The sequence below is a fragment of the Rhinatrema bivittatum genome, chromosome 1 (assembly GCF_901001135.1).
Source record: "Rhinatrema bivittatum chromosome 1, aRhiBiv1.1, whole genome shotgun sequence".
In the NCBI taxonomy this organism is placed as follows: Eukaryota; Metazoa; Chordata; class Amphibia; order Gymnophiona; family Rhinatrematidae; genus Rhinatrema; species Rhinatrema bivittatum.
In genome coordinates, this window is record NC_042615.1 from 91351734 (window position 1) to 91640091 (window position 288358).

Below are 288358 nucleotides of genomic sequence, written 5' to 3' on the forward strand. Positions count from 1 at the left end.
ACAGAAAGTTGAAATCATAAAGCAATTGGTTCAATAACAAATTGCCCCTTTAAAACACAAGATAATCTACAAAACAACTCAATTTTCTCCATGAACAATATGGAAATTAAAACTGTAAAATAAGAATTGGAATACAAGATATATGTCCTATATTTTTAAGTAGTAGTTGATTTATGTTTTTATATATTATGATGGTTTGTATTATTGCTTTGGAATTTTGTACGTGTTTGTAATTAAACTGCTATCAAATACAATAAAACTAAACCACTAAAAGTAGCATACAAAATATATAATTGTGAAGCAGATGTTAAAAAAAAAAAACAAAAAAAAGCCCAAAACCAAATCTCTAGGGTTTCCAAAATTATTTATATTCTGCTTCAAGGTACCAGAGATCAAACATTCTTGAATAGATTGTTTAGGATAACTAGATTTAAAAAAATATTCAAGCTATTCCAGTGTCTGAGCCGGAAATTGGATGTTGACTGGCATTATACCTAGGGAGCATGATTTTTCAAAGACATCTGATGATAAAGTAGTGATTTACCTCCAAAAATGTCCCTGTAGAAAATTGTGCGACTCATACGTGCATACATACTGCATGTTTGTTTTTTTACGTGCATAGAGGAGAGGTATTCTGGGGGTGGAGTCTAGGCAGGGTAGGGACTTGCCTGTATATTCTTTGATTCTGAAAAATATGATTATAAATTCTCTTGGCAAATTTATGCACACTAGCAAATATAATTGTGTGCTCAGTTTTGCTGGAACGCGAACTTATATGCATGAAAATTGGTATAACTTAAGTGCATAACGGCCTGCAAATGTTTGCTGGCTATTATAGAATTACCCCCAGTATAAAATTACAATCAATGCATTTGTAATGCACAGACAGATTTTAGCAAGTTGCCAACTCATTAATTATTACATTAAATTAATTGGCAATAAATTGAGACTGCACTGGTTATAAATTTTATGACCTGGAATTATCTACAGAATATGCTATATCTAGAAAATGCCAGCTGTCTGTCTGAAACTGACAAATATCCCGCTGAGCAATATCAGAATTAGTCCGGTGTATGTGAGAGTGGGGTTTAATTCTTTATCCTGACTTTTTTGCTGATTGGGCCAGCCAGGGCTGAAGATGTTGCAGAGGAAGAATGTATAGCCCCCAGGACAGGGTGTTCTAGCCATCACCCTAGGTTGGAGTAAGACCTGATGCAGTAATGAAATGCAGTGGTCCTCATTTTATTTCCTCAATTAGATATGCCTCTCACCTTTCTCATCCTCTCTTACTCTCTTACATCTTCCTCTCACCCATCTTTCATTAAACTCTCTCAAACCCTTGTTCTCACATTTCACGTACAGCCTTGCTCTTACCTCACTTCTCCTTGCTCTCACCTTCATCTCCTTGCTTTCATATAAATCCCCTTTTTCATTTACATCTTACCCTCTAGCTCTCACTCTGCCCTGCTCTCACTTCTTTTATGTCCTTTGCTTATCACCTGAAATATCAAGAGATCAGGGCAAGGGAGGTGCCACTTGCTCTCACTTAATCCCTTCTTGTTCCTCTCTCTCTCGCCCTTTTGCTTCCCCTTCACCCTTTTTCTCTCTCTCTCTTGTCCTACCTCTTGCTGCCTGCTGTCTCCCGAGATGTCATAGCTGCAGGAACCAGGAAGAAGCACTGCTGAGTTGCTGTTACTTCCTCGCCTCTGAAAACTTATTGACTCTCTATGCTTGACAGCCAATTAGCTGTGGAGAGACAGGGAATCAGCAGCAGTTAATCAGGACTTTCCCCAGTAGCTGCTGGGGGCCTGCTGCTCCATATATTCTTTCTGAAGGTGAGCACTTCTGGATCTTATGTCAGCAAACTGTTTATATTTAAATTCTTATGTTCCACTTATAATGATACAAGTCCCACAAAGCAGATTATAGCTACACATTCAAATAGAGTGGAAAACAATGCAAAGATCTAACATACAAATAATGTTTTGCTTGAATTTGTATTGATTCTTATCTTAAAAAGGCTTTTTGAAAATATAATGCTTTGAGCTGTTTCCTAAAGAGTTTATAGTTATCTGTATCATGGAGATAGGCAAGCAGAGCATTCCACAAAGAGGGTCCAGTAATAGAGCATGAATGTTTATGGGTCATTTGAAGTTGAATATCTTTCACAGAGCAACAACTAACAAATGGTGTGCAGAATGCAACGTTTGACAGAGGTCATATGCTATTGCTTTTAATATCTAAACCAAGTATATAAGTACATTATTATGAATCTTTCCTTTTGCCGCTGGCAGACTCAAATGCAGCAGTCTCAGATATTCCTTTTCAGCCATTTTGGACCTGTTTAGAGGTAACTGCCATGGGACCCCCTTTAGTTGCAGGGCCTGATGGGGTCAGAACATTCTCATCAGGCTAAATACAGTTCTTCATTGCACAATGGATGAGATTTCCTGATTGATTCAGGGGTATACTTATGCTGGATTTCAGAAGGAACCACAATTTGTGCCTATCAGCCATCCATGTTCTTGCTTCAAAACCACTGGAAATTGGAGACCCAAATGAATCACATCAAAAGCAAACTGGGGTACAACTAGTATTTTACTGACAAGGAACCATGTTTCATAGTCATCTACTGCTTCAGGGGAAAGAAAGAAATGGTGACTAGGTCTCTTGGGAATCTCCTGTGGATAGTACACCTAACATTAGTAAAAAAAAAAAAAATCATATGCAAAGATATCATCTGCTAGTTGAATAAACTGCTGAGACAGTCAAAAAAGCAAACAGAATTTTGGGAATTATTAGGAAGGGAATGGTGAATAAAACGAAAAATGTCATGTCATAATGCCTCTGTATCGCTCCATGGTGAGACCCCACCTTGAATACTGTGTACAATTCTGGTCGCCGCATCTCAAAAAAGATGTGATAGAGAACGTAGAGAGAAGGGTGACCAAAATGATAAAGGAAATGGAACAGCTCCCCTATGAGGAAAGACTAAAGAGGTTAGGACTTTTCAGCTTCGAGAAGAGACGGCTGAGGGGGGATATGATAGAGCTGTTTAAAATCATGAGAGGTCTAGAACGGGTAGATGTGAATCGGTTATTTAGTCTTTCAGATAATAGAAAGACTAGGGGGCACTCCATGAAGTTAGCATGTGGCACATTTAAAACTAATCAGAGTAAGTTCTTCTTCACTCAACGCACAATTAAACTCTGGAACTTGTTGCCAGAGGATGTGGTTAGTGCAGTTAGTATAGCTGTGTTTAAAAAAGGATTGGATAAGTTCTTGGAGGAGAAGTCCATTACTTGCTATTAATTAAGTTGACTTAGAAATTAGCCACTGCTATTACCAGCAACAGTAAAATGAAATAGACTTAGTTTTTGGGTACTTGCCAGGTTCTTATGGCCTGGATTGGCCACTGTTGGAAACAGGATGCTGGGCTTGATGGACCCTTGGTCTGACCCAGTATGGCATGTTCTTATGTTCTTATAAATACCTGGAGACATAATGAACACCGCAGCGATCCAAGTAGCTTAATAAACTTCATTAGAATTATTCAAATAGACTTCGTGAACATATGATATCAGAAATATGAAAGAATGAATAAAAAATGTCTTTAGCCATTCACAACTGGCTAAAGAAAAAATGGTCATAATGTATACCACTCCACTTCTTTGTTAAATGCACCAGGCAAAACTGACTGTAATCTGTATATCCATTCTTGTTCTAGTCTGTTCAATACCATTTTCAAGAGCAGAGCCCTCCAATGCGGAAGTTTTATCTAAAGCTCACCATATTTATGAAACTAAAAGATGCTACCGTGATCATGAAAAACTTTGGGGAGGATTTTCAAAGGGTTATGCAAGTATATTACGCGCGTAACCCCGAAAACCCGCTCATGTGCGCGCCGAGCCTATTTTGCATAGGCCCGCAACGCGCGCAAGCCTCGGGACGCACTTATGTCCTGGGGCTTGAAAAAGGGGGTGGGGCTTGGGCGGGGCCGGAGCCTCCAGACACAGCGGCCATTTGCCGCTGTGCCCGGGATCATTGGCCGGCGCGCGCAACCTACTTCTGCCCGGAGGAAGGCGCAACTTATAAGTTAAAGGTAAGGGGGGTTTTAGGTAGGGCTGTGGGGCAGGTTAGGGAGGGGAAGGTGGGGGGGGGGGGCGGAAGAAAAGTTCCCTCCAAGGCCGCTCCAAAATTGGAGCGGCCTTGGAGGGAACAGAGGAAGGCTGTGCGGCTCGGCGTGTGCAAGTTGCACAATTGTGCACTCCCTTGCGTGCGCCGACCCTGGATTTTATAACATGTGCTCACGTGCATGTTGTAAAATCGGGTGTACATTTGTGAGCGCCAGGTTATCTGGTTTTGTTAGCCAGATAAGTATAGCACTTCTATTCAGCTGCCAAAAAGTTAGCTGGATAAATTTATTTAGCTAATTATAAGGTAGCTGAGTGTATTCAGTAGTGTGATTGTTCTTCTGAATATCTCATCCACGTTAGACAGATAAGTTTATGTGGATAAATTGTGCAGCTGGATAACTGCTGAATATTGACCCTTAAGTATGGAAAACAGTTTCAAAACCTGCTGATTTTATTTATTTATTTATTTATTTATTTATTTATTTATTTTTTACTTTTCTATACCGATATTAGTGGGACATCATATCGGTTTACATCGAACAACAAAGCATAAAGAATGGAAATTACAGAAAACAGGGAGGTGTGGATGGAGAGATAGGAACTGTAAGAACGTAGGTTGAAAGTACATAGGAATCAGGCTACTCTGAAACATATGAGAGCCAAAGAACTTTGGGATTATATTTGTATAACCAGATAAAAACAACACAAATAACTATAAGGGTTCGGAATGGATTTGCATAGAAGGTTCAGGGGTGTTTGCATGGTTCCGGTGTGTTTGCATGGTGATGAGAAGGTGAGAAGGGTGTTATTTTTGATAGGTTTGTTTGAAAAGCCAGGTTTTGATTTGTGGGAGAAAGCTGCAAAGTGAAGACTACGTTGGCAGGGATGACATTACATCTCTCCCGGGATACATTCATGTAATGTGTGCTTGCAGGATGGATGGCTTGAAGGTTTTGAACACTCCCATATAACAGCTTCAGTTCTTGCTAATGGAAACAGAATTGCTTGCATAGACTTATGAGTAAGCATGCAGGGCCTTTTCAGTCCAGTCTTTATTGGCCTAGGATGGGTGTGATGGTATGCTATGCCAGTGGGGGTTCAGTTCTAGTTGGCTTTGTTGGGACTATGACAGCAGACTGGAAGGCCTTACTGGAATGTTATTTGCTTCTGATTCAGTTTGCTCCTACTGCTCCATTGCACCTCTTCCATGTCTGGCTCAATAAATAACAGTTCATCTAACAGTGTCAGTGTAGCTTTTGTCTCTTGCTATTCTTCAGAGAGAACCAGAGGTAAGGAAACTGAGGGGCCGATGCAATACAGTGCGCTCAGCCGAGCGCACTCTTAACCTGCAGTCAGATGCAGGTAGAATAGGCGCTAATCAATCCCCTAATGCAGTGGTCCCCAACCCTGTCCTGGGGGCCCACCAGCCAGTCGGGTTTTCAGGATATCCACAATGAATATGCATGAGAGAAAATAAGCATTTATGGAGGCAGTGCATGCAAATATTCATTGTGGATATCCTGAAAACCCGACTGGCTGGTGGGCCCCCAGGACAGGGTTGGGGACCACTGCCCTAATGCAATAAGGGGATTAGTGCATATTCAACGCGGAATGAATCTAATAGTCTCATTCACATGCATTTGCATGTGATGAGCGCTATTAGGCATTCACTTCTGATGCAAAAAAAAAAAAAATGTATGTTTCGGACACACATTAAACTGTCATCTATTAACGCCTGCCTGGAGCAAGCGTTAATAGCTGAGCGCATCACAAAAAGTACAGGAAAGCAAAAAAACTGCTTTTCTGTACTGCCTTCCACTTAATATCGTGATATGGGTACCATTCAGTATGCCGCTCATCCTTTCCACTACATTGTTTGCCTAATGCTCCTTTATGACAACTACCGCTTTTTTTTTTTTTTTTACCTTATCTCCAGATAAATTATCATGTGGATTGTAAATTATCTGGTCATTGCATCTCAAAAAAGATATAGCTGAACTGAAAAGGATACAGAGGCGGGCAAGCAAAATGATGAAATGATGGAATAGCTCTTTTTAAACTTTTTTTGTTTCTTTTATTTAATATGCTATTAAGTAGGATGAAACCTTTAGATTTTCTTTTTAGAGTAACTGATAGTAAGAATTTTTATCTAAAGTTCTTTGAATTCCTTTGAATTTCTTTTAATTATTGTAAATTGCATTTTTTCAATGACTTTGCCTTTTTGAGCTGTCTTGTAAACCGACATGAAGTTAACTCTAATGTTGGTATATAAAAGTGAATGAATGAATAAATAATAGTCAGACCCGTCACGTAAACCGACGCCGAGTTTATCGGTGTCTGTTTTCTACCAGCGGACAGCCGAGTCATGAAAACCGATAAAGCCGGTGTCAATTTTCTTGACTGTCGTCCGCTGGTAAGGAAAACAGACACCGGGTCTATCGGCGTTGGTTTTTGTGTCGGCCGTCTGCCAGTAAGAAAAACCAATGCCGATAAACTCGACATCGGTTTTCATGACCGGTGGACGGCAGTCAAGAAAATTGATGCCAGGTTTATTGGTGTCTGTTTTAGTGACCAGCGGATGGCAGTCACAAAAACCGATTGGCCACGACCCTAGTGCCTCCTTGCTAACGCAACCCCCTAATTTAAATATTGCATGGCGCGTTAAGGGAGCGGGCGCTGACTGTTCAGCGCCCGCTTTCTACGCGACTTTATTGCATCGGCCCCTGAGAGAGCAGTTGCTTAGGTGAGTCTTTTTTTCACCAAAGGCTGTATTACAGCACACTTAGGCGAGTCAGACAAACTTTCTTCTGACCGAAGACATTATCAATGCACTTTGAATGGTCAAGTAGACATGCATTGGCAGACTTTATTTACCAGGATAGAAAAAGTTCTAAAGGACAAGTAGTAGTTTTCATACCAACCAACAATTTTTTTTTTATTTTGCTCATGATCTACTACAGTAAAAGAATTCAGGTAATGACAGTATCATGTGGAGAACTAGTAGATTGCATATGCATATGCATATTCATAATATTATTATTATTATCTTCCATTCACTCTTGCATGCAAAATGTGCAGCAAATTGATTACATCGATTTCCCAAGTCAACATCAGATACAGCCTGCATTGTTTGTTTTAAAAGATGGTTTACTATGTGAAACAGTTCACCAGTAAGCCAGGCTGCAGCAACTGAAGTTGAAAAATAATTATTCTTGGCAGTTTCAATTGCTTTATTGCAAAATATTAAATAAGTGTGCTTTAGCATCATCATTTAAAGTTTTATCTATGGCCGAACAATTTAAGCTTACACAAATCCTAGGAAAATCAAGGAGCAATGTAGATAACAGGATCAAACAGCATTTTAAAGTAACTATATGCATAAATGGTGTGGGGGTCTGTATCGGAAGACCTTTGAGGAGAGGCTGAAGGATCTGAATATGTAGACCCTGGAAGAGAGGAGGTGCAGGGGGGGAATATATTGCAGACCTTCAGATGCTTAAAAGGTTTTAATGATGCATGTTTCTCAGATCTTTTCCATAGTAAAGCAAACAGTAGAACTAAGGTCACGATATGAAACGTCACGGGGGGGGCTGTCAACTCTGAACAAACGTCAGGAAATATTTCTTCACGGAGTGGGTGGTAGATGCTTGGAATGCCCTTCTGGAAAAGATGGTGAAGACAAAAACTAAGCAAATGCAAAAAAGCATATGAGAAACACTATGCATAAGAAAAGGATGCATGTGGGGGGAACCCAGCATGGAGCAGCAGTTGGGGTTGCTGGTTACACCCCACATGCACCCTTTTCTTATATTCATATCCTTCAGCCTCTCCTCATAGGTCTTCTGATACAGACCCCCACACCATTTATGCATATAGGGGTAAACTTTAAAAGCCCTGCGCGCCTATGTTGCATAGGCCGCCGACGTGCGTAAAGCCCCGGGCCGCGTGTCGGGGGCTGCGCGGCATTCGGGGGCGTTCCGGGGGTGGGGCCATGGGCGTGGTGCTGGCCTGGGGCGTTCCGGGGGCGTGGCCGAGGCCTCCGAAGCAGCCCCTAGGCCGGGGAATGGCGCACCAGCAGCCAGCCAGCCTCGGGCAGGCATAACCTTTTCGACAAAGGTAGGGGGGATTTAGTTAGGGATGGGGGGTGGGTTAGATGGGGAAAGGAGGGGGGAAGCTGGGGGGGGGGGGGCGGAAAAAAGTTCCCTTCAAGGCCTTGAAGGGAACGGGGAAAGCCAATGGGGCTTCCCTCGGGCTCTGTGTGCGCAAGGTGCACATGTGTGCACCCCCTTGCGCGTGCCGACCCCGGTTTTTATAACATGTGCATGGCATATGTTTTAAGATCTGCCCCGTAGTTCCTTTAAAATGTTGTTTGATCCTGTTATCTACATTGCCCCTTGATTTTCCTAGGATTTATGTACGCTTAAATTGTTAGGCCATACATAAAACGGTGCTGGGGGTTACTACGCTTAACCAATTAGCTTACATGATTTTGATGCAACTGCCCCATCACTCTCTGCTTTGGTGGAGGGGGAAAAGGGGGAATTGAATTCAGATGACAGTCAACACTGGGCTCTGTCTTTCAATCCAGGGTACTTAAACGCAGACGAAAAAAGCACAGGACTGCTTCTACAGCCAAGTCCAAAAGCAACCGATGTTCAAGCAGCAGAATTGTATGAATTATCAGAAATTCTGCTAGCAGCAATTTTGTTATGGGTTTGACAGTTGCTTGGTTTAGACTATTATTACTAACTTTAATATAAGGCTTGAGGGAAATCTGCATGGAGCAGCAATTATTAGTTATGTGCATTTGATTAAAATGAAAATGCAAAATGCAACAAATAAGGCTAATTTGATTCAATCCGGGGGCCCCAGAATGAAAGGAACCTTATTCGTTCCTTTTGTTAAACAAATGCGTCGGGCCAAGGATTAGGCCTGAAGCCATCGCTTCGCCTAGTGCATAGGCTGTGGCCCTGCTGTCATTACTATGTTACTATGTCACTATATAGAATTAAAAGCCCTAGCTAGCTCCCTATTATAGTTGTCTACTACTGACTCAATAGCAGGACCAAAAGAGTCCTAAAAGAAGTTGCCAAAGGTTTAAAGCAGATTGGGTTAATTCTTGTCCTAGAATGTGAAGACTATGGATCAAGATGAATAAGGGACCGAAGAGGATCTTAAAACTAGTTTGAGACAGCAAGCTCCAGAACATAGAGAAAATCAGGCAAAGAACTCAGTGGTATGATTTCTGAATAACAGAGGCAATCGTGACCTGGGTGGGTTCCTCTGAAATTTAACTCCCATGTCTGAAGAAGAAAACTGTCATGAGTATTGAGTAGAAAGTAAAAAGCCACAACTTTATTATTAAGTCCAACAAGTGAGTCTAACCTATGTAGTTAAGACTTTTATCTTTAAACATATAGGGGAGTAATTTTTAAAGAATTTGGCATATACAAAAGACGGGTTTAATCACATTGATGGCTTGTTATAAAATTGCGTGGGGATTGAGTGCACAAAACTATGCACATAACCCAATTTTGTGCATATTTCAATACATGTTGTTGTTAATATGTTGTTGTTAATATGTTATTTTATATTATGTTCTTCTTTATATTTCTCCTTCCTTTTAATTACTCTCTTGTTAATATGTTATTTATGTTTTTATGTTAATCTTGTTCGATGTAAAGCGCCATCCCAGGCACTAGTTTATGTTACGCTGTGAACCGATGTGATATCACTGATGAATGTTGGTATATAAAATCGTTAAATAAATAAATAAACATTCAAGAATTAGCGATCTAGGAAGTGGATTTGGGGCAGATTGGGATTTACACAGATACTTCTGATTTTAAAAGGTATACACATAAATTAACCCACCCAAATTATACCCTCCAAAGGACGGGTATAACGTTTGTGTGCATTATTTTGAATAACATCACTGAGTGGGCAAAACAAAGACCCAAGGTTGTCCAAGCACATACCCCCGCTAGTTGATCCATTTCACACACACACATTTCATGCCACCAGGCCCAGATTAGGAATGCCCATTCATTTGAAATGGAAATGAAAAGCAGAATGAATGAATCAAAACACATATCACATAAAACAAATTTGCCGTCCCCCCCCCCCCCCCACCACCACCCAAAAAAAAATTTCATTCTCATTTGTTTTTGGCAAAGTTTTGCAAACTGTGCGTACTATTTGCAATACCTTGCCGAAAACGAATGAGAGCAAAAACATTAAAACATCCCAAAAAAAAAGACAGACAAAAACTTAAATATTTTTGGCCATGCTCATCCCGGTTCAGATACATGTTTTACTTGTAGGACCTCACATTTCTTTCCACCCAGTGCAAAATATGATGCCCCCATGATTCACGTTATCTGTTAGCGCAGGATATCATCATCTGTAAAGAAGGGAGGGAAAATGTTAAGGTCAATGCACAAATGCAATGTGGGGTACCATCTGACATAGGATGGTGAATGCCACCTGCTTATATGTGGAATTGTATCTCCAACAGAACCAAGGCCATGACATTTCTGTCAGCCCCAATTGAAAATTACTTTGTACCATATCTTCTAAGACACAGCCCCTCGCTGCCATGAGGTTGCTGTTTAATACTGCTGTAAACTGACACCTGCTCAATGGAGTATGAACAAATGCTAATTGCCCCGGGCTGAACCAATAAGTATATCTTTATGTCCTTGTCTGGGCATGTGAGTAGCCCTGGATATGATATGATAGAGGTCTTAAAGGTCATGAGAGGTCTTGAACGAGTAGATGTGTATCGGTTATTTACACTTTTGAATAATAGAAGAACTAGGAGGCACTCCATGAAGTTAGCAAGTAGCACATTTAAGACTAATTGAGAAAATTCTTTTTCACTCAACGCACAATAAAGCTTTGGAATATTTTGCCAGAGGATGTGGTTAGTGCAGTTAGTGTAGATGGGTTCAAAAAAGGTTTGGAGAAGTCCATTAACTGCTATTAATCAAGTTTACTTAGGGAATAGCCACTGCTATTAATTGCATCAGTAGCATGGGATCTTCTTAGTGTTTGGGAAATTGCTAGGGGTGTGCATTCGTTTGCAACTTATCGCAAATCCACAACGTATATGGCCGGATTCGTTGTATTCTTTGCGTCACGAAACGTATCGCGATTTCCCACGAATACAACGAATTGCGGCCAAATCATTTGGCCGTGGAAATTGCAATTTTAAACAACCCCCCCCCCCCCCCCGCCAGACTTGCCTAAATTCCCTGGTGGTCCAGAGGGGGTCCAGGAGCATCTCCTGCCCTCTCTCCATCGGCTGCTGGTGCCATCTTGTGCTCCTATCATGTGACAGGGACCGACCAATGGCAGCGGTAGCCCTTGGGACATAGTAAGGGCAAAGGCTATTGGCGCCATTTTGATTACTGGCAGCCGACGGCCCAAGTGCAGGAGATCGCTCCCGGACCCCCTCTGGACCACCAGGGACTTTTGGCAAGTCTTGGGGGACTCTCCTGACCCCCACAAGACATGCCAAAAGTCCAGCGGGGGTCCGGGAGCGGCGACCTGCACGCGGGTTGTCGGCTGCCAGTATCCAAAATGGTGCCAATAGCCTTGCCCTCACTATGTCACAGGGGCCAACTGTGGGGGTCAGGAGGGTCCCCCCAAGACTTGCCAAAAGTCCCTGGTGGTCCGGGAGCGATCTCCTGCACGCGGGCCGTCAGCCTCCAGTAATCAAAATGGCGCCAATAGCATTTGCCCTTACTATGTCACAGGGGCTACCACTGCCATTGGTCAGCCCCTGTCACATGTTATGAGCATAAGATTGCACCAGCAGCCGACAGAGGGAGGGCAGGAGATGCTCCGGGACCCCCTCTGGGCCACCAGGGAATTTAGGCAAGTCTTGGGGGGGGGGGCTCAGGAGGGTGGGGGGTTGTAGTTAATTAAATTAAAAGGGAAACAAATAAGAATGGTGCATATGAACGGATCGGGGGGCCCTTTTGAATGTATACAATGTATCTGGCCCTGACGAATACGAATGCCGTATGAAATGTATGCGGCTCCTCTGTACATCCCTAGTAATTGCCAGGTTCTTGTGGCCTGGTTTGGCCTCTGTTGGAAACAGGATGCTGGGCTTGATGGACCCTTGGTCTGACCCAGCATGGCAATTTCTTATATTCTTAACCTCTGTCAATGTGATGATCTTTCCCCTACACAGCTGATCAACTTTAGTTCACTGAATATATATATAAAAAATATCTCCCCCTCCCCCATTAGTAATCTGTCTGCTGACAAATAGTCAGACTTAGCTTTTGTACTACAAATAGCAGCCACCAGCTTGCTCACCTTCAGTGCAATGAAGAATATTATCGAGAATACCTCTCTAAATAATGTTATCTTAAAAGCAAATGCTGCTACTGCTGGGATATGCTGTCACAGTAGTATCAGCAGATCATGTGTGACAGACCACCTAGTGTCATAGCTGAGGCCCACCCCCACCATTACATTTGACAATGCAAAACTGGTGATTGCTTCAGGCTACCTTTGCAGCTTTAGAGAAGAACACCAGGCCTGTGAGGTGGAAGTAAACAACAATGGCCTTCAAAATTCCCAGCTGTCTGGCATATAAATGTAATCCACCACCAAATGCTTGGGTACAGGATCCTGCTGCCAGTTTCTGCTCCTCCAAAAGAATATCAATCAATTCTATCCTTGAATGATGGACCTACAAGTGGATGGAGCCACACATTCATGCAACAGTCTCCATGCAGTTGAGCTCTAAATGCTCATAGGTTATCTACAATAAGGGTTCCACTTGTCTTTGTTTCTGGGATCAGCTTCCTGAATAAGGATTACTTGGAACCAGAAAGTGAGTTAGCAAGATTGTTCTTTTCTCCAGAAACATGTTTCATCTGCACAGTAGCTTAGGGTGCAAAAACAGTACTATAAATTCCCACAAAAGCTTGGAAAGGGGGCACTTCTCAGATTGGTGCTTGGTCACCTTTACCACTACTGTGTTATCATACCAGAATGTTACCTCCTGTTGCTCAGTCAGCCATCCTACACCTGCAAAACCACCACAATTGGGAAAAATTTGAAGATGATATTGTGAGTGATGCCTTAGTCCACCAAGTGCACCCTGCACCCTGACCATAGAGTCTGTATCCAATTCCTCCAAAAGCACCTGAATACAACTTTAAATCACTGCTGAACACAGGGGGGAGGCAACCAAACCGTGACCCCACTGAATTATGAAAGAAACTACTCCCAGCCATCATATCCTTTTTCAAAAAGGTGGACCCCTGAATTTTCTGACCCACATGTTGCACACCCACTATAATCAATGTTAGTCTGTTCAGGAATGATTGACCCATTGGGATGATCCTGCACACAAATGCCAGTAACGCACAGAGCAAACACACTTGTCGCAAAGTAATCTTCTTCACTGCATGGGTCACTCACCAAGGAAGACAATTTGTGCAGCCTGTTAAGAGGCAATTGTAACTCAGTCTAGTTCACTAACCAGGTATGTGAGTTATCTGGCAGGAGCTTTCAATTTTTCCATATGCAGAGGGACCCCAAAATCACAGGCCAATACCTGGAATTCAAGAAAAAGATCCCCACAGACTGTGGATGCACTAGGGCTCATGAAAAGAAAATTGTCCAAGAGTTAATGATGTTGGTACCTTGCGGCATCTGACTGTCTCCCAGTGCAAAATGGCACTAAACATTTTGAAATAGGCATAAGAGAGAGATCAGTACTTCATCATGTAATTGTCAAAATAGCAAGCACCCTCAAAATGAAAACCCAGCAATGAGAATCTCAGTGTGCATGGAATAACCAGATTGCCATCCGAGCACCCATCCTGCAACGTCTGAGCATTTCCACAAAGCTATAAAAATAGGCATATTGCAGAAAACAATGCTTTGGTGGGTTAAAGTTATTCTCTACCTACCTTTTAGGAGCATTTGTAGTCAAAGGTCCTGGAAGAAAAGGTACAACTCTTATATAGGTAAGAGACAAGTTTGACCTGGACAGCTTCAGCAAAGTGTATAGGTGATCAAGCATTGGCTATCACAAGAGTACGTCCTTCTGCATGGTATTTTGAAGCTATCTCTAAAATTGGATAGTAAAGTAGTTGTTTGGGTATGTGGCTAGATGTCTAGAAATCACAAAGGGACCCTAATCCCATCCACCTTATTATCAGGACACGCAAATAAGTTTATATTTGCAGTCTGATGTGGTGCAACTGATATGGTTAAACCACCTGCATGCATCTGTAGTAGTGAGACTGCCTCGTGATTGACCCAGGCTCCTTGAAAGCAGTGGTTCTGTTCCTGTCTAGCCAATATGCAATTTATGTACGATGGCCATTATGCAACATCATGTCATTTCTGAGGTACAAACTATCCTTTCCCTGATGGCTTCGTCAAAGTTTAACCTTCATATTGTGTGTGTACATTAATAATAATAATGTCAATGTAGGCCCAAAGGGCAATAGTCTGCAAGGGGATCCACCTACTCACAGTATTTCCAACCTGGTGAATGACTGAGCTAGTAAAAATGTTACACAACACTACCTTGGTTTCATTATGTAGCTTATGTTTCTTAATTTCCTTCTACTCTCCTCGCTTCCTATATCTAAAAGAGTGAAGATGCCCGTATACTGTTGGAGTGTCTGAAAATGCCAGCAGTCTTGGAATCACAGACGTCGGGGTGGGTGCAGCTTTTTATCAGTGATGAGGTCCTATTGCTGGACAAACTAAAGGAGCTACTCCTGTAGCTGGAAGATCCAGAGCTCAACCCCAGCTACATTTATGCTTGCACTTCCCTTTTCTTCCTTTGCACATCATTGTAGCAACTATACCTTCGCTTGACCCAGCACCTGCCCCAAACGTAACTCACCATTCACTGGGGCTGGCACCTGCTGAGATGTGGGTGTCTGCTGCACTGAGGCATTGTGCCATGAGGGGGCTCCCTGAAGCAAGCATCAAAAGCAGCCTCTGAAGCTGCAGGGCCTGGGCTGCTAGTTGCTTAAAACCTTGGTGTGCACTATATGAAAGCTGCCCTTTTTCACTGAACACAGATTAAGCAACACTGGTCAGTGAAAATTAAGCAAAACTGAAATAATCTGACCAAAGATTGCAATATAAAGGAACTGGTGCAGGAAGGTGTATATAAATATCTATAAACAGAGGAAGATGGAAAACTTCAGCACAAAGTATTGAGAGAAAAAAAAAGAGTAAAGAGCGAAGCTGTTATTAAAGCATAGTACCCAGTGACTATTCCATAGATCGAATGGAGAAAGCAAAGATCTTTGTTAAATTCATCTATAAGTAAATTAGGGATGCCACTACATAGATTGCCTAAAGTTTGAAGTCTGGGGATAATATTAGATTCACATTTGACATTAAAACTGCATTGGAACAAAACTAGCATTTCATAAATTAAAATTGCTAAAACCATCAAGTTTAAGGATTCCAGCTGAACTTTTTCACACTGTATTACAAGCTCTTGTATTAAGGGACCTGGATTATTGTGAGAGCTTATGCAGTGGGCTCCCTGAGGGCCTATTGCGCATGTTGTAGTTAGGTCAGCATACTGCTGCTGCACGTGAACTGAGTGGTCTAACTAAGAGACATCATATTACATAGGATCGACGCTGGCTACTGGTAAAATGGTGATATAAGTTCAAGTTACTTGTGTTAACACACAAGTTGTTATACACTGAACGCTCCTGCGCAGTGAAGCAAAGACTACAGTGGTATATACTGGGATGTACTTTACGATCGTGTAATAAAAAGCTAATACTAGTTTCATAAGCATATAGCCATGAGCTGACAAGATTCAGGGCATTTTTCAATGTGGTGCCTATATTATGGAATATGTTACCAATCAAGTTGAGAGAAGAGAAAGATGTAAAGAATTTCAGGAAATGCCTTAATTCTCCTATTTTTTAAATGAAGCTTTTAACAAATAACTCTGAATAATCTAATTAAATTTGTAAATTTGCTATGCGTATTTTTATTTTAATTTTGTTTTTTACTGAGTATTTATTATTGTTTGTTGTAATATTTTATGATTGTTATTGTACTCTGCACTGAATACAATTTTGAAATAAGATGAATATAAGAATTTAAAAATCAATCATTCATTAAGTAACAAGTGATGCAATCAGAGACCAAGAAAAAGTGGCAGAAAGTTACAGAAAGAGTCCCAATTATATTGGGTGCCGCATCAGCTTGCTATGTTTCCTGTGAAGATTACACCCTATGATCTCCAGAAGGATGCTCCCTTTTAGCATGAAGAAAGGCACTAGCAGTAAATTTGAGTACAAGATTATTCCCAACAGGTCATCGCTTGTGAATAAGATTCATTCCTGTCAAGGTATGCGCAAAACCCATTTGGAGAAACTGCAACTGCTCTCTTGATTATAACCTAAGAGCTGCATACGGTTCCTGTACCAATGGAGGCAAGAATGAGCTTGCGGGGATGGCATTGTTCCCTTGATCCACAGCCAATGAAATGCTAACTGCAAAACAACTTGTCCATACCCTGAACAGTGGAGGTGTGACTGGCCTCAGGGGGCTCTACCCAGGGCCGGCGCGTCCATTAGGCGAACTTCGGCGGTCGCCTAGGGTGCCGAGCCGTAGGGGGCACCGAAGCGCAGCCACGTGGTGCTGCAAGTGGGGCCTATCCTGCTCGCAGCAAACAGAAATAGAAACTGTGTGCTGTTTGCGGCCCTGAGAAGCACAAATTGTCGCGCTCCCCCCCCCCCCCACCACCTGTTTCGGCGCCGACTGTTTTTATTTCTCTTTGCCGCAAGCAGGATCGGCCCCACTTGCGGCACCGTGTGGCTGCGCTTCGGTGCCCCCTGCGGCTCGGCGCCCTGAGACGTACACAGTCGGCACCAAAACAGGTAGGGGGGGGGCGCGACTGGGGGGCGGCAGTGCAAGGGTCACTAGGGCTCCCAATACCCTTGCACTGGCTCTACCCTATTGCCTGTAAACACTACAGCAAATTGACCTGTTGGGCATCCAGAGGGGGCAGCCAGCTGAGCTTCATGAACATAGCCTTCTGAAAATTGTTTAAGGATTACCTCACTTCCAAGCTTATTTTTTGTCTGTTTTCTGGGATTCTACTCCTGGTCCTTTCTCAATGAAGACCAAACATAAAGATTTGTTATGCGATTTGTTATACTTTTTCTTGTCGGCCTCTGCGTATTCTTTCCTTTCACATCTTGATTCTCAGAATGACTGTTTAGCACTTTCTCCTATCTCTAATATATTTAAAAAGTCATGACTTCCTTTTTTTTTTACTGTATTAACTATTTTTTCTTCCAATTGCTTCTCCTGCCTACTTTCCCAGCTTCTCTTACCTTTTCCACATATTGTTGCGCCACTTTCTCTTTCTGTGATCTCTTCTTGTAGTTTGAGCACTAACCTTTTTTTTCTTTCTTTTTAAGCTACTTCTTTAGAAAACCATTGCAGCCTCCTTTTCTTCTTACCCTTATTTATTTCACCCCCAAAAAAGGTTAGTTGTCCTTACAATATCTCCTTTTAGTTTTGACGACTGTTCTTCTACTTCCCCATCCAGCTAATGTCTTCTTGATGTACGCCCCCATTTTAACTAGTTAGTTTTCCTGAAATCTAGGAACTAGCAAGTCCCCTAGCAACTTTCAAAGTGACACGCATGCACGCACGTTTGCTGGCGTGTGAACACATGGATGCACCAACCGGCTACCTGCTCGAACATGCATGCATGATTTTATATCAACACGCAAATATTTTCATGAGCACATAAGTGGAGGGGGGATTTTAGTAAATACACACGGCGATGCATTAGGCCTATTTCCCAGTTCCCTCCTAGTTTGCCCCAGTAAAAGAGAGGACTTCCTAAACCCCTTCCCTACCCAGCCTCCTTTTTACCCTACTAACCCCGACCCTTAAAACCTCGTTAACTACCATTTTAAAAAAAATGTTTCTACTTACACACAGCCCATAGCAGAAGCAATTTACTTGGTTGTGGTATCCCTGCATGCACTGGTGTGCGTAACTGACTTCATGGTGCAGTCCCGGGCCGCCCATGCCCTGCCCAGACCACACCAACACCACACCCCTTTTTATCCATATACCGGGAAATATGCACGTGGCCACGTGCCTTTTAAAATCCACGGGGTGCATGCGAGTCACATGCAAATCTCCCGGTTATGCCACGCGCAACCCTTTTAAAATCTACCTCTTACAGTTTTTATATGTAGAACCTTTTATTTTCAGCAGTCTTAAAAGAGTGACCTTTGCCATAATGTAAACCTTTAATCTCAACTGAAGGTGGTCTATAATAGCAATAATCATAAAATAATAGTTCTGAAAGGCACGTTGTTAAATTATCATCTACCTATCTACTTTCAGGCAAGATTTCCCATACCTATAGCATCACGGACAAATGTTTGTCCATCTTACACTGAAAGGCCTTCTCAATGTCTGAGATTCTATCACTCATTGCATTGTTTTGTTCAGCAAGGTCTGCAAATTACTTAATTCTTGTACTTAACTATTTTTTATTGATCTTTATTAGATTAATAAAGGAAATAATGTTGAGTTTTATTGCTTAAGTAATGAAGAATTTGCACATACCATAGGAAAAAAATCACATATTTTGTAAAATAACATAAGGACTTGAGAAAGTAGTTATAAGCAGAAGTATGGAATTAGTAACTACAATATAGTACTTCTTTAAGTTTTCCTCAAGTGCATTTGAAATGCATTTCATTTGAGTTTCAAATGCTATTCAATAAATGTGTCTGTAATTCAAATGAGGTAGTGTCGGAACTCATTTGAAGGAAAGCTAAATAAAAATGTACCGTACTTATAATGCTGTGACACAAATGTAAAATATAAATTTCAGAAAAAATCAATCTACATAATAACTATACACAGGAAAAGATGTATTGAAATGTTCAGGTAAGCTTTATAGTAATTGGTTAGGGGGTACTTTGTGATTTATAATGTCCCTTTATGGCTACTGCACATAAAAGATTTACTTTTTCATTTTTCTGTGTATAGGAGCACATTATCATCAATCAAAACAAAATTGCAATCTAAAAAGTTTCTAGTATAAACGGCAAGCCTTTTATTGTTGTTGTTCAGTTTTGTTCCCTAAGGTGGAATAATCAGATATAGTATGAGCACTGCCTGTGAGAACTGTTAATGTATAATTTATAATCACAATTAAAATGCATTTTTAATCAAGTGTCACAACACAGTGACAACTAAATTAGACTATGATTTATGTTCTGGTGTGCAGGAGCTTGATTTAGTGTCACTTTAAAGAACTGACAAACACTTGTGATGTGTCAAGAGAGTGACTTCTATGAAGAATAAGTTTGCTACATGTGTGCTGAAGGCTTCAAAGAGAGGGGCTGGAAGCTTGAAAGAGAGTAATGATTAAGAGGTTTTATTTTCCTTCATATTATTGTGATCCATATGAAACCCACTACAGTACTATTTTGATAATTCGATACTATCTGTTTATGTTGCTCATTCACCAGGTATATTTATTTACCCTCTTAAAAACAACAACATGATTTTGCGACCCTGTTTCTCTCAATTTATATACAGTATGTGAAAGTATTTGCTGTGACATAGGGGTTTTTTCTCCCATTAACTATGTATTAGTATTAGGCATATTTCTGTAGTATATTTAAGCTTATCTGTACAACAGTATTTCCATATCAGATATTTGCCTAGTGGTGGTTATAAATATTTTGTGTATGTATGCAGTTTTGATTGTGGTGTTGGTATCTTTTCCATTATTTGACAAAATAATGCTTATTTATTTGAAGAGACTTCCTGTTGGTTCTGCTATAATCACAAAGCCTGTATACTAAGCAATCGAGATCCCTTCATCCAATAACAGAAATCATTTCGGAAACTAATTGGTATAAATGACACTTCTCAAGTTATTTGTCAAGGAAGTTGACAGGTAGTACCTTATGTACTGTAAGAATGTAACCACCCCCTTCTACAAATATACGTTGAAAAGCATTCCTGAGGTTATGCCTCTGATGCTTTCCCTACTTGTAAGTTGATTGGACTGAATTGTTTATTTTACTTTGATGATCTGCCTTTATTTTCAGTATACTACCAGGAACCCTGAAAAAACAACACAGCAACTACTTGACCACCTGTTTTTCCCCAGCCCTTTATTTTTATATCATTCAGACCTAGGATTCTCTGATGATCCTCTCCAAGGTAGATATTTCTGTAAAAACGGAGAGAGAGAGCTTATGCATAGGTTAAACATGTATAAGGATCCAAATTGAACAGAGAGACTAAGTGATAATTCACAATATATTTGATGTCAAAACTATATTTTTAGCTCATGAAAAATTGGATTTATATGGGTAGAATAATGCATTTACTACTTCATGTGCTTACAATCCATCCTTTTTGTAGAGTTGAAAAGGTCAAAATATGAATAACAGAAAGTTGTCAGATTAGCAGTTGTTAAATCAACTTTATTTAAGGCAAAGAGTCAGAAATATTAATATTGATAGATCTACATGGAGCTTCATAAACAGTGCCAATGATATAAAATGTTCAACACCTTAAGATGTAAAGGCTATCAATCAGCAATGGGTTTCATTCATTCAGGATTTAGAGCACAAGATATTTAACAAGTTCAGTAAATAAAAATCCACTTATTTTTAAAAATGATTTAGATTTATCATATCTTGCAAAAATGTACCCCCCCCCCATAATTTATGTAATATATTGTTAGAACTATGCTGGTTGGTGAGATATTAGACTAGATATGCTGTGGGATGGGAGAAAAAAGTGAGTAGCATGTGCACTTGACAGTCTGGAAAAATTGTCAAATTATAACTATGAATTCTACTTTTAATTAACAAGTATAAGAGTCAATGCTAACAAAAGTAGAACAGTGTCATGTGGTTATTTTATGTGCATTATATAAATTAAGACTGCAAGTTATGAAATTCAGTATCTTAACATGAATATAATTATTTCTCTACCTTTGCTGCCTGAGTATTTTTCTCAGTATTTTCTCCCTCTGCTTTTATCTGGTCTACTCTCTGATTCTTTTTCTCGGTGCTCAAACAGAAGTCATGTCATTGGAAGGAAACATGCTGGGATGTGGTGTCTTTGCAAAGGGGTCCTGTACCTCCAACAAGAGCATGGTTGGCAGGAGAAGACTTTGGAGCCAGCTAGTGGAGAGTGGCAGACAGAGGCATCAGCAGCAAATCAATCAGCCTGGGGGTGGGGGAATGGTGGAGGGGAGGAGCCTGTAAAGAGTGGCAGGGGAGCATCCTGGGCTGTATGGGTACAGATAGGCTGTAGTCATTTTTATTGGTATGACCACAGCATTCGATACTTTCGCTATCACCAGCTTACTTTTAAATCTGTTTTGCTTAATCATACATACCAAGTCTGCCAAGGCCAAGATTTGAGCCGACATGGCCGTGCTGAAGAGTTCCACAAGGCTCTGTACTGGTGCCTGTTTTATTGGATGTGTATTTGGCTCAACTAGTTATACTAATTCAGGATTTAAGATACAGTTTCTTCCTATTCATTGCTTATGTTAATCCAAGTTGTCCAGAAAAACTGACAAAATTCAATACAGCCCTGAATCAAATGGATCATTGGTTATACTGTCAGAAGTTGAAAGTAAACTCAGCTTAGTCTGAAGCATTTTGGATCAGCCAAAAAATAAAATAAAACAAACCTGCCATCTGAGGTTAAATTTTAGCTACCCCTTTAAGAGATGTTATATCACTGTTTGTAAAAAAAAAAAAAAAAAAAAAGATATGACTATATCTATGACAGACCGATCATCATTTATACAATTATCCTTTTCCTTCCTGAGATATGTTTGATGGCTTAAGATGTTTTAGAGATGTGAGACTTACAAGTAATGGTATATGTTATCATTTTTTCTGGAGTTGGTTACTATAACATTTTATATCAGGGTCTTCTTGGAGTTGCCTTAAAAAGGTTAACTTTTGATGCAGTGTTTTATAATAACTGCAATTTTTAGTTCCAAGAAACATGTATCTCTATTGCATGAGAAACTGCTCTGGCTCCCCATACTCTGCAGAATTAAGTTTAACATTCTTTGTCTTGTTTTAAGTCCATCTTAAGGGGCCAACCCAGTAGCTTTTGGATTCATTAAGATCCTATGAGCTAATAAATTATTATCATTATGATGAAGCAACTAGGATTTTCATAGGATTCGCTCTTCTTTAGAAATAACTCTGGCGGTGACTAGGTGTACTGCATGTTTATATCAGCTCCAGTTCTTTGGAATGCCCTGCCATTAGATGTCCTTTCTGAAGTAAGCAATATGAAATTCAGAAAAGAGTTGAAAACCTGTTATTTAGACAGACTTTTAAAGAAAATTATGTCTCTCATTTTGGACTTTTTATTCAATTTTATCTGGGTTATTACCAAGTGTTTGTGTGATGTTATTTCATTTATGTAGATCATTGCAATGGTTACTTATTCTCATGATGTCACCTTCAAGCTTTTAGTATTATGTTAATGTGTGATTATTCAGTATTGTTTTATAGTACAATTTTGTTAGTAATAAATATTATGATGTGGTTTAGTTATAAATTTATGTCAAAATTGGGGACATAGTGCTGGCTGTCCTCCTGTTGGGCGGTATCCACTCTGGGACTCTGCTGCTGCTGATTGCCATCTGAGTCGCCGAGAGAGAGAGGGAGAGCTCCCAGGTTGATGTCATCTTCTGGGGATTTAAAGCATGGCACGCAGCGGCCTGCCACCTTTGGTGCGCCTAAGCTGCACGCTAAAGGGATACGCCCCTGTATTGCCAAATAAAGAACAGGGCTGAGTTACGCTTTAAAGAAAGTGATTTTTATTTACAACTCCACAAGTAGAGGCACAGCTTCTCTTTTGCAGTGATTATCAATATACAAAGGATCAAAAACTTACAGCACTGGAGAGTAGGCATCATCTGTCCATTTAACATCAGCTGGGAAGCTCCTTCAGTGTGGGCAGAGATACCCGTCCAGGAAACACCAACTACGGGGAGGTGTCCCTCTTACCATAGGTAACTAGTTTATGCCCACCCTGGAAAGTCCCGCTGTTTTTATGCCTTACGATCGGAGCCTGTGTGTTATTTTCCCCATTCACTCTAAGCTGAAAGTGGCCATCTTCCAGCCCAGGTGAGTCAGGGTCATAAGACCTCGGCTCAGCAGTAGACAGACATCTGGTCTGAAAACATGAAAAACGCAAAATACATTGCGAAACAGCTTCTGCAATAACAAGTTTACTTTTTTGCACCAGTGCCTACGAGCTATTCTGTATGGAATGAAATGGAGTCATTCGTGCTGATATAAAAATGGAGTCTACATGATCATCAATTTTTTATTGCCCTTATTGCCCCGTACCACGAATTTGTAACAGGCCTTCCAGCGTAAGTTTTTTCTTGTTCAGCTTCACTAGATGGGTAAGAAGAGGAAAGGTTCTGTTAGGACCTTTCCACTGGACTTTCCATGACGACCTTGCAGTACAGCCCACCTAAGAAGCATTTAAATTTGAGGCAAGGAGTGTCAGGAAATTCTGGAACTTCAGGTTCTGTTCTTCTGGAAGCATCGATCTCCCTTAGTCCTGACGGACCTATCCCTCTCAGGGTTAAGAACCCTCTCAGTTGTCTTTTCCGTCCTTTTATCATTTTTGTAGCTTTTCTCTGTACCTTTTCTATGTCTGCTATGTCTGTTCCATGCATGCATTGGTGAAAAAATTTGACTGAATCAGCCAGTTAAGGGGATTTGTCATGAGCGGCCAAAATCATGGTGTTCAGACCCTTCTGTCTTTTTGCATGTCTTGGAGAAGAAGGAACTATTTAAACCACCATGCACTGGGATAGGCAATTCTGAGATTTTCCCTCCTTGTCAGCTGCTATAAGTTCCTGGCACAAAGTATATTTTGTAGTGCTCAAATGTATTGGTGGTATCACTTCTTGGTCAGCTTCCCTATCCCGTATGATGCATCTGGCACAAAAATATATGCTTACCTTGACTTGAGAAATAATTTGAAATATATAGGAGGAGGAGGAACCATCACAGAGTGTTCATGTATGCCTTTCTCTCCACCCGCAGTCTTAACCCACAAACAGCAATTCTCCAGGAGCTTACAGCTACTGGAAACTACATCCATGTAGGCAAGAACATTGCTGCAGCTAGGCAACTCCAATTGCTTTCTGTAGGAACATCTTTTTATATATTTACAAACTTATCTTGCAGCTGGGAAAAGTTAGAGGTCAATATTCAAAGCCATATAGATGGATAACTCGCAAGTTATTTGTCTAAATGCCTAGTTTATGAATATTGAGCCCTTGAATGTGGGGACAAAGTGCTCACTTTTACCTGATTTTCTGCTAGACAATTTTGCTAGAAAATTAGCCATGTAGATTTCAAAATGTCATGCATACTTTTCCCTCCCTTGCCCTAAATACTCTTCTTCCTCTCAATGTGGCTAAATGTATGTGTAGAATTTTCACTGCATTGTGGGAGGGAAGGTTTCATGCAGGCTGCACAACTCCATGAGAACCAGGATTTTAGACGGGGTACCCCAGTGATTCATGTGCTATAACCTCACTGAGATGGATGGCCACATGCATGACCAAATGCCCATGCATGCTTTTGTGACTGACCTGGAAGATTGAGAGGCTGTCATATAAGCAATGTTCACAAAGTGTCAGTATTGTCTATTATAATACAACTAGACTCTAGGGGGTAGATTTTCAAAGGGTTATGCTCGTAATAAACGTGCATAGCCCTTTAAAACCTACCCCTGCGCGTGCTGAGCCTATTTTAAATAGGCTCGGCGGTGCGTGCAAGCCCCGGGACACGCGTATGTACCGGGGCTTTGAAAAACCGGTGGGCGTGGGGCAGGGCGGCGGTCCAGGGGTGGTCCCGAGTCCTCCGGTACGGTGGCCGTGCCAGGGAATGGCGCGCCGGCAGCTGGCCAGCGCGCGCAAGATACGCCTGCCTCAGGCAGGCATAAAAAACGAAATAAGATAGGGGGGGAATTTAGGTAGGGGTGGGTTAGATAGGGGAAGGTGGGGGGAGTGAAAGAAAACAGGGAAAGCCATCGGGGCTCCCCTCGGGCTTGGCGTGCACAAGTGTGCACCCCCTTGTGCACGCCGACCCTGGATTTTATAACATGCCCACGGCAGCGCGCGCATGTTATAAAATCGGGTGTACATTTGTGCGCGCTGGGCAGCACGCACAAATGTACCCCCTGCGTGTGTAAGATTAAAAATCTGCCCCTAGGGATGTGCAACTGTTTTGATTTGTTTTCATTTTTTTAGTGAACACTAATTATTTTAATGAAATGAATAATGAAAATGAATAAAAAAAAACCAGAACTAAATTAAAATATAAACTAACTGAAAAAAAAATGTTGACTTCATATTCGTACTATACTGCCACTTTCTGGCCACTACTGGAGTGAACCTCCACAAATAGTATCTGCCTATCAGTTCACAGATACATTATACACGACTGAAATCAATACCACTAACATTTTCAAGCAGGCTTTTTTGCACTCTAGGTCCTACTTTCCCCAGAACTTAAATCTAACTTTATATTTCATAATGTTTAATAATTGACTATTTTCCAAATAGGGAATAAAGAAGAGCTCTCATAACAGTGAAAACATTTTCATTTTTTTATTCCAGAGATGTACATATTGGGCCGGATTTTAAAAGCCCTGCGAGCGTAAATCCGGCCGGATTTACGCGCGCAGGGCACTCGCGTGCCGGTGTGCCTATTTTGCATAGGCCGCCGGCGTGCGCACAGCCCCGAGACGCGCATAATTCCCGGGGTTTCGTAAAAGGGGTGGGGAGGGGGCGTGTCCGAGGGCGTGTCTGGTCAGGGGGAGGTTCGGGGTGAGACTGGGGGCGTGGTGCTGGCCCGGGGGCATGGTCGAGGCCTCTGGACCAGCCCCCGGGTCGGGTGATGGCGCGCCAGCAGCCCGCTGGCGTGCGCAGATTTACGCCTGCTTTCAGGTAGGGGGGGTTTAGATAGGGCCGGGGGGGGCGGGTTAGGTAGGGGAAGGTGCGGGGGAGGGGGGGTGGAAAGAAAGTGAGTGAGCTGATCAAATTTACACATGATACAAAATTATCCCGTGTTAAATCATGAGCAGATTGTGAAAAATTGCAGGAAGACCTTGCAAGACTGGAACACTGGGCATTGAAATGGCAGATGAAATTTAATGTGGATAAGTGTGACATGATTGTAATGCACAGCCCACCATATACCCCTGCATCAATGCTCCTTACCTTTATTTCATTCCAACATGGTCACTGGCATCGTGCTCCATTCTGAGCCCTTGACTTAAGGGGCAAGCCAGCTGCTCCTGAACCTTTATAGGCCCAGCAGCCGGGACTTCCTCTGGTGCGTGTTGATGGCATCAACACCTTCCAGGCTTATAAGGAAACTTAGTTCAACAGATTTATGCCTCAGCAACTGGTCCGTTGGGGATTTCTTTGCCCCACAGTATTGTTGCTCTTAATCTTGTCTCATCTTCCTGCTTACCTACCTGCTCCTGACTCCTTGTCTGTCCTGGTTGCTGCTTGCCCTGCCCTGCCCTTTCTTTGCCTTTGTACTGACTTCTTGTTGCTGACCCAACCTGACCTTTTGACATTGCTTTGCTTGCTGCCTACTCTGATCTCAGCTTATCGTCTCATCTCTGACTAAACTCTGTAAGCCCTAACTTTTTGGCCTGCTCTTCATCTCTGCCTAACCTCTGACCATCCTGACTGTAGTTGCATCTTGTCACCCATCACCTGTCTGAGTCTACTCCATGCTCGCCTGATCCAGGCTGCACCAATCTGACAGTGGGTCAAAGGCTCATCTTCCTGAATTGTGGGTTTCACTTTAGTTACACGATGTAAGGTTCCTTATTAGGAGTTACCTCCCGGGAAAAGGGTCTGAGCAATACTTTGAATTTCTCAGCTTAGTATGCAGCAGCAGTCAAAAAAGCAAATAAAATGTTAGGAATTATCAGATCTATGTAGGTGCAACAAAAATATTCAGTTACTTTGTAATGAAGTCATGGAACAGTCATGCTAACTTATCAATTGCGACTGTCACTGCAGAATTTTACAGTTTTCCTCAGTTTAAAGATGTAGCAGAAAGAGGCCAGTTTTCAAAGGACTTGGATTGGGAAATGGAAGTTGTTTGTAGGATAAATTCCCTTCCTCTGCAACTAAAATATGTATGTTGCTTAACGTTCTTATAATTTTAGCCCCAATCTAAAGGGATGAGCTTGTTGTGGGATTAGAAATTTTTGAAGGGAATGGAGAATAAAATGGAGTGTGTCGTAATACCTTTGTATCGCTCCATGGTGAGACTGTACTGGAGAAGGTACAGAGAAGGGCTAGCAAAATGATAGGGGGAATGGAACAACTCCCCTATGAGGAAAGACTAAAGAGGTTAGGACTTTTCAGCTTGGAGAAGAGACGACTGAGGGGGGATATGATAGAGGTGTTTAAAATCATGAGAGGTCTAGAACGGGTAGATGTGAATTGGTTATTTACTCTTTCGGATAGTAGAAAGACTAGGGGGCACTCCATGAAGTTAGCATGGGGCACATTTAAAACTAATCGGAGAAAGTTCTTTTTTACTCAACGCACAATTAAACTCTGGAATTTGTTGCCAGAGAATGTGGTTAGTGCAGTTAGTATAGCTGTGTTTAAAAAAGGATTGGATAAGTTCTTGGAGGAGAAGTCCATTACCTGCTATTAAGTTCACTTAGAGAATAGCCACTGCCATTAGCAATGGTTACATGGAATAGACTTAGTTTTTGGGTACTTGCCAGGTTCTTATGGCCTGGATTGGCCACTGTTGGAAACAGGATGCTGGGCTTGATGGACCCTTGGTCTGACCCAGTATGGCATTTTCTTATGTTTATGTTCTTAATTCTAGTTGCTGCATCTAAAAAAAGATATAGTTGCACTGGAATAGGTATAAAGAAAAGTAACCAAGATGATAAAGGGGGTGGAATGGCTCCCTTATGAGGAAAGGTTAAGTAGGTTAGGGCTGCTTAACTTGGAGAAGAGACAGATGAGGAGGGGATAAGATAGAGGTCTATTAAATCATGAATGGAATAGAGCAGATAAATGAAAATTGGTTATTTACTTTTTCAAAAAAATATAAAGACAAGGGGATACTCCCTGAAGTTATTAGACAGAATGCTTAAAACAAATCAAAGAAAATTATTTTTCAGTCAACATGACATTAAATTTGGCGCAGCCGATAAACAAAACCGCGATCGGGCCCGATGGAAAAAACCCCACATGTGAATCGGAACTGGAATCCGAACCGGTTCCGATTCACATCTCTAATACCTATAATCTTGGCCAGGGAAGCCGGATGTATGGATCTCATCTGGTACCCCTCCTCCCAGGTGTAGGTATGTAGAGCAAAGCTTATGGCAGTGTTTCCCAGCCAGTGTGCCGCCAGACGTGACCTGATCAGTGTGCCACAGAAATGTCACCACTTCCTGGTACTCTGATCCAGAGCACCACCAGGACTCTACTCTCAGCACTTTCCAGCAACAAGAGATACCAGCCGTGGCTCTTAAACTGAGAACATGTGTAATCATGCATGCCTTTTCTAGCTTCAGCATGAGCCTGGAGCATGGTAATTAGTAAGCAGCATACAGGGCAGAAATAGTTGGCACCCAATTTATGCAGCACACAGAGTGCACACAACCCCTTCTCGTCTTCCCCGTCTGAATCCTTGAAGCCTCTATCTTATCCTCAGGCTGAGTAAGACGGGGAGAGTGTGCACTGAGCACTGGATGTGATTCATTTTGAGTGCTGGGAGCAGCAGCAAAGGAGCTCTGTCAGCCCCATGCAGCAGCCAAGGTAACTAACTGAGCCAATTGCTAACACAACACCAGTTTCTCTCCTCTTCCTTGGGAGCTGATATATTGTGACAGGTACCCTTTGCCCCTTCTCTTCTATTTTGGAAGAGAGACTTGTGAGACTTTCAGTACCCTAGTCCTTTTGGCCATATAAGTCCTCTCCGTGTCTTCACTGCCTGCTCCTTGGAGGTCGGTGTGTCTGTGTCACATATCGTTTTTGTTAATATAGGTTTGCTTTAGGTGTGAAAAAGTTGGGAAACATTTGCCTAGGGAACCGTAAAAGCAGCATCTATGTAGGACACAGTCATGAGAATTGGCTGAAGTGGTAGAAGCAAGCTCCTGTAATAGAAAGGGAGGAGATGAGCCAGAAGGAGGTACCTGTACAGTGCTAGTGAGGCTTCTGTCTGGGCTGAGCGCTGAAAGGAGCAGCTGGCTGTGGAACCAGTGAGTCTCCTGGAGCATGAGAGTGCCGAAAAGGAGGGGGGACTGCTTCAGGTTGAGGAAGAACTGGCAACAATCATTAACCTTTACATAATGATGCAGAAGTGCTGGGGCAGGGAGAACTCACTGAATTGAGCACATGAGCAACAGGTCAACAGCAAATATCTTTGCGTGTGTGTCTTTGTCTATGTCTGATTGTGGTTACCTGACTCACTGGCTGGCAATGTGGTTGTCTCATTACTTGGCAACGATTCAAGAACTGATTGGTTGGCAAAAGACTAACACCAGACCAGAAATCCAGGATGTTTGAAAGTTGTCACCAAACCTGGGAGGGGAGAGACTGACCAACTGCATGCATAGAAGTGGGACTGCAGCTCAGTTTGTTCACCCTTGGTCTAGGATGTTCTCTACATGGTTGTTTAGGAAAAACATGAAATTTATGTTGGGAGATTTTTGTATCAATTCTGCCAGGTTCCAGGTGATATGATGATAACTCTCAAACCATTGGCTTGGCATGTTTTTGGGAGCTGTTGAACCACGTACTGCACAGCATATGAGTGAGTCAGTGGGCCGGTTTTGAAAAATATCCCCTGGGCTGATATTTTCCTGCAATCCGCCCCTGCTCACCAATATGCTATGATTTTTTTTTTTTTTTTTTAAGGGTTAAAAAACATATGGATAATAGAGAGACAGCGGATAGGGTGTATCTTTTCAGAATGCATTTGACAAATTTCCTCATGAGTCTCCTGAGAAAATTAAAAAGTCATGGAATAGGAGCCAATATCCTAGAGTGAATTATGCTAGTTAAAAAGGTGAGACTAAGTGGTCAATACTATGCTCAAGGGAGAAACAATAATAGTGGCATGCCATGTACTGGGACCAGTGTTTTTTAATATATTTAAAACTGATCTGGAAACAGTCTCTTCTGTCAAGATAGGGTGCTTACTTCTGGCACCTGGCACAATTAGCAAGACTGAAGATGGAACACATGAAACAATACATTTTCATTTAACCATGGCAGGTTCAAGATAGCCTAATATTCATAAGTTCTGTTTGCAGAATCAGCTGCATGATAAACAGTTTGATGTTTACATTTTAGATTTCAGATTTTTGGCTCATTAACATCTTCAGCCTTCAGTAATTATGATTAACAACCCAGCTGTACCTGCATAAAAACTGAAAGATTACCCCCAAATGTTACATTCATCGCACAACCTTACCATATCAATGTAGGAACTACATTCAGTTACTTTGTAATGGAGTCATGGAACAGTCATGCTATCATATCACGTGTGACTGTCGCTGCAGAATTTTATATTTTTCCTCTGTTTAAAGATATAGCATAAAGAGGCTAATTTTCAAAGGAATTTGACAGGGAAACAAATAATGTTTCTAGGATAAATTCCTTTCCTCTGCAGCCAAAATGTATGTTGCTTCACAGTACTTATAATTTTAGCTATGATTTAAAGGGGTGGGATTAGAGGTTTTTGAAACCTGTTGTCACCTTTGGCCCGGAATTTTCAAAGGGAAACTCGGTGGACATTTTTTTTTTTGAAAATTATCTTTCCGTTTAGAGGGTTCGAGGTACCCATGGAAATGTAAGTTGCAATGGGGTTTCAAAATTGCCCCCCAAATGAGTTTGTTTTATAGACCTGAGCTTGCGAAAGAAGTCCTTCATATTATAATTATATTGTACTTTTAAAGTAAAATGAATTCTTAACTTTGTTGGGGACATTTTCAACATTAATACTGTTTCACTGAAGTTTCTAGGATTCATATATCATCAGTCATCATCAAATCATTGTTTTCTTGGCCAAACTTATTTATAATTAAGAAACACAACACTAACACACACAAAAATAATAGAATACAACAAACGTACCAAAGGTGGAGTACAACATACATATCTCTTACAAAGGTACCATAAGACAATGAAAAGGTAAAAAAAAAAAAAAAAGGGAAGCGCCAGCAGTTATCAGGTTGATGATCATGGGGTTGAAATCTTCTAGGATGCCAACTATGTCCTAGCCGGCTAAGTTTAAGAGCATGTTCAGCTGCAACATAACTAGCTACGCTGAAGCTGAAAATTGACCTAAATGTATAAAGATATAACATAGCCAGCAAAATAGAAACCATAAGCGATAACTGTGTATAACTTAGCCAGCCAGCAATTACATTTCAGCACTAGCCAGAAAAGTCCTTCTCCTCCCCGCCTTTCCCACCCTCTGCCACAACCCAGCCATGCCTCTTAGAACTTTTTTAGGAGCTAAATAGAGGCACCCAGTGAAACTAGGCAGCTTTACTTAGCCACTCACTAGGAGAAAGTTTGCAGCCTGAGGGATTTAGCTGGCTAGATCTATTTGAAAATTAACCCCATTAAGAATACAATTTTGCTACCATTGTCACACTGAAGTCTTTTTTTCTTTGTAATGAAACACTTCTGTACAGATATTGTAAACAGGCAAATCTTTACTTCTAAAAGCAAGCACAGTATCACAGGGAACAGTTTTTCACAGAGTGTAGCTTTTACAATTCAGTGTTATTATGCATACCCAGTGACAACTGCAGAAATGCTGCCATAATTCCAGGCTGTCAGGGGCCCTTCCACTGGCTTCCCACAGCTATTTAATTTAAAATAAAATTGCTGCTGAGGGTTCTTGTGTTCAGCCAAGGCTTACATGGCATTCTGCCCTGCTGGCTGCAATGTTTCAGCGGTCAACGCTGTTTGTATAGTTCAATGCAGTCCAACATTGTGAATGTTCTGCTGCCCAGTTCGATTTAAAAGCACAGTGAAATGTGCAGGGTTTTGGAAATTAAACCATATTTTTTTTGCTAAATATATGTATAATTTTAAAGGTACCTCAGCTTGCCTGTCGAATAGCCACTGCTATTAATTGCATCAGTAGCATGGGTTCTTCTTAGTGTTTGGGTACTTGCCAGGTTCTTGTGGCCTGGTTTGGCCTCTGTTGGAAACAGGATGCTGGGCTTGATGGACCCTTGGTCTGACCCAGCATGGCAATTTCTTATGTTCTTATGTAGAATAGGAAACCCATTGTTTGCAATGAGCTTTCTTCAAACCAGGAGAACAGACTGATGATTGATTTTTTTGGTATTTATCCAGTACCCTACTCAGATCATTATGGAAAATGTTTTGTTTTTTTTCATTTTTAGCCAAATTTCCTAAGATAATACTATTGTAAACAACTACAGTCTAATAAAACCAACTTATTAATCAAAATCCAGATTGCAAGCATACCCCTAGATTCATCAAAATGCTATAATTTTGCATGGATAATGCCTGTGATAAGAATAAGGGGCATGTTTATGATAATTTTAGAAGCACAGTACACCTCAGTGAAAATTTGACGTCATTTGTAGTGAGGAAAGTCTCACAAAGATGAGATTTCTACAGTGTTCTCGACCCTAGCTTGATCGTATCCTGTTTTCGAGTCCATCAAGCTAGGGCAAGAAAACATGATAGAAATCTCATCTTTGTGAGACTTTCCTCACTCCGAATTATGTCAAATCTTCATTGAGGTGTACTGTCTGTTCGTACGTCTCACTCTGCATGTCAAACTGGCCCCAAAACCCTAAACACCACCAAAACCTCACCTTGAGTTATTTGCTGTTCCTCCTATAGTGATATAAATAGTTGAATACTGTGAAGGCCTCCCCAGAGGCGCTTGCGCTCTCTCTCTCTCCTTTTGCACTGCTTGGCATTTTGATGAATGACCCTGATAGCTTCAGAATTTAACATTTTTTGATATTTTAGTGACTGTTTGGGATAACCTCTGGTGTGTATATTCCCCAATCAGGAGCTATAGCATATACAGATCGAGATGGAGACACAGACAGACAGACATTCAGACATATATATTCACATATATACATACACACATACATTCTAAATAAAGCACTGAGGATAAGGGACAGGGTATGGTGCAAAAACCAGAGATTCCTAGTTTGGACAGATTATCCTTTTTTTTTTTTTTTTAATAAATGTAACTTTCATATCTTATCTGTATATTTCTATTTTGGGGATCTGAAAAAACATTTATATAATTATGGCCACTTTACAGTAAGCTCTGTTAGGTATGAATTCTTTGTCTTGTGGAATGATTGCATTTGCTTTACGTTTCCTATTAATGAGCTTCTAAGATAATTCACATAATGTAATGAACATAATAAGGAAGACCCTTGTGACATTGATCAGTTTCTCGACGACAGCAAGTGCAATAAATTGTTTTCAGAGATAACTAGTCAAAAGGGGTATAGACATTCATCTTAATCAAATTACTGCCATAACCTTCATGCCATTGAAAAAGACTACATTCCAAATTATAATATGTATGTGTGCAGATAGGATTTGCATACCATGAATATATTATCTATCAGTCAACAGTTATCACCACAGAGTTCTCTGATAGTTGCAAAAAAAGTTCATATTCTACTTATCAAAATGTGTTGTAATTAAATTTATATTGAAAACAGGTAAATACAAATTAAATGCAGATATGGAGTATATTATAGGAGGACAATTTTCAAAGACGTTTAGCCAGGTACTTGTAGCCTGGATTGGCTACTGGGAAACAGGATGCTGGGTTTGATGGACCCTTGGTCTGACCCAGTGTGACAATTTCTTATGTTCTTATGTTCTAAAATAGATTAACACACCCAAGAGACTCGTGAGCTAAAATAAGACAACGAGTCCCATTCTGAAAACAGCACACAAAATTTTGCTGCCTCATTGAGTAAAGGTTAATTTGCTTTTTTGTGAAAAAAGTTCTGTGAACCCAATATTTACCTACACAATAATGACGAAGCTGCTTTGCATGATTTTGTATTACAACAGCTCCTTAGTTATTGAATTGAATAACATTTTGCATGTGGAAAACTCTGCCTGAAATTGTATTAGCCATGAAGGTAACAAACTTCTGAAATTACTTTTGGGGGTTTAGTGCATGAAGCAATATTTGAAAAGTGTTTTGCTTATTAGGGCTTCAGCCTCCTAGATTTCCTTATCTGAAAATTGCCTTCCTCTGACCAATTAAAATTACCCACAGGCTTGCACAATGGGTCTGATTTTCAAAACCATTTACTCACTTAAAACTGGGTTTTACACATCCAAATGCACTTTGCCTATGTAAGTGGTCTTTTGAAAATTGCTATAATATGTGCCATTGAATTTTCCACTGATTTTACCTGCGTAAAGTTCAGATAAATGGCTTTTGAAAATTGCAGTAGTATGTTACATTTACATGTGTTTATTCCTTTGAAAATTTATCTGTATGTGGTACTTTAAGCAGGTTTATGAGGAGGCACTTCTCAGGGTGTGTTTAGGTTGGGGACTAAAGTAGTGTGCATGCAAGACATTTTCAAATATAGGCATGTCATTTTATCTCTCTAGGCCTACCACTCAAAAGAATGGAGAGAGAATTTGTGGCCATTTTTTTTTTTCATATTTTTTTTATTTTACTGAAGACAAATCATAACAAATACAAGCATAACACAATTCCTCAAATAGAGGGTTTTATTTTTTTCTTTCAAAGTGGTTTGTTAACATTTTATTTCTGCATGTCAGAAATATGTACAACTTTTAAAAGGAAATAAGCAGTGCTTAAAGGTAGATTTTAAGACCTGCCCGCGGACGTCCGTGTGTGCGCGTTTGCCGGTGCATGCACATGGACACGCTGATTTTATTACATGTGCGCGTTGACGTGCACATGTTATAAAATCCGCTACCCACTTACACGAAGGCCCTATAACGCATGTAAGAATTTAGTGGATACACGCGGTGATGGAATAGGCAATTTCCTCAATTCCCTCCTAGTCTGCTCCAGTAAAGGAATGGAGTGGGAGGAAACTTCCTAACCTACCTCCCTATTACCCAACTAGCTCCATCCCCTAAAACCCCGTTAACTACCCTACATTTTTTTGTTTTTTGACTTACTCGCTCTCTAGAGTAGCAGCAGGTTGGGCAGGCTGGTCAGATCCCGGCGCGTGCTTTAGCGGGACAGTGCCTGTCCTGGCCCACTTTTTTTTTAATCTGCTTCACAATGCGCATACCTGCGGGCCTCTGAAGATCCGCGTGGCGTGCGCACGGCCCAGCCACTCACGTATGTCATCTAGGAATTGCCGCAGGCAGGGCCTTTAAAACTAGCCCTTTAATGTGCAAACTAAAAAACAGAAAACTAGAAATATCTGAATAAAATACAGCAAACCTCTTTAAAGTACACAGTACAAATCAGTAATTAGACTTTGTCTGAAGTGCAGATCCTAAATTCACATAGACATTTCATAACTAGGGACAAAAAGTCAAGAGGCAAGCTGAAGCATTAGAGGACCAACAGACTCCAACTTCGTCAACGTTACCCTACTATGTGGGTGCTTTCATCATGCATTTTTTTACACTAAATTTCAGAGAGCGGCAAGATGGTTAGTTTCTCTTTGAAAATTAGTATAATGTAAGTGTGCTTAAAATGCTCATGCACAACTTTGTGGGCAGATTGAAATTTGTCCCTAAATGACTCAAGATATGGATTCTTTTACTGTTTATCCATCATACAGAGAGCTAATAAACCAGTGCTATTTTGTGCCTCCATTGAATAAATAAGGGCCAAAATATGAGTTTTGATGAACATCAACTTTGGAAAAGGGTTTATTTAAGAGGTATTTAGAGAAGACAAATATCTATTTTCTAATGTTTGGAAACTGAAAATTGGGGGAGGGGGTGGACAGAGGAAGAGAAGCCATGATTGATATTTCATTAGAGGTAGATCTTCAAAACATACGCGCGCGCGTACTTTTGTTCGCGCCACCGGCACGATCAAAGGTACACCAGATTTTATAAGATATGCTCGTAGTTGCACGTATCTTATAAAATCCGGGGTCGGTGCGCGCAAGGCTGCACAAAATCGGCAGCCTGCGCGCGCCTAGCCACGCAGCCTGCCTCCGTTTCCTCCGAGGCGCTCCGAAATCGGAGCGGACTCGGAGGGAATTTTCCTTCCGCGTTCCCCACCTTCCCCTCCCTTCCCCTATCTATCCCACCCCCCAGCCCTACCTAAATCGCCCCCCTACCTTTGTTGGGCAAGTTACGCCTGCTTGAAGCAGGCGTAACTTGCGCGTGCCGCCTTGGCATCCCCTGGCACAGGCCACAGTGCCGGAGACTCGGGACCGCCCTCCCGGCCCGCCCCCGAACCATCGCCACGCCCCCGGACTGCCCCCTGTCCCCAGACACACCCCCTCCCGCCCCTTTTACGAAGCCCCGGGACTTATGCCCGTCCCGGGGTTTTGCGCGCGCCGGCGGCCTATGCAAAATAGGTGCGCCGGCGTGCGTAAATCCGGGAGGATTTACGCGCGCAGGGGTTTTAAAATCTACCCCTAATGCCTTGTGCTTCACCTCCAAATTAGCACAAAAAGGATTTAAACAACTACAAACTTATTTTGCATCTTAGTCCTAGTTTTGTGTGGATATCGTTCATCAAGCATGCACCAAGTACTTTCTCTGACATTTTCTATAGGGGATTGATGTAAATTCAGTAACTTTGCAGGTACAAAAGAGACATTGAAGCTTAAGTTTAATTTAATAATACCAATAATGTATTCCATGGCTTGGAACCCGATCACTTCCAAATACCTCATTAGATGCTCATTATTGCTTTGTTCAGCATCCTAAGGATGGCTTTTCACACACAGGATAATAAACACAATATTTGGCCGACCCTTCCAGATAGCCGCCACAGCCTCTAGTTGGATGAATCAATTCCAGAATGTAGTTTATTGGTTAATATTCATATAGGGGTAAATTTTAAAAGCCTTGCGTGCCGGCGCACCTATGTTGCATAGGCCGCTGGTGCACTTCTAGCCTCGGGACGCGCATAAGTCCCAGGGCTTTGCTTGGGGGGCGTATTAGGCGTGTCGTGGGCGGCGCGGCATTCGGGGGCATTCCGGGGGCGAGGCCAAGGTCTCTGAAGCAGCCCCCGGGCCGAGGAATGGCGCGCAGGCAGCCAGCCGGCGCGTGCAAGTTATGCCTGCCTCGGGCAGGCGTAACTTTTTCGACAAAGGTAGGGGGGATTTAGTTAGGGATGGGGGGTAGGTTACATAGGGGAAAGGAGGGGAAGCCGGGGGGGGGGGGGGGCAGAAAAACAGTTTCCTTCAAGACTGCTTCCGATTTCGGAGAAGCCTTGAAGGGAACAGAGAAAACCATCGGGGCTCCCCTCGGGCTCGGCGCGCGCAAGGTGCGCATGTGTGCACCCCCTTGCGCGCGCCGACCCTGGATTTTATAACATGCGTGCGGTAGCACGCGCATGTTATAAAATCGGGTGTAGATTTGTTCACGCCGGGTTGTGCGAACAAATCTATGCCCGTGCGTATGTTTTAAGATCTGCCCCATAGGATTTATATAGGGAGAGCCACAAAGCTTACTCCTTGATGCAAGGTTTAAGAGATCTCGAAAAGTGCGAAAAGCGTAATATAAATTAAAAAAAAAAAATTCTGAGTAAGCAAAAAAAAAAAAAAACAACAAAAAAAACAGTGAATCCGGCAAGTACAATTTTTAGCTCTTCCAAATACTTCTCCTGAGAACTGTCATGGCCAGTGATGTAGTGGGCAACATACAGAGGACAATTTTCAAAGCCATTTGTAAGTCTGTCTGAAAATGAATCTCCTTTTACCGAGATTAAAAGTATCTGGGCTTCCGTGGGATGCATCCTTTTAGCTAAATTATGAGGCAAACCCCAGGGATATGTTTAGGTCAGGGATGGAAAACAAAATGTGCATATTTAACTTTTAAATGCCAGCAGACAAGAGCAGATAGTACCTCATTCGTTGCACGCTGGGACAGAATGTCCATTCATTGCAGAGAGCAGTCTACATCTGTAGATTAGGTTGTAAGTATCTGTGAAAAAAGTACCTTGTGTGGGTGTGGCAACTGCTAGAAATACCCCCCCCCCCCCCCCCAGGAGCAATAGAGAATAAAAGAGAAATTGCATAACTAAATCTTTTCAAACGAAGTGCACCTACTGTGGTTATTTTATACTCTGCTCCTTGAGCGCTTTTGTGTCCGATTCCTGAACTTGTTGAAAAACACAATAAACAGAAGGAATTATGAAAACAAAAATGGAGGTATTCTTAGACTTCATTCAGATTGGGGTGTCAGAAACTATTAATTTTACTCTCCTATTAGTAACTACAATATCCTTTCCTGCAGTGCCCGCATAAGACATGCAATTTTGCTAACAGTTTTTGAGAGAAATTTATTTATTTATTTTTTTTTTAAGTGAAGTAGGAAATGTTCTAAACAAATGGTTTTCACCTGTTAAGAGGGAGTGGATACAAGAAAAGAAAATGCATTTATGTAAACAGTTTCTTGTTCACTGTGGATTTCTTAAATGCTTATCATCCTGAGTTATGACTTTCTGAATCCATTTGCCAGAAACATCTTTGCTACCTACTGGTAAGCTATAACAAACTGTTATTTGCGACAAAAGTAATTTGTATAATTGCTTGCCATAGCAATGACATTTTGCTAGGTTCATAAATCCTTTTTATTTATTTAATTTATTTTTTAGTTTTGTGGCACAAGGTGTCGAAAAGGAAATAACCACCTTTACCATGCGTGCTCTTTTAGCAATGGAACTTATTTCTCCACCAAATGAAACAAACAAACAAAAAAAATGGCCATGTTGGCTGAGTTCAAGTAGCTGGAAGAAGAATTTAAGCGCTTTGTTAAATAGTCATTTCATATTAGTGAAGTAATAGACATGGGGAGCTAGCTGGCACTGTGGTTTTGAATTAACTGATCTACACTGTCTGGAAATGTTATTCAAGAACCAAGCTAGGTCTGACTGTAATCAACTCAGTTCAGTGATCAGGATGCAGTGTGTGCTTTTCTTTTACTGATATATTGTTAATGCGATTGTATGGGACCCACAAGAAAATGAGTATTTCCCATTTGCATAGAGTACTCTGGGAGGTTAGGGTTTGCTACTGGTTTGGGGAAAAGAATGATAAGAGGGTGAGGTTATATGGAGAGCTGAATTCAGAGACTGTAGGATGGGGTTATATGAGGAACTGTGTCAGAGAATGATTAGGATTTGAGCATGTATTGGAAAATGAGTCAGCATGATTGGTGGATGGTAGGAATGTGCAGAGGGAAAAGATACGTTGCTGTTCTGAATTTGTTGCACCGGGACCCAAATCCGTTGCATCCGTTTCCATAGGGGGAAACCCGATTTGTCCATTAGTTGCATTCGGTATTCGTTTTCCATTAAAGTTGGAAAAACAACCCCCCCCCCATCCCAACCCTTTAAATTTAATTAACTACAACCCCCCACCCTCTTGACCCCCCCAAGACTTGCCAAAAGTCCATGGCAAGTCTTGGTGGGGGGGGTCCATGGCACCATCTTGTGCTCCTACCATATGAAAGGGGCCGACCAATGGCCCAGGTAGCCCCTGTGACATAGTAAGGGCAAAGGCTATCGGCGCCATTTTGAATACTGGCAGCCGATGGCCCAAGTGCAGGAGACAGGAGATTACTCCCGGACCCCCGCTGGACCACCAGGGACTTTTGGCAAGTCTTGGGGGGGTCAGGAGGGTGGGGGTTTTAGTTATTTTTTTTATATTCACTCCTTAAGATGCCCAAAAAAATTTGGTATTGATATGTTGCATTCGTGGGGGTTCACCAAACGTTTCACGGATCCACGAATGCAACAAAAAGGGACCTATCCGTTGCAGATTGCGCATACGTTCAAAATGAATGCACATCCCTAGTGGATGGTAGGGGACTAGCACTGAATCTACCATGCAGGATCAGCCTGCTAGCCTTTTATGGCTGCCTTCCCATCTGGAGCAAAGATTTGGGTGCCATACAAAACTTTGTTCCATTTAGAATGGTTAATAAATTGAGGAAAACTTATTAAACAGAATAAGAGATGGGCATTCTCTTAAAAAATCTATGATTATAAGCTAGTAATTTTGTTGTCCCCAAACCAAGGAATAATAAAAACAGGGGCAGTAACTTTAACACTGGCACGCGGGCGCACGTGCGCGCATTTGCTGGCTTGCGTCCAGCGATGCGTCCATTTTATCACATAAGCCTGCCTGTGCGTGCATGTTATAAAATAGCCTGGACGACCATACATGTGTGTGTAATTTTAAATAGACGTGCACAAATGCCGCATCTACCATGTAAGTGGGAAATTATATGAGACGCGCATGGATGCCATAGCCTGTTCTCCTAGTTCGCCCAGTTTAGGGATAGGACTTCCAAACCTCCCAAGTATAATAGTCTCCCTTTCCCTTATTAGTCCCGACCCTTAAAACCCTGCTGACTAGCCTAGCTTCTTTTTATCACTTCCTCACCATCCATAGCAGTAGTAAAGTTACGTGCGCATCTCTTGGCCTTCCCCAGACACGCCCACGTTCCGCCCCTGATTAGAATCGTTTGGCTTGTGCGCACACCCGGGAGATACGCGCATCCATGGGCAACTTATAAAATCAACTTGATGTTGAGATATCCTTCTAAATGTATTATTAGAGATTGTGATGATTGTTTTTTTTTTTTCCTCTTCCTGAACAAATAAGGTCCTTGTTAGATTCTAGAAGTTTGCCAACAACATCTGCTCTTCTTCAGTAGGACTACGGTTTGGATCCTTTTTTTTTTTTTTTTTTTAATAGAATGTGCTTTTTTGTTTCATGTTAAGCAGATTTCCTTGTAATTTCTTTGTAACAGTCTCAATATTTTTGCCGCCTCCCCTTTTATTGGGTTTTCTTCTTTGGAGATGATGAATATGTTTACAATTTGCCTTTTCTGAATGGTAATATGTTCTTTTGTATGGTAATGCATATTCTCTTTTAATATAATTTAAAAGTTTAATAAATATAAAATAAAATAAAAATGTGCCTGGCATTCGCTGGCACAACTTGTGTGCGTATCTCATGGCTTTGGTACGCAAAGGGCTTTTAAAATTCACCTGAGATTGTGCATCTTAGCAAATTCTTCCCTTTTAAATATTGATATTAAAATGTTTGCAAAAATGTTACGTCTAAGGCTTAAGAAAATTCATGCAGATCTGCAAAGACCATGACAATATTCAGAAAATAATTAACATTATCCATTCTACTAACTTGAAAAACACTCATATGATGGTATTGTCACTAGATAGTGAAAAGGTATTCAACAGAGTAGACGGGGAATTTATGAATGAGATTTCAATTAAAACTGGCCTAGCCTGTCCCTTTTCTAATTGGATTTATTATGCTATTTTTACATGTGGAACCCCTTAGAAAATTCACTCCATTATGTATTATCGATTTACCCAGAGGAAATATGTGCTAAATCAATAGATTACAATCAAACTGAATGCAGACACACAATTAAATTATATAAATAAAATTAAATTTAAAATTTTCAGAACCTGCCAATGATTTTTCTTTAAGTGTTGTGTAACTGGATCAAATAAAATCCAGTCCTGAGGTGTTCTTTAGGCTAAATGTTAAGGACCCGGTGCACACAAAAACCGGGAGATACGCGTGTGGCCGGGCCAAGTGCATTTTGAAAACGGCCCAGTACTCTGTTTTAGAGTCCATCAAGCTAGGGTGAGAGAACATAGTTGAAATCTCATCTTTGTGAGACTTTCCTCGCTCCAAATGACATCAAATCTTTACCGATATTTACTCTGCTGTTTGTACATTTCACTCTGCATATAAAACTGGCCCCTAAGGCAACGTCGAGAATTAGAAGCCAAAATGTCCAAATTTTGGGTTCTTTATTGTAGAAATAAATATCTTTAAAAACAGCCCAGGGCTGTTTTTAAAGACAACCTTCCTTGTTGTTTTATCAAACTGGCCCCTAAACCACCACTAAAACCTCACCTGTAGCTATTAGCTGGCCCTCCTATAGTGATAAAAATAATTGACTACTCTGAAGGCCTTATAAAAAGTCTCTCTTGCTCTCTCGCTCTCTTTCATAATAGCCTATCTGGGCACTTTAGGACCTGCAAAATAGAAGTATCGCGTGATGCAAAAACTTTACCATACCCCGCAATATGAATGAGTCAGTAAACTGGCTAGAAATATAATTATTTTCACATAATGCTTTTTCAAAATAAAAATCAACACTTTTTTTTTTTTTATATTTCCTTAGGGGCAGATCTTAAAACATACGCGCGGGCGTAGATTTATTTGCGCAACCCGGCGCGAACAAATCTACGCCCAATTTTATAACATGTGCGCGCTGCCACACGCAGGGTGTGTGCACAGTTGTGCAACCTGCACGCGCCGAGCCGAGCAGCCTGCCTCCATTCCCTCCAAGGCCGCTCCGATTTCGGAGCGGCCTCGGAGGGAACTTTTTTTCCGGCCCCCCCCCCCCCCACCTTTCCCTCCCTTCCCCCTACCTAACCCACCCTCAGCCCTAACTAAATCCCCCCCCCCTACCTTTGTTGAGAAAGTTACGCCTGCCCTGGCTGGCCAGGCCCCGACACAGGCCGCTGTGTGGGGGCACCCAGCTACGCCCCTGGACCGCCCATTTTTTCGAAGCCCCAGGTCATAAGCGCGTCCCGGGGCTTGTGCGCGCCGCCGAGCCTATGCAAGATAGGCTCGGCGCACGCAGGGGGAGCCAGGGGTAGGTTTTCGGGGGTTGCGTGCGTATCTTACGCATGCAACCCTTTGAAAATCTACCCCATATTAAATATTTTAAAAATGTATTCCATTTACATTCCTAAAGTAGTTTGAGTTTGAAAGCTAAATATTTATTGATGTTTTGTTACAGTTTAAACAATAACGCTATTTCATGCATTACCTGAAACAAAGTACTTTCAGTATTTTCTAAGGATGGGCAGAGGCAACATTTTTATTTTTGTTTATTTATTCATTTCATAGGTTGCCTCCATTTGTTTGGTTTGTTTCAAATGAAAAAAACAAATTTTGTTACAATCATTTTTTGCTTTTCATTAAAGTCAATGGGGGAAGTAATGCAGTCTATGAAATCAGAAGAGACAAAGTGGCAGCAGAAGTAGTAAGAATAGCCTAAGTCACTGTAAAAGAGACAAAGGGTAGAGCAGTGGCAGGAATTCTCGAAGGACTGTGAGAGGAGGAAAGCAGCAGCAAGAGGGCAAGAATATCCCAAGGCTTCAAAAGAGGGCATCAGCTACAGTAACATACACCCTTGAAGGTAATATGATAGTTTCAAAGTGGCACCAAGAGTGGCATGAACATCTGTTCTTCTCTTCCTTGCGATCTGTCTGCAGGTAACCAGTGTAGTGCACTGTGTAGTCACAGACAGACACAAATATCGATGTTCACTACTTCTGTATCTCCAATCCATGACTTTGCACAGTAAATAGACAGAAAGCAGTGCCTCAGTCTCTTTATCACAGTGAGAGCACTGTAACTGCAGCGGTGAAGATAAGAAAAAGACCTTTGCCAATATCAAAATTCTTCTTCTTTTTAAAACTTTTTTTTTTTGTACTCTGAGCGCTTCTAAAAAGGAAAGCTTTCTCTGAAATCCAATGGAGAAAATGGAGTTTTTTTTGCACATGCTCAGACGTTTCAGTGGGAAGATGTCAGTCAATTGATCCAAAAGCCAGCTATAGGCTAGTTTAAAAAATAAAAAAAAAGTTTCACCTTGATTTGTCCTCCATCCTTTCTACATGCATACTTCTTTCACCTCAGCTCCAGCCTGCTGCCTTCCTCACACAAGCAATGATTGGTTTCTATAGTTATCAGTTTCACTGTAGCACTGCAATTTGCCATAGACTTGAAGGAAAACATAAATGAATGGGCACCCTACATTTGTTTTGGGGGATCAATGAATTAAATTAAAATGGTCTCATTTGCATTTTACGCATTCATTTCAAATGACTGTATATCCCTAATAATTTCAGATAAATGTGATGGATTTGGACCCCAAGAGTTTTTAAATTCTTTGATTGTATGTGTTAATAACGTTTCATATGGTCCGCCTCTAATTTATTTATTAGTTTAACCAAGCACCACTATATGTTTTGTTTATTTTTCTTTAAATTAATGGTTTCTCTTATCAGTTTTGCTCTAATAGTAGACTTAAATGCATCCCTAATTGTAAGATGTCAAACTACTCTATCATCATTACAAGAGAAGAATTCCATAATTTCTCTTTCAAAATCTTGAGTAAATAAGATATATTTATTATACTATCATTTAGGAGCCAATATAGTGAAGTGTATCTAAAGTACCTTGTTTGCTAGTTTACATTAAGGTTAACTCAGCCCAACTTTCAAACATGTCCAGATTTGAATATGGTGGTATGTGGAGATTTGATCAAATATTAAAGAACCAGCATGCAGCCATCTGCTCTGGTTTTAAAATATGCTTACCTCCACACCCCAAAATGTATGTATACTTTTCAGTGCACACAATATTTTGTGTTTATCAGGGATCTTTAGTATGCATATATGTTTTCTCATGTGCACACTTCCAGTATGCTGGGATGGTCTCATTCTAAAATTGTCCCCTCCCAGCTTATTGGCCCAAGATGTGTCTAGTCTAACCATTTTAATTGTAGAGAATGAGAACCTGTTTTTCCCCATCCAGGGATCTGGCGCAATGCTAAGCACATGAGTCAGACCTGTCAGGGCCTGTGCTGAGAATTTCATCATAGAGCATCCTACCCCCATAATGTAAGTGCCTAGAGGGAACTAGGGCAACCAAGGTGCATGTGCAAAACAATATGAATTAGGTGCAGGCTCTTGTACTCTGCTTGCAATTTTGCACAGAAGCGAGGGAAAAGATTTCACGTGTTAAATGTTAAACATGGACACACTGGGCCAGTGTGCATTAGGGATGTGCATTCGTCCTGGATCGGGGAGGCCGAAACCTGAAGGAATTTTTCCTGAAATTTCAGGAAAAACTCATTTCGGGGTTAGTGCTCACTAACTGGGTTCGGGCTTCGCACATCCCTAGTGTACACACCCATAGCTATAGCCCAGGAAAAAGGTTCAAAGGACAGTACCAATGTCCGGATGGCATTAAGAAAATGTCAGCAGTGGTGGTGCTGGGTAGAGGGCAGAGTCTATAGTTCTTATCATTAAAATGTCATAAACAGTGACAAACTTTACTTGGGGGAAGGGTGGCTGAGTGGAAATAGCATTAATGTCAGGAGGGACAGTGAAGAACCATTGTTAGGATGGGTCAGGGATTAGCTAGCATGAATGGAAACCTGTCGGTGAGGATGTCACAGAACCTGTATCTTAAAACTAAGAGCATATTATTACACTTCTCATCTGAAAAGACAGAAGAGCTCAAGAGGAAGGCTTGGAAGATGTGCTGCCTGGAGGAGGAATGGCTGCATGCCAAGCAGGAGGGTGCTGGAAGTAAGTTCAGATAACACCCATTTAAGAGGTATCAACTTAGTCTTTCTATTTGCTGATTCCATCACATACCTCAGCCAACAAAACCCTGCGACAGCCAAAAGCTTGAAGAATCCTTCCTACACATAAAGCACTATACTTTACATAAGAACATAAGATATGCCATACTGGGTCAGACCAAGGGTCCATCAAGCCCAGCATCCTGTTTCCAGCAGTGGCCAATCCAAGTCACAAGTACCTGGCAAGCACCCAAACATAAATAAAGCACAAGCTACTATTGCTTATTAATTAATAGCAGTTTATGGATTTTTCCCCTAGAAACGTATCCAAACCTTTTTTTAAACCCGGTTACACTAACTGCCAAAACCAAATCCTCTGGCAATGAATTCCAGAGCTTAACCATGCACTGTAGTGAAAAAGAATTTTCTTTGATTTGTTTTAAATGAGCTACTTGCTAACTTCATGGCGTGCCCCTTAGTCCTTTGACTCATTAGGTGTCCTTCCAGCCAAAGCACATCCCCTTGGGCATGACCTGCCAATACATGAGGCATTATTTTTATAGCAGTCACAAATATATATGTAAGACAGGTTTCAATAGCAAATCTAAAAAGTTGAATTTTAAAAGCCCAACATGCGCAATAATTAGGGAATATGCCAATGTTGTGCTCGTGTGCATGGAGCAGGTTTTAAAAGTCTCCTGGATAGGAAAGTAAATAACGCTGTGCACACAACTTGGGAACTTCTAAAAAGGGGTGGGGTGTGGTCTTGGCAGGGCATGAGCAGTACGTGGGTGTTTCGATACTTGAACCAGAAATTTGCGTGTAAATACTTACGCAATTCAATGCACGCTGAGGTCCCCTGCCTCATAACTTTACTTCTGCTATGGATGGCGTGTAAGTTTAAAAAAATACTTTATGAGCCATACTGAGTGGTGTAAAGGAGAAGTACAGGCTATCAAACCAGGGGGGTTTGGAGGACCGAGCTTAACTGGACGAAGTGGGGAGGAACTGATAAAACAGGCAACGGCGTCATAATATGTCCCTTTTAAAATTTCCCCACTTACGCGGTAGAAGTGTCTCTTCCGTGTATAGCTTATGAGGCTTTATCATGGCATGTATAGTTATATTTCCCCAAAATGTTCTCAACTTTCTCCTGACTTGATGAAAACAGTGGTCCTGCTTCCCAGTCCTAGAAGAGTCTCAAGCAAGTCTGGATTTCAGGATATTAACAATCAATATGCATGGGATAGAGCTGCTTACAGTAGAGGCAGTATTTGCATAACTCATGCACATTCTTTTTTTTTTAAATTATTTATTTATGCATTTTTTTACATTATTATTCAAGATCAAACTTGAAACAGGAAATTTAGAGAGGGTATTTCACAAATAAATATTACACCTTTTAAGTTTATACAATACTGAAAATTATAATAACCAACTCTCTAATTACAAGTCCTCATACAAAGGGAGGCTGGATTACTCTACCTCAAGTAATAAACATATAATATAAGGAAAAATCACCAGGCTTCTACAGCGAGCATTTTCCATTTATGAGGGACCAGGAGAATCTATACAGGGTTCCATAGGAGTTACAGTTGTTATTGGGGTTTTCCCAATTAAAAATTGGGTTAATTGCGGGGGATCAAAGAAAACATACGTGTTTTCTAAATATTTAACGACACATTTACAAGGAAATTTCAAAAAATATTTCCCCCCAATTAATAATACTTGTGATCTTAACAATAGAAAAGCCTTTCTCCTTTTCTGAGTTTCTCGCGAAACGTCTGGGAAGGCACGAATTCTGCAACCCAAAAAATTTACATTCGTATTCCTCAAAACTAATTTTAGTAGCCATTCCCTATCTGTCTCTAGTGCCAAAGTCACTATGAGAGTTGCTGGGGCGGCCATCTCCGAATCAGATGTCTCCAAAACTGCAGATAAATCAATCTCAGACTGTTGATCACTTAAAGGTCGTATTATGTCAGCGTCTCCTCCTTGTTCTCCCTGTATTATTCTAGGCTTAGGAAGATAGAATATCTTAGTTATTGGTGGAAGTGCAGATTCTGAGATCTTGAGTGTCTCTTTAAGGAATTCATAAAGACCTCTCTAGAAGATCTTAATGGTAACTGAGGAAAGTTTATAAATCGCAGATTTCTGCCTTTTACCAAATTTTCAAGATTTTCAATCTTTAACGCAGTACTATTCTTTTCTTTGATCATCACAACTTGATTTTGTTGGATCTTATTTAATTCAGTCCTAATCGCTGAGACCTGGTTTGCCATTTGTACATATTCATTTGAAACAGCCTCAATTTTGACTTCTTGTTGTTTAACTTGCAGTACCACAGGAGTTAGTTGTTGAAGTATGGAACTCCACATATCATTAATGGCCTCCCACAGCGTTTCTAATGAGAAAGTCATAGGTCTTACCATGGGAGGGATTTCTACCGTTGATACACCTCCGTTTACTCCCATAGCTTCCCTCGATTTTCCAGCTTCCAATCCGGCTAGCCCTGATGTCTCTGTCGGGCTCAAAATTACAGCTGCAGCTTCACCCAGTCCTGCCTGGTCTGCTCCATCGACACTTCGGTCGTTGGAAGCATACCCCACGGGTAGAGCTCCTCTTGTAATCGCCGGAGGGGTCCTCTCTACGGAGCTGAAAGATGATATAGAGCCAGGGAGAGAGGGGAACTCAACTTCCCCTCCTCCTCTCTCCAGCGGCCTCTGACCCGCTCCTGCTTTGCTGCGTCGAACGTGAGAGTCCATTGGTCCGGTTACAGGCGTCACCAGGGTCGATGCAGATACTGTACCCTCGGTTTTCGCTTCTTTCCCATTTTAAGAAAAGAAGTTTCACAGGAAAGAAAAAAAAAAAACTTCTAACTCTCAGCCAAGGAGACTCACGCCGAACAAACCAGTCTGGCGGCCATCTTGACTCCACCCCCCTAACTCATGCACATTCTTTAGGGAGATCCTGAAAACATGACTGGCTGCTCCATTGGGAGCAGATTAAGGACCACGGGACTGGAGATACCCATGGTATTTTGAGTAGTTTACTTTGCATGTGGCAGGATGTAATATCCATACTAATTAGTTTTAATTAAATGTTTGTTAAATAGGAAACCTTGTGTTTTTTTCCTTTAACTCTATACTTTCTGTGCTAAATTTGTCATTATCGTGCTGGGTACAACAATCAGTGAATGATACTGTAGAATGAATTTAGTGAGCATGATGTTTACATTTATGAAACGCAAACATATGTTTCTTATAAAGGAAACTATCTTCCTTGGTGTATAATTTTTCATAAGGAATGAGTAGAAGGCTGCACATGCAAAGGGATTTGAGATTATTTTCTTTTTTTCTATATACGTTTCCCTTTCTAAATGTTGTATTTGGTTTAACTGCTTTCTCTTTATAAGTGTTTTTTTCACACCAATAATTTTCTTTAATTTTTACTTTTATTTTTTGACTGATATGAATTTTGGTTATATAAGAATTTTTGAGCATATTCAAATAAGGCAGTATAGGAAAGCATTTTTTTAACCTTTTTCTCAAGCTATTTACTCCATCTTTTCTTTTACGTTCATATCAAAAGATTGATAAGGGTCATGTATATTGTATTAAAGATGATAAATAATTATTGCGATTGGGGAATGGGCTAATATGGGAAACCCCCATGCAGTTGAGATTGGTTTATTTCCCCCAATATATACAGAACCTCTGTATTGGGGTTTTTAATATAGAATGCAAATATTGTTATTCAATGAAATTGAAAAATAATGCTGTTATGAATTGTTTCTGTATCTTAAAGCTTAGTGCGTGGAGCCCATTGTTAGTTTATACAGGCTTTCAAAAGGTTTTCTGCCTTAAATATGAACAAAGGAAAGTTAAATCACTGCCAAAATCAGATTGCTAGAAGCCATTTTGATCTTAAAGAAAATTAAATTCTTTAATCATGTGGTATTTTTTTAAATTAACACAAATTATATTTATCTAAGAAGATTGCCATAAGTAACTATTTCAATTATATGTTCCTTCTTCAGATGTCAAGTACAACTTGCAGAGTCTAGGGAACATTTATTTTATATATCTGCGCCATGTTTATGGAACAAATTATGTGGTAAAATAAGAAACCTGTATTGTAAGATTTGAGACGTTAATAAAGGCATATTTATTTTAAGAAGCAGGGTTAGATGGTCTTTAGTTTCTGTTTAAGTAAAGGCAAATGGTCATAGTTTTGCTCCTTTTAGTATTATGAGATGAGAAGTAAGCGGTCTTCTTAGAGCTGAAATGCTATGTAATGTATTGCTCTTAGTTGTTTTTATTATTTATGGTAAACAGCTGGTAAGCATTCTATGGGGCAATTATCAAAATGATTTGCATGCATTAAACTGGATTTTACCCATGTAAATGTGACTTTGAGAATTTCTCCAATTTACAGAATGCATTGACTTGATTATACATGTGCAAGTGCACATTATGCGCATAAATGGCTTCTGAAAATTGTTACGATAGTATGTTACATTTACACATGTAACTCCTTTGAAAACTACTTCCCCTGGTTTGAAAGTTAGGGTCCCTTATTCTACAAAATATGCACATAATTTAACACGCATACAGGTGAATTTTCAAAGGAGTTATGCACATAAATATAACATAATATCATAGCAATTTTCAAAAGCCATTTATATGCGTAAAGTACACTTACGTGAGTAAATCCTGTGGACAATTCAATGGCCTGTTTTGTAGTAATTGGGAATTGGCTAACTGAGGACTAGATGCCCCCTTTAATATTCACTGCTCAGGGTGATCTGAAAATGCATTCTTGTGGCTGAGAACACACACACACAATTTACTGGTGCTGGTAATGTCCTCTTGTTCCTGGCTGCTAGGATTCATATCGTGGTATTCACTGAACTTCAGTACTTAGCTTATGTAAGTACCATTGCAGCTAATCTGTATAATAACTTGTAGGAATGTGCATTTGTTTAACATGAATGGGTAAAATGCAACAAATAGAACCACATTTGATTAATTCAAGGAGAAGGTCCACAAATCTTATGCTTCATATTGAAGTCTATGGCTTCAGTGAGACTGTTAACTATAGCAACCAGGAAATTCCTGAGTGAAGTAGCAGCCATAAAGGAGCCAAGGTAGGTGAAATAAAAAATAAACTGCCACTTTGCAATAGGTGCCTTGTAGTTCTTTTTCTCCTTCTGAGGATGCCTACCCACTAGAGAAGGTGGTAGATGCCTGGAATGCCCTTCCAGATGAATGTTGAGTACAAAAATAGTAAAATTCAAAAAGGCATGGGATAAATACTGTTGCTCCCTAAAGGGATCCGCCGAGATCTGTGGATCAGTGGGCTATGAATTTCTTCAAGCATCACTAGCAAGGCTAGAGAATGGTTATGAAGAAAAGGGAGCAACATCACCATCTGCTTCAATGGTGGGGGTAAAAGAGGAATTGGATTCAGACGTCAACCAACACTTTTATGGTCTGGGGTACCGATATGCAGACGGGGGAAAAAATTCAGGACTGCTTCTATGGCCAAGTTCAAAAGCAAAGCATGTTCAAGCAGCATTGTCTGAATTATCAAAGCTGCTCACCCCATAAAAATGTTGCTAATAGTATTACTACCCATAACATAAAGCAGAGGGGTAGTGTGCACGGAGCAGCAATCACTACCATAAGAAACTTGCTACTATGTTACTAAGAAAACCCGAATTTTGAAGTTCAAAATAGGCTACATTGTTTCCCCCTTTGACTTCAATGGGAAAAAAAAAAAAATGAATGAACTAAATTAAATATTTTTTTTATTTCAAACAAACCAAACAGAAATGACTGAATACATCCCTAATAATTGGGCATTAACTTTCAGTTTTATCATGGGCTAATAAATATGACAATAGTTATGTTTTTAAATCAGCTGAGGAGCTATAAAGTCAACTTTGTGTTAAAAATATTGTATTTTTGATTCTTCACATTCCATCAGACTGAGGAAATCAATACCCTGATGCCGAAGTGTTTCTTGCTAATGGTTGCTAGTGATGCTCGAAAAAGGAAGAAACACAGCTTGAGTTTTCTCACATACTTTGGTCACGGAGTAGCTGAGACTAGCAAAATATTTGTCTAATAGAAAGAAAAAACATGACACAGAAAAAGAAGTAATGTATATTTGTAATATCACAGAACTTTTATTTGAGAAACATTTCAAATATTAACAGCTGAGCCTGATATTCAAAAACAGGAGCCATATAAATCAGAATTATACTGCTATGTGGCACCATTGAATACGCAGCTATGGTCAGAGGTTGCCATTTAGCCGGATATGTGACTTATCTGGCAAAATATTTAGTTGATAAATCAGGGGCGGTGAATGGGTGGTTTGAGGAGAAGTCGAGTTAGTCGTGCTGGGTCAGACCAAGGGTCCATCAAGCCCAGCATCCTGTTTCCAACAGAGGCCAAACCAGGCTACAAGAACCTGGCAATTACCCAAACACCAAGAAGATCCCATTCTAATGATGCTTTTAATAGCAGTGGCTTTTCCCTAAGTAAACTTGATTAATAGCCATTAAGTTTTTGGAGGAGAAGTCCATTATCAAACCTTTTTTTAACCCAGCTACACTAACTGCACTAACCACATCTTCGGGCAACAAATTCCAGAGCTTTATTGTGCATTGAGTGAAAAAGAATTTTCTCCAAATAGTCTTAAATGTGCTAATTGCTAACTTCATAGAATGCCCCCTAGTCCTTCTGTTATCCGAAAGTGTAAATAATCGATTCACATCTACTCGTTCGAGACCTCTCATGATCTTAAAGACCTCTATCATATCCCTTCTCAGTCATCTCTTTTCCAAGCTGAAGAGTCCTAACCTGTTCAGCCTTTCCTCATAGGGGAGCTGTTCCATCCCCTTTATCATTTTGGTTGCCCTTCTCTGTACCTTCTCCATTGCAACTATATCTTTTTTTGAGATGCGGCGACCAGAATTGTACATAGTACACAGTACAGCTAACACCGATATTCAGAATTAGCCAGATTACATGACTTTTTACTTTTCCTAGAAGCCTCTCATGGGGAACTGTATCAAATGCCTTCTGAAAATCCAAGTACACTACCGGTTCACCTTTATCCACATGTTTATTAACTCCTTCAAAAAAGTGAAGGTAGATTTGTGAGGCAAGACTTGCCTTGGGTAAAGCCATGCTGACTTTGTTCCATTAAACCATGTCTTTCTATATGTTTTGTGATTTTGATGCTTAGAACACTTTCCACTATTTTTCCTGGCACTGAAGTCAGGCTAACGGTCTGTAGTTTTCCGGATCGCCCCTGAAGCCCTTTTTAAATATTGGGGTTACATTAGCTATCCTCCAGTCTTCAGGTACAATGGATGATTTTGATGATAGGTTACAAATTTTTATTAATAGGTCTGAAATTTCATTTTTGAGTTCCTTCAGAACCCTGGGGTGTATATCATCCGGTCCAGGTGATTTACTACTCTTCAGTTTATCAATCAGGCCTACCACATCTTCTAGGTTCACTGTGATTTGGTTCAGTCCATCTGAATCATTACGCATGAAAACCTTCTCCGGAACGGGTATCTCCCCAACATACTCTTTAGTAAACACCGAAACAAAGAAATCATTTAATCTTTCTACTCTTTTTAGTATTTGATTAAAATATTCGTGAGGCCCCCTGAAGAAGATTGGGAAACACGAGCCGTGTCAGGCCGTGTAGTTTGAATTTAAAGCCAACTGCATGTGGAAGCAGCGCAGCCTTTGAGATAAGAGCCCTTTTTTTTACTTTTTATATAGCATATTATTGCAGTGGGATAAATTAAATATGAAAACTTAGGAAGTGAAACCCAATGATTATACTAAAGGTGATAATATCACTTTAGTGATACATATGATGTCACTATAAATAAGTGAAGGCGGTTTTGTCTTATCACTTCTCAGTAATTAAAGTTTCCAAAGTGTGTGGTTCTTACATTTAGAGTAACTGATTTACCATACAATATTTCAGTTTTTGCATTTTACATAGATAAGATTATCTGGCTAACTTACGGGCAAATACAGTAAAATTGCGGGAGAGCTCTCCTGGCGTGCGCACAGGCCACTCTTCTGTTCACGCGATACAGTATTTTAATTTATTAAAATTAGGGCCGGCGGTAAAAAGAGGTGCTAGGGACACCTTAGCGCCTCTTTTTTGACAGGAGCTGTGGCTGTCAGTGTGTTTGACAGCCGACGCTCAATTTTGCTGGCGTCGGTTCTTGAGCTCTCTAACAGCCATGGGTTCGGAAACCGGACGACGGCAAAATTGAGCGTCTAGTTTTCGACCTGCGAGCCGCGGGCCTATTTCAAATTCTTTTTTTTCTATTTTTTTATACTTTTTTTTAACTTTCGGGACCTCCGACTTAATATCAGCATGATATTAATATCATGGTGATATTAATATCACCGTGATATTAAGTCGGAGGGTGCACAGAAAAGCAGTTTTTACTGCTTTTCTGTGCACTTTCCCGGTGCTGGCAGAAACTAGCGCCTACCTTTGGGTAGGCGCTAATTTCTGAAAGCAAAATGTGCAGCTTGGCTGCACATTTTGCTTTCTGAATCGCGCGGGAATACCTAATAGGGCCATTAACATGCATTTGCATGTTGCGGGCGCTATTAGGTTTGGGGGGGGGGGGGGGGGGTTGGACACGCGTTTTGGATGCGCTATTACCCCTTACTGAATAAGGGGTAAAGCTAGTGCGGCCAAAACGCGCGTCCAATCGCGGGTTAACAGTACATTCCGCTGGAACGCACTGTACTGTATCGGCCTGTTACTGAGCCACACAATAGCTGAATATGGACCACAGCTGATACCAGAATTACTGTGTAATTCAATGAGTAGGACTAAATGGTCAGTTTCTTCAATAGAGAAGGGTAAACAGTGGAGTACCTCAGGGATCTGTGCTGGGACCAAATGCTTTTTAAAATATTTATAAGATCTGGAAAGGGGAGAATTGAATGAGGTGATCAAATTTTAGACAATACAACATTATTCTGAGTTGTTAAATCCCAAGCTGATTGTGAAAAATTGCAAGAAGACCTTGAAAGACTGGAAGCCTGGGCAATCAAATGGCAAATTAAATTTAATGTGGACAACTGAAAACTGATGCACATAAGGAAAAGTAAACCATACTGTAGTTACTCAATGTTAGGTTCCATATTACGAGTTGAAAAGGAACTGTGCATCAACGTAGCAAATACTTTGAAATCCTCAGCTCAGTGTACGACGGTGGTCAAAAAAGCAAATCAAATGGGAATTATTCTGAAAGGAATGGATAAGAAAACATAGAATGTCATAATACGTTTGTATTGCTCCATAGTGAGACCGTACCTGGATTACTGTGTGCAGTTCTGGTTGCCACATCTCAAAAAAGATATAAGGGAACTAGAAAAGGTTCAGAGAAGAGCCACAATAATAAAAGGGATGAAACTGCTCCCTTATAAGGAAAGACTAAATAGATTAGCGCTTTTTACACTGGAGAAAAAACAGCTGAGAGCAGACATAGTTGCATTGAATAGGTATAGAGAGGAGCAACTAAAGAGGATGGAACAGCTCCCTGATGTGGAAAGGCTAAAGAGATTAGAGCTGTTCAGCTTGGGAAAAGCTGACGGAGGTAGGATATGAGAGAGGTCTATATAAACATGCGTGGAATAGATTGGGTAAATGTAAATTGTTTATTTACTCTTTCAAAAAATACAAAGACTACTCCTGGGGGAATTCTGCACCAAAAAAAATGTAAAATTCTGCGCACAAAAACTTAAAATTCTGCAAACTTTATATTGGTCAAAATAACACAATTTACATGACGGTCTTTAAGTAATTACATTTTAAATTAATACAGAAAAAGGTTTTACTTTAAAGATGCAGAATTTTAAATATTTTGAGCAGAATTTCCCTAGAAATTCACTGTAAGAGTGTCCCTTCCACTCGCTCTCCCTACTCCCCTGGCCACTTTGCTCTCTCAGGCCCAACTCCTCCACCTGCCAGTATCTCTCCCCTCCACCTCTAGGCTCAACCCCTTCCATTCTATCGCCAGTCCCAGAGTTTGACCCCATTCTCAGTACCGCCCCTCACACAGGCTCCCTCTGTCCTTCCCTCTCTCTAGTACACATACACACACCCTCATACAGGCTCCCTCACTCTCTCGCACACACACACATCCCCTCATACAGGGCCCTTTCTCTTGCATACACAGCCACACAAGCTCCCTTTCTCTTCCTCACATACACCCTCACACAGGCTACCTATGTCTCCCTCTCACGCATCCCTTCACACAGGCTTTGTCTTACACATGCACAATCCTTCACACAGGCTAGCACCCTCACATACACATGATCTCTTTTTCATGCACACCAGCTCCCAATCTCTCTCACACATACACATACACACTCCTTCACAATCTCCTCATAAAGTCTCCCTCTCTCTGGCACCCACACTCAAGCATCCCCCCGCTCCCTTATGTGCCATGCTCTCTCTCACCCCTCTCACCCTCCTCTCCCCCACACCCCTCCCCTCCCCTCCTCTCTCACACACACACACACACACACATACACACATATACACACACTCTCTTTCTTTCTCACCGGGTTCTTTATCTTCGCTACAAGCGGGGCACACTCCATTCACGGCACATAAGGGCCTTCCATTTTCGTCGCGAATGGCACGCCCGGGCCTTCATCTTTGCCGCGCTCAATTCGCGGCATGCTGGAGTCTCCTCTGCTATTTTCTGTGCAGAAAATGGCAGTTCTATGCAGGGGGGGGGGGGATTTCTGTGCAAATTCTGTGCTCCGCAGTAGCGCAGAATTCCCCCAGGAACACTCAATGTAGTTATGAAGTAGCATATTCAAAGCTAAATTGGAGAAAATTCTTTTTTCACATAATGTACAATTAAGCTCTGGAATTCTTTGCCAGAAGATGTGGTTAAAGGCTGTTAGCTTAGCTGGGTTTAAAAAAGGGTTGGACAAGACTTAAGAAATAACCACTATCTAACACTGTGCATAGCAACATGGGATCTACTTACTGTTTTGGATCTTATCAGGTACTTTTGATCTGGTTAGGCCTCTGTTGGAATCAGGATACTCAGCTTGACTCAATATGCAAATTCTTATGTTCTTATGCAATTCATATATATTGCAATTGAAATTATTTTTAAAAATATTTTAAGTTTTTTGTGATTCATGTATAAACATGACTTTTAGATCTTCTGTAGCATAGGGTATTTGAAACCATTATCAGTCCTTAATACATTCCAGATTTGACAGCTTGTGATATTTTGTTAGGCCAACACAAAAATGTAAAGCTTATGTTCTATGTGAGCTTCCAAGACCATTTAGGTCCCTTCTTCAGATGTAATTTGCAACTTGGTACACTGAAAAGTATCCTAAGCTGTAAAGACTCTAGCTATACTCATCGCAAATGTTCCTATATGAAATGAAAATTGTTTGACTTGCAATAGACCGTGTTGTTAATTTATACCACTTTAAAATAACATTTGAAAGCTAATTTACTGCCCTAGTGGTTTAAGAATTACTAAAAATCAATATTACATGAGTCATGCACAAATTACATTTTTTTCCTTCGGAATGTTTTTGATATTTATTTTTTTCCCAGTTCATTGTAGGTTGCACTACCTTTTATTGAACTAAACTAAGAATAATCTAAAAATGCAGCACATGAGCTTTCAAAACCCTGTACACTCCTGTATCAGATGCGGTGCTTCTTTTGCTGTAGAATGCATGGTTTGGATTCAGCTGCTCAAGACAACAAAGCAATGGGGTTATATCTGTGATTAATTTTACAGTGTTTAAAAAAACATGGGAAAAGATATATATCTTGCAGGTAGTGGCCTGGTAAAACTCCAACAATTTGTAGAAAGAACATGATTAGAAACCTCATCAGCTGGTTGCTGCTTATTCCAAATATGATTTATCTTCACTAATTAGGAATTCAAGTTTTTATATAATAATTTCTCAAATTAACTTTCTTAGCACATTTAGGAGTGGTGTCCATAATTTTTTGCCAGTTTTATAAATTCTTTGCTGTTATTTTTATGAAGTATTTTTTGGTAGATATGGGAGAAAATGCTAATTCATAAAACTCAAAAGAAGAATGATGCTATATATGTTTTGGGGGTTTGGGATATGATGATTTGTTAGCTGCTTAACAACTTAAAGGGGGGGGGGGGGGTCATTCCTTAAGCTGTGGTATTTTTCCCGGCGGGGTGAGGGCAGGCTGGTTGTATTTTAGAAAATGGATGGGGCCCGGGACCGGAGCCTAGGGAGCGATCCAGGCCCCCACTGCACCATTGATACATTTGTAAGGTAAGGGAGGGCACCAGCTACCACTAGGACCATTTTAGTTTAAAAAGGGTGACCAGGGAGGTGGGATCCTGGCCTCTAGGTTTTCTGAGTGAAGGGGCAGGCTGGGGTGGGGGGCTGGACTTGCGCAGTGCATACATTTTACATCAGGGTTCTAAGCAGAACCCCCCCCCCCCCCCCCCCGGAATCATATATTACTCTGGTGGCGGGATGTTCTCGGGGCCAAGTGGCCCCTTTAAGACTAGGCCTACGGGTGCATCGGGACATGCATTAACATCCCGATGCACCCGCGAAAAATTAGCTGCAACTTCTAATTCCAGTTGAAATAACTCAGCTTGCAAATTGTTTGGCAAGCCATATAATTTGATTTACATTTGTTAGGGTAGTAATGATCTCATTAGCAGGCACTAATACGTTCATTTAAATACTTACAGTGCTGGGCCTGGAATAATGCGAGATTTTGCCACATGAAAAACAGCATTTTTCGCACAGTAAATGGTCCCATGCAGTTTAATAAATGAAGCCCTGTGCAATAAATTTTTTTTAAAAAGTCAATGGTGGGATTGCATCTTTATTTTGACTAATATATCTAGTTTTGTTTTTGTTTGCTTTAAGTAAAACACTAGTTCTATAACTTTATGTCAAAATGTGAAAGGCCTGCATGAGCTGAACATCATCATGCTCCCACCCTCCATCCAGGTAATGCAGTGGGTCAGCATGGCACAGATGCCCTGGATAAATGCAGCACATGTGCATGCTTTTTGGTGTTGCTCTTGTATCTACATAGGATAGAAATTGCTTTTCCCATTTGCAGCTGTTGTGACTAATGGTTGTTAGAGCTTAGTGATATTATCCATGCAGTTTTGACCTCTTGCTTGGGCAATTGCAATTTATTATATTTAGGCACACCTGAAAAAGGTGATTAGGAAGCTGCGGAGTAAGATGGAGAGATCATGTTCCTCCTGTTTTCTTGACTGGTTGCCATTCGAGAAAATTATTCTTTTTAAGACCCTAACACGGATATATACATTTTTGCAGTAGGGTATCCTAAAGTATCTGTGAGATAAACTGATGTCTTATCATTCATAAGAACATAAGAAGTTTCCATACTGGGTCAGACCAAGGATCCATCAAACCCAGCATCCTATTTCCAATTAGGCCAATCCAGGATTCAAGTACCTGGAAAGAACCCAAACATTAAATAGATCCCATGCTACTAATGCCAGTAATAAGGAGTAGCTATTCCCTAAATCAATGTAACAAATAGCAGTTAATGAACTTCTCCTTCAGGAACCTGTCCAACCCTTTTTTAAATCCAGCTAAGCTAACTATCTTAATCACATCCTCTGGCAGCAAATTACAGAGCTTAATTGTGCATTGAGTGAAAAGAATTTTCTCTGAATTGTTTTCAATGTGCTACTTGCTAACTTCATGAAGAGCCCCCAGTCCTTCTATTATCTGAAAGAGTAAACAACCAATTCACATATACCCATTCTATCCCTCTCATGATTTTGTATACCTCCATAATAATCCCCCTTAGCTGTTTCTTCTCCAAACTGATCAGCCCTAACCTCTTTAACCTTTCCTTATAAGGAGCCATTCCATCCACTTTATAATTTTGATTGCCCTTCTCTGTACTTTTTCCAGTTCATCTATATCTTTTTTGAGACATAGTGACCAGAATTACATACAGCATTCAAGGTGTGGTCTCACCATGGAGTGATAAAGAGGCTGTAGGTTTTCATGGACTCTCGTTGCTGTGGTGAGGTTGACTCAGCCTATGGAGAAGATCCCATAGGCCCTCATTGACAGCTGGTAGAGCTATGCAAGGAAGAGACAGGTCAGGAGATTCACATACACCAACCCCCTTTCCCTTTGGGTTGAGACCTTGGGTTCCGGGGCCAGCAGTTCTTAGGTGAGAATTTATATGGTAGTGAACTCTGATGGAGACCCACTGTGGAGTGGAGGCCTAGCTGTCTGCTGCATCAGGGTTGAGTGCAACAGCCTGCGGGGAAGTCCTGCAGGCTTAAACTCTCTCCTCAAGATCCTGGGCTTAGGCTTCAAAGGATATTGATGGTGGAATATTTTTTACCAGCAAAGGAACATTGAGATTGGCTACTGACTCCCAAGAGTTCTCTCCTGGTCCATAATGCTTCTATGCAATGAGGTGTTCCAGTCTCTTACCTCTTACGTGAGAGTAAAATTTATTTTACCCCATAATGTGTCATCCTATGAATACATTTCTGCAGGTTTGGAAGGCCATCTAGATGGCCAGGAGAGAACCAATGGCTTCAACAGGGACACATGGAATACGTTCTGTATCCTCAAAGTGGCAGGAAGTTTGAGTTGCTAAGACTAATCAGAGAAAATTCTTTTTCACTCAACGTACAATAAAGTTCTGGAATTTGTTCCCAGGATGTGGTTAGTGCAGTTAGTGTAGCTGGGTTCAAAAACTGTTTGGATAAGTTCTTGGAGGAGAAGATCATTAACTGCTATTAATCAAGTTTACTTAGGGAATAGCCACTGCTATTAATTGCATCAGTAGTATGGGATCTTCTTAGTGTTTGGGTAATTGCCAGGTTCTTGTGGCCTGGTTTGGCCTCTATTGGAAACAGGATGCTGGGCTTGATGGACCCTTGGTCTGACCCAGCATGGCAATTTCTTATGTTCTTATGGTAATGATGCTGAATTTTTGACAATTGCCCTTCCAATATTGGGCTGTGAATTGAATGCCTCTGTCAGACCAGATAGGAGAGGGTAATCCATGTAATTTGAAAACATGCGGGATGAAGAAGCATGCTAACTCGCAAGCAGAAGATATGCCAGAGAGAGATACGAAATGATTCATCTTGGAAAATCTATCCACCATGACTCATATTGTGGTGGAGCCATGTGAGAGAAGGAGATCCAAAATGAAATCTGTGAGTAGTCCAGGGTTTTCCTGGGCTTACAATGGCTGTAACATTCCCCAGGGTAGGGCAAGTGTAGGTTTATGCTGTGCACAAAAATGGCAGGACTCCACATAACTTATTATATCCATCTTCGCTTAGAGCCACCAGTAGTGGCGTTGAAGGAGCTGAATAGTATGGGCTACTCTGGGATGTTCTGCCAGGCGAAAATCATGAGCTCATTTTAACATCGTCTTACAGATCTTTTGGAACTACCAACTTCCCAGACTGAACTGGTGTAGCTGTAGCGACCATGACCTTTGCAGAGTCAGTGATGTTGCAATGATGTCCTCTTAGAAAGGAACAAGAGAGGGTATCCAGTCTCTGATTTCTGGCTGCTGATTGGTAGCAAATCTCAAAATCAAATGTGTTAAAGAAGAGGGACAAGCGAGCCTGTCTGGGATTGATCTGTTGCACCTGTTGCAGGTTTTCTAAGTTCCTGTGGTCAATGTAGATCTTGATCTGGTGTTTGGCCCCCCTCGAAGAAGTTCCACCACTCTTCCAATGCCAGTTTCACTAGAGGAGTTTGCTGTCCCCAATCATGTAATTCCTCGCTGCAAGAACAAATCTTTTAGAGAAGAAACAACATGGCAGGAGGGTCACTGTGGTTAGAGGCATCTACCTCCAGGACGAAGGGGCAATCAGGGTCTGGATGTCAAAAACAAGGTCCTTGAGAGAAGGCTTGCTTGAGAACCTGCAAGGCCTCAATAGCATTTGTAGTCCAAATTGGGTATCAGCACTCATCCTGGTCATGGTGGTGAGCGCTGCAAGAGTAGAGTACCCGGGAATGAATTGGTGGTAATAGTTGGCGAATGCTAATGCTAGAAGACTTACTGACTGGGGCCAGTTTAAGATGGCCTTCTGTTTAGCAGGATCCTTATGGAAGCCAGTTTGATAAATGATATATCCCAGGAAGAGAAACTGCTTCTGCTCAGAGACATTTCTCGAATTTCACATACAGATGATGTTTTTGGAGTCATTTTAGAACTTGTCTAACATGCTCTTGATGGGAGTCCAGAGACTGGGAGTAGGTGAGTTTGGTGTTGAGATATACGACCATGTGGGTGTACAGGACAGCCCAGAAAATCTCATTTGCCATATTCTGAAATATGGCTGGGACATTGCAAAATCCAAATGGCATGACGAGGTATTCGTAGTGTCTGTTACATGTATTGAACGCGGTTTTCCATTCATCATTTTCTCTGACGTGAATGATATTATAAGCTCCTCGTAAATCCAACTTGGTGAAGACCTTAGCTCCTTGTGTGTGGTCAAAAATTTCTGAGATCAAAGATAATGGTTACTAGTTCTTCTTCGTGAGAGCATTGAGACCCCTGTAGTCAATACAGGGCTGGAGACTATCATGCTTCTTTCCAATGAATAAAACGCCTACTGCAGCAGGAGAAGAGTATAGGTGAATAAAGCTCCATGCCAATTTCTCCTTGATGTATAGACTCATAGCCTTAGTTTCTGGGGCTGATAATGAATAGACCCTCTCCTTTGTGGGCATTTTGTCTGGAAGGAGGTCAGAGCCGCGATTGTAGGAGCGATGTGAGGGTAGCATCTCTGCCCATTGTTTAGAGAACACATTGGCAAAACCTGCATACTATGGCAGTAGTGCAAGTACAGTGGCTGCTAGTGCCAGTCTAGAAGGAGGTGGAATAGAAGTGACATAAATGGCAAAGCAAGTGGGAACCCACCATGCCAGTTCCATGGAATTCCACTTGATATCTGGCTGGTGCTGATGTAGCCAGGGTAACCTCAGAATGACAGGGTTCATTGCCCAAGGAGCACATGGAGATAGTTTCCTGGTGGAGAAGGCCAGTACAAAGAGAGAGTGGAACGTTTATTTCAGTGAGCTGGCCTAGGAGGGGGCTCCCCATAGTCAGAGGAAATAGTTACTGGATGATCCAGTCTGGTTGTAATTTGGTACTGGCAGATCAGGTTTTGATCAATAAAATTCTCACTTGCTCCAGAATCTAAGAATACTTCCATGTGCAACTGACCATTTTCAGTAGAGATTGCAATGGGAACCAGCAATTTGGGGAGGACAGTATCCAGCCTTGGGTTGCCTCTTCGGTCAATCCTAGACATGTCATGTGCCTATGGCCGGCACGATATAAACATAGGCCCAACTGTTGTCATTGAAGCTTTTCTTCCAAGGAAAGTTTAATTCTGCCTAGCTGCATGGGTTCCTCTGGAGTCAGGAGAAGAAGCGAGAACAAGAGGGCACTAAAAATATGGAGCCAATGCCACCAGTTGCTAGATGCTCTTAGTTTCCAGAGCCCTTTCTTGAAAGCAGCGATCAATAAGGCCTGCCAAGGATATCAAGTTATCCAATGAAGGTGGAATATCTCACTCGGCCAGTTCATCTTTGATTCTGTTGGAGAGACCTTGCCAGAAGAAGGCAGTGAGACTATCTTCCCCCCAGTGCAGTTTGGAGGTGAGTTTCAAGAAAATCTATTGCATACTCCCCAAGGGATTGGAAGCCCTGTCGATCTGGAGGATGTCCGCTGCCAACGAAGAAGCTCGACCTGGTTCTTCAAATATGAACCTGAACCACTGGAGGAAATCAGGAAGACTCTGAAATAGTGGGTTATTATGCTAATATAAAGGTGACATACGGTATAACAACACACGGGTCAATGTAACAACTCTTCTTTATCGCATTATATTATTAAACACAAGAAGAAAAAATAAGTTTACTGTACTTTTTATATTTATTTAACTTCACACATATTAACAACCTAACTAACACTTAAAATCTCTCTAACTCACACATACTATCCCACTCACACATCACTTTAAAATCAAAGCTGCATATTTATATAATTTTCACCAGATATTTTACAATATCAATCATTAACATATAAATATACATTAATTTATGATGATTATAAACACATCTCAAATAATGATGACATTCCATAAATAAATGATGACTGTCCATAGATCCTACAAAGATCTTTGTTTCCCCTTTTTTTTATATAAAGGGCTTCCTCAGGGACGGACTTTACTTCGCGTAGAGAGAAGAAATTTAAATTCACACCAAATCCTAATCCTTTTTTGACCATGTGATTTCACCTCTCGATGAAAAAATTCTTCAATTTCATAAGATAATTCTAAAACAAAAATTATAATCAAACATTCAAGGACATGTACTGTATTTACAAATATGCATAAATAAATCCACTATATCTACTTCACTGCCCAGCAGATGTACCAAAGGCCATAGCCAGAATTTATGCAATGAAAGGCTCCATCCAGACCCATTATCCCACTCGAGATGAATCCACAATTGATCATATCTCACAACCAGTTTCATGATCGATTCTATAGACACAGGAAGAATAGTACACAGGATTCACTATAAAGGTGACAGCCAGGACAGTGCAGTGCCACACCACAGCGAAAAAATGTAGGTCACATTAGACTGGTCAGTAGGAAAGAGAGCAGACTGCAGCTCGAAATGCATGCAACATTAGTCTATGAAACCACGATATTCCTTGGGATCACCCTGGTATCAAGGTGGCACAGGGAGTGGGGGAGACACTGAGCTACTGGGAGGCTGAGCCACTGAAGGCGGACCCAGTGCAGGGGTCAAGGCATCCATGCAGTGCATCAGCTTCTCCCGAACTGGTTCAGAACCCTTTGCTGTTCTTGGACATATTGAGACAGACCAGGTATAGCTGGGAGTGAGATCAAGACCACCTGATCCATTGCCTCAGTAAACTGTAAGATTTATGGACTCTTGTTGCTGTGGTGAGCTTGATTCAGCTTATGGGAGAGGTCCCTTAGGCCCTCACCGACAGCTGGCAGAGCTACGCAAGGAAGAGACAGGTCAGGAGCTTCACATATACCAACCCCTTTACCCTTGCGTTGAGCCCTTGGGTTCCGGGGGCGGGGGAGGTGGGGCAGGTCTTAGGCAAGAGTCTTTATATTAGTGGGATAGGCAAAGGGCCAGGCTAGGGTGAGAAGCAGGGTCAATATCCAGGCAAGGATCAGTGGCAAGCAATAAACATTATCCAGGCAAAGGTCAAGGGCAGGCAGCAAACAAGAGTGGTAAACGTCCAGGCTACAGTCAGATCTAGAAGTCAGTCCAAGGGCAGGCTGGAGACAAGGAGGAGGGCAGGCAGAGGAGGCAAGGCTGGACATGATGAGGCAGGCAAGGCTGGAGAGAAGATGCTGGCACAGAAACACAGGAATAAGGAAGCAACAAACTCACACTACAGACAGGTTGTAGGCAACCCATTGCTGAGGCAAGGAAGGAGTTCCCCGTGGGCCTTTATATAGGACAGCGGCAGGTGAAGCCATCTAAGGGTGCAGTGAACTTGTACCACAGCAGGCCCTTTAAATGGAGCCAAATTGGGCATGTACGCACCTATAGAGGAGCAGCAACAGCAGTGGTCCTGGTGGTGTCATTCCGCATGTGTGAATTCCGCCGGGGACCTGCCATGGAAGGGGAGGCCCATCTGTCTATGGCTTCGGGGTGAGTGTGCAAGAGCCAGAAGGGACATTCCACAGGCCAGCATATGTAACAGAAGCATTATGACATTCTAGGTTTTAGTCACCATTCCCTTCCTAATAATTCCTAACATTTGTTTCCTTTTTTGACAGCCATGGCATACTGAGCCTATGATTTTCATGTATTATCCACTATGATGCCTAGATCTTTTTCTTAGGTAATAACTCCTAATATGGAACTTAACACCGTATAACTATGGCATGGATTATTTTTCCCTATATACATCACCTTGCACTTGTCCATATTAAATTTCATCTGCCATTTGAATACCCAATCTTCCAATCTTGCAAGGTCTTCTTGCAATTTGACAATCTATTTGTGATTTAACTACTCTGAATAATTTTGTATCATCTGCAAATTTGATCACCTCATTCATCAATCCCCTTTCCAGATCATTTATAAATATATTTAAAAAAACACCGGTCCAAGTACAGACCCTGAGGCACACAACTGTTTACTGTTCATATCCTCATTTGATGAATTTATTGGGATTTCCCCCTTTAAAAGAAGATATTCCTGCTACACTTATTTATTAGCCATTGCCAGCCTATAAAATAGGGTTTATTTATTTATTTATTTATTTATTTATTTATTTATTTATTTATTTATTTAACATTTTTATATACCGACCTTCATGAAAGAAATTCATATCAGATCGGTTTACAAATAACATGAGGGGAATAACAAAGTCAATCATATAACAAGAAATGAAAGTTACATATAACAAGGGGTATTAACCTGGAGGGCTAGAATAGCCGGAGCGATAGAAGGCATAACTGAACAAATTAGATAATACAATAATATGATGAGAAGAGGCGTAAGTGTATAGGCTACAGGGGAGTTTAAGAAGGCTGGGAATTTGCTTAGTTTTGGACAGTCTCTTAATATGTGGCTGTTTAAGATTTTGAGATATTAGTGATAAATGTGGATTTGGGGACTGTATATATTGAGAGGCCAGTATTAAGGGGCGGATTTTCAGAGCCCTGCTCGCCTAAATCCGCCCAAATCCGGGCGGATTTAGGCGAGCAGGGCCCTGCGCGCCGGTGAGCCTATTTTACATAGGCCTACCGGCGCGCGCAGAGCCCCGGGACTCGCGTAAGTCCCGGGGTTCTCCGAGGGGGGCGTGTCGGGGGGCGGGCCCGGTCGTCGCGGCGTTTAGGGGGCATGTCGGCAGTGTTTTGGGGGCGGGTATGGGGGCGTGGCTACGGCCCGGGCGGTCCGGGGGCGTGGCCGTGCCCTCCATACCCGCCCCCAGGTCGCGTCCCGGTGCGCAAGAGGCCCGCTGGCGCGCGGGGATTTACGCCTCCCTCTGGGAGGCGTAAATCCCCCGACAAAGGTAAGGGGGGGGGGCGCTTAGGGCCGGGTGGGTGGGTTAGGTAGGGGAAGGGAGGGGAAGGTGAGGGGAGGGAACGGGGGGTAGGCTGCGCGGCTTGGCGCGCGCCGGCTATACAAAATCAATAGCCTTGCGCGCGCCAATCCAGGTTTTTAGTTGATACGCGCGGCTCCGCGCGTATCTACTAAAATCCAGCTTACTTTTGCTTGCGCCTGATGCGCCAGCAAAAGTAGGCCAATTTGCGCTATTTGAAAATCTACCCCTAAGCGTATCCAGATAAATTGTCCTAGATATCCCACTGAATAACCCCAACTATAATTAGCTGGATAACTTTAAATTTAACCAGCCATCTTTTGAATATTGTCGACAAGGTTCAAAGTTATATGGCTAACTATAAGCGTTAACTTTCTTCTTAACTGGCTATATTCAAAAGTATATAGCCGGTTAAGTAGCAAAGTTTTGTTGTTTTTGTTTTCAGTATCTTGTACCTGCCTGTGGTTCAGTTCTCTGAAACCCAGGTAAATACTTACAAAATCTGCTGGGCCAAACACCCCAGAACCCCTCCGAAGCATTTAAGAAATAAATGTGTTTGGGGTTCACAGAGCAGCCTCCCCCATCCCAGGTTTCTGTGCATATTTTTAGAAAAGCTTTGCTTCTCTGCCTCCCTCCACCAATTACAAATTCCTTATTGTGCTGGGATCACAGGGCTGCTAGTGTGATGTACTATACCACTATACTTAATCTACCATGAAAAACCACTCCATGAATTTATCCCAAAAAGCTATTCAAACCAAAAAACCCCAAGTCACTCCCAAAGAGGTAACCAGTCCCCCGCCCAGCAAGGTTGCCTAAGAAGGCTCCTTTGGAAGACTATAAAGGTCCAAAACAGATAAAAAGTGAGCAATCTAATAAAACTGTCATAGTTTGCTGTTGGTGTTTTCTGTCATCAGAAAACAATATATATTCCTGAGCTCCTGAGAAAAAAAAAGGCCAAAACTGGTCAATACAGAACGAGGTGACCAACTGGCTTTTATTACACCTGTGACCCCGAGAGGGCTCTGGAAAGTGCCAATTACAAAAAAAAAGTTCAAGGCTGTGGTGACTTTGAGGTAGATTGAAAGGTGTGGAAGAGTATAGATCCTCCTCCAACTGCTGGCAGATAAAATATGGTTTTCTTATTGAACCTGAGTCTGTGCATGATTTGCTCCTTAGACAAATCCAAAAACTGTGTTCAGGCCTATATCCTCTCTCAAGGGTGTTCCTCCTCCTTTGTGTGTCTCCTTCCACATATGTTGTTCCTACAGGACCTACACATGTATAGCAGTGAATACTAAACTTCTCGTTTCCACCAGGTCCACCACCACTAGACCCATCACACCCAGAACCTCTAGCACCCATACACCACTTGACATATCACCATACCCAGGAACTTTTGAGCTGTGATCACCCTGAGATTGCTGTTGATTTAGCAGAGGGGGGGAGGGGGAAGGAAGAGAGTAATATATATCAGCTTTCTCTCTTCTCTCCCTCCTCCACCCAACTAATCCACACTTTCTCTTTCTCCCACCCATCACCACATCTGTCCCCCCCTCCAGAGATGACCCAGCATACTTCCCCTTCGTTTCTCCCTAATCCCAGCACGCTCTTTGTTCCCACCCTCTATGTCACGACTTATGCATCCATTTCTCTACCCTTAGTTGAGTGATTTCCAAGTCCTGGAATCACAGCTGCAGACTGAGTTTTCTGTGTGTTGCTGCACCTCTCCAGTTTCTCCCCACATGCTGTTGCAGTGTCTACTCCAGACTCAATCCCACTTCTCCTGTTCTCTGCAGGCTTACTGAGGAAGGGGAGTGCCTGAGCTCTATACATAGAGGCCCTGAAATTTCTAATGTTGCTCCTGAGACCCTGCAATTGATGCAAATTCCCTGAGTCTCAGGGTGAAATCTTGAGAGTTTCCAGCTATGCATAACACAGTAACAAAATACCCATCTGCATTCAGACAACCATAAACACTACATCCACCTCCAGTCACACCTAATACACACATTCTCATAAATAAACCACACACATTAAAAGGAACCCAAACACAGAAAAAAAAAAACCCAAGTCTTAGAGACAAAGAGGTACACTTATAAAACAAAGATATTACCACACAAGCACTGTGGACACTGACCAATAGCTCCCACCAATTTGGAATCTTCCATCTTCACCTGTCGCCAGCACGCCAAGCACCAGATTACAAAGGACAAGTGAGGTATAAATCTGACATGCAAAACAGCAGCTGTAAAAGCATCCAAACGTGGGAAGTTGTTTGCAACGAAATAGGAAATACAGACAATATTTCCTATTTTGTTGCATTTTGGGACAACCAAAAAATGATAGGAAAACCACAAAATTTTGAGTTGCTTTTCCTGTCGTTTTTATGGGGGGAGTATTAACAAAATGTAAGGAGGGAAACAAAACCCAGAACTCCCCCATCTCTTCCCATTGTTAAAAAAAAAAAAAAAAAAAAAAAAAAAAAATCAGGCTTCTCAACAGTGGACCCCCCATTCCTCCTCCTGACTCCCCTAATACCACAAATACCTGGAAGGTGTAGTGGGATGTCTGGGAGTGACTTCCTGCTCCTGAGTTATCGACTGCCCCCATTCAAAATTGTGCCGGCCCTATGCTCTTATGTGACAGGAGCTACCAGTGCCATTGGGTGGTCTCTATCACATGGTAGGGGCTAGGGGACCGATGCAATACAGTGCGTTCAGCCAAGTGCACTGTTTAACCCGTGCGAGGATGAGCGTTTTGGACGCATGTCCTCAACCCATTATGATATGAGGGGATTAACGCGTCCAAAATGTATGTCTAACCCCCTGCAAAACTAATATCGCTCATAATATTAAAATGCATGTTGATGAGGCTGTTAGCTAGTACCCCCAATCTAAAAAAAAAAAAAAAGTGTGTCTTATGCGCACATTTTAATGCTCAAACTTAATGCCAACCCAGAGCTGGTGTTGTTTTGAGGCACTCCAAGACATGTGCAGAAGAGCCAAAAAATACAGATTTTTTTGCTTAATATTTTTGTGATACTAAGCAGGAGGAACTACAGAAAGCTGCAACAGAAAAGAAACAAAAAAAAAAGAAAAAAAAATTGACACGGCTATACACAGGTTAGGAAAATGGACGCTTAGAAAATTGAGCGTCCGTTTTCCTTACCTGTGCACAGCTCTTCTCGATGGCATGGAAGTGCTAGGGACTCTCGAAGTATCCATTGCGCGTCCTTTTTAGCACGCCAGTTCATTAGAATATTAGATTGAGCACCCAAGAGAGGGGATGTACGCGCATTCAAAAAACATGTGCCCAGGTTGGGTGCACGGTTTTTGTGCGCATTGTATTGCATTGGCCCCAAAGGGCAGAGGTCACCATTTTTAAAAATGTGGTGGGTACTGGGAGGGATGGGGGCTCTAATATTTTACAATTAAAAAAAAAGAAACAACGCATCAGAATTAAAAACAACGAACCAGAGATGGACTCAAAATGGCCCGCCCCCAGAATGAAAACGAAACACCCACAAACATTTTCAAGGCTCCCACCCCTAGTTGATAACTTGGATGCAGTTACAGCGCTGCTCTCTAAATTGGTGGTGGGGTGGAGGGGAATTAGGGCTGGAGGGTACTGGAAGCCAATAGTAACAGGTGGGAGAGAAAAAAAGGGGAAAAAATGGATAAAGTGCCTAGCTTGCTGGGCAGACTGGATGGGCCGTTTGGTCTTCTTCTGCCGTCATTTCTATGTTTCATTTCTATGTTTCTATAGCGTGTATGTGTACTTTGCAAGTACACATGCACGTTATCCTGACATGCCACCAAACATGCCCATGTAGTAAACACTTAAGCATGATATCCTGTGTGTCATATACTTTCAAGGACCCTAAAATAGCATGCACATGTGTGCTGCTTACGTGTGTGTATGCTAATTTTACCCATACAATCCCCTTGTCTGTAAGAGTCAGAGGTTGTGGATGTGTGTTAGAGCATGTATGGTGTGAGTGTGACAGTGTATGTGTGAGAGAGAATGGACTTGCGAGTTTATGTGAGAGAGCAAGGATAAAGTTTGTGTGCCCCCCTAATCCTTGACAATCTCATGGTGACTGGAAATAGAGTTCCCAGGGGCATTTTTTATCCTGATTAATTTTAATTATTGGGTCTTATTTGATATGTGTGCTGTTTTTTAAATATTCTATTGGTGCATAGGAAATTTAAAAAAAATGTATATGATTTTAACTAATAGAAGTTATTCTATTTGTCAGTAATTTTAAAATATTCTCTGATTAGTATGGTTCTACTATTATAATTGATGCTTTGTGTTTCTTGATTTTATTTGTTTTTTGAGGAATGGCGGTCCTGTTTTTCCATTGTTACACAGAGTCTGGCTTCTTGGGGTTTCCAGTTCAGTTTCTGTCTAATTTGTGATCCTTTATTCTGTATTTGCTGGGGGTCTGCTCTGCTCTGTGCATGTGACCATGATGAGAGATTCTGCTAGCGTGTAGTGTCTGTGTAGGGATCTATAGTAATTGGGTTTGTTTCGTTTCCTCAGTAGATGGTGTATTGGTATTCTGGAAACCAGTGTAATAGTTACCTGCGCTTTTTCACAGGTAGGGTTCTTGAATGAGTCCTTGGTGTTACTACTTGCTGTATGGATTATTTTTTTGTATCATTTTTGCAGGGTTTGCTGTATGGGTTCTTTTTATGTATCTTTTTTTGCAGGGTTTTGTATTCACAACATGTCTAGCAGCGGAAGGTGTTTTTGCTGCTATTAATGTGAGGTGGCACCAGAATTTGAAAATATTTTTTTGTACGATGAGCTGTAAGGTTAGGTGGGTATGATGGGAGGAAATGTCATTTTGGCTCCCCCTCCCCCCAAATTCTTCTGTCTAGAGATGCCACGGATTTTCTGTGACCTTAAGCTTTAGTACAAGAAAGATGGGGGGTGAGTGTTGGGAGAGGCACACAAATGTAGTGGCCCTTGGGTGCTGGAGACTCCCGGTATGACATTGGGTCACACACAAGTCCTCTTGCATACCAGCAGTACCCAGTAATTTCCGAAGTAGATGTATGTGCATATACCCTCTGCAAGCTGCTAAATATTACCCCCAAAGGACCTGAATAATTGAGTTTTGTTTCTTTATATCAGGATAAAAGAGTGGGCAATTGTACTGGGGCCTCATTAAAGATTCTTGTCTGCAACAGGGACGGGGAAAGCCCCTTTGGAACTCTTCAAGCAGACAGGTCTGCCTAGGAGCTCTTTAATGCAATTAATGAATAGTAAACTATATTAAACAAGTGATATTTTCTGATATCTCTATATTGAAACTGTGAATAACCATAAGCACAAACATAAAAAAACTGTATTATAAAATTTCTTCACACTCTTTCAATACTGAACAGTAAACAACTAAAAAAGCCTCCATCATAGTTTGTCCACCTATGCCATAGATACAGAATGAGAAAACATCCTTAGTAAATTGGGCCCTAATCTATATAGACAATTTGCTTTACAAATCTTGATATTTTGGATAGACTTTCTTTAGCTGGACGGCAAAATGTTTGTCTTTGTAATTTAATACCAATTACTGAGCCAGCTATCAGGAAATATTTTACATTTTCCATATCACAGTATTTTTCTTGTTAGAATGATAATTAATTCATAAATACATATTTGATGAAAATTCGGATTTTTTTTTTAAGTATGTCCCTATGCCAACAGTAGGGAATGCATATTTAAAATTAAATGTAGAGTGTGAAGGTTTATTATGGGTAATGAAAAATTTTTTTTTATGAAGTCTGGGGATTACTTTCCTCCTCATTTTATGTCTGTCTAGTTTCATTTGCTACAAGTATTAGGCATTCCAAATTCTAATAGAGTAGAATATTTTCATTTTAATCCTATGTATTCTTCAAAATTAATTGTGATAAGCCAATATATATTTCATTTTATGCATTTTACTTGATAATGCATCACTTGTAAAAAGAATTTGAGTTACAGAAGGAGAAAGTGAAGTTTCCATTTATTCTCAGAATAGCTACACTGGAAATGTTACCTTCTCTGCACCAATCTGCCAACCTTCTTCAGTTTTCTTCTGAATCAAGCACCTCGTGGGATAAGAGGGTAATTTCGTTTCCCTACCAACGAAGTCCTTCGTCTCTCTTCTGAGACTTGAAACTAGGATGCAAATTAGTGTCAACTGCAGTATGTCAAAAATCCACGGTTATCTAGTCTGAAGCTAACTAATAAGGATGTGGGGCAAATAATATTAGTTTTACCTTTGTTCTTATCTGATTGCTTCATTATTATTTCCCATGGTGAATTCTTCCACCCATAGGCACCTTCTTTATGCTTTATCTCAAGAATCTATCCTTAACATATTAATTTTCTCCATCTACTTTCTTGTCCTTGAATTGATCATTGTATCCTTTAATGTTAGCTAAAATTTGTATGCTGGTAGCTATCAGCCGTATACCTCTTTTGATTCTCTTAGAGCTAAATTTTCAAGGACTTCATCAAGAACTATGCAAGTAGAATGACTGAATCTACTAGGTTGATTTTCAGCTGACTAAATGTATGTGTATATTTCACAACCTCTGCAACTTTAGCTGCAGTAAAGAGCTCTTACTGGGGTGTAAGTTTGTTGGGGAAGAAAACTATGCATGTACATTGAAGTTTCAGAAATGTACATGCATAGTTAATTCGCATATGTTATGGTCCAATTGGAGCTGACTAACAGTGCAGGTGTATTTTATGCTTCCATTTGAGATGATTTAGAGCAAATGCATAAATACTTTTTATCTATATGTAGCCCTATTGTACTCCTCCTTGCTACTGCTAAGGATATACATTTGTTTGAAACAAATGGGTAAAATACAATTAATGAGACCATTTTAATTTAATTTGTGGCTCCCCAGAATCAATGGAGGGTGTCCATGAATTTAAATTTAAAATTTTTCTCTCATTAGTTTGTTTCCCATTCAAGTTTATGGCCCCTTGAAAAGTGCTGCCGAGACTGGTAACTATAACAACCAAACAATGCCTGTGTGAGACAGCAGCCGGGCCAGAGTCAATGTGGGAGAAGTAGGGAAGTAGACAGGATGGGGAATCAATCAAGGTGAAGCATTTTTTATTTTTTTTTTTAAGTATCTTATAGTTGGCATTTGAATCGAGCGATACTGAATCCTCCCACCAATGGGTCTGAGCATAAGCTTGTCTTTTTGGATGCTGTCTTAGAGTAAAAGAAAAGGTTCTTGAAAAGAAAAAAAAAAGGGGCTTTTTGTCATCTTAACTACTGCAGTTACAGAGCACTGCTCTCACTCTGACTGAGAGATGGAGGTGTTGCTGCATTTTGTGATAGTGAATGTTTGTCTCTGGCTACACCGAGAGCACTGCTTAAATGCAGGGAAGGAACAAAAGTGCTGCCTTGCTAGTATCTATTGTCATAGTTATTTTGTGTGTGTGTATGTGTGTGACCATGTATGTGAGAGAGAGAGAGAGAATGAGACAGTCAGACAGATCTTTATACACACTGCAAAGTCTGACTTTGTGCCACTAGTAAGCTGCTAACTCTGCGTGGCAAGTTGGCAGTATGCTTGCTTGCTAAGCATTGACGTGAATTCAGTCTGTCAACTTGACTGAGTATGTGTGACAGACAGAAAGTGTAACCCCCTTTTGCCACTGCATGGGTGGTGAATAGCATCCAGAGCAGTTCAGAAGAAGACACGGTGTTCCCACTAGTTGGGGACCAGCAAAAGCTGGGAGGACAAAGGGGAGACTCTCACTCACTCAGGGAAAAATTACAGGTCTATACCTGTTGTTCCAAAACAGATATCACATTTATTCTAAAGTTCAAATGAATGAAAGCCCAGGTAGGGCAAAGTACAGTAGAGAAAACATCTTCAGTAACACAAGTCTCTAGAAATTACAAACAGCTTCCTATTTCCAAATCCATCTCAGATGTTACACATAGTTTTTATTTACTTTAATTGTTATCCCAAACTGGGGGGCTTTCCAAGGCAGACAGAGAAAATCCTAATACTTCTTCTTCCCAGGAACCCTATATTAGCTTCCTCAATATGCTCAGACCTGAAATCCTCCTGCATGTTTACCCCATGCTTTTTTTTTTTTAAGGATAGTAACTATCACTATGTGTATATTATATTCCCCCCCCCCCCCCCCCGATGTCTTCTGTTAAGGTTAGTAACTTCCACAATGTGCATGTCCCCTCCCCCCACCCCAATGTAGAAATATTGCTCTTAGTTAATATAGATTACCCTAGTTCTTCATACCTATCCTCCAGCATCTAAGAACATAAGAAATTGCCATGCTGGGTCAGGCCAAGGATCCATCAAGCCCAGCATCCTGTTTCCAACAGAGGCCAAACCAGGCCACAAGAACCTGGTAATTACTCAAACGCCAAGAAGATCCCATGCTCCTGATGCAATTAATAGCAGAGCCCATTCCCTAAGTAAACTTGATTAATAGCAGATAATGGACTTTGCTTCCAAGAACTTATCCAAACCTTTTTTGAACCCAGCTACACTAACTGTACTAACCACATCCTCTGGCAACAAATTCCAGAGCTTAATTGTGTGTTGAGTGAAAAAGAATTTTCTCAGATTAGTCTTAAATGTGCTACTTGCTAACTTCATGGAATGCCTCCTAGTCCTTCTATTATCCGAAAGTGTAAATAACCAATTCACACCTACTCGTTCAAGACCTCTCATGATCTTAAAGACCTCTATCATATCCCCCCTCCGCCATCTCTTCTCCAAGCTGAACAGCCCTAACCTCTTCAGCCTTTCCGCATAGGGGTGCTGTTCCATCCCCTTTATCATTTTGGTTGCCCTTCTCTGTAGCTTCTCCATCACAACTATATCTTTTTTGAGATGCAGCGACCAGAATTCTACACAGTGTTCAAGGTGTGGTCTCCATGGAACAATATTATGCATTATGGCATTTTCCGTTTTATTAACTATTCCCTTCCTAATGCCTAAGATTCTGTCTGCTTTTTTGACTGCTGCAGCACATTGAGCCAACGATTTTAAAGTATTATCTACTATGATGTCTAGATCTTTTTCCTGGGTGGTAACTCCTAATATGGAACCTAACATCGTGTAACTACAGCAAGTTATTTTTCCCTATATGCAACACATTGCACTTATCCACATTAAACTTATCTGCCATTTGGATGCCCAATCTTCCAGTCTTGCAAGATCCTCCAGTAATGTATCACAATCCGCTTGTGATTTAACTTCTCTGAATAATTTTGTATCCTCACTCGTCGGATTCTTCACTCGTCTCATTCCTTTCCAGATCATTTATATATATATGTAAAGCACTGGTCCATGCACAGATCCCTGAGGCACTCCACTGTTTACCCTTTTCCACTGAGAAAATTGACCATTTAATCCTACTCTCTGTTTCCTATCTTTTAACCAGTTTGTAATCCACGAAAGGACATTGCCTCATATCCCATGACTTTTTAGTTTTCTTAGAAGTCTCTCATGAGGGACTTTGTCAAACGCCTTCTGAAAATCCAAATACACTACATCTACCGCTTCACCTTTATCCACATGCTTATTAACCTCTTCAAAAAATGAAGCAGATTTGTTAGGCAAAACTTCCCTTGGGTAAATCCATGTTGACTGTGTCCCATTAAGGGTCTGCAGTGTTTATTTTACGACTTTTTGAATTCCAATGCTGTTCTTGTCTTTACCACCTCTTCAGGAGGGTTCTGCAGGCATCCTCTACCCTCTCTGTGAAAAAAATATTTTCTGATATTGGCTTTCAGTTGAATTTCCCAGAGTTTTTTATCATGACTCCTTGTTCTACAGTTTCCATTCCAAAGGAAAAGATCTGAAGTGTGTGTATCATTAATACCTTTCGGGTATCTGAATGTCTGTTTCATATTTCCCCTGCATCTCCTCTATTCCAGGGTATACACATTTAGATCCTTCAGACTCTCCTCATAGGTCTTCTAAAAAGACCGACACCATTTTGGTTTCCCTTCTCTTGATTGCTTCCAAACTGTCTTTATCCTTTTGGAGATACAGTCTCCTGAACTGAAACAGTACTCCAGGTAAGGGCTCACTAAATACTTGTACAAGGGCATTAACACTTCTCTTGTTTTTTTCCTGCTGGTGATTCAGCCCCACCTCCATCTATCTTTGTTGCCTTCAGATCTCCAGACACTAACACCCCAAACTCCTCCTTCTAGTCTGTGCATATTAGTATTGCCTTGCAAAATTTCAACAGGAATATGTGTGCAGCTTAGTTGGCATTTATTCCTCACTAGCGGTACCTGCCAGACATTGCAGTGGCAGAGTCAGGTTCTTTACCCTCCCTCCCCCTTCCCCTTGCTCATTTACCGCAGTCACTCCTTCTCCTCCCCCTTGGTCACTCACCCCCCCTCCCTCCCCTGTCCTCACTCCAACTCTCTCCCCTCACACTCACCTCTCCCCTCATTCTCCCTCCCCTGACACTCACCTCCCCCCTCATTCTCCCTCCCCTCACTGTCACCTCCCCCACCTACTGCCTACCCTTCAGATCAGAAAACCTTTGTCTTTCTATTTCTGTGGGAACCCCCAAACCCCCCCAATCCCAACCCTTTAAATAAAATAATAACCCCCCCACCCTCCTGCCCCCTCCCAAGACCTGGGAAATTAAAATTGTTGGTGCTACATGTGGTCTGTCCCTGGGCGTCTGTGCACGTTATGTAGCCAAATATGGGCGTGCCTAACCAAATTTGCACTTCCAAATCTGTTTTGTTTTCTGGGGAGGGCTATTTTGGTGCATTCCCAATTCTTTCAGCTAATTATGATGTTTGACCCTTTGTTATTCTTCACAGTTAGCATGAACAATGATTCCATCTCAATTGTAACTTACCAGGAAAAGTACTGGGAATGCCGTTTTGAAGAAAAACATTTATAACAAGTAACAACTCTCCGAACACTTTACAAGTTTGGACAGATAAAGTACCTGGAGGCCATCAAAGTGATTAGAATATAATATGCAATGGAAAATTAAACTAGAGTATTTATTAACAAAATATAAAAATAAGCATTAAGAAAACACAATAAATCAGTTTCATGCTTAAGGCAATAAAATAACAGCAAGAACAATTTTATGATATGATCACTAGAGGTCCCAGAATAAAATAAGTCAGGTGCTATCTACTTGTTGGCCATCAGAGGTCACTGGTACCTAAAACACTCAGGTCTGAGTTAAATAAAGTAAAGTAACAGTCCTACTGGGTGAAGAACAAAGACTGTGCAGACCCTGCAGTGCTACATATTTCAGTCTTGCATTAAACAAAAGAAAACATCCCCTGATAATTAAAAAATCACAGTTGATAGGATTCCTTTGAATCTCATGGATTCCATGTGTTCAGGCACAGTTTGTGTGGAATCAGATTTCACCATATTTAGCTAACTGAAAAGGCAGACATTTCAACTCTTCCATTGCAGGTTCACATTGTTCATTCACTGTTCTTCTTTGGGTCTTGGTAATTACTGAATACCATTGGTCCTGGGAAAATCCCATGCCAGCAATCAGAAACTTTGAAAGGGCAGTTTATAGTAAAATGGCACAAATTGCACACTTCTGACAGATCCAAAGGCACTACAATAAGTTAACTATAGGTGGAAAAGGCACTACAATAAGTTAACTATAGGTAGAAAAATATCAGTCACCTGGAACTTATAGAAACTTTCAGAATTTGATTTTTCATACAAGGTATCAAGATACATAAAGGCTTGAACTTATGGCAAACTTGAGACATATATAGAAGCTGTTCATCTGTGTTTGGTTAGCTCACTGTTTCAATAAAATGCTCAAATGAATCTTTTAACTCTTGCTGCTCTTTTTGTAGTCTAACACACAGAATAGCTATTTTGAGAGCTGTTGTGCCTCTGTCAATCACAGTGATTGTGTCAGTCAGAACAGCTCTCTCTCTGTTAGTCACACAGTAGCTAACTATGATGTCTACCCTCTTTGTTATTCTTTACAATTAGCACAAATGAAGACTCCATTTCAATCCTTTCTTCCCAGAAAGAGTACTGAGGATGTTGCTTGAAGTAAAACATTTATAAAACACACCACACTCTGGACACAGTCCTACACTGCCATCTGGTGATGAATAACATTTGATTTTTATTTACCTGAGAATCAATTGACCTATAGTGACCTTAAATATCCGTCCTCCTGTGCCATCTAGTGAATGTTTTATGAATAGCAATTCATTTATGCTATTCCACCTCAATATGTTTCAGCACAACCATTCAACCTGTGGAAGTGAACTGGGACAGGAGGAAGTCCCACGGTCCAAAAGCAGCCCACTCCACGAGGTTTTATATCTATCGCCCTACAGCCCATTACCTCAGGCTGCCCTGGATAAGTCATTTGCCCCCATTTCAACTTGGCATACTCAATGTGCACTCCACTAACACCAAAGCTTCCCTCATCATGGACTTAACTAAAGAATTTAAATTCCACATCCTAGGTCTAATAAAGACCTGGGTAGTGAATAGTAAAACTCATTTTTACCAAGGCTATGAGGTGAATTGTATGCTATGGGCCATGGTGGGTGAGTGGCTGTCACATCTTCCACCAATCCCTGGGGCTTGACCTGATCATAGCCAAGCAAGCAGACAAATCAAACTACCTTGTTCTGAAATTCCAAGGAGATGAGGGACCTAAACTTGTCATAATCTGCCCCTCACCAGATAATCAACCTGATTCATTTATCCATTTCCTGAAACTCCTATGGGACCTTGCTACTTCTACCAACAAAATTCTCATTCTAGAAACTTCAGCTATCATGCAGAGGCCCCTCCCAAAAACAAATGACATCAGCTTTCGATGAAACCATGGTAGATCTTGATATTCCACTTCCACAGCATATACGTAGATGCTAATATAGTAATGGTGGATCCTATCTCCTGGCCAGACCATTACCTAGTATGGGTTGAGCTACCCACTATAGACAAAACCCTTCATATACCTGAGCCAAAACTGCCTATCATGAAAATGAACCCTTGTCACTAGTGACAACATCAGCAATTTGCTTAACCTACCAAAATTAGCAACCACTTCAGAGCCAGCAGATAATCTTGTCCAACAATGAAATAAAGAATTTACTACAGTCATCAACAACCTAGCCACTTACAAGCCCAGTTCAACCAGACACCCCTCCTCTCCCCAACCAAATTTCCCCACCTTTGTTCAACAACAGTCTATGACACTTCAGGAAACAGTCATGCCAACCTGAGTGGAAATGGCATAAACAAAACACAGATACTTAGTTATGCATATGCAAGGTATATGCAAAAAAATAGAAGTCACCCATTCTATTGACAAAAACAGATTACATCTCCAAATAAACTAGCAAATAATCACTCGTGAAAACCATTCAAACTAGTGAAGAAACTCTCCAGACCCAACACTGTGCTACCTAGTATCACCCTTGAGGACTTCCCTCAACAGATGGCTTCACTAAATTATTTGAATGAAAAATTCAAGCTATCTATTGTCACCACTCTAACCTCCATCATCTTCTATATGTCTATGAAAAAATGTAGCCCAGATACCCCTCTATCAACCCTACTTAGATCAATTCATCTTGCTAAAGATTCAATCACATGCCTGAGTTCAGGATGATCTCCCACAAAGAGATAGAGAACATCCAGAATATTCCAAAGCTGTGGTCCAGATATTCTTCTTCATGTCTCAACTAGGTGTATCTGCCAAACTGATGGCACATCCAGAATATTATGTTCCACAGGCCTTAATAATCTAGGTTGGTTATGGATCTTCAGCAGTGAACTTATGCAAATGAAGATGTCACTATGCAGGGCCTTGTAGATCAATGCCAAGATCTTAAACTTGATCCATCAATGTATAGGTAACCAATGAAGTGACTGCAGTACAGATGTCATATTACCTTTGTGTCTAGTTCCCGTTAGTATTCTTGCTGCTGAGGTTTCAACAACCTGGAGGGCCTTCAGTAATGTTGCTCATAGTCAAATATAAAGTAGTATAAACCTGATAACACAAGCCTTGTAGAATGCAGAAATCTTCAGCAAATAAATGTGGCTTCATTTTCTATATTAACTGCAGTTTAAAAAAGGCACATCTCTCATGCAGGTGCAATAGAGAAAAGAGTCTCCTTTTAACTTCTAAACTTCCTAGAGAAGGACAGCATCCTCTAGGGGTGTGCATTCGTTTTGAACTTAAATGGAAAACGCAACTTTTTTTTTTTTTTTAACTTAAAAAAAAGATGAGGCTTAAATGATCGGATTTCCAACTTATTCAACATAGCTATGTTGAATACGTTGTAAATCGCGATTGTTGATCTAAATAAAAATTTAAACCCCTCACCCTCCTTAATCCCCCCCCCCCAAGACTTACCAAAGCTGGCCAAAAGTTCCGTGAGGGTCCGGGAGCGGACGCGTGGGGAATCACGTGACGTCCGCGTCACGTCGGAGTGACGCGGCGTCACGTGATTCCCCTCTGGTTCGCTCCCGGACCCCTCGTTGGGCCCAAAAGGCACTTTTGGCCAGCTTGGGGGGGTCAGGAGGCCCCCCCAAGCTGGCCAAAAGTTCCTTTTGAGCCCAACGAGGGGTCCGGGAGCGAACCCGAGGGGAATCACGTGACGCCGCGTCACTCTGACGTGGCGCCAACGTCACGTGATTCCCCTCGGGTTCGCTCCCGGACCCCTCGTTGGGTCCAAAAGTGCCTTTTGAGCCCAACGAGGGGTCCGGGAGCGAACCTGAGGGGAATCACGTGACGCCGCGTCACTCCGACGTGACGCCGACATCATGTGCTCCTTGCAAAGGAGTTCAGGAATGGCGTCCTGACCCCGCTGGACCACCAGGGAGTTTTGGTAAGTCTTAGGGGGGGGGGGGGGATTAAGGCGGGTGAGGGGTTTAAATTTTTATTTGCACATATGGACATAGACTCAACTTATGGAATTCTCCATATGTCCATATTGACCGCAAATGGGACCCCCTTTCGACTTATGGACTTATGAACTTAAACTTTTGGTCTGCACATCCCTAGCATCCTCCACCCTTATCAATCTAGCTTCAGAAAATGGAATGGAATCTATCCTGTAAGCCTTGATCACCTACATGCTTACCAAGGCGATGAGTCTCTTCTGGTCAGCCACATCAGAAACTGTTCACCACCTACTCCTGCTACAATGCTTGAGAGACTAGTATTGAGGGCACAACTCTTGTGCCCCTCACCCGCCTTAATCCCCCCCCCCTAAGACTTACCAAAACTCCCTGGTGGTCCAGCGGGGTCAGGACGCCATTCCTGAACTCCTTTGCAAGGAGCACATGATGTCGGCGTCACGTCGGAGTGACTCGGCGTCACTAATCACAAATCTGATCAACCAGTCACCAATCTGATCAACCAATCACAGTCTATTTTATAGGTCATAAAACCATCTGCACCTAGGGATCTCACCTGTGGAGTGAGCCAGGGTTTGGCGCATTCCCCCATCCTCTTAAACATCTGCATCCACCCAATCTGTGATCTCATACAGTTTTCAACATTGGATGACATCAGCAAATAGGTGAGATTCAATTTTGCATAAAAATAGGGACTGACCAAATTCAGCCATCACTAATCTCAATGACTTTCTGTCAGCAGTGGCTCTATGGTTTAACAAACAGAACCTCAAGCTACACCTCTCCAAGTCCTAACTCCTCTGGTTAAGCCAACAAGGATGTCCTCTATTAACTGTTCCCTCCTTGTCAAGAATCCCCTTTTAACGTAAATAGACTCTACACAGTCTGGGCGTTCAACCCAATAAGCATTTCACAATGAGAACCTACATCTTGACAGTGGTGAAGACTTTTATTTACCCATGCCAGATTTGTCAACTGGTTAATTACTCGAGAAACATGACCTAGCTGCTATATTACTCTCACTGATCATCAACTGCTTTGACAGCTTTAACTCTTTATTCCATGGCATTGCACAATACAACCTCAAATACTTCTAGTTTTTGGAGAATATGGCAGCTAGACTTTTGGTAGGGGACAAATCCACTGATCTTCCATTACCAATTTTGTATCAACTACATTGGCTCTCAGTTGAGAACAGAATAACATTTCAAACACTTTGCTTTGTCTTCAAATGTCTGAATCAATTGGCCCCTGAATATCTTTCCCACATTCTGCTCTCCTACATTCCCATGAAGGAACTTTGATCCTCCCAACAGGCCTTCTATACTTCCCTCCACTGGCTTCAGCTACACTAACATGCATAAGACTGAGCATTCAACTGCTCTTCCACTAAAACATAGAACAAGATACTCTTAGCGCTTCACCTGAAGACATGTATCTCACCTTCTGGAAAAAAAAATGTCAAACTTGACTTTTTAGCCAACAAAATAATGTGCGGCAAATAATTATACTGAACAATAACAGTTTAACAAACAAAACATTTTTTTATTTTGCTTGTGCCACATCGATTGTGCACAATGTTAAATACCACAGTAGACAAATGTATATAATTGAACGACCCCGACATGGCCGTGTTTCGCATCAGGCTGCATAAAAGAAGAATTTTCAGAATCTATAAACAAAGAAACATCGTACAGATGTTGAGAAAGTCCTCAAATTCCTAAGATAATAGCACAGAACTTTTTTTTTTTATATCTTTTGGTCCCCCCTGTAGATCACTATTCATTCATATTTTGCCACATGACCTGTTCTCCTTGCGATCTATTTAAATGCTAACCTTTTAGCAAATTGCCTTGGGACACCGCAGTTAAACCAGTTGTAACTTTCCACCCATAAGTCTGCCCTCCTCACGGCCCATTTTAAATCTGGTGAGCATGGTGACTATCTTCATGTTGCCTTTCAGCTACGGAATTGGAGACCTCCCTGTCCGGTTAAAGTTACCTTACTATACTTTCTTCCCACGATGGTCCCAGTGGTTGCACTCTTCCGGTTGTGCAGAATAATTCAAACATGAGAAAGTCCTTGTGGACTTCAAATTTCTAAGGTATTCTTTTAGCTTATTTTAGAATCTTTGGTCCAATTCTTTTTGAGTCTTGCTATAGCTGTGTCACATCTGAGATGTTGTTTTGTCACATTGGTTTAGACTTGTTCAACGCTTTGGTGTCATAGTCACTGCCGCATTTTTGTCTTCTTGATCTCCTGCTTTGAGCTGCATATCCACCGTTAAGGTACTGCACACCCGGTCCCTCAGGTTACTGTTGTTTTGACTGTCCCAACATAGTGTTCATTTTGCTTACCTGTTCTGTGCTATTATCTTCATTTTTCAGTTATCAGCAGACATCTGTCCACGCTTTTAACATACAAGTAAGTTTTCCCTGTGCATACTTTTCTTCTCTCTTCTTTCCCTTCCCCCCTCTCCTTTATAATTTCATTTTCAATTACATTTTATTTTTATTCTTGATTCTTAATTTCACCAGATTGTTAATCGTCTCTACCTGCTTTGTTGTTCGATAAATATTTATCAGTATTTGATTAGTTTCTGTGTCCTGGTTCCCTCTTCCTTAATTGATACCTTATTTGTACTCTTATGTTTGCCAAACTGCACAATAACTGTATGATGTTTCTTTGATTATAGATTCTGAAAATTCTGGTCCCCCCTGACACGAAACACGGCCATGTCGGGGTCGTTCAATTATAAATATTTGTCTACTGTGGTATTTAACATTGTGCACAATCGATGTGTGCACAAGCAAAATAAAAAATTGTTTTGTTTGTTAAACTGTTATTGCTCAGTATAATTATTTGCCGCACATTATTTTGTTGGCTATTTACCTAAATGTGTGTGCTTTCTACTCTGTTCTCCCTTTAAACTTGACTTTTTAGCCAGGCCTTCCCTTACACTCCACAGGAGAGAATCATCATATAGTACCTGCCCTCAAACTCCACAAGGTTCACCCACTTCTAAGCCACATCTATCTAACTGGTATTTAATTTATTTCTTAACTAAATATATATAATTTATACCCAATGCACCTTCTTCCATATTCCTACCTAGTGTACCCAATTTCTTATCTATTTATACAAAATCTACCTCATATCTGTATATATCCAATTCTTATTTATTCAATGCCTTACTTTAAGTAATCCATCTTAAGCCTACATTTAGGAAATATGGAATATCAAATGCTAATAAATTAATTAAAGTAAGTGCCAGATAGCTGACTGGATGGAATATACTCTTTCAGTATAAAACAGTTATTAGATCCATGAAGGGAAATATGCAGACGTAGTATACTTTAATGCAGGGGGTAGGCAACAGTGGTCCTGGGGTGATGCAAACAGATCTAGTTCTCAGCACATCCACAATGAATATGCATAAGATGCATATACTGGAGGCAGTGCATGTAAATATACATGCATACATATTATTAGGATATCCTTAAAACCAGACCTATTTTTGGCACTCCAGGACCAGAGTTGCCTAGCTTTACTTTAATAGATATATAACTGTTTTAAAAGAAGATATCTTCTGAGCTAGTTACTAGCATTTCTCCTGGCAATGATCACCCCATCCAGAACTCCCATACTGCAGATTCACCTTCTTATTTTGTCCTGTACGCACAGGAGTGACAGACATAGCAGCAAGAGTTGCATAGTCTAAGCAGATCTCCAAGAAGGTTGCACATAGTTTGTTTGAAGATTGAGTTACATACTTATGTTGTACATTGTGTTTGAAAAGCAGGTTGGTTTCTGTGGGATGGAAAGTATGCATGCACATTGGCAATTAAGTGGCTTATTGAAAATTATCCCCTTAGTGATTTTGCATTGCATAATTTATTCATTTGCTTTGAACAAATTAACTCTTAGATCCAACTCAACTTTATACCATTGAATGTCTGTAACATTTAAATTCTCCTGAGCAAGTTCCTAATCAACTGCAGTTCCCTATTCTGGGTCTTGCTTTCATTTGTAAAGATGTGCACATTTACATGGATATTCATCAGATTTTCAAACATTCAGAATTACCTGCCAAAATTCATTGTACTCAAACTAGGTGCAACAATGAATCTGCAGTGTAGATCCACCAACTCAAGAAGCTTAATGGAAGCTGTCAGTAGATCTGTCATACATATCTCAATTTACTTTTCAATTTTCCTGGGAATTTTTCAGTGTTTGTTAGAACAAAATACACAGGAGAAAAATCAGCCGAAAAAAAGACTCATTTTATTGCACTTTTTCTCCTTTTTTTAGTTATAATAAACACTGATAAATTCCCAGTTAAAATAAAAACTGAAAATGAAGCTACCTAGTATATGTATACATTATAAAGGGAGTTGTCATAGGAAGTGTTTTTGGTGATTTATAAGGAGTTCTTGGAGCTAAACAAAAAAAACATAGGGATGGTAATCTTAAAACAAGCATGCAGGTGGGTGACCAGACATACTCTGGAATTTTAAATCATGCACACAGTTGTATGTGTGTGTATGATTTAAAATATGCCTACCGAGTGTATGTGTGCTTGTAATTTTAAGCTGTTGCTCAAGCCACTGTTGGAAACAGGAGATGGGCTTGATGGACCCTTGGCCAATGCAAGTCACAAGTACCTGGCAGTATCCCAAGGGGCAGATAGATTCCAAGATGCCTAACCCAAGAGTAAACAGTGTTTAATAATGGTATTGGAGTCATTTTTTGTTACTTTTGCTGAGAATGTATGTAGTAGGGATGGGCTTCGTTTTTTGATGCCGGGTTGGGCGAGCCGCGGAAAAGTTCGTTTTCCAATGAGTCTTTTTTTTTTTTTCCAGCAATTTTCACCGAAAAAAAAAAAATCCCAACCCTTCAAATTTAGTTATTTACAACGTCAAATGATTACAATAAGGTGCAAAAGCAGCTGATGCTGTTTATGGCCCATTGCGTGGCGAGAGATAGTGTATTAAAAATGGTAAGCACTTGTGTCTGATGACGTTGTTCGTATATTGAATATTAGTTATATAGCTTTACAACAATTGTATTATTTCCTCTCTTTTTTGGTTTGTATTAAATTTAATTTGCCATTTGTATGTCCAGTCTCCCAGTTTTGCAAGGTCCTCTTTCAATTTCTCACAATAGACATGTGATTTAACAACTTTGAATAATTTTGTGTCATCTGCAGATTTGATCACCTCACTTGTAACTTCCGTAGGATTTTGTCAGTTTTAACACATGCAGCTAAGAGGATTAAAAATCAGGCTTGCATGAAGAACATTCCTAGTTCCTTTGAGGATTTGTTAAGAAAACCAAAACGTCATCTGCGAAAGCCGATACTTTAACCTCCTGCTTCCCCCATGTAAAACCCTCAATCCCCGGGTCTGCTTCTATTTTCCATAAAAGTGGATCTATCGATAGGATATACAGTAGAGGCAAGAGCGGGCACCCCTGTCTTGTCCCCCGATGTAATTGGAAAGCCGTTGAAACGTGGCCATTTGCACGTATAGATGATGTAGGGTTATGATACAACATTTGGATGTTACGTACTATATCTCCCTGGAAACCGTATCGGCCCAAAACCGAAAAGAGATAATCCCAGGCCACCCTGTCAAAGGCCTTTTCGCAGTCAAAGCCCACCAGCATGGCATCCATCCCCTTTTTCTGACATTCTTCCATTGCAATTATCAATTTTATTAAGTTAGTACTTATGGCTCGGCCCCTGACAAACCCCACCTGATTGAGCGTAATAATATCTGGGAACACCCCACTCATCCTATCTGCCATAATTTTTGCAAATAGCTTAGCCTCAAAATTCAGGAGGGATATGGGCCGATACACCGCCGGAGAAGATAAGTCTTTGCCCGGTTTCTCCAGAACCGTAATATACGCACTAGTCAGCTCCTCAGGAAAATAACCTCTCTTTTGTGCCTCCCTATAAAAAAGTAACAAGTCCTCACCCACCCTGGAAATGAGAGACTTGTAATATTCTGCGCTAAGCCCGTCTGGTCCCGGTGCCTTATTGGCCTTGCTTGCCATAATTGCGCTTCGCAATTCTTCAGGCTTGATGGGTTTGTTCAGATGTTCTAGCTGCTGGGCCGTGATCTGCGGTATATGCAACCCATGGAAAAATTCCGCCTCTTGCACCTTGCCCCCCTTCCTATCTTCCGAGTATAACTTCTCGTAAAACTGTCTAAATGTCGCACAGATCTCCTCCCCAGTTACAATGGGTGTTCCGTCTGCCCTTCGTAGTTTATCAATTATTGTATTCCCTCTTGCCATCCTCACCAAGTTTGCCAAGATTCGCCCCGATTTATTCCCGAATCTAAAAAATGTATGTGCTCCTATTTGCATCCCCCTCTGCGCCCTGTCATGTAGAATCCCATTCAGAGTACGCAGAATATCATTATATTGGGATTTCGCCCTCATGGTGTTCTGTTGAATCATGGTCTGTTTAGCGACCCTCAGTTGTCTCTCCAGCTGCACTATTGTTTGCGCCATTGCCTTTGATTTAGCAATTTGGTAGGCCGTTATTTCCCCCCTCATCACTGCCTTACTGGTGGCCCAATATAACCAAGGGTCACTCTTATGCTCCCTATTATGAACTGCAAACTCGTCCCACTTGGCTATCAGAAAGTCCCGGAATTTGCTATCTCCAGATAAGTGCCCAGGGAAACGCCACATCCGTGCTGGTGTATGTCCCATCCCATCAGCAATCTCCACCCATATAAGCGCATGATCAGATATTTCTATGGGCCCTATCTCTGCTTTTCCTATGCTCGGAAACATAGAGCTGGAAACTAGGGCATAATCAATCCTAGATAGTGTCGCATGCGCTTTTGAGACATGAGTATAGTCTCTTTCTGTGGTATGAAGTGTCCTCCATATATCTAGAAGCTGCAATTCTGCACATAAATACGAAATCCCTTTCTTGTTCGTACTAGGGGACGTGGAAACGGAATGCGATCTATCCATACTAGGATCATTCACACAGTTATAATCCCCAAGCATTACCAGTGGTCCCTGGGAAATGGCAAGCATCTTACTTACTAGCTCCTGGAAAAATGAGTGTGAATAAGCATTCGGCGCATATATACTACATATGGTAATCGCCCTTCCATAAACTTTGCCTACCAAAATGAGATAGCGACCCAAAGGATCCGAGAACAGGTTTGACATCTCAAACTTTATGCTTTTATGGATTAAGATGGTTACTCCCGCCTTCCTCCCTACTGCCGGGGCTTGAAAGCATTGTCCAACCCACTGACTTTTTAATTTTAGACCTTCAGCCTCCGAAAGATGTGTTTCTTGGAGTGCTGCAACCCCTACTTTATGGCGTTGTAATGCATTCAAAATTTGTTTTCTTTTAATCGGAGTACTTATTCCCCCTACATTCCATGAGATATACCTGATATAACCTATCCTGTAGTCAAAGCAGTCTCATAGCAATCAAACCATAACCGACTGTTTACGGAAGGTGGTCTCCCAGCCTGAACCCCTCTCCGACTGTAATCTGAGACTCCATTCTATCAATATTGTGGGGAGTGCCCGCCCCCTGTGTAACCCTCACTACCCCATTTCCCCCCCTCCCTACCCTTCCCTGTTCCCCCCCAACCAACATGAACAATAGAAACATCACTGTCCACATTTCCATGGGCCTGAGGTCCGTTATCAATGCGACCAGGTGCCGAACCGCTTCTGATGCACCTTCCTACCGGTTCTTCAGCCAAAACATCAAGAAGAAGGGCTATAGACGCCAGTTAAGGCTCCGTTGTTTCATTTGTCCTGATTTAGCTATTTTAATTTGTTGATCTGTCCCATGCTTTTATTTATTTCATTCCATTTATGTCTTCCGCTTTTCCCCTCTCCTTTTTATACATACCTGCTCCCTAACTAAGCCTAGTACAAGAACAACAAATTTTGAATTATACATTTACTGGACTTTTATCACTTATGACCTTCATTACTATGTAATCCAATCCAATTCTTATCTACCTTGATTACTATGTAATTTAAATTGTATATTTAGTTTTTCTTCTCATTGACTATTACTTAAAGTTGCTTAAATGTTCATTGTTCCATGTAAAGCCGTCTGGCAAGTTTTTGTTCTTTGTAAACCGGTTTGATTTGCATCTAATGTAGGAAGATCGGTATAAAAAAACAAAAAATAAATAAATAAATAAATGCTTGTGAATTGTATGTCCATTGTTCTTCAAGGTATCGTAGGTCCTGGGTGCTGCTGCTCCTCGGCAATCCATTGTCCTGAATCCTGTTTATGTGTTTATTTTTATTTATGTATTTTTTTTTTTTTTTTTAGTGTGTCATTTCAGAAACTCTCCTCCTGACGACCAGTAAACACCATTTTGTATAATTGGCAAACTTTGAACAACCCACGGGAGTTCCCGGGCACTGATGTCCAAACAAACAAATTAATAACCTCACCATCGCTCTGTATTCTTCTTTCACAAGTATATCTCTCCTCTTCTCCTCTGAAGTCCTGCCAAATGCTTCCGGTCTGTCTATGGAGGGATTGATTTTATTTTGTGAAATAACTCTTCTAGCTGACAGAGCCCCGTCTCACTCCTTAGTGTGTCCCGGCTTCTCCAGCCATGCCCTAGCCTTCTCTGGGGCGTCAAAGGTCCGCACCTTACCATCACGCCAAATTTTTAGTACTGCTGGGTACTGGAGGGTGAATCTGATATTTGTATTGTACAGATCGTTGCACGTTGCAGAGAATAGTCGGCGCTTAGCTGCCACAGCCGAGGAGAAGTCCTGAAACAGGACAATTTTATGGTCTTTGTATTTTAAATCTCTTTGTTTTCGATACGCAGCTAATATAGAGGTACGTTGTGCCCAATTTACAAATCTGGCAATGACCAGTCGGGGACGCGCCTCTGACTCTCTCCTGGGACCCAGCCTGTGAGCCCTTTCTATAGAAAGCTTCCCGACCATAGCTTCCAAGCTGAGTGCCTCAGGCAGCCAGGATTCTAATAATGACTGCAGCTCCTCCTCCACAATCTCTTCCGGGAGACCCATAAATTTTAAGTTATTTCTTTGTGCTCTGTTTTCTAAATCCTCCAATTTAGAATCAGCAGCACTTACCGCAGACTCCAACATGGAAACCCTGGCCACGAGGGCTTGCTGTTCTTCCTCCACCGCTGCTATCCGGCCTTCAGCGATCTCTATCCTATGGCCAATATCGCTGAGCGATTCTTTAATGGTAGAAAAATTTTCTGCTATACCAGTGAAATTAGGCTCCAAAGCTTCAACTACTGCCGCAGTCATTCTAGCGATCGCTGCATCATCCAGGCCTGCTGCTTCCTGCACTTTGCCTCCGTCGGCCATTTTAGGCTCAGCCCCTCCACTTTTGGCCTTTTCCTTTTCTTTGCGGGGAGTTTTTGCCGACATTATTTTGCACTGCAGCCCGCAACGCCCGACTCCCGATCATTTCCGCTGCCCTCCAGTAGTCTTAACTTAGGCTTTTGAGAGGTTTGATGCTACAAAATGTGAGTTTTCTGCGGCCCGGTACCTGGAGCTCTGGGTGACACGTCTCACCCTGCTATCGCATCACGTGACCTCCAATATTACATTTTTTTTTAAACATTCTCAAGAAATCTTATCTCAACATTTACCTGGCTTAATATGTCTTACCAACATTCATATTATTTTAAACAGTGCATCATTAATAAATTCAAAAAACATATTCTATTTATAAAAGATCATTTTCTTTAGTCATATTTTAAAATATAATAATAAAGTATTAAATATATCATATCACACATGGTGCTTCATCTGCTACATTGAACAATTAATGTTCCATATCCTACATTTTTAAAAAGATGCCAAGAGGACCTACACCTCTTGGAAAAAATAAATAAATTCCTTTTATTTGGAGTTTTAGGCTGATACCCCACATCTTAGAAAATAATACTTTATTAGGCTCATTATAATATGTATGAAGTTTATCTCTTTTTGGACATGCAAAATGTCTACTGAATTAGCAATTTCTAAAATAGGATAGAGGAAGTGCATGGAGCATGCTTAAAGCATGACATTATTGTGTAGCATGCGAAAGAACTTGCAATTTTTGTCAGTACTTCAGTCCCCATGTGACCTTATTTAAATATGCTCTCAAACATTTGCATAACTCTCCTCCTAAGGAAACAATGGAGAGAAAATAGCAGCCTGACAGCACATAGAAAGCTTGATATGCGCTTAAAAAAACTGTAACAGCTTAGGAATGTGTAAAACATGATGAACTGCTGTCACGAAAGGCTAACATCCATCAAAACTGGATACAAATGACCTGTTTCAATCTGTGCACTTTACTTTCTCCTTAACTGATTCATAGCTCTCCTGTTCGTAAAGGCAAAACATGGGCACTTTAGATAGCAAGTGACACCTTTCTCTTACTCAAAGTAATCAATGTTCAATCCCTGTCCATCTGACAAAAGTATTATACAGAGAAAGACAGCACAAGAAGGATAGGGGTAGTGGGAACTGCAACTTCATATGGCCTGCCCTACACAAACACTCCGTCTTTGCCTTATGCTCCTTGCATATCTCCATCTGGATCATCCCCACTTGTCAAGTGTGATTTACCTTCTATAAATGCCACTCATGGAAAGTCAGAAAGCATGGAGCAAGGGAAGAGTAAAGAAAATCCCCACTCCTCGTAAAAGATGCTGAGAGTAACCCTATCGCTCCTGCCTAGGTACTGTACGGTTCAAGTCCCACTGTCGCTCCTTATGACCTTGGGCAAGTCACTTTACCCTCCATTGCCTCAGGTACAAATTTAGATTGTAAGCCCTCTGGGGATAGGGAAATACTTACAGTACCTGAATGTAATCCGCTTTGAAGTGTGAAAAGCAGCATATAAAAATCTAAATAAAATAAATGTTCATCTGACGCTCAGGGGTGGTAGCACTGCTACTGAGTCCCTTGGTCCACCTGTTCAAAACTCTGCTTGTTAAAATGTGAAAGGTAGTAAGAAACCAGAAAAAGGTCACTTTTATAAGCGTGCAACAAGGTGGAGGCCAAACTGGAAGGGATATGGGGTGGATAAGGAAAGGAAGTTCAAGCTATTGAATAAGCTGTTAATGAGATCTCACTTGGAGATTTGCAGTGAAGTTTAAAAGGAGCTACATGCTTAAAAGTAGCATATATCACAGCAATTTTCAAAAACCCATTTAAGTACATAAATCCTTTTGAAAGTTAAAACCTATGGATTGAATTTTCAAAAAGGTTACATGCAGGAAAGTAGCAATATTTTAAAGCCCATTTATGAGAGGCTACCAAAATAATGCACGTTGAAATTGCCTAGACGAATGCAGATCCCCACTGAATATGGGCTTCCATATTACCGTATCAATATGAATATATCCAGAAAGAGAGGCCAATAAAATGTGTTTATTTTATTATAATGCTCAATGAAATCCATATTGAACAAGGCAGTTAATGAGAAATTTCCCTGGTAAAGTAATTTGAGTATTTTCAGCCAGGATATTTAGTGAAATATGTCTGGATAAGTCTCCTACTGAATATGTCAGGCTAAATTTACATGTAAATTTACACGGGTAACTTTTAGGACAGTATTTTATCTGTTAATTTACCTGGGTAGCATTCAGTATCAGCACTACCCAGTAGAGGTGTGCACTGGTGTTTTTTTGTTGTGTTTTCGTTTTGTTTGAATTTGTTTTTAAAATGGTTCACTGGTTAGTGCTCACTAACTGCACAGGGAAAGTAACTTTTAAATGAGCTTATGTGCATCTGCATACACACGTATGAGCAGTCTAGCATATGTGCAAGAATTTTAAATTGTGCATGCATATGACTTAAATACACCTAATGCATGTATGTATGCTCCTAATTTTAAGCGGTTACATGAGGAAACATTCTTTATGTATCGTCCTTAGGAATTTGTCAGCTGTAATATACGGCTAGGCAGATTTTAAAAAAGGGTGTGCTTGAAGGAAATAGCCTGTTTGACCCATTAGTCCAACGATTTCCCCAGTCTATCTCTAGGTCATTCAGACCCTTCTGTTCCTTCAGCCTGCACTCCCCCCCCCAGTTTAACCAAACCCTTCACCCAATCATTTTAGTCCTAAAACGAGTTTTCTTCAGACTTACACCTCATCAAGAGCAGAAATAAATAAGCATGGGTAACAGCCTGCTGCGCATTATGGGCATAGGATTTAAAACCTGTATTTACATGAATGAATATTGGACTACCTCGGAATGCCCCTGACATGCCTTAACTCTGCCCCTTTTTCCTATTGGTTAGGTTGCCCACTCACACGCATAGAAAGAAACGACCCTGGTAAGTCCAGGGTCGTGGAGGGTAACATGGGCGCGGGCAGAGCGAGGGGCGGGGAGAAGGTAAGGGAGGAGCAGGAAAGGGGGATCCGGCTGGGCACCAATGGGAGGCGGCGAAATTCAAAAGCTGTTCTCCCATTGGTGCATCGCTGGGTATTAGGATGTCAGAGCAGGAGCGGACAGCAGTTGGAAAGCAGGCAGCGGAGCAAGCGGAGGGTTCTTTGCTTGCTGCACGCCTGGGTTCCACCTTCGGCGCGTGTAGGGGTTCGGTGTGGCACGGTCGGCGGCGGCGCGATCGTGATGCGGCGGTCTTCCAGGCAGCAGCGGTCGCGGCAGCGGGGGCGATCCGGAGGGCGGCCTCCGGCTGGCGGCCCGCGAGACGGCCGGTTGGGGGATTCGGCTGTGCACGTTCTTTCCCCCGAGGTGAGTCTGGCTGCGGGCGATGGCGCGGGCGGTCCTCGGGCCCTTGTCCCGCCCCCCCCCCCCTCCCGGTCCAGGGGCCTACCTTGTGGGAGGTGGACTCCGGGGAGAGCGGAGCGGAGCCGGAGAGCCCGCCCCCCTCCCGTCCTATTAGCCCGGGCTCCCACTTCGGCCTGCGGCCGGCGGGCGTGGGTAGGGAGGGGTTGGCTGCAGACACGCGGCGGGCCGTGGCGCCGACGGGGCCTTCTCCTCCCAGAGGCTCGACGGCGGACGATGCGCTCAGCCGGCGCGCTGCACCCGCTCCCGCGGCTGCGAGTGGAGCGGAGTCGCCTGCACGTGGGGTGGTGTGCTCGGCGGGGGAGGAGCGCGCTAAGCGGCGCACGACCCTCGGGCAGCAGGCCCGTCGGGGGAGCGAGCAGGCCGAAGCGGCCGTGGACCCGGGCCCCGCCCGTGCGCGGGGGCGCGCGGTTTCGCCCGGACGGCGGGGGAGCGTGGTGCGCAGGGGCTCTCCGGCGGTGGGCCCCAAGAGACGGAGCGCTTCCAGAGCGGGGCGGCCCCGTTCCGGGCGGCAGGGGGCGGTCCTTTCTCCCATGCCGCGGCTATTGGCGGGGCATCCCCTTCCCCCCCCGGAGAGCGGCCCTGTGGATGCAGTGGCCTTTATAACTCTGCCCCTTTTTCCTATGGGTTAGGTTGCCCACTCACACGCATATACATGCACAATTGGGCCATTATATAATATGAGTTGCTCCTGCTCAGCCCAGATATTCACATATCTGGGCCTTTTAACCCAACAACTTTTTTAAAATTCACCTCTTAGTGCACACTAAATCCAAGTTAGTCTACACTAAGTCAAATTAGTGCACACTAATGGCATTTAGTCTGCATTAACTCGAAACTAAAACAAAAAAAAATATTCAAAATCAAATGAATGCACATCTCTACTGCCCAACTAAACATAAGGGCCCTTCCAAGTTTCTTTTTACTCAGCTAAATTGGAAATTTGATTTTCAGGATCTGTCTGGCTAGCTTAAAATTTACCAGGACAAACTCTTTTAAATATCAGTATTGGCATTTTCAGTACATGTTCTATTTTTCATATGATTTTACTATGTTGTGTCATTTCCTTTGGTGTGATTGTGCACATGTTGTGATTGTGGCTTTGTGACAGTGGGGAAGTTTGTATGTAAGCATAGGTTTATAGTGTAGAATGTACTTAGCGGTCTTATGCAATGTTTTAGTATTTGATTGTAATGGAGTCCTCAATATTCAAGGAATGTGTATATATATGGCATTAAAAAGTTTTAAATGTGCATGGAATAATTATTTATGGCTGTAGTGAATATGTGCATCAGCATTCATAAAGCACATGGATTCTTTTGAGGCATGCTGTATAGCCATGATCAATGGCTATGAATGCAGTAGTATGCATACATTTGTACTGTGTGTGTACTACTAGTACTGTATATACATGAGAGAGAGTATGCAAAAAGATTGGATAGGAATACATATGTGGAAACCAACAGTGCTAGGTTGATTGTGTAGAAAAGTGGTTTCCAACTATTTTTATGTGTGTAGATCCCTTCGCAATTTCCAGAGGTTGGGAGGATCACCACTCCCTAGCATTCCCTCTCTAATAAGAACATAAGAAATTGCCATGCTGGATCAGACCAAGGGTCCATCAAGCCCAGCATCCTGTTTCCAACAGAGGTCAAACCAGGCCACAAGAACCTGGCAAGTACCCAAACACCAAGAAGATCCCATGTTACTGATGGCAGTAATAGCAGAGGCCATTCCCTAAGTCAACTTGATTAATAGCAGTTAATGGACTTCTCCTCCAAGAACTTATCCAAACCTTATTTAAACCCAGTGTTGTGTTAGAGGCATTGTGGACCCTTAGTCGCAATGGAGATGACTCCGCCCATGGGGCTTCTCCCCGTGGGGAACCACTGCGATAGGCTGACACAATTAGCAGACACAGCATGGATAGAGTCTTTATTGTACTGCTGTGATTAGATAGTAATGCAGGAAGGTAAGGCACTGATCCACGAGGTGCCAATACGCTCACCAGGCTCAGAAGTATAGTCTCACCCAGATGTTCACAATATGCAGGAGCCTACAGTGCGGGTAACGCCGCGGCTGGTGGGTGGGAGCGCCGGTTCGTAGAGGTACTCACTGAGTGAAGGTGTCTTCCTGATGGTAGAAGGTCCGTGGTGCAGGATATGAAGTATATAGGCCCTCGAGTAGCAAGTACCCAATGGTCCAATATCCTGGAAAGGGTAAGAGAAAAGACCCCCAAGGAGTGGTTGTATAGGTTAGTGAGAACCCCGAAGGGAAGATGGAAGCGAGAGACCCCCGAGGAACTGGTGTCTAGAGCTTCTGCTGGAGCGAGGCCCTTAGCGAAAGGAAGCATCTAAGCTGGCAGCTTAGAGCAGGCAGAGTAGCGAAGCGAAGTCTTTGCTAACTCAATTTGGTAGCGGAAGCAGAGGCTAGTTATACCCGGAGGTACTGACATCATGCAGTGGGGGCCGCCCTCGAGGTTCCCGCCATGACGTGTATTTGAGCATCAGAGATGAGCACACTTGCTCCCTAGGAGGCCACGGGAGTGAGCATGGCGGATGACAGGACGCCTATGCTGGTCTGAGAACACTGAGGCCCACAGCACCTTTATCTCTCTTTGGGCAACATCCATCTTGCCCAAAGAGAGAGAAAGGGGAGAGAAAGAGGTAAGGCAGAGCGTTCACAGCTGTCTGCGACCGACGGACGCAACACCCAGCTACAGTAATTGCACTAAACACATCCTCTGGCAACAAACTCCAGAGCTTAATTGTGCATTGAGTGAGAGAATTTTATCTGATTAGTCTTAAATTTGCTACTTGCTAACTTCAAAGAGTGCCCCCTAGTCCTTATATTATCCGAAAGTGTAAATAACCTATTCACATCTACTCGTTCAAGACCTCTCATAATTTTAAACACCTCTATCATATCCCCCCCAGCCGTCTCTTCTCCAAGCTGAACAGCCTTTCCGCATAAGGGAGCTGTTCCATCCCCTTTATCATTTTGGTTGACATTCTCTGTTCCTTCTCCATCATAACTATATCTTTTTTTGAGATGCGGCGATCAGAATTGTACACAGTATTCAAGGTGTGGTCTCACCATGGGAGCGATACAAAGGCATCATGACATTTTCCGTTTTATTCACCCTTCCCTTTCTAATAATTCCCAACATTCTGTTTGCTTTTTTGACTGCTGCAGCACACTGAGCCAACGATTTTAAAGTATTATCCACTATGATGCCTAGATCTTTTTCCTGGCTGATAGCTCCTAATATGGAACCTAACATCGTGTAACTACACCAAGAGATATTTTTCCCTATATGCAACACCTTGAACTTGTCCACATTAAATTTAATCTGCCATTTGGATGCCCAGTCTTCCAGTCTCGGAAGGTCCTCCTGTAATGTATCACAATCCACTTGTGATTTAACTACTCTGAATAATTTTGTATCATCTGGAAATTTGATAACCTCACTCATCGTATTCCTTTCCAGATCATTTATAAATATATTGAAAAGCACTAGTCCAAGTACAGATCCCTGAGGCACTCCACCTTTTGCCCTTTTCCACTGAGAAAATTGACCATTTAGTCCTACTGTCTTTTAACTAGTTTGTAATCCACGAAAGGACATTGCCTCCTATTCCATGACTTTTTAGTTGTCTTAGAAGCCTCTCATGAGGGACTTTGTCAAACACCTTCTGAAAATCCAAATACACTACATCTACCTGTTCACCTTTATCCACATGTTTATTAACCCCCTTCATAAAAAAGTAGCAGATTTGTTAGGCAAGACTTCCCTTGGGTAAATCCATGTTGACTGTTCCATTAAACCATGTCTTTCTATATGCTCTATGATTTTGATCTTTAGAATAGTTTACACTATTTTTCCTGGCACTGAAGTCAGGCTCACTGGTCTATAGTTTCCTGGATCGCCTTGGAGCCCTTTTTAAATATTCTGGTACAATGGATGATTTTTTTTTTAACCTTTCTTTATTGAAATTTATAATTATAGCAACTTACACGGTGTAGCATTCAAGCAAATATAACAAACTTTAACAGGAACAACATTCCTTAACACGAATGACAATCCCCAGACCCCCCCCCCCCCTTCCTCAGATCCGAGACTGGGGATCAGAGTGATCTAAACCCTGAAAGGATGGGAGTTCCACCGATGGATTCAAATGAAAGGAGGACACAACCTTTGGGAGAAAGGAAGGAACTGTAAGCAAAAAGACTCCCGCATCCTTAATCCTTAAAAAGGGCCTCAACAGAGTTACACCTGCTCCCTACCGGAACAAGAACTTGGCCAATATTCAGTCTACTTCGTAGCCCCCAAGCAAGAAGGCTCCTTCCGGCCGCATATCTTCCCTCGGAAACAACCTAGGGCCGCTACCTGCACCCTTAGAGAGCTGCACGATAAGCCTTTTGCCAGGATGGCCTGTAAGAAGGACAAAATGTCCTACACCAATGCCCGACCAGGGTCCACCTTGTGCTCCACACACCAAGACTCAAAAATTCTTCACACCCTGATTTTAATGATCGGTTACAAATTTTAACTAATAGATCAGAAATTTCATTTTTTAGGTCCTTCAGTACCTTAGCATCCTATTTTCTTCAGATGGATCCTTCTTCCAGTTTTTGAAGGATTTTGTTTTTGGCTAAAATAGCCTCTTTCACCTCACCTTTTCACCATGACGGTAATCGTTTTGCCTTCCTTCTACCTTTCTTAATGTGTAGAATACATCTGGACTGCACATATAAGATTGTAGTTTTGCACAATGTCCATGCCTGTTGAACACTTATAACCTTTGAATCTGCCCCTTTTAGTTTTTTTCTAACTATTTTCCTCATTTTATTAAAGTTTCCCTTTTGAAAATTTATTGTTAGAGCTTTAGATTTACTTATTGTCCCCCTTCCAGTTATTAGTTTAAATTTGATCATGTTATGATCACTATTGCCAAGTGGCCCCACCACCGTAACCTCTCTCACCAAATTCTGCATGCCACTAAGAATTATATCTAAAATAGCTTCCTCTCTTGTTGGTTCCTGAACCAATTGCTTCATGAAGCAGTCGTTCATTTCATCCAGGAACTTTGTCTCTAGCAAGTCCTGATGTTACATTAACCCAGTCAATATTAGGGTAATTGAAATCTCCCATTATTACTGCACTGCCAAATTGGTTAGTTTCCCTGATTTCTCTTAGCATTTCATCATCTGTCTGACCATTTTGTCCAGGTGGACGGTAGAATACTCCTATCACTATACTCTTACCCAACACACATGGGATTTCTTCCCATATATATTCTGAGCATTTAGCCTCTTGTATGATCTTTATCCTGTTGGACTCTCTACCCTCCCGGACATAAAGTGCCACACCCCCACCAAGTTGATTCTCCCTATCATTGTGATATAATTTGTACCCTGATATAGCACTGTCCCACTGGTTATCCTCCTTCCACCAAGTCTCTGTGATGCCAATTATGTCAATCTCATCATTTGCTACTATACACTCTAACTCTCCCATCTTACTTCTTAGACTTCTGGTATTGGCATACAGACATTTCAAAGTGTGTTTTTTGTTTGTATTAACAACCTGCTTTTCAGTTGTTTGGGATAATTCGGAAATCATTAACTTCGGTGATTTTACATATAGGCACGTGAACTATGTTTGCTTTTAATGGAACCTCTCTGTTGTGATGCCCTAACTCTCCTGTTTCATTAGTATCCTTCAAGGATACATTTCTCCGAACCATGCACTGCTGAGTGACTGTCGGCTTTCCCCCTTGTTCTAGTTTAAAAGCTGCTCTATCACCTTTTTGAAAGTTAGTGCCAGCAGCTTGGTTCCACTCTGGTTAAGGTGGAGCCCATCCTTTTGGAAAAGTCTCCCCTTTCCCCAAACGTTTCTCCAGTTCCTTACAAAGCTGAATCCCTCTTCCCTGCACCATCGTCTCATCCATGCATTGAAACTCTGGAGCTCTGCACGTGGAACAGGAAGCATTTCAGAGAATGCCACCCTGGAGGTTCTGCATTTCAGCTTCCTACCTAAAATCCTAAATTTGGCCTCTGTGATGCAAATTTATGTCAATCTCATCATTTACTGCTATACACTCTAACTCTCCCATCTTACTTCTTAGACTTCTGGCATTGGCATACAGACATTTCAAAGCTGTTTTTTGTTTGTATTAACAAGCTCAGTTTCAGTTGATAGGGATAGTTTGGAAATCTTTAGCTCTAGTGATTTTTATATATAGGCACGTAGACTACATTTGCTTTTATTGGAACCTCTCTGTTAGGATGCCCTAACTCTCCTGCTTCATTAGTATATATATTATATATATTAGTATATATACAGACAGATACATACCCACAGACGAACTGTCCTAAATAAAATATTTTATTATGAAACAACCCTCTCTATACTCTTCTGGCAGATTTTTCTTTTCTTTTGTAGTCATGATACAAATATTTTGAACATTTTGAAACATGGAAAAAACACTAAGGCAAAGTATATATACACAATGGGGTAAATTTTAAAAGGGTTACGCATAAGTTATGCGCGTAACCCTTTCAAAACCCCCCTGTGCGTGCCGAGCCTATTTTGCATAGGCTTTCCTGGGGGGCGGGTCTGGGGCATGTCGCGGCAGCGCATCATTCGGGGGTGTTCTGGAGGCATGGCCATGGGTGTGGTTCCGGCCCGGGGCATTTCGGGGGCATGACCGAGGCCTCCAAAATCGCTCCCGGGCCGGGGAATCGAGCAGCGGTGGCCAGCAAGCGTGCGTGACTTTTGCGATAAAGGTAGGTGGGGGTGTAGATAGGGCTGGGGGTGTGGGTTAGGTCAGGGAAGGGAGGGGAAGGTGGGGAGAGGCCAAAGGAAAGTTCCCTCCGAGGCCGCTCCAATTTCGGAGCGGCCTCGGAGGGAACGAGCAGCACGCGCAGGGCTCGGCGCGCACAAGGTGCACAAATGTGCACCCCCTTGAGCGCGCCGACCCTGGATTTTATAAGATACGCACGACTACGCGTGTATCTTATAAAATCTGGCGTACTTTTGTTTGCGCCTGGTGCGCGAACAAAAGTACGCGTGGGCGTAGTTTTATAAAATCTACCCCAATATACGAAGTAAGAACTCCAGTACATACTTACAGAAATCTCCATTGGAAAACATTCTTGAAGCCATGCCCCTGGAAGCTTCCCCTGCTTATTGAAATATTTTTAATGTTTATATTGGAAATGGTTTTCAGAATTTTCTCTGTCTCATAATAAAGCAATAAAAATGTCATATCTATCTATCTATAAGCACACGTAGCATATTATCAAGAACATAAAAGACTGAATTCTACTAAAAAGGTTTTCATTGTAAAACCTATAGGTAATGGGAAACATTATATAAAATTTCCTAGACAGTTCAATCCTCTGGACATTTAATGAAAATCATTTGTATCTATTAACCCTTGATGCTTCAGCTGGTCTTTGTTTAATAAGTGTGCCCCTAGCGATGGAATCTTGAACTATTCATTTAGATTTGGCAAATGGATGCAAATGGTAGCCAGCACACATTTCTATTTTTGGGTTTCAAATACCTCATAACCTGAATATAGACTGGCAATGGTGTTTCTAATGCTGTGTTCCCCACCTCCCTTTTCATGGTTCACTTTATTTTATTTTCTTATGTTCTTGTTTTCCCAGATACTTTGTTTCATAGTTAATTGGAATATACCATCTGTCACTGATTATGGAAAATTCATCTAGATGCACTGAGCATTAATTTAGACTCTCTGACTCAACAGATTTTCATAACACCAAATATTTAAAAAGTACCTGTCATTTTCAAGTAGATATTCATGCTATGCACATAAATTACAGATGTCAAGCAGTAAATGTTTATAAAATCAGCCTCTAAATAAATGCAACTGTTTTCCCTTGGTATTAGATTTGTGTCAGCAACACTGTATTAATGTATATAGTCAGCTGAAAAATATACAACTATAGCATATGCCTGTAACCTTGAAAAATATGCATGTATCTGAAATGTATATTGTTTTCACCAGAAAGTTTATTGTCTAACATGTATATGTGTTTTATTATATGATAATATCAGGTAATAATGAACCGTATGACTCCTGAAAAGAAAAAAGCTAGAAAGCAGTTTGCATTTTACAAAATATAAGCTGGGTGATAAGAGAAATGATGGTAGCTATAGAAAACAACAAACTTTTAAAAAATATTCAGAGATTAATTTGTAACTGTTCCCTAGACTGTCACATACTGTACACAATGATGGTACGTTTGTATGCCGGCTTGCACCAAAGGACACGGCCATTTTATAATGTGTGTATATGCATGCATGGTTTAAAATAGGCTCTATGTGCATACGTGTGCACAATTTTATATGAACACGTGCATGTGTGCACAAATGCCGCCTCCACCGTGTAAGTCGGGGGATTTTAGTAGATGCGCACGGAGATGCAATTACCAGTTTTCCCAGTCATTCCCAATTTGCCTAAGTAAAGCATAGGACTTCCTACCCTCCCCCATAGTTAAATAGCCTCTCTTTTACCCTGTTAGTGCCAACCCTTAAAACCACACTAACTACGGTAGCCTAGATTTTATTTTATTACTTATATGCCATCCATAGGAGAAGTAAAGTTACGCAGTAGGGGACCTCGGTGCGAGCTTCTAAGTGTAAATATATATGCATTGATTTCACTCATAAATCCAGGACTACCCATGCCCCGCCCCCAGGACCATCCGCCCCCCCCCCCTCCCGGACCGCCCCGTTCACCAACCCCAGGCAACCGGGGGTTTATGCACATGGCTGGGCCTTTGAAAATTGGCCTGGCGAGCGCGTAAACCTTTTAAAATCTACTCCTCATTGGTTTCTAAATAAATTTAAGAAGTCAGTAGTAGAGATGTGATCCGGCCGTACCTTTTGGTTTGGCCTTCGTTATTGACCCGCTGCGGGAAATTTTGTTTTCCGCAGTTCGGGCTGATTTTTTTTCAGCGGTCCCAAACCGAAAAAACAAACAAACACCCCAACCCTTAAGATTGCAGAGGAAAGGAAAGTGAGAAACTGTTAAATGGCAAACAATGGCAAACAATTTAGGGTCAGCGTTCCATTTCTTCAAGATCAACTACTGACTAGGGATGTGCATTTGTTTGCGAAGAAATAGGAAATATAGACGATATTTCCTATTTCGTCGCATTTTGGGGGGGGTCGCCGAAACGATAGGAAAACCCACAAAATTTTGTGTGGTTTTCTTATCGTTTGTTTTTTTTGGGGGGGGGGAGACAAGGCACATAAAAAAAGAAAAAAAAACCCAAACCCACCCGAACCCTTAAAATTTCATTAATTACAATCCTCCACTCTCCCAACCCCCCCCCCCCCAAAAAAAAAAACTTGCTTAAAGTCCCTGGTTTTCCAGTGGGGTCCCGGGAGCGATCTCCCGCTCTCGGGCTGTCAGCTGCCAGAAAACAAAATGGTGCCGGTGGCCCGTTGCCCTTACCATGTGACAGGGTCTATCAGTGCCATTGGCTGGCCTCTATCACATGGTAGGAGCAATGGATGGCCGGCGCCATTTTGATTAGTGGCAGCCAACGGCCCGAGAGGAGGAGATCACTCCCGTGACCCCGCAGGACCACCAGGGACTTTCATCAATTGTTGGAGGGGCACTATTTCAATTAGTTTGCAGAGGAAAGGAAAGTGAGAAACTGATAAATGGCAAACAATGGCAAACAATTTAGGGTCAGCATTCCATTTCTAAGAAGGGACCAGGTGGTGCAAATTTTTTTTCGTGCAAGCAAACGTTTTTTTAAACCAATAATATTTGAGTGCCAGTATTAGCATTGCATTTCTGTATATAGCACAAAAAAATGTATGTTAGCGACCTTGTAAAACCTGTGAGCGAAGCTCTGAAATGTATGAGCAATCACTCGCATGCTGAGCTTATAGGGAATTATGGTAGAGGGGTCTATACCCTAATCAGTTGGGTTTGGCTTTGGCACAGGACTGAAACACATCTGAAATTAATGAATGGTAAATGGATTGAAGTGGAGAGGGGCAAGATTCCATTCTGGATTCTGCATGACCTGAGTTCTGAATGATGATTGGACGTTTAGTTGTCAGTAAAGAGCCAATCAGTGAAGGAGTGCAGTGAATAAATTAATACATATGTGCTGGGAGCTGTCAGAGCTATCAGCCTTTATGTATAATGAGGTAGATCTTAAAGTATGCGTGTGCGTACTTTTGTTCGCGCAACCGGCGCAAACAAAAGTACGCCGGATTTTATAAGATATGCGCGTAGCCGCGCGTATGTTAGAAAATCCGGGGTCGGCGCACGCAAGGCTGCGCAAAATCTGCAGCCTGCGCACGCCGAGCCGCGTCCCCCCCACCTTCCCCTCCCTTCCCCTATCTAACCCACCCCCAGCCCTACGTAAATCCCCCCTACCTTTGTTGTGCAAGTTACGCCTGCCTCAAGCAAGTGTAACTTGCGCGCGTCGCCTCGGCATCCCCTGGCACAGACCGCAGTGCCGGGGGACTCGGGACCGCCCTGCCCCTGACCCCAGACACGCCCCCGGACATGCCCCTCCTGCCCCTTTTACGAAGCCCCGGGACTTACACACATCCCAGGGCTTTGCGCTCGCCGGCGGCCTATGTAAAATAGGCGCGCCGGTGCGCGAGTGCCCTGCGCGCGTAAATCCGGCAGGATTTACACACGCAGGGCTTTTAAAATCTACCCCTTAGTGAGCAGGAGGAGATAAAAGATTCTAGTTTTTCTGCTTTACATTACAAATCCTATTGGGAATTTCAGGATGGGGGATTTTCTCTATTATCATCCTGAAGGTAGAGGAGGGATAGTGGGATCATCCCCACTTGACTATAATTTTTTTAGAAAAGAGAATGCTGGAGGGGGCTCCTCTTGACTTACTAATTTTTAAAAGAAAATTGAGGAATGGGTTGGAGATTGGCCATGCTTAAATTTTTAATAGTTTTTGTGGGTGGTGGAAGGGAGACTGGGCATGTCTGTCACTCTTTTTTTCAATATTCAGTAAGGCTGGTGATAAGCAAAGTTATTCGGATAACTTTATCTGGTTAATTTTAGTTAACTATATTCAATCTTTAAATGAGTCTAACGCAAATGTGGACCAAGATTGTATGATAGCATCTGGGGGAACCTCATATGAATGCCTTCAAAAGGCTGATGATTCCTTGTGGGCTAATACAACTTCAACCCCAGAGCTGTGGCTAATACAACTTGGTACCAATGATTATAACACATTCAACATCCACAGCTGTGGGGTTGAATGTGTTACTGAATAAGGGGTTGGACGCGCTAGCTTTACCCCTTATTCAGTAAGGGGTAATAGCGCGCCGAAAACGCGTGTCCATCCCCCTCCCCCCGAGACTAATAGCACCCGCAACATGCAAATGCATGTTGATGGCCCTATTAGGTATTCCTGCGTGATTCAGAAAGTAAAATGTGCAGCCAAGCAGCACATTTTACTTTGAAAAATTAGCGCCTACCCACCGACTTAATATCATGGCGATATTATGTCGGAGGTCCCAAAAGTAAAAAGTAATTAAAAATAAAAAAATTTAAAATCAGCCTGCAGCTCGCGGGTTGAAAACCAGACGCTCAATTTTGCCGGCGTCCGGTTTCCAAACTCATGGCTGTCAGCGGGTCCAAGAACCGATGCTGGCAAAATTGAGCGTTGGCTGTCAAACCTGCTGACAGTCGCCGCTCCTGTCAAAAAGGAGGCGCTAGTGTCCCTAGCGCCTCCTTTTACCGCAGGCCCTAATTAGCATAATTTTATTTACTGTATAGTGCGCACAGGTCACTGGCCGAGTTTCTTTCTGTATCTGCCTGAATAGAAGCACAAATGTCTCAGATTGCTAGATTCACATTTATGAGTTTGAGGCAAATTTTGCAAGTGCTTTCCTTCCCTAAAAAATAAGATTTTCTAGCCATTGTTCATGTACTGATTACAGAGAGATGAGATTACGTTAACTTACGGGCGGATTTTCAAAGCCCTGCTCGCGTAAATCCGCTCGGATTTACGCAAGCAGGGCCTTGCGCGCCGGCGCGCGCAGAACCCCGGGACGTGCGTAGGTCCCGGGGTTTTTGGAAGAGGGCGTGTCGGGGGGCAGGGCCGAATGGCGTGGCGTTTTGGGGGCGGGGCGTGGTGTTTCGGGGCGGGCCCGGGGGCGTGGTTTCAGGCCGGGGCGTTCCGGGGGCATGGCCGCGCCCTCCGGAACCGCCCCCGGGTCCGGTCTCGGCGCGCCAGCAGCCTGCTGGCGCGTGTGGATTTACGTCTCCCTCCGGGAGGCGTAAATCCATGGATAAAGGTGGGGGTGGGGGGGGGTTTAGATAGGGCCCGGGGGGTGGGTTAGATAGAGGAAGGGAGGGGAATGTGAGGGGGAGGGCGAAAGAGAGTTCCCTCCGAGGCCGCTCCGATTTTGGAGCAGCTTCGGAGGGAACGGAGGCAGGCTGCGCGGCTTGGCGCACGCCGGCTGCCCAAAATCGGCAGCCTTGCGCGCGCCGATCCAGGATTTTAGAAGATACGCGCGGCTACGCACGTATCTTATAAAATCCAGCGTACTTTTGTACCATCAGAGAACATACTAACTAATAACTATAGGACACTTGTTTTTCTTTTTGGAGATGTGTAGGAAAGAATATCTATGAAAGTTTAGTTCTAGCAACAGAGCTCCACTCTAATGTTCACAATAGTTTCTTCTTCTGTTTCTCCTAGTATTCCAGCAATTTGCAAGTTGTTTTCACTGTAATCTGTTTTCAAGATCTTAACTGTGACTTGCAATTTGCTATGTTTACCATAAATTATTCTAAATGTCTGCTCTGTAGATGCTATCACAACCTCAGCTGAGCTAATTTATTCATCCACATGCTCGGCTGTCTTTGTAAATTCTTGCAGGGCTCAATCAAATTTTGAGACATTTCCTGTGATTTCTTTAATTTCTACAAGGATTTAAAAAATTCCAGTGTTCATTTTAATCGTTAGCTGCCTGATTTAGTAAATGTTTTCTTGCATTTTATTTCTCTAGAGAAAAAGTTTGTAAAGCAGGCCCTAAAATGGTTATATGATTTTGTGTGAGAGTATTTAAAAGTTTGGTTGTGTGGTTTATCTGTTTTTTTTTTGTTTTTTTTAATGATATTTCTTGAAGGATCTAATCAACCTCCTCAGCATTTTGTATCGCAGAGGAATCTTGTGCAATAATCTCATAACATTGGCAGCTTGCACTCCCGTGTCCCTCCCCCCCCCCCCTTTTCCCCATCAGATAACCAGCAATAATCACACATTTACCGTTATTGGTGAAAAACAGGCCGCAGCTTTTATTAATAATTAACATAAACCAAACAATTTTGATACCCGAGTATTAGTGCGTGCTTCAAATATAACTAAACCAGGCTTCGTACCGGCGTCCGCCATTTTAGCCAGTCCGCCCCACGATCTGTCCGGCCCTTCGCCATGTCCAAGCCGAGGGGCCACCCCCCGGGCAGCCCACGCTCACCTGTACGCACTTCTCGAGCGCCGGCCAGCTGAAAAGGCCTGGCCCGGCGCTCGTTCCGTCTTTTAAGGCCCGAGGTCTCGCAAGACCTCGTGCCGAGATCATCGCGTCGTTGCGCTCCGGCGCGATGATGTCACCGCCCGCCTGCGCGGCGACGTCATCGCGCCCCGACATCATGCCCCGGCCTTGCCGAAGCGCCCTCCGGGCCGGGGCCCTCCCATCACCGCCGCCTGGACGCTCCGCCCCGGGATCACCCACGGTAAGTCGATCCCGAGGCGGGACAAGGGAAATTGCAGCAAGGAGGAGGGGGGGGGCCGCCGGGCCGGCAAGCGCCATGTTAGGGTGTCCCTCCCCGCAGGCGCCTGTCGGTCCGTCATTATTTACTTACCTAGATTTTTTCAAATGAAGCCCAAAGTGATGAAACATAAAATCCTTGATGTTTTGCTTAATTTTTGGTTTTCTTATTTTTCTTTCAATATCTACTTGTAAACTTTCTGACAGTATGTCACAAATATACAATTTTGTTGCCTTTTGATTATAGGATCAGAGGCCCATAAGCGTTTTGAATCAGATTTCATGTGATTGTTTTAGGCACCTAAACTGTTCTGGTCAAAATTTGCAGACAGTAGGTGCGATTTTGTTTGTACTTCATCTTTATTGCTCAACCTCTAGTATTATTCCATAATAGTAGAATGTTCTGGGTATACTCAGAAACAATATCAGGAAAGGGAAATAGAGGTCTGGAATGCCCTCCTGGAAAAAGAAAATAAAAATGGTGAAAGAATTCAAAAGGGCATGAGATAAATACAGAGGCAAGAGGATTGAAATGAAGCATGGGGTAACTTTTCTGTGTGGCAGTAACCTGCATAGTATAACAGTTACAACTATGATCAAGAAGGTAAGGGGGGTCACTTACTCAGAATAGCAGGTACAACCTTGATGTCAGGTTTTCACCATTCAGGTACTTATAGATTTGAGAGCATCTGACAAATTACAATCAATAAAAAGAGCTGGTAGTGAGCTGGAGTGGCAGGCCAGGAACCAAAATCAGGAAGCAAATCATAATTTGATGCAGGGTTTCGTAATCAGCTGGATATTCAGACCAGAAATTGGGGTCAAAAACTTGTTAAATTTTTTACTCCCCCCCCGCCATTAATCCCTTTTGCCTAAGTTTTATACTCCTACATTTGTTCATTAAGTTGTTTTGATTCATCAATGGTGGGGGTGGAAGGGAATTGGAACCAAAAAGTTACCAATAAGGGCCCTGACTTCAGCGGTCAGAGTAACAGATAAGTATGAAAACAATTAGGTCTGAAAGCTTGCTGGGCAGACTGGATGGGCCGTTTGGTCTTTTTCTGCCGTCACTTCTATATGTTTCTATGATTCAAGATTAGAGTGCAGAAGATGAAGGTTCATTCAAAGAAGAGCATCCTAGAGCAGGAAAAATAGCTTTGTTAAAATAGAGTAGTACATCTGGCTAGATGGGAAAATCTAGAGGAAACAGAGCAGTGGGCAAACCTAAAAAGACATTGCAAGGGAAGCAAAACATTTTTATTAGGTAAGTAAATTAAGAAAAGAGGTAAAGGAGGCCATTATGGTTTGTTTGTTTTTATGTTTGTGTTTTTTTTTAAAGAAGTAGTTGGAAAGGTAAGGAAAAAGAAGTTAGTGTTCCTAAACTACCAAGAGTTTGCAGACGAAGGAAGACAAGTGTGAATATTTGGAAAAGTTAAAAGAAGCTGGAAAAGCAGTCAGGATTGTAAAGATTGAAATGGAAGAAAATTAGTAAATACAACAAAACAGGGAACAAGTCCTTTTTAGATATTTTAATGATAGGCGGAAATGAAAAAGTGGCATTGTGAGAGGTGAAGAGGAAGAATATGTATTTATATATTTATTTTAAAAGCTTTGAATACCATTCTTTCCACTGTTCAAGGCAAGGAACAACACATTTATAAAAGCAACTAATGATGTGGATGTGCTAAAATACCACATTATTAAACATATCGTACAGGAACAAAACAGCAAAAAGTTAAATTTATCTGACTGAAGAAGATTCAGATCATTCCTAATCTTGTAACTCAATTTCAAAGCTTGCTTAAACAAAAAAAGCTTTTAGTTGTTTACCAAAAGTAGTTGTGCATATTAAAGTCCATAGATTCTCAGATAATGTGTTCCAGTGTGTGGGTCCAGCCACTGAGAAAGCCTGGTCTCTGGTTTCGGACAGCAGTGCCAGTCTGGGTGAATGGATTTTGAGGAGACTACACTGGGCTGAACTTAACACCCGAGCAGGTTTATAGATTCTCAGTGTTGCACAAATCTATGGTGATGAATTGTTCCCTAGCAGTTTATGGATAAGCATTCCTGTTTTTGATTCTTCAACAGGCTGGGAGCCAACATAACATGCGGATTACTGGTGTGTTGTGTTCTGTCATTTTACTGTTTTTCAGTACACTAGTCACCAAATTCTGAACACTTTGGAGAGTCCATTTTCTGGTAGGTCAATAGAAGTAGAATTACAATAATCTAGTAGAGGTAGTAGAGGAGCCAATAGCACTGTCTGAAAATCATTTTTAATGAGAAATGGTTTTAATGTTTCTAATATTCTTAGTTTGAAGATGGCAGGTATTACCATCACCTTTAATTCTTTTAGATAGATCCACTCTAGCCATACTTCTGGGTTCTTGGTTGATGAGGAAAGAGTGAAATTGCTTAACAAATATTTTTGTTTGTTCATAACTACATAAAATGAACACAAATAGAATTGGAAGTGAGGTAAACAGCAACCGATTTTCAGAAAGTGGGTTAGTTAGAAACTAACTAAATTAAAGCTGATAAAGTGATGGGGGCCAGACAGAATATATCCAAGGACATTTAAGGAATTAAAAACAAATTTCTGGTAGCTCCACTGGCTGACCTTTTCAATGCATTTTTAGAGTCTGGAATAGTTCCAGAGGAATGTAGGTAGGCATTTGCAGCTCCTATTCTCAAAAGGAGGAGGCTGGGAACTACAGGCCAAATAGTCTGAAATCTATGGTGAGCAAATCAATTGAATCACTGCTAAACAGAGGACATGGTGGTTTGGAATCCAAAAGATTACAAGATTCAAGTCAGAATGGACCCAAGGAAGGTCTTATCAAATAAATCTGATCAATTCCTTTGACTGGATGACCAAAGAGTTGGATCAGGAAAAAGTGCTAGATGTACTTTCAGATACTTGAAAGGTTTTAATGATCCAAAAACAATGACAAACCTCTTCCATAGGAAAATAATCAGCAGAACCAGGGGTCACGATTTGAGGCTCCAGGGAGGAAGATTCAGAACCAATGTCAGGAAGTATTTCTTCACGGAGAGGGTGGTGGATGCCTGGAATGCCCTTCCGGAGGAAGTGGTGAAGACCAGAACTGTGAAAGACTTCAAAGGGGCGTGGGATAAACACTGCGGATCCATAAAGTCAAGAGGCCGCCAATGAAGAGTGGGTGACTCTCCCGAATGATGGCTATTGACACAATACCCTTATTAAATAAACATACACATGCTTACTGTGACTCCTACATCGCTCTAAGCTTCAACAGCAAGAGGTAATGGAAAAAAGGATTTGCACTCATAAAGAGGGGAGTAGCTGGCTTGTTACGGCGGTTACTACCCCAAACCAAATATGCCTGATACTTCACTTTCAATGCATATACAGCATAGCTCTCTGCTTCAATGACAGGGGAGAAGAATAACTGATACTTCACACATCCAGCAGAGCTCTCTGCTACAACGGCAAAGGAGAAGAAAAAGGGTTCGCACTCAAAACGCGGGGAGTAGCTGGCTTGTTACGGCAGTTACTACCCCAAACCAAATGTGCCTGATACTTCACTTTCCATGCATATCCAGCATGGTTCTCTGCTGCATGGGAGAAAGACTGATACATCACGCATTTCCAGCATAGCTCTCTGCTTCAACGGCAGGGGAAAAAAAAAAAAAAAAACAAACAAAAACAAAAAACTGATGCTTCACGCATATCCTGCATAGCTTCAACGACAGGGGTGAAGAAAAAAAAAAAGGATTCGCAATCACAAAGCAAGGAGTAGCTGGCTTGTTACGGCGGTTACTACCCCAACCAAATGTGCCTGATACTTCACTTTCAAGGCATATCCAGCATGGCTCTCTGCTTCTACAGCAGGGGAGAAGAAAAAAAAACCAACAAGAGCTGTACAACATAGTCTAGGTAAAACAAATAAGCATGGGTGTAGCTTGCTTATCGCAGCGGTTACTGCCCCTACTACCCCTAACTAATCAAGCTAGATATTTCACTTGCATGCAGCTCCATCACTGCTCTCTACATTATTTTATTTATTTATTTATTTATTTATTTATTTATTTCTTTTATATACCGACGTTCGATCGAGATATCACATCGGTTTCCAGATAACTCAAAGAATAGGGTAGTAACAGCCCTATTTTACATTATAACATTGTAATAAAAATAATAAATTGTAACATTGTAATAAATATATCAAATTATACAAATTATAACAGGAATAACAGGATTACGTTGAACATTTGATGTAGTATATAACATATGTACATAAATGACTTGTTGATGAGGATATATTAAGGTTAGGTTGGCAGGGAGGGTTGAAGGGGGGAATGGGGGGGATAGGAGGGGGGAAGGTGGTGCAAGGGAGGGAAGATGGTGATGCGAGATGCTTGTGTAGGGGGGCGTGGTGTGTTGCAGTTGAATTTGGGTAGGTTACGTGTCAGGTGGGAATGCTTTTAGGAACAGCCATGTTTTGAGGTGTTTTTTGAAGACTTGCAATGAAGGTTCATTTCTGAGACAGGTGGGGAGGGAGTTCCATAAGGAGGGGCCCGCAATTGTTATGGCTCGTTTGCGGGTGACGTTGAGGTGTGCAGATTTGAGATTGGGTACGGCTAGGAGGCCAGTGTTGGTGGATCTGAGAGTTCTTTGGGTAGGGTAAGGTTGTATTCCGTTGTTTAGCCAGTTCATGTTGTTGTTGTTTATTTTTTTGTGCATGAGGGTGAGGGTTTTATACTGGATTCTTTGGGTAATGGGTAGCCAGTGGAGTTCTTTGAGAGTGGGTGTGATGTGTGAGGATTTTTTGTTGTTAGTGATGATTCTGGCGGCAGCGTTCTGTAGCACTTGGAGGGGTTTGATGTGAATTTCTGGTAGGCCAAGGAGGAGGGAGTTGCAGTAATCAAGTTTTGCGAAGATAATTGATTGAAGGACTGTTCGGAAATCGTGCTCTTGGAGAAGGGGTTTGAGTTTTTTTAGAGTCTGGAGTTTGAAGAATCCATCCTTGATTGTATTGGAGATGTGTCGTTTAAAGTTGAGATGGCTGTCGATTGTTACGCCTAGGTTTCTTGTGGACGGCGTGGGTGAGATTTGGGGCACTCCCGGGTTGGTTGAGCTTCCTGGGTGGTCGGAGGGGGTGCACTTGAGTGGAAGAGAGGGTCGGTCATCGTGGATGTGAATGATTTCTGTTTTGGCTTGGTTGAGGCATAGAGATAATTGAGATAGCAAGTGGGATAGATTTGAGCTGAGTTTGTTCCATTTTTCCATGGTTAGTTGAATGGACTTGTTTATGGGGAGTAATATTTGTATGTCGTCTGCATAGATGAAGTAGGTGAGGTTTGCCTCTGAAAGGTATTTGCATAGTGGGATGAGGTAAATGTTAAATAGGGTTGAGGATAGGGAAGAACCTTGAGGGACTCCATGAGTGAGGGGCACTTGAGAGGATTCAGATGAGTTTGTCTTGACGATGTAGGATCTGTTTGAGAGGTAGGAGTTGAACCATTTGATTGTGGTGTCTTGGAGACCAATTTCTTTAAGTCTAGTGAGGAGAGTTCTGTGATTGATGGTGTCAAAGGCGGCGGATATATCAAGAAGTATCAGGAGGAAAGATTTGCCTTTGTTGCGTCCTCTAAGGATGGTATCAGTGAGAGAGAGGAGGAGGGTTTCAGTGCTGAAGAATTTTCTGAAACCATGTTGTGCGGGCTGTAGAACATTATAGGTTTCAAGGTGTTCTGTGAGTTGATTGTTGACTGTTTTTTCGATGATTTTTGCTAGGAATGGGAGGTTGGAGACTGGTCTGTAATTTGCTGGGTCGGATTTGTCGAGTTGAGGTTTTTTGATGATTGGTTTGATGATGGCGTTTTTGAGTTTTTCTGGGAAGATTCCTTGTTCTAGGGATAAGTTGATGATGTAGGTTATTGGTTTGACAATAATCTCTCTGATGAGTTTTAGGGTTTTGATGGGGATGGGGTCTAGAGGGTGTGATGCAGGGTTGGTTTTTCTGATGATAGGTTCGATTTCTGTGGAAGCAACGGGTGTGAATTGTGACCATGTGTGGATGGGAGGGGGGATGTCAACTGGGTCGTTGTAGTTTTGGGGAATTTTGGCGATGATGTTGTTAACTTTGTCCTTGAAGAATTGTGCTAGTTTTTCACTTGAGATGTTGCTGGAGTTTGGCTTATTGTCATTTTGGATGGGGTTGGTTAGGTCTTTGACATAGGCGAAGAGGGTCCTCGGGTTATATTGGTAATCATGAATTCTTGATGTGTAGAAATTGCGCTTTGCTGTGTTGAGGTCTGTTGTATAGTTATGTAGTAGTGTTCTGAATTTGTCTTTCAGGTTTGAGGTGGGGGTTCGTCTCCATTGTTTTTCAGTTTGTCTCAGTGTTCGCTTTGAGGTTTTCAGTTCTGGGGTGTACCATGGAGCTCTTTGCTTTGTAGATTGCTTGATTTCCTTCCTTATCGTGGGACATAATGTATTGGCTATGTCTGTGTTGATGGTTATCCAGGAGTTTGTGGCTGAGTTGGCATCATTTAAGTTGATTGTTTTTAGTGCCTCAGGTAGCACTTCGGCGATGTCTTCACTGGAGCATGGTTTGGTGAATTCGATGATTCGGTTGTTTGTTTGTATTGGGTTGGATTGGATTTGAAGCTTGGCTTGGATGAGGCTGTGGTCGGACCATGGGGTGGGGGTTGTAGAGGGTGGTCCAGATGCAGATATTTTGTTGTTTATGAATATTAAGTCCAGGGTATGGCCCGATTTTTGAGTGGGCGTGTTGATGATTTGGGTGAATCCAATGGCAGACATGGTGGAAAGGAGTAGTTCGCTTGTGGGGGAGGGAGGGTGGGTGTCGATATGGAGATTGAAGTCTCCTAGTATGATGGCTGGCTCTTGTAAGTTCATGTGGGTTGTGATGGATTCAATCAGGGGGGAAAGGTTATGTTGTAGGCTACCAGGTGGGGCATATAGGAGGAGTATTTGGAGATGTTTTGATTTGAATAGGTTGGTCTCGATAGGAGGTGGTAAGTTAAGGGAGTGGGAAGAGAATTTAAGTTTTTTGTGTGCTAGGAATAGTAGGCCACCTCCCTTTCTTTTGCTTCTGGGAATGGAGAAAATATTGTATGTGTTTCTGGGCAGTTGATTGAGTAGGACTGTATCAGAATGTTTCAGCCAGGATTCGGTTATACAGAATATGTCTGGTTGGTCATCTGTGAGTATGTCATGGATGACTGGGATTTTTTTGGTGATCGACTGTGCATTAATGAGGAGGAGGGTGATGAGAGTGATTGTGGTATAGGGTATGTTAGGGTTGGTGTGAATTTTGGTGAGGCGTCTAGTGGTGGGTGTGGCTTTAGGAGTGTGGTGGTGGTTGTGGCGATGGATTAGTTTGGGGATGTATTGGTCTGAGGCCATTGTGTGGGTTTTGAGTGGTGGCAGGGGTTGTCAGGTTGTTGAGTGTTGGATGGTTTTTTTTTTTTTTTTTTTTTTTTTTTTGTTTTAGAGATTCATGTGTTGAGTGTTGGAAGGAATATATGGGGGCTGGCAGTTGCTGGGGGCTGTGGAGGGATTGGAGGGGAGAGCAGTGAAGACAGAGGAGTATACGGGGTACACAAAGGGAGTGCACTAAGGAGCGCACAAAGGAGCAGGCTCCTTTGGCGTGCTCCTTAGGCGCGCGACGCTAGGCGCGCGGCGCCTGGGAGTCTGTTACATTTGAAATTAAAGGGCTAAACATTAATGGTGGGCTAAACATTAATGGTGGGGGTGGAAGGGGAATAGAACAAGGAGCTAAGAGTAACAGATAAGAATGAGAGAAAAAATGTGTGAGGCTTGCTGGGCAGACTGGATGGGCCATTCGGTCTTCTTCTGCCGTCATTTCTATGTTTCTATGTTTCTATGTTTCTACTGTACAGGGACAGTAATTTTTAAACCAGCATGTGGGCAGACAATTACGCACGTTCGTCGGCCTGTACCAAGAGACGTGGCCATTTTATAATACGCAAATATGCGCTCATGTTATATTGTATAATATGCAATAGCCTGACTGTGTGCACATGTGCACAATTTTAAGTGGACGCGTGCCTATGCACACAAATGCCACTTCTACTGCATAAGTAAGGGGGATTTTAATAGACACACGTGCCAATGCCATTACCAGTTTTCCCTGTTTGTTCCCAGATTGCCCAGGGAAGGCTAGGACTTCCAAACCCCCAGAGTTTAATAGCATCCCTTCTCTCCTGTTAGCCCCAACTTTTTAAATCCTGCTGATCTATCAAGAATTTTTTGTTTTACAACTTCCACATCATCCATAACAGAAGTAAAGTTATGCTGCAGGGGATCCTGACATGAGACTGTGCACATAAGCATTAACGAGCTAATACCAAGGCGAAATCCAGGAACATCACAACAACGTCCACGCCCCACCCTTTCTTTTGAACATTTCATTTGTGCGTGTAGTGGCAAGTCTGCGTATACTTGGGTGACTTTTAAAATTCATCTGCTGGTTTTCAGTAAGGCCTTTGATATGCACCACATAGGTGACTTATTAATAAATTGAGCATCCTTGGTTTGGGCCCTAAAATGACTGAATGAGTTTGAAACTGGTTGAGTGGGAGATCACACTGAGGAGAGCATGTTATTAGTGGTGTGCCTCAGGGATCAGTCTTTGGACTAGTTCTTTTCAGCATTTTCATGAACCGCATTGCACAGGATTGGTAGAAAATGTTTGTCTTTTTGCAGATTATATCAAAATTGGCAACAGGGTAGTCAGCCAAAAAAGCATGAAAAACATGTGGAGGGATCTAGCAAAGCTTGAGGAATAGTTTCATGTCTGGTAGCTAAGATTTAAAGCTAAAAAAATATATTTAGGTTGCTAAAACATAAAGAAGAAGTGTAGAGTATGAGGAGAAATTCTTCTAAGCATGGAAGAAGAACAGGATCCGGGGTTGATCATATCTGATAATCTTAAATTGACCAAACAAGTGGCAAGGGAGATGGCAAAAGGAAGGAAGTGGAAGGGAGTGGGCAGTGGAGTGCCTCAGGGATCTGTATTGGGGCCCTTACTTTCAATATATTTATAAATGATCTGGAAAGAAATATGACAAGTGAGGTAATCAATTTTGCCGATGACCTGAATATGTTCTAATTGAGAAGGACACCTTCAAGAACTGAGTCAAAAAACAGCCACAGATTCCTGCTCCCCTCTCCCTCCCCTACCCAAAAATACCCAAAACAGAATCTGCAATATTTATCGCAAATTGTGTTACGGCTGTTTCGGGCATATTGCAAGGCTTAATGCCTGCAAAAAAGGAGTAGTTATTTCTGGTGTTAAAACCCCTCCGCAATCCCACTCCTTTGAATAAATTTGCATTTGCACCACACTCTGCAATGAATATCGCATGTCTTATGGCCTCGATGCCCGCGATAGTGCCTTAACGCACTTTGATGAATGACCTTGTTAGTTAATAAAGAGGCCCATTAATCTGTAAGGTATTACTATTTACTAATAGTGTATGTTAATGATCTGCTATAGGTGGAATATAAATATTTTATTTTATTTTGGTAAATAGGCCCCTGATTTAGAAGCCTACACCTTTTTGAAATTGAATTTAATATATTTTTAGTGATTTTATTTCATCCGTAGTGTCACATTTTTAGAAACTTATACAAATCAAAATGGCACATGGAAGAGAGCAGGATTAGACATTTTTAAATTGTGACATTGTAAAGCACCAAAGCATAGTATCATAATATATGATGAAAAATAAAGACCATTTGGCCCATCTAGTCAGTAGACGACCACATAGATTCCCATAAAACAACACCAGCTCTGCTTCCTCTCTTTGGATTGACTGATGCATTGAAACCCTTTGGATGATGCAACAGAGGCTTAGCTATGAGTGGATCTTGGTAGCCTGGGTCCCCTCACGTTTGGCTCAAGCCGCCTCCTCTAGCAAGAGGATTGTGTCCCAGAGTCTGGAAGTACTGGGATTACTAGCAGTCCTTTGCCCCCCTGCGCCTTTAAAGGGAAACATCACTGCCCGTGTGCTACACCTGTAAAAAAGTCTGAGGCCATCAAAGTCTGTATCTACATTTGGCACATAATTATTTAACCCCTCCCTCCTCCCCCCAGCCCCTTCAAAGTTCAGGTCTGCCTAGGCTGGATGGAATTCTGTTTACATACCTGTGCTCCAGCTTCCTGAGAAAGTAACACTTGTTTAAAGTTGTTGACCACAGAGAAACAGCAGAGAGAGGATGTCAGAAATAAGGGTGGGGTAGGGGATGGGGACAGTACTCACTCATGTTAATTTTAGATCCCCCCCCCCCAAAAAAAAAAAAATTCCATTCTAGCTATGTCCCCCCCCACCACCACCTCTCCCACTCCTCTAATGTTGTTTCCTTATAAACGTCATTGTTATCCTCTCCTAATTTTGTAAATACGATTTTCATAATATTTAAGACTATACTTACTCTTAAAACATTAACATATTTATCCAATCTTAATGTTACAAATATTGTCCTATTATTCTCGATTCCCTTTATAGCCATATTAGGCTAATTTAATTTCCATGTTATCTATTCCTACTGTTACAAATATTATATTTTATTCTTTGTTCCCTGTAAAGCTATGTTTCGCTAATTTGATGTTCCATGTAAACCGATATGATGTTCCTAACGAATGTTGGTCTATAAAAATGTTAAAATAAATAAAAAATGACTAGGTATTTATTTTTATTTGTTATTTAAGAGATTCATTAATTGTTGACTCCCCACTAAAAGAGTTCATTTTTTGAGAGTCACACACAGAAATGCAGCCCTGTTAGTGACTGTCTATTTCTAGATAGATGAACACACTGTGGTACACTTCAGATCTACAAAATAATTGCATTTACCTGTTTTTTTTCAGGATGTCACATAAAAAAATTACAAGGAGCTTCTGATGTAAAAAGATACTTTTCTTTCTGCACATTTTGAAGAGATTACTCCTTGACAGGTCTTTAGCCTGTGGCAAACGTTACTGAGTTCTTAAACTGACTATCATTTGCTATTTATTGATCACTGTCTTAAACATTCAAAGTGTCGTTAGGTCTTCTGGCCCCATTTTTCTTACAAAAGAGAACACCGTGGGTACAATCTCAGTTAGAACGTATTCAGGTCTTAAATAAACCCAAAACTGAATAATTTTAAATGAGTTTCCGTGTAGGCTGACTTCCTTTAAAATTAGCACAACAGGCACTAAATGCAGAGAAAATAAAGTCTGAAGAAATGAAATAGTATTCATGTAGAAATGAATAAAGGAGAAGTAAAATATTTTCGAGCTGGAGTGTTCAATACATGGTCCATGTCAATTGCAAACAGTTTCTCTAATTCATAGATTTGGTCATTGTAATCAGGTAACATTTCCTGCAGGATATTGATATACTTAACTTTGCCTTCTTTTCTTTTTGTTTCTGTCCCTTATCTGTAAATGTTCATTTAGATTTGTGAACAAGAAAAATGTATAAATAAACCTTTATTTAGACTGTTGATTTAAAGAATGGGTAGTTAGATAAGGTGGCTGAGAAACATCAGGAGCCGGTATTAATCCTCATTTTACCTACTTTCTTTCAATCTGTTATGGAACAATATTCAAAAGCCTTTACCAGGTAAATAGCTTTTTGAAAATTGTCCATCCTGTATATGTTTGATTTTCAAAGCCATTTATTTGTATAAAATCAGGTATTTAAACGCAGAAAGAAGTGTTATAACTCGGTGAGCATGAGAATATGCATGGAACCTGATTTTGTGCATACTTTTTTTCATAACCTGGAAATGGATGAAGGGAACGGAGTCTGGACTTAAAGGTGAATTTTAAAAGCCGGGCACATGACAAAGTCAGGAGAGGTGCATGCATTTAGGACATGCACATGTCCACCTGATTTTTAAAGCCACCTCCATACATGTGCAGCTCCCCATATGCAAATATCTCAAGTGGAATGAAAAATGGGCATTGTGTAGGCATTGGCATGAGGGGTGGGACAAAGAGCTATGCGCGCAAGTACCTGGACACTCGGACACATAACCATGCCTAGTGCCAGGCAGGTTTACTTCTATTATGAAGGAGGTGTGAGTTTAAATTAAAAATCCCTGAGTGGTTTAAGAGGTCTGGGGTAACTGGGGGGAGTGCAAACTAAAAATCCAGGGGGGTTTGGAGGACCTAGCTGCAGACTGGATGAAGTGGTGAAAATGATCATGGCATGGACGCATACTTGTTATAAAATTCTTCTACTTACTTTGCTCAGACCTGATTTACGCTAATTGGCGTGCACAGATGTGCACCCCTATATGTGTGCCCACGCACCTGTTTGAAAGTTACCATCAAACATTTTTATTTTCAAAGGTTTGAAAACACGTTCACTCATATAAATTACACTCTAAGTATGTCAAAACTAACTTCTGTGGATGAATAGGTGAGCGTTCGAAGATGGTAATTTTCAAAGTAGCATTCGGGTGTACATGTACATGCGTTCGTTGGCCTGAATAAGCGTGTATGTTATAAAACAGCCCGGCCGCATGCAATTATGTGCTCAGTTTTAAGTGGGCGAAGGCCTCTGCACGCAAATCCTGCTTCTACCACGTAAGTGGAGGGATTTTAAAAGGGACATGCGCCGACATCATTGCCACTAAAACCAGTTTGTTACCAGTTCACCCAATTTATTTATCTATTTATTTAAAGGTTTGTATACCGCAAATCAAAATTCCTACATGGTTTAACTAAAAACATTCATAAAAAACATAAAAAGGAAACATGAACAAGACATATAACAATAGATAAAACGCCAACATCCAACTGGCTGCCTTCATAATCCTAGTTTATACTCCATATTCTGGGCAAGTCTTCCAAACCTCCCTAGTTTAATAGCCTTCCTTCCCCCTTGTTAATCCCAAACTTTAAAACCCTGCTGATCTGCCTAGATTTTGTTGTTTTGTCACTTACTTATCATCCAAAGCTCAAGTAAAGTCACGTGGCGGGAGATCCCGGAGCAAGCCAGTGCCATTAGTATTTACACCCAAATTGCTGTTTAAATCCCAGAATGCCCATGCCCCACCTCTTTTTAAAAACATTTTATTTGTGCATGCAGCAAGAGAAAAGTTTTTGTATCTGGGCAGCTTTTAAAATCCGCTTGGGGTGCACCAGCCCGTCGTAGTTAGGTATCCTCTCATTGATGCACGAGGCGGGCTTTTAAAATTCAACTTTAAGTGAACTTATGTACAGAGATTTGCTTTGAAAATGTAGGGTAAAGTCTGAACATAAAGGGGTAGATTTTTAAACTTACACGCGTGCGTCCATGTGCACGCACTTCTTGGTGCACACGTGGACGTGCCGATTTTATAACATGCGCACGCCAGGGGGTTGGCGCGTGCAAGGGGGCGCACAGTTGTGCACCTTGCGCACGCCGAGCCATGCTGCCTTCCCTTCCCCCTAACCTGAACTTCCCACCCCTTCCCCTAATCTTTCTTCCCCCTAGCCCCACTCTAACCCCCCCAAAATTTTTATTTTACCTTTTGCATGCCAGCAGCCTGCCGGCACGCGATCCTTCGACACAGCGGCAGTGGCCGCTGTTGGAGGCCTCTGGCCCCACCCCACCCCACCCCCGGACCGCCACTTTAGTAAAGCCCCGGGACTTCCACGTGTCCCGGGGCTTTATGTGCAACACCAGGCCTTTTTAAAATAGGCCCGGCACGTGTAACCTTTTTAAAATCCGGCCCTTAGTGATTTAGAAGAACATACGATTAACCCTGATTTTAGTGATTGACTAATATTTGTGATGTTACTGTTAATTCACACTCTAACATGTCACCCAGATATCAGTTTTTAAAAGACACAAATAAATAATTTAAAACCTTTAAACTGAGAGACAGTACTCCTTAATTAGTTTTTAAAACTTTAGGAACTCAATACAATTAAGATACAGAGAGTGAGTTGGGAACTATCCAGACTTTTGCACAAAGAGCCAGATGTACCTGTTAGTGAGAAGTTGTATGTGTGTAATGGTGCATGGAGTTGCTGGCTCTTAGAGAAAGAGTCCAGTCACTGGAGGTCAGAGTGGCAGACTGTTCGAGCTGTGGCAGATAGAAAGGTATATGGAGGAGAACTTCAGTGACATAGTAGAGTGGTCCCTACTGCAGTTCTGCTTTTGAAGAGCAAGATCTTCTGGCAGGAGGCCATTGCCTTGGCGTGGCAGGGAATTATCCTGTAGCCAGGACCTGCTCTCCAGGTAATACTTTATCCTCTCATGCCGAGGATGTATCCCCAGAGTGGTGTACCCAGAAGGGAAAGGTTATAGTGAGTGATTTGATCATTAGAAATGTAGGTAGCTGGAATACTGGTGGGTATGAGGATTGCTTGGTAATTTGCCTACCTGGTGTGAAGGTAGTGAACACTATCTAGATAAGATTTAGAAAGTGCGGGGTAATAGCTGACTGTCATAGTTCATGTGGGTACATAGGAAGGTGCATGAGGGAGGTTCTGGAGGCTAAATTATGACTCTTACAGGCCGATACAGTAAGGATGCGTAAGAAAGAATGTGGCAGTGTTGGGTGCACCCTCGTTTTGCCGCGCGCACAGTTTGGATCACATACCGCTCGATACAGTATTCAAATGAGATGCAAATGCAAGCCTCGTCCAAAGCGGGTCCATGAAGCGGTAGGCGTGCGCAATCCATTTTACTGTATAGAGCGCTATACAACGCCTATACAGTATCCTGGGTGTGCTGGTACTTGTCATTTGAAATGTCATTCCACCAGGAAAGTGTATGGTCTTCCTACAGACCAGCAAGCCCCAGCAGCCGGTGATCGGCGGCAGGGAGCGCAACAAAGCACCTGTGCGCACAGCTGCAATTTTCCGCCTCCTTTGGACGGGCAAGAGAGAGATGAAATTTCACGGGCAAACTTTCCCCCAGCCCCCACTTTCCCCCAGCCCCCACTTCTTCTGCTGGTGCTGGGGGCTTGCGTGGCCACGCAAGCCCCCAGCAGCAGCAGAAGAAGGGCGTCCATGGGTGTCGGTCTCCCGCTGACAGCTCCAGAGCAGCCTCAGTCCTCTCTCCCCTCCTCCCGAGGCGCGCACCATGGCTCCTCTGCCTCCCGGGGGAAGCCGGCGGCGAGTGTGGCTTCAGCAGCCCTGGGCGGATCGGGCGCTCCCCATGCGAGGCGGCTTCCAGCAGCCATGCCCACGCGTGGGTACAGGCCCTCGGCTGCCAAGCTGTGCACTTTGGAGATGAAGGCCGACTGGCCGCCTGCGTCCTGCGACGAGGAGGTGGAGGTGGCGTGGCCACCCCGCCGCCCGCCACGTTGGAGAAGAGGCCGCTGTAGTCGCTGCTGACGTCCAGCTGGGCGCTCAGGTCGCGGCGTGCGTTCATGCTTGAGCACCCGCCTGTACGTCCAATTTAGGCGCTCAAGGCAGCCAAGGCGCATGAACGCACGCCGTGACCTGAGCGCCCGGCTGGACGTCAGCAGCGACTACGGCGGCCTCTTCTCCATCGCGGCGGGTGGCGGGGTGGCCGCCCGCCGCCTCCTCCACCTCCTCGTCGCAGGATGCCGGCGGCCAGTCGGCCTTCATCTCCAACACACGGTTATGTTTTATTCTTTAAAAAGTAACCAAAAAACTTAAAATGTATAATATATTTTTAAAAAAGGACGATCGGCACAAAGCATGGGATCTGCCTAATTGCTGCCCCCGCAGGTTCGGAGTTGACCCTTCCTTTCTAGCTAGACAGGCAATCCTTTATTCCTACTCTTCTTGTCTTCTAGCGAAAGCCAAATATAAGCAATATGGGGGAGAGGGGTGGAGTAAAGCTTGCTTCTCCCTCCTCGCCCGTCAGTGCTTGAAACATAAAAGAAAAACAAAAGCTTCGGGGTAATACTCACAGACCGACCCGTTCCTCCGCCTAGGCGACCTCTTGACTCAGGGTCAACACCAGGCTGGCACCGTTCCACTCCCAGGTTTATTTTGTTTATTTCTTACTCACATATCCTGCCCTTTGGCCGGGAGAGGGCCCCAAGCACAGTAGGGTTGAGGTGGGGGTTGTTAAGAAAATGGGGGACAAAAAGGGGGTGATGGCTAGGCCAGGATTAGGAATCAGCTCAACAAGAGTTCCCGCTGCCGTCGCCCGCTGGGATTTGTGATCCAAGCTCTCAGGGAAAGGAAGGGGCACACCGGGGATAGGGGCTGAAGGATTAGAAGATGGGTTCCGCTCTTCTCCCATGGGTGGGGAAACATTGTGGTGACCGCCGGAGGAGGGCGAGGTGGCGTCCTTAAATTGTGGCTCTGTCTCCACATAGCTAAGGCACAACCTTGTCCCCCTTTTAGGATTTTTCTTTGTCATCTCAGTCCCCTCCACCCTCTGCATTTGCCTAACGGGCTGCACTCTTTTTCCCTTATAATCAAACGCTTATCCCCCAAAATGTTTACCTCCAGTCTTCTGTCCTTCTCATCCAGGAATCTGTGTAGCCCCCCCCCCCCAATACACAGAAATATTCTGGGTCTTTCTGGCTGTGCCACAGGGCCTGGTCTCACCAGCTCTCATTTGTCTTTCTTTAGACTGCTCCTCGACTCTTTCCATCACATTCCTCTCTCCCACCTCCACATCTCTCTCCCTGCTTCCCTCCACCTCATTCTCTCAGGCTTCCTCTCTCACCACGCTCTCTCTTTCTCTGCTTTACTTCCCCTCTTAACTCTTATATTCTCCTCTATCTCTCTACCCCATTCCTTCTCTCTCCATGTGCCTCTCCCTACCCCCTTCCCAATCTCTATCCTGTATAGTCCTTCTCTCCTCCATTCCTCGCCATGACCTCGGATGTCCAGCCAGGCCCTCAGGTCACGGCGTGCGTTCATGCGCCTTCACTGCCTTGAGCGCCCAAATTGGGCGTACAGGCATGCCGCCTGTACGCCCAATTTGGGCGCTCAAGGCAGTGAAGGCGCATGAACGCACGCCGTGACCTTGGACGTGCGTTCATGCACCTTCACCGGTGGGTGCTGCTGGAAGCCGCCTCGCATGGGGAGCGCCCGATATTCCCTGGGCTGCTGAAGCCGCTCTCGCTGCCGGCTTCCCCCAGGAGGCAGGGGAGCCGCGGTGTGTGCCTCGGGAGGAGGAGAGAGAGGACTGAGGTTGCTCCGGAGCTGTTAGCGGGAGACCGGCACCCATGGACGCCCTTCTGCTGCTGCTGCTGGGGGCTTGCGTGGCCGCGGCCAGGGTAGGTGAGCGTGGGCTGGGGAAAAGTTTGCCCGTGAAATTTCGTCTCTCTCTTACCCATCCGAAGGAGGCGGAAAATCGGAGCTGCGCGCACAGGTGCTTTGTTGCGCACCCTGCCACCAATCGCCAGCTGCTGGGGTTTGCCTGATGCTTGTCAAGCTGGCAATGCGTGAGCGTAATACTGAAATGATTTTCGCCCTGCACCTCGCTTTAATTTTTTGTAATAATTTTTCCCTCTTGTGCGAGAAGCATTTTTTTCTGTGGATTGGGTTGGTTTGGGACTGAGTGGCTAAGTTCACCACACTAACGCCAAGGTCAGGTAGGCGGTAAATTTGCAGGTTAAAGACGCGGCAAAATAGCTGGTTAAAAAGGCGATAATTGGGGCGCACGTTACTGTATCAGAGGGAATAGCTAATCTGATCATTAACATATCATATACATGCCGTGGGCGGAAAGGGATACGCGTCAATTTCAGTAAGCGGTAAGGACGCGTAAAACCGGACACTGTATTGCGGGTTAGGCATACGCGCCCAAATTGTGCGTACAAAGCGGGTTAGAAATAGGGTAACCTCGGCCGCGCTTTACTGTATCGGCCTGTAAGGTAGGAAACTGAAATCCAGAACCTACAGGGATGCATATTCAGAATATTCCCCATTCCACACCAGAACCCTAGAAGCAGACTGAACTCCAGCATCGCATGGATGAAATGATGTTGCAGGGAAGAGAGTTTTAGATTTATTTTATTTATTTATTTGCAGTTTTTATATACCGACATTTGTTTAGTAACCTCACATCGATTTGTTAAGAACTGGGGAACATTCTGCGACAGAGGAAACCCATTCTGACCGGATGGGCTCCACCTTAACCAGAGTGGAACCAGGCTACTGATGATAACCTTTAAAAAGGCAATAGACCAACTTTTAAACTAGATGATGGGGGAAAGCCAACAGACACTAAAAAGGGCCTGGATCAGAATGATACTTGCAAAAGAGGGAAGTTGGAATATCCCAGTAGAAATGTTGTAGACCCAGATGTGAATTGCTCTAAAATGCCTGTACCATTTGCTAACAAGCAGATTGTGAATACATGGAGAAATGAAACAACAAATAAAAACATAAACATTTAAAATGACTGTATGTAAATGCCAGAGGCCAGGAACAGTAAGATGGGTGAATCAGAATGTACATAAATATATGTTTACCATACCGGGTCAGAGCAAAGGTCCATCAACCCCAGTATCCTGTTTCCAATAGTGGCCAATCTAGGTAAAAGTATCTGGCAGGATCCCAAGGTGATGATAGATTCTATGCTGCATATCGCAGGGAAAAGAAGTGGAATTCTGCAATATCACCTTAATAATAGTTTATGGACTTTTCCTCCATGAACTTGTCCAAACCTTTTTAATTGCAGCTACACTAATAACTTTTACCACATTCTCTGGCAACAAATTCCAGAGCCTAATCATATACTAATCATATAGATATCTCCTATTATCTATGAACCCTGTTTTTCAGTATACCTAACTTTTAGTATATCTTGTTTTTGTTTAGACTAATTTTATATGTCAGTTTCTCAGTCGGTTTAATGTAATTTATCAAATTTCAATGTAACAGGTTGTTATAATGTAAACCGGAGTGAAGGCAACTCTGCTATACCTCGGTATATAAAAAAATGCTAAATAAATAAAATACTGTGTAAAAGAAAATATAGCTTTTATCTTTATTGGTTTTAAATGTATCACCTAGTAACTTCATTGTGTGTCCACTTTGAAAGAGTAAATCAATTAACACTTTACTCAGTTAACGCGTTCCACTCCACTCATTATTTTATAGACCTTTATCATCTCTTCTCGGCTCTCTCTTCCCCAAGCGGAAGAGTCCTAATCTCTTTAGCCTTTCTTCGTAGGGAAATTGGTATACCCCTTTTATAATTTTGATTGCTGTTCTCTGCACCTTTTAAAAATTCTACTATATCTTTTTTGAGATGTGGTGACCTGAACTGCACACAACACTCAAGGTGAGGATGGGGCAATACAGAGACATTATGATATTCTGTGTTTTATTCTCCATTCTTTTTCTAATAATTCCTAGCATTCTATTTGCTTTCTTGACTGCTGCTGCTGCACACTGAGTATCAGATTTCAAATTATTATCAATGATGATGCCTAGATTCTTTTCCTCAATGGTGATTCCTAATGTGGAACCTTAAATTGTGTAGTTATAATTTGGATTACTCTTCCTTAAGTGCATCACTTTGCATGTCCACATTAAATTTAATTTTCCATTTGCATGCATCTCCTAGTTTTGCAAGGTCCTCTTCAATTTCTCATATGGATGAGATTTCTTCAATGTTTTTCTTACCTAGCTTGATAGAACCCTGGTAGAGAGTCCAGCAAAAGCTAGGGTGAGAAAACATTGAAGAAATCTCATCTTTGTGTGACTTCCCTCGCCCCAAATGATGTCAAATCTTCACAGAGGTCTACTGTGCTGTTTGTATATCTCGCTCTGCATGTAAAACTGGCCCCAAAACCGTACATCACCATCAAAACCTCACTTCTAGTTACTAGCTGGCCCTCCTATAGTGATGTAAATAGTTCACTCCCATGAAGGCATTTATAAAGAGTCTCTCTCTCTCTCCTTCTCCCTCCCCAGTGTAAGTGTCTGTCTGGGCATTTCACAAGTAGCGATGTGCAAGTATTGCGGGGTGCAAAACCTTTACTGCATGTTACGGTGAATTACCTATGCAAAGTGGTAAGATAATGCATGGTGCGATAATTTTAGAATTATCATAACCAAGCCCCTTTTTCTTATCGCGGGTATTATCCATGCAAAATTATAGCACTTTGATGAATCTAGGAGTAAGTTGGATAACACTGAATTTTGGCTCTTCTATGGCTAATTTAGCTGAACAAATGTCTTCCACCCCAAAACTCCCCATTCCACCCTATACTTGACTGGCAAACTTTTTAGTAAGATAAAAAGCTAAGTAGCAGCCACTAACTATGCCCAGTTATTCAAGAGGCTCAACTTAGCCTGCTAAGTCTGAACTTAACTACATGGTACTAATATCTCCTAGCATGGAAGTTGCTCTATACCCTTGGTCCTCTCTTGCCCTTTTGGGTCTACAGGCCTACTGTGTCTTTTATGAGATAGGAGTTGTGAGAGAAGAATAACTGGAGCTGCTTTTGGTATTTAAAGAATACATGGATTAGTATTAGAATTATATTTGCCTTATGCAAACAAATGTATTCTGTATTATCATGTTCGCTAGGAGATAATCTACCCCTACCATGCTTTTCTTCTTTAAACATTAACTTAGATGGCATATATGATATTCTGTTCATTTTCTAGAGAGGCTACTAAAGGGAACATACAAGAATCTTAAGCTTATGGGTCATTTTTTAAATTTACAAGGAGAATCAGGTTAAAAATAAAAAAGCAATTTCCCTGCAAATTTAATAGATGAAACAGAAATGTTCTTTTTTTTTCACATTCAACAAGTAAGGGTCAAGAAAGGAGCATTGCTTTGTGTCAGCCAGTGACATTTGTCATAAATGGATAAAAGGACTTTATGGAGAAATTGTATTGGCACTGACACTATGAAAGGCTTCAATTTTATCCAGTAATAGGAAACACATACAGCAATTTGCAAGTACTCATGCCTTTAGTTTTAGTTAAAAACCCGAGGGAAGGGCCCTAGTGGTCTTGAAAACAGTTAAAGAACAAGGTAAAGCTTTAATAACCCTGAAAACTTGCATATTTAAATATTCATTAGTATTGTAAAGACATTATTTCTATCTTATTACTTTATTTTCTAACTTAAATGCATTTTTAGTGGGTTAACATGATATTTCCTTTTGACTTTTTGCCTTCTGTATGAAGATTAATTCTTTAATTTAGATGTCTGTTTATTAACGAGTATTAAAACAGCACTTTATTACTTCCTCCACAATAACAACAGGATTTACAATAGGGCATCAAGCCCTTATTGACTCCCTTTCATATCCAGTTAATACAGAAATATTACCAAAAATAGCAACATTTGTGTGGACCCGGCAAAGAGAATGATCAGTGATGGATTTAGGATTTGCCGCTCCTATCACCTCCACCCTCCCCTCCACACACCCCTCCTGTAAAGGGCTGTTACAGGGTATCCAGAGGGCTGGAAAGTAGTAAATCTTCAGCCAGCCAGTTGCCCCTAAATATTTGTCACCCTAGGCAAAAGCCTAACATGACTATTGACAAATCCAGGGCTGAGAATGATGTGTATTACTGGTCCCTTCCCTGGATATTTAAAGGGGCAGGAACCCTTGAGTTAAAAATCCCTTTACCCACACTCAACTTCCTTTCAAGCTAGATCTCCCTCCAGCCCCCCCCCCCCCCCCGGTATCCCCTCCAACATAGGTAAGTTTTTATGCCCTACCCCCTGCTAAAACTCTGTTCCACCCAATACCTCAAAATTCCCGTCTCCTGCTGCTCCCCATGCCCAAGTCTATTAATCTATAGTTTCAGTGTTTCGATCTCCCTTTGCGTAGGAATGATCCCTAGTCATGCCTGCCCTGCTAAACCCATAAAACAAAATATACTGGGTGACCTGAGGCTCCTCTTTGCTCATTCCAATAAGAGTGATTTTTCAAAGAAGCATACATTGTATCAATTTCAAAGTCCATTTACAGGTGTAAAAACATTTTGAAAATGCAGCTCTCTAGAGTGAATTTTCAAAGGAGTTACATGCATACAAGAAATTTTCAAAAGCTCCTTTGTACTCATAAAACTTTTTGAAAATTCCATAGATTTTTCCCAGTTCAATAATGATAGGCAAAAGGACAAGTGGTATAAATATGTCAAGGGTGCTGTTCTCCACAAAGAGCTTAGTCAATAAAAGCACTATACATCTTTTTAATTTACTCTGTATAATATTTGGGAAATTCAAACATGTTCAGCTTGTGTTTCTAGCTAAGGGAGAGATTTATCAAGCCCTGATATTTTATCATGGGAGGGGCCAAATATCATGGGGGATGTTCCTGCAATAGTTTTCCCCTTCCCAACAAAATACCGCAGTGGCTGGTTGCATGATATTCAATCAAGGAGAAATGCACCAGAAGAAAGAACGTTGCTGTTGTCTCTAAGATGTGCAATAGGTCCCGGTTCTCAATCAGCTCCGAATACCCCTGATTCATGCTTAAATTCTTCACAAGGATCACAGAGCCTGAACCTCATCCCTCGATCCTCCCATACTTCAAAGTATTAGCATTGGTGTTCACTGGATTCCCAGAGGACTCCCTAGCTCTGGGTCTGGTCAACACTGTTTTGGAAAATGGCATTGACTTGATTTTGCCCTGTCATGTGATGCGGACAAAGTCCAGGAGCCAAACTTTGGCCACATGATACCATTTTCCAAATTGATGTCTACCAGACCAGGAGATCGGGGGCACTCTGGGCCTTCATTGAACACCAATGCTGCTACTTTGAGGTTTGGGTGTGGGGTTCTGGGGTCCTCCCTACACCATCAGGGTTTTATTTGTTTATTGGAGACAGGAAGGGCCACTAGACCCCAAGTATGTTGATTTTTTTGGCAAGGAATAAGGGGTTACTTGAAAGGGGAGCCTGGGTGAGCTGAGGAGGTCATTTTTGTAAAAGGTGAGAGGGGCATTGATGGGGGGGGGGAGAGGGGCATTGGGGCATCAATGAATGAATATATGTTTTTACACTTTTAGGGGTCTCTGCCTCCTCAGAAGGTGGAGGAGGGGCAAGGAAATGAAAAGACCCTTGGATGATTTAAGCATGGTTGGGGAATAGCTTTGAGACAGTTGGCCCTTTAAGAAATAAAGCAGGGGGATTGAGGATGAGCATTAGAGTTAAAAAGCACTATAATGACAGGTCTAACTTTTTTTTAAAGTCAGTTGAGTTGTTTTACTTGCATGGGATTGCTTATTGATAAGATGCCTTGCATGCATTAGTAACAGAAATGACAGCAGAAAAGTACCAATGGTCCATCCAGTCTGCCCAGCAAGCTTCCCATGGTAGTCAGATAACCGTGCAGGTTATTCCCATATACCATTCAGTTTTGCTTGACATGCTTTGCTTATGGACTTGGCCCTAGAAGCAGCCCTGTATTTTTAATGTCTGAGCATGAGTACCCCAGACTAAAAAAAAGTCATGGCTCATGTTGGTTGTCCCCGAATGCAAATTTCTCTTTCCTTTCAGCCCCAACCCTCCTCCTTCGAAGCAGAGAGTGATGTTGCAGTTGCATCAAAAGCATCAAAGCTTTTTGGTTAAGAGTGGTAATCCCATGCTTCTGTTAAGGGTAGTAACTGCTGCTCTGTGCTGGTTACCCCCGTGCTCATCAGTTCCACAGACTGTAAAAGTCGGGACCCTCAATGGTTGCTGTCTAAATCCAATTCCCCTTTTCCCCGCCATTGAAGCAGAGAGCAAAGTTGGAGTTGCATCAAAAGTATCAAGGTTTATTTGGTTAAGGTTAGTAACCTCCGCACCAGCAAGTTACTCCCATGCACACTTTCTTTGTTTCCTTTAGGACTTGACCATAGAAGCAGTCCTGTGCTTTTTCCCTTATGTCCGTGTACCAGTATCCCAGATTATGACGGTTGGGGCACTTGGTTGTTGTGTAAATCAAATTGCTCTTATCTCCCTGCCGTATAAGCAAAAAAAAAAAATTGCAGTTGCATTAAAAGCATCAAAGCATATCGGTTATGCATGCAAATACATACAGTTCAGCTTATTTCAATAAGGGGAGGAAACATTTTAAAATAATCTGCATTTAACATGCATTAAATGTTGTTTAATGCGCGATACCATCTTACTATGGCTTTCTAGATCATAGCTTAAATTTGGTGCTTTGCCAGACAAATGCAGGGATTTGAGTCCTGCCAGTCTGACCTCACCTGTCATAGCCAGATAGTTTGCTGTCTGGTTAAAAAAGTGTCAGACTTTGTCTTGGTGATCTGAGGACGTCCCATGATGGGGTAACGTTTTCTGACTAAGGCCTAGATTCATCAAAATGCAATAAATTTCGCATGAATACCACCCGTGATCAGGAAACGGGGCATAGTTAGGATTTCTTATTTTTGGGCTGCTCCTGCTGAGAGAGAGAGAGACAGACACTCTTTATAAGGCTCTCATAGTTGTCAACTATTTAGACCACTATAGGAGGGTCATCTAGTAACCCGAGGTGAGGTTTTGTGGTGGACTAGGGTTTTGGGGCCAGTTTTACATGCACAGTCAGACGTACGAACAGCACAGTAGACATCAATGAAGACCGGATGTGATTTGGAATGAGGAAAGACATACAAAGATGAGATTTCTACAATGTTTTCTCGCCCTACCTTGATGCATCTCTACCTGGGCACTATCAAGCTAGGGCAAGAGAACCTCAAGTTACTAGATGACCCTCCTATAGTGGTATAAATAGATGATAATTGGGTGCAACCCCAGAGGTTCTCTCTCTCTCTCTCTCTCTTTTCTCTGTACTCTCATTCTCTCTCCTCTTTCCTCTTTCTCTCTACTTTCTATACCACTACTCTCTCCCTGACCAAAAATGCCTGAAACAGAATTTGCATAAATATTGCAAATTCCGTTTCGGGCTTAATGCCAGGAAAAAGGTGTAGTTATTTCCAGCATTAAAAACATGCAATAGCATGCGTTATGCTATCACATGCAGTGTTAATGCCCTTCATTTTCATAAACCCGGCCCCAAACTCCTTCCCTTTGACTAAAACCCCAAAATGTGTATTCTCATCTTGCGATGTGTTAAATAATGTATGTTTTATGGCATTACCGTGGGCATTAGGGCCCTAACGCATGTGATAACTGCCTAATGCACTTTGATGAATGACCCTGTAAGTTAGCCAGATAACTGTGGTTTTCAGTATTACCCTGCTAAGATAATTGAATAACTTTAGGGCAGCCAAAAAGCAATCGTTTATGCCACTAAATATCTTGGCTAATGTAAACTGCCTCAGGGTAGAGTCCATCAAACTTGGGTGTCTTAGGCCGGGGGTGAAGATAGGAGACTCATGATGCCTCCATGAGAGGAAACATCTGAAAAGCCCTCTTTCCTGCTGGGCTTTGTGTGGCCAAGTGTGACCTGCTCAGTCTGTATCCCGGGATTAGGGAAGGAAAACAGGGATACATTTAGGGAAAAAAATATCCTCTGAAGAGTTATTAGGCTAAAGGGAAACCTTTGCAATAAATGATCCTAGAGGTAAAACATTTAAGAAGTTTATTTTACTAGGCAAAACAAAAAATATATATTTAAAGCAGTATTGTACTCAATTAATTGTAACAACCAGGCAATAAACAATATAACAGATGCTTGAAATCTTTCAACAAATATTTCCTCTTTAAACAATATTTAAAAAAAACCCCAAAAAACCTTTTTTACACTCTTATATATCCTTAACCAGCAATTAGGAATTTAAACCTATTTAAACTATTTTTCTTTTATTCAAGATACCTTGAACCACTATTAATAATTATATTCTTTTTCCTACAGAACCTTATACCATGTCCAACTAAAAATCAGATAAGTATTGTCTGAATATCTCTTTGCTTTGCTATAAACATGTATATACTTTCTGGCTTGTTTTTGAAGAAAATGATTCTTTGTTTTGTCCCTTTTTTCTTTATAGGCTCTCCACATACAGCATCTCTGGAGGGTAAGTATCTTTGCTTTTTTTTTTTGCTAATCTGGCCAGAACTAATGTGTGTGTCCTGGTTATGAAGGTGTACACACTTATCTCTGCCTGACTATTTGGAGACTATTGCACTCTGGTCTTTCCCTCCAGAGTGCAATGGTCTCCAAAGCAGCAGGTACTTCTGGGTGATGAGTCTAATGGTAGCAAGTATTGGTTCCTCCTTTTAGGTGTACCTGCTCCCTAACTATAAAAAATCTATGATAAAGACTAACTCCTTTTCTTCAAGGATCTTCATGCAAGATAGGAGTGGCTAGTGGGGTTTCCATTTTCTAATTGCACTCGTTTGCTAGCTAGAAAAAAATAAAAGAATAAGCAAAAATGTCCTGTCTTGAATTTTCTTAAGAGGAACACATTCATTCACTTTCACAAATCTGTACCCCCCTCCTTCTAATAAGGACAGGTAAAATACACCATGTTCCTGTTCAAGACTTTACCATTAACTGTTCTGCCCCCTTAACTTGACACAAGGAACCATTATTAACTTCCATTCAAAATGAATAAATAAAAACTCTTGTGCCTCTTTAAACCTCCTAAAGATTATAGAGGTGTACATTTGTTTTAGACTGATTAGATAATTTCAACAAAATTGTCTAATTTGTCCTGTTTCGGGAGCACCCCGAAACGAATAATAATTTGCCGAAATTCGGGAAAATTTTGAATTTCATGTTAGTGTGCACTAACGTGAAATTAGTGAAATATGAAAAAAACAACAACCCCTGAAACATGGAAAAACCAAAATTAACCACAGGAAAAATGGAGTAGGAACCGTTACGATATATAAAAACAATACACGTCTCTTCTTGCTTGTGCTGAGATATTAATTTCTTATCTGCTACCTTTTAAACGGGTGACTGGATGTTTTAAATTCCCCCTTTTTTTTTGTAGTCAGGCAGAGTCTGTATGACACCCTTCTTTGCCTGATAATTCTTTTGCAAAAACCTTTTTTTTTCTCAAAGAGCAGATCCCCCTACTCTGATGACATCACACAAGTAGTTCTCTTAAGATTCCTCAAATTTTGATCCTGCACTCATCAGCCTTCTCCATTCTATGACCCAAGTATCAGCCACTTCTAGTAAAATCTTTATATTTTTTAAAGTAACTGTGTTGCTTAAAAAATACTCCTCTAGTATTCTTATACTGGACATTTTACTCCCAGGAGCCAAGATCACTGAAGCTAGCTCTCTGGCTACCGTGATTGATTGTAAGACCTCCTGCTTCATTCCGAGTGCTAAGTGGGGTGGGATGCAGAGGGAAAACAACGGGCTGCGGACAAAACATGCAATGAATTTCCTTACTGACTGGAGCTCTTGTACAGGAGCTTTTCCTCACCACAAATGTGCCCAAACTCCCTTGTACAGGTGATGGGCACCCCATCATAAATCCTTCCAAAATTATTTGATTATAGATATTTTCCTCAGAGGGGAGGGAGGAGGAGGGGGCTGCCTTCCAGGATTTTACTTTCTCCCAAGCACACTAATGCAGAGCTATCTCATTGCATACCTTCCCAATATTAGTTCAGGATGGATCACAATAAAACATACATAATAAATAAAAAAATATCACAAACACACAAAAATATCTTAAAATAGATAAAGCAATTAACTACTTCAAAAAATTATTTGTAAGCTTCTTTAAAATAAAAATCTTTAAAATTCTTTATATAAGCTTTGATATCTTCTTCTTCTCACAGCTCCACTGGAAGGGATTTCCATAAGTTTGGCCCAGCATAAGCGACTGCTTGTGAATGTGGAACTTGCAATTGTTCCTTATATAAGTCAGTTTTAGTTGTCTAAAGGTAGTTGTCCTCCTCTTTGGTTCTTTTCCATTCTGAGTAGATGAGAATAAGTCCTCTTTCATATTATTTATGGGAAATGTAACTCTGCCTCCTCTAGCCATAGCTGAGATAAGATTTATAGCATTCAGCTTGTCTGGCTGCCACACACTTTTCACTGCTCCAAGAAAATCTTCAAGCATCTCACTTGCCCATATTTCTTCCCCATTCATGTTAAACCTGGGCCATGGCTATAAAAGAGAAAAAAAGTAAAACCTTTTTTTCCTTTTTAAAAGAAGTCAGGCTCCCTCAACACTACTTCTAACTGAGCTGCACTGACTTAGAGCAGCTCTAAACCATGTCAGCAAATGTGTTCCAAACAGCCTGTGCAAGTGGAAACTTCCAGGGGGCATCTTCAGGGGCATGGCTGACCTTAATGAAAGTTAAAAAAAAAAAAAATTAAATTTTTCTATCATCCACATTAAGTTAACCAGATATGTTTATCTGGCTAACTTTACTAACCAGCCAGCAGTAGAATAATGACCTCTCTATGTCTACAAATTGCTGCTCAAAAAATTATGCACTGGAGAGGATTTGAATGATATATATATATAGAGTTTAGCCTCTTATCCTCCGCTTACTATTAATACTTGTATTCAGCTGTTTCATGTGTAAGCTCTTCTTCAGTTTGTTTAGGTGAGATTGGTGACCAACAAAGAGAACACTTTGTGTTCCCTTAGCAGAAATCAAGGATACGTCACAAACAGACCTATGATTCCAATCTACATTCTATGCTAGGTCAGTGGAAAATCAATCATGTCTTCAAATTATCATCAAGAGCCAGATTTCTTTCACTTATTTTTCTGCCAGTGAAACCTTGGTTGCAATTTAGTCTTCTGCTATTGTAGACCACTCTGTTCTGACTACCCTTAACAGAATACGGGGGAGTTACTTGCATGGAGTGGCAGTTACTACCCTTAACAGAACATACGGTTATAACCTTTACTCTTAACAGAACACATGGGGGTAGCCTTTACAGAGTGGCAGTTACTACTCTTAATAGAACACATGGGGTCAACCTGCACAGAGCAGAAGTTACTACCCTTAACTGAACACATGGGGATAACTTTCATGGAGTGGCAGTTACTACCATAAGCAAATTGCTGGGTAGACTGGATGGACCATCTGGTTTTTATCTGCTATTATTTCTATGTTAATATGAATCACTTTTCTAAGAATCTTCTTATACATTAATACTGATAGTATATATTCACTCTCATCAGAAAAAATATATGCATATTACTTTTTTACCATTGTATTTGTCATGCAGTTAAACCCTGCTTCTTTCCTTCCTTCCTTACTACAATTAAGTAGAACTAGATCAAATATCTATTATATTTGTAGACCTTAGGTTTTGATTGTGGACTGAGGGGGGCTACATAGTAATATGAATTAGGGATGTGCTGTTATGAATTGGAGCGTGGACCCTTGTTCCTAGGTAGAGTCAGCGTTACCAAAGAGAAGGAAACCATTTTCGGTCTCTACCATCGGATGGCAAGACCTGCTGATGGCGATGTATTGGACGAAGACTTCACCCTGGAAGATTGTAATCCCCCCAGGAGGGGCCCATAGAGATATGGCCACTGGGACTTAGGAGACTCCCTGAAGAGTGAAGATAGTCTGGATGCAGGCGCCTCCTGCAGGTCGGTTCCAGACGGCTGGCGCCTCCAGCGGGTTGTAAGAAGACCGGGAGTCTACGTTGAAGAGTAGTCCAAAGGCGGTCCAAGGGTTGAAGTCCAACGAGAGGTCGAGAGCCGGTCCAGGAGCAGAAGGGAGAATGGTCCGAAGCCAATCCAGGAGCAAACAGAAGGGTCCAGAGCCAGTCCAAGTCAGCAATAGAAAATCACCATCACCAGTCCGAAGGTCAGGAGCCAAAGAGACAGTCCAACGAGGAGAAGAAGCGGGACGAAGAGCAGATCCAGGAACCCGAAGCACAAGAACCAAGTGCAGAGCCACGATACCAAGGCAAGGTCTGAGTATCAGACCTTGCCTTAAATACAGAAACTGGAAGGAGGAGTCCCCGGGGGAGCCATGGTAATTTCCTGTCATGGCTCCTTTAAATCTTTTCTTCAGCCATGTGCGCAGCTCCTAGGAGGCTGAGGGGGAGGAGCCAGAACGCCGAGCACCATGCGACCGAGTAGGGCAGCGGCAATGGCCGCAAAGAAGTAGAAAGGAAGGCTGCCTGCCGCCGCAGGAGCTTCCGATGCTCCTGGTGAGTATTGCTAACGTCATGGCCGCCGGCGTTTCTAACATGTGCAGAGAAACCGCATACATTACATTCATAAGAACATAAGAAATTGTCATGCTGGGTCAGACCAAGGGTCCATCAAGCCCAGCATCCAGTTTCCAACAGAGGCCAAACCAGACCACAAGAACCTGGCAATTGCACAAACGCTAAGAAGATCCCATGCTACTGATGCAATTAATAGAAGTAGCTATTCCCTAAGTAAACGATTAATAGCATTTAATGGACTTCTCCTCCGAGAACTTATCCAAACCTTTTTTGAACCCAGCTACACTAACTGCACTAACCACATCCTGAGCTTTATTGTGTATTGAGTGAATTCGGTATTCGTATTCGTCGGGGGGCAGATACGTTGCATTCGGCAAGGGGGTCCCCCGATCCATTCATGCGTTCCATTCTTATTCTTTTCCCGGCTAAAATTTAATTAACTACAACCCCCCACCCTCCTGACCCCCCCCCCCCCCCCAAGACTTGCCAAAAGTCCCTGGTGGTCCAGCGGGGGTCCGGGAGCGATCTCCTGCACTCATGTTTAAAGATGGCACCAGCTGTCCATAGCTCCTACCATGTGACAGGGTCAGACCAATGGCACTGGTAGCCCCTGTCAAAATGGTAAGGGCAAAGGGCCATTGGTGCCATTTTGTTTACCGGCAGCGGATGGCTCGAGAGCGGGATCCCCGCTGGACTACCAGGTACTTTAAAAAAGTTTTGGGGGGTCGGGAGGGTGGGGGATGCTAAACAATTAGATGTAAAGGGTCGGGGTGGGTTTTGGGGGGGGGTTTGGATGTGTTCCCTTTCTCCCCTCTCCCCAAACAGATAGGAAACCCAACAAATGGATCATGGGGTTTCCTATTTGTTTCGGGGGGGCTTCGATATCTGACGAATTTTGAAATATCGCACCAATATTTCAAATCGTTAGAAAAACGATTCACATCCCTAGTGCATAGTACCACAGTCTGGGTCAGATCTTAAAACATATGCACGGGCATAGATTTGTTTGCACAACCCGGCACGAACAAATCTACGCCCGATTTTATAACATGCACGCGCTGCCATGCACATGTTATAAAATCCGGGGTCGGTGCGCGCAAGGGGGTGCACACGTGCACCTTGCACGCGCCGAGCCTGAGGGGAGCCCCGATGGCTTTCCCCGTTTCCTTCAAGGCCGCTCCAAAATCGGAGCGGCCTTGAAAGCTTCCCCTCCCTTCCCCTCCCTTCCCCTATCTAACCCACCCACCATCCCTAACTAAATCCCCCCGTACCATTGTCAAAAAAGTTACGCCTGCCCGAGGTGCGCCATTCCCCGGTCCAGGGGCTGCTTCGGAGGCCTCGGCCACGCCTCCAGGCGGCACCACGCCCCCCAAGCAAAGCCCTGGGACTTACGTGCTTCCTTGGGCTTTGCGCGTGCCGGCAGCCTATGCAACATAAGCGCGCCGGCGCACAGGGCTTTTAAAATTTACCCTTGTGTGTACATTTATGTGCATTGAACAGAGGTTTTCCTTGAGTGAAATTATGGTGGGGAATGTAACAATATGTCTAGTTTTTCATTTTAAAACCTAGCACATAGGTTTTCAGAGTAAAAGCATCCACAGAAAAAGGAGGTACACATTTTTGTGGGTAATTTTTCCCTGAGGAAAAGTATGAGGATACTTCCCTTTGAGAACTGGTATAAAAGCCAAAGGGAAAAGTTTTGTAAATTGCACAGTTTTAAAAATTGTTCCCTTAGGGACCTATGCAATAAAGTGTAGTGTGCATGTTAAGGACATTTTGCATGTGCTGATATAGCTGAATAACTTAGGAGCCATTTTTTACCATTGATTTATCCTATTTTTGTTTATTGTAATAAACATTGATAAATCATCAGAAAAAAATAAAATAAAAACTAAAAATGAAAGTCCCTACATATATTCAGTAACCATTAACCATGTTCTATAAAAGATGTGCTTTCATAAACAAGATAGACAATATCAGCAATATATTCTATAGCATTTCTTGTCACTTTTTAGCCTCCACTATTTCTAAGTTGCATAGTGCAATATTTGCAAAACGTGCACTGTTCAGAAATAATACACACTACTTACAAATAGTGCACTGACAACAGCATTCACTATATGCAAAAACATGAAAAAGAAAAGCCACCAATGAAAGGAAATTCAGACAATTCTCCACAATGATATGAAACAAACCAAAATGACATTTTTGGGCTCTAAACCTCTGTCTTTCACAACACATTAATGATCCCTGGCATAGAGGCCAAAACTTTGGCACGCGTCTCCATATTTCTATTATTCTGTGCTGCATTAGGGTCAGTTATAATGGCGCTTAGAAATTTGTAAATTGCTTTGATCTTTGGATTGTGTGATTAACAAATAATTTCAAATAAATAAATAAACAAATGAATTGATCCACAATCGACTTCTAATCTGACTTCCATCTAACAAGGGCCCTCAAGGGATTCTTCTCCAGCTCTGAATTACTGTTGGCTGCATTGTGATTCCTTATTGCATTGCAAGTTAGTCCATCATAACCTTTTTTGAGGGGAATACTATAAGGCCCTTCCAAATTAACCCAAACACCTTAAGCAACTTTATAGCACTCAAAATGCATGATCAGTGATTAGAAGAGTGAAGACATGGGCCTAGTTTTACCAGTTCTCTGTTGGAATTTTGGCTGAGGCCAAAAATGTAAAATCAAATATAGAGCAACTAAACAATCTTTTAATGAGCAACAAACTATGGCGACTATGCAAATCAGTAGTGTTAAAAAGCAGGCCCAAAATGCAGAAAGCTGGGGACTAAGGGGCACATTTTAAAAGGGGTACGCGTGCAACCTCCCAAAAACCTGCCCCAACCTTCCCCTGCGTGCGCCGAGCCTATGTTGAATAGGCTCGGTGGCTTGCGCAAGCCCTGGGACGTGTCGCGGCGGCGCGTCATCCGGGGGGGGGGGGGGGGCTGTGGGCGTGGTTCCGGCCTGGGAGCATTTCGGGGGCGTGGCCGAGGCCTCCAAAACTGCTCACGGGCCGGGGAATCGCGCACGCGGGTTTCGCCTGCCTTGGGCAGGTGTAACTTTTCAAACAGGGGGGTTTAGATAGGGCTGGGGGGTGGTTTAGGGAGGGGAAGGTGTGGGGGGTGGAAGAAAAGTTCCCTCCGAGGCCGCACGGCTTGGCACGCGCAGGCTGCCGATTTTGCGCAGCCTTGCCTGCGCCGACCCTGGATTTTAAAAGATACGCGCATATCTATTGAAATCCGGCATACTTTTTTTTTGCGCCGGTCGCGAGAACAAAAGTACACGCGGGCGTAGTTTTTTAAAATCTGCCCCTAAGAGCGTGGAAACCTGCATAATCTAAAAAGAAATAAATTTTATGGATTCCCAAAAATAATGAAAAAGCTATGCAGATAAGCATCCACATTTTCATAAGAGCTAAGCAACCCTTTAAGGACACAGGGAATTTCAATCAACTAGTCAGATTTGTTTAAATTCCAGGAGAAGAAGGTGTCAGAAGTTCAACTTAAGGGAAAACTTGGCCAATTAAGTACTAAATTCCCTCGAATATTCAGAATTTCAGGTTTCTGCAGATTAAACTTTAAACTGGAAAATCTTTATACAATCTAAGAATTTGGGGAGTGCAATCTGTGCATTTGTTAATACCATGAGCATACCATCTGTGAAAAAGCATCATTTTCAATTTGGTGGACATAGTACCATTACAGGCATGACAGTTATCTTTTTTCAGTGTATGAATTAAGGATTCTAACGACAAAATATAAAATAAAGGAGAAAGAGGGCATCGTTGCCTCAAGTCTCTCTGAAGGGTAAATAGAGGAGATGAGGAGTTAACACAAATGAATGCTTTTGAGTGTTTGTGTAAGAGTCGAATCGCCTGCAGAATAGATTCTGCAAAGCCAAACATTTCCAACACTGTCAATAGATATGACCACTTCACCCTATCAAAAGCTTTCTCTGTGTTGAAGCTAATTAATAAAGGGTCAACTGGATGGTTCTTATGACCAGACTCTAGAGCCAAAAACAGTTGTCTAAGATTTGTATTAGGCTTGCGGCCCATCACAAACCCAGTTTGTTCTGAGAATATAAGAAGGGGCAGCAACCTCTTAAGTCTATTGAGAATTACTTTAGCATAAATTTTGATATTCTGATTTAAGAGCAAGATATGTCTGTAGGACACGAGATCTGGTTTAGTTAATACAATAATAGCACTTCTGACACAAAGTTCGAAATATGTTCCTCAGCAACCATATAATTAAATAAAGCCACAAGTGAGGATGTGTAATATGTGATTGCAGAGTTTTATAAAATAAAGAATTAAAGCTGTCAGGGTCTGACAACTTATGGCGCTTTAATTCCTTAATGACATAGGCAATTTCCAGTTCGGGAAAAAGGTGTATTCAAACCATCCAGTTGAGCCCTTGTCATTTTTGTTAACTGCAAATTCTGGAGGAAAGATCGCATATTAGCATTTTCAGAGGTATATAAAGTTTGATAATATGCCTTAAAATCTTCCCCTGTATGAGAAGTCAGTGTGGCTAATGTACCATCCCTTCTGCGTATGATACCTATAAATTTGGAAGAACGTTGTCTTGGTCAAATTTGCTAACAAGCAACTCAGTTTGTTCCCATAGAGGTAAAGTTTCTGTCTAAACATAAAGATGGCATCTTCACCTTTCTGGTGCAATAAATCATTCAGGAAATGCTGGCTGGCCAGACATTTGCCCTCCAAAGGGGGAATTTAAATGTATTCCATTGACCTTTATAATAAGACAATTGTTGACCAAGCTCCAATATTTTTTTATTCCTTGATTTCCTTTTGAAAACTACAAAACTAATAATTTCCCTTCGAAGAACAGATTTGGTTGCTTCTCAGAAAAGGCCATGGTCTGCACGGTGGAGACCACTGTCCTTTTCATAAAGCTGCCATTTCTCAATCAAAAAGTCCTGGAAGTCCCAGTCCAAGCTCAACCATTCTGGCATGAGCCATTGGAATAAAATAGGAGGCCCACCCACGAGTACCATTTGCAGAGTACCGGCCAATGATCTGAAATAAGCAAGTTCCCTATCTCAGTGGAGATAGTATTGAAAAGAGATTCAGAGATGAGGCTAAAATCTATTCTAGATTTAGTTGGGTGAGCTTTAGCATAATGAGTGAAATCTTGCTCCTCGGGATGTAAAGCTGTCCATACATCTACTAGAGATAGTTTATTGCAGAGAAATTGAATTCCCTTATGTTTCCCCATCCTAGAAATTTTAGTGGAAGAACATCTGTCCACATATGGGTCTAGGACACAATTAAGATCCCCTCCCAAAATCACAGCTCCACCTTCTAACATGGAGTGCCCCATAACAATGTTCGTGAAAAAGGAGTGAGCATATTGTTTGGGTGCATAGGCAGAAATCAAAATCATCTCCTTTCCAAAAAGAGTACCCTTCACCATGATGATCCTCTCCTCCTTATCACTCCAAGAATCCAGGAATAAAAAAGTGATCCAATTGTGTAATAAAATAGCTACCCCCTTTTTGTTGGTATTGCCAGAAGAATAAAAAAACTTGGGTATAGCAACCCCTAAGCGATTTATCATGCTTCTTCTCAGACATATGAGTCTTCTGAGGGAAGATAATTTCCCCTTAAGACCATCATATATGGAATAGAACCTTCTCCCGTTTGATTGGGGATCCTAAACCAGCTATGTTCCAGCACATATAATGGATCTGCTTAGCCATGAGTGTTTAGAAATGGTAAACTTCAGACAGAAGTACACACATAATGAAGAAAGGAAGAATATTCCTTGGAAGCCCCAACTAAAAATAGCGAGATATCATAATAGGTGAAAAAAGTAGAAATAATTAGTATTCCACACTGACATAAAGGATGATGGAAACCAAACAAAAATGGAAACATCCCCCCCTTACATCCTTTCTGTATACCCCCAGCCCTCTATTTTCAACCTTTCCCTTCTTGTCATACAGCTAGTGCTGCTGCTCCTCAGTAGGTCACTAACATGTGACCAGATGTCCTGCTTCAGAAAGAAAGGTGACCTCAAATAACCATCCCAGTAAATTAACAGAATCCTCCTCTGCTACATGATGAAAGAATCGCACTCCCAGGAGACCATGGCAGCCATGTCAAATGTGGCAAAGTTCACCTTGCTATGTGGCAAAAATGTAAACAGTCCGCTCCAATGGTCGCCCTTCAGGGACCTGAAAATGTTGGTCCGAGCAAGGGTGCACTGGGTGCAACGCAGTCCACTCAGATCATGGCAGGGGACAAAACAAAAAGAGTTCAAGGGGACAGCCACCCTAAAAATGTAAATGCAACTTGCCTGTGCAATCAAACTGAAATATCAGGTACTAAACAATGTACTCTGTCTGTCTTGATATTAATTGGCAAAAGATGAATTCAGCAAAAAAATCCAAAAAGTTCACACACCAGCTCCAGTCATACAAAACCAAACCTCAGGTAGACAGCAGTTGTTCCACAAATTGGTTCGCAGCAGTGGGAGAATCGAACACATTTACCTTGTCAGTATACCAGACCCAAAGTGTCGCTGGGTACTGTAGTACAAATCATACTTGTTTAGCCACCAGTTGGGAGCAAACAGAAGTGAATTATTTTCTTTTGGAAGCCACTCTGGTGGAAAAATCTTGAAAGATTTTAATAGAAGAATTCTTAGATTGCAGTTGAGGTACCTGACGTGAGGCAGACCAAATTTTCAGTTTGTGATCGTAATTTAGAAATCGAGCGATCACTATCCTTGGCGAGAGTCACCATTTTTCCTAGCTCCCGTCCTATGTGTGCGTTCCACCACCAAGGCAGGAAAGAGTGATGGTAGATTCAACATTTCTGTAAGCCATGATGTTAAGATGAAACCAAGCTCGGTATCAGCCACATCCTCTGGGAACCCTACAAAGCGTAGGTTATTGTGGTGCGATCTGTTTTCCAGATCATCTATTTTCTCTTCCTGAGATGTCTGATTTCTTTAAAGTTTCTAACTGTCTCACTTGGGCCAAGTTATCGAGCTCCATCGAAGACATGCAACCCTCTAGCATCTCCATCCTAAGGCTAATTTCCACTAAGGAATTTTGCAGGTCAGATATTTGTGCCGATATTGTGTCCAATGCAGTGATCACTTGCGTAATCACACATCGATGCATTGAGAGCACCTAGTTGAGCCTTGTCCACTGCCGCCATAGCCATTTTGGAGACTGAGGTTTAGCTTTTTCTTTGTCCCAATTTGTGTGTGTTACCAGCAAACCCTTTGGAGACTTCAACTTATATGTGCAAATGAATAGGACTCTCTTAATCATCCCACTCTCACGGCCCATAGCATCCCCCGCTTACCCTTATGATGATATTCACTGAATAGTCTCTCTTTTATAGTCCTACAGTCTGTAAATATGCTACTCTGCCATGTTATTTTGTATATAGTCATTTTGTATAAATGCAAACTTTGTTCCATGTTATATTTGTGCTTCATGCAAATTGTTTTCTTCTAGTTAATCTACCTGTCCCTTTTTTGCCCTCTGTACTTTGCCCTCTACCTTTCCCAATGCTCCCCTCTCCCTTTCCCTGTTTTTTGTAATTTCTCTCAGTTACATGTAAACAGATATGATGTACCCACGAATACCGTTATAAAAAAAGTTGTTAAATAAATAAATAAATGCTCATGTGCTCTACAAGATAATACGTTTGCCAAAGCATTTAAAAGTTGAGATGGGCCAAGATACAGTAGATTGGGGCAGGAACATGTCCTCATCAGATCATCTTGTCATGTGACCCCCCTCCAAGGTCATACCTTAAATCCTTCTATAAGGCCATAATAGCCTCTGAGCTAAGCCAGTAACTATGCATTACTTTACTTTTGGAAAAGGTCAGCATGATGGTCATAGGAGATGCTACATTCTTCTTACTGTTCCCTTATGTCTCTCTCTCTCTCCTCATCTTTCCTTTCATCCTTTTCGGCTCCTTCTTTCCTCTCCCTATTTTTTTCTCCTTTCCTACTACTCCTTTCTTTTTCTGTTATCTCTCTATCTTCTTTGTCCTTTTCTTCTCCCTGCTTGCTAAAAAAACATTTATTTCTGTAATTCTTCCAGGTATTGTATGGTATGGGAAAGTTAAACTTATTAGGGATTAAGAGTTATATTTTCTTTATTTCATTTCAATAACTATCTTTACTTAAAACTTTGTGAAAGATTTGGAGAACACATTTCAAGGTCATTTATTCAAGTAAGTGATTTTACCCAAATAAAACTTGGTTTAAAATTGTCTTTGCTGATCATTTAAAAATATATATGGGCATCCATAGGTATCTGGTTGAACCATCTCATGGAGGTTTAGTCACTCCCACCATTTTTGTCTTTCTTTGGTAGAAGATCTTCAAGTTTTCCCAAATACCAATATAAATGGTTTATTTAGGAGATATTCAGGGCTGACAAGCATCTATTCACTACTGCTTGATCAATCCACTTAGAACATCTCTGTTTTGCAGACACAGATTATAAACATGTGTAAATAAATAAAATAAAAATATTTGTAGCGAACAGGAGGTGAAGCCATTAAAGACCTGTTGTTAGCTGATTCTACTTTGCCCTTGAATTGGTTCCCAAAGGGTTAATTCACCTGCATGCTTATGTGGCTATTATTCACCTCTTCTGAATATTTTCACTTTTCACAATCTGTATGTTTCCTACATTTTAATCGGTAACCTATTTTATGTTAACTAGATTTCATATGGAATATTTCATATGGTTTGTTTGATATGGTTTATGCTCGGTGACCTAATATTATTTAGATGATCCTTAAACATGTTTTCTTTTTTTTCTTTTTTTTTTATTTCGGTTTTTGGTATTTTCATTCTGTATTATGGTGAATTTTTGGAAGGCCATCAGTTAGTTGTGGTTTGTTGCATTTTACAGTTATTTTACTGTTTAGGATTTGTATTAATATTTTATCTTCCTTATAAATGGGCTCTGACCGGCCCGCAAATGCGCAGTAGAGAGCAGCTCTACCGCGCATGCGCGGGTGAGCACGTCGGTCAGAGCCGAACGTGCCCGGAAAAAAGAAATGGCGCTGGGGCAGCAGGGGTGGCGGCGAGAAGCAGGAGTGGGAGGAGCATTAGCGGCGCCGAGCAGGAGCGGCGCCACGTGTGCGGGAGGGACACCCCCCCCCCCCGATGATCTGTCTGCGGATGAGCTGAAAGGGGAGGGCATTGGGGGAGGGAGAATAGAGGGTGAGAGGGAGGGAGAATAGAGGGAGGGGAGAATAGAGGGGGAGGGAGAATGGAGGGGGAAGTGAGAGGGAGGGGGGAAGGTGAGAGGGAGGGAGAATGGAGGGGGGAAGGTGAGAGGGAGGGAGAATGGAGGAGGGAAGGTGAGAGGGAGGGAGAATAGAGGAGGAGGGAAAGGGAGGGAGAATAGAGGGGAGGGGAGAGGGGAGTGGGAAGGAAATGGACCGAAAATTGTTTTTTTAAATGTAGCCCATTGTTATGGGCTTAACGGTTAGTATATTATATTCTGCAAAATGTTTACAGTCTGTTATACTGCCATATTTAGGGGCAGATTTTAAAACCTGTGCACGGGCGCAGATTTGTTCGCGCAACCTGGCACGAACAAATCTATGCCCGATTTTATAACATGTGCTCGCTGCCGCGTGCATGTTATAAAATCCAGGGTCGGCGCGCGCAAGGGGGTGCACAATTGTGCAACTTGCGAGCGCCGAGCCACGCAGGCTGCCTCCATTCCCTCCGAGGCTGCTCTGATTTTGGAGCGGCCTCCCATGGAACTTTTCAACTGCTCCCCCCACCTTACCCTCCCTTACCCTATCTAACTCACCCCCCAGCCCTAACTAAATCCTCCTGCCTATTTGTTTCAAAAGTTATGCTTGCCGGCGGGCTGCCGGCACACAATCCTCCAGCACGGTCGCAGTGCCAGAGGACTCGGGAACGCCCCTGGCCCCGCCCCCAGACTGCCACCCCACCCATGGCCCTGCCTCCGGACCACTGCCATGCCCTGGCCCCGCTCCCAGACCGCCCATTTCTGAAAGCCCCGGGACATACGCGCGTCCCGGGGCTTGCGTGCGCAGGGGCAGCTTGGGGCAGCTTTTCGTGGGTTACGCGCGTATCCCTTTGAAAATCTACCCCTTAGTGTGATGGTTTAATTTAGTGACCCATTTTGAGAGTTCTTGGAAAGCTGGTAGAGAAAACAAAATAAATACATTAAAATAAATGCTCCTTAAATAGCCTGTGTTAACAGATACACAAGAACTATCCTATTCTCTATTCAGAATGAAAACCGATAACACTCTATAGCTTGTGGTCAGATAGTGACTCCACACTCAGTCTTACCAAAACAAAATAACAAATCAGCAATTCTCAGATTTTTTTACATTTGAATGGCTTTTACTCAGATATTTACTCAGAGAAATGCTAATATAGGGGGCATACACAATAATTTTTGCAAAGTACCTGTGAGACTACAAGCCCAAGATTCAAAATTGCCCTCAAAAAAAGCACTGAAAAATCTGAATGCATTGTTTATTTTCCATAATCAATGCTGGCTCTGTCCACTTTGTCCTAAGGATCTTTGTTTTCAGTTTTTATTTTCTTTTTTTCCCTGGGAATTTAACAGCAAGAACAAAAATGTTTACCTGGAGAATTGACAAGTCATATTTTCGCCACTGATTTCTCCTGTTTTTGTTGCAATAAACACTGCTAAATTTCCAGGAAACAAAATAAAAACTGAAAATAAAGGTCCCTGCCTACTTCTTATGCATTTTATTACACAGTTATGAAATAATGGATTTAATTCAAATCATTTTCTGTTGGCTACCTATGACAGGGTGATTGCAGTGCTTTCTTAGATAGAAAATGTTCTTGCTAATTCATAGAACATCACATTTTCAATACTATTGTTTACATAAATTACAAAAGCAAACAAAATAAAACCAAAATTGGACATCAACACAACAGTTTTGTTCCAACTGGATGCCTTGAAACCTGTGTTGTTGAAAATTATTCCAGCATGGCAGCAATCAGATCATCAGTGGCCAATTAATGAAAGTTGATGTTAGTGTTTATTTTTATTGTGAGGCAGAAATGTAAGCCTTTGTGTATAGTGCCGAATGAGTGATTGAAAACTCACGGCCAGAGTCACAATTTCTGCTGACAGCACCCTGATTGGTCCTGCTGCATGGGCAGAAAGCAGTCTCAAAGGAGGGATCAGAGAGAATAATGGCCACTTTTCAGTTTTAATCTAACACAATTTAAAACAAGTATAAAATGATTGAGTACCAAGAGAAATCAACCCTTTTCTCTGTTCCCATGTGCTGGATCATTACAAGTCACAAATCATTTTATTCATCATGTCTCTAGGTACATAAATGTGGTGATCTAGCAAGATGAAAAACCAAGAAATAGCCAAAAGCTATATGTACAATTTGAACTAATGAATTATTAGTGCTAATTCCTGAATAATCAGCATTGAGTCGTCATTTAATCACAGATTCATCCATCAGTGTGTACACAGACTTTACAGGAGAGTACGTTTTTACCACAGTAATAGAAAGGATTGAGAAATACACCCTAGAGTAAATAAAACAAATTAAAATTGGAAAATATTATACAAGGTCACGTTTGCTTCCTTATTAAGAATTCATAAACTCTAGATATTTGTTGCAATTGTCTTCATTGTATTGTTCATATTTCTGCCCTGGACAAATTGCACATTTGGAAGCTGCGGAATATAAGCATTTTAAATAAATAAAATGAATAATATCCTACAGCAGATAAATGCAATGTGATGGGTTGGGTGCATAGATGCCACAAATAGAATGGTGTCTATATACCCAGGTGGTCCACAGGACTCCTCAGTCACTCCATGTGGACAGGAAGTTCTCAGATGTGGTTGTGTGACTGACATGGCACTGTCTAATTTTTGGGCGATGTAGCTGACATCATTTCAGTATTCTCCTCCTGATATATTTTAGGATTTCTGCCTGCCCACACGCATGTACCTGTGATCAGCCCAAATCTAGCAACAGTCTGTACCACTCTTGGCCATGCACAGGACATTCTCTGGGGGAACGGGCAGCAGGTGAGAGATAAAGGAGAGGTTTGGGCAATGCTTCTTGCCTCCCACACTGCTGCTGTAATTCTCTGCTTATCACCTCATCCACTCCGTATGTTCATTCTCATTTAGCCAGCCTGATCTCTCCTTAGAAAAAAAAATAGAGGGGGCAATTTTGAAATGTATTTATATGACCTGACTGAACATTGACCTTGTTAAATGCACCTAAAAGTACAATTCTTGTGGAGGGAGTGGCATTTATATAGACACATATAGGTTAGGGGCAGAAAAGAACATGTGCACAATTGATTTACAAAAGTATGTGTGCTATTCTGACCCTCCTTCTCATGTTCTCTGCTGCCCACACAAATAGCAGGTGCCACGTAGGGAGACACTTTTGTACTTGCTAATTTTCAAAGAGAAACAATGTGAGTAGTTTTGTTTTGAAAATTTCTGCAAAGTATGCATGTTAAACACGCCCAAAAAAAGGGGTTGATTTGAAGGTCCATGGGTGCGTGCCCATAGACGCACCAATTTTATAATATGCGTGCCCTGGCGCACACATGTTTTAAAATCTGATGACTGCTCGCACATGCTTGTGCGGGTGGCCCACGACTCGCGCGTAGGGGGGGAATTTTACAGAGCAACATGCAGCGCAGCAGGTAGGGCTTCCCCAGTTCCCTATACCCCTATCTAACCTTCCTACCTTGTCTCCTCTCCTCCCCGATTCCTACCCCCTACATTTTTTATTTTTTTTATTTTGTAGCTTACTGCTCCTTTGGAGCAGTAGTAGACTCCAGCGCACGCTTCCTTGGGACAGCGACTAATGGCACAAAACGTTTACTTAAATTACTTAGCTTGCGTTTAAAGTGTCCAAGTTGGTAAATGGTTCAATGTTTCTTAAAATGTCCGTCCTTGCGTTTGGATTCTTCAATTGATACATGTAAAATGAAAGGCAAGCTTTAAAAACAAACTCTGTTGCCAATCTCTGAAAGTTTTTAAACAATTATTGAAATAAAAAATGGAGGTCGAAGGGTGAGTTAATGATTAAAAAGTAAGGCACCAAGGTGGTTGCCTATTGACAAGTATATGAAACCATCCCCCGTCCTCATAACAAATGTATTGAGGTACCATTTGGTACACCAGTATTGAGTATGGCAACAGCGTATACCTAAAGAAGACATACGTACCGGGTGGATTTAAGTACACTCTTGGGGGGTGATCTCTATAGGATATAGCAGTGTGTGCAAGTGTCTCATCAGAACATGTTAGGGAGCTAAGGTTTCTAGATACCATAAAAGACTGCTTCATGGAGCAGTTGATCCTGGAACTGGCAAAAAAGGGAACTCTTATCTCGTCTTGTGTGGAATGGCTGGACCTGGAGAAAGGGGTGGCAGTGGTGGAGCTGCTTAGCTATAGTGATCATAAAGCAATCAAATCTGACATAATCACTGGAGGGAGGACATTATGGGGTACATTTTACAACACAGCGCACGCGCGTACTTTTGTTCGCGCACCAGGCGTGAACAAAAGTATGCTGGATTTTATAAGATACGCGCGTAGCCGCGCGTATCATAAAATCCGGGGTCGGTGCGCGCAAGGGGGTGCACATTTGTGCAACTTGCACGCGCCGAGCCCTGCGCGTGCTGCCCGTTCCCTCCGAGGTCGCTGGTAACAGGATTAGACTTTTAGACTGTATCTTTATGGTCTTATTCTTTAGGAAGGCATTTAAGTGTGATGGATGAAATAAAATATAGATATTTCTCATGAAAACTACTCAACATTTACAGGGCCATGAAGAAAAAATAGCCCCTATCTGGAGCAATTCCTCATTGAGCTGAAGAAATATATTTTCTATATTCTTAGTTTTATACGTTAAGATAACATTCACTTTAATTAAAGCAGTATTAACATTTACCTTTTCAAACACAGCAGATTCCATCTGTAAAATTGCGTTCCATGTCACCTCCAAAGTAATATGTTCAGATGATGTCAGAATACTCATAGTTGAGTAACTTGTGAGGATCCCATGGAGGATACCGCTCAAGACCTTGATGGTAAAATTGTTGAATTCTCCATGGAGGGCGGCTTGTGGCTGATAAGCTACAGCTTGGGAACCATTTTAACCAAGATCTCCCATCTGTGGTGTACTGGGTTCTTCTAGGAATCCAACCTGATGGTTTCACAGTCCGTGTCTCAATTCCCACACTCATGGTTTACACAGACAAAAGCAATGGGAGGCCCAACGTCCACTCCATAAACAAACTGCTCCCCTCTCCCACTTCTCAGCTCTAAAGCCCTGTTACTACTTGTGAAAATCAAACAGTCCAGTGAGGCAATCAGCAAAAAAGGGAATATCTACATATGGGTACGTGTGAATATTGCTCTATCTTTTTTTCCATGCAAGAATGAGTTAAAACATAAAGGAAAGTGAAAGGGATTGCAAAACTAAGATTGTTTGAAAAGTTCATTGAAATGTCTCAAGAACTCAGCACCATAATGATTACTCTGAATACACTTTGTTTTTTTGTATTTAGAAAAATGTGTTAAAATAAACAACATTGATTTGCATTTACCTCTGCATCATTGGCATGCATATTGTAAGAAACAATTGGCTTTAGAGAATCTACTATTCAAACTCAATTTGCAGCTCTGACCCCCAGCTTGAATAGGAGGTTTTGATATAAAGTGTCTTTGCAAAGCTCACTTCTGTTACGCTCTAACTGTCAAACAACTGGGTTGTGAGGACAATTGGAGAGAGATGTTGAGATGTACATTAAAGTCAAAGACATGACTTTATGGTTCTGAGAGCTTTTAGCTACATCACCAAAATTAGATTGCAGGAAAAAGAAAGGTTCATAACTCTTTTCGGGCTGCCATTATGCAAAAGAAGGTTGCTTTTAAGGATGCTTGTTGAAGGATAATATCTGGTCTGTGAATTTAATGTTAATCCAAGCAACTCTGAAATTCTGATTTCAAGTGCCACTTCTCTTTCTTGAAGTCTTGATTCTCTGCTGCAGCAGCATTAAGGATCACTAAGCCTTAGTCTATTTTGAAATTGCTGATGTTTTATGGAAAAAAAAAAGATAGAAAGTTACAGATAAATAAGGTAGGAAAATGGATCTTCATGCTTTTTAATTGCTTTTAGCGATATCCTCAATGTAAAAAGATTTATTCTACTTTTATTTTTCACTAAATTGAACCATTATTTATTTATATATTTATTTTTGTATGCTTATTTCTGATAATCCAAACAACAATGCTCATGTGATAATCTCACAGCACCCGGGCACTGATGATCATTCAGCTAAACTAGATACTGAATCTCCAATGATGACACCTTGTCTAAATTCCAAGGGTGTTTTATTCCAACAGGGGGAGGGAAGAGGAGAGGTTGATCTCAGGTTCAGAGCACTGACTCTAGAGTTGAAATAGCTGTGGTAGGAATTGTACTTGAGATGTAAGTACTCTTGTGTGGGTGGTAAAAAGGAAATGCCTTCCCAAGGAACAGGAGATGAGGCAGCTTACTTCTTTCTCTCAATAGCACACTGAAAACCTCCCAGCAGGCATGAACCAGAATCTGAGCATGTAAGAAATGCCCAGTGGGAGCTGGAAACACATGACCATAAAGGACCAATAACAACAAGACTACAAGGGCTTGTAGTCCTTCTGTGATATCACACTAGCTCAGTGGTTCTCAACCAGTGTGTTGCAACACACCAATGTGTCGCCAAGCACACGCAGGTGTGTCGCCACACTTCCTGGTCCCCCACTGACACAGCTGATCCCCCTACCAGAGCAAAATAGATCCCCTGCCCGGGCTTAAAATGCTGATAGCCCGGGCGGAACGCGGCAGGACAGCTGGAGTCGGTGGCACCGGCATGCTCTCTTCTTCCTGCCCCCCGCGGCCCGGAAGAGGAAGTGATGAGCAGCGGGTGCATGCGCGGGAAGAAAAGACCATGCTAGTGCAGGCAGTGTCGGCTCAAAGAAGAGGCGCAGCCTGAGGAATGAGCAGCGCGGCTCGGAGAAAAATGAAGAACAATGTCAACTCCTCCGCGAGGGCTGAAAGTGAAGGAGGTTGCTGCTGCCATTAGGGTTGGAAGTGGAGGAGGCTGCTGCTGTCGCTACTTTGGGGGATGAGTGAATGAGCAAGCATATGTGTTTGAGGTGCTATGTGAATGATTGAGGCCTGTATATGTGAAAGAGAGCCTGTGTGTGAGAGATAGCATAAATGGAAGTGTATGTGTAAGTTTGTGATTGAAAATCTGTTTGTGTGAAAGAGTATGCATGTGTGATTGAGATCCTTTGTGTGTGAGAGAGATCATGTGTATGTATGATTAAGAGCCTGTGTGTATAAGTAAAAGAGAGACCATGTGTGTCTGTGTGTGATTGAGAGCTGGTTTAGGTGAGGGAGCATGTGGGTATGTGATTGAGAGCCTGTGTGTAATTGAGAGAAAGAGAGAGCGCATGTGTGTAAGCATGTGAATGAGAGTCTGTGTGTGAGAGAAAAAGACAGCATGTATGTGTGTGACTGAAAGCGTGTGTGTGTGTAAGCTTGAAAAGATAGACAGCATGTGTGTAAATGTGTAATTAAGAGCCTATATAAGTGTGAGAGAAAAGCATGTGTATATTTGAGTGATTGAGAGCCAGTGTGAGAGATGAGAGAGAGGAGAAAGTTGCAAGCAGACCATCTCTCCTCCTGCTAATTCAAAACAATCTCAGGGCACCTGGATATCAAACGTTCCCAGGTATGTAGAGGAAAACATTTTTTGAGTCCTTATTATTTTTCATTATTGGGCCTTTGTGTCTGCTATTTCAAAATATTTTATTGGTATCTAGAAAATTTTTATATGAGTTTTTAATTATTGGATATTCCAGTCATCAGCTGTTTTGAAATAATCTGTTCTTTTTGTTAGTATGGTTTTGCTGCTATTGATTTTATATTTCTTGATTTGTTTTAGAAGGACTGGTGATGTTACACAGCATACAGAGACCCTGGCTTGTTGCAATTTACAGTTCAGTTTTTGTCTGTATGCTTCTAGTTATGCATTTTGGTCTCTTTATTCTTTGTTAGGTGAGGGTCAGCACATGTGATTCAGGTGAGGTTTTCTGCTGTAGTTTCTGTGTAGGGCTTTATAGTAGCCTGGCTTGTTCCGTTTTCCTAATAGGAGGTGTATTGATGTCTTAAGGCCTGGTGCAATATTTTCAGTGTTGCCTTTTGTTAAGTAAGGTGTTTACTGCTTGAGTACTGGAAATTGGTGCTGTTTTGGTGTGGGATGTTTACTATTTATTCAATTTCTGTTCAGACAGTATATGTATCTTTCCCTTGTGTCATTCTTAACAATAAAAATAATACTGGACCTTTATTTTTTATTTCCGCCATGAATTGTAATGAGCAGTGTGTCACACATGTGAGCATGGTCTGTCACAGGTGTGTCATGATGGGAAAAAGGTTGAGAACCACTGTACTAGCTTACAATCAGGAAGAGAACAACTTTATGTACATTTTTATAAAACAAACAACAAATCTGCTCACAGTTAATGGAGGCAGATTTCTCCTTGTCTGGGAATAGTAGATACCACTATTTAACTTCATATACAATTAAACAAGCATGCAATGTACATTTGTAAAGCTTGAGATTTATTCTCCAAGGATTCCTTGATAAACTCAGGCTCTCTAATGTCCAGGCTATTTCCTTCCTGCTGCCTCACAGAAGCTGAAATGAGAGACAGCGAGCATAAAACTGGACAACATGAAAGAGAGAGAGAGAGAGTCTCTAGTCCTTTGAAGTGAACAGCGGTCCATGCTGTTTGTCTTCTCATGTGGCACAAGAAACAGCACTTCAGTGATGGATCTGTAGAAAGTCCTCACTGTTCCTTGATCTGCAGTCTTGGCCCCAATCTTTAGGATTTTCCCCATCTTTGCTGTGAATGGTTTTGGTGACTAATGCCATATTCCAATGGTTGTGTTGTACTTGATTGTCCTTAAGTAAGGTCTCCCTCTTGATGTTTGCCTGATTGAACTGCCACTTGTTGCAAGTCTGCAGAGCTGGGTCATATTCCCATCTCCAATGGCTCCAAAACATGTTGGTAAGGCTTTGAACTTATCTCCACTGTTGCCTGAGGAGATCTTTTTTATCAAAATCTCTAGGTGGATTTGGTTGTGGTGCCAACTTGGCCTTGCTGAAGATGAATCTCTCTTGAGATGTTCCTTTTACATCTGTTACTTTCAAGTAGACCACTGTGGCTATTACTTTTAAAGATGCATCTGAGAAGGGGCAAAGCTCTTTGCAGTAGGCAGCATTGAGTGGTACCAACATGTATGAAATGGAATGCAGAAATTCTCAAGAAATTTTAGGGAATCCTTCCAATTTTCCCATTTTTGTCTCTGTTCTGTAGGCAGTAATGTGTCCCACTCATCTGCACCTAATGAAAGTTCTCTTAACAGAGATCTGCTTAGAATAGTGACTGGAGTCACAAACCCCAATGAATCATAGAGACTGTTGAATGTGGACAAGATACCCTGACGAGTGTATAGCTTCTCTTGACTTGAGACTTGAAAAGTAAAGACATCTTTCTTTAGATTCTAGCTTAAGCTGAGGCTATGCTGAAGTGGAAGTATGTCTACTCTCAGATCTAAATTTGTTAAATATTTTGCATTGTCATCTGAAAGAAATGCTGTCATCACTTTAGCACTGTTGGAAGCTATTTTGTGGAGTCTCAGGTTGGCCTCTGCTAGCATTGTTTGTGTTCTTCTTAACAAGTCAGTGGCTTCCTTCATGGTAGATAAGGACTTTAATCCATCATCCACATAAAAGTCTTTTTCACAAAATGTCTGGCCTGTGCCATACTCCTTTCCTCCTTCTTTGGCTGTCCTGAGCCTATAGGTGGACACTGCAGGCTATTTCCAAAGATGTGAACTCACATTCTATACTCCACAATCTCTTTGTTAATGTTGTCATCATGATACCACCGGAATCTTAGGTGGTTTCTGGTCTGGGTGTTCAATGAATCTGTAGAACATCTGCTGTATATCAGCTAGGCATTCTTTTTCAATGATTTCTTTAAGTCATTATAGACAATGGACTCCTAGAAATCATAGAAAAGCAACAGATGCATGTGCACAGTTAGAAATTGAGTCAGGGTAGAGTAGGAAGTCATCAGAGAAGGGAAGAATGGGCATGTTGTCAAGGAGATGAAAGGAATGATGTATCACAGTAAAGCAATTTGCCAGTCTGACCTATCACTGCAGACCGGGTTCAGTGATGCTGTCATGATGATCTTCAAGACTGACCATGTCAGAGATTTGCTCTACATTGCTTCTCAAGATATTGTATAAAAGCATAGCTCAGGGCTCTCTCTGAGTTCTTGTTAAAGTTTTTTGCTGTGGCATATTTTATAGTCTCACTATGCCAGCAACAGTCTCACTGCTGTTCTCTTTTTACTTTCTGGTGATTAAAGCCTTAGCTACACTTGAGATAGTAATTTATTCTGTTTGCCTGACAGTGGGCATAAGTGAGCAGTGAGAACAGGGCAGAGAGTGCAGCATAACAGGTTGTGTTGTGAAGCCTGCCTGTGTCAAAGAAGTATTGCAGAGCAGACAGCATAACACTCACTGCAGCTGTTTCTATGTATTCCTCACATAGCAGCATGGTACTGGCACAATCATTGGACATTTTAATACCAACCAATGTAAAATATTAAATCATTGTTGTAATATTCACATCCCCAATGACATAAAAACAATCATGTCAGGGAGAGGGAAAGGCAGAGCAGATAAAGTAAATTTAAATGTGTCCAAAATTGGCCAGGTTGGCATTGGCAGTGCCAGCAAGAACCCAAAAAGTAGTCTCCATATAGCAAACCAAGAAGAGATCAAGTATGGTAGGAATACCTGCAGGCTCTAAAAGAGGTTACCACTTACCAGCAACACTGCCATGAAACCTTAGTGGCATCTTAAGCGGCAAACTGGAACTGAAAAATGGCATTAGTATCCTGTCAACATGAAGGGGGAACAGAGTAGAAAAGGTGGCAGTACAACCTCAAAGGCAGGCACTGATAAAGTGGCCAAGCAGGACAAAGAGTGACTTCAAGGTGTAAGATCTGGTTATTATCACCTTAGTTCATCACAAAAGATGCTCAAGGGAAACCATTTTGATGTGCGCATGTGATAACACTTAGTGCCGGATTTTCAAAGGTTACGAACGTAAACCCGGGCCTTACGTGCGCCGTGCCAATTTTCAAAGCACCCGGCCACGCGAGTAAACCCCCGTGAAGTGTGTAAGTCCCGGGGCTAACCAAAGGGGGCAGTCTGAGGGGCAGGGCTATAGGCGCCCGGCACAGCGGCCATTTGCCGCTGTGCTGGGGGATTGTGCACCGGCAGGGTACCGGTGCATGCAACTTGCTCCTGCTCAAAAGCAGGAGCAAAAGGTAGGACAACAAATTTGGGGGTATTTAGGATAGGGATAGGGGGAGGGCAAGATAGGGGAAGGGAGGTTAGGCTAGGGGGTTGGGACATTCCCTCCCACTCTGCTCCTTAATTGGAGCAGATTGGGAGGGAACTAGGGAAGGCCACGATGCATCGCCACGCATAATTGCATATGTTCCCCCTTCCCACCGGGTAGTGCACACAACTTTTGAAAATCTACCCCTTTGAGTAATGCCAGAAAATTCATGCAAAACCAGAAAATCAGGAAATGGAACAGGCTGAGGGTATCTAAGTGATGTTGTAAATGAAAATAAGAACATAAGAACATGCCATACTGGGTCAGACCAAGGGTCCATCAAGCCCAGCATCCTGTTTCCAACAGTGACCAATCCAGGACATAAGAACCTGGCAAGTACCCAAAAACTAAGTCTATTCCATGTTACCGTTGCTAGTAATAGCGGTGGTTATTATCTAAGTCAACTTAATTAATAGCAGGTAATGGACTTCTCCTCCAAGAACTTATCCAATCCTTTTTTAAACACAGCTATACTAACTGCACTAACCACATCTTCTGGCAACAAATTCCATAGTTTAATTGTGTGTTGAGTGAAAAAGAACTTTCTCGGATTAATTTTAAATGCGCCACATGCTAACTTCATGGAGTGCCCCCTAGTCTTTCTATTATCCGAAAGTGTAAAAAACCGATTCACATCTACCCGTTCTAGACCGATCATGATTTTAAACACCTCTATCATATTCCCCCCTCAGCTGTCTCTTCTCCAAGCTGAAAAGTCCTAACTTCTTTAGTCTTTCCTCATAGGGGAGCTGTTCCATTCCCTTTATCATTTTAGTCGCCCTTCTCTGTACCTTCTCCATTGCAATTACCGTATATCTTTTTTGAGATGCGGCGACTAGAATTGTACACAGTATTCAAGGTGCGGTCTCACCATGGAGCGATACAGAGGCATTATGACATTTTCAGTTTTATTCACAATTCCCTTTCTAATAATTCCCAACATTCTGTTTGCTTTTTTGACTGCTGCAGCACACTGAACCGACAATTTCAATGTGTTATCCACTATGACGCCTAGATCTCTTTTTTTGGGTAGTAGCACCTAATATGGAACATAACATTGTGTAATTATAACATGGGTTATTTTTCCCTATATGCATCACTTTGCACCTGTCCGCATTAAATTTCATCTGCCATTTTTATGCCCAATTTTCCAGCCTCACAAGGTCTTCCTGCAATTTATCACAATCGGCTTGTGATTTAACTACTCTGAACAATTTTGTATCATCTGTAAATTAGATTACCTCACTTCTCGTATTTCTTTCCAGATCATTTATAAATATATTGAAAAGTAAGGGTCCCAATACAGAACCCTGAGGCACTCCACTGCCCACTCCCTTCCACTGAGAAAATTGTCCATTTAATCCTACTCTCTGTTTCCTGTCTTTTAACCAGTTTATAATCCACGAAAGGACATTGCCACCTTTTCCATGACTTTTTATTTTTCCTAGAAGCCTCTCATGAGGAACATTATCAAACGCCTTCTGAAAATGCAAGTATACTACATCTACTGGTTCACCTTTACCACATGTTTATTAACCCCTCCAAAAAAATGAAGCAGATTTGTGAGGCAAGACTTGCCTTGGGTAAAGCCCTGCTGACTTTGTTCCATTAAATCATGTCTTTCTATATGTTCTGTGATTTTGATGTTTAGAACACTTTCCACTATTTTTCCTGGCACTGAAGTCAGGCTAACCAGTCTGTAGTTTCCCGGATCGCCCCTGGAGCCCTTTTTAAATATTGGGATTACATTTTCTATCCTCCAGTCTTCAGGTACAATGGATGATTTAAATGACAGGTTACAAATTTTTACTAATAGGTCTGAAATTTCATTTTTTAGCTCCTTTCCTGGAAAACAACCCCACAACCCCCCCCCCCCCCTTTCCTGGAAAACAACCCCACAAACATTAGAGAAACATTTATGATGTACTAATTGTGATAATCTTTACATTTGGCAAACCTGTGCTACAAGAAAATCTAAATTCCACCCTGCAGCATTGTGAACCTAAGAACATAACATGAGAAATTGCCATACTAGGGCAGACCATCAAGCCCAGTATCCTATTTCCAACAGTGGCTAATCCAGGCTGCAAGTACCTGCCAAGTATCCAAAAACAAAGTATATACCACACTACTCCATACCCTAAAAAAGCTAAAACCTCTTCTACACCTCAACGATTTCCTTACTGTATTCCAGTCCACCATTTTTGCAAAAATAGACTACTGCAATAATCTCCTCCTTGGCCTCCCCAAAAACACGATCCACCCCCTCCAGATGCTTCAAAATGCAACTGCTAGGATCCTCAGAAGTACCCGCAAAAATGACCACATCACTCCAATTCTCAAAGAACTTCACTGGCTCCCAGTATCACACCGAATACATTATAAGGCCCTCACTATCAATCACAAATTCCTAATCAACCAAAACATGGTTCAACGATGCTTTCATATTCCTCAATAATATAAGACCCACCAGAACGCAATACCTAGCAACACTACGCATACAATCTCCCAAATCTACACACCTCACCACCACAAAACAACGTGCATTATCCATTGTGGGCCCTGCACTCTGGAACACCATGCCAACAGATCTGCGACAAGAACTCTGCCCAAAAACGTTTAAACAAAAACTTTAGACATGGCTATTTAAACAGGCTTACTCCTGAAATTCTACTATTGACTCAAACCTTTTCATCCTCCCTCTCATAAACCTTTTCAAAATCAAATCTATCTGCTCCCTGCACACCTTCTACTACCATCTCATCTTAAACCTAGCAATTTTGTTCTAATACCTTCTCCCTATCATCCCTGATGCATTGTTAATATATAAACAAGACTATTGTAATTAATCTCCTCTTTTCCATTGTACTTTATTGTATATCGCCTATAATCTCTGTTTTAAGTTATCTTATTGTTTGCTTTTCCAAGTTACTACAATACTATTATCCCTGTTGCAAAATCCTAGCTTGTTTTATTTATCAGTACTCTGCATAGCCCTATAATGCTACTGTTATGTTCCATGTAAACTGACATGATGTTTCCAACGAATGTCGATCTAGAAAAAATGTTAAATAAAATAAATAAATAAAATAAAACTACCGATGCTAGTAATAGCAGTGGCTATTTTCTTAGTCAACTTGATTAATAGCAGATAAAGGACTTCTCCTCCAAGAACCTATCCAAACCTTTTTTAAACCTAGCTACACTAACTGCACTAAGCATATCCCCTGGAAACAAATTCCAGAGTTTAATTGTGCGTTGAGTGAAAAATAAATTTCTCTGATTAGTTTTAAATGTGCTACATGCTAACTTCATGGAGTGCCCCCTAGTCCTTATATTATCCATTTTTTGACTGCTGCAGCGCACTGAACCGACAATTTCAATGTGTTATCCACTATGACGCCTAGATCTCTTTTTTGGGTAGTAGCACCTAATATGGAACCTAACATTGTGTAACTATAACATGGGTTATTTTTCCCTATATGCATCACTTTGCACCTGTCCACGTTAAATTTCATCTGCCATTTTGATGCCCAATATTCCAGCCTCACAAGGTCTTCCTGCAATTTATTACAATCTGCTTGTGATTTAACTACTCTGAACAATTTTGTATCATCTGTAAATTAGATTACCTCACTTCTCGTATTTCTTTCCAGATCATTTATAAATATATTGAAAAGTAAGGGTCCCAATACAGATCCCTGAGGCACTCCACCAATGCAGGGTCCCTAAATATTTTGTGTAGAGCTCACATGCAGTCTACTGCTGCTCTGAAGGAGCAGCAAGGTAAATAAAAAAAAAAAAATTATAATAACTAGGAAGGGGTTAGGGGTCAGGAAGGAGAGGGGAAAGGTAGGAGGGTTAGGTAGGGGTATAGGGAAGTTCCCTCCCAGTCTGTTCCTTAATTGGAGCAGACTGGGAGGGAGCTGGGAAAGCCCTACTCACGTCGCCAATGCATGTATGTTATAAAATGCTCGCGTCCATGTGTGCGTGCCAGAAACCATGCGCACTTTAAAATCTACCCTTGTGATAATAACCTTTACATTTGGCAAATCCATTCTACAAGAAAATGTAGGGGCCAGTATTCAGCCACGGAGCAGCTAGTTAAATTAGCCAGCTATAGCCATCCAGCTGAATATCCCCGGCTTTCTTAAACTTAGCCAGGTATGTCTTTATGGAGTTGTAGACCATTTATGCCACTTTTGGTGCCACTTTCCAGTCTCTTCAGTCTTTCAGGGTACCTTGGAGTTCTTTCCTCATGCTGTTGATTTTATCCCACAAGTTTTAAGACAACTGATTAGAAAACCCCTATTCTGAAGCCCAATATAGGCTGGAAATTACCTGTAAAGCTTCCCCCGCTGACTTGAATGGCAAACAAAAGTGAATCATACTAAAAACCATTTTTTTTTTGTTTTGAAATAAAGAAACAAATTAGGGTCCCCACAATGCAAACTTGAAAATGAAACAGTTTTTTTTCTGCTGCACGTGCCTAGTTAATACCCTTTGACCCTCTCTTAGTGCAATGGGGGTGTCCTTGCCATGGTGATGGTGTCTTTCGTCCCTTTTATTGTGCTTTGGAGTTTTCTTTCTACTATTGATGGTGCCCTTTGCCCTTCTCACAATGCCTTGGGGTGTTCATGTCACAGTTGAGGGTGTCTTGGCCCCTCACTTTTAGTGTTTTTGTCATTCTTTATGGTGCTCTTTTCTGTTCTTTTGGAGTGTTGGTTTGTTCTTGCTACTGTAGGGTGCTGCATTGCTTCCCTTTTGGTGTCTTGGACAGTTTAAATTATTGCTGCCCATTTTCTGCCTTGGGCTGTTGTTGGTGCCCTTTGTCCCTATTTTGACATTGGGGGGGGGGGGGTGCTTGCTACTATTAGTGCTTCTTTGCCCCCTCAGTGTTAGGCTGTTCAGGATACTTTTTTGTTCATCTTTGCCCCGTCATGGTCATTTGGGTTATTCATAACACTCTTGCTGCCACTTTGCCCCACTCTTGTTTTCTTACAGTGTTGTTCCTTTGCTACCGTTACCTTCTTACAAGTTTCATTAAAATTTGATAGAAAAGTCCAATGTTAGAGTACAAACTAAGATGCATTGCTTCCTCCATTGACTGTAATGGAGTATAAATTAATGAATAAGATGACTAAATTAATAAAAATGTGTGTGCCGGTGCCAAATGAACAGAATTGATAATTTCTTTGCACAGACGTTCCTATAAAATAAAACATAAATTGCTTCTATGAATTGCTCAGGTTGAATTTGTAAAACATACTATATCAGCATGAACCAATTAGCCAGAAAGAAAAACTGGAACATCAGTATTCAAGTTATTATCATATGGCAAAGACATATAAGTCTTTTTGAGTTATTAATCAGTATTTGTCATATTCTAAATACACCTAATACTTTAGCAAAAAAATAATTTGAATTAAAAAACAAAGCAGAGTAATATGAAAACAGGACTGTGCATTCAATAGTAGTATTCATTAGCCTTGCATTTATTTTCTAAAATAAATATAAAAAGAGATCATTGACTGTTAATAAATATAATGCCACAATTAAACCGCACATTAATCCTGCTTGTTTAATCAAAATTAAGCTACTGGCTAAAAATTGTGAATGAGGTTGATTAGTTTGGGTATACGATGGCATTAATATTTATAGCAATGCTGCATGAAGTTAAGTTTTCTGTTGACATAATGACAGGTAGCTAAGCTTTAATCAAATGTATGTAATCAAATTCACACTAATAACCAGATGGTTGATGTGAATAATAAATGTGCTAACAGATATTATAAGTGCCTTCCCTTACTATGTGATAAGCCATCATAGTATAAGTTGTCGTCTAGTGTCGAATAACAAACTCCTATCACATAGTTAAGTATGAAGAGTGAATGTGGAATGCAAAAGTAATTTAAACCAAAAAAGGAGCACACTTTTTAAATGAAAGTTTGAATAGATGTAATTATTAGATTCAAAGGTAGCCTTGATTGTGGTTTTGCAAGAGATTGGGATCTTCACTGAGATTTGGGAGTGAAGATGGGAGGGACTTCAGTGGGTATCAGGCTCAGTTGGGGTTTTCATCTAAGCTCAGGCAGGTGGGAGCAGGGGAAGATTGTCAGGGATAAAACTGGCTAGGGATTTGACTGGGGTAGGCACAAATAAGTTTGCCTTAAAGTATCCACATGAAAAGAAGATACAAATTTGTGTGGGTAATTTTTAACTGGTAACAATCAAAGCACAATTACCCATGTGTTTTTGCTTTATTTCAGCAAACCATGTGGAAACTACATGGTTTACTGAAATAAAGCAAAAACACATGGGTAATTGTGCTTTGATTGTTACCAGTTAAAATTACCCACACAAATTTGTATCTTCTTTTCATGTGGGTACTTTAAGATGGGAAGATGGAAGGGAATCAAGTAAATTTTCAAAGGGCCATGCGCATTTTACAACGGGCCTGGCACATGTGTAAACCCTGGTACGCAGAGAAGTGCCAGCCAAGGGAAAAGGGTCAGCTTGGGGGGTGCAGTCGGGGGCGGGGTGGGAGGGTGGGCTGGGACAGGACCATTAGCCGCTGTCCCAGGTATCTGCGTGCCGGCAGCCGGCTGGCTTGTGCAGATTACGTCTGCTCCAGAGGAGCAGTAAGTAACAAAACAAAATTAGGGATAAGTAGGGTTAGGTTAGGAGTCGGGGAGGAGAGAGGAAGAGGGAAGAAGGGAAGGATTAGAGATAGGAAAGTTTCCTCCCAGTCTGCTTCTTAATTGGAGCAGACTGGGAGAGAACCGGGGGAGGCCCAATTGCGTTGACGCATGTAGGTTATAAAATCCTCTTCTCCTGCACACGTGAATTGCAGGCCGCGTGCACCAATCTTAAAATCCGGTGCATGTGCGTGCAGCCATCGGCTTTTATTACATGCATGCGCCAGCGCCCACGCGTTATAAAATTGGCGCATCTATGTGCGCGCCCATGGACTCACGAGCGGACTTTTTTAAACTGACCCCAGTTTGTTTATCTACTCTTAAAGCAGACCTGTCAAGTCTCTAGCATTTAGCAGGAGACTCTCACTATGGGGTAGATTCTCAAATGCGCGCGGCTCCCGGCGCATACACATGGATGCAGTGATTTTATAACATGCGCGCGCAAGGAGAGGTGATTTTCTAAAAAAAATGCATGGCGACGCGATTGGACTATTCCCTTCCAGTCTGCTCCAATTAAGGAGCGAACTGGGAGGGAACTTCTCTATCCCCCTGCCTACCCTTCCTCCCTTTCCCCCTCTCCTCCCTAACTCCCCCCAACATATGTTTTTTTGGTTTTGAGCTTACTCGCTCTCTTGAACTGTAGTAAGTTCCACGCGCTGGCAGCTGGCCAGCGCTCGCTTCCCCGGGACAGGGCCTAATGGCCGCTGACCAGGCCGGTCCCCGCCCTGTCCCACCCAGATGATGGATTAATTACTTGGGAACAGGAGAAAAGTTGAGGGATGAGGAGTGGGTGTGAATCAGTTGCTGGGAGGAGGGAAGGACCAGTTGTTTCAGGGGTGGGAGGGGAATTGTGTGTGAGTTGTTCAGATAGGGGATGTGAGTGTTGGTCCAGGGATGTTTGTGTGCCATTTCCTTTGTGGGAGTATCCTCATGTGTGTTTGTGAGTTGTCGGGGGGAAGGGGTTGTCAGCTGCTCCAGGGAGGTGTGCTGTTTGTATGTGGGTGTGAATTGCACTTGGGGAGCTTAGAAGTTCTCAATTGCTCCTAGTACAATTTCATCCTCAGTAGCCTCAGGTTTAAACTTAGGAGTAAATTTTCAAAGTAGTTACACGCGTAAAAGTAGCATGTATCGCGGCAATTTTCAAAGGACCATTTGTGCATTTAAAGTCCATTAATGTGTAAAATCTTTTGAAAATTACCTTTTTAGATTGTAGACCCTCTGAGAAAGGGACCTGCCAACTGTACCTGAATTTGTGACTTGCCTTGAACATGGATTTAGAAAGATAAATAATTAAATCTGCATTCTAAATCCTTACTGCTCCTAGACATATACAGCACTGAATAAATATACATAAGAGTGGAGGAGTAGCCTAGTGGATAGAAAAGCAAGCTGTAAGCCAGGAAAGCTGGACTTTGAGTCCCACTGCTGCTTCTGAGACCTTAGGCAAGTACTCCAATCTTTGTTGCCTCAGAAACAAATTTAAAGATGAATTTTAAAAGCTTGGCTTGCTAAAATCGGGAGATGCCACCCTGATATGTGTGAACACATATCAGGGTGCACACATCTCACTTGATTTCAAAAACGGGCATGGTGTGGGCATAGGCATTTTGGGGCATGACCAAGAAATGTGTGCATACATTCTTTCATGCCTTGTCCTACTGCACTGTAACTTTACTTCTGATATGGAGGAGGTGTAACTTAAAAAAGAAAATAAATTAGCCACTTTTGCCGGGTTGAAAGGGTCTGGGGTAACTTGGGGTGTGTGTGCAGATTATCAAACCAAGAGGGTTTGGAGGACCTAGTTCTTAACTGGACGAACTGATGGATGAACTGGTGAAACTGGCAATGGCATGGACACGCATCTGTTATAAAATAGCCTGACTTACGTGGGATTTGCACAGCCACTTAAAATTAATTAAAATTGGGCACATATGTGCACACAGCTGGGCTATTTTATAATGTGTGCAAGTTATAAGATGGCTGTGTATCTGGGCACGCACTGACGCACATGCACCAAAGTATGCCCACGCCGATGCACACACACCACAGTGCGCCCGCAAGCCGCTTTGAAAATCACCATCCCTAATTTTAAGCCCTGAATATAATACGCTTTGTAGTGCCTGAATGGAGAAATATAAATCACATAAATAAATAAATAAATTCCTTCCCCATAGAGATTACAATCTATTCAAGACAAATGTACAGAATAAGAGAGACTATGGAAATTCATTTAATTCAAATGGTTAAAAACAACAAGGTTGTGACCAGAAGAACAAGGAGTTATGATTTAAGTGCAGTCTGAAAAGATCTGTTGTCGCCAGTGTATTCAGGGATTTTCTAGAATGATCATTGGATGGGGGCAAGACAGGGGGTGTGTGGTTGGAGGGGCAGAGAGGGGGAAACGTGTGTGTGCTGAAAATCTCTCTCTGCTGACCCCATTGGAAGCTGTGTTAATATGCATGCTAAAAACAGCACAGTTTACTATGTAGTCCCTTTATGTCCCCCAACTACAGCACTAAATTTCTCAATCGCTTTGTCTCATTCTCTGGCCATCTTGTAGACATCAGACATTCTGACACCCAGGTTTCTTTCCTGTTTGGTGAGTGCTAGTTCTTTCTCTCTAAAATTGTATTTAGTCTTCATATTTCTGCAGACTAAGAAATGATTTTTCAAAACCAAGTACACATATAATTCTTACTGCACTTTAGGTCAACTTCCCAGCTCCAGAGAGCAATAGGGTAACTCTCCCAGGCTGGGGCACAAGTGCTCTTGAACTGTAGGCTGGTGGCAGGTTAAGCTGTAGGGCCGAACACACACACACACACACTTACACACACACACACTTACACACACACACACTTACACACATGCACACACTTACACACACGCACACTCACACTCACACACACACACTCACACACACACATTCATGTCAGTAGAGTAAACCAAGGAAAATCAGCTCACAGTTCATAGTGCAATTCAACAAAGAAAACAGCGGTTTCCAAATAAAAGATAAATTTCACAGACCACTTCTTCCAACATTTTTCTTCTCTGTTCCCTCTCAAATCATCGGCCTAACCAGGTCAACAATCTTCCCTTTAGTTGCTTGTGCTAGTTTCCAGTACTCACAAAGTCTCTGGAATAGCTCTCAGAATGATCACTTCCTATTCTGTAGACCATGAAGTCTCCTCAGCCCTGTCCTGAGCTCCTAGCCAGGCACAGTTTCTCTTCCTAGACCTGCTAGCTTCCAGTTAGGCTTCTGTTTGTCTTCTACATAGCTGTTACACATTCAGTTATTTATTCATGTCTTCTGAGGGCTTGGGAGGGCACCCCACCTGAAATGTCTTTTCCCCTGCTGTACACCCCAGGAGGAGGTGACCATTACATCTTCACTCCATCAGACACTCTGGGGTAGTCCCAGATCCGTACTGAACAAAGGGTTATAAACTCCTCTTTAAGCATCTCCCCAAAAAAGATTGAACCAAATGTTACTCACAATGCCAGCTTTTACACCCCTTGTCCCTTGGTTGGACCTTCCCATAAAAAAGTATGCCACTACCCCCAACAGGAACTTTTCCCTGAAGGAAAATCAGATATTTAGCATAGACTTCCTCCACATTTTTACATCAGTGCCTAGGGGGGCCACTCATGCAAAGCACCATTTTACTCATGTATATAAGTCTTTTGAAAATTACCTAGGGTGGCTGTGTATGTGTAAAAGTAGGCATGAACAAGTCCATGTTGAAAGAGGTATTCCAGGGGGCAGATAGTGGGTGAGGAAACCATTTACATAAAACTGAATGTATGCACATCTCCTCCCACACAAATGTAAATGTAAGCATGCATGCCGCTCAAGGATTGACAAGTGCCCATTCAATTTCAAAGCAGACTTGTGCATGTAAGTCTGCTTAGAAATATATGGCGTGCACTTTGTATATGCAGACTTCAGCCATAAATGTCACTATTTAGGTAAGTCGGCTAGAAAATGAGTGGGTACATTTGCATGGCATACATGTGCACATTTATGCCTGCATAGGAGTAGACGTAAATTTCCATTCGTATATTTACGTTCATACTTTCAGTTGTAGTAAGTACACATATAAATGGTTTTCCCACTCTAACTCTGTCCTGAGAATGCCTATTTCAAGTATGCATAACAGTACACATAAAATTGCGTTTTATGTGTACAACTTTTACACATGCATCTTATAAACCACTCTGAAGAATTTTTTGCAGCGTACAGTATATAAAAGCTTTTAAATAAATAAATAACAAACCCGGGGTAATTTTCAAAAGGCCTGTATATACATGTAAAATTGTGTTTTACATGAGTTTATGCTCTCGAAAATTAACTCCAAGTTTGAGTTCTCTTTCTTTTGTTAAAGCAAGGTAGGTAAACTCTTGACCATACTTCCCAATTTATTAACTCATCTTTCAGTTTATTTTTCCTTCTTATGTGAACTCTGTTGAAGATTTTCATTCATCTGCAAATTTATACACGTTCCCTTGTAGCTATTTTCAAATGGCACTGCTAGTCAGTTTCCCCTTCATTAAATAAGAATATAGCACATAACATAGCAAATAATGGCAGAATTAAAACCACCAGGCCCATCCAATCTGCCTAGTTACCCTATCCATCCCAGCCTCCAACCAAAGAGTGTGATCACTAGCAAAATTTCTTCATATCTAGGATAATCTTTGGTCTTCCTCTTTTGCGCTCCTCCATCTGGGATAGAAGACCATACAAAGATCCCCATTTAATTCCTTCCAGCACCCACAGTTGCCATGTTTAATTATAATCGAAATAGCCAGCAATAATCTTTTGTTTGTGTAGAGGGGATTAGAACCCACTAATATTTCCCCAATGATCATGGTGGGATTTTGTAGTTAGAATTTTGCATATCCTACACCCTCCTTCTTTTTGGGATGGGTCTCATTGTTATAAATTGCTACTGAGCATATGCAGTAATTAGAGGGAAGAGCCACTGGGTTAGGAAACACTGGAGAGGGAAGGTGAGATTACAAAGAGCAAGCAGTAAGGATATCATCCCTGGATCTCTCAGTGGAGAGTTGGAGAAGGTTTTTGATAAGAGAAGACTTGGTTAAGTCCTCAAGGTCTAATCAAGTGAAGAAGCTTTTGGAGATTAAGGGATGGATTTTAAAAGGGTTACGCGAGTAATATACGCGCGTAACCCTTTTAAACCCCTCCTGCGCGCCCCGACCCTATTTTGCATAGGCCCGGCGACGCGCACAAGCCCTGGGACGCACGTATGTCCTGGGGCTCGAAAAAAGGGGCGGGGCATGGGCAGTCCAGGGTGGGGCGTGGCCAGAGGCCTCCGAAGGCCCGCTAGGCCGGGGGATCGTGCATCAGCACTTGGCCGGCACGTGCAACCTACGCCTATCCAGAAGCAGGCACAACTTAAATAACAAAGGTTAGGGGGGTTTAGGTAGGGCTGAGGGGCGGGTTAGGTGGGGGGTCAGAAGGAAAGTTCCCTCCGAGGCCGCTCCCCTAGGGCTCGCTGCACGCAAGGGGCTGCACAAATGTGCAGCCCCTTGCGTGCACTCAAATCTACGCCCGTGCAAGATCTTAAAATTCGACCCTAAGAGTTTTTGAGATTTTGAGAGAGGATTTCTGCATCAGCTCCTGACTGAAAGGGAAGGCTCTCTGTGCTTGCATCCCATGCCCAGTAAACAGCAGGGTGGAAGACAGATTGAAGTTTTGTATTTTTCTGGAGTATTTTTGAGCTTTTGGAGAGTTGTTTGAAGATTCAGTCTATTTTGAGATTGGGAAGTTTTTTCCAACATCCCTGGCACATATTGGAGCTGGAAGAGAATTTACCTACCCTTATTAAGGGGAAAGCATTTTGAATCCAGGACACAGCTAAGAGCAGGAGAGTCATCAAAAGAAGTACTATGGATAGAAAAAACATTTTTTTCTTGATTTGTATTTTTCTCTTCTTACTTCTAATTATTGGAATCATCGCATGGATTTTATTTTTCAAACTTAAATGAACCATTTGATTTATATATTTGAAAACCACATTTGGATTTTTTATTTCCAGAATGCCATTTTGGATCAACTGGACCTCCTTGCTGTTAGTATGGAGTTGTGTGAGAAAGAGACTGTGCAGCCTGGGAGCCCTCCGATAGCAGCTAAGCCTCCTCCCCACCGGAAACCCCGGTCCCCAGGGCAGACGTTTGATGTTTTTGTAGATCTAGAAGAGTGAAGACAGCCCTGGGATTTTCCCGTGACCCTTCGATTAGGTGACCTAAAATCAAAGACAAGGGGGGGGGGGTACATTTGTATTTATTTTGTGCATTTTTTGTGTCCATAATGACCATAGAGCAATCTTTGTTTGCTATCTTAATGACCATTTTCTGGTTATTTGATAGGGTTTTTTTAATGCAGGTTTTCAAGTGGAGAAAGGTTTATAACATTGTCTTTTTTGTTTAATTCTATAAGTCTAACATGTGCCACATTTACTGGACTTCTCTAATCTATGGTCACTATCTCAAAGAACTGAATCAAGTTTGTTTGCCGAGATCTTTCCCTTGTGAAACCATATTGCCTAGGATAATGTTACCCACTGGCCTCAAGATATTGCATTGTTATATCTTTCAGTGATGTTTTCATTACTGTGTCCATCATTGATGTCAAACTAAGAGGCCTGCAGTTTTCTGCTTTTTATTTGCTCCCACTCCTGGGGAGCAGTACAGTGTCTCTTTTTCATCAGTCTCTTGATCCCTTCCCCATTTCAAGTGATAAACTAAACAGAACAGTCAGGGTTGTAGTTGGTATCTCCTTGAGCTCCTTCAGTATTCTGTGATGCAGTCATTTGTATTCCTTGGTCTTGTTCAGTTTTAGTTGTGCCAGCACCTTGAAATATCAACCTCCTTAGCAAAACATAATGCATTCATCCCCCAGTTCCTTCTGTCCCTTGCTTTTTGTCTTGGATCCGTCACTTTCTCCCTTTCATGTGAATATCTGTTGTCTTCTGATTATCCTCTTCATTAAACATTAGAGTTATGCATTCATTTGAAACAAATGCAAAAAATGAAATAAAATGGCTATTTTTGGTTTGTTCTGAATAGAACAAACTGAAAATGGCCTTTTATGAAAATACCCCAAAAATATTTGGGTGTTTTTTGTATTTGTGACATTGAAAAAGAAAAAAAAAATAGATTTCCCACAGCCCTGGAAACTAGGAAAACATAAACCTGGGGCCCACAATTTCCCAGTTGGGCCTCCTAGGCCCTTCCAACTCTCACTCCCAGCCCAAAAAATAATCTGGCCCGGCTGAGGCCTGCCCAGGGCAAGATACAGCCTGGCTCTTGTCAGGTCCCAAACTAGCTCAGGCTGGCCTTGTACAGGCCCCAGCTGGGCTGGATGTTCTATTGGCCAGGAGTGGGACTCAGAGAAGCCTAGTGAGGTCCAGTTGTGCAAGAGGGCGTTTCCAGTGCTGCAGGAAACCTGTTATTTTTTTTTACACTATTCATTTTCTTTGTTTTGTTTTCCATGTTTCATTTGCCAAACTAAAAAAAATTAAACGAACCAAAAAATAATTTTGAAAAATCAGAAAAACAACCCACCCCACCCCCCAAAATAAAAAAAACAAATTTAAAAAATGGACTTCTGTTAGTCAGTCCTATGTTAATCTTCCCTTTTCCACTTAGATATCTTAAAAAAAAAAGTCTACCCAGAATGGTGTCAGATATGCTTTTTTATATTCAACTCTCCAAAAATCAACCCAGTAATCAGGATCCTTCATTTGTTTGGAGAGATCTCAAACTTTACAGCTCAACAGCAGGCATTGCTGCTGCTGGGAATCACCGTCATCATGGTGTCTCCAATTTTTTGTATATGTTTTGGAGTATTGCAAGTAAAATACCAGTCCCATTCCAAATGAAAACTTTTAGCACTTGAATAAAAGCATGACACATATCTTATTCCAAGCAGTGTAAACTGTTCAAATTTGTCTGCACTGCTTGGAATAAAGTGTCATGACTTTATTCAGTTGCTAAAAGTTTTCATTTGGAATGGGACTGGTATTTTACTTGCAGTACTCTAAAACATATACAAAAAATTGGAGAGATCGTGATGACAGTATTTCCCAGCAGCAGCAATGCCTGCTGTTGAGTTGTAAAGTTTGAGATCTCTCCGAAAAAAAAAAAAAAAGAGTGATCCTGATTAGTGGGTTGATTTTTGGAGAGTTCTTACAAATATTTGGCCTGCAACTGGTTTGGGTTTAGGTAGTTTTATATATTCAAAATAGAATAGCCAAATGGAGAAAATAGAAGGAATTAAAAACCTTTTGTATTATATGCTACTCAAGATATACAAATATATAACAAATAAATAATTTTCTGAGACCTCTTTAATTGATACCTGAATAAACAGGTATCAAAGAAATTAATGTGATTCAGAAATGTAGTTAAATGAATATAGTTATTTTTTATGTTTTATAGGCATTTGCGGTACACTGCATTAGGAAGAAATCCATTCCTGCCTCATGTTATTTGCTTTTAAAGTATTTGAAGCTTAAATAAATAAATCAGATATACTGCATTGCATTTTAATTTGGGGGAAAGTAAAATAGTAGTCTATGAACTTTTCAATAACTTTGTTCCAGCTTTTTTATTAAAAGCACAACATGTAACCCTGAAAAGCTAGACAGAACCCATAGATCTGTGTCAGAAATCAGCATACTTTAACAGTGCACCTGGGAAACCTTTCTGATACTAATAGTTGTAGAACTAATAATATATACTCCCTGGTAATTGTCTTCTGTAGGCCATGTTAAGCTCCTGGTTTACAGTTGTATCACCTCTCTTGTTTAGAGTTATTTGTTGTTTTCCATCCATTCATAATTCCTGCTTCTAATTACAGCTAGCTATTAAGATTAATGCTTCTCCATGGCAAAAGGGATTTATCCATGCAAGTTTACCTTTTGTTTCACCTACCAGATGGATAAGACAGAGAAAAAAAGCTTACAGGATTCATCAGCTGTAAAGCTCAGAACAACAGCATCACTTTGGATTTATCCACAGATAAAGCAAATAAAAATGACATAGGGTTGAAAAATGCAGAATCTGGTAATTAATGACATTGTTTTCCAGATTGAAAAAACAAATATTTCATAATCTAGATTCACATTGTTCTTTCAATTCTGCTCTCTCCATGACCTTATGTTTGACTGATGAGTGTGGCATTTCCTTTTCAAATTATGAATTGTTGAACTAGCATGTTGCTCAGGATAGGAAATAAACTCAAACCCTGAGTAGGGGAAGACTTACTCATCTTCTTTCCCTATAAAAGCATAACAATGATCACCCATATGGAGGAGGAATAGCCTAGTGGTTAGAGCAGTGGGCTAGTAATTAGAGCAGTGGTTAGAGCAGTGGGCTAGTGATTAAAGCAGTGGCTAGAGCAGTGGGCTACAAACCAGGAGACCAGGTTTGAGTCCAGCTGTCACTCCTTGTGACCTTGGGTAAGTCACTTTACCCTCCATTGCGTCAGGTACAAAACTTAGATTATAAGCCCTCTGGGGATAGGGAAATACCTACAGTACCTGAATGTAAACCAATGTGATATCTCGGATCAAATGTTGGTATATAAAAATTAATAAATAAATAAATGTATTTTGCTTTCTATAGATCTCGGATTTAAGGGTGTCAACTTTTCAGGTAAGGACCCAAAAAGCACGAAGGAAGGCGATCTATAATAGCCGTCAGGATGAAAGAAAAGAAATAGATGCCTGTAGTCTTAAAACAAACCTTTATTGCAGTGGAGACACAAGGGTAGCCCGACTCTGGCCGAGTTTCGCCGTTTCAAAACGGCTGCCTCAGGGGCTAAAAACATAAATAAAAACTTTAAGAATAAGAATAAAATAATATAAATGACATCATCAATAATTGTATAGTTATTTGAATCAGTCATTTAAAAGTCTTTATGGGTCTATAAAAAAGGAATGTAATGGTTTTATTTCATTATTCATTTCATATGTTTTTTTATGATCAGACTCCATCAGCAAAGCACTCATGTCTAAAAAGTTTTTATATTATGTTGTTGTATCCACACATGTATGATGAGTTGTTCTCCCCAGTTTGTATTGCTCTTTTTAAGTTTTTTCATTCATATTCGTCTTAATTAATATTTTTATCATACACTATTTTATAATGTTCACATACACATACATCACAGATCTTCACATAGCACAGAGATTCTAAACAATTATTTTTATTCCCATAGTTTCTTAATTTGTTTCACTTTTACAGTTTTTAAGCTCATTATTTCATATAAATACATCAGTAAGACATATTATAATAACAATAATTTCATTAGAGTACAGCTTAACCACACACAACACTAAGTGACATATTTATTTATATTAACAGAGATACATTGATATGTACAGTTAATGTTCACAATATCTTGATTAATGTTCAACTTTAATGTATAATACATCATGTGATATTGTCATCTTTTTTCTGCACCATTACAGACGCAACATAAGAGATCATACAGCTCTTTATATGATCACACTATATTCTTAGTCGATATATAACTAATGAATTCAAGAAGATTATTGTAAGGTAATGTTGATGTTTTTATCAATATTCTGGATTTGTTTTTATGCAATTTATTCTACCGTGAGGCTATGTACAAATTCACTTGGTTTGTCACAAACCCATCTTTTTAGTGTATTTATCCTCTATATGTCACCTTGGCTTTTTTATCTAACTTTTAAATGACTGATTCAAATAACTATACAATTATTGATGATGTCATTTATATTATTTTATTCTTATTCTTAAAGTTTTTATTTATGTTTTTAGCCCCTGAGGCAGCCGTTTTGAAACGGCGAAACTCGGCCAGAGTCGGGCTACCCTTGTGTCTCCACTGCAATAAAAGATTGTTTTAAGACTACAGGCATCTATTTCTTTTCTTTCAACTTTTCAGGTAATGCATGGTTACCTAAATCTCAAAACAGTGAAAATGGAAGAATTATAAATATTTTACAATATAAATATTCAAGTTCAAATAATATTCACTGATTTTATTTAGAAAATAAATACTCTAAGAATTGCATGTCCTGTTCCATGAAAAGAGGAAAATAATGCCTTCAGGATTATGTGGAACCAAACTTCAGAATGCAAAAGAACAAGATCACAATCAATGCCAGTCATCAACACACAAGGAGAAAAAAATTACCATCTGAACATAAATCTGCATTCCATTCAGCAAACACTGAACAAGGATGCTTCTTGAATAAATGATTCTATTCTCACCTGAGGAAGGGAATAAAAGCCCCTAAAAGCTAGTCAAGAAATATATTTAGCTAGTTAAATGAAAGGGTGTCACCTTATTATTTTGGTCTTTGTTAACCTGTATTTCTTTGAATAAACAATACAAGCATTATTTTGTGCTATTTCTTAAGACAGTATTTTACTTAAATTATGTAAAGTTCTCAGACAAATACATATTTGCTTTGATTCACACAATAGTTCTGGTTAACCAACTCTTTTTTTTTTTTTTTTTTTCCCCCTCTGGCTACCCATCCCTAATTGTAAACACACAATTATATACAAATCGATGTCACACCTCAAAGTAAAGTCACACAGACATCACCTTTTCTTAGTTTATTGTTATACAGCTGCCCATGCTTTCCAACATATAGGATATTTTCTGTTGCAAAGAATAGGCTGCTTCAAAACAGTAGCATTACAATTTTTAACAAAACTTATGAGCACAACTGTCCATGCAGATTTTGGAGTGAAATCTAGGAACGCCCATGCTCCACCCTTTTGGGAACTTTTCTTTAGTGCATGCAGTGGGAGAAACGCGCATACTCGAATGGCTTTTAAAATCCACTCAGCACATGCCAGCCCGACATATTTGTGTTTATCTCCCAGTTTTGGCATGCTTAGGCTTTTAAAATTCACCTTTAAAGATATCCAAAACTGCTATAGGCTCCAACAATTTCTGAAAATCCATGCGAAAAGATAGGCAGGCAGCTTGGCTGCAAGCCAGAATGAAGAAAAAGATAAAGGTGTAATATGTGCAAGGAGCAGAAGAAGGCAGGGGGAAACTGATGGTCAGACAGAGGCCTGACCTAACCCTTGTATATTGTTTGTCATCTGAAGTCAGAAAGCTTCTTATTGCAGTTAGCTAATCTCAAATGCTCCCCAATATGGACCGCCTGCCCCCCACACCCCTAGCTTTGGGGGTGATGGGAGAGATTGTTGGCCACTTGGCGATGGCCATCTTGTATCGGCATCTTCAGAGTGGTTGTCAGGTGCCACAACTGAACCATGGCTTATGTTCTAAGCACCTGCATCCCTTGTTAAATCAAGAGTGGCCAGCTCAAGAGCCACAAATGGGCCTGATTTTCAGAGCCACAGATGAATCTGGTTTTCAGGATATCTACAATGAATTTTCATGATATTAATTTGTATCTCTGGCTGCAGAGCATGCAAATACCTTGCTTCTTTGTTTTAGCCTACATTAGGCTCTGTAGCATTTACGTTATGTTATGTTATTATCCCATATATCTGTATCCAAGTTACTTTTACCTGTTCATTGTAAGACATTAACTTGTCATTGTTCTGTTCAGAATGTAAACCGAATTGATCAGTAGCTCTGTTATTGGAAAATCGGTATATAAAAGTGCAAAATAAAAATAAATATATCTCATATATATTCATTGCAAATGTCCTGAAAACCACGCCTGTTTGTGGCTCTTGAGGACTCAAGTTGATCACCCCTGTGTTAAAGCATTAGACGAGGTATTACCTTCCCTATCCTTTTTTAAAATTATTTTTAATAATTGAATTCTAACAACTTCAGAGTTGATTTTCAAAAAGATTGATAACTTAAAACCTGGTTTAAGCATGTAGATTGCCTTTTGAAAATCAACTGGATACCAGTGTATGGAAAAGTATACACACTCAAAGAGTCATTCCGGGGTGTGGAGATGGATAGAGAGAGAATTTATCTGTATTTGATTTTCAAACATATGTACATCAATCTACATGCATGAAGGAAGGCAAAACGATTACCGGCATGGTTAAAAGGTGAGGTGAAAGAGGCTATTTTAGCCAAAAATAAATCCTTCAAAAATTGGAAAAAGGATCCATCTGAAGAAAATAGGATAAAGCATAAGCATTGTCAAGTTAAGTGTAAAGCATTGATAAGACAGGCGAAGAGAGAATTTGAACTAAAATTGACCGTAGAGGCAAGAACTCATAATAAAAGCTTTTTAAAATATATCCAAAGCAAGAAACCTTGAGGGAGTCAGTTGGACCGATAGATGATGGAGGGGGTTAAAGGGGCTCTTAGGGAAGATAAGGCCATTGCAGAAAGACTAAATTAATTCTTTTCTTCTGTGTTTACTAATGAGGATGTTGGGGAGATACCAGTTCCAGAGATGGTTTTCAAGGGTGATGAGTCAGATGAACTGAACCAAATCACTGTGAACCTAGAAGATGTAGTAGGCCAGATTGACAAACTAAAGAGTAGCAAATCACCTGGACTGGATGGTATGCATCCTAGGGTATTGAAGGAACTCAAAAATGAAATGTCTGATCTATTAGTTAAAATGTGTAACCTATCATTACCTGAAGACTGGAGAGTTTCCAATGTAACCCCAATATTTAAAAAGAGCACCAGAGGCGATGCTGGAAACTATAGACCAGTAAGCCTGACTTCAGTGCCAGGAAAAATATTGGAAACTATTCTAAAGATCAAAATTGTAGAGCATATAGAAAGACATGGTTTAATGGAACACAGTCAACATGGATTTACTCATGGGACGTCTTTCCTAACAAATCTGCTTCATTTTTTTGAAGGGGTTAATAAACATGTGGATAAAGGTGAACCAGTAGATGTAGTATATTTGGATTTTCAGAAGGCGTCTGACAAAGTCCCTCATGAGAGGCTTCGAAGAAAACTAAAAAGTCATGGGATAGGAGGCAATGTCCTTTCGTGGATTACAAATTGGTTAAAAGACAGGATCAGCGAGTAGGATTAAATGGTCAATTTTCTCAATGTAAAAGGTTAACAGTGGAGTGCCTCAGGGATCTGAACTTGGATCAGTGCTTTTCAATATATATATATATATATAAATGATCTGGAAAGGAATACGACGAGTGAGGTTATCAAATTTGCGGACAATGCAAAATTATTCAGAGTAGATAAATCACAAGTGGATTGTGATACATTACAGGAGGACCTTGCAAGACAAATTGCAGATGAAATTTAATGTGGAGAAGTGCAAGGTGTTGCATATAGGAAAAAATAGCCCTTGCTGTAGTTACACGATATTAGGTTCCATATTAGGAGCTACCACCCAGGAAAAAGATCTAGACATCATAGTGGATAATACTTTAAAGTCGTCAGCTCAGTGTGCTGCAGCAGTCAAAAAAGCAAACAGAATGTTAGGAATTATTAGGAAGAGAATGGTTAATAAAATGGAAAATGTCAGAATGCCTCTGTATCACTCCATGGTGATACCGCACCTTGAATACTGTGTACAGTTCTGGTCGCTGCATCTCAAAAAAGATATAGTTGTGATAGAGAAGGTACAGAGAAGGGCAACCAAATGATAAAGGGGATGGAACAGTTCCCCTACGAAGTAAGGCTGAAGAAGTTAGGGTTGTTCAGCTTGGAGAAGAGATGGCTGAGGGGGGGATATGATAGAGGTCTTTAAGATCATGAGAGGTCTTGAACGAATAGATGTAAATCAGTATTACATTTTCGGATAATAGAAGGACTAGGGGGCATTCCATGAAGTTAGCAAGTAGCACATTAAAGACTAATCGAAGACAATTCTTTTTCACTCAATGCACAATTAAGCTCTGGAATTTGTTGCCAGAGGATGTGGTTAGTGCAGTTAGTGTAGCTGGGTTCAAAAAAGGTTTGGATAAGTTCTTGGAGAAGTCCATTAACTGCTAATAATCAAGTTTACTTAGGGAATAGCCACTGCTATTAATTGCATCAGTAGCTGGGATCTTCTTGGTGTTTGGGTAATTGCCAGGTTCTTGTGGCCTGGTTTGGCCTCTGTTGGAAAGAGGATGCTGGGCTTGATGGACAGTTGGTCTGACCCAGCATGGCAATTTCTTATGTTCTTATGTTAATGGTTGGAATATGTCTAGCTGTAAGTGACAGGCCTCGTTGGTAATGGTTGCATATGGCATGCTGTTGTTACTGTAAGTGACAGGCCTCATTGGTAATTGTTGGAGCATGACGTGCTGTAGCTGTGACAGGCTTCATTAGTATTTGTTGGAACATGGCATGTCATATCTGTAAGTAAGAGGCCTCATAGTTAATATATGGAACATGTCATGCCATAGCAGTAAGTGACAGTCTTCAGTGTTAATGATTGGAACATGGCATGAGGTAGCTGTAAGAGACAAGCCTCATTGGTAATTGTTGGAACATGGTGTGCCATAGCTGCTGTAAGTGACAAGCCTCGTTGGTATTGGTTGGAACATGGCAAGCTGTAGCTGTAAGTGACAGGCCTCATTGATAATAGTTGGGACATACCTGTTGCAGGCTTCATTGATTAGGGTTTGAAAATTCCGTGACCTAGCTGTAAGTCTCGGGCCTCAGTGGTTAGGGTTGGAGTAAGCCAGCCTGATAAAGGATAAGTTATTAAGTGGTGGTTTTTAGTAGAAAAGTTAGAGGATCTCTTTGGAATCCTACCCCAGTGGTGTTTGTTAGACACCACACTGAGGCATGACTCCCCTGTCTCCCCTTGCCTGTTTCTCCTCAACAACTGATTTGGGTGAAGCAGGTAGGAGTCATCTGGAGTTGTGCCTCAGAGGTGGTACTTAGCAAACCCCACCATTGAGACCTGATTCCACTGACCTCCCCTGCCTGCTTCATCTCACCAACTCTTTGAAGCTAAGCAGGTAGGGGAGGCCAGTGAGATCATACCTCAGCGGTGGTGTTTCATAAACATCAACACTCAGTCATGACTCCACTGTCTTCCCCTGCCTGCTTCTCCTCAGGAACTGTTTGGGGTGAAGCAGGCAGGGGGGGACTCATGCCTTAGTGCTGACATTTGGGGAAAGGAGACAGAGGATCTCAGAAGTATCATGTGTCAGAGGCAGGGGAACTCCATTGAGTCATGCCTCAGAGGGTAGTGTTTGATAAAAGGGGGCAGTGGATCTCAGCAGAGTTATGTCTCGGAGGTTGCATTTGGTAAATGGAGGCAGAGGAGCTCAGCATTGTCATGTCTCAGAGGTGGAATTTGGGGAAAAGGAGGCAGAGTAACCTAGCGGAGTCATGCTTTGGAGGTTGCATTTGGGGAAAAGGAGGCAGAGGATCTCAGTGGAGTCATTCCCCAGTGTATTTGGTAAACACCATCATTTAGGTTTGACTCCACTGTCCTCTCCTGCCTACTTCTCCACAACTGTTTGGGGTGAAGCAGGCAGGCAGTGGAGATATGCCTCAGAGGTGGAATTTGGGGGGAAAGGAGGCAGAGGAACTCAGCAGAGACATGCCTTGGAGGTGGATTTTGGGGGAAAAGGATGCAGAGGAACTGAGTGGAGTCGTGCTACTGGGTTGCATTTGGGGAAAAAGAGGCAGAGAAACTCAACTTTGTAGTTCCTCGGAGTTGGATTTTGAGGAACAGGAGTCAGAGGAACTCAATGGAGTCATGCCTCTGAGGTGGATTTTGTGAAAAAGGGGCAGAGGAACACAGCGGTGAATTCCGGGGAACAGGAGGCAGAGGAGCTCAGTGGACTCATGCCTTGGAGATGGCTTGAGAATGCAGTCATTACCCTGCAGTTGTGCTTGTAAGAAGGCAGGCAGACAAAGGATGATGCGAGGTGTTTGGCAGTATAAGGCTGCTGCTGGATGTGATCCCTGTGCTATTGGCATAGGGGTACTTTAGTGTAAGGTTTCTGAAGGATCTGCTGCTAGACTCCTGTGTTGTTAATGTTGGGGTATGGAAGTAAAAGGCTGCTACTGGATGTGCTCTCAGACTCCTACAGTGTCCGATATCAATGTTTTTCTTGGGAATATGTCAGGAGGAAGTATGCTGAGTCAGACCCCAGTTTGCAGATGGGGACAATTCAGGAGGCAGCAGGGGGTAATAGGCACCAGTTTGGTGGATGGGGATAAGTTAGGAGGCAGTAGGGAGTGACAAGCCCCAGTTTGGTGGATGGGGATAAGTTAGGAGACAGTCGGGAGTGACAAGCCCCAATTTGTGGCCAAGTCAAGAGGCAGCAAGGTGTGACAGGCCCAGTTTCATGGATGGTGAGAAGTCAAGAGGCAGGTGGAGAGAGTCTGTAAGGGCAAGGCAGGAGATTTGTGTCAATGTATGTTGGCCCCTGTGATGATTTTGGAGACACAGCATGACTCAGCATTGCATCTCTTCAGCCTTCGATCTTGCATCTCAGGCCTGGACATTAGCAGTAGTATGGTTGGTGAAGTATGGCCCAACTGGTGGTGTTGGGGACACAGCAGGACTCAGAATTGGTGGGTTGTGGCCCTTGGATTGGTTTTCAGCCCATGGAGGCAGTAGTGGTATGATTGTTGGTGTGGCCCAACTGGCAGTGTTGCGACAAAGCAGGACTCTGCATTGCATCTCTTCCAGTCCTTGATCTTGCATCTCTTGCCTGGACAGGAGCCAGTAGTGTGGTTGTTGTAGTATGGCCCAACTGGCGGTGTTGGGGGAACAGTAGAACTCAGCATTGGAAACCTTTCCAGTCCTTGATCTTGCATCTCGAGTTTGGACAGCAGCAGCAGTGTGGTTGGTGAAGTGTGGTCCAATTAAAGGTGTTACAGGCAGATGCAGTTAGTCAATCACAGTCACTGGATGTTGCAGGATGCTCGGTGTAGGCCCCATCACTGTTATTGAGGCATGGCAGGCAGAAAGGCAGAGCAACCAGCCAGCTATAGGACCTTCAAGTTCCTTTCAATCATTTTCCCACTCGCATGGCAAATCTGGAAATCCAAGCAAAGGCAGATTAATTTTAAGGAACACTAGCTTCTCCATCAAAAGCGGTGACATCCTGGAGCGATGAGGGAGACATGGAAAACACTCTTTTGCTGGGGACACTCATTGGTGAACAAGAGAGATAGTACTGAGCCACTCTTGACAGGTCTGGCCAGATGCTTGATTTGTGAGACTAGTATGCCATCACATCCATCTCGATGTCCTCTATGGAGACAGTGAGATAGCGTGTCACTGAGATTTGAGCTGCCATCTCCTTTGGTGGTATTGGCCATGAATCTTTCTTGCCAGCTGCTGTAGCAATTGCCTAGGACAAAAGTGAAGATTGTTTACATTTTCCTTGGAGCGTGTGCTAGGTGGCGATGACAGGGGGCTGCTCTGACTTAGTAGTTCATGGATGGGGTTTCCTCTTATGATACATCTCTCCTCTGCCTCAACTTCTGGCGCTCTAGTTGACAGACCTCAACTGTCAGCATGCTCTTCATTTGTGTCAGATTGTTGGCCTCCAGTTCAAGTCTCCCTTGCCACATTATGTGGGTCACATAATGTGGCAAGCATGTATGTGGGGATTTCAGGTCACAAGTTCTAGTCTCTCTGTTACTTGCTTTTCCAAGGACACCAAACAGTGTAGCATCTCACCTCTCATTCCCTCTTATTGTTGTTCCCTCAACTTTTTAGGAGGATGTTTACTATTGGGATGGCATCTCTCAAGGTGGCACTTGTAGCACTCAGCATATCTGTGGCATCGTTAAAGGACTTCAGGATATTTGCAAGCTGTCTCATGTCTGACCAGTCATGATGTTTAGGGGAACTTGCACACCTATCTCCTTTTCCCGAAACAGATCATGCAGGGGTGTCTGCTGCTCCACTAGCCTCTTCAGCATCATTTAGGTTGAATTCCAGTGGGTATCCACATGTATAATGGGATGCTTGTGAGGCATCTCTAATACCTCCTGCTTTTCATGGAGAAGGTCACCTACCTTCACACTTCAGTGAAAGTGTCCAGCTATTTTTCTACACTTCTCTAGTAATCCATGCAGGTACGCATGTTCTAGATCCCTGGACCACAGCCCCAGGGCCTCCTTCACTGCTATGTGCAGGTTGTGAGTGAAGCATTGTACACCCTTATATCCATTTATGGCTCTCTAATCGCGCATTGCTTGAATTGCTGCTAAAATATTGGCAGAGGTATAGGAACCAGCCGCCAGGTGAGTATACAGCAAGACCTACCCGCTCGGGCCACTTATACACGTAAATGGCCATTTTTGCACATGCAAGGCTTTGAAAATCTACCTTTCTGTTTGCAAATACCACACGCTATTTGCAAATAATGTGCACTATTATTCAAAAACAATACACCCAAAATGCTTTGGGATTTTTGGGGCTGCATTTATTTCAAAGTAAAATAACTATGAAAAGTGCCTGCTTGGGTTTGGATTACCATTCATTTTAAAATTAATGCACAAGCCTATACCTTACATGAAAAAAAAAAAAAAAAGACAGCAATTGACATATGTTATGGCTCACTTTCTCAATGCAATGTGAGCCTGAGGATGGCTGTCATTCCTAACAAGTTGGCCACCATTTCATAAGTTTCCTAAATCCGTTTTTTATTGTTTCTTTTCTATCCACCTGTCTTTTTCCGTTCTTCCCTTAAAACTCACTCAGGCTCTCATCCTCCCATGCTGTCTCTCTCTGTCACACACTCAGGTTCTCATTCTCACACACGCATACGCTCTCACTCTCAAATGGTCTCTCTCATACATAAATACACAGTCTCTCTCTTTCACATGTTGCCTCACTCTCACACAGGCTCTCTTACTCTCACATGCTGTCTCACACATACATACACACACACACACACACACACACAGGCTCTTACATGCTATCTGTCCAAACATACAGGCTCTCACTCCTACACACAGTCTCTCAATTCACTCTCATACATACATACACTCTACAGGGCCTCAGCCTCTCTCTCATCTCTGGGACGCCTCTTCACGAGTCACCACGGGATGGGCTCCGCAGCAGCCCTGATGATCTCGGGCCACTGCGAGTTGGGATCCGCAGCGGCCATGCTACCAGGCTCTTCGAACTGCCACAAGGTGAGATCCGCGGCGGCCATGCCACAAAAGCTGCTCCTGTTCTTCACACTGCCGATGCTCCTCCTCCTTCCTACCCATATAGCTCCAGCATTGTTTTCTTCCTGGGCCATGCAGGCAGAAAAGGAGAAGCATCTGGAGGTGAATTTTTCTTTGGGTCATCGTGAGATGAACTCCATCACGGCCCCACCAATCTTAATATAACAGGCGTCTCTGCTCAGCTGCCGGTGGGATGAGGTCCACTGGCAGCCACATGGGCCTCCCTGTCAGCCATCAGCGCCCTCCTTCAGTCCTGCACCTAGGTGGATTGTCCCCCCTGCTTCCCCAGTATGCCACTACCTCCTGCTTCTGCTGCTGGTGGATCAGATCCCACCAGTGGCACTGCGGGCATCTACTTCTGCCGCTAGTGGACCCGATCCCATCGGTTGCACTACGGGCCTCTACTTCTTCCGCCACTGGTAGACCCAATTCCACTGGTGGCAACACTGGTCTCTCCCTGCTTCCGACCTTGCCCCACTGGGTATGCCGCTCTATGCAATTTCATGGTTTTCACACCCGGTGGCGCCGGGCCTACCCACTCCCAGCCCTCCTCCCCCAAAAACAAGTAACAGCGTACATTCCCACAGCACCCCCACCATAAAAGAGGAATGACACCTCCCTGGAAAGGACCTGATATATAAGAACATAAGAAGTTAAGAACATAAGAACATGCCATACTGGGTCAGACCAAGAGTCCATCAAGCCCAGCATCCTGTTTCCAACAGTGGCCAATCCAGGCCATAAGAACCTGGCAAGTACCCAAAAACTAAGTCTATTCCATGTTACCATTGCTAATGGCAGTGGCTATTCTCTAAGTGAACTTAATAGCAGGTAATGGACTTCTCCTCCAAGAACTTATCCAATCCTTTTTTAAACACAGCTATACTAACTGCACTAACCACATTCTCTGGCAACAAATTCCAGAGTTTAATTTTGTGTTGAGTAAAAAAGAACTTTCTCCGATTAGTTTTAAATGTGCCCCATTCTAACTTCATGGAGTGCCCCCTAGTCTTTCTACTATCCAAAAGAGTAAATAACCGATTCACATCTACCCGTTCTAGACCTCTCATGATTTTAAACACCTCTATCATATCCCCCCACAGTCGTCTCTTCTCCAAGCTGAAAAGTCCTAACCTCTTTAGTCTTTCCTCATAGGGGAGCTGTTCCATTCCCCTTATCATTTTGGTAGCCCTTCTCTGTACCTTCTCCATCGCAATTATATCTTTTTTAAGATGCGGTGACCAGAATTGTACACAGTATTCAAGGTCCGGTCTCACCATGGAGCAATACAGAGGCATTATGAAATTTTCCGTTTTATTCACCATTCCCTTTCTAATAATTCCCAACATTCTGTTTGCTTTTTTGACTGCCGCAGCACACTGAACCGACAATTTCAATGTGTTATCCACTATGACGCCTAGATCTCTTTCTTGGGTTGTAGCACCTAATATGGAACCCAACATTGTGTAATTGTAGCATGGGTTATTTTTCCCTATATGCATCACCTTGCACTTATCCACATTAAATTTCATCTGCCATTTGGATGCCCAATTTTCCAGTCTCACAAGGTCTTCCTGCAATTTATCACAATCTGCTTGTGATTTAACTACTCTGAACAATATTGTGTCATCTGCAAATTTGATTATCTCACTCATCGTATTTCTTTTCAGATCATTTATAAATATATTGAAAAGTAAGGGTCCCAATACAGATCCCTGAGGCACTCCACTGTCCACTTCCTTCCACTGAGAAAATTGTCCATTTAATCCTACTCTCTGTTTCCTGTCTTTTAGCCAGTTTGCAATCCATGAAAGTACATCGCCACCTATCCCATGACTTTTTACTTTTCTTAGAAACCTCTCATGAGGAACTTTGTCAAACGCCTTCTGAAAATCCAAGTATACTACATCTACTGGTTCACCTTTATCCACATGTTTATTAACTCCTTCAAAAAAGTGAAGCAGATTTGTGAGGCAAGACTTGCCCTGGGTAAAACCATGCTGACTTGTTCCATTAAACCATGTCTTTCTATATGTTCTGTGATTTTGATGTTTAGAACACTTTCCACTATTTTTCCTGGCACTGAAGTCAGGCTAACCGGTCTGTAGTTTCCCGGATCGCCCCTGGAGCCCTTTTTAAATATTGGGGTTACAATTGCTATCCTCCAGTCTTCAGGTACAATGGATGATTTTAATGATAGGTTACAAATTTTTACTAATAGGTCTGAAATTTCATTTTTTATTACCTTTAGAACTCGGGTGTATACCATCCTGTCCAGGTGATTTACTACTCTTCAGATGCTCAATCAGGCCTACCACATCTTCTAGGTTCACCGTGATTTGATTCAGTCCATCTGAATCATTACCCATGAAAACCTTCTCCATTACAGGTACGTCCCCAACATCCTCTTCAGTAAACACCGAAGCAAAGAATTCATTTAATCTTTCCTTGATGGCCTTATCTTCTCTAAGTGCCCCTTTAACCCCTCGATCATCTAATGGTCCAACTGACTCCCTCACAGGCTTTCTGCTTCGGATATATTTAAAAAAGTTTTTACTGTGAGTTTTTGCGTCTACAGCCAACTTCTTTTCAAATTCTCTCTTAGCCTGTCTTATCAATGTCTTACATTTAACTTGCCAACGTTTATGCTTTATCCTATTTTCTTCTGTTGGATCCGTCTTTCAATTTTTGAATGAAGATCTTTTAGCTAAAATAGCTTCTTTCACCTCCCTTTTTAACCATGCCGGTAATCGTTTTGCCTTCTTTCCACCTTTCTTAATGTGTGGAATACATCTAGACTGTGCTTCTAGAATGGTATTTTTTAACAATGACCATGCCTCTTGGACATTTTTTACTTTTGTAGCTGCTCCTTTCAGTTTTTTTCTAACAATTTTTCTCATTTTATCAAAGTTTCCCTTTTGAAAGTTTAGCATGAGAGCCTTGGATTTGCACACTGTTCCTCTTCCAGTCATTAAATCAAATTTGATCATATTATGATCACTATTGCCAAGCGGCCCCACCACCGTTACCTCTCTCACCAAGTCCTGTGTTCCACTGAGAATTAGATCTAAAATTTCTCCCTCTCTCATCAGTTCCTGAACCAATTGCTCCATAAAGCTATCATTTATTCCATCCAGGAATGTTATCTTTCTAGCGTGTCCCGATGATACATTTACTTTTCAGCTTGGAGAAGAGACGACTGAGGGGGGATATGATAGAGGTGTTGAAAATCATGAGAGGTCTAGGTAGATGTGAATCGGTTATTTACTCTTTCGGAGTGAATCGGTTATTTACTCTTTCGGATACTAGAAAGACTAGGGGGCACTCCATGAAGTTAGCATGGGGCACATTTAAAACTAATCGGAGAAAGTTCTTTTTTACTCAACGCACAATTAAATGCTGGAATTTGTTGCCAGAGGATGTGGTTTGTGCAGTTAGTATAGCTGTGTTTAAAAAAGGATTGGATAAGTTCTTGGAGGAGAAGTCCATTACCTGCTATTAAGTTCACTTAGAGAATAGCCACTGCCATTAGCAATGGTAACATGGAATAGACTTAGTTTTTGGGTACTTGCCAGGTTCTTATGGCCTGGATTGGTCACTGTTGGAAACAGGTTGCTGGGCTTGATGGACCCTTGGTCTGACCCAGTATGGCATTTTCTTAGGTTCTTATGTTCTTACCCAGTCAATATTGGGGTAATTGAAGTCTCCCATTATTACTGCACTACCAATTTGGTTAGCTTCCCTAATTTCTCTTAGCATTTCACTGTCCGTCTCATCATCTTGACCAGGTGGATGATAGTATACCCCTATCACTTTTTTTCTTCCTTAACACACAAGGGATTTCTACCCATAAAGATTCAATTTAGTATTTAGTCTCATGCAGGATGTTTATCCTATTGGAGTCTATGCCATCCCGGACATAAAGAGCCACACCTCCTCCTGGGTGCTCCTCTCTGTCATTGCGATATAATTTGTACCCCGGTACAAATTGGTTATCCTTTTTCCACCATGTCTCTGAGATGCCAGTTAAGTCTATGTTATCATTCACTGCTATACATTCTAATTCTCCCATCTTACTTCTTAGACTTCTGGCATTAGCATATAAACATTTCAAAGTTTGTTTTTTGTTTGTATTTTCATTCTGCTTTTTAATTGATAGGGATAAGTTAGAATTTTTTAGCTCAGGTGAGTTTTTAGTTACAGGCACGGACTATTTTTCTAATTATTGGAACCACACTGTCGGGATGCCCTAATTCTAATGCATCTTTAGTATCCTTTGAAGATACCTCTCTCCGAAACATGCGCTGCTGAGCGACTGTCGGCTTTCCCCTTTGTTCTAGTTTAAAAGCTGATCTATCTCCTTTTTAAAGGTTAGCACCAGCAGTCTGGTTCCACCCTGGTTAAGGTGGAGCCCATCCCTTCGGAAGAGACTCACCCTTCCCCAAAAGGTTCCCCAGTTCCTAACAAAACTGAATCCCTCTTCCTTGCACCATCGTCTCATCCACACATTGAGACTCCGGAGCTCTGCCTGCCTCTGGTGAACTGCGCGTGGAACAGGGAGCATTTCAGAGAATGCTACCCTGGAGGTTCTGGATTTAAGCTTTCTACCTAATAGCCTAAATTTGGCTTCTAGATCCTCCCTCCCACATTTTCCTATGTCGTTGGTGCCCACATGTACCACGACAGCCGGCTTCTCCCCAGCACTGTCTAAAATCATATCTAGGTGACGCGTGAGGTCCGCCACCTTTGCACCAGGTAGGCATGTTACCAGGCGATCCTCATGCCCACCAGCCACCCAGCTATCTACATTCCTAATAATCGAATCACCAACTATGATGGCCGACCTAACCCTTTCCTCCTGGGCAGTAGGCCTTGTGGAGATATCTTCAGTGCGATAGGACAATGCATCGCCTGGAGAGCAGGTCCTTGCTACAGGATCCTTTCCTGCTGCACCTGGTTGGTGCTCTCCCATCATGAGACCTTCTTCCTCCAAGGCAGTACCAGGGCTGCCAGACTGAAGTTGGGAATTGACTACTATGTCCCTGAAGGTCTCATCTATATACCTCTCTGTCTGCCTCAGCTCCTCCAGGTCTGCCACTTTAGCCTCCAGAGATCGGACTCGTTCTCTGAGAGCCAGGAGATCTTTGCATCGCATGCACATGTACAACTTCTCACCTATGGGTAAAAAATCATACATGTGACACTCTATGCAAAAGACTGGGAAGCCCCCCTCTGCTAGACTGCTGCCTTTATCTCAATTTTGATCGGTTCCTAGTTAAGTTTTAGGTTGCTATGGGAGAAGTAATGTGTCTAACGTCCTTTAAATGTATTAGTGAATTCACTATGTGTCTGGTAGTGGCCTACCAGGGTCTGATTGAATTCTCAATAAAGTTTTTGTTGATGTTTTGTTTTTGTTTTTTTTGTGAAAGTAGCACCTGTCTATAAATTAAGGGATGAGCTAGGGGTGGGTGGACGAGGGGTGGGAGGGTTGGGAAATCCAAACAGTCTAACTTCAGTTAGTCAGCCAGAGTGACTCACTGCTCTCTTGATTAACAAATGTTGGTCCCTATTCAAACCCAATCACACTACCTCAACACCTTTCCAAGGTGAGTAACTGAGCTGAACTATTCAACTTTTTTACTTAGGTATACACTGCTCCTAGCTTATTTCTAGCTTCTGGCTACTTTTTGGGGTTTTATTTTCAATACAAACACTCACTTCTTTAAAAGTCTGCAGAACACTCAGTTCTGCAGACTTTTAAAAATAAACACACTACCTACTGCTTACTAGCTACCTTATTGACTGACTATTTAAAAATACAGTCTAACTAGTTTATTCACTGCCTTTCTGACTATTAAAGGCACAAACACACTAAATAATATTCCCAGATAGTTAACTTTGCCCCAATTTCCTTCTCCATTACCTCAGGTACTAAACTGGAGGATCATTTTCCAAGCTGCATTAGGTATTTACTGTATAATAAATGCCTTTTGGTAGCAATAACATATGGTGTTTTATATGCCTAATGTTATTTCACCCCCAATAATGCTAGTATGTTAATGACCTGCTTGGCATACAAAGCAGCTCATTAGTAGAAAATTTCATGTTAATAAAATGATGTCACTTGCCTGAAAAATCACAAGCTGCATTATTTTAATGAACATTAGCTATAACTCAGGAGCTGTGGCTAATTTTTCCCGACGCTCCTAGGGCTGTAAGTTAAAAGGCCAGATCCCAATACTCAAATTGGTGCCGATCGCCTTTTCCCTCACTATGACGTCGATCGGCGCCATTTTGAGTATTGGCGGGACGGCGATTTTGAGTCTCAAAATGGCGCCGATCGCCGTCATAGTGAGGGCAAAGGCGATCGGCTCCATTTTGAGTATTGGGATCGGACGGCCGGCGTGAAAGGAGGTCGCTCCCGGACCCCCGCTGGACTTTTGGCAAGTCTTGTGGGGATCAGGAGGCCCCTCCCAAGCTGGCCAAAAGTCCCTGTGGGTCCAACGGGGGTCCCGGAGCGACCCGCCTTCCGACGCCAGGACTCAAAATGGCGCCTATAGCCTTTGCCCATACTATGTCACAGGGGCTACTGGTGCCATTGATCAGCCCCTGTCACATGGTAGGAGCACAAGATGGCGCCGATGGCCATGTGACAGGGGCTGACCAATGGCACCGGTAGCCCCTGTGACAAAGGCTATCGGCGCCATGATGAAACTAGCACCGAGGGTCTGAGTGAGTTCCCGGACCCCACCGCTGGACCACCAGGGAGTTTTGGTAAGTCTTGGGGGGGGGGGGTCAGGAGGGTGGGGGGGTTTAAATTTTTATTTAGGCCAAATAAAACAGAAATCTGTTTAATACGGGGGGAGTCGCGATGCGTTTCGCCTCCCCACGTATTTAACAGATAGCAAAAAATAAGTTGCGGATTACAAATACGTGGAAAACGGATGCATACCTCTAATAATTACCCCCTCTGTCTGAAAATTATTCCTTCCCACTACTTCTTTTACAGGCTCTACCCCTTTTATCCCCATAAAGTTCTCCACTTCTTTTTCCTCCCTAGTTTCATCCTGTAATTCCATAGCTTTCCCCTCTTCACAGAATCCTTTCATCTTTTAATTTCCACTTTTTTTCACACTTTTTTCAGCACTTCAAAATGGATTACATTCAGATACTGAATCTAAGTTTGTACCTGAGGCAATGGAGGGTAAAGTGACTTGCCCAAGGTCACAAGGAGCGACAGCAGGACTCGAACCCTGGTCTCCTGGTTCGAAGCCCACTGCTCTAACCACTAGGTGGCTACTCCACTCCAGTGAATGAAAAATCTAGGCCATAGTACATGAAGCATATTGATAAACAATTTATAAATAATAACAAAAAAACTCAAATAAGTAAAAGTATTAAAAATAAAATATGGCAATTCAATAAACATAAACAGTGACAGTCAAAAACTTGACTGAATAACCAGGTCTTAATCAATTCCCTGTATTTCAATAATTCCTTTCTAACCAAAATGATAGAGAGATAGCATTCCAAGTAATAGGAGCCTGGTATTGAAATGGACAGTCCCTGGTGCCTTCTAAAAAAATTTCTTTAGGGGATGGAAGCCTTAGTAATTGGTTTTTGAGCAGACCGCAAGGCTCTTATGGGCTTATATGGAGGGTAAGGATATTAAAACCTTGTCAGATTTACTTCAGATAGTCTGAAAAGTAAGACATAAATTCTTAAAAACTATCCTACAGTGAACTGGTAACTGATGGAGTTCTTGGAGCAAGTAGCACTTTTTCTGCTGTATTTTGGAGAAGCTGAATTTGTTTTAAGTTGCCTTCTGTAATGCCGAAGTACAATGAATTACAATAGTCAATACGGTGACAACACAAAAGCAGTACATAACAATTTGTGATTGGAGATAGTAGAGATCTAATGCTGTGAATCATTTGTAAATTATAAAACACAGATCAAGATAAGGCAGATAGATGGCTTTTCTTAGATAAGGGAGCATCAAATTTCATCCCTAAAATTTTTACTTCCTCAACCAAAGGAATGGACTCATTATTCATAGAAGGAGAAATTTTGCTATTGGATTATAGCAATATAGCATAAACTTTCTCACTTCTGCTTTACCATGCATCTTATGCCTCTTTTTCCTTTCTTATTGAAAAAGTTCTCGTGCATGCACCTCTTCTTGTCCATGTTTTTTTGGTCCCCTTTGATTTTCTCTTTCATGTCTATGGGTTTTGACTCTTCTCAGTTTTTTCCTTTCCACTTATTCTGACCTCTGAATGCCTTTTCTTCCCGTCCATTTAATTCCACTGTGCCTTTATCCCCCAATTTCTCAATTAAGAATTTAAGAACATTTCACAGTTTGATTGTGCATTGAATGAGAAAATACTTTCTCCAATTTGTTTAAAATCTGCTACTTCCTGGTACTATTTGAAGGATAAATACCATTCCCTGTTTAACTGTTCCACACATTCATTATTTTAGAAATCTCTGACAAAGCCACAGGCAGTCATCAATTCTCAAAGCTGAAGAGCCCTAAGCTGTTTAACCTTTTTTCATAGGGGAGCCATTCCATCCCGTTTATCATTTTTGTTGCCCTTCTCTGTTCTTTTTTTAATTCCGCTATATCTGTCTTGAGAGGAGGCAACCAGAACTGCACACAATACTCAAGGTGCACTTGCACCATAGATCTACATAGTGGTGATATTATTTTCATGCTTTTATTCCCCATTCCTTATTTTGAATAATATCTAACATTCTATTTGCGTTTTTTTTTTTTTTTTTTTTAACTGCTTATAGCACACTGAGCTGAGGATTTCAATGTATTGTCCACCGTGACATTTTTCCTGGGGAAAAATGCAGTACGTATGAAACACAACATTCTGTACTTTTAATTTTAATTATTTTTCCCTATCTGCATCACTTTGCACTTAACCATATTAAATTGTATCTGCCATTTACATGCCCAATTCACCAGTCTCACAAGGTCCTTCTGCAGTTCCTCACAGTCTGTTGAACTTAAGTTACTTTGAATACATTTTTTTTACATAGCTTTCTTGTGAAAATAACCACAGTTCTGCTTTTTCTAGGATCATGTTCTTTGTAATTTACTTCATATATTTCTTGTAATTCTTATTTGTGAAGTCATTTCTGATGTTCACTTCATGTGAAGAGGTGCCAAATTATGCTTGCTGCTGTGGTCATCGTTTTCTGTTTCCTAGAATTTGTATTAACTATGTTAATCTAATATAGGTTTTCTGAGTGAATATTCTATTTTATCCACATTTGTCATCTGTAGGCAATGTATGATATCCTTTTAAATCAAGCTGCATTGTTTGGTAAGAGCAATTGAATGAGCAAGATTTGTCTTGACCTTTCAGTTTGTATAGCCAGGGTTGCAAGGGCAAAATAATGTTTTAGTTTACTTCCTATGGAGCTAAAGGTTTGAAAATGCTCCCCTTTCTTTATGTCTGGGAGAGCTGGTCTGGAACTTAATCCAATGTAGGTATTAAGTTCACTACAAAGTAAAAGAATGAATCAGTAAAATAGTCAAAGACCTCTACTAAACATAGATTGCATCAGTATTTCTTAACCTTCAAACCAGTGTCTAATGACATGATGATGCCAAATTTCAAACTGGAAATAGCCTTAATTGTAAGAGCATTTAAATAAAACCGGTAAAATATGTACAAAAAAAAATTCCCCTTAAAATTATTAAAATAATTGTGTGCCATTCTATCTTCAAATTTAATCCATATAATGTGACAGTTTTTAAAAAATAAATCTAAAATTGTTCACATATATTTAGATGTATCTTATGATCACTTCCTCTAGGCAAGAATCCCCCAGTGTAACTCTTCAAATGTATGATCATGTTGCAAACAAGGCATTACCAAAGGAATATGAACTTTCTTTGTGGTAATGCAATTTTTATGCTCGGTCAATCGAATCCTAATCTTGGCTAAGATCCCTGAAAATAAAAAAAATTAAAAAAAATTACTTGATCCATCGACGAAGGCTGGGTCCCAACGCCTGGTCCTTAACCTAGGCTGAATCCCGACACCGGGGCATTGGCTCGGACCCAGGCCCTACACCATGAGCAAACCTGAATGCTGGGTCCTGACGCCATGATGTGTCCGCCTCAGAGCCCAGACCTGGGAGAGCTCCTCCGTCTTTTTCTTTCTTCAGAGCTTGAAAGCCACATGATGCCAACCACTAGGGTCATGTTGGACCTGGGTCTGGGCCAAAAGCCTGGCATGGGGTCCTGGCCTTGGGTTTGGGTTGTGGTGTTGGGTTGGGATCCGGGCTGAGGTCCCAGCATTGGGCCTGGACCCTGGCCCTGGCCTAAGCCGAGGACCCAGCCTCCTGTCAGGTCGTGGCATTGGGAGGATCCAGATTTGGGGTGCAGTGTTGGGCCTTGGTCTGGGCCCTGGCATCGGAAGCTAGTCTCAGTAGTCTGGTCATGGCATCTGTCCTGGGCATGGGTGTCAGGCATCGGGACTCAGCCTCTGTGCCATGTTCTGGCATCAGGCCTGGGTCTATGCCAAGGCCTGGTATTGGACCGAGCCTCTGGGCCAGCTTGCAGTGTCAGACCTGGGTCCAGGTACCGGCCTAGGCCAAGGCCTTGGTGTTAGGTCTGAGTCCGGCCACGGCTTTTGCCTAGTCCCTTAATGGTGGATCCCCACTGGACTGGGTAAGTGGGAGGGGGGATCCTGCCCCCCTCCATACTTTTTAGGGTGGGTGAGAAGCCGCATTTTCTTTTTTTGGCTCTTTTGGGTTTCTTTTTTCTTTTTTTCTTTGTTTTTTTTTTTCACCCTAATGAAACAAATCAAGCAATCTATGAACTTAAATTTGTGGGGAAAAAATCTCCCGAAAACAAACCAATATTGAAAACAATTTTTTTCCTTTGCATATCCCTAATTTGTTGCAGTTTTTAAAATAGCATAGCTTGTTTTTTTGCATGCAATTTTTGAAAATTCATCTTTTAGTGTGCTCTGGATGGACATATTATATACATTAAATGGAAATAGTGCACACTAAAAAAAAAAATTAAAAAGAAAAAGTTTAACAAATCCAAAAAAATGAAAATTGGCAGCTAACAAAAGGAAACAAACCCATAATGTTGATTTTATTAGTGCATACTCCTATTAGGCATTAACACACAAAAATGTAAATTATTTATAAATAGGGCTGCCTTGGATTTGGAATTGGCGGAACATAAAATGGAAATGGAATATTGGAAATAGGATTAATAACTTGAATTTTTGCCCATTGACTTGTAATGTATTTTTATGAATAGGGCTGTTAATATTGAGTGATGGAGTGTTAATTTCTAAATTCTTCTTTTTCATTTGTTTTTCATTGGGGGCCTGTTTTTCAATGTAATTTCTGCATATAAAATGCATGCTTATACACATAGGAGGCTTGGTATAAAATTGTCGTGGGTTTTTGTGCATAAAAATATACACAGTACATGACCCAATTTCCCATGTACTTTTATGCACATAAAAAAATAAGCATTTTGAGGGTTAGTGTTGGGATGGAGTTTGAATTTATGCACAAACATTTGATTTGAGTAAGTTAACCTTGTGTGAGTGAGCTTTTCCATGTTGTTCAGGATAAATTTCAAAGTAGATCTATGCAAGAAGCCTGCTTTGTAAACTGATGAAACTTATATGCATTTGCTAGCATGTAAGTTATCCATGATGATACAAAATTACCCTCTGAGTGTGTAGCGATACCATCCTAGACCCTGCATCTTTTTTGGTTTGTTCATAGACTTTCTTTTCTTTAGATACAGTAATGTGGTTCCAACCAGTACTACAAGAATATCTTGAAGGGATTTTAGAATGTATGTTCCTAGTCATTACAAATGCACATGAAGATCCTGTCATGGTAACTGTTGAAAAGTGTTAAAACAATTCCAATTGATGCTTTCTTTTTTTTTCTGGTTTGTACCCAATTTATCAAGGTCAATGTACTTTTTAACTTCTCACAAAAGAAGCCACTGCTAAATATTTCTTCTGTATAAACCTTCCACATAAAACTGTAATTTGCACCTTTTTAATGTTTTATTCATTCTTCCTAAACCTTGACAAGTTGGCTCCTCCTTTGAATATCATAAATTAGATTGTGCTATGCAGCTGTTACATTTATTTTGTGCTATTGTTCCTTCATATTGGTAGTCATTTATTTTGTAAAAGAATTAAACTCTTTCAGTGTAGGCAACAAGAGAATGCGTATGTTCTGTCCATTGTAGTCTATCCTGAACATTGCTGCCTAAATTATCTTCCAGTTCTGAAGTCTCAAATTTTAGAGTCCCTCCATTAACTTTTTATCTCTTTATGGGAAAAATTCAAGTTTTACTCATTTTTCTTCCAAGCCTTATACCCCTCTGCCTTTTTTGAATTTCACAGATCATTTCTTTTTATGCCGCATACAATCTGTAACCCATTTGAATTAATAATATAGGGTAGATTTTAAAAGATGCATGCACACACCTATGTACGTACGCATGTTATAAAATCAGGTGGCCACGCGCACATGTCCGCCGGGTTTTACAATCCACGCATGCATGTGCGGGCAGAGCGCGCAAGGGGGGTGAATTTTTGCAAATTACGTGCGGCGACGAAATCAGGCCTTCCCTCATTCCCTCCTAGTCCTTTCCAATTAATGAGCGGACTGGGAGGGAACTTCCCTACCTCCCTACCTAAACTCACTCCCTCTTCCCCTCTCCTCTCCTCCCCACGCCCTAAACCCTTACTATCTATCCTATTCTTTTTTGTTTTGCAACTTTCTTCACTGCCAGAGCTGTCTGGCTGCCAGCGCACGAGTCATTGGGACAACCCACATCTCCAAGACAAATATTTGCTGTGAAGTAGGACATGAACAATAAACATTAAATACATAGTTATACGGTTCAATTCATAGGGATTGTTCTGGTGTAACCAGATATGTAGGTAGGAAGGAATATGAAGTTTGACACATTAATAAAGGTGTACAAGCAGAACTTAGATAATATTCATTTTTAATATATATTTAATTTTGAATGCACATAAAATGTATCTACTTGATACAAAAGTAGAATCCAACCTTGAAACAGGTCCAGGTTTTGAATCACTCTGAATTAGGGGGAACATTTTCACAGACCCTCCAATTGTTATGGTCCTTATACATCCATCGTCAATATGGAAAGTCCAACTTTCTGCCAGAAGTACGGAAACATATCAAACAGTTTATATAGGACCATCTAACACATGATTACAAAGACCTTAATGCTGTCAAAATTATAAAATAATTGAATGCCATTCCTCTTCATCATTTAAACCTTCGGGCTTTACTGTGTGCAATTTAAAAATCCAATATTGTTCACTAGAGGACAAATGTGCTTGTGGATCACCACCACGTAAGTGCGCTGGTACATCTTCAAATTAGTCCATCTGAGGTCTCCAAAACCATGTCCAGCTGAGATGCAGTGATCCACCACTGGTTCCTGGAATGTTTTGATATTTAAATAGCTGAGAGGTTTGGTTAGTAGCACTTTAATAGCACATTTGGGGCAGCCAACGTAAATCTTATTATATGGGCACTTCAAGTAAAAGTCAGAGGAAAGGAATTGAAAAGGGTGTTCTGTAGCACTGTCCCGGAGCAAGCCGCAAGCAGCATCTAATATATTAATGGGCGCATTGGGGAAATGATTGCTTTTGATAACCAGCCTCTGCTGGTAGTGTAGAGCATGGGCTTTCAGTGTCTGCTTTATGTGTTAGCCTCCAATTGCAGTCACCACCAGGGGATAGTGATGAGGCAGCTGGTACAAATTCTGAAGCACTTCAAGAATGCTACAGAGTGAGTTCCTGAGGTGCCATCCTAGGGTCATCCCAATAGTAAATATTCTAGAGGAAACGATAGAGGGCTTCCATGAGCAGGAAGGAATGGAAGCAGAGGTGTTACAGTTTCTGTACATGTTGCAGCAGCAGGTGCAAGAGAAACTGAAATCACTTAAACCAAACGAAATATACACTATAGTACATGCTGGTCCACAGATGAAAAGGAATGGATAAACCGGTAGATGTAGTATACTTGGATTTTCAGAAGGCGTTTGACAAAGTTCCTCATGAGAGGCTTCTAGGAAAAGTAAAAAGTCATAGGATAGGTGGTGATGTCCTTTCGTGGATTGCAAACCGGCTAAAAGACAGGAAACAGAGAGTAGGATTAAATGGACAATTTTCTCAGTGGAAGGGAGTGGACAGTGGAGTGCCTCAGGGATCTGTATTGGGACCCTTACTTTTCAATATATTTATAAATGATCTGGAAAGAAATACGACGAGTGAGATAATCAAATTTGCAGATGACACAAAATTGTTCAGAGTAGTTAAATCACAAGCAGATTGTGATAAATTGCAGGAAGACCTTGTGAGACTGGAAAATTGGGCATCCAAATGGCAGATGAAATTTAATATGGATAAGTGCAAGGTGATGCATATAGGGAAAAATAACCCATGCTATAATTACCCAATGTTGGGTTCCATGTTAGGTGCCACACCCAAGAAAGAGATCTAGGTGTCATAGTGGGTAACACATTGAAATCGTCGGTTCAGTGTGCTGCGGCTGTCAAAAAAGCAAACAGAATGCTGGAAATTATTAGAAAGGGAATGGTGAATAAAACAGAAAATGTCATAAAGCCTCTGTATCGCTCCATGGTGAGACCACACCTTGAATACTGTGTACAGTTCTGGTTGCTGCATCTCAAAAAAGATATAGTTGCGATGCAAAAGGTACAGAGAAGGGCAACCAAAATGATAAGGGGAATGGAACAGCTCCCCTATGAGGAAAGACTAAAGAGGTTAGGACTTTTCAGCTTGGAGAAGTGACGGCTTAGGGGGGATATGATAGAGATGTTTAAAATTATGAGAGGTCTAGAACGGGTAGATGTGAATCTGTTATTTACTCTTTCGGATAATAGAAAGACTAGGGGGCACTCCATGAAGTTAGCATGGGGCACATTTAAAACTAATCGGAGAAAGTTCTTTTTTACTCAGGGGCGGATTTTCATACTCCGCGAATAGGCCTACTTTTGTTTGCGCTCCAGGCGCAAACAAAAGTACGCTGGATTTTAGTAGATACGCGCGGAGCCGCGCGTATCTCCTAAAAACCTGGATCGGCGCGCGCAAGGCTATCGATTTTGTATAGCCGGCGTGCGCCGAGCCGCGCAGCCTACCCCCGTTCCCTCCGAGGCCGCTCCAAAATCGGAGCGGCCTCGGAGGGAACTTCCTTTTGCCCTCCCCTCACCTTCCCCTCCCTTCCCCTACCTAACCCACCCACCCGGCCCTGTCTAAGCCCCAACCTTACCTTTGTCGGGGGATTTACGCCTCCCTCTGGGAGGCGTAAATCCCCGCACGCCAGCGGGCCTCTTGCGCGCCGGGCCGCGACCTGGGGGCGGGTACGGAGGGTGCGGCCACGCCCCCGGACCGCCCCGGGCCGTAGCCACGCCCCCGTACCCGCCCCCAAAACGCTGCCAACACGCCTCGAAAACGCCGCGACGACCGGGACCGCCCCCGACACGCCCCCCTCGGAGAACCCTGGGACTTACGCGAGTCCCTGGGCTCTGCGTGCGCCGGTAGGCCTATGTAAAATAGGCGCACCGGCGTGCAGGGCCCTGCTCGCTTAAATCCGGGCGGATTTACGCGAGCAGGGCTCTTAAAATCTGCCCCTCAGTGCACAATTAAACTCTGGAATTTGTTGCCAGAACATGTGGTTAGTGCAGTTAGTATAGCTGTGTTTAAAAAAGGATTGGATAAGTTCTTAGAGGAGAAGTCCATTACCTGCTATTAAGTTCACTTACAGAATAGCCACTGCCATTAGCAATGGTAACATGGAATAGACTTAGTTTTTGGGTACTTGCCAGGTTCTTATAGCCTGGATTGGCCACTGTTGGAAACAGGATGCTGGGCTTGATGGACCCTTGGTCTGACCCAGTATGGCATTTTCTTATGTTCTTATGTTCTTGCCTTTCAGTCCCAGTGTCTCACATTCATGAAAAAGATCTTGGTAACTAAGGTGTCTGAACAGAGTGGCAGAGGTACAATGGGGATATAGCTCAGGAAAGAGTGGCCACTTTAGAGAGTAGTGCAAGCAGGAACAGCACCCTGACAGTTATCACTTCCTCCCCTACCTCAAAAAATCACATTGCCCATAAAGGACCATCTATTCTGACACAAACCATAGCTAAGGCAGATGGCAAGAGAGACCCTTGCCCTACCCCACCAAAGGAGACCCCCCAGCACAAATCTCTGTGACAAATCTCACAGATCCCATTGAGGACGTGGACACACATGCGCTGCCTTATTGGCCCAACAAGTCTGAAGTCTGGCCAGACCTAACCAAGGTGCCTTATCGCTCTTTCCTACTCACCAACCAGCATGCCAAGTGAACGTATCTTCTCGATGACAGGGAATATCATGAGCCCTCATCGCTCAAGGCTGGTATCAGAGTTGATGGAAAAGCTGGTCTTTTTGAAAATCAACCTACTTTTGCATGGGTTTCCAGAATTTGCTTGGGTTTCCAGAATTTCCATGTGAGTGACAAGAGAACTGTAAGCACCCTGAAGACCTTGGTATTACTTTATCTACCTGCCATGCTCCTGATATATCACTTTAATGTTCTTGTTGCCATATGCCTCCCTACTATGCTTCAGGTGTACCGCTGAGTAACATAGTAATTGATGGCATACAAAGGCAAATGGTCTATAAAGAGGTTAGGACTTTACAGCTTGGAGAAGAGACGGCTAAGGGGATATATGATAGAAATGTTTAAAATCATGAGAGGTCTAGAACGGGTAGATGTGAATCGGTTATTTACTCTTTCGGATAATAGAAAGTCTAGGGGGCACTCCATGAAGTTAGCATGGGGCACATTTAAAACTAATCAGAGAAAGTTCTTTTTTACTCAGTGCACAATTAATCTCTGGAATTTGTTACCAGAGGATGTGGTTAGTGCAGTTAGTATAGCTGTGTTTAAAAAAGGATTGGATAAGTTCTTGGGGGAGAAGTCCATTACCTGCTATTAAGTTCACTTAGAGAATTGCCACGGTCATTAGCAACGGTAACATGGAATAGACTTAGTTTTTGGGTACTTTCCAGGTTCTTATGGCCTAGATTGGCCACTGTTGGAAACAGGATGCTGGGCTTGATGGACCCTTGGTCTGACCCAGTATGGCATTTTCTTATGTTTTTATGTTCTTAAGTCTAATTAGCAAGTTGTTTATGGTAGTAATTGCCATTTTGTGTAGTTTCCCCTGCTGCTTTCTATTACGAGTAATAACTGCTGCTCCATGTATGTAACCCCCATGCCTTCTATTCAGAGTAGTAATTATTGCTCCAAGCATGTTACCTGCTCCTTAGGGGTCTTGCTGCTGTTGTTATGCCTATCTGCCATGCCCTTGATGTACCACCTTAGGAGTCTTAGCTCTACTGATCTTCCTACCTGTCTTGCCCCTGATATATCACCTTAGGGATAATGCTACTATCTCTCTACTTGCCACGCACCAGATATACCCCCTTAAGGGTTTTGCTTCCAAATGCCTACCTATTATACCCTGATATACCACCTTAGAAGTCTTGCTTCTACTTTTCTCCCTACCTGTTTTTTAGGTTTTTTTGTTTTTTTGTTTTGCTTTTTCTGGGGTGTTTTATCCCCAGAAAAATAGATTAAAAAATAATACAAGTTTCTCCTCTCACTCCATTTCTTTCATGTTTCTCTACCTTACTGTTTTGTTGTACATATCTAGGATATCAGCCTCATTCTCCTTCCAATCATCTTTCATGCTTATCCTGGGGTGTGTTGTCCCCAAAGCTCTCAGTCATTAGGAAGAAATGCAGCCACAAGAGAAAAAATGCACAGTAGAGACTTTTTACATGTTCTGAATATAATAAAGGTTTCTGTAGGAAGAAAGAACTATGAAACACCAGAAAATCAACCAAGAATATACATTGTGTTCAGTTATGGAATATGGGAAAAGCTTTCCCAAAATAAAAACAACAATTTTTCAGGTATTTTGTTTTAATTCTGCATTTATTTTGAATAATCTGAACCAAAATGAAGATGGGCCATTTGGATTCCAAATACCCATTTGTTTCAAATGAATTCCTATCCCAGTAGTTTCTGCCTTCTTGTTCCCAATTTTGTATAGCAGGATTATATCCTCCAGGATCTCTTAATCTCCCATGTCTTCAAGGAAACGATGAACCTAGTTGTAAGTGGTGCAGTCAGTATTGTCTTGAGCACTTTCATTACCCTGTATTTATCTGGATTTTAGATTTAATTACTCTTTTCCAAATACATTGTTGTTAATATGTGTGTTTTAGTGGATCCTTGGGTGCTGTAGAGATGACCACGCCCACGGGGAGGAGCCCTGTGAGGAGCCACAGCACTGGTTTTATACACAAAACACCGGAATTGAACTCTTATTATACAGCTTGAAGATAGCCACCAGGTGGCAGTGGTGAATTGTAGTCTCAGGGACCTCAGCAGAGGGAGCCCTTCTCTCCTAGGTGACATCAGGAGGTTCTGCAGCAAGGAGTTACTGTGGATAAGACAGAAGAGATATTAGAGTACTTACTCGGTGTTATCTGTTATGGATGCGATTCCACCAGATAGCTGTCGTAGGTACAGGCACTGAGGCAGGGAGAGCAGGCCCTCGAGGAGCGAGTACCTGTTCCTTGAATGGCCCCTGAAAATAAAACAGAGGGCCCCCGAGGAGCGGGTACCCAAATTAGTAGTAAAACCCCGAAGGGCAGAAGGAAAGCTTCCTGCAGGCAGCAGGGAAGCAGCAGAGTAGTGCACTGCAGACAGGCACAATTTGTGTCCATACGAGTCTATTCGAGCCTTTGCCAACTCAATGAGCTAGCGATCTTGAGAAGTAGATATACCCAGATTGACGTGACGTCAGATGAGGGAATGCCCTCGAGGTTCACACCACTGGGCGTACTTAGACGTGGATTGTGCGCGCACGATCTAGCAGGTACCTGGGAGGAGCAATGGCGTACGGCTGCACCATAGCCATTCCAGGGACACCAGAGAGGTCGGCTTGACGACGCTGTGGTAGCCATCTTGCCCAGGTAAGCGGGAGGAGCCGAGATAGGGATGCAACAAGTGGGGCGAAGCCGTCGAAGACCAGACGCAACAACCAAACTCTAGATGAGTTACATTTCAGGTACTGTACTTATTTCCTTGCTCAAGGATCTAAGTTGTACCTAAGCAAATGGTGGGATAGTGACTCATCAAAGATTACAAAGAACATCTTTGAGAGAAGCCGGGATAAAATCCTGACTTCTCTGGATCTTAGCCTGCTGCTCTAAAAATTAAGTTATTCCTCCTCTCCTGAAGTGTACCCCACTGGGTCCCATGATCTTGTTCACTCTCAGTTGTGTAATTACTTAACACACTTCCTCCTCTGTAGAATGGTTTGTAATCATTTTATATTATTAATAATTTTTTCAGCTTTAGATGCATTGCCTTTCTTTATGCAAATGCTAAGCAAAATTATTTACTTAAGATTTCTGCTTTGTACTGGTTTTCCTCCCTGCAAATCCTATATACTCTTATCTAGTCATCTTATTTTTTCAAGTCTCCCTTATATATTTAAAGAAGATTTTATCTCCTACTTTTTTGCTATTCAGCCATTCTATCCTTCTTTTTGGGCTTTTGCTAATTTAATTATCTTCCTTGCCATCCTTTGTTGTTCCTGATAATATTGCTTGTCCTCCTCATCCTGTGGGCTTTTATGCTAATCTTTGTTCTTCCCATTTCTGTTACTGCCTTAGAAAACCATAACACTCACTCTTCATTTTCTCTTTGTTAGTCAGCTTTACGCAGAAATGTGTTGTCCTCTGAAGGTTCCTTTTTATTGCTATTTTAAATTTCTCCATACCCTTCATCTTTCAAAATCTCAAACAGCCTCCTCCACTCTCACTCATCTTCTTGAAGTTAGCTCTCCTGGTCAGCTTAATAATGAACCTCATATTACAATGATCATTAGACCATAACTTTTACCTAACACTGTCTCCAGCTGTCAGTATCAGATCCAGTGCAGATTTCCTTTAATGTGCTTTTCAACTAATTGCCTGAGGAACATCTGTTGAGGGCCATATTGATTCTGTCCATTTCTAACTGGCAATGCAGCTGGTAATCTTCAGTTCATACCCAGTAAACTGTGGTCACCAACAAGCAGGACATCACTTTTTTGCTCCATCCTGGGGATGCCTTGCTTCTTAACATGTCTGAATACCCTTTTCATCATATCTGAATCTACCTCCTTCCCATGAGCTAAAGATATGAATATTATCATATATATATATATATATATATATATATATATATATAGCAACCCAAATTTTAGGCAATATTACACTTTCCCTAATGCTTGTTTAATGTTTAACATAAGTCAAAAAACACTCCCTTTGGAGTGAAATACAAGCACTATTCTTGTGATCAGATCAGTCTTTTTATTAAGGTCTTAGAAAAATATCAAAAAGTGAACAATTCTCTTCAATAAGAGTTTACATAAGACATACAATGAACATTCATATTTATTTCTCATCAAAGTGCATCAATGACTTTATATAATACTTAAATCAGCCTTCATTCACTCTCAAACATGCCCATTCACATACATACACACTATTCATTATCAAGCATAAATAATCTATAAAACAATCAAACACACAATATATAAAACAATCTCAGAGTTCACCATATATATTATATAATGTTCATTTATATCACTGAAACATTCTTACTTGTACCATAGAACCTGCATATATTCTACTGCCATGAACCTCATAATACAGTCCCTTATTTTTAATCCTTATTGATCCCAATCCTTTCTATTGAACCTCATTGATCCCAACCGGGCCCTTGTTTCGCCTTGGCGACTTCGTCAGAGGAATGTATAGTGATCAAACCAATGATTTAATCTTAATTGAATTCACTATGGGCCTGATTTTAAAAAGCATTTACTCGAGTAAAAACCAGGTTTACTGGAGTAAATTCACTTTACTTGAGTAAATGGGTTTTTGAAAATTGCTACAATATATGCCATTGACTTGTCTATAGGATTTACTCACATAAGTGCACTTTACTTGAGTAAATGGCTTTTGAAAATTGCTACAATAGTAGCTACATTTACGCATGTAACTCCTTTTGAAAATTACCCCCTACATGAAGCGTAGCTTCTGTAGTAGAAACGTCAAAAATCTTCTTTAAGGTTCCAATTTCTTGTTGTATATGGCCAAGTTCAGTATCCGTTAGGGATGTGAATCGGGTGATCAATCTTAACGATCGATTTTGGCTGGGGTGGAGGGAAATCTGATCGTCATGGTTTTTGTTTTTTTTAAATCATAAAAAATCGTAAATTGGGGGAGGGTGGGAAAACCGGCACCCTAAAACCCACCCCGACCCTTTAAAATAAATCCCCCACCCTCCCGAAGCCCCCCAAAATGTTTTAAATTACCTGGGGTCCAGTGGGGGGGGGGGTCCCAGCGCGATCTCCCGCTCTCGGGCCATGGCTGCGTTAAAAGAAATGGCGCCGGTGGCCCTTTGCCCTTACCATATGACAGGGCAAAGGTAGCGCCGGTGCCATTTTGGTTCCTGTCACCCGACGTCACGAGTGTAGGAGATCACTCCCGGACCCCCACTGGACACCCAGGGACTTTTGGCCAGCTTGGGGGGGCCTCCTGACCCCCACAAGACTTTTGCCCTCACTATGTTGACATAGTGAGGGCAAAAGTAGCGCCGGCGCCATTTTGAATATTGGCAATACGGCCCGTGTGCAGGAGGTCGCTCCCGGACCCCTGCTGGACTTTTGGCAAGTCTTGTGGGGGTCAGGAGGCCCCCCCAAGCTGGCCAAAAGTCCCTGGGGGTCCAGCGGGGGTCCGGGAGCGATCTCCTGCACTCGTGATGTCTGGTGACAGGAACCAAAATGGCACCGGCGCTACCTTTGCCCTGTCATATGGTAAGGGCAAAGGGCCACCGGCGCCATTTCTTTTAACGCAGCCGTGGCCCGAGAGCGGGAGATCGCGCAGCGAACCCCCCACTGGACCCCAGGTAATTTAAAACATTTTGGGGGGCTTCGGGAGGGTGGGGGATTAATTTTAAAGGGTCGGGGTGGGTTTTAGGGTGCTGGTTTTCCCGCCCTCCCCCCATTTACGATTTTTTGACGATAAATCGGGGGAATTGTTATTGTATCGCGGCTCTAACGATTTTTGACGATTTAAAATATATCTGACGATTGTTTTAAATCGTCAAAATACGATTCACATCCCTAGTATCCGTTCTCACAATTTTTCATCTTTACTGAAAACTCCTGCTACCGCTGAATCCACAGCCTTAGACCTCTAATCGTCACAAACCTCAAAATACTCTCCTTACCAATTCAGAAATATAGTCACCACATATCGGTGTTCCTCCGTTTACCCGCATACAATTTATTTTCTTCCATTTAACGAGTATTAAACACAGGAATCAAATCTTTACATAATTCCTCAGACTACTCCCTTCTTCACTCCTTACGGATATATGACCGCATTTTTTTTGAAGAAAGGAAAAAAGCACTTTGACTTGTTTAAACAAATACCATACATCAAAACTTTTTAATTATATGTAAAAACAATTTATTTATTTCAAATGTATTAAAACAATTTGGGGTATATTTTAAAAGAGAGCGCGCATGCGTACTTTTGTTCACGCATCAGACGCAAACAAAAGTAAGCTGGATTTTATAAGATACACGTGTATCTTATAAAATCCGGGGTTGGCGCGTGCAAGGGGGTGCACATTTATGCAACTTGCGCGTGCCGAGCCCGGCACGCGCTGCCCATTCCCTCCAAGGCCGCACCTTCCCCTCCCCTCCCGGCCCTATCTAGACCCCCCTACCTTTATCAGAAAAGTTACTACTGCCTCCGGGCAGTAGTAACTTACTTGCGCCGGCGCGGTAGGCCCCGACACAAGCCGCTATGTCGGGGCACTCGCCCATACCCCTAGACCGCCCACATGCCCCCGAACACGCCCCGATCGAAAACCACGCCCCCTGGCCACGCCCCTGATCACCCCTTTTTGCAAGCCCTGGGACTTACATGCATCGCCGAGCCTATGCAAAATAGGCTCGGCGTGCACAGGGGGGTTTTAAAAGGGTTACGCGTGTACTTTATGCGCGAAACCCTTTTAAAATCCGGCCCTTTATTCCTTTCAAACTTACATTTTTTTTATAAAAACATGTATTTCCAATATCTCCCTATGGATATATTGTACTTATTCCCTCAAATACAACTCTTAAACATGCATCAGATCATGTGCAATCCTGCATATACCATTATTCATAACCCTTAAGGGTTATAAAAAAAATTTAAATTTGTAAGAAATAAATTGTTTTAATACATTTGAAATAAATAAATTGTCCCTCTCTCTCCCCCCCCCCCCCCCAATGGCTGGTGTTCCGGGAGCTTCAAATCTACTAGAACAGGCCTTTCAGGTGACATCGTGATATGCGATAAAACCTTACCGCCCCGTAACGCCAGCTATCGCATGGCTTAATGCTAATGAAAAAGGTGTAGTTAAAATCGACGTTAAGTCTGTGCGATAGCACTTCGCAGACTGGCTAGCCCAGCCCACTCCCCGCCCCTAACTCCTCCTGTTTTTCAAATTTGCTTCGCACCATACAATATGGTGCTATCGCATGCGTTAAAGACATGTTCACATGCGATAAGCCCTTAGCGCATTTTGATAAATGAGGGGGTCAGTTTGTTAGCAAACGAAGGGCAGGCTAAATACCAGGATGTGATGACGTCACTCGGAGGGGACGCCCCCGATGTCCCACCATGACGTGGATAAAGACGTGGGTGGCGTGCACGCGCGCACCCTAGGAGGCCCTCTGGAAATCATGGCGAACACCGTCGCTGTTGCCTTTCCGGGGATGCCGGAGAGAATGGCATGAAGACGTGGCAGCAGCCATCTTCCCAACGCTTCAGGAGAGAGAAGGAAGAAAGGTGAGGCACAGAAGTTGAAGCCGTCTGAGACCGATGGACGCAACACACATAAGTTCATACACACACACACACTCCCTCTCTCTCTCATACACACATACTCCCTCTCTCTTATATACACATGCTCACAAAAATGCCCCTCTCCCATCGTATGCACAGGCTTTTACACACATGCAAGCTCCATCTCTCTCATACACACACCTGCATGTACATGCTACCTCTCTCATAAACATATGTTCTCACACACAGGCTCCCTGTTGCTCATACACACACACCCCAAACAAGCTCCCATTCACAAATATACACACACTTCAGTCAAGTTCCTATACACATGTACACACACACTCAAACACACACTCTAGTCAGGTTCCTATACATACAAACACATCAGTTAGGTTCCCATATATACACACACACAATTAGAATCAGATGGGGGAGTCAATTCTGCTGCTCTCTTTGATATGCCAGCCCCTGTGCTACTCAAATCTCATGAGGCTAGCACTTCATCTATGCTGATCTCATCATTGCAAAATCAATATAGAGTACGTGTTAGTTGCACGTATTTGGGATAGTGCATGCTGGCACAGTGTAGGAGCAGGAGAACAGGATCCTTTTTCTTTCTTTGTCTGCTAGCGGGATGGGTTCTCCAATGGCCTCCTCTCCTTGCGCGGGTCTCCTCTTCTTGGCTACCATTGGGATGGGGTCCACCAACAGCTTTGTGGGCCTCCTCGTCTTCTACCACTATGTCCCTCCCCCCAGGTGTGCTGCCCTGTGCAGTTGCATGGCATGCACACTCATTAATGCCAGGCTTGCCCAGATGTGATTTCATATGGGCTTGCTTCTGTATCAGGGCCTGGAATTTTCAGAAGTTCCTGGCACTGAAAAAAAAATTATAAAAAAGGCTCCTGAGCGCCCCCTATAGCCCAGTGCCTGGGGGCTCTGGCCCCCCCTGCCCACCTCACTACAACACTGGTCCCAACCCTGGATTCCACAATAGCATGCCTCAATGATTTCTGTTGTCTCCAACTGTACCTCCACCAAGGTGGACTCCAGGTGTGATTTGGTTAACAAGACTTTATACATTCACTAATATGACTACCCAAGATGATGTTCCATTTCTCTATCTCTTTATTTTCTTTTTTGTCTTTTTATATTTCGTTATCTATTTTGGCGGCTCCCTGTCCTCTACTTTTCACTGCTGTCACCTGTATTTTATTGACTTATTTGGAGTTTTATCCAGATTTTATAGATTCCTTCATAAAATCAATGAACAATACAAAAACAATGTATTTGATTGTCTCTGTATTATGTTTAAATATGATTGATTTCTCTTCATCGAACATTTTACTTCATTGACAAATAATTTAAGTACATTGACAAATAATTTAAGTACATTGACAGGGAAACATTTGACAAATAAAATTCTACTCTAGACATAAAACACAGACTAATAACTCTCATAATAACAAATGTAGAAGTGCTCATGATAATTTTTACATGGATTATAGGTTTTTATGCTGCAGTTGTTACCCTTTTTTTTTTTTCAAGAAAAATTTGTTTTTGGTAAAGTTAGAATACATTCTAATTCTTAAGTCATGCAGCTTTTGTTATTAATTTATGCTCCTTGTTATTTATGGACTCAGATTTATTCACTCATATATAAGTCCTGATTCACTAAGGGTTTTTCCCATTGACACAAAATGGGAGAAAAGCCTTAATGAATCTGGCCCATACAAATTTTAAGTTGAAAAACTATATCCACAAATAAACAATCTGAGAAAAACCCATGAGGTACCTTTTATATTTTTTACAAAATAAACTTGATCGGTAAAAAATATTATCTTGTAATGCAATCTATGTGGGTCATTCATCAAAATGCTTTAGTTCTCGAACGCACATTAAATGGGGGTCTAACGCTTGTTGCGCGTGTGATAAATAACGCAAGCTAGCATGCAAATTTTAATGTTATTATGCAAGTAGGAGGAGATAATGCAAATTAAGGTGTCCTACCGCATTCTGCAGTAGATAAATCCCACAATAGTGTGTGTTAAACGTCAGTACAAGGGAATATATATATAAAGATATATGCATTAAAGATTGCAAGGTGTGTGGACCCTTACTGCTATGGTGAGGTTAGCTCAGCCTATGGGGTAAGCCCTCATTGACAGCTGGCAGAGCTCTATGTAGGAAAGAGATTGGACTGGGGCTTCATCTTTACCAACCCCTTTCCCCTTGGGTTGTGCCCCTGGGTTCTGGGGCCGGCAGGTCTTAAGCAAGAGTCTCTGTGAAAGTGGCGTAGATGATAATATAGAACAAGGCTAGGGTCAGAGACAGGTGGCAAACAAGAATAGTCAATGTCCAGGTAAGGGTCAGAATGCAGTCCAAGGGAAAGCTAGGAGATGAGGAGTGTTGCATCCATTGGACTCAGACGGCTTCGTCTCACATGCCTCACCTCAATATTTGCTTTCTCCACCAGCCTCGGGAAAATGTTGACCGCTACGTCTGCTTGCCGCACTCTCCGGCATCCCCCGGAACGGCTATGGCAAGGCATTCCACCATGATTCACCTGAGGGCCTCCTAGGGTGTGTGCGCGCGCGCGCTACCCACGTCTATATTCCAACGTTGGCACGAACCTCTGGAGCGTCCCCCTCGAGTGATGTCACAACATCTGGGTATTTAGCCTGCCCATTTGCTGACTGATTTTGAGTTAGCAAGGATTGGATTTGTCCAGTCTAAGCTGCTCTGCCGCTTCTTGCTGCTGCTGGAAGCTCTCTCCACCCTCCGGGCTTCTACTAACTTGGGTATCCACTCCTCGGGAGCCCTATGCTTCTTTATAGGTACCTATCCAGAATCCAGGTACTCGCTCCTCGAGGGCCTGAGTTGTCTACCTTGGTGCCTGCTACCATTACTTCTACCTGCTGGGAACTCCACCATTACAGCTACAAGAGTGTGAGTAATTTAACATCTACCAGTCTGTCTCACCTACAGCTCCTCATTGGAAATCTGCATCGGAGCTCCCTATACCACCATTGTGGGACGGGTCTCCTTAGCCGAGGACCCAAGACTGCTGCTGTGGAATCTAGTCACTACTGCTACCTCTGGGGAACTCTACAAGCTGTACAATAAAAACTATCTCAGTGTTTGTGCATCTGAGTCTAGCCCAGTACTGCAGTTCCCCACGGGGCTCTTCCCCATGGGAGTAGCCATCACTGCAGCACGTAAGAATCCACCAAACACCTCAAAACCATTACAAGGAGCAGGACTGATACAACAAAGCAGGCAGACAGGCACAAGGAACTGGATAAGACAGACTGGAGAGATGAGACAAGGTTGGGCTGGAGGAATGCAAATCTAGGCTGGTGAGACTAGACAAGATGGAGTAAAAAGATGAGCCAGGAACCACAGAAACCAAAAAGCAGAAACACACACTACACAGAGCTATGTAGGAGACCCATTGCTGATGCAAGGCAGAGGCATTGGAAGGGCCCTTTTAAAAGGTTTGAAGCAATGACAACATCAAGGGGTGCTGTGGGCTCTTTAAAGGCATGGATGTCAGGCACGCATGTGGCTAGAGAGACACCTGGAGGCAGCAGTTCTGGAGGCGTCCTGCTGTGCAGATGGAGGTTGGCAGCGTTTGCTGCAGAGAAGGGCCCAGATTCTCCTGCAAGCCGCCAAACATAACAAAAATTGCTTGTGCAATTGACCATTTAGCGTGCACAAGTGTCAGCCAGCTATGCTTTTAAGGCCTAGCATGCATGCTAAACTGTACTCAGAAGGCATTGGGGTAGGTATGTGCTAAAATTAGTGCTAACCAGCTTATAAATGAAGGAATGTCACATGGAAATTGAGCTGAAGTGTTTGCATCAGAGATAGTGTGTGTTTTTATATATTTTGATTTTTCTTGCTAAGAGGTACCTATCAGGTGGCTCAGATAGCAGAATGGATTGTGGCTGAAGGATAAAGGTGATGTAAAAGGTACAAGGCTTTTTATTGTCTCTAGTAATTTCACAATCATGGTATGATTCTGCTAATTATTGCTGTTTTAGATATAGATGTGGTCAGCCTGGCCAAAGACTACTGCAGACGTTCTGAGATTCATTCAGAACAGCAGTCTGGGAAATTTGGATTTCTTTAAATTAATAAATTATTTTTGTTAGACTACAGATGCCTTTTTTGACAGCTTTAAGGTGTTCCTGGAATATATCATCCTGCTGTTTCCACGCCAACCAGGACTGGTACCACTTCTGAGGATATCTTACCTGATTCACGATAGTCATGACCTCCCCATTCCCAAGTATCATTATATTGCCCACAAAGGGCAATTATAGGGTGCTCGTAAAGGGGTTGACGGTACGCTTTTGAGTCAAAGTGGACAGATTCCTTACTGTTTCATTCCTTCCATGATCCATTTTCTCACCAACCACATTCTTTCACTCCTTTTTTTTTTCAAGTCTCTTACGGACACAGAATACAGTGGGATAGACGCATGCTTTTATGTTTGGTTTGTCCTTTCCTGGAGCTATCTTTTCACCTTAAAACTCCTCTCCTGGGGCGTAGAAGCTCTCTGACCTCTCCCATACTGACAAGCAACCCTATATATCAAGCTCATTTTGATACCTTTTGGAAATAACAAAACTGGCACCATGGGGAAAAGAATACGGAACATTTCCCATTTGGACCATGCGTTTTATTTTGTAAAGCTTCCACTGGCTATTTAGTGATCAGGCACAAAAATGCTATTTTTTTGATTTAATATGCACATTACTGTTGTGTATATTCTACTGAAGCAAATTTTTTATGCCTGCACACAAACTTTTAGTGCATAATCCATTAAAAGATGTTTTAGAATGTTACATTTTTAACAATGCAAATGCTAAAGCTTTTGTGGATGAGTTTTAGGGAATTGACAACCAAGTAGGGTATTTTTAAAGGGACTTTTGGAATAAAATAGTGTTTAACTCACAGAAAAAGGGATGTACTGCTGTTCAGTTTGTTTCATTTCAATTAGTTTCAACTACATTTTTACTATGCGCTAAGGGGTAGATTTTTAAAGTTATGCGCGGACATAGATTTGTTCGCGCAACCCGGCACGAACAAATCTACGCCTGATTTTATAACATGAGCGTGCTGCCATGTGCATGTTATAAAATCCAGAGTCGGAATTTAGCACACAGTAAAAATATCTAGTATAATAAAAAATCATAATGACAAACAATGAAATAAAAAACAATTGAAATAATAGAAAATGTTTTCTTTGCACATCCCTACACAGAAATGGTCTTTTACAAAATCTGATATTCGGGCAAATTTATGCACCAATGTTATTTTAATGTGAAAGTTTACTTGGACTGAGAGGAGATGTTCTTGGGAGAGGAACTGGATCAGAGTTTGCACTTTTGCATGGATTTCTAAAAGTATGGGGTGAATTTTCATGACGTTGTGAATGTAAAAATGTGCATATACATGCGTAACTAGCCTCTACTTGTGTGTTCCTTATTTTATAAAAGTTAAAAATATGCACATTTTCATTTTCGCATGTACATGCATAAAGAAGAGTGGTCTGGGGTAGTTGCGAGTGGGGCTAATACTTACAAACTTGAAATTGCTATTTTTAAAAAACCATGCGCATAACAAATCTGTGGAAGAAAAAGTTATTTTACTTGCAGGGTTTACTGATTTTTGGCTTCTTCCTCTTAAAGCATATCTTTCACATGTCCCTCTAGAAGGAAATTCCCTAGTGCCCAGAATGGGGAATTCCTATTAAAGTGTATCTAATAATTTCATTTTTCTCTCCAGAATATACTGCAGCACTTTCTTACATACCCTGGGCATTTGCTGCAGCAAACAAATCCTGTTCTGAGTCTTGATAATATTATTTATTTATTTATTTAAAAACTTTTCTATACCGTCGTTTAGTAGTGCACCATCACAACGGTTTACATTTAGGCACAAAATAGGTTTGATAATTTTCTAAGTTATCCAAGCGGTGCCAATATTTTACGGTTACATTGTTCAATAATATACTCTAATTGAAAAGTGGGTTGGAGATGCTATTTACGATTGCCATGCTAATCGTATATGCGCCTACTGTTTTTAAATTAATATTTAATTATGAGTAAAATAACAAAAATAATAAAGACAAATAACTCTGCTTTTATAGGTGACTTTCAGCTGAATGTATTTGTTGTTTCTTCAGCGACCTTACTGTGGAATGCCTTTTTGAAGAGCCAAGTTTTTAAGCTTTTTTTGAAGAGTTTTAAATCTTTCATTAGTCTTAGCTCAAGTGGTAATGTGTTCCATAATAATGGTCCTGCCAATGATAGTGCTCTCTCTCTAACCTGGGTCAACTTTGCTGTTTTTACTGAGGGTATGGTTAGTAGTGCTTTATTGGCAGACCTGAGATTCCTTTGAGGGACATGTAATCGAAGTGCGGTGTTTAGCCAGTCGGCATTTTCGTCATGAATTTCGTTTATGAATTGTGCATAGTGTTTTGAATTGCACTCTTTGTTCTTTTGGGAGCCAGTGTAAGTCGGCCAGTGTTTGGGTGATATGATCTCTTCTGCCTTTCCCAGTAAGTATTCTGGCAGCCAAGTTCTGTAGTATTTGCAGTGGTCTGATTGTGGTATATGGCAGTCCAAGAAAAAGTGTGTTACAGTAGTCCGTGCTAGCAAATATTAGTGCTTGTAGTACTGTACGAAAGTGTTCTTGAGTTAATAAGGGTATTAGCCTTCTAAGGACCATTAGTTTGGCGTAGCCTTCTCTTGTTTTTACCGCTATGTGTTGCTTAAGGCTGAGTTCTGTGTCTATAATCACTCCTAGGTTTCTAGCCTTATCAGTTAGCTCCACTGATTTATTATTATTAAGTTTAATGGGGTTTTGAATTCTTACAATGTTTTTTCGTTGAAGGTGTATGAATTCTGTTTTTTCTATGTTTATTACTAGTTCCATTTGGTTTAATAGTTGTTTTATTATGTCAAGGTACAACATTGCTAGATTCAGTGTTTTTTCAATTGATTCTTCCACTGGTAGAATTAGTTGAATGTCGTCAGCATATATGAAGTGTATGACACCTAGCCCTGCCAGTAGGTGGCCGAGGGGGAGCAGGTAAATGTTAAATAGAGTCGCTGATAGTGATGATCCCTGCGGGACGCCTGTGCACTGTATAGTGCACAGGCTTTAGAGTTCCCATATACTTCTGCAGATGAAGCAATCTAATGAGTTGCAAAACACTGTGAGATCCCTATTCAGCTGCTGCCAAGCTAGCAAAGTTAACTGGATAAACTTATCCACTTAATGTTCCTGAATATCTTTGCAAGTTATCTGGCTACATTAGCAAGATAATGATAACTGATGGTTTTTTTTTACTAACTTACCCCTAGATTCATCAAAGTGCTACAATGTTGCATGGATAACCCCCGAGGTAAGAAAAAGGGACGTGTTTATGGTAATTTCACAATTACCGCCCCATGCGCTAACATAGCATTTCACATAGGTAGTGTATCATGGGGTGCGGTAAAGTTTTCATGCCCCACGATACTTCTATTTCACAGCTCGTGAAGTGCCCAGACAGGCTATTACTGCTAGAGAGAGAGCGAGCGAGAAAGGAGCATGGAGAAAGGCTAAAAAAATTAGTGCTCCTCTTTAGCTTGGAAAAGAGATAACTAAGAAGGGATATGATTGAGATTTTTAAAATCATGAGCTGTATTATTATGTATCAAAGGAACAGGTTTGTAATTGTAGATCCATTGCATTTGGAAACTTTGTTTATTGGATAAATCTGCTGGATAAATAATGGTTGTTGGATTGGTAGAGAGATTGTAATTACAGGCAGCTCCAATTATGTGGTCTAAATTTGTTTAATGTGAATTAATTGTTTCCTTTAAGTTTATACCAATGGATATATATATATATATCTATATCTATAGATAGATATAGATATATATAGATATAGATATATAGATATGAATTGGTAATTACTTTCATTACTTTTTACTTCATTTTTCTTGTAAATATGAATCACATTAATAAAAATTAGTTATAAAAAAATAGATCAATTACTGGGGATCTGGCCACTGTCAGAGACAAGATGCTGCTCTTGGTAGGCATTGCTCTAACCCAGCATGACACTTCTTATGTTCTTTTGTTCTTATCATAAGCCAAAGTGGTTTTCAAATGTGAGCACTCACATACTGGGTGGGAAAAGTGCCACTAGTCCTATACAATTTCTTACAGTATCAGAAAATTTAGGCAGACATAAAGGAAAGTAACAATGTTCATATTGGAAGTATTGGATATATATTGAAATTTTGGATAATATTGTCAATTTGTGTTATCAGATACAATTAAAAAAAAGGGTTCATTATAACTATCATTTCTATTTTTTTTAAATTTAGCATGACAAATTTCCCCCACAGGAAGTATGGGATTGGTGTTGGCTAAAGAAGTGCTCTATCCTAGATCAACCAGTTTTAAACTGTAATAAATATATCAGTTCTGAGGCAGCCTGAACCAAATAAAAAGTGTGTGTTTATTTGGATAATTGTGAGCATGTCTATTGTCAAAGGGGTAGATTTTATAAAACAGCGCAAGCGCGTACTTTTGTTGGCGCACCAGGCGCAAACAAAAGTACGCTGGATTTTAGTAGATACGCGCGTAGCCGCTAAAATCCTGGATCGGCGCGCGCAAGGCTGCCGATTTTGGGCAGCCGGCGCGCGCCGAGCCGTGCAGCCTGTCTCCGTTCCCTCCGAGGCCGCTCCGAAATCGGAGTGGCCTCGGAGGGAACTCCCTTTCGCCCTCCCCTCACCTTCCCCTCCCTTCCTCTACCTAGCCCACCCCCCCGGCCCTATCTAAACCCCCCCTACCTTTATCCCTGGATTTACGCCTCCTAGAGGGAGACGTAAATCCACGCGCGCCAGCGGGCTGCTGGCGCGCGGAGACGCGATCTGGGGGCGGTTCCGGAGGGCACGGCAACGCCCCCGGACCGCCCCGGCCCGAAACCACGCCCCCGGGCCCGCCCCCGAAACACCGCATCCCGCCCCCAAAATGCCGCGCCGATCGGCCCCGCCCCCGACACGCCCCCGACATGCCCCCCTCGAAAAACCCCGGGATTTACGTGAGTCCCGGGGCTCTGTGTGCGCCGGCGGGCCTATGGAAAATAGGCGCACGAGCAGGGCTTTTAAAATCTGCCCCAAAGCGAATAATGTTGATGGAATATCTCGGGCAGCTCCTCCTCCTTCATGCCTCATATATCTTGTTTTAACTGTGGCAAATACTTTCTTCTTTTTCAAATATATCATGAACATTTCCTTGCACAGTAACTGTGATTTGGCAAAACAACATAACTTTCTTCCATTTTCTCTTTAGAGGCCAAATAATAACATAGAAATGATGGCAGAAAAGGATCAAATGGTCCATCCAGTGTGCCCAGCAAGCTTTTGGTCACATCTGCTGCACCGTGCAGGTTACCCCCAGGTTCCTAGATCGTAAAAGTCAGGGCCCTTCTTGGTTGCTTTCTGAAACCAATTTCCTATTACCTCTTGCCATTGAAGCAGAGAGCAATGTTGGAGTTGCTTCAAAAATATCAGGCTTATTGGTTAAGGGTAGTAACAGCTGTGTTACCCCCATGCTTATTTGTTTCCCCAGATCATAAAAGTCGGGGTCTTTGTTGGTTGCTGTCTGAATCCAATTTTCCTTTTCCTCTTTTCCCCCTGCCATTGAAGCAGAGAGCAATGATGAAGTTGTATCAATAGCATGAAGGCTTATTGGTTAAGGTAGTAACTGCTGTTCAAGCAAGTTACCCCCATGCGCTCTTTTCTTCATTTCCATGCTCTAGCCTTTAGGGATCCACAGTGTTTATCCCATGCCCCTTTGAATGGATCCCTTTGAATGGATGCCTGGCATGCCCCTTCACCACCTCCTCCAGAAGGGCATGCCAGGCATCCACCTGAAGAAATATTTCCTGATGTTGGTTCTGAGTCGTCATCCTTGTAGTTTCATGTTGTGACCGCTAGTTCTATTGATTTCTTTCCAACAGAAAAGGATTGGCGATTGTGCATCATTAAAACCTTTCAGGTATCTGAAGGTCTGTAGCATATCTCTCCTGCACCTCCTCTCTTCCAGGGTATATATATTTAGGTCCTTCAGCCTCTTCATATAAGTTATTTGATGGAGACCCCACACCATTTTGGTTGCCTTTCTCTGGACTGCCTCCATCCTGTCTCTGTCCCTTTTGAGATACAGTCTCCAGAATTGAACACAGTATTCCAGGTGATTCCTCACAAAGGACCTATATAACCTTACTGGTTATTCCCATCTCTATTCAGCTCGGCATTCTTCTGGCTTTAGCTATTGCCTTGTCACATTGCTTAGCCGTATTCAGATTGCTAGACACTATCACCTCAAGGTCTCTCTCTTGGCCCGTGCATAACAGACTTTCATCCCCATCACATACAGCTGTTTTGGATTACCGTACCCCAGATCCATGACTCTACACTTCTTGGCATTGAATCCCATATCTTCGACCACTGTTCAAGCATCTTAAATCATGTTTCATTCTCTTTACTCCTTCTGGTGTGTCCACTCTGTTGCAGAACTTAGTATCAACTGCAAATAGACAAACTTTACCTTCTATCCCTTCCGCAATGTCGCCAAAAAGATATTGAACAGAATGAGTCCCAACACTGATCATTTTGGCACTCCACTTAGCACTGTTCTCCCTTTAGTAATGTACCATTACATGCTGTCTTCTATCCTTCATCCAGTTTGTAATTCATGCCATCACCTTGGCACTCATTCCCAAGCTTCTCATTTTATTCAGAAGCCTCCTATCTGGTACCCTATCAAAAGCTTTCCTGAAATCCAAATATATCACATTGAGTGTTCTTCCATGATCCAATTCTTTAGTCAGCCAATCAAAAAAATCAATCAGATTTGCCTGTCAAGACCTTCCCCTGGTGAATCCATGCTGCCTCGGGCCAGCAATCCTTCTGTCTATAGATAGTTCACTATCCTTTCCTTCAGCAGAGTCTCCATTAATTTTACCATCACCGAGGTGAGGCTAACCGGCCTCTAGTTTCCAGCCTCCTCTCTGCTACCATTCTTGTGAAGCGGGACCAACACTGCTCTTTTCCAATCACGTGGCACCACTCCCATTTCCAGGGATCTACTGAACAGGTCATGTAGTGGACCCATCAGAACATCTCTGGGCTCCCTCAGTATCTTGGGATGAAACTCATCTGGCCCTCTGGCCTTGTTCACTTTCAGTTTTCCTAGCTCTTCCCATACATTCTCTTCTGTAAATGGAGTTTCATCTACCCCCATCTCCTTCTACGGTCTTGTCAACCAGGAACAGTCCTTCTCCAGGGTCTTCCTTGGTGAACACCAAACTGAAGTATTTGTTTAATATTTCTGCCTTTTCTTCATCTTTCTCTCCACAGTGTTCCTTGTCACCTTTCACTATAAATCAATCCCCCAATCAGTAATTACAAACAATCTGAAGTGATTCCTCCTCATTTGTAAGAGTTGTAACCCCCTTTTTCTGCCATTGTTTTCTGTAAAGAAATATTAATTTGCCATTTTCAGCTCTATAATCTTGTACAACCTAATTTCTGAAAGCTAAATTTAAGACAATTTGTTTTCCTTGTTGCTATTCTTCTTGATGGAGTGTGCTTACATACTAATTGGAATGAGGGTCAGTTAATGATATTGTTAAATTGATTACCCATATATTTTCATAAAAGCAATAATGCATCAGGAAACATATCTCATAAAATGCAAATACAGGAATAACTCTAGCTGATTTGCCAATAAATGGCTGATAGGTACACAACATTTTGAACAAATTTAAACCTCCCTCATTTTAGTCACACAATGAAGCCTCTAACTGCTTAACTTTTTGTTTCAATTTCAGATGAAAAAATCAGGCAAGCCAGACTAGGTCAACTGAAAACTGCTAAACTGAAAAAAAAAAATCATTGCTTAATTCTTCCCCCATAGACTTTAATTGCAACAAAAGGAAATAAATTAAAATTAAATTAATTTTTTATTTGCAGCGTTATTTTGTTTTATTTGCATTGAAACATAACAAACATTTTTGTCATGCCTTTCATTTCATTTTAAAGTAATGAGCATCTCTACAGATTGTGTTTTGAAAGTCATTTCTTTGTCTTTAGTTACTGGACCTTATGAAGTCTTTTATGCAAATCATAGGTTCCAAAAGTAGACAATGTGACTGGATGTACTGCAGTCCACTGGTAAAAATTGGTGGGTATAAAATTAGCTTCTTCTTAGCATTGTTTATGTGAACAACATGTGCTGGAAGACTAGGTTAACCAGAATGGGCTTCCTAATTAAATTCAGAGTCTGTTGAGGCAACATAAAATTTAAATAAGTTTGTGTCTGGCTGTTCCAGCTTATTATGACTATTAAAAGGAATGCTTAGAGTAGTTGGAACTAATAGATTTAATCTCATTGCAGTTCTGCATTGTCCATATTGCGTTGCTTATATTAAATCTGATTCCAGAAATACACAGAAACGTTCATGATGACCTGTACCTTACAAAGCACAGACCCTATGGCATAATGGGCTGACAAAGGTTATGGTCTGACTACACCTTATGAAGATCACCCTGTATTTCATTTCCTTTTCCTACCTACCCAACTAGTTTGCCTAGTGAATGGGCATTTGCACTGATTATGGACATTGTGAGTCCATATAATTCACAGCTGGCACTAGAGTTAATGGAAAAGTTCATCTTCATCAAGATAAAACTGCTTCTGCTAGATTCCCCCCAATTTCTTTGTGAGTGGCAGAAGAGCTGTATATAATGTTACACTGAGCAATCCTCATACTTGTTGTCCTCAGCACCTTGTTGTATGTTTTGTCACCACTGTTGCTACTGTTCCTCCTTCCCTGTCTCTCTCTTGGTTATAATGGGGTGTTCTGTCCCCAAACAAAACAAAACAAACAAAAAAAAAATACAAGAAAATGTTTTCTTTCCCTGCCCCTCTCTGGATGTTTTGGGATCTTGTTGCCCCTGTTTCTGCTGCCCAGTTGGCTCCTCCTGCCTTGCCTCTCTCATGGTTGTATTGGCATTAGAGATGTGGTTCGTTTATCACGAATTAGGCAATTTCAATGAAATTGCCTAATTCGTCGTGGGTCGGGGGCCCCGAACCCCGAAACTTATTTTCCCCGAACTACGAGGAAAATTAGTTTTTTGGGTTGGTAAGGGGGGAGGGGGCACATTTTATTTTTTTAAATAAAAAACCACCCCAAGCATTAAAATTCACTGTAATGCACCCCCCCCCCCACCATCCCGAACCCTCCCCAAGACTTACTAACATCCCTGGTGGTCCCCTAGGGATTTCTCCCTCCGTGCCGTTGGGCTGTCTGGCCTGCCTCGATCAAAATGGTGCTGATAGCCTCTGACCTACTATGTCACAGGGGCTACCGGTGCCATTGGTTAGCCCCTGTCACATGGCCATCTGCGCCATCTTGTGCTCCTACCATGTGACAGGGGCTGATTAATGGCACCGTTAGCCCCTGTAACATAGTAGGTCAAAGGCTATCAGCGCCATTTTGATCAAGGCAGGCCAGACAGCCCGATGGCATGGAGGGAGAAATCCCTCACGGGACCCTGCTAGACCACCAGGGATGTTAGTAAGTCTTGGGGAGAGATTGGGATGGAGGTGGGGGGGTTTGCATTGAATGTATTAAAGTGAATTTTAATGCTTGGGGTGGGGTTTTTTGAGCTTTGTTTTCCCGTGTTGTTTTTTGGGCTGGTTTCGTTTTTCCCCATTTAGTTTTTGTTCGTTTTTCCAAAAAACTAACCGAGGGAAAAACAATCTTTACCCTGAAGCGATCAACTCAAAAAACAACCCGGTAGAAAAAAACAAAGCTCATCTCTAATTGGCATATTTCAGTTCCAAAAACAAAACAAAAAAACACAAATATAAAAAAAAAAATCCCCCCCGCCTTTCTTTGGATGCCATGGGATCTTGGCGACATTGTTTCTACTACTGCCTAGCTTGCTCCTTCTGCCTGCATTTTTCTTGCTTCATTGCCTTGCAATGTTGATGCCATTCTTTTTATTGCCTCACTCTGCATTGCGTATTTTGATGCAACTCTTTTTCCTGCTTGACCCTCTAATCTATGCCTTAGAATGTTGATGTCATTCTTCTTTCTGCTGTGCTTACACTTATACCTTGGGGTGCTGATTATACTCTTCTTGTTTCATTAGCTCTTATGTTATGTCAATGGGTATTGATGTCACTCTTCTTGCTGTCTTGCCTTGCACTCTGTGCCTTGGGGTGTTGATGACATACTTTTTGGTGCATTACCCTTTACTCAATGCCTTGGGTTTTGAAGGCAGTTTTCTTTCTGTCTTACACCTTACTCAATGACATGGCATTTTAAGGCCATGGGTCATGCTGCTTTGCCCCTCTCTCATGACTTAAGGTATTCATTCTCCTGTTTCCTATAATACAGCCATAAAACAAAATAGCACCAAACATTCCTTAGATGGTGTTAAATTTGGCCAGTCATGGGGCAGACCCACTCACTGACGAGACCGCAAATGTTGGCACCCAGCCTCCGTACCCACCATACTCTCCTTAGCTGCACACACGTGCAACCCCACACACTTTAAAAGCCTCACAGCAGGAAAGCCCTTGGCTGGTGCACACCAGTGGCATCAATGGCTCCCCTACTTAAGCACCCAATTGGCACTTCAATGACGCTTCAGCAACTGGTCTCCTGCTTTGAGCAGTGCATGTTGCTCCTGCGTTGGTGATTGTTTCTCATTGTTCCTGTGCCCCTGTGTTCCAGCCTTGCCTTGTCCAGCCTATTTCATCCAGCCTTGACCTGTCCAACTGTCTTGTCTAGTGCCTCTTGTGTGTCTTTATCCATCTTGGCCTGATTTCCTGGTACTGACCATTTGCTTTGGATCTGACCATGATTTCCTGCTGCCTGTCCTGACCCTGGCGATCCCTTGGAATCTTGCTTTCTTCACCGTCCTAGGGACAAACCTAAGTACTGCTAGCTACCAGAATCCAAGGGCTCAATCTACGGAGGTAGCAGCTTGTGTAGGTGAAACTTCAGCCTGTCCCATTCAGGGCATTTTCACTAGCTGTCAGCAAAAGCCTTTTAGGTTTGCCTACAAGGCTGCATCAACTATTCCTCAGCAACAAGAGCTCACTCTCATGCCACTCATCAGAGATGGGCACCAAAATAACTTCACTTTGGTGCCATTCTTTTGGTGGCCAGCATCATTTTTAAAGTACTATGTTTTTGAGTGCAGGAGTAAGTTGGCATTGCTCTTGTCCTTTGGACTTTACAACACTACAGGTGGGATGAGTTGGGGGCTAAAGAGGACCCCAGCTGCAGAGAAGTTGACAGGGTTTGATTAGGGTTCAGAAGGGCCCAGGTAAGCCCAATCATGTAGGTATTGGTCCTGGACCTGATTTTTAGTGGGAAGAGGAGGATCAGATGACTCTGGGAGATACTCTGCCTGGGCCCTTATCCCATCCTCCATTTGGGAGGAGGATTGGAGGGCCTTGTGGGAGCTTTTTATAGAAAAATGAAAATACTTGTAAATTTGGAGGTATTATTATGAGAGACAATTTTCAGTTTATTTCATTTGGAACAAGTAAAAAATGACCTAATTTGACGGTCTTTTTCACATTCAAGAAAAACAAATACACATCCCTAATGCAAACCCTTTGAGTAAAAGAAATTTATGGGCTTTGTACCAATGAAGGCAGTTTGATTATTGTTCCCAAAGAAAGAATACATTATGCAAATTAAAAAATGTCATTAGAAACAAATTGAATAAAAATCCTCACAAAATTCCTTTGGCCATGTAGCAATGAAATATTTAATTATATATTTAAATTTAAATGCATAGCCATGTTAACAATCTTTGTTGTAGAACTTAATTTATTTGGTATTTGCATATCTAAGAGAGATCAATCCATAATATTGTAGATCTCAGTTAATGATAGGACAGAAATCATTGCATTCACCTCTCAGAAATTCATCGCCACACAGTATTAAATTAAACACTTGAATTGCATAAGGTAATTTAGTTATAGATTATTTAATGCTCCTCTTTTTACTTGTATATTCACTGGTAGTCAAAAGGCTAAGGCTTCCTTCTCTTTATAGAAAGTGGAGGAGTAGCCTGGTGGTTAGAGCAGTGGGCTATGAGCCAGATAATCCAGGGTTTAAATCCCACTTCTGCTCTTCGTGACCTTGGCGAGTCACTTTATCCTCCATTGCCTCAGGTACGCACTTAGAGGTTAACTTTCAAACATCTCCACATGTCCCCATGTATGACCACATGGAGATCTACTATGGAATTTTATAATCTCCAACACAACCATTAGTAAACAATAGATGTGTCTGATATCAATTGTGCAAAATAATTAGCAGATGAAAATAAGTTGACAAATGTGCATGCATAAGTCTCTTATAAAATAGAAACTTGTGCACTTATCTCTTGGCACCACCCCAGACCACTCCTTTTTTCATGTGTAAACTTGTGCATGAGACTGAAAATATGCATGTACTTCTGATTCTTATAAAATAGTGTGCACAAGAGTACACGCTGCTTGTGCACATGTATGATAGATTGTAAGCCTCTGAGGATAGGGAGGTACCTACAGCACCTGAATGTAATTCTGTTTGAAGTGCTGAAAGGTGGAATATAAATCAAATAAAAAAGTTATAGAAGACATCATTTCAAATATTGCAATGCAGGCTCATAAGCAAGTACATTTCTTGTGTTTATTACAAATGTAGGAGTCTCTAAACTATAAGGGACATTCGTGTTAATGCCTATATTTAATATAAACCTTCTCTGTCATCAACATACAACGTTTGTTATTTGTATGTGCTTTAATGTTAGGGGTGTCTGAATGCAAACATTTTATTTGGTTTCTATAGTTTAATTTCCCCCCTTTTTTGTTGCATTTTTTCATTTTATTTCATTACTTTGAGCATTTAAATGTGTTTTGCACATATAAAATCAATTTTAAACATATTAAAAATGTATGCACATGAGAAGCAAAGCAAGGCAAAATGAATTCACACCCCTTTTCAGCATTCCCATGTGGTAATTAAAGACATAGCCTATGCAATAAAACTTGAGAAGAAAAGTTTTCTACGTGGCTTGGTAAGATTTTCACATGCATGTTTAAAAGGAATTTACTGTGCCTTGCAAACAATTTTACTGAGGATAGAATTAAAATTGCCCGCAATGCTTTGGCTACTGTACTAAAGTGGATGCTAACTCAAAGAAGTGCAACGCACCAAATCCTCCATACTACCTCTCCCTTTGCTTTGGTCCTGCTAGCATGAGAGATTTCATTCCCTCTGAAATACAATAAAGAGAAACTATTCCCCTTCCGAGCCCAAGCAGAATAAACAGCGCCATACCCCACCCTCCCCCACATGTCCAGTAGCACCTCTCAATAATAACCCCTTATAGGCAGGGACCCTCTCCCCCTTATGGAAGCAGGCTCCCTCCTTGAATAGGTGGGAACCCACCAAATTGGAGGGGGTTCAAAGGGTGGAGGATTTAAAGGGGCTATGGCTCACTAATCTCCAATATAGCTTTATCAGTTTGTGATTGATATACAATCTCATTGGAGAATAAAGCTCACATTAAAATTAAATTCTTTGCTTACAAGTAGCTGTAAAGCTTCATTTAAAAGGACGAATAGATGTGGAACCCACAACCAAAACAGTAAGGACACACTTCCTAACTATGACTTATTTCTCCAAAGGCATCATTAAAGGATAAAACAGAAACACAGAAGTCCTGCATTGAACTAGGCTGACCAGAGTCTTTATTCTGCAGAAACTGCTGGTAGGTTTTAAGAGTACAAAAAGCAGCAAGTCTTTTATTCTCAAACCACCCTAGATCACTATAGTATGAAAAGAACTAACAAAACCTCTTATCTATTCATGCTGTTCGCATCTTTTATTAATTCTTCATTGAAACCTAAGTATCCCTTTTTTAAAACATTTATTTTTCATTTCAAAGACAACATATAAATGGTCTCCAGTGCATAACAGCATGATTTTTATTAACACTTCTATCTGTTAATGGACTGCTGGAAGCAGTTGAATGTAATTCTAGGCTTTTAAGGACTCTGGGGTCCATTCACCACTGGAAATTTTGACCTCCAGAAGAGAAAATAGAAACCAACTATCAGGTTTTCCTGAATAACTACTGTCATGCAAGGGTAAGCTATTCATTGTGTTTTATAAATCCCTAAAAGTTATTCACAAGGGCCTCATTCAGAGCAAATATGAGGCAGATCCCTTGTACAATTTCCATTATCGAACCCCTGTCCATTTCCACTCTTGCTCCCAGAGGTTTAGTTTCCCCAATAGATACACAACTTTTATCTGCCTCTCCATGGTGACTATCCTTTTTAATTGCTGTCTCTCTATAATAAAGGAACACATTTTATAGTGTTTGTCACCTGACTCAAGCCCAAATCCTGGAAATTAGTTCAGTCTAAATCTGAATGTATGTTCTACAATGCCAGTCTTTTTTTTCCCCCAGAACCAAAAACTTAGTTATTTTATGAAGATCCAATGCCTTAGATTCCACAGTAAAATAAGGTTAACAGAAAGTAGGAGGACATTATAGCAGCAAACAGAACATCCTCGCTGCATGAATTCATTTTTTGGAACAATGAAAACTGTTCATTCTCCATGAAAGCTGAGTTAGATGAGATTTGCAACAAGATGGATTTTCACTTCCATTGTCCTCATAGGCCTTCTAGGGTCTCTTGTAGATAGCTGAGCCATTGAGTCTAAGAGTAGAGTATTTTCTTACTCCCTCTATGAGAAAATTGCATAATCCTGCTTGTGCAATAACAGTTATTGAAGACTTCTCTCGCTCTCTCTCTCTCTGCTGGAATCCGTAGACTGTCTTCTGACTCAACCCACTGTTTATGCAGACATTTTCCACTGGTGAAATCATCAGTTCTAAAATCATATAATCTATTTATATCCCTAAAATTGTTAAAAATAAGAGCTTATAGACAGGGCTGTCATAGGATGGGGTTGGGTGAATCGGAGCAAACGCCCTGGGTCATTCACTTCAGACACTCCACTCTGCCATGGTAGCACCATCCCCAACACTATAAATTCAACATTGATTTGCCCTGGGTCCCATACCCTCCTATGGTCCGTCCTGTTAGTAGGTTACAGTGTTGGAACAGGGCCACTTCAGCAGTGCAGGTGTGTTTAAGGGAATGTGTATTGAATGCTGACCTTCATGGAGAGGACAGCTGTGAGGGAAAGATGGTAAATTAAAGATTGTGAAAAGAGGAAAAACTGTTTTTTTTGTTTTTTTTTTAATATATGGAGACATGCTAGTCACATGTTTTTGTTCTTTAACTGGAGTTTTCAGAAATAACCTTGAAAACTTTCAGTAGCAGTAGAGCTTTGTAACACAGAAGCCATTTCTTCTGCCATTAATCATAACAGACTGCAGCCTACAGTCATAGTTGCCTTTTCAAAGTGAATTATTTAAAAAAATCCAGTAATATGAAATGCATTTATTATAGGTCTTTTTAACATGCCAAAAGGGCAGGCATACAACATATGGTCCTTGGTGTTGACTTTTTCTCTATTTAGGTTAAAAAACTTCCAGCTCTTATATTTATCAACTTAGAAATCAATTAATTCCAATGAAAAAAGATGGAATAAGTAGGTAACTAAAGGTTTGCTCCTTTGTTCCTGAGATACCATTTGAATGAGAAGGAATCTGTTAGGTGATGTACACTACCAAGGTTGGAAAACATCCGAGAGCTAATTTTGTTTTATATATCATATTCTTTATTAATTTCCAATTATTACAAAACAAAGCTTTGCATTGAAAATAGTGACATCTGAAAAATAAGAGATTAATACAATTAGAAAACTTTATCTTGTCACAAAAACCACTCCACAAATAAGAGGGGGCATTACTGAAATCTTAAGAAAAAAATCTAACTTCGAAGAAAAAAAAAGGCAATGAAACGGAGGTTATTCTTACCACTTCTAACTGGAAGGGTCAGTTATAGCACACAGAAGAATCAGAGAGCAGGCTACTCTTGAGTGCCACTCGACTCCATCTTAGAAAAGCTGTAAGGCGATATCATAGAACACTTACAGTACAGACTGCAATTGAATAACACGTTTGCAGGGATAATTTAAGCTAAATTTACCCCCAGCAATTGAATCTGCAGTGCATCACCAGGCATTGCTTCCTTTTCCACTGAGTAGCTCTAGCTATATCATGAAAAATACGAACAACAATATTTAAGGAAGGCACATCTTTATCATAAAAAAAAATGTTTTAAGACCCAGTTTCTATCTGATTCAAGAACAATATTAACAATCAAAGTGGAAACATTTTAAGGTTCTGTTTCTTCTTTCTCTAACGGCACTGTAAGATCCAAAAAAATCATTTGAAACTTAAAAGGCTTCTTTGAAACCTCTTTTTGTTTAACAAAAGGAAGAATATAAAAAGCCTTAGCCATTGGTTGGCATACTTGTTCAGGAATCTTCAAAACCATCATAAAATATCTCTAAAGTAGATATAATGGTGGAGAGGACATCACTTTTGGAAAATTTATAAGCCAAAGATTTAATTCCTAATATTTATTCTCCAAAGTTTCCAAACTTATTATCAAAGAATTACTTTTATAAAAAACAAGAAGATATTCTACAATCCCTCCAAAGCAGTTTCCAATCTTTCAACAGATTTATTTTGATCATTGAATCCCATTTTCAATTATTTAGCTTTAAATGGAAACTCTTGAAATGATTTAAAAAAATTGATTGAAACTGAGCCAACAAAGATTTTTCAAATTTAACAACTGCTTACCAGATTCCCTCCAAGGTATCTATTTGTTTATTTATTGTCAATATTTGTACTCTGCCCATTTACAAATATAGCTTAAGGTGGACCACATGTCAAACATACATAATTTAAAAAAAAATGAATAAAAAATGCAAAGACATATAAACTATATACATTGCTGTCATGAACTTCCGCTTAATCAAGTCAGTATTCTATAATCACGAAGCACCAGGAACTTAGGAAGTCATCTGAAAAGCCTGTGAAAAAAGAAATGTCTTTTGGGCTTTTTTAAAAGTCTTGGGGCATTCAGTGGGCTCATAGGTGCTCAGGGAGGGTTTTCCACAGATGGCGGCCAGCCTCTGAGAATGCTCTTTTTCTAATTATATCTAAACAAGCCAGCTTCAATACAGGGACCTCAAGCAGAGGTCTGGCCTTGCCAGCCCCAGTGAGGAAACTCTGTATGAGGTGAGGAAATGGACTGATGGAAAGAATACGGTGGAGTCAAGGAACTCAAAGGGATCGATTTTAAAAGCAGCGAACGCACATCCATGGGCACGTGGTTCCCAGCACGCGCGCACGGATGCGCTGATTTTATAACATAAACGCGCTGGATTTTAAAATCTGTGCGTATGTGCAGGAGGTCTGTGACTCGCATGCAGTGGGGGAAATTTTCCAATTATGCGCAGTGACGTGAATGCGCGTGCGCTGCTTTTAAAATCGAATACTCTACTGTATTCTTTCCATCAGTCCATTTCCAATTAAGGAGCGGACTGGGAGTGAACATCCATACCCCCCCTACCTAAACTTCCTCCCTCTTCCCGTCTCCTCTCTGCCCCCTAAACCTAACCTAACTATCCCCAAATTTTTTATTTTGGTACTTACTGTTCCTCTGGAGCAGAAGTAAATTCCACACACCAGACAGCTGCCGGCATGTGCTTCCCCGGGACAGCACCAAATGGCGCTTTCCCATCTTGTTCCCGCCCTGCCTCTCCCCACCCAGACCTCGCCCCCCTGGCACGCCACTTTGGAGAGATCCCGCACTTCGGCATGAACCAGGGTTTATGTGTATGTTGTAAAATGCGAAGCACTCATAAGGCCCGACCACGCCCATAAATCCCGAAGGTTACGTGTGTAGCCCATTTAAAGTTTACTTGATAGCTTTTGCTTCTTGCAGGTTAACACTTATGACTTGCTGCGATTCTTTACCAGACTCACTGGCATCAGCAGCTATTTTGGACCCTACAACCATCTGGCATCAGATGTCATCTCCAGGAATCATACATTCACTGCTTGTCTGAAATTCCCATTCTTCTAGGGTCAAAGATACCTCCGAGTCTGGTGAAGCAGCTGTAACCCAGCTGACTTTCCAAAGACATTGCACTGGAGCCTTTTGCTAAGGGAGTCCTCATTAGACGAGCGTCCATGAAACCTGCAGTTGAACCAGCCATGGGTTCTGCAGGGAAAACACGTAGCCTCCCTTTCTGCTTCACCATAGAAGGGCAGAATTCCCATGGACTGCATTGAACTCAGCACCTTCCACCCCCCCATTCCCCATTTTTGGTTTAATTCTTGTATAGAATACTAAGGGAAATGTTAAAATGATCAAAGCGGTATTTCTGTTTAACTGCATGGTTATCTTAGTTAAACCTTATTTCTCAAACAAGGGGTTTATTTTGAAAGAGCACACAGAAGTCTAGGGATGTGCTTTCTCTTGAAACAAAAATGTAAAACATGAATGAGCCCATTTTCATTTTGTTGCAAATGAAAAAAATATTTTGTCAATTATTCATTTATGGAAAATTGTGTACACTATTAGCAAATATGGTTCTCCATATGCAAATTTTGCATATGGAGAACCAAATTGTGCAACCTATTTGCAAAATAGGATTCTCTATTTGCAAATAGGTTGCATAATAGTGCACATAATCCTACAGAGGATTCAGTGCAAACCGTTTTTTGTTTTTGGAGGCCAAATTGCAGGAAATATTAAGGAGGCCATCACAGAAAAAGGATATTTGGATCAGTCTGAAAATATACTAGGAGGTTGATATTCGGTGCCACTTACCTGATAAGTTCTGACTTCATCGACTAGGAGACACTGTCTTATTATTTGACCACACTGCCCAGCCATCACTTTCCCAACTATATAGATAAACAGTTATTTGGATAAGTGTGGGGCAGGATGGGGGTGTTCCTGATTGGAGTTACTTATTCAGCTTACTTAGCCAGATAATTTGCCAAAATTCCTCAATGAAAGGATATTGAGGTTTTTAATTATGGATGTTTATTGTATTTCCTCTTTCTTTCTTGATATATGTATTATGTGAAATATTCACTGTATAAGTAGAATCATTTATTAATTTTGTAAACCAATGAAACAGAAATATGAAAAAAGTTGCCAAAATTCAGCCTTATTTGGCTAATTTACTAGATATGTCTAGGACAGCTATAGTTAGCCAGATAAACTAAAAGGTAACCAAGTATCTATCAGAGACGGCCAACCTGTGGAAAACTTTGTTTTCCCTTGGGTTTTTTTTCTCAGCAATTTTCACCGAAAAAACCCCCAAACCATCCAACCCTTAAAATTTAGTTATTTACAACCACCCACCACCCTCTGACCCTCCCAAAACTTGCCTAAAATCCGTGGTAGTCCAGCGGGGGTCCCGGGAGCGATCTCCCGCTCTCAGGCCGTCGGCAGCCAGTAAACAAAATGGCGCCAGTGGCCCTTTCCCCTTACCATGTGACAGGGGCTACCGTGCCATTAGTCGGCCCCTGTCACATGGAGCAATGGATTGCTGGCGCCAACTTAGAAAATGGCGTGGGCCATCCATTGCTCCTTCCATGTGACAGGGGCCGACCAATGGCACCAGTAGCCCCTGTCACATGGAAAGGGCAAAGGGCTAAGTTCGGGGAAAATCCATCTCAGGATTCGGGTCCTCCGACCCATGCCGAATTGGAATATTTCTTTGAATATCTTGGCCAAATTAGCTGGATAAATTTCTCAGGTTAACTTGCTCAGCTGCATAGTAGGGATGTTCATTCGTTTGAAAGAAATGAGTTAAACACAATCGGGCGGATTTTAAAAGCCTTGCTCGCCGGCGCGCCTATTTTCCATAGGCCGCCGGCGTGCACAGAGCCCAGGGACGTGCGTAGGTCCCGGGGTTTTTGGAAGGGGGCGTGTCAGGGGCGGGACCCGATGACTCTGTGTTTCGGGGGCGGGCGCGGTGTTTCGGGGCGGGGCTGGGGGCGTGGCGCCGGCCCGGGGGCGTGGTCCAGGCCAGCGCGCCAGCAGTCCGCTGGCACGCATAGATTTACGTCTGCTTCTCGCAGGCGTAAATCTACGGACAAAGGTAAGGGGGGTTTAGATAGGGCCGGGGGGTGGGTTAGGTAGAGGAAGGGAGGGGAAGGTGAGGGGAGGGTGAAAGAGAGTTCCCTCCGAGGCCGCACCGATTTCGGAGCAGCCTCGGAGGGAACGGAGGCAGGCTGCGCGCCAAGCCGCGCGCCGGCTGCCCAAAATCGGCAGCCTTGCACTCGCCGATCCAGGATTTTAGAGGTTACTCGCGGCTATGCGCGTATCTTATAAAATCCAACGTACTTTTGTTTGCGCCTGCTGCACAAACAAAAGTACGCGATCGCGCTGTTTTTAAAAATCTACCCCAATGAATGTGCTTTTTTGTTTCATTTGTGGCCCCCTGAAATTTTTGTCTAATTTATTTATGTTTCCCATTCAAGTCTATGGCACTGTGCACTGCCGAGTAAAAATAACTGGTAAGTATTGCCTCTAATTCTTGCCTGTGTCAAACTGAGACAGGACAACTTGGCAAGGAGACCAAAAAGAGGATAAATCTCGGTTCAGCATGTTTTTAAATGCAATTTTTAATTGCAGCAGATTGTGAAGAACTGCAGAATGACTTTGTGAGACTAGGAGAATGGGCTACTAAATGGCAGATGCAATTTGATATGGACAAATGCAAAGTAATACAGTAAGAAAAATAATCCCAACCCAGAAGTTCATGATGCCAGATTCCCTATTAAGAGTCACCACCCAGAACAGGATCCTCGTGGATATTACTGAAATCTTTCGTTCAGTATGCAGTAGCAGTCAAAAAGGCACATAGAATGTTAGGAATTATTTGGAATGGAATAGAGAACAAAACTGAGAATATCATAATGCCCTTGCATGAATCCATGATGTGACCACATCTTGACTATTTTTTTCTTTTCTGGTCACCCCTTTTCAAAAAAGACATAGTGGACATGAAAAAGATATAGAGAAGGGTGACAAAAGTTATGAAGGAGATGGAAAAGCTTGTTATGGTTATTATGGAGAAAGATTAGGTCTCTTTAGCTTTGAAAAGAGAAGACAGTGAAGGGATATTATTGAAAATATAATGAGTGGAGTAGAATGGGTAAATAGGGAATGGTTATTTATTCTGTCAAACAAGACTAGGACTAGAGGACACACCACAAAAGTAGCAACTGTCAAATTTAAAACAAATCATAGGAATTATTTTTTACTCAGTGCACAATCAAGCTTTGGAATCTGTTGTATAACATACCAGGTCATTTATCATTTCGCAATAGTCTTAGAGCACATTATAATGCCCTAATGCATGCAGTAAATACTGCAATGCAATTGTGTATGCAAATATACAATTGAGTATGCAAGTAGGAGGAGAGTGGGAGGAGTAAATGCAAAAGAGTATCTTGTACCACTTCCCGCATCCGATTAATGAAACGTAATGCAGGATTTAACATCAGAAATAACTACACCTATTTTCTTGGGTGGTATGGGGGAAAACGTTTTTAGCGCGCGCGTTTCTTCCTTCTGACAGTTCGCGGCTGTTACCGCACACGATAATTTTGGGCTTTATTGCAAATACACCTACCAGGCCCTCCTGGGCCAATAAAAACAGCTGTTCCCACCTAGGTTGCCTTTCTAGATCCATAATGCTTGTGGCAAGTTTAATTGTGAGAGGATACTGGATGCTTGAGGGGGATCGCCACAGACAACAACAAGAAGAGGAAGAAAAAGAAGACCAACAACAGCAACCAGAGCATGAAAGGGAATATCTAGCCCCTCCTTGGGAAGTTCCAGCACCCAAGTGAGAGCCACTAGCCCCTCAAGAATAGTGTTGGAGCCCATGATAGAGTTTGCCACGCAAGTGGCCACTGGAAAGGAGATACTAAGTGCATCTTCCCTCCATGAACCTCTTTGCTGGGCATGCCAGAAGATTATGTGGTAAGCAGGTATCGCCTCACCTCTCTGGCTGTCATGGCATTATATGATGAAATCAGATAGGATCTGGATTCAGTCATGGAATGGTCTCACGCTATACCTGGGCTCACAAAACTATTGCCCACCCTGCATTTCCTGGGCAGTGAAATCTTTCACTGTTGTCTTCACCACCTCTTCTGGAAGGGCATTCCAGGCATCCTCTGCCCTCTCCGTGAAGAAATATTTCCTGATGCTAGTTCTGAGGCTTCCTCCCTAGAGTTTCATTTTGTGACCCCTAGTTCTAATAATTTCTTTCTAATGGAGAAGGTTTGTTGATTGTGCATCATTAAAACATTTCAGGTATCTGAAGGCCTGCATCATATCTCCCTTGCACCTTCTCTCCTCCAAGGTATACATATTTACATATTTCAGCCTCTCCTCATATGTCATTTGATAGAGACCCCCACCACCACTATTTTTTATGCCCTTATCTGGACAGCCTCCATCCTGTCTCTGTCCCTTTTGAGATAGAGTATCCAGAACTGAACACAGTACTCCAGGTGAGGCCTAACCAAGGACCTATACTAGGGCATTATCATCTTTTTCTTACTGATTTATTCCTCTCTCTATGCAGCCCAGCATTCTTTTGGATTTAGCTATCGACATGTCACATTGCTTCACCATCTTCAGATCACTAGACACTAACACCCCAAGGTCCCTCTCTTGCTCTGTGCCAAACAGCCCTTCAACCCCTTCATATACATCTCTTTTGGATAACCACATCCCAGATGCATGACTCAGCAACTGGAATTCAATGCCAAGTAATGCAATGTCTTTGACCCACCATTCAAGCTTACTTAAATCACATTTCTTCTCTTTCTGGCATGTCCACTCTGTTGTAAATCTTAGTATCATCTGCAAATAGACAAAATTTACCTTCTATCCCTTCTGCAATGTTGCTTACAAACATCAACACCGATCCTTGTGGCACTCCGCTTAACATCATTTGCTCTTCAGAGTAGGTTCCATTTACTTTTACATGCTGCCTTCTATCCGTCAACCAGTGTGTAATCCACTCCAACACCTTTGCGCTTACTCCCAAGCTTCTCACTTTATTCATAAACCGCCTGTGCGGGACTGTTTCTAGCAAGGTCGTTGGTTCCCAGATGGATGATAATATCAACTTCAGAGTCTTTGCTTTCTTCTTGGATCACACTGACTATTTGAATAGCATTTCTACTAGCAGATGATCCTGGAAAGCTTTTGATTTTAGTGTTTTCATCGAAGAGAGTTTCCATGTTAGTGCCTCTGATTATGGAGTCACCCAGCACTATGAGCTTTTTCTTATGGTTATTGATTTTAATATGGAATTTCTGCATGTATTGGGTTTCTTCTTTTTTTTTCATATATCACTTCAGTCGCCATTGCTAGAGCTCCTTCATTATTTAATGCAGAGGTATTTCATACTTGTGGCACTTGAGAAGAGGGTGTATCTCTGCATCAGATGTCTTACTCTACCAGATCCCACTGTAATCCATTTATTCTTGGGCTCCTGTGCACTCTGTGTAGGTGGGGGGGGGGGGGGGGGGGGGGCATGTGGGCTTTATACTTGAGAAGAATGGGTGTTTTGGGGTCACAGGAACTGAGCCCAATGTATACTACTTTTTTCTGGGTTTTTGAATTCTCTGTGGTGGTGGAGAAATGATTCCTGAGTGCTACAGAGTTGGTGAGTATACCTTGGTGGTTGCTGATACTTTCTTTATTGCAGCTAATTCAGCTTTAAGGTGAGCTAACTCTTTTCATGGAAGAGAGTTGTGAGCAAATGGGGAAAGCCCTTCCAGATGATTTGCCTCAAGATAAAAGCTCCACAATTGTTACATTGGATAGTCCTCATTTTGCTCAATTGATTTTATAGACAACACTTAAGGGTTAGTCTAGTTACCAGATTGTCTTGTTTTCAACTATGTATCCAGGCAATCTATATTAGAAGACCAAACCCTGGGCTGGGTGGGTAGAGGGATAGGGTGAGAGGGAATTAAACAGTCAGCACCCTTCTTTGCTGTGCTTAAGCCTAAAGTATCTGCTTTTGAATTGGAGCAGCCCTTCCCCCAGACAAACTCCCTCCTGACAGGTGAGGTTTTCTTTTCTAAAATGAAAATCTATTCAAGTACACCATTTTTGCACTACTAAAAACTCAGTATTAATATTCCACACTACAGTGCTGACCTATGCTATACAGTTTTAAAAATACGTTTTGGCTAACAGTTAAGATTTCAAGGAATTTTATAATCCGTATTTAAAAGAGAATTTGGACGATAATTAGCTACATTCATATCATCTCTTCCTGGCTTTGGAATGACTATAATACAGACCTCTGTAAAAGCTGAAGAAGCTTCAGGATGAGAGAGGAGGGATGCAAAGAAGGTGTGAATATGTGGTAGAAGGTCTTTTTTAAATGCCTGGTAAAAGTTTGTGGTGAATCCATCAGGACCGGGTGTCTTCCCCGAGGATAACGAAGTTATAGCAGACCCTATTTCTTCCATCCTTTAATGCTTTTTCCATGTATAAAGTGTTGAAAATATGTTGGAGTTTTAGTAATAAGTGTATTGAGTGAATGGTATGGATGTGTGTGTTTGAATAAATGGGGGGGATATTTTTAAAGTGTATTATTTACATATAACCCGGAGAGAGGTGCAGCCTCATGCCTAGGGGCAGGACCCTAGAGAGTGGCATCCATGTCACGAAGAAGGAAGTTGGAGACGGCACTAGGCCGCAGAGCAGGGCCCTACGTCAAGGGCGGTCACCTGCCACAGAGGAGGAACCAGACAGCGGCTCCAGCTGCGTGGAGTGCAAGGCGTGTGGCGGAGGCTCCCCACACTGGAGAGAATGTGACGTCGGCGGCCTCCAGGCCACATGGAAGCACAGCGGCTCCCCACCGCCGCACGGCAAGGTGAACGTCGGCGGCCTCCCTGCTGCGTGGAGATGGCGTCAGCGGCCTCCTTGTCGCAAGGCAAGATGGTGGAGAGGTGAGAGGCTGCTCGCGGCCTAGCCATGAGCAGAATTGTAACAGCTTCTCATCAAATACATGTATTTTTACCCCTCAACATACACTCATATGTGTTTACTTATGAATATATGCAATGCATTAAAACCACGAATATCAATGCATTGAGCATATATACCCTTCCTATGTATTTAAAAAATATATGCACATATATTTTATCTTTGAAAATAAACAAGGGCTTTAATCACATACGGGCCGATACAGTAAAGCACGGCAGTGGTTACCTGGTTTTTAACCCGCTTTGGATGCACATTTTGGACGCGTAAGGCGTACCCGCGATTCAGTATCGGCTTTTACGCGTCCTTACTGCTTGCCGAAAAGGACGCGGATCCCTTTCCATCCGCCGCATGTATATGACATGTTAATGATCGGATTAGCTATTCCCTCCAATACAGTAACATGCGCCCAAATTATCGCCCTGTTAACCAGCTTATTTACTGCGTCTTTAACCTGAATATTTACCGCCTACCCTGTCCCTGGCTTTAGTGTGGTGTTCAGTAATGGACGTCCGGAAAGAGACAGGAACGTCCATGAACGGAAGCCACGACCTGGACCTTCCCGCCTGTATCCGGACATCCATGATCGGAGGCCCCACTGCCTTGAGCGCCCAGCCAGACGTCCAAGGTCGCGGCTTGGACGTCCGGCTGGGCACTCAAGGCAGTGGGGTCTGTAGAAAAGAACCATCCACTTACCTGGTGGAATAACATTTCAAATGATATTTGTAATGACATTTCAAATGACAGGTACCAGTGCACCCTGGATACCGTATAGGTGCTGCATACCGCTCTATACAGTAAAATGGATTGCGAACGCCTACCGCTTCATTGACGCGCTTTGGACGCCGCTTGGATTTGCTTCTAATTTGAATACTGAATTGAGCGGTATGTGAACCAAAATATGCGCGCGGCAAACGAGCGGGCGCCCGGCACTGCCGCACTGTTTCTTATGCGTCCTTACTGTATCGGCCCGATAACTACCAATTTACATGTGCAAGTTGGCCAATTTTAAAACATGCATGTATCAAATAAATTAACCAGTTTACCAAGTAGTCCATCAGTTCACTCAGTCCTTCTCCAGGTCATCAAGACTTTCCTTGTACTTCAGCCTGAGCTGCCCTCAGTCTACCCAGACCTCCTACGCAGTCAGTAGTACACAATGAACATGTTAAATATCACTTATACAAGATAATTAGCAGGGGTAAAAATATACAAGTTGCCAATTTGTGTTAGCTACACCTTGGAATGCCCCTAGACCACCTCTTCTTTTGTGCATATATGGGCATGAGAAAGTGAAAATATGCTTTTATGGCTATTATAAAATATGGACAACGTGAGTAGTGGCTATTTGCACACATAAACTTTTAAAAATACACCATTACGGTTTTATAGCATAGCATGCTAATTTTAGCCTGTTCAGAACAGTCTTAACATATACATTGAACTTTGTTGCATAGGCTCCTATATGTGATATGCAATGCAAAATGGATAGAACAAAAATCTTGACTGTTTTCATCCCAAAAGGTCTCTGGGTATTTGAGTAGGTGTAAAGTGAACTCTGGAAATTATTCTTCATCATAGGAATTGTATGTCTAGCACGTAGTACTGGGCCAAGTATAGAATGTTCCAGTTTCTATGCTGCTATGTGAAGGTGAATCTCATTTTTGTGAAATACTACTGTTAATGTATTTCAAGGAAATGAAATTGGTTTAAATAAGATGAAACCTTAATTCCCTTCTTTTCAAAGTAATAATTTATCCATACAGAGCCTTATGTAGATGTTTAGATAGGATATAATAACTTCTAGAATTCTATGAATCAATAACTGAAATAAGACTTGCTCAGAGATAGAAAAATGTGTTGATGTCACTTAAGGGCAAATTCACAGTTTTACCACTTATTATACATCTAAGATTTACATGATGTCACAGACTCTCTAACCTTTAACTCTGAGACAGAGACATCAGGGATAGGGAACTAAATCAAGGATAGGCTCTGAGAAGGAATAATAATTTTTCAAAAAGCCATAAAATGTAAGTGGTTTTACAGACACTGTAAGACATATTTTGCAAGACTGCAGCAGAATCCATTCCTTTCATATTTCAAAAGTGTATGCTGATTAGGATTGTTACTGAACCCAGTCCATCATTTCAGGCTAATCCTGTCTTGGTTTTGCCTCATTGTGTCTATGAAGTTATAGTACTAATTTATTTTCTTTCTTGAAGATGAAATAAGGGAAACAAATAATTAGAAATGGCTTTGGTGGAAACTCTGTGTCTGGTTGAAAGAAATTGAAGTCATCAGAGCTCACATCATGGAGCAAGGAAGAAAAAGCCACCAAAAGTGAAACATTTGTAATAGCACAATAGAAGAGAATTTCTTATTTGCTGAGAGGTCAATAATGAGTAAGATGGGGTGTGGGAAAGCTACTTGCTTAAGTTTACCCAAGTATCTATTTTAATTTAATTTTTATTTCACTTTTTGTGACTGGTCAGCCACTTCAAGGCAGAATTCATTCAGATGCTGTAGGCATTTCCCTGGGTCCAGGATGTTTATATTCTAAGGGGCCTATTTACTAAAGACTTTCTCTCATTTTGAGCTAAGGGAAAAATGTTCCGTTAAGAGGGCCTAAGTTTGTCCCTTAGGCAGTGGAGGTTGAAGTGACTGGCTCAGAATTCACATGATGCATTAGCAGGATTTGATCCTGCCTTCGCCGGGTTGCAACCTGTTCCTCTAACCACTAGGCTACTCTGCCATTGTCAAACATTCAGTGGGTCATACTCAGATAAGTATTCCACTGAATAAACCTGCCTAAAGTTATGTGTAACTTTTGTATTGTGATTTTTTTTTTTTAAGACTTACCCAGCTAAGTTTATCTGGCTATAGTTGACTTTCACACAAGCCAGATAAATATTAGCCAATGGATGCTCCCTGCCCCACCATTTTTCACTTGGCAAAATTGTAGTCTGGTAATGAATTCCCCGGCTAAAATTTCACCACTGAGAGAGGTGGGAAATAAAAAAAAAAAAATGGGTTTCTCTCGATAACTCTATAGTTACCCGGACAAATGTTTGTGAATATCAACCACTGTTTATTTTAAGAGAGGGATATCCAGAATTTGGTTGGATTTTCTTTCCTTAAATACCTTATTTCTTGAGTCAAGGGCTGTCATTTGATTGTTTTCACTGCCTCACTTTACAGGGACAGTAACTTTCAAACCGTGCACATGTGGGAGAACTCATTGGCCTGCATCCAGGGGTGCATTTATGTGTACATGCTATAAAATAGCCTGGCCGTGCGCACGTGTGCCAAACTTTAAATGGGCTCATGCAAGTGCCCGCAAATGCCACTTCTACCGCATAAATCGGGGGATTTTAAAAAGGGTGTGCGCTGACGGCTTTTTCCGGTATTACCAGTTCATCCCCAGTTTTCCCAGTTAAAAGATAGGTCCTACCCTCCCCCCCTTGGTTTGATAGCCTTCACTTCCCTCACTTAACTCTGACCCTTAAAACCCTGCAGATCTGCCTAGTTTTTTTAATTTGATAACTTACATGGCAGACGTAAAGTTAAGTGGCAGGAGGCCTCGTCGTGCGCAGAATCGTGTAGGTATTTATGGGCACATCTCAGCTTCACGCCCATGTCCACGCCCTGTCCCTCTTTGAAAACATCTGAGATGTGCACGCTGCAGGAAATACGCATGTATCTCGTGGGATTTTAAAATCCGCTCGGCGTGCGCGAGCCTGACTTATTCATGCATCTCCAAATTAATGCGCGCGTCGGGCTTTTGAAATTCAGTTTTATAATTTTAATTCAATTGTTTTGCTTTTTAAACATTAATACATTACTGAAGAGTTCTTTCTTTTTTTGGACTCCTAGCATGCAGACACCTTCATCTGATCTATGTCTCTCTAGTATACATGGAGCAACCTATTGACTATAAATCCACACAGTAAACTTGTAGGGGCCAAAATTACAATTTATCCGATTATGTAAGTTAGCCAGATAAGACTTATCTGGCTAACTTACACGGGATATTCAGTGGAATGGTCATGCCACCGAATATACCCAGATAAGCTTATCCTGTTAACTTTATCTGCTATCTTTAGATCCTCTATGGGCCACATCTAACTTATCCAGGTAACTTAGCAGGGTACGGCTCAATATCACTACTTATCCTGCTAAATTAGCTGGATAAGCTCCACCTCATGCCCACTGCCCGCCCACTGAGAAAATCCTTAACTATTTAGCCGGATAAGTCTCTTATGTAGCTAAGTGGTATAGCCAGATATTCAGTGGCAGCTACTTAGCCAGATAAGTCTAATTTATCTCTCTAACGGGCCGATACAGTAAAGTCCGCGGGAGAGCGGACGAACGCCCGCTCTCTCGGCGCGTGCACCGGCCCTTCGCCGATGCGCGCGATTCTGTATTTAAATTAGGTGGCGCGGTAGAAACGGGGAAAAGGAGGCACTAGGGACACTATTGCGTCCCTAGCACCTCCTTTTTGACAGGAGCAGCGGCTGCCAGCAGGTTTGACAGCCGACGCTCAATTTTGCTGGCGTCGGTTCTCGAGCTCGCTGACAGCCACGGGCTCAGAAACTGGACGCCGGCAAAATTGAGCGCTGGTTTTCGGCCCGACAGCCACGGGCCAAATTCAAATTTATTTTTTTTTTTAGTTTTTTTACTTTTCGGGACCTCCGACTTAATATCGCTATGATATTAAGTCGGCGAGTGCACAGAAAAGCAGTTTTTACTGCTTTTCTGTGCACTTTCCCGGCGCCGGAAGAAATTAATCGGCGCTAATTTCTGAAAGTAAAATGTGCGGCTTGGCTGCACATTTTACTTTCTGTATCCCGTGCGCATACCTAATAGGGCCATCAACATGCATTTGCATGTTGAGGGCGCTATTAGGTGCTGCGGGTTGGACGCGCGTTTTCCTCCCCTTACTGAATAAGGGGTAAGGGAAAACGCGCGTCCAAGAGCAGGCTAACTGTACTGTATCGGCCTGCAAGTAACTACCATGTTATTAGCAAAATAAAGGAAGCATACAGGAAGTAGTACAGAATTAGGAATACTAACATTATAATGGAGGGGGAATAAAAATAAGGTTTTCCATTTAATTACAGAGAGACCCATATTCAGAAAAGCAGCAAGAGGACAAGTTATTCTCAAAAGTTAGCTGGATAACTCTTCCCTGATATTCAATGGTACAAGTCTCCTTCTGAATATATTTGCCTAAAGTTATCTGGCTAGTTTTAACTGGACAAACTTAAACCTAACTGGATATATTCTGAATAGAGCCAGGAAGATTTAAAGGTATCTGGGTAAGTTTAATATTACCAAGCTACAATCATAATATAAAAGGGATGTGCATTTATTTGGAACAAATGTAAAAAATGTAATGAATGAAGTTATTTCAGTTTGTATGAATGTTATAAACTAAAAATAGGCCTTAGTCAAACATACATGAACATTTTCAAATATATTTGAATTAGTTTGCATTAAAAACAAACAAACCTCCAGCGGGACCAAGCCTTGGCCTAGTCCCATCCCAGGAACCCGAACCCAGCCTATGCCTAAGCTCAGTGCTGGAGTCTGACCCAAGCTCAGCTAATGCTGGATCCCAATTGATGAGAATTGGGTCGGGGCCTAGGCCTAAACCCTGGCCCATTGCTAGGGCCTGGCAAAGGCCAGGTCCTGGACACCAAGGCACAGGCCTGATGCAGAAGCCCTGATGAGGCCATCTCCCATCGCTAGGGCCTGGACCTAGCCCAGGAGCAGGCCTACTGGTTTCTTTGCTTGATTCAGAGACTATAAATGCCATCCTCTATCAGGAAGATTCACTGCAGTGATGTTACTGCAGTCCCATCCTACAGGGCAGATAGTGCCAATTTTTTGTATGACCATAAAACAAAATGGTGCCCTCTGGCCTGGAGGATGGTGCCACGGTAATGCCACTGTGGCATATTCCTCTTGGTGGAGGATGTCATCTTTAGTCACCGGATCAGCAAAAATGATATCTGAATGCCTGCTCTCAGGCCTAGGTCAGGGTCTTGGTGACTGGGACCTAGTCTCAGCCCAGGCCCCAGCTTCTGGCCTAGGCATTGGCCTAAGTACTGGACTTTGGCAACCAGCTTTGGCCTGGACCCAAATTCTGACCCAGGTCTAGGCCTTGGGCCTAATACTCAGTCTTGGGCCTGGGCCTTGGCAACTAGGTCCTGGCTTATGCCTGGCCCTGGTCTTGGGCATGGATCTAGGCCTAGCCAAAGCCCGGGCTTCTGCAACTGGGATCTGTCACAACTGTGCCTCAGCATTGGACTCTGATCCAGGCCTGGGCCTCAGTGACCAGGACCCAGATTCTGTTGGGCCCCAGATTCAGATCTAGGCCTAGGCCTCCATTTTTCTTTTACAGTGATGCCAATGGGGTCTTTCCCCTTTGACTTCAAAGCAAAAGAAAATCAAATGGATCAAAAAAAGATTTTTTTTTTGTTTGAAAATGAATGAAACAAATTAAGCTACCCAAGAAACAAACCAATTAACCGAAACAAATATTTTGACATGGCACATCTCTGGAATATATCTAAATAAGTAGCAAAAAAAATAAAAAAAAATCCTGGGGCATATTGGCAACTTGTATATTTTTACCCCTGCTAATTACCTTGTATAAATGATATTTAATGTGTTCATTGTGTATTACTGACTGCATAGGAGGTCTGGGTAGACTGAGGGCAGCTCAGGCTGAAGTTCAATGAGTCTTGATGACCTGGAGAAGGACCAATCCCCCAGTCTGCTAAATTACTTTTACTAATGTTAGGCTTTGTTTCTAATCACCTCCCTCCCTCAAAAGGCCCTCCCCAGAAGAAGTTTTAAAAGTTGCAGGCCTGTCAGCCCAGGGAGACTTTCCACCCTGATTTCAGAAAAATATTCAGTTGAATCCTCCTTCCCATGCCAAACTAAACTCTTCCACCTTACCCAACACCGAGCACCCAGGATTTCCTCCCCCCCCCCCCCCCCCCCCAAAAAAAAAATCCTAGGGCTTTTTATATATGTAAATACCCGGATTTGTCCAGCTTAAGGGAAGGAGATGGCATTTTTGGATGTGGAAGGGAGCACGGCATAGAGACTGAAACTGAGTGTGAGACTGAGATAGTATAGGCATGGTTTCACTGCTTAATTGGAGGAGGGGGTGCAAGGATGTCATAGTTGAGGGAAGGAGAGATGGCTGCAGTAGCCTGAAGTATTTGAGGGCTGCGTTCTCCCCCCAAACTATGCCATGAGACAGAATGTGATACTGAGATAAAGACTGTTTGCATTGAATGCTGGTTATTGCAAAAATTAAGCACTAAAAAAACAACCCAAAAACAGACTGAGGAGGGGCTAGCACGGTAATTGTTGACAGAGGGCGGCAAAAGAAGCTAGCAGCTTCTCTGTACAGAAGTGAGTTTATGTTCCCCAGGAAAGAAAGTGTGTAGAAAAGTTAGAGCCAGACTCTCATGGGCTGCCTCCTCTTTCCTTTGCCAGCTGAAGTCATTGGAGGAGGAAGCATTTAGCAAACTCTAATGCTTCTCCTTTAAAGTCTGTCAAGTCGGTTTTAACACCGTCAGAAACATCCCTTTGCAGTTAGTACCTAACTGTAACCACAATCTCCTCCTCCTGAAAGGCCTTGAAACACTGCAGCCCAATCAGGGATGTATCAGGAGGAGTAATTGTACCTTGCCTGCAGAAATTGGAGTAGAGGGGGAGCACAGTAAGAGAGTGGGAGAGGGCAATGCCCCCTATGGCCCACCCATAATTCCAGATCTGTTCCTTCCCATGTGATATAGAATTTGAAAGTTGTAGGTTTGTTGGACCAAAACAGTACATTTTGTTTAAAACTGTGTATCTTAGGGATTTCTTGTTGAAAGGGATCTTATAGTGAATGATGATTTTGTTACAATTTCATTTGATTCATTGCCTGCATTATGATGATTATTTCAGCACTCATATAGCATCCTATCCCAGGACACTTTATAACAAATAGAGGCAAAAAAATCAATTTTTTTCACTACCCAGTATATTTTTTAATTACATGCCAAGTCTGATTTCATGTTTAGTAATCTGTTAAGCATTTTTGTTTACCTTTTTTGAGACTTTTTTTTTTTGTCTTCCCTGTAACTCCTTAGGCTTCCAGCTTTTAGTCAGACTAAACCTCTAGGTAGGCTAGAGTGCCATTTCCACCCATTTTATTAGCCTCCAGTTTCCGTTCTTTCCTCCCTCCCTCTAGTAATGATTGAAAGCTACAGCATTCATTAGTTTACTGTGGAAGGGTTGTCCTGGGAACCAGTTTTACCATAAGTGGAAAAAAAATATCTTGTACCTAAGCACATATATCAACATTAATAGAAATTTAAAAACCCTTTCAATATAGCTTAGGTTCTAAGTGGTCCTGCTGCAGCGAACAGACAAACTACATTGCAATGGAAATGCTACTGAAGCAAAGTAATACAGCTGATTGAAAATACAGTACAGCACTCCCAGAAGACAAAGGTGCAAATTTCCCCATATATCATCTTAACGACTACCTTTTTACAAAGCAATATGGAACACTCCTTTTACATTTCATGTGTTCTATTTGTCTGGTTTCATAATGCCAAATGTGCCAGTGAATGGTACTTTAATATTCATCTATTCCCTAGAAGGCTTTGACAGATGTCAAATAGAGAAATGGCTTCATCTAGAAATGCATCTGACTTATGATTTCCAATACTTGTATACATGCAAGATCCATTTAAATTCTGAGATTCTCCATGCTAGTGCTTTCTGGCAAGTGTCCTACTAGAATTTGTGTTAGAGTTACCATCTGGAAAAGAATTAGGATGAGCGTGGGATAGATGTTGAACACTTGCAGAGTTCATATCTTGGAGAAGGAGAGTAGAGGTAACAAGGTAAGGCTTGGGTAAGGAAAATAAGAGGGATGAATTCTGGAAGTGTCAACATACTGGGATACTGTTTCCTCTACTGAGAGATCCATTTAGATAATTTATAAGGAGAGAAAGAGATGGAGAGAGGCGAGGGGAGGAGGCAGTTTTGTGAGATCTTGGCTAGTTGGTGGCATGCATGCAGTGACTGTCAAGTAGGGATTAGAAAAATGTACACCATGGTATAATTATTTTCTCTATCCCCACAACCTCCTAAAATAATCACCTTCTCTCCTTCCCTTCCCTCTTCCCCACCTCTCGACAACAAATGCCTCCTCTTCCCTCTACCCTACCCCCTGGCATTGTCACCTTCCCTTTAATTTCTATCCTTAACAGAAGGCATAGGGATTACTACCCTTGGCAGAAGTGCCATTACTTTTCTCTCTTCACTGCCCAATCCCTTGGTATTATCACCGACCTTTCTTTCTCCCTTGGTCAACCCAAGCATAATCACCTTTCTTTCTCTCCCATCCCCCTTACATATCTGCATTCCCTTCGGTCTCTACTCTCCCCCTTGCATAATCTTATCTTCTCCTTCAATAGCACTAACATAATTGCCTTATCTTCCCTCTTCTACTTCCTTACTATTGAAACAATTGCCTTCCCTGCTCTATCTCAAAACACCTTCCCTTCCCGAGCATACTCCCCTTCCCTTCCCTCTTTGCCCAACCCAGAATAATCACATTTACTTTTCTTTTTACCTTTTGTCATAGTAATCTACCCTCTCCCCCACCTCAGTAGTATAATAGCCTTCCATTCTTGTCTCCTTCTCTCCCTAATCCAGTAATCATCTTGCCTCCCTCCCCACACCTTTGTGCAATCATCTGTCCCTCCCCTCCCAACCTCAGTGCAATAATTAATTTTCTTCTGTAGATACCCACCCATACCAGTCATCTGTTTTCTTCTTTCAACCTATAGGCAATCATCAATATTCTCCCACCTCCCATGCAATTATATGTGTCATTCTTCCCTCCTAACTGTGATCCCCTTGAGTAGGCAAGAATACGCCAGCAGAAGCACTTCATATCTGCTATGGCCTCTTCTGCTGGATTCTTTGTGAAGTCAGAACCACACAGGGCCCCATAGTCTCATGCGACCTGCTGACCCTGCATGATCGGAAACCAGCCTGTGAGATGATATTTTACAATGGGTGAAAAGGAAGATAGACACAAAGTTGTTGTTTTGGACAGCAGCAGCTCTGTCCTGTATCTAATCTCCTCATTGATAGCAGATCTTCTGCTGTAGTCTAGCAGACCTGCTCTCTTCTCTGCATTTGTAGATAAAGCTGTTCTTCAATCACAGCTCAGGCACATGTAGTTAAATGTTACATAGCAGCATAGTAATGATTTCAGAAAAAGGACCAAATGGTCCATCCATTCTGCCCAACAAGCTTCTTATGGTAGCATCTGCCACGCAATGCATGTTATCACCATGTTTCTCTTAAGGGTAGAAACTGTGCTCTATGCACTTATCCCCAAGCCTTATCATAAGAGTAGTAATATTTACAATCAAAACCAAGCAACTGCAAACTTATAAAATATTACTGCTAGCATCATTTTCACTGGGTGAGGAGTCTTTCTGAAAATTCAGACAATTGGACTTGGCCATAGAAGTAGTCCTGTGCTTTTTCCCTTAAGTCTGTATATAAGTATCCCATATCGTAAATGTCAGCGCCCATGTTGGTTGTCTGAATCCAATTACACCCCCCCCCCCCCCCCCCCCCCCGTCGTCATCAAAGCAGAGAGCGATGTTGTAGTTGTGTCAAAAGTATCAAGGCTTATTGGTTAAGGGTAGTAATCCCTATGCCTTCTGTTAAGGATAGTAACTGCCACATTGAACCGATTATCCTCAAGCACCCTTTTCTTCATTACCATCTTGTAGCCTTTAAGAGCAATAACATGGCCAAGTTAGACAAATGTACTCCATCTTTCACATAGAAATCAGAATAAGAGATAATCACACCTTCATGTCAGATGTGGCTGCCCTCTAGCAGGGACACAAATTTGCCCACTTGGCTGTTAACCCTGGGCACTCCTTTAGTCCACATGTGTTGTTGTACAAACTTGTGCCAGGAGATTATCTCAGACCATACTAGCGTAACTTGCGGCAGCCAGGAAGTGATGAGGCCTGGGTCACAGATCATAGCTTTCGTGAGAATCTGAAACATGGGATAATGGCCAACGTCATTGCACCTCAGATGTATAACTAGCACGTCAGAATGGTCATCACACTCCTGGAGGTCTGCATATCGGGCTTTCTGCACCACGGGGCATTTGCGAGTTGCAGGTTGGCTCTCTAACATCTCAGGTCTTTGAGTCTGCACAAGCTTCTTTTGGCCTGGTATTGAAAGTGGCCTAAGAATACTTTCACCCTGCTGGAGATGCCTGTGGAGATTAACAATACTATTAGCTGCTAGCACTTCCAGGGCTAGCACCCTTGAAACACCATAAATCCTTGTGCTGTATTTACGAAGCATGGGCTATGGATCTCCATTTGCCAAGTCATTGTATGGCCTGCATTGGAAGTCCAGAAGCTGCTGTGCTATTTGCAGCTCCAATTCTAAAGGAATGCATGCCATACAGCTTAGCTGGCAAGCCTGCTGCCTGGAGAGTCTTCCAGAATACCGCTACAAACTGAAAGCAGCTAAGCAGGTGAAGGTCATTGTAGACCAAGAAATGGAAGCTCCCACATATCTGGCTTTCCAGATATGCAGCAGAATTCCTTACAGGGCACATGTCCAAACCTTGGAGCACCAAAAGGTTCAGGAGCTGGCCTCTGCCGAGCTGGTCAGTCTTGGATCTCTGAATGCATAGCACATTGTTATCACTGGACATGACTACTGCTGCCATAATCAATCCGGTCTGGTCTGAAGTGCTGTGTGTGGATGCTACCAGTTTCCCCACAGTCAGTGCAGCAAAAAAGGCCAAACTAAAGGATGTCCAGAATAGTAGCCCCTTGTAGGGGGAAAAGGCCGAATAACCTGCTATAATTACAGCAGCTGGTTGTGCATTACTGGGTTCCGGCGTCTGGCCTAGGGGTCTCACCCCGGGCCCAGCCTGCCAGCAAATGCTTGACTGCAAAGTAGGAAGCAAGGTTCGGCCATCCCTGCAACTTTGTAAAGAAGGCCCACCCTGCCAAATGAGACTTGACTGAGTCCTGTGATATGCCAACATTCCTGGCTTCAAGAATGTAATCCACCACAGAATGTTCTGCAATTGGCCCCCCTGCCCAACCCCTACTGTGTAAAAAGACAGTCATAGCTTTGAAGCCTCTTGAGTATGACCTCTAAAACCCAAGGGCCTTCACAGCAATTCAAATATATCACTGTTCTGTAAGGCCAAAGTTTTGTTGGCACTGGCTGCTCCGATGGATCTGCCTCCAAGATCAGCTCATGGAAACTTGACCACTTGAAACGAGAAAGGAAGTCCTCAATCTCGTTATGCATACCCAGGACATGGTAGGCCCTAGCAGCAGTATTCAACCTAAGGCATGATACCATAAACTCATGCAGGAGTTCTGACACAAAGGGGCATTTGGTGAACTGAGAATTAATATCCTCTACCACGGCTGAGTTATTGCTTCAGAACACCACCCTCCTACTGCCCAATTCTGGTCACCAGATATGATGGGTGACCATGATAGGAAACAGCTCTAGGAAGGTGATGCTCCATGTGACACCCCACGACACCCAATCAAATTGCCAGGCAGGCCGTTGGATTGGGTGCTTTGAGGTGTCATATGGAGCCCTGTAAGTACACCCCAAATCTGGTGGTACCAGCTATGTCAGAGAACAGCTAAGGTCCTTGCTGGAAATGGGGGCAGGAGCCAGGAATACCCCATTGAAGACCCTGAAGATTGCAGACCATATCCCAAGGTCCTCATGCATAACTTTAGTGACTCTTATGCAATGGTGGTCTTTCTGGACCCCTCTGGTCATGGCGATAAGACGCTGAAGGAAGATTCTGCCCATGGGGATGACCTTTGGAGCAAAAGCCAGGCTGCTGATTAAAGAGTGCATCTGCTTTAGGAAAAGCTTAGAGGTCGAGCTAGTGACCCACAGAATGCACATCAGAGCCTACAGTTTCTCCTGTAGGAGCCTGGAAATCATGGCCACAAAGTCCAACTCAGTGCCCAGGAATGTCAATGAGGTAGAAGAGAGCTGAGATTTATCAACAGCAAGCAGCACACCAAATTCATCTGCCTCTGTTTGGAAATTGCAGAATAAGGCCTCATATAAGGGAGACCCACCTGGGCTGATGAACAAAAAGTCATCCAAGTAATGGACTGTTTGAAACAGCCTTTCCCCGCTGAGCCACCAACCAGTGCAGAAATTAGCTTAACATCTCAAAATAAGTACATGAGATAGAGCAGGCCATAGGCATGCACCAATCATAATAAAAGGATACAAGGAATATAAAACCCAGGAGGGGGGAATAATTCAGATGGTCTGGCAACAGATGAAAGGCAAACTCAATATTAGCATTGGCCATAAGGGAACCACTCCCGCACTTCCTCAGAATCCGATGGGTGCTGTCAAAGGAAGCATATGTTACAGACTAGGGATGCAAATCGTATTTCTGACGATTGAAAATATTGTATGATATTTTCAAAGTCGTCAGAAATTGGGGGATCATCGAAACCAATAGGAAAACCCCACAAACTTGTTCGTGGGGTTCTCTTATCATTTTGGGGAGGGCAGGAAAAACGGCACACAAAAAAACAATCCCTAAACCCACCCTGACACTTCAAAACAGCTCCCTTAGCTTCCCCCACCCTCCCGACCCCCCCCCCCAAAAAACATTTTAAATCACCTGGTGGTCCAGTGGTGATCCCGGGAGCGATATCCCGCTCTCAGGCCGTCGGCTGCCACTAATAAAAATGGCGCCGATGGCCCTTTGCCCTTACCATGTGACAAGGTATTCATGCCATTGGCCGGCCCCTGTCACATGGTAGGAATAATGGATGGCTGGCGCCATCTTTAAAAATGGCGTGGGCCATCCAGTGCTCCTACCATGTGACAGGTGCCGGCCAATGGCACGGATACCCTAGTCACATGGTAAGGGCAAAGGGCCATCAGCGCCATTTTTATTAGTGGCAGCCGATGGCCTGAGAGCAGGAGATCATTCCCGGGACCACCACTGGACCACCAGGTGATTTAAAATGTGTTGGAGGGGGGGTCGGGAGGGTGGGGGAAGCTAAGGGAGCTGTTTTGAAGTGTCGGGGTGGGTTTTTTGTTTATCGGCTCGGGCGCAGCCGATTTAAAAAAAAAAACAAAACCCAATCGGGCCGCATGAAAAAAAATGCACGATGTGAATCGGAACCAAAATCGGAACTCATTCCGGTTCCAATTCACATCTCTATTACAGACCATTCATCCCATGGGATGAAATCATTAACAAAGGAACCGTCCAGGTAAGACAGGTTATGTATAAGCCTGTACTTCCCTCCTTCCTTTTTTGGCAACACTGAGAGTGGCAAAATGACCATTAATTTGAATGGGCAGTTGACAAAAGGGCCGACTACTCGACCCAACAAAATTTCCTTGTCCAGCTTCTCTCTGATGACATCAATCATCCGGCTGGCAGATCTGGGATTGTGCGGGTCAGCCCTATAACAGGGCCACTGTAGGGGATCAGGAAACCCTCTCTGAAACCAGACAGCAACAGTCTGCCACCTGGCTGATGGGATACCTTTCTAGCCAAGGTGCCATTGCCTCCCAACACACTGGTGTGGGCATTCTGGCCATAGCCTCTTCATGCCCTGAGGGGGCCCTGTTTCTTGGGGCATCTGAGGGAAGGGGTAAGGTGCCAAACACTTGGAGCACAAGCGTTTGAACTTGCAATCGGGCAAGGAACAATTGTTCCGATTGAATTACCAGCAGACTCCAGACGAGCCAGAGCTTCTCCTACCCTGTCTGGCACCAGCAGCGGGGGCTCGAAAGGGGCTGGACTGGTCCTTCAATCTGACAACCATGCATTGGGCGCCTACTTTGACATGTCGGTTAGACAGAGATTGTTCTGGGTTCCTCCGGAGAACTCAGCATTCCTGGCCATCTTCTCCCTATGAGCTTTGTCATAATTGAGCTATGCAAAGTCTTCATACTGCTGGTAGGTTGCCAAGATGGCATTTAAGTGAGCCCACAGGGGGCTTGCTTGTGACATGCAGCTCTGCATTAGACTGTAGCAAAACGCACAAATGCTGTAGCCAATTAACCACCTCCGGCTGGGCAGGCCTAGAAAACTGCTTCACGCTGCACTTTTCCCTACACATTTAGCCTTGCTTCTGGCACCCCTGCAACAGTTGGAAGATGTCAATATAATGGCACCTTCTAATTCATCTATGCAAGGAACTCGGGATGGTATCCCATAGGTGTGGGTATGCCTAAGCTGAGGGTCTGGGAATAGGCATTTCATCCACAACCAAGGAGCCTCTGGACTTGTCAGAGCTGGAGAACTAACTACAGCTTTCACAACTGGAGCTAGAATGCCTCCTAGGGTGACACTTGCACTTTTCTTGTACCTGAGTGGATGTGTTGCCCTGTGAAGCTGCAGCTGTGACCTTTGATATCTACTTGAAGGCATTAGGAGAGGCAACTGTAAGTACTACAGGGTGATGAGCAGCGTCCAATGCAACCACCACCACACAAAGGGGCCTCTCCAGGGATTGGGAATGTGACGTATCCTGACGGGAGGCCTAGGAGTAACCTTGCTTGGTGCTGATTCTGATGATGGCCTGGCACCACTTTTGACAGCTATGGGATTGCATCCATGACAGTGACCTGCGAGACAAATGGGGTAGGGTGGTACATATCCCAGATGAACCTCCCTTGAAGTGGGAGGTCAAAACCACATCAACTCTGTTGAGGGGTTCATGGAATTAGCTCTGACCGTGCGGCGGATGAGCGTTCTATTAGCCAGGGAGATCAAAACAACCTGCATAATGGCCAAAGTAGCCAGAAGGGTCCCAGTGAGGCTCCCAATCATAGAAATAACTTGGATGAGATTATGTCCCCTCCCCATTGCTTTTGTAATCTCTCCACCAGCACACATGGTCATCTAGAGGTTGTGAGCATACATCTGAGTGATTGGGAAATGTACGGGGGCATGCGCTGAAATGGCCGCCACTTCCCTACCGCATATGAGGTGGAAAAGGCGAGACACCCGTGCCACCATGGGTCTGAAATGCATCAGTCAAAAACAGAAAGAGAGACCTTGGTTCCCTACTTTGGCCAGAAGCTTCCTTTTTCCTGATCCTGAGCCCTGGAGGAGAAAAAGGTGCTGGTTCACTAGAAGTCAAGAGGGCATCTCTGCTGTGAATGGAAACAGCAGTAACTGCATCATCTCCCTCAGAGGAGGTGGGTCCTTGCTTAGGTTTTTAACTGTTTTGAAGAGTAATTTGGAATTAAATATTATGCTATGAATCTGTTTAGTGTAGTAGTCTTTTTTTTTGCCTTTGTTGATTTGTTCACTGTATTTTGTTAATAAGGATTTGTATTTTCATAGGGATTTTGTAGTTTGGCATTTCCGCACTTGCTTTTCAGATTTTCTCAGGGACAGTTTAGTGTATCATCTAAGCTCCATGCTGTTCCAAGGTTTCATTTTTGAATGATTTTTTTCTGGATTGGGCATAGGGTGTCTGCTATTTCATGAATGATTTTTTCCCAGGAGTCAAAAGATGAGGAGGCATTATCATGATCAAATTCTGTTATTTTATTTTTCATTGTTTCTTTAAGTATTTCCAGTTCTATCTTTTTTCTGTATGTGAAAGATTAATAATTTTGTGAGTTAGTTTGCTGTGTGGTGAGGAGATACTTTATCTTTTATTAGCTGGTGATCAGACCATCTACCTTAGAAATGGGCTCTGACCGATGGCCCGCAAATGCGCAGTAGAGAGCAGCTTCAGGAGCTTGAAACACTTTGGTGAAGATTTCGATTAGAGGTGAACAATCTTTTTGGAGTGTTCCTGGAGGGCAATAGGTCAAACCAATATTTAGCAGTGTTGATTTTAGTATTGCAGCCTCATAGGGAGGGTTAATTTCACTATTGTATGTTTTAAGTTTAAATTATTTTTTACAGATTATGAATAGACCCCCACCTTTTCGTTTTTGTCTGGGGAAGTGAAAAATATCATAGTTAGGGTGATCAGTTTGGTTTAGGAGGACATTTTCACTGTCTTTCAGCCATGTTTCAATAATCAGAAGATAGTGGGATTTAGTTCCTCTAGTAGATCGTTTATCAGTGAGATTTTTTTTTATAGTAATTGGACATTTAGTAATAATAGAGTAAACATTAGGCAGGGAGAAATTACAGAAGAGTTGTTACTTATCTTAGGATGGGTCATGTTTTCATTCTTTCTTTGCTTGTGTTTAGCTGTTCTCTGGCGATTTCCATAGTTTCCTCTTCCTGTGATGGTTTCAATGAGATATTTCGGTTCCATTTTATGATGCGTTTGATTAGGATTAAAGTTGAAATTTTTATTTACTTCAGTCAGCACTTTGGGCACACACACGAAGGGGCACACAAAGGGGCAGGTTCCTTTATCGCACTCCTTTGTGCACGCACCAAGGGCACATGCCAGTTGGCGAGAGCACCTATGGCATTGCAGTCGCATGGATCCAGACGCCGGTGGTGGTGGGCGGGCTCCGGGTGGTGGGTGGACAGAGAGAGGGAGGGACCATCCAACTGGCGCTGGGTCTCACCTGGGCTTCCTCTTCACCTCCTCCTCCTCCTCGCCCCATTGGGGGGGGGGGGGTGCACTCAGGATTGTGCTGCTCCCCAGTTCCGGTGACTAAAGCCGGAAGGCTGCTCTCCTCACTTCTCTCCTGTGGTGTTGCAGCCACACGGATCTGGACACCAGTGGTGGTGGTGGGTGGGTTCCAGGCGGTGAACATAGCATCATATACTCCCACTCCTCCACTGAGCTATTTTTGGTGGCTCTTAAAAATTCTGAAAGCTGACCTGAATTAAAACAATTAAATCCATTATGCTGATGATATGGCCTACATTACAGGAGAAAGCACCAGTGCAAGCACTTGGAGTTTAAGGTAAAACATTTCTGTCTACTTGACAGTGTTTCTTTGGTAAATTGGAAATGTCTTTATAATTTGTCCTAAAAGTGCTTTTCACTCCTTGAAGCAATAGGCAGGAGAGCCACCTCAGAAATTTTCAATATCTCATCAAGGTACCTTTTAAGGGTTAATTTTCAGCCATTTCCCCATAAATAGCTGTACTGAAATAGCTCAGAGCAAAGTGCAGGCAAAGGTATAAATGCAAGTTGTTACTTCTATATTTTTATGTGAACTGAGCAGAAGCATTCCAGAGGTTGAGGTAGGGCACTTTCACACATACTTTTTGATTTAAAAAAATATGTGCATACATGTATGAGTTATATGCTCTTTGAAGATGAGGTGTAACTTTATACTAAGAACATAAGAAATTGCCATACTGGGTCACACCGAGAGCCCATCAAGCCAGAAACCTGTTTCTAACAGTGGTCAATCCAGGTTTCAAGTTCCTGGCAGGTACCTAAACATTAAACGGATCCCATGCTATTAATGCCATTAAAAAGAGGTGGTTATTCCCTAAATTAACTTGATTAATAGCAGTTTATGGACTTCTCATCCAGGAACTTATCCAAATCATTTTTAAACCCAGCTACCCAAACTTCCCTAACCACATACTCCGGTAATGAATTCCAGAGCTTAATTGTGCATTGAGTGAAAAAGAATTTTCTTTGATTAATTTTAAATGTGCTACTTGCTAACTTCATGGAGTGCCAATCTAGTCATTCTATTATCTGAAAAGGTAAATAACTGATTCATATTTAGCTGTTCTAGTCCTCTCATGAATTTATAGAACTCTTATCATATCTCCCCTCAAATGTCTCTTCTCCATGCTGAACAGCCTAACCTCTGTAGCCTTTCTTCATAGGGGAGTTGTTCCAACCCCTTTATCATTGTGGTCACTCTTCTCTGTACCTTCTCCATTGCAACTATATCTTTTTTTTTTTTTTTAGGTGTGACAACAATTGCACACAGTACTCTAGGTGCGGTCTCACCATGGAACAATACAGAGGAATTGATACGGTCTCTGTTTTATTCACCATTCCTAATAATTCCTAACATTCTGTTTGCTTTTTGACTGCTGCAGCACACTGAGATGACAATTTCAATGTATTATCCACTATGATGCCTAGATCTTTTTCCTGGGTGGTAGCTCCTAATATGGAACTTAACATTGTGTAACTACAGCATGGATTATTTTTCTCTGTATGCAACACCTTGCACTGGTCCATATTTAATTTCATCTGCCATTTGGATGCCCAATCTTCCAGTCTCGCAAGATCCTCCTGCAATTTATCATAATCCACATGTGATTTAACTACTCTGAATAATTTTGTGGCATCTGCAAATTTGATCACTTCACTCGTTGTTTGCCTTTCCAGATCATTTATAAATTTATTGAAAATCACCAATCCAAGTACAGATCCCTGAGGCATGCCACTGTTTACTTTTGTCCACTGAGAAAACTGACCATTTAATCCTACTCTGTGTTTCCTGTCTTCCAACCAGTTTGCAATCCACAAAAGGGACATTGCTTCCTATGAGCATCTAATTTTAAGTGGGTACACAGCTAGGCGTGTAAATCCCGCTTCTACCACTTAAATTGAGAAATTTTCAATGGGGCGCGTGTCCACATTGCCAATTTCCCCAGTTAATCTGCCAGTTCACAGTTAATAGCTAAGTCCTCCAACCCCCCTTGATTTGATAGCCTGTAGTCCCCCTCCCCCCCCCCCAGTCACCTCAGACCATTTAAAATCTTCAGAAATAGGTCTTTCTTTTTAGTTTTTTTTAACTTATACCTCCTCCATAGCAGAAGTAATGTTATGCAGGAGTGGACCTTGGCATGTGCCAGGGTGCATAGTTAGATATGCACATATCTCTTGGTCATGTCCCCAAATGCCCATGCCCCGCTCATACCAAGCCCCCTTTTTAAATCTTGTGAGATGGGGGCCCTGCGGGAGAGACACACACATCTCAGCCTCTTTTAAAATTTTGTAGGCACGTGAGCCCAACTTCTGTGCTCAACTCCTGATTTTGGCTCGCACCAGGCTTTTAAAATACAACGTATATTGTAGTAATCTTCAAAAACCTACTTATACAGGTAAAGTGCATTTACAAGTGTAAAACCCAGTTTATAAGCATGTAAATGCTTTTGAAAATCAGGCCATTAGAGTTATTCAGTTTTCTTTGGGATTCCAGCAAAGACAAAGCAGGCAGATTCAATTCTGAATTAAGAAAAGGAATGAGCGAAGAGTGCTTGCCCCATATCTTTCACCATTCAGTATCATAGTTCATTTTTTGACAGGTCTAGTGACTTCAGATACTCACCTTTTCTTACAGGCAAGATAACCGAATGAAGAGATTCCAATTGAAAATAAGGGTAACATAAAACATTTGTTCATCCATATGAAAACCAGATTAGGTCTGTAGGAGCCGATTTTTTTTTTTTTTTAATAAAAAAGTATATTGTATAGCCTCCTTGCTTCTGCTTTTGAAATGAAGCAGTACATAGCACTATTAGCTATATTAATTTGTTTAAAGCTATTAGTACAGCCATTGTCTTAGCAGGCAATTATACATGGAGAAAACCATGAATGTGATAGGTGTTGGGGAAACCAATTCTAGGGCATAAATATTTTAAATGATATCCAAAATCTGTAGTAATGTTGCTCCATCTTAGTGCAACATTTGGTCAAGTTTTTCTGATTCCTCTAAAAGACTGCATTTTTCCTCTATTTTTGACAGTAAAAAAAAAAAAAAAAAAAAGTGATCTGTCCTCAGGCAGTCTCTGAAGCTTGGATTCATTTAGACTCTTTACTAGTGTTTCAAGTTTTCCACCAAATAGCCTTCCTTTACGAGGCATTTTGCAGAGATGCAATTTAGACCAGAAACCAGCAGCCTAATGCCCGAGTCATAGAATCCTTCTAACTCTTAAAGTGGTGGTGATCTCAGTTTACCCATGTGTGCCCCCAAACACAAACAGCCTCTCTGCAAAGATATTTGGATGGATAGATTGAGACTGAAAAGAAATGTGAGGAAATACGACTTCACTGAGAGGGTAGTAGATGCCTGGCATAATCTGAGAATATTTATCAGAAGAATACTATGAAAAGATAAGAATACTGCTAAGAATTTTATTAAAGACATGACTTAAGCCACTTAGGATGTTTGACAAACCGATTAAGATCTTGATGCCGCATTAGAGGAAGGAGAAATGTAAAAGTATATTTGTTTTTGCTCTGCTGCCTGTCTCTGCTGTGGAATCCTGTGACTCATCCTTTTTGGTGATTTTTATAATTGTAAAGTGACTGTTCATAACCCCAGAAGAATAAAAGAGTTTTCTGATTTTGAAGATAGCCTTTGAGTGAGACTTTATTACTTAATCCTGGGACATTGGGCTTGAAGCGCGCTTGTCAGTCAAAGGAAGAGAAGAGTGAAAGATTGTTGGTGTAGGGTGCTGGAAGGTGGTCACAGAGGGGAAAGGCAGGATTTTATTTATTGTCCCTGTCCAGAAAGAGAGAATACAACCCCTTGCCTGTGGGACCACATCCCATCATCTTGTTCACTTTTGTGATTTTTGAACCCACAGAGACGGGTGTCAGACTCCAAATCCCAGCAACAAGCACATCTTTTAGTTAATGTACTCCAGTATGGGATTATGGAAGGTTTATATAAAGTTTGATCTAAGCATCATTTTGCTAGTGAATTTTTAATAAGCACTTAACCAATGAAAATTTTAAAAGAATAATGCTTTATATTAAAATTGTATATGCATACAAACTGTAGATATATGCACAGTTGGAGTATAAATACATGCAGTAATAGTTTTATCTATCTGTTTTAAGACAATTTTAGCCTTATTTCAGCAAAGAAAATTCCAAGTATGTAATTAACTCTTATGGAGGAATGTTAGTCCATGATAGTTGTTGCAATACAGCAACACCAACTCACTGACTCAATTATGTACTTCTTCCAGGTTCTGAAGGGAGTAATTATTTTCGCCATCCTTTCGGTGAATTTGCCTGTAATCGCTGACATGGAAGGGGAAGGGGTGTCAAAATCTAGAAGTCCTTGCAGGCATGAAGGAAGGTGCATGATATCTCAGACTCAGATTCTCTAATTTCCTTCTTCCCCATTATTTTTGTAGGATAATCTTGTCTATAAGGGCTCCCACAATTAAGTATACATTTCTGCTTTAAATATTTGAGATCTAGCAGAAAAGTTGTCTATATTTTCATTGTTGTGTGCCTTTTTGTATTTAAAATCTGAAGGCATAAATTGTGGATGTTAGATTGTTTGGTTGCTAGTTGTACAAAAAGTAAGGGGAAAAAAATCTCACCTTAGTATATTGTGGATTACATAAGAAACTAATAACTGCATGTAAGGCAACATTTTTTATTGCATACAATAATTTCAACCTTTTAAAGCCCTCATTTCCTAACCCTCTACTCACCCACCCCAGGGCTTGCTCTTCTAATATAGTGTTGCTAGGGTACAGAAATTAATTGGTAACAAGGCACATATCAAATCTTTATTATATTAAAGATGTTTAATTTCTGCATTAACTGTGCATTGTTTGAAATCTCTATATATTTTTCATAGTTAATTAGACTATCAAGTATTCTTAAATTCTATATAACTGTGTTTGATTAAAGAGATAAAGAGAAAAAAAAGGGCTGGTATCTATGTTGTTTGTTCCCTTCCATCCCTAGGTATTTTTGTCTTAAATAGTACTTCCAAGGGTTGATCTTAATTACATAGCCTAGGTACCAGTCTCACAACATGTATATTAGGCAATATTAGCACAATTTTTTTATTCAGTGTAACAACAGATGTGTTTGTGTCCTAAGGCCTATGATTTGGAGGGTTAAGGGTTGTCCAATTTGCCTTCAGTTGACTGTAATGAAAAAGAAACTGATTCATCTGAAAGAGGAACTGTCTAGGTTTTAAAAAAAAAAATCCCCTTCTCCTCAGGATCCAGAATATTTCCCCAACTCCCACAAAGTATTCAGAAACACAGGAATAAATGGTTTACAGAGGGCTCTTTTAGTACAAGATCTGTGATAAAAACACAGCCAATTTTCCAACAATGCAATATCTTGTATATTAGCCCTTACTCCGACAGAATGCCGACAGTGGGCTCTGGCATTCTCCCCACTGTTACCCTTGCAGAACACCTTTTCTGCATTGGAGAACAAAGAAGCTCCAACAATAGAAGATGAAGTGATGTCTGAGAGGGATGTAGTCACGCATTGCACCCAGAAACCATTAAACATTATCAGGGGTGGTTTGCAGGAAAATATCAGCCCGGGGGTTTTTTTCAAAACCAGCCCACAGAGTATCTGACTCACTCATATGCTTACCTCACCTCGGTCTGATACAGGCCGAACACAGACAAACCCTCATCAAATACAGAATAAAGACACCATAAAGTATAAATAGAAATGTGCAGACAAAAATTGAACTGGAAACTGAAACAAGCCAGACTCTGTACAGAGAGCAACAATGGATAAACAGTAAACATGCCACATAAAAGATCAAACAATAAAATCAAGAAATATAGGGGCGGATTTTAAAAAGTTTACTCGCGGGCCGAGCCTATTTTGCATAGGCCCGGCGATGTGCACAAGCCCCGGGACGCGCGTATCTCCCGGGGCTTTGTGAAGGGGGCAGGGGCGGGCCCGAGGCCTCCGGCACAGCGGCCGTGCTGGGGAATGCGCACCAGCAGCCGGCCGGCGCGCGCAAGTTACGCCTGCCAGAGGCAGGCGTGGATAACAAAATAAAGGTAGGGGGGATTTAGGTAAGGGCTGGGGGACGGGTTAGATAGGAGAAGGTGGTGGGGGGGGGGGGGGGCGGAAGGAAAGTTCCCTCCAAGGCCATTCCGATTTCGGAGTGGCCTCGGAGGGAATGGGGAAAGCCATTGGGGCTCCCCTAGGACTCGGCGAGCGCAAGTGCACTAGTGTGCACCCCCTTGTGCGCGCTGACCCCGGATTTTATAACATGCGAGCAGCTGCGCACGCATGTTATAAAATCGGGCCCACATTTGTGCGTGCCGGGTAGTGCGCACAAATGTGGGCCCGCGCGCAGGTTTTAAAATCTGCCCCATAAAATATAATAAAACTATTTTAAATAAATGAACAAATATTTCACAACAGCTGATGAATAGAACAGCCAATAAATAAACTCATTGGGAAATTTTTAAAATATTTAACAAACACCAATGAAATATTTCAAAACAGCAGACACATGAAATAACTAATACAAATTTAAAAAGTTCACCATTCTCCATACCTGATAATTTTTTATTCTAGTCACCGAAATATATAAATAAATGTGCAGACAAAAACTGAACTGGAAACCGCAACAAGCCAGAAACTGTATATGAAAAACAAAATCATTACCATTCCTCATAAAACATTAAACAAAATTACGAAATATAAAATATAATAGTAAAACCAAGCTAAAAATAATGAACAGCTGGCAAATAGTATATCCAATAATTAAAAACTCTCTTTATTTTTTTTTATTTACTGTTTTTAATATGTTTTTGGTATTTGGAAGACACATCAAATAAAATCCAATAATTAAAAATAATAAGGAAAAAATATCTTGTCCACTCCCTACCTGGCAATGTTTGATTTCCAGTCATATACTAGCAAGAGAGAGTGAATGCACAAACTTTCTCCTCCCTCTCTCCCACCTACATTCTCACTGAGTGAAGCATTCTCCTTTTCTCACACCACATACAAAGAGAGAAGCATGCTCCTTCAACCTTTCACAGCCACAGCCAGCCAGAAGCATAACATTGGCAGCTTGCACTCCCGTGTCCCCCCCCCTTCCCTTTATCAGACAACCATCAAATAACCACACATATACCATTATTGGTGAAACAGGCCGCAGCTTTTTTATTAATAATTAATATAAACCAAACATTTCGGTACCCGAGTATTAGTGCGTCTCTCAAATATATCTGAACCGGGCTTCGTACCGGCGTCCGCCATTTTAGCCAGTCCGCCACACGATCTTCCCGGCCCCCTGCCATGTTCCAGCCAAGGGGCCACCCCCCGGGCAGCCCACGCCCACCTCTACGCACTTCCTTTCCTCTCGGACCCCGGTTTGTCCACCGTGTCCTCCAGGCCCCTCCTGGCCCCTGACTCGGGTACCCCCGCCATCCCGCTTGCTGCGACAAATTTGTAAACTGTAACATTTCTTGCTAACATTGTGTCCTGACTATCTGGCACTATTGTGCCACTTCCTATGCCTTGTCTCCCCCCCTCGTTGTGGCTCCTGTTGGGTGGGTGGGTGCTGAATGGATTTTAAAAGCCACCCGAGTACTTGCTATTACGCACACAAATAAAAAGTTCCAAAAAAGAGTGGGACATGGGTATGGTCGGGGCAGGGTATGCACATTCCTGGATTTCACATTGAAAATGTGTGTGTAAATACTTACGCGCACAGGCATGCACCGGGGTCCCCTGTTGCATAACTTTAGTTCTGCTATAGATGACATGCAAGTTATAAGATAAAGACAAATAGACAGAGTTTTAAGCAAGAGGGCTAACCGGGGAAAAGGGAAGCTATTAAATTAGGTGGATTTGGAAGTCCTATTCCTTACCTGAGCAAACTGGGAATAAACTGGTAATGGCATCAGTGCATTTGTCTTTTAACATCCTCCCACTTACGTGATTGAAGCCGCATTTGTGCGCACAGGCACGCATCCACTTAAAATTGCGCACAGTCAGGCTATTTTATAAGTTGAGTACATATACATGGGTATATAATAAAATGGCTGCATCCCTGGATGCAGGCTGATGAACACATGCACATGTGTGCCCGCATGCTTGTTTAAAAGTTTTACTGTAAATGTGTGGAGAAAAATGAAGAACTAGTAGAAATATTAAACAAATACCTCAATTTGGTGTTCTCTAAAGAAGACCCAGGAGATGGACCATTGCTGGTTAACAAGACCATGAATGGAAGTGGGGTACAAAGAGAATGTATGGGAAAAGCTAGGAAAACTGAAAATGGACAAAGCCCAAGGGACCACTTGAGGTTCATCCCAGGATCCTATGAGAGCTCGGAGATGTGCTGGCAGGTCCTCTGAAAGACCTCTTCAATAAATCGCTGGAAATGGGAGTAGTGCTAGGAGATTGCTGAAGAACAGTTGTGGTCCAGTTTCACAAGAGTGGTAGCAGAGAGGAGGCTGGATACTACAGGCTGGTTAACCTCACCTTGATGGTGGGAAAATGGATACTTTGCTGAAGGAAAGGAAAGGAAAGGAAAGGAAGGAAAGGAAGGAAAGGAAAGGAAAGGCTACAAAGGCTCCCTGACCGTTCCCCCAACTAAATCTACACTCCATAAGGCACTCAGAGACCGGGCCTTTTCTACAGCGGGCCCCTCTCTTTGGAATACCTTACCACCGGACCTTAGACTTGAACCCTGCTTACCAACATTCAAAAAAAAACTTAAGACTTGGCTATTCAGGCAAGCCTTTCCGGAGCCAAATATCCATTGAGAGACCTCACTGCACAATGTTAATATCCATAAAGAGACATCACTGCACAATGTAAATAAGTTACCTCTGTAAATTTTTACGCTACTATCCTTATTTCCTTCCTCTCCCAGTTCTACAACCTTGTTTTATTGTAACTTTTGCTTCCGTTGCACTTGTTAAAAGAACAGTTTTTGCACCCCCTGTTATATGTAAACCGGCATGATATGATCTTATCATGAATGCCGGTATAGAAAAACCTTAAATAAATAAAATAAATAAATATACAATCTGGTGGGTTGCTGGACCTGAAGCAGAATGGATTCACCAGGTGGAGGTTCTGTTAGACAAATCTTATTAATTTTTTTTATTGGGTCACTGGAGAACTGAATCAAGGAAAAATGCTTCATTTGATTTACTTGGATTTCAGCAAAGCTTTTAATACAGTCCCACATAGGAGGCTCATGAATAAAATGAGGTTTGGGAGTGGGCGCCAAGGTGGTGGAGTGGATTATAAACTGGTTGACTGACAGAGGACAGCATGTAATGGTAAATGGAACGTATTCTGAAGAGATAGCAATGTTAAGTAGAGTGCCAGAGGGATTGGTTTTGAGACCAGTTCTGTTTAATATCTTGGGAAGCGACATTGCGTAAGGGATAGAAGGCAAAGGGGTAGATTTTCAAATAGCGCAAATTGACCTACTTTTGCTGGCGCATCAGGCGCAAGCAAAAGTAAGCTGGATTTTAGTAGATACGCGTGGAGCCGCGCGTATCTGCTAAAAACCTGGATCGGCGCGCGCAAGGCTATTGATTTTGTATAGCCGGCACGCGCCGAGCCGCGCAGCCTACCCCCGTTCCCTCCGAGGCCGCTCCGAAATCGGAGCGGCCTCTGAGGGAACTTCCTTTTGCCCTCCCCTCCCCTTCCCCTCCCTTCCCCTACCTAACCCACCCACCCGGCCCTGTCTAAGCCCCCCCCTTACCTTTGTCGGGAGATTTACGCCTCCCAGAGGGAGGCGTAAATCCCCGCGCGCCAGTTGGCCTCTTGCGCGCCGGGACGCAACCTGGGGGCGGGTACGGAGGGCGCGGCCACGCCCCCGGACTGCCCCGGGCCGTAGCCACACCCCCGTACCCGCCCCCAAAATGCTGCCGACACGCCCCCTAAACGCCGCGACGACTGGGCCCGCCCCCGACACGCCCCCCTCGGAGAACCCCGGGACTTACGCGAGTCCCGGGGCTCTGCGCGCGCCGGTAGGCCTATGTAAAATAGGCTCACCGGCACGCAGGGCCCTGCTCGCCTAAATCCGCCTGGTTTTGGGCGGATTTAGGCGAGCAGGGCTCTTAAAATCCGCCCCAAAGTCTGTCTATTTGTGGATCATATAGAAACATAGAAATGATGGCAGAAAAAGACCAATCGGCCCATCCAGTCTGCCCAGCAAGCTCCCACACTTATTTTCCCATACTTATCTTTTTCACCAACCACCAAGTTTAGGGCCCTTGTTGGTGACTGTTTGATTCAAATTTCTTGCCAACCCCTACCATTGATGCAGAGAGTAATGTTGGAGTTGCATCAAAGGTGAGCATAAGGCTTAATGTTTAAGGGTAGTAACCGACACATCAAGCAGTTACCCTGATGCTTGTTTACCCAGACTGCACAGATCAATGCCTTGTTGGATGTTGTCTGAATGTAAATCCTCTTTTCCATATTTCCCCCTGCCATTGAAGCAGAGAGCAACTCTGTATATTCATTCAAAATGATGTAGCAGGCTTAAGTGGTTTAGGGTAGTAACTGCCGTAATAAGCAAGCTACCCCCATGCTTATTTGTTTACCAAGACTATGAAGGTCGGTCCTTGTTGGTTGTTGTCTGAATGCAAATCTTAAGAACATAAGAAGAACATTTCCCTTGCCGTTGAAGCAGAGAGCAATGTTGGAGTTGCATTAACCATGCAAATGCTTATTGAATAAGCGTAGTAATCACCAGGTAGTAGCCTCCATTCCAGCAAGCCACCCCCATGGCTTTCTCTTCATTCCCATCCTCTAGCCTTTATGGATCCACTGTGTTTATCCCATGCCCCTTTGAAATCCTTCACAGTTTTAGTCTTCGCCACTTCTTCCAGAAGGGCATTCCAGGCATCCACCACCCTCTCCGTGAAGAAATACTTCCTGACATTGGTTCTGAGTCTTCCTCCCTGGAGTTTTGCATCATGACCCCTAGTTCTACTAATATTTTTCCAATGGAAAAGGTTTGTTGTTGACCATGGATCATTAAAACCTTTCAGGTATCTGAAAGTCTGTATCATATCACTCCTGCTCGTCCTCTCCTCCAGGGTATACTTATTTAGGTTCTTCAATCTCTCCTCATAAGTCATTTTATGAAGACCATCCACCTTTTTGGTTGCCCTTCTCTGAACCGCCTCCATCCTGTCTCTGTCCCTTTGGAGATATGGTCTCCAGAACTGAACACAGTACTCCAGGTGAGGCCTCACCAAGGCCCTGTACAAGGGGATCATCACTTCCTTTCTCTTACTAGATATTCCTCTCTCTATGCAGCCCAACATTTTTCAGGCTTTAGCTATCGCCTTGTCACATTGTTTCGCCGACTTTAGATCGTTAGACACTATCACCCCAAGGTCTCTCTCCTGCTCTGTGCACATCAGTCCTTCACCTCCCATCAAATACAATTCTTTCGGATTTCCACACCCCATATGCATGACTCTGCCCTTCTAAGATCTGCAAAAGAGTTGACATGCTTGAAAGAGTACAGAGAATGGAAAGTTAATTTAAAAAAGCTCAAAAATTGGGCAGACGGGATTAAATGCTAAGAAATGAGGAGACATAGTTCTAGTATGCAGTAATCCAAAAAAGCTGAATATGATTGGAAGTGAAAGACTATTGGGTACAGACTGGCTATCTGAATGCAGCAAAGCAGTGCAACAAGGTAGTAGTTAAAGCCAGAATAATTCTGGCTGCATAGAATAAGGAATAACTAGTAATAAAAAGGAGGTGATAATGACCTTGTATAGATCCTTGGTGAGGTCTAACTTATGCACTGTGTTCAGTTCTGAAGTCCACATCTCAAAAAGGATAAGGACAGGATGGAGGTAGTCCTGAGAAAGGAGGCCAAAATGGTGTGAGGTCTATATCCAAAGACTTATGAGGAGAGGCTGAAGGATATGTATATGTATACCCTGGAAGAGAGGAGGTGCATGGGATACAGACCTTGAGATACCTGAAAGGTTTTTTTTTTTAAACTATGTATTTATTCTTTTTAAATTGTATTACAAAGAACACATTTTGAGCAGAAATATGAGTAATAATTATTAATGCAGTCTTTTACCAATTTAAATAAACCATACGATCTTAATTAGACCACAAACAAAAAAAAGCTAAGATGAGGGAGTAGAAAAAGAGTAGACACTATAAGAAATAGAGATTACAGGAAGTTGTTATAACATGATAAACCTGTGATCAAAACTAAAGACGTTCAGTTTGTAGAGAATACTATAGGACTAGAAACCAAGGCTTTCCTAGAATTTTCAAATGCTTGCAATTGTTCATGAGCAAAAAATATATAACTCTCATTACCAAGTTTGATGAAACATTTATTTATTTATTTATTTATTTATTGGCTTTTATATACCGATGTTCATGTACTAGTACATACCGCGTCGGTTTACATAGAACCAAAGTTGGAAATTACATCAAACAAGTGGGTACAAATAACAGGGATAACTTCGTAAGAACTTATAGATAAAGCAGAGAACAAGAATTAAATTATTATAAATCATTATAAATAAATACCCATAATTGCAAATAATTACAAATAACAGTCAACAAAAAGTTGGGTTTACATCTGACTTAATAAGCATGAGTGCAGCATAACTTACATCTAACAGGTGGAATCATGAGGCAAAGTTATAAGATGAAATAGTTACGGCATCAGACATCTAGCGTAAGGGATTATGAAATGCGAGAATAAGTCTAGCCCTGAGTCATGGCTCGGAGAGAGATCTTTAAGTGAAGGCTTTTGTGAAAAGCCAAGTTTTGAGCTTCTTTTTGAACGTTCGACTACAAGTTTCAAGACGAAGGTCAGTGGGGAGGGCATTCCAGTGAAAGGGGCTGGCAGTCGAGAATGCACGTTTCTTGAGCAATGACTTGACTGGAGGTGCATATAAGGTGCCTAAGTAGCTGGTTCTGATTGGTCTTGATGATGCATAAGGACAAAGTGGGAGCTTAGATCTAGCGAAGTTTGGAAATGAATGGTCTTGTGGGTTATGGTTAGTACTTTGAATATGATTCTGGATTTGATAGGGAGCCAGTGTAGGTTTTTTAGTATAGGAGTGATGTGTTATTTACAGGGATATCTTAATATGAAATTAGCTCCTAGTGCAAGAGCTTCTTGTCGGAGAGCTAAAAAAGCTCTCCAACTTTCCTGAGTAACATGAGAAGATCAGGAAAGATCCAAACAGCAGAACCAATGAAAAAATCTCTAATATTTTTAAAGAACCTTTTCATAATAAAGCTGAGATCTGACTCTGGAAAAAAAAAAGATTCCAGTAAAGTGGTTCTTTCAATGATCTCTAAATTTGAAGACTCAAGGGAAGCCATTAAATCTAGGGCCTCAGCTTGTGTCTGTCTGTTCATAGAAGAAAGAAAATAAACTTTATTTACAGAAGGAACCGTCTCATCAGAAATTTTCAAAATATCCAAAACATAACACCTCAAATTCACTTTAGAGGGTTCACCCACAACCCTAGGAAAGTTAGTAAATCTTAAATTGAGATGGCACGATCTATTTTCAAGAAGTTCCATTCTTCTCTGAAGACTGTTCTGCTCCTTAATTAACATAGACTGAATATTACGTTCAGAAATGTGAATCTCAAGATGATAAGCATTATCAGCTTTAGCAGAACAATTAACAGAAGTCTGGCCTATAGAAACAATTAAGTCCCAAAGTGACCATCACCGATTTAGGAGGAACTGTAAAGACTGAGGATCTACAAGGAGCCTGACTGAACTCACTATTGGATTCTTCGACAGTTGCAGGTAATGTAGATGATGAAAAAACCAAAGCCTCTCCCAAGGAATTAACAACAGCAGCAAAAGCAGCCATAGCAGACCCAAGATCTCCCTTCAGATATGATGCCTTCATATGGCAACACTGCCAAACCTGGGGTCTTGTTGCGCTGAACCATTGGCAGGTGAACATTGAGGGGCTGAGATAATCCTCTTCCCTAACCGATGCAGCTAGTAGATACCGCAGTGTACAAATCAACTCCTCTTGTTAGAATTTTCATCACTTATAAGATCTAAAATTCTTTAATGATGTCAATTTTACAATGGATACCTCTGAATGTGTCTGTAACAACACCCCCACTAACCCCAGCCCACCTCCCGAAAACTCACTCAAAATCAAAGTGCCCCCTTACAATGGTCCACATATTGAGTGTCAGGTTGAGCCTTAAAAATAGTCTCTCTCTCTCTGTGTGCATGAAGAGTATTTTATAACCTACATGTATACTTTATAAAATAGTGTGTATCTTTGTGTGCAGTAAGATATAGACGTGCATGCGGCCCTTTTAAAATCTATCCAATGGGGGTTACCTGCATGGAGCAGCAGCTACTACTATATGAAACTTGTTGGGCAGACTGGGTGGATACTGCCATCATTACCATTGTTACTATTTTACTCCCTCCTCCCTTTAATCTGCCACAAATGTAGGAGTAGTTTCAGATTAGGCTGGAAATCAAATATATAGAAAAAAATTATCCAGGCAAAAATTAATTAAATAAAAATAAAACATCCAAAAAATTAATCAGAAATGTGATTGTGATAAAGTTACCACTGATCCATTTCAAGCCAGTATCAAAAAGGCACATAAAACAGGGGGAGGGGAGGACTTGCTGTCTTTTAAGAATAGAGACTTCAGCAAGAACAGAACTGTCCTGTTATATGAATCAGCGCTGTGATATCATCAGTTAGACATAGACATAAGCTTCTTGAGGCTAAAGTTAATTAAAATGAGAGATACACCAGATCCGAAGCACCTAGTGTGTCTAGAATTCTTCTTTTTTAATTTCCTGCATGATAATGCTGCACATCAAAAGGGGTGGTTTATTATGTGAGATGACCAACACAATATGCTGTATTATAATTTGCTGAAATAGATTCAGTCAAGGAAAGCTATAAAAGGCAGCCTTAATTTTCAAAATTATTTTCCTTGTATGATCATGCTTATATGTTTTCACCCCATTCATTTCCTCATTTGTATTCCTAAATATGATGACTGTGGAAGATAAGCAAGTGGGATTAAGATGCAGCAGTACAAATAGGAACGTCAGTAAAAAAAAAATAAAATGGGAAAACAGTGAATCTGAAGTATACCAACATTTTTAATTTAAAAAGTTTGAAACCAAAGGCAAGAGAAGGTAAACTATATCAGAGATACACATCTTCACAAGAGTGACTAGAAACAATTCATATTGTAAGGTATATAAAAGGAAAATGAAACTTTTTATGGGACTGTCATATAAATTAGTGGTATTAGATAAAATTATGCTCCCATTCTTTATATTCATAGGTCTCCTTCTTTTAAAATGCTCAAAGTATAACAAAGGGCCTCATTTTCTAAAGTATCGCAGGCCTGCAATACTTTAGGGAATGAGGTGCGGGGGGGCCGAAACGGGAGGCGGGCCTGCACTAGCCGGCAGTGATTGCACCATCGCGGTGCGATGGCTGCTGGTTTCGCTCCCAATAGCGCCAACATAGAAGGTGTAGCTATTGGGTGCAAACTTGGACGCGAATAGGGCCTTACCTTTTCGTCGTCTGCGGCGTCTTCACGGAGTCGGCCCCGGTGATGCCCCGACTCCTCCTCTTCCGGGGTCGACTCTGCCCCCATTTTGGTATCACACGCGATAAGGGACTTTTCGCGTGTGCGCATGTAAGTGCGGCCCAATGATTTTATAACGTGCGCACTGGCTGGCACATGTTATTAAATTGGCGCGCATTCGCTTCTTTAAAAATCTACCCCAAATTGCCTAATGTATTTGCGTACTTTTTAAATATATAATTGCAACTTTTGCATTGAAAGCTAAATGTTTAGATGTGCACAGGCGTCCATGTGTGCATGGTTACTGGCGCACGCACATGGATGCACCGATTTTATAACATGCACATGCCGACGTGCACATGTTATAAAATTGGCCACCTGCGCGCACATGCGCGCCCGTTTGTATATCAGTGCACATGGATGCCAACTTGCAAGCACAACAAGGGGAGATTTTAGGACAAGCGCACGGCGATGGACTGGACCTTTCCCCAGTTCTCTCTTAGTCTTCTCCAATAAGGGAGCGGACTGGGAGGGAACTTCCTATCCTGCCTGCCTTTTCTCCTATCCTTCCCAACCCTTAAACCCTGATCTCTTTTTGTTGTTGTTGTTTTTAAACTTACCTGCCTTCTGCAGCAGTAGTAAGTTGCATATACCGGCAGCCGGCCAGCACATGCTTCACCAGGACAGTGCCTAATGGCACTTTTCCGGCCAGCCTCCACCCTGCCCATGGCCTGCCCGGTTTTTTTTTTTTAACTGGATCTTCTGCACTTACCGGGAGACACACACGTGGCTGTGTGCCTTTGAAAAAGCCCACGGTGTGCGCGTGGCATGGCCATGCTCGTATCTCCTGGTATTGGCATGCGCCGGTGTTTAAAAGTTCACCCCAAAGGGCCATTTGGAATGCCCCTAGACTGACCCTTTTTTGCATAGGTAAATGTGCATGCAAAACCAATAATGCACTTGAATTTTTGGAGCACAATATTGAAAGCACGTTTAGCACTGAATAGCCAGATAAGAAGGACTTAACAGGCTATCTAGCAGTCTGCTGAAAATCAGTGACAACTAGATAGCCAGATAAGTCACTGTCCGGCTATCTTTTAGCTGGCCAATTTGTGGGCAAGCAGTGGGCGGATCTGGGTTGCGCTATGAATCAAATAAACTTAACCAGATAAGTAGTGATATTTGTTCTTATCCGGTTAAGTTAATCAGATAAGTTAGATCAGTCATAGAGCTGATCTAACTTAGCCAGATTTAACTTATCCAGCTAAGTAGCACCTTAGCTGGATAAGTCATATCCAGTAGTTATTTACCTGCCAGCGCTATCGAGCCTTTGATATTTATAAAATAGAATGTATGCGAGTACAAGCTACTTGTGTGCGTGTATGCTAATTTTGCAAGCAAAGGTCCAGATATTCTAACCTACGCGCGGGCATAGATTTTTGCGCACAACACGGCGCACACAATTCTACGCCCGATTTTATAACATGCGGGCGCAGGGGAGCCCTGATGGCTTTCCCTGTTCCCTCCGAGGCCGCTCCGAAATCAGAGCAGCCTCAGAGGGAACTTTCCTTCCCCTATCCCCCACCTTCCCCTCCCTTCCCCTATCTAACCCGTGCCCCAGCCCTACCTAAATTCCCCTCCTACCTTTGTTTTCAAATTTACGCCTGCCCAATTTGCGCGTGCCAGCCGGCTGCCGGCGTGCGAACATCCGGCACGGCCGCTGTGCCGGAGGCCTCGGTCCCGCCCCCAGACCAGCGCCACGCTCTCGCCCCTTCCTGCTCCCGGACCGGTGCCCCACTGACGGCCCCGCCCCTTCCCGCCCCTTTTTCAATGCCCCGGGACATACGCGCGGCCTGGGGCTTGCGTGCGCCACTGAGCCTATGTAAAATAGGCTTGGTGAGCGTAGGGGCAGATTTTCGGGGTTACGCACGGAACCCTTTGAAAATCTACCCCATAATTTCTTGGAAAATTCATCCCACAATGTATAAAAGAAATATTCTATAGCAAACAATCAAAGCTAGCTCAAAGAGCAAATGAATAAGACAGATACTTTTCAAGTCTGTCGTGGTCTATGTTTTGACAAGCATGTGTGACAGTGATTAGCAAGGATTACAAGCATAGAAAACACTTCTTATTCATACATTCTTTACTGGAAAAAACTTCCTAACAATCTTAGGGGGTGATTCATCAAATCTTGTTAGGGCCTTATCGTGAACATTAGGACCTGCTATCAATCTAGGTTGAGAGTACAATGTACAAATTTCCTCTTTATGTAACTTTCATCTCTCCAAATCACACAAAATCTTCACTGATGTCTACTGTGCTGGTTGTACCTTTGACTGTGCATGTAAAACTGCCCCCCCCCCCCCCAAAAAAAAAAAAACCTAGACTACTACCAAATGACTAGTTGCCCCTCCTTCAGTGGTATAAAATAGTTTACTTATATGAGACCCTTATAAACAGTCTCTCTCTCTCTCTCTCTTTCTTACCATGCCCCTTTTTTTTATCGGGGGCGCTATTCTTGCGAAATTTATAGCAAAACGATGAATCTAGGTCTTAGAGGAAAGAAAAATGCTTTAAGAGTTTTAAATATAGTTCATGGTTAATCAGGTCCAGATTTAGGCATAGGAAACTTAGGCATCTGCTTTGGGTGATAAATATTGAAGGCAACAAACATGTTGCCTTCAATATTAAAGAGGAACCTACTTCTGCTAGCTTTAGGACTAGGTGTCAGCAATGTTTCAAAGGCAAACCACCATAGTACTTTAGGCTTCCCCTTCCCTGCTCTCTGATTTCTGAAAGGGGTGAACTACATTCTTGCCTATGTGTGCCAAAACTTAAATCCAGTTGTCTACATTACATGCATCATTAAATGGGCCCCAATCCTGAAGTCTAGTATGTGAAAATATGCATTCTTCACTGGTTAATGCAGATGCAAGGATTAAAAGCGTCCAGTTTATCAAGGACTATAGTAGAAAACTAACCTTGTTTTCTTGCAAATAAATCAAACTGTATTTATTTTTCACCTTTAATGCATGTGCACAAGTGCATTCTAAAACCATAGGACTTAATTTGGAAAGGGTTTACTTCTATTTTCTAGTGATATAATAAGCCTTCATAAATCAGTTCCCAAATCCCAATATTTTATTTTTCTACCTTAAGAACCTAATTTTATAGCATAACACTTAATGTTATGATTTTCAAAGCAGACTTTACCCATAATTCCGTTTGAAAATTAGCCAGTGTGCATGCACACAGGCTTGGTATACACATGCACATTTACGTCTCCAAAGGAGCAAGTGTAAATGTTTACATGCACATATATGTGCACACTTTAAATTTTAGAAAGTGTATACTATATGGTTTCCAACCCTAACTCTGCCCCCAGGAATGCTGATTTAAAGTACTTGCAAAATTGCTTCCATGTATACTTGAAGGCATACAACCTTGGGTAAGTTTCAAAAGGTCTATATACGTGTGTAAAATTTTATTTCACATGTACATATTTTTGAAAATGCATATATTCATATCATAAATGAGAATTCTTTAATCACCATTCATTGAATTCTTCAAGGAGGTTTATTAGAAGCATAATTTATGTTATACATACAATAGAAGAGCAGGATAATGTGATCAGCAACTGAAACATCCAGTGAATAATGTTCTTATTATCATAATTTCTTTATTTTACTATAATGCCAAATTTGATTGTCTGCCTGCCATGAAATAAACATCCCAAAGCAGGTAAAATTTCAAACTATCCTAAGAGCAAAAGAAAAATAGAATTAAATGTCAACAAAATATTAGCAATATAAAAACATTTTAATTAACAAAATTAATTGTCAAAATAATGGCGATAGCCAAAATATATGTCCCATTAATTAAAGAGATTTATTTGTCTAGAAAAGCTTACTCAAATAAAGTTTTTTCACTAAAAATCAATACTTGGATGACTTTCTACAGGAAGTATGTAAAGTTTAATAAATAATAATAATAATTGGATATAAAACTGAATGAATATCAAATGGAATAGTATTTCAAATATTAGTTATTACTGCATTATTATTAGAGTAAAATTAGTAAATAAATTACTTCTAAACTAAATGATTTGTATTCTTTCCTGATATATCAGAGATTCCAGCTTAAGATACTTATTGTGGTTTCTATTAGGGATGCACATTCGTTTTGGATGTTCCTGCTTCGGAGGACCCGAAAAACGAATACAATTTTTCCGAAATTTCAGAAAAATTCATTTTTCTGGTTAGTGCGCGCTAACTTTCGTTAGTGCGTGCTAACTTTAAAATATTAGTGCACACTAACGGGAGTTAGCGCGCACTAAGCCAAAATTTGGGGTCCCCCGACAAAAAAAGCCCGAACCACAGGAAAAACGAAATTTCCCGCGGGGCCAAAAACGAAGCCCAAACCAAATGGTTTTACCACTGCACATCTCTAGTTTCTATAATTGTTTATAATGAGGGATCTAATTGTTTACCCATTTGACTTTCTCCAAATACCCCTTCTCAATTGCTATGGTCTGCTTAACAGAATCTACTTTGAATACTTTCTTTTTGAGAATATAAACTGCAAGAGACACAGGCTCAGACATTTTTAATTGCTGACCCAGTGTTATGGAATGCTCTGTCTTGTGAGCTGCATGATCAAACGGATTATCTTCAATTTAGAAAAAAGTCAAAGCTGTTTTATTTGCACAAGCTTATTTATTAGTTTATCAATGTATTTATTTATCCTTTTATTTCAAATTATTTCTATTCCACCTATTACCTGAATTTCCATTCCAAGCAGATTACAAAAAAAATAATAAAATATGCTAGCATACAGACAATCAAAAAATTAAAATTAGATTAGAAACATCCTGTGATAAAAAAACAAAAAAAGCCTCCTGAAACAAACATGATTTTAATGATTTCCTAAATTATTTGTATTCCTGCATCTGCTGTAAATCCAAAGGGAGGTTATTCAATAAAATGGTTTAAGGGGGTCTTTGGTACAGGTCTGTCTCAGTGGGCCATGGTTCCTGGCTGCTCAGTCCTCTTAAGCCCTATGGCTTGGACATCCTATTGGCGGCCTTGTTCCCTGCACTGCTACACCCTTAAAAGCCTGCCTCACTTTCTGTACCCTGCCTCAGCTTGGAGTCAGCTCTGATCCTAATCATGGTCTCTGTTCTCCTAGTTCATATTCGAGCCCTAGTCATTGCCTGCATGTTTGGCCCTATTATTGTGGCCTCTTGTCTATCCTGTGTCTTATTTGCACATTATTTTTCCTGCTTGTTTGGCCTTAATTTTTTGGCCTTCTGATGTTCTTATTTTGTATTTTGCTCAGTTTTGCCCCTGTTCTGTCTACTGTGTTTTTGTTCTGTTTGTCTGGTTGCCTGTCTGTCCTGTGGTACACTCATCCCTCCTTGTTTTCCGTGGACACATTTAAGTATCTTACGGCCTAGCTCCTCCTCAATGGGTGTCCTTTCATACCCAGTGTGCACCTCCTGCCAAGTCCTGCCAGCCATCAGATCCCAAGCGCTCAATTCAAGGGCGGAGGTGGCTGGTCAGGAAGAAGATCTTGCACAGCCTGGTTCCTGGTTCCAGCTTGCTCTTGCCCTGGGAGTTATCCCATTATTGGCACAACATGCCCTGACAAACATGGCCTATTATAGCGAAAGCACACTGTGCAGCCTTGTGATTTAAACATTTGTACACAAGATAAAAGTCCTTAAACAGTACCCTAAATGAATGGGCAGGCGATGAAACTTCTCTATCGCTGTAATATGATCCCTAGCTTTAAATCCTATGAGGACTTTTCGTGCTGGATTCTGAAGAAGTGGCAAGTGGCATAAAAGGTTTGAGAGCAAACCCTGATACAGAGCGTTACAATAATCACTAAGTCATAAACATTCTTAGTTAAATCCTGTTTAAATAGATAAGGGTGAAGTTGCCTAAGATTTTGAATGCTTAAAAAAATACTGAATATACTGTAGAGAATATCTGAAACTCCATAGGCAACCTAGATTCCAATTGGGCTACTGTGCTATGAACAACTTGCTTTGGCCTCAAAAAATAGTGCCCAAGATAAAGGAAATACTGTTAAATCCCTCTCTCTTTTAGAAATCCAAAGCAATTCAGAGTTTGGGGGTTATGATTTAACATTTATGTTTGCAATCAATGCACTATACCTTGAAGGCAGGCTTTTAATTGTGTCACTGCTACACCAACAAATAGCTGAACATCACTGGCAAATATAAGGCACCAACACCAAAACTATGAATTATTTGAAGCAATGGAATCATATAAATGTTAGAGGACTAAGGATAAATTAGAACCATGAGGAAAACCATGCAGAACATATCTAATTGATGAGCATTGCTCCCCCAATTCCATCTAACTGAATAGGTTTGGTTTGATAAATATGACTCTAGTCAATGAAAGGTCATTCATTGACCATACCCAATGCATTATAAATATTATAACAGGAAATGGTGATTTAATATGTCAAATGTGGAGACAGATGATGTAGAATGGAGAAAGTACAAAGAAGGGTGACCAAAATGATAAAGGACATGGAACGGCTCCTCTATGGGGAAAGGCTAAAGAGGTTAGGGCTGTTCAGATTAGAGAAGAGACTGCTAAGGTCTACAAAATCATGAAAGAACTTGAAGTAAATGTGAATCAGTTATTTACTCTTTTACTTAATAGAAAGTCTAGAGGGCACTCAATGATTTTAGCAAATAATACATTTAAAACAAATCGTAGAAAATTATTTTTCACTCAGTGCACAGTTAAGCTCTGGAATTCATTGCTAGAGGATGTGGTTAAGATGATTGGTGTAGCTGGATTTATAAAAGGTTTGGATAAGTTCCTGGAGGAGAAGTCTTTAAACTGCTATTAATCAATAAGGAATAGCCACTTTTTCACTCAACGCACAATAAAGCTCTGGAATTTGTTGCCAGAGGTTGTGGTTAGTGCAATTAGTGTAGCTGGGGGTCAAAAAAAAGGTTTGGATAAATTCTTGGAGGAGAAGTCCATTAACGACTATTAATCAAGTTTACTTAGGGAATAGCCACTGCTATTAATTACATCAGTAGCATGGGATCTTCTTAGTGTTTGGATAATTGCCAGGTTCTTGTGGCCTGGTTTGGCCTCTGTTGGAAACAGGATGCTGGGCTTGATGGACTCTTGGTCTGACCCAGCATGGCAGTTTCTTATGTTCTTATGTTGTTACCAGCATTAGTACCTTGGAATCTATTTTATGTTTGGGTACTTGCCAGCTACTTGTGACTTGGATTGGCTACTATTAGAAATGGGATATAGGGCTTGATGGATCCTTGGTCTGACCCAGTATGGCATATCTTATGTTCTAAGCAGAGAATCCCTGCTGCTAACAACAGGGACTTGAAAATTGCATATTTATTTTAAATGTTTTAAATCACATATTACAATTACACTGGTGGAACAAGTGACAGAAAAAACAAGGGTCATCATAAAAGCAATTAGGTTAATAAACAAATATAACTAGACTAAATTTCAATGCAACAATGTTCATACTTAACCAAATCCAAGAGCACAGTCTCAGTACTTCAGCCTAAATGAAACCCACATTGTCAAGAATAAAAAATGTTAGTCTGATCCAAAAAATGAACAGCTTTTTCAATTATTTTCCTTAAAAGGGATAGGTTTGTGATAGGGCGACAGTGATCCAATAAGTTAGGATCAATGCTTTGCTTCTTAAGAAGAGATCTAACAATTGCTTCAATCAGAGATGAAGGCCAACTAAATTTAATGAAGAATTAACAATAGTTAATAGCCATCGAGTTAAATTAGCCATCACAGGTCTCATTAAGCTAGATGGAATGGGATCATGAAAAGATGTAGTACAATTTAAAGATTTAACCACAAAAGTCAGTCAACTAGCCGAAACTGATCTAAACTCATTAACACTCTGTACCTGACAGACCACTGGCTCAACCTGTAGCAAATCTGAATCATCTGTCAAGATGTCAATGTGTTTCTGAGTATGTTCTTCAGTTAAACAAATAGCGACACTGGAAGGATGGGAGTGTATATGAGATTTTCTTTCCCTTGAATAACTAGAGGCATCAAGAGGATGCTGCATTAGTAATCAAACAATAGTTAGGTAACTTATCTTTAGTGCTGATATTTCAGAATGAATTGGTAAAATCTTAGACTCAAAAAGCTGAGAAAACGTAACTGGAGCAGACACTTCATTAATACTATTCTCAGTACCCAGTGATCCTACAAGAAAGTTTACAATACTAAGCTCTCTTAGACAATTGAAACAAGAAGCTTAGCAGTAAATATTAATAATCCTTTTAAACCTGATAACCAGTTGCAACCTCCTTATTAGCCATCAAATCCAAATTAGCCATTATGGCGCAACCAGTGTTTGACAACAGGAGGGCCTGCATGATATTAAAGTGATTTACTGTTCATAGTAATTTTGCAAGTTGTCACTGGGGCTACATTGTTTTATTGCATGTCCTTTTTGTGCTTATATGCCTCTCCTTAATATTGGGCTGAGGCAATATTATTCGCGGGAAGCGGGCGTTGACTTTTCAGCGCCTGCTTTCTTAACACACGCGTGGCGCCTGCAAGAAGGGCGCCATGCAATATGCAAATAAGGGAGTCACGCTAGCGTGACCTTAGCACCTCCTTGCTAATGCGACCCCGCGGTTACCGGCGGTCTGCCAATTATGAACACCGATGCCGAGTTTATCGGCATCGTTTTTCATTACTGCAGCCGGCCGGATATGAAAGCCGACGCCGAGCATATCGGCATCGGTGTTCATAACCGGCAGACCTCTGGTAACCGCGAGGTCGCGTTAGCAAGGAGGCACTGAGTTTTTTCTGCTTTTCTGTACTTTTTTTCAGTGCGCTCAGCTATTAACACCTGAGACATACATTTATTTTTTTGCATATGGAGTGAATGAGTAGTAGCCTCATCCACATGCATTTGCATGTGATAAGCGCTAACTCATTCACTCCGTGTCAGATGCGCGTTAAATAGGCGCAATCCCCTTATTGCATTGGAGGGTGGATTAGCGCCTATTTTAACCTGTGTCCGACAGCGGGTTAAACAGTGCGCTCGGCTGAGCGCTCGGTATTGCATCAGCCCCTATGTTCTTTTTGAGCTTTCCTGCTCATAGTAAACTGAGACACAAATATAACTGGAATTTAATTATACATTTGATTGCAATCCACCTGGAGACCAACTTGGTAAATATGGAATATCAAATATTTATAAATAAGTATATAAATAATAAATCATCTTATCAAGAGAGAGAGATCACTGTAAGAAACTTGTTTCTGGATGAGAAACTAACTTAAATTCTTCCATATAAGGTTCACAGTATTTCTAAATGAAACTATTGACATTCATGCATCATTTGTACAGGTGGTTACATTATATTTAATTAAAGAATGATATGATCAGGGTAAATGATGGGTGGAAATACTACCCTCTAGATTATTATGCGGAGTAGTACTAAGAATCAGATCACGTGTATGATCTTTAACATGGAACTGCTGATCAGCCAGCTGATTATCTTGAAGATGAGTAAAAAGGTTTGCTGGTAGTCAGACTTGATGAAAAAGTCACCAGCAGTAAATAAATATTTAAAGGATAATATAAGCCAATAAATAAACTCACCTAATTCAAATAAAGAGGAAAATTCACTTACTTAAGTTGAATAATAAAATAATAGGCAAAAAGCCTGATCACCCAAAAAACTTCACTAATTAACATTCTGAGCATCCTACCTGGTCAGTCAAGACTAGATTTAATGTCAGTGTTTTATGAAATGTAACCACTATTTTACCTCCTGATATGAGGTTTCTAATAGAAAAGTGAAACCTTTAGGATAAATATGTCATAGGCTGTCACAATCACCTTTGCTTACCCATGGTCTCTCTACCTGTCCTATCACAATCACCTTTGCTTACCCATGGTCTCTCTACCTGTCTTATCACAGCGCAGGGGAGCGTGTTGCCGCTATAGTGGGGCCCCTTCCCTGAAAAAGCATTGCGGACATATGGCGCTTTCTTTTGTTTCACAGCCAGACAGATGATAGTGTGCACTACCACGATGCGGCCGAGTGCACACTATCATCCCCCTGCTGCCTTTTCCTTCGGGACTCATCTTACCGGGTGATGCATCAAACTGTGTTAGTGCTCTAACACGTTATATCACGAGATATGTCAGTGATATCACATGATATACGTGATTTTTTGCATCTCCCCACCCAGATGCCCTCCCCTATTACAAACGCATATAAAGAAAGTCATGCATAGTCAATTAGATGTTAATATTTTTTCACAGCCAACTGAGATAGTGGTCAGCTGTGATAAAATAATATCTCTTTGAAATGCCTTATGTGTGGCAGAAGGCCCAGAACTCTAATGTGGGTCTCAAGGCTCTTGCCACACATTTAAAGCTGTGGTAAAAAAAAAAATCTAAGTAACGGCAAATGGGGAAGTTGAGTGGGGGGGGATCACTGTTGACCCCATCTTAACTTGGGGCCTCCAGTCTAGGCAGCCCAAAATGTAAAAAAAAAAAGAAATATGCACCTGCGTAGCAATGGTCCTGGCCCCCCCCCCCCCCCCCCCCCCAGATCCCTCCAATTAAATAAAGGCTCCAGGCCTGGCCACCCCTTCCTTTCCCTTCCCATCCCCTCTTCCTATACCCCAAGTGACAGTGCCCCCTGATTTAAAAAAAAAAAAAGAAAGAAAGAAAGAAAGAAATGATCCCGGGCCCCACCACATCCCTTTCCCCCCTCTCTCCAAAAGGAAAAAATATTGTGCCCTGTTCCCCATCCACCTTTCTTATGCTCCCCCATCAGGGCCAGGTGCACCCTCAAACCCAACCTGGTTGGCCCCATTTTCCAAAATAGTGCTGACCTGACCTTGCCCCAGCCATGCAATTGGGGTAAAGTCCAGGGATCGGCTCCTTGTGGGGGAGGGAGGTCATCATTGTCACTTAGGGGTGAAAGGAGAGGAGTTGTTACTGGCACCATTATGTGAGGGGATGGGGGAAGGAGATGGGAAGGGATAGCTAGAATTGGAGCCTTTATTTAATTGGAGTGATTGGGAGGGTGGGTCCATTACCGCATGAATGCATATTTGTTTTGGGTTGGTTTTTTTTTTTACTTTTAAGTGGAGTCAGGGCCGCCTCAACTAGGGGCGCTGGGTTCAGATGGAGGTCAGCACTGACTCCCACTCAGCCTCCTCGTTTACTGTGACTTTGATTTTTCGGCCAGTGGCCCTTTAAGGCGATGGTGGTCCCCTGAGATTTGGACTGCGATTGCATTAAAGTGCTGCTTGCTGCATTCTTTTGTGCTGCACTGTTTGGCTGTGAAACAAAAGAACTTACCATATGTCCGCAATGCTTCTTCAGGGAAGGGACCCCACTATAGCGGCAACACGCTCCTCTGCACTGCGATAGGACAGGTAGAGAGTCCATCAAGCTAGGTTAAGAGAACATTGTACAAATCTCATCTTTGTGTGAGATTCCTCACTTCGAAGGTCATCAAATCTTCACAAAAGTGTACTGTTCTGTTCATACGTCTCACTCTGAATGTGAAAGTGGCCCCTAACCCCTACCCTACTACCTAAACCTCCCTCTAAGATCACCACAAAAGGAAACCAGAAAATCATTCACAGAGTTACAAAGAAACGAAGACTAACACCCAAAGATTTACAGGCCTCTCTAACTGTGGTGTTGTAAGGGTTCATGCATCAACCATCAGGACAAAAATGAATGGTAATGGTGTTTATGGGAAGATAACTAGGAAGCACCAAAGAGCATCTGGAATAATGTTCTCTGGACAGATGAGTCATAAAATGAACTTTTGCAAAAAACAAACACTGCCTTCCAAAATCCTTCATTACTGTCAAGCATAGTGATAAAGGTATTATGCTGTGAGGCTGCTTTTCTGCATCAGGTCCTGGATGGTTTTCCATCATTGATGGAACAATGATATCAGAAAATTTTAGAGGAGAATGTCAGTCCATCCATTCATGGGCTGAAGCTGAGTAAAAATGGATCACGCAGCAGGACAACAACCATAAGCTTTCAAATAAATCTATTACAGAATGGCTGAAGAAAAAGAGTATTGAGATTTGGATTTGCTGAGTCAAAGTCTCAACCTAAACCCTATTGAAACATTTTGTGGCATGATCTGTTCATGTAAGGAAGCCCTCAAATCTATGGAAAAGTGGGCCAAAATTTCTCAAGGGCAATGTGAGAGATTAATCAACTGAAACAAAGAATATTTAGTCAAAGTTATTACTTCTCACAGAGATTCCAACTGTTACCTATTAAATATCAAATAGCATAAATATAGTATGACAAGCTGAGTAAATCATATACATGTAACCAGCATTCCCGAAAAACAAAGCATTATAATTATGAATTAAAAATTGGCAATTCAAATTCTACACCAAAGGACATACTTTTGGATAACAGAACGGCAAGGGGGCATGCCTTGAAGTTAGCAAGTAGCACATTTAAAACAAATGAATGAAAATTCTTTTTCATTCAACACACAGTTAAGCTCTGGAATTTGTTGCCAGAGGATGTGGATAGTGCAGTTAATGTAGCTGGATTTAAAAAGGTTTGGATAAGCTCTTGGAGGAGAAGTTCATTAACTGCTATTAATCAAGTTCACTTAGGGAATAGCCACTGCTATTAATGGCATTAGTAGAATGGCATCCACTTAAATGTTTGGGTACTTGCCAGATACTTGTAACCTGGATTGGCCACTATTGGAAACAGGTCGCTGGGCTTGATGGACCCTTGATCTGACCCAATATGGCAACTTCTTATGTTCTTATATTTAAAAACTTCAAATGACAACAAAGGGTTGGGATCCCAAGAGTCTACCAACAGAGAGATACAAATGCAAATGGGGATACAGCAAAGAGACTTAAACCCCAAGAACCATACAAATATTATAGCATGTCACTGTCCAGCAAAAGTAGTGAAAAATATTACCCACTGAGTAGTTGTCAATGCTCCATACCTAGAAATAATATAAAAGGGGCAAGATTCTAGTATTCATCACAGGTGACTGCCTAGTGGTATTGAGCAATTGCACACTTACGTTGCAAAAGTGTTTTAACATTTAAACACTTGTTGTTAGTAGTACTTGCTCAGTGTGCTTAATCATGAGATGATTCACGTTGTTTCTCGGTGACCAAGGTCGTAAAGAAACATTTTTTTTTCAATTTTTTTCAATTTTAAAGGAGAATGTTATCTCTCCAACATCATTTTAAATAAGAAAGAATTTTTGAACTTATCCTTCCAGATAAACGCTTGAAGCAAGGCATTCACCAACTTTGCTCAGCAAATGCTCAACAACCGCCCGGCACCGCTGGTGTTTCATGGACTTTGTCAGGGGCTTATGTATCTAAAAAGAAAACATGAAATGCTTTTTATGTGTCTGATGCACTCCAAATTGAAAAGCCGTATAGGTTTAACTCACATGCGCGTCTGGAGTAGGAAATAAATTGCTTCGTTATGTGGCGTTTCAAATCAAGGATCCGACATTTTTAAAGGGACGTATTTAAAGCTTAAGTTCGGCTCGTATTGCAACCAATCAGGGGAGGGAAATAATTTTTTAACCAATAAAAAACGTTTGGGACAACTTTTTAAACTAATGAAAACCATTCAATGATATCGTTCATGCCCCAAGGAAATTCTGTTGACAATTTAAAAATTAATCTTTGTTCTTTATAGTTCAGTATGGAATGACTGTCTCCTCCTCTAGGATTTCGCGGGACCATTTCTAAAATGGTCCAGTGCAGCTCTGGAAATGTTTGGTTTGCTTGTAAACAATGCTTAACTATGGGAGCTTTTATATTGCCCGTATAAATCGACTTCGGTGTTCTCTTAGGCGAGTCCTGATTGGTCTTGATGTGCGTCCCACATACAATAAAGGACAGTCACATTGGATTAGGTAAACTACATTTTGGGAATTGCAATTAGTTGAAAATTTCTTCTTGTCAATAACCCCGTGATCGGATGTTTCCATGTTTCGCCTGTCCTTAAAGGTGGCTATATGAGGGTCCAATGGACCAGATGAAGTTCACTTTGACTTGGGTCGCACAATTGAAACAGTATCAGATACTGTATGTGGGACACACTGTTTCAATTGTGCGACCCAAGTCAAAGTGGACACCATCCGGTCCATTGGACCCTCATATAGCCACCTTTAAGGACTTGATGTTACATGATCCAGTATTGGTACCCACACTATATGTGAACAATGTGACATGTGTCAAAACTCTATAACAGGCGAAACATGGAAACATCTGATCACCGGGGTTATTTACAAGAAGAAATTTTCAACTAATTGCAATTCCCAAAATGTAATTTACCTAATCCAATGTGACTGTCTTTTATTGTAAGTGGGATGCACATCAAGACCAATCAGGACTCGCCTAAGAGAACACAGAAGTCGATTGAATATGGGCAAGATAGAAGCTCCCATAGTTAAGCATTGTTTACAAGAAAACCAAACATTTCCAGAGCTGCACCCGACCATTTTAGAAATGGTCCTGTGAAATCCTAGAGGAGGAGACACTCATTCTATACTGAACTATAAAGAACAAAGATGGATTTTTAAATTGTCAACAGAATTTCCTTGGGGTATGAAAGATACCATTGAATGGTCTTCGTTAGTTTAAAAAGTTGTCCCAAACGTTCTTTATTGGTTAAAAAATTCTTTCCCTCCCCTGATTGGTTGCAATACGAGCCGAACTTAAGCTTTAAATACGTCCCTTTAAAAATGTCGGATCCTTTATTTGAAACGCCACATAATGAAGCAATTTATTTCCTACTCCAGACGCGTATGTAAGTTAAACCTATACGGCTTTTCAATTTGGAGTGCATCAGACACTTATAAAAAGCATTTCATGTTTTCTTTTTAGATACATAAGCTCCTGACGAAGTCCACGAAACACCAGCGGTGTCAGGCGATTGTTGAGCATTTGCTGAGCAAAGTTGGTGAATGCCTTGCTTCAAGCGTTTATCTGGAAGGATAAGTTCAAAAATTCTTTCTTATTTAAAATGATGTTGGAGTGATAAAATTCTCCTTTAAAATTGAAAAAAATTGAAAAAAAATATGTTTCTTTAAGACCGTGGCAACCGATAAAACATGTGAATCATCTCATGATTAAGCATACTGAGCAAGCACTGCTAACAACGAGTGTTTAAACATTAAAACGCTTTTGCAGCATAAAATTGAAAAAAATATGTTTCTTTAAGACCGTGGCAACCGATAAAACATGTGAATCATCTCATGATTAAGCATACTGAGCAAGCACTGCTAACAACGAGTGTTTATACGTTAAAACGCTTTTGCAGCGTAAGTGTGCAATTGCTCAAGGATGAGGGTTTAACACGTTGTCTACTCGTAACATTCTTATATATGTGATATTTTTCACTATTTTTGTTACAATTTCTTTCGCATATTGTACCAGTTCTTCTATTTTTTAGTTGCCTGGTGGTATTGGCAACCAAATGCAAAATGACAAACTGGTACTTCAAAAACAGATTACCCACTCTTCTGGCCTGAAAAAACTGCTTAAGACAGGAACAGGCAACAATGGGCATCTTGGGAGTCTGTGTATTCAGATGTGTCCCAAATTGTGCCCCTAGAGGCATTTTTACGTTACCTGCAACATATATGCTTTTAATAATCATCATAAAAGATATTTACTTTGGAACAAACTGATGTAGTTTCATGCTATTTCATGTAGATAGAAGTAAACATACAAACTGCAGGTCATACTTTTCATTTGGACTAACTTACTACATTTGATATTCCAACAACATCATAGTAAATTTTT